Consider the following 243,793-nt stretch of genomic DNA (forward strand, 5'->3'; position numbering starts at 1 on the left):
AACACACAAGTTGTTTTCACAGCAGCCCAACTAAAGCGTTTCAGAGATTCATCATTAATCAATATCTTAGAGGCACTTCATTCAAACTATTTGTTGCTTTCTCTGTAGGCTGCACCGGCTTCTAGCACATTTCATTTACCAAAAACAAGAGTCGGTTTTCATTATGTAATTACATTATTATCATTATAATTCATTTCCTCGACACAAATGGGGGCTGATGTATTCATGCAGTTGGGTGTCTCCAACACAAACTTCTGTTCCATCAGCCCCCATTTGTGTCGAGGAAATGAATTATGGAGACTGAAGGTGGACTTTAATTGGAATATAAATCATAGTTTTGGCTGAATCATGTAACTGCTGCCGGTACAGAAGGAGAAGAGCTGCTCTTCCTCCCATTTGGATATGTTTCTTCCTGCATTATAACATCTTCTGTTATTCACCAAATTAAAAAACAGTCTCTGTGTACCACACCTATCTTATTACAAATGGTCTCCTTTGGCGTTGGCTAATCAACAGAATGTGTTTGATCTTTAGCTGTGCGTGTGTCATTAACATTTGACACAGCAGGTTGGTGCCTCAGACTGATTGTGATTTGAGGCATTACCCTCACAGAGACTGATAATATCATATTTATAATAATAATCATACCTTCTTCTCCAGCTCGATCATCTTCTGCTTCTTGATGAGCAAGTCATCGAAGCCATCCTCGAACGGATCAGCCACCAGAGTGTGTCTGTTGTAGGAGCGCAGCTGAGAGAGGAAACACAAATACAACAACTCAGTTTATTCTGTTCCCAAGAGTCTTCACTGCTCCCTGTGGCAGCTTTTGACATTTAACTGATGAGTATTACAGATGTAAGAAGAGGATGAGGATTTGTTGGTATACTCAAATAACCTTTAGTATTAAAACAAATGCTCACAGAATAATAAACCACAATGATAATTTAATGATTAACGGATAGAATATATATAAAATAGTAAGTTGTGGCACTGTTTGTTTCTGTTTATCTCAAGGCCCTGCAGAAAATATGTTAAAAACAGTCCCTGATGACCCCAAGGGAACATTGATGTTTTAAATCAATGACAATTTTTCAGTCCCTAAAAATCAAAGTCAGAATTGGTTAATGTATGAGTAGAGCTACTGATTTAATTCTAACTCTGTAAAATCAATACTATAGTCTAGGGCTGCCTGATATATCGTGTCGTGACGATAATCGCGATATGCGCATGCGCGATATTCACGTCGCAGGACGTGAGATTTAAAAAAAAAAAAAAAAACGTTTTTAGGACGTGCGATATTAAGTAGGCAAATTAACTCGAACACGTCATGTTACAATTCTTTTGCTGCTTGCTACAAAAGGAAAACTTGCGCGGCTCTCATGTCAGGGGTACTTGAGTGAGTGACATGTAGGCAAATCACAATCAAATCTCCAAAGCAAACGGACCCGGAATAACGTAGTTTTGTGTGTTTCTCCAGGGCAGTTCGGCGCTGCTAACCGAGCTAGCTCAGCTTGTTGCTCTGATAACTTAAGATCCAGACGTCCGTGACTAAAATCCTTCATCCGGTTAAATATAGTTAGAAAAATACCAATTGTCTAGCATTAAAGTTCAAGAAAGGATGGTTTGCGGACCAAGAAAACGGTCTTTTCTTCAATTCCTGTATTTTTTCATATCGCAATGTCAGTTTTTTCCAATATCGTGCATCCCTACTATAGTCCCATATAACCAGTGAGAATCAATATGAATAGTGATATGCTCTCAACCCCCCCCATAATATAAGGCAATACATCTTTATTGCTCATAAAGTGGTGTTACCCTCAACCGTGTCCTCTGCAGGTTGCTCCTGAGGATCTTCCTGATCTCCTCCTCTCGGCCTTTAGGCAGCTGGGACGGAGCTTTCTCAGCTTTCTCTGCAGGCTTGGCAGGAGGAGGCTTCTTGGGCTGGATGTTCCTGAGAAATATAACACAGGTTAGGATTATGTGTGTTTGTACTACAGACACACATGACAGGTGACACAGACAATAACAAACCCAAATTATATTAAAGGTCCCCTATTATCCGGTTTTTCATCAATATATTATAAGTCTCAGATATATACAAAACATGTCTCTGAAGTGTTTGGCTCGAAACACCTAACAGATCATTGCAGCATCCCATAATCCCCTCTGTTTCAGCCCTGTTTCAAAAGTGCTGATTCTCTGTCTGTTACTTTAGATGAAAATAAGGAGCCCCTCCCCACGCCCCTCTGAGAGATGTTTGGTTAAAAAGAACACAATGGTGCTCTAGGAGGAGATCCAGGTGATAAGGTGGGGGTTACCTTGGTTGCTGATTGGCTAATGGTTACACAAGCCAAAAAATCGTTATGACATAAAGTGGCCAAAATCTGATCAGCTCATTTTCAGACAGGTTTTTATATAAATGGATCAGGAGAAAAAGTGAGAGAATCTTTTTACACAAAGGGGACACATGTTTATGTCGAAAAGACATGAAAAAGTGGCTTTTGCATAATAGGTGACCTTTAATTATTTTCTCCTGCTATGTAATGATCAGAAGACTAATAGCTAGTGGCTTGTTAAATGTGAAGTGATGTATCAATATTCTTAATGGCCCTGTTGAATGAATTCAGCTGACAGGTCTGACCTTATCTGTTCTGGTGTTATCGCTTCATTTGATAGAGGTAGAGTGAAAAAAGAAAGCACACATGCTGGGTGTTAAGACTGGCCAACGCTAACAATTCCTCACTGACTAATTGATACTGCAGATGTGTCTCATGAGGCGTAAACAGCTGCTTTTTTAAAGGTTACAGCATAAAAGCATTCTGAATAATGAAAAGCAAAGACTCCTCATTTTGGTGCATTCACACATGACAGAGGAGACGATAATTCAAATGCTGTTAATGTAATCCTAGCTGCTTAGTTAGAACTAACATCCATTAGCCGGTCTCTCAATCAAAAGTGATTTTAAAGGTCACCTATCATGCTGTTTTTAGGCAATAGCATAGGTCTCCGATATATAAAAATATATAAAAAACATGTCTATAAAGTGTTTTGCTCAAAATACCAAACAGATCACTCATTCTAGCCATGCCTCATATCCCTCTATTTCACTTCCTGTTTCAAAAGTGCTGATTTGGGGTATAAAGCTTTAAAAAAAAAAATTGCCTATCGGACGCAAATCTGGATCAGCTCCGTTGTAGCCCCGTTTTTAGAGATTTAAGTACGGAGGAAAAGAGAGAGGGTTTTATTTTCTGACGCTGCGTGAGTTCCCGACACACCGGGGACACATATTTATGTACAATGGCCGGCCGTGGCCCAACCCTACATTCCCCTGATAGGTGGAGAGTTGGCCCAATAGCCGTAGCGCCACTTTCCTGACGTCAGTAAAGTGTTCAAATCTGGATCAGTTTTTATCAGATCCGTTGCAGCCCCTTTTTTAGAGATTTGGGTATGGAGGAAAATAGAGAGGGTTGTGTTTTCTGACACTTGGTGAGTTCCCTGGAACACCGGGGACACATATTCATGTATAAAAGACATCAAAACGTGCATTTTGCATGATAGGTCAATCTTAAGAATATTTTGATATGGAAAAATTGAATAAAACGTTCAAAATAAAGCCCTTGACGTATTATAAATTAAACAAAGGACTATAGAGTGTGGTATTAAACAACGTATGAAAGAGGAACTGTTACTTCCTGTTCCATGTAAAGCTTTGACAGAAACTACTGCGGTTAAAAAGGTCCAGATGATGTTGAACTGATTATTACTATGCATTAAGAAGACCTTTCAGCTCATTACTTAGCAGCCGAGCCCACATTTTTTTGATTTAAGGTCACTCTCAAAGCTTGTTTTTGCTGAAAAAGTATAAAAACTATACTGGGAGCTACCTGCATAACATACGGCAATAGAGAGTGACTAGCTATAGATTCAGATATTTCCCCAGGAGTTTGTAGAGACAAAAATCTGAGCTAAAAGTGAGTGAATTTTGTTTAAATAAATAACTTTTAGCATCCAATTCTTCCAATTCAACTTTTAAAGCGTGATGACATATTGCTGCCCCCAAGTGGCGATAACAATCAGTAAAGCTTTAAGAATTCGGGACAGTTTGGTATTCTGAGAGGGTGACAGAAGACAGAGTGCAGAGATGGCAAAAGTACACACATCCTTTACTCAAGTAGAAGAACAGATACTCGTGTTTAAAAATAAAACTTGTTTACTCAAGTAAAAGTAAAGAAGTATGGGCTTCGAAATGCACTTAAGTAAAAAGTACCCATAACTACCAGCTGTTTTAAAGAGTAACTGACCTCCCTTTATTACATTACATTACATTTAATTTAGCTGACGCTTTTATCCAAAGCAACTTACAATTACCGATTACAGGGACATTCTCCCTGGAGTAACTAAGGGCTAAGTGCCTTACTCAAGAGCACATTAGTGGTGGTGTTCCTGGCGGGATTTGAACTCACTATCCATTAGACCACCACTACCACGCTATTTATATCAATAGAACAATAATGTCATTGTTAGCTAATGAATTTTTCGATGCTGAACAACGGCAAAATGACAACATTTTCATTGGTCCCTCTTCTTTAGAGAAGACCAGGAAGTGATGGATACACGGATCGTGTTCAAATCAATAGGCACGCAATGACTCTAAATAATAATGATCACGCCACCAAACACACATTAAAACTAAAGTAACCAGCCTGTTTGGAAAATGTAAGAAGTAGAAAGTACAGGTATTTGTGTTCAAAATGTAAGAAGTAAAAGTACAGGTATTTGTGTTCAAAATGTAAGAAGTAAAAGTAAAAAGTCGTCAGAAAAATAAGTAGTGGAGTAAAGTACTGGTACCAGAAACATTTACTTAAGTACAGTAACAAAGTATTTGTACTCCACTACTTCCCACCTCTGACAGAGTGTACGCTCATACTTACTGCATGGAAACAGTGGAAGGCATAGCAGACGGCATCTTGAATCCTCCTCCGCTCTCCACCATCTCAATGGCCTGTTTGAACTCCATCTTGTGGTAGAAGGCGATGAGCTGTGGCTCCTTGGAGCGCTCGCCTGCAATCAGGCACTTCTTCACATACTTCTTGTTGAAGCGGTTCAGTCTGGGAGGAGGAAATGAGTTACAGATGAGAACAACCACAAGGGAAAATCACAGACATTGAGTAGGAACATGACAGAGAGGTTGTACCTCTCTAATGCATATTGGAACAAAACAAAAAGGAAACGTTTAAAGTGGCAAATAGACAAGCAGGTTGTTTCAACTTCACATTATGAAGTACATGTTGAACGCACAATGTAATGGCAATACAACTATGACACCATCAGTGTTAACATTGGTTACGCCTCTCAACAAAATGCATTGTCCTGTGCAATTTTGCCAGCTTTTTTCTAATAATTGTAGCCTAGCATTAGCTCCTAAAATCTCTTAAACTTGGTAGATGATGTCATAGACTTGTTTGCATCTTGGGGTCATATATGCTTAGCTCAGTGGTTGTGTCAGTGACAGCATAGGCGAGACTGACTGAGCACTGCGTAAGATGAGAGCTCGAGCCGGAGATAGACTGCGATTACTCTGAGCAGCGTTAACTGTATAATCCATACTTGTCCTTCCAGTGGTGGTGTCCATAGTGTCCACAAATGTCCTCAATTCCAGTCAGGAGGTGGTCCAGGAACTGGGGAGAAAAGAGGCAAAACGGTTTTTTAAAGGAGACTGACAAAAAGACCAACAAACTAAAGACTCATCTGACCCTTACCTTCTCTGTGGATTATTTTATTTATTTTGTAAAACAGACCTACTGTAACAAGATACATGAATGTCCAGTAAACTAACCTACGTCCCATGTTACATTTGCTTTAGTACAATATCAAAAGGAATGTTGACAAAGACTTTCCATGTACTTTTTCTTTTTCCAATGTTTTATATGTACAGTACTTGGAGACAAAATGTTAGTTTTTTGCTTTAAAAACCATAATGTATGATCACCAATGTTAATAACTGTGATTACAGGTACACCAAGGCACCACAGACATTACATTTGCGTCACCACAGTTACCATTCCTCCAGTAATACCCCCTCCCAGCCAACATCATTACTAACAGCAGCAGGTGAGCAGCTATAAGACTGAAGTCGTGGGAGAGAGCCAGAAGCACCCAGCTGACTGATGGGACCGCGCTCATTAGCAGTGGCTGCACGCCTGCTCACTGGAATTTATAAATGCATTTGTTTCTCAGACCGCAGCCCTGGTGCTCTGACTCAGTCTGTAGATGCCTGTCTGACATGCAGCGTTACTATGGAAACAAGTCATTAAGCGGAGCCACATAATTTACCTCTGCTTGTCAGAAGAGACTGATATATGTAACGGCTGCACAGCGACGAGGGTGGGGGTGAAAAGGTCAGTTTGGAAAAGAGGCAACTTTATGCAAAATAGTCCAGAAGCTCAAGGGTGGGAATATACAGCATAATGTTAGGATGCTCTCCTGGTTACACTGATACTGAGTCCTGGGTGTATTCCTCTTTCACTACAAACATCTTGACATCTCCTACTCTTAATACTTTTATATGATTATATGTAACTATGGATTCATTTTCTTGTCAATTAATGTGCTGATTTATTCATTTATTGTCTTAAAGGTAATGCCTCCATATATGATATTTTTTACCTATAAAAACAAGATATTGAGTTTAATATGACATAAAACTGAAATTTGAAAGGTGGGAAACTGCATTTTGTGCCTTTCACATCCTAGACTCAGTTATAAATACATCAGGTCAAATCACAAAAACGCATCTGCAGTATCTTTGTGGGACAGGTATGAATTTGGTAAATAATTGAATAGCCTCGAAACCCGATGACTGGGTAGCATTTTATTTCTGATTTAATGCTACGGTGTGAGCAGCGGGAGTGCGTCCTCAGGTCATATCACCGGTGGTTTATGGTGGGAGAGAAGCCATTAGGAGAGCCTGCTCTTCTAGCTCTGAGCACTGATGACTTACTGCAAAGCCTCAGAGAAGTACAGTGTGTGTGTGTGTGTGTGTGTGTGTGTGTGTGTGTGTGTGTGTGTGTGTGTGTGTGTGTGTGTGTGTGTGTGTGTGTTTATCTGAGCTGTATTTATAGCTTTACAGAACTCGGGACTTGTGGATTAGAACCAACAATTGTGTGTGAGATAGTGTGTTCAAGTTAAAATTAACTAAATGGTAACATTTTAGGAAATGTTAATTCTTTGGATTTATATTTACCATGCTGGAGAAAATGTATATATATATATTTCCATGCTGCAACTGTCCACCGTAGAGCACACTATATAAGGTGTAGTACTACCACACAACCAGTAGGTGGAAGCAGCAGTCAGCATTTGATGCCCTGAATGGCCTCAGAGGCTTGTTACTGGAGGACTGCTGATATTAAAATTATCTGCTAACATTCATCCCTTCGCATTTAGTTGTTCCAATTTGTTTCAATCTATACATTTGAATTCACAATTAAGTTCTTTGGTGTATTTGCTTGTTGTTGTTGTATGTTACTGTTCTCTGTTTACAATCCGGTGGTAGCTCATTTCCCCTTCTTGTGAGTGATATGGTTTTGAGTTTGAGTTTGAATCATATGTCTGTGTGTTGGCTAAATAAAATCATACAAAACAAGACAGTAAAGGAGAATGCATTGCTGTTGTCAAACATGGTATCTCGGTGAAAGATCAAAGTAAATTGAATTCATCCATCCCCTATAAAAAGGCTCTGGGTTTTTCATATGTATAAACCATAAAGAAATCATCAGCTTCTGATCATGAAGACTGAGGATGTTTGCAGGGAGAGGTCGTACCTGGGTGTGGATTTCCTCATTAATGGTCCGCTTGGCCTCCTGTTTCTTCTTCACCGCCAGCAGCTCCACCAGGGGTTGGATGGTCATGCCCTGTACGAAGGAGGAGAGAAACAATCATTATTCACCTCCTGACCCTAGCGAAAACACAGAAATAGGCTCTTATCAGCAATCTATCTAGTATTCAGGAGGGAAATGTGACGAGTGCATCTGTAATGTTTTGTATTATTTCTGTGTGGAGAGCCTAATATAAAACATTAAAATCACTACTCTGAGTACTGACAAATCTCTCCAGGTTTATAATACCATTGAAGATAACTAAAACAGATCCACTATGCTTGTTTCTTCATTCTTTCAAGCCAAGCATAAGCACAGTATTGCCCCACTTCAATGTGATGTCACAGTTCCCGGATGTTGCAATGGCGTGTTAACAAACGGCAGATCTTAAAACAACTTTTCACAACCCTGTTGATGTTGCAGAAGAACCTTTTACCCCCTCCCCACATTTCAATTTAGCCACACAAAACATGAAATAAGGATAACCCATGACATTTATTCCTTCTCTTTAAACATGGAGAATGTTAATATGTCAAGTTTATCCCATTTCTTGAATGTTCCAAGTGCTGCTTCAGGCCAATCAGTGGTATTTAACAAATGTCAGAATAGAGTTTTAAGTCATACAGTGGCATTAAAGAGAACCTTTTTAATAACCCAAAGAGTAATCCGTCCATAGTGCGTACCTCAGTTTACTATGGGGGAAATATAATCTACGTTATGTTATAAATGTCCTAACCAACCTAAGATTACTCTGATCATTTGTGTAATCATGCTAACCATAGTTTAATGACCAGTGACAACTAATAAGACCATTTGGCCAATCAGACCAAAGGTAATTAGTTACTATTCTAACCGTTAACCGTACACACTCAATCCCACTCTCAATCTCGGAGTCCAACCTTAAAGGTCTCCTATTATACTGTAGGTCTCAGATATATACAAAACATGTCTCTGAAGTGTTTGGCTCGAAATACCAAACAGATCATGCATTGTATCATCCCATAAACCCCTCTGTTTCAGCCCTGTTCCAAAAGTGCTGATTCTCAAGATATCATAATGTGCACTCACATCAAATGGTTAGGCAACAAAAGCACACAGCAGTTATTTGCTTCTCAACGAGAGCTGACATTAGGCGCTTTCACACCGGAGTACTTTTCCCAGGAATAGTTCCGATAGTTCCTGGGATTTTGCTTTCACACCAAAAAGATCTGGAACTAGAACCTAGTTCATGCGAACCTTTTCACCCCTTTTTAGTGCCTGCTAGAGAGGTGGTACTTTCCTGGGGAGGAAAAGGTTCCAATTTCTGATTGGCTGGGCGGATTGCAAACCACGCCCTGTAAAACTCGGAAAAGTTTTGTGAAGACGCCATTTTATTTGCTCGCATTAGCATTATTAGCATTAGCATAGCGCACCAACGGAGAGAGACTATAACTTTTGGCAACACAAAAAAACATTTTCTAGGACAGTTCCGGGACTAAAGAGTTCGGCGGGACTAAGTACTGGGAACTAAGTACGGAAAAGTACTTGGTGTGAAAGCGGCTAGTGGTGATCTAGGAGGAGATTCAGGTGATAAGGTGGGGGGGGTTACCTTGGTTGGATATTGGCTAATGGTTAAACAAGCCAACAAATCGTTATGACATCATAAAGTGGCCAAAATCTGATCAACTCATTTTCAGACAGGTTTTTATATAAATGGATCAGGACAAAAAGTGAGTGAATCTTTTTTCCTGAAACTTTCAGAATCTCTTTACACAGAGGGGACACATGTTTATGTATAAAATACATGAAACAGTGGATTTTGCATAATAGGTGACCTTGAAATAACTTCACATTGCAGGTGAGAGGGACCTCCACCTCCCCTCCCCTGGTCTCAGCATCAGACAGTATGAATCAAACATGTTTCTGATCCTGCCTGAGGAGAGAGAACATGTCTTCAGGGTTTATTTTGTCTGCTTCCATTCTGGTTCGACTTGACATCCGAGTATCTTCCTACAGTTTCACTAAAAGATGGTTCAGCTGACAGGACCGTGCTGATGCAGTTCATGGTGCTAAATATACATAGTACTGGTATGTATGGAACTACTGCCTGCTTGTCTTTATCTTGCCATCATGTACTGTTTTTTTATATTATGTTGATGTTCATTCTGTGAGATACAGGAGAAACGTCTCTACATAAAACCATATTTTGTATTCCTTATGCACCTGAGTTACATTTGATTCATTCGTTTGTTCACCTGCCTGTTTGGCTATCAGCATACTTTAAAGTGGACCTATCATGCTATATTTGAATAATATAGTATAGGACCATACCTATATAAGGCATATTTATATATATTTTTTTCAAAATACCAAACAGATCATGCATTTTAGCCATGCCTCATTTCGCTCAATTTGAAAAATGTTAGCTCTGTTTTTGCAAGGGCAGGTTCAGTGAGAACAGCACCACCTACAGGCCTGGCATATGTACTACAGCGTCTCCAGCGCTTTCGAACGGCAATGCCGTGGTTGTCTCCTCCTGATTGGTGGAGTTGGCCCAATAGCCGTAGCGCCACTGTCCTGACGTCAGGACAGTGTTCAAATCTGGATCAGTTTTCATCAGATCCGTTGCAGCCCCTTTTTTAGAGATTTGGGTATGGAGGAAAATAGAGAGGGTTGTGTTTTCTGACACTTGGTGAGTTCCCTGGAACACCGGGGACACATATTCATGTATAAAAGACGTACAAAAGTGCATTTTGCATGATAGGTCCCCTTTAAGTAGAAGCTGAAATTACATTTTCCTAAACCAGCTGGAATTGTTTTTTTAAGAAGAAATAGACCAAGAAAGCCTATCGACTTGATGTGTGAAATTAATATTTTTGTTCTATTCAGGGTAGCAAATTAACGTCTTCCTAAAAATACACGAGCGTTCCTTTGATGTCTCATCCTCAGCATGACCATTACAATTAGGGAGATTCACAGGCCTGGAATAAAGGGTTGAGATAGATTGTTTTTTTCCAGTGATGCGAGTGGAAATTCAAACTAGACCTGCTAGGCAAATAAACTACACCTAAAAGGAACTTTTTTGCAAAGCAATATAGTTGGTGATGACAATTGCAAATAAGTGGGTAACAAACAAAACATGTGAATAAATTACTGTCTATTACTTGGAATAGTGTACCATACGACTAACAGTAAAAGAACAATTCCGGGGTTAGATACATTTTGAAGCGTGGGTATCTCTTTGCATGGTGCATTGAATGTGTTCATAATAACATTGCATAACTCTAGTTGCACTTGGACAGACTCTTACTAAGGCCAATGGTGCATTCAGGTGCTCCTGATGTTCCTATATTCAGTGTTAGGAAGTCGGACTGTGTTCATGAGCTTTAAGTCGTAATGTGGAAACAACAGACACTAGAAAGATGTTTAAGAAAACACATTTCAACTTGAGAGTGCATTTACATGGATTTAACCAGACACAGCGTGAAAAAAGACATAAATAAACAATATGCAATGTTGACGAAAGTAAAAGATAATTTGTGTATCAGCCTAGTAATTCGGAACTGCTCCAAAACCTCATGGGGGCTAACTTGAACCATGCTTCATCCTTCAAGTTTCATTAAAATTGGTGCGTAATTACACTGACAGACAAAGAAATACACAAAGTTTTCTCCTTCTAATGTTTGTTTAAATCGGACTACATAAACTGCATATTCATACCTGAACAAAGACGGTGAAGAAGACAACGGTGATGATGGCTGTGAGGAACATCTCCCTCATGGGGAAGAGATCCTTTTTCAGCAGGAAGCCGAGGGAGAAGGCGATGGCTCCTCGCAGGCCACCGTAGGCGATGATGAACTGGTCCTTGGTCGTCAGCTTGACAATGCGGAACTTGTTGATCACATAGGTCAGACCAACCACACCTGGGAAGGACAGTGACATGAGAAAGTGAGATTGGGTTTGGGACTTTGAGTGTATGGTACCTGCGGAGATCAAAAAATGTTCTCTCCAGAAGTGCTTGCTAAAAACGACCACATTAAAGCTTTCCCTCATGATTCACACAGCAGGTTTTCGTTATAATTACAGCCAAAAAAACGTGTTTAAAAAAAAAGTTGACCCTTTCTTGACATAGCGAATCCATTAAAGTCATATCTGCTTTTGCCCCATAAGTGATGTGCGGTCATGCTTTGCTGCCCATTTAAACCTATCTCTACTTGCAGACATGACATTATTTTAATTGAGTGCCAATCACCAATTTAAATGTAATATCAAATTGAAGTACATGGAAACCAATTGCTGCCAGGAGGATTTGAAAAAACACTTAAAGGTCACCTATTATGCAAAATCCACTTTTCCATATCTTTTCTACATCAACATGTGTCCCCTCTGTGTAAAGAGATTCTGAACGTTTCAGGAACAAAGATTCTCTCTCTTTTTGTCCTGATCCATTTATATAGAAACCTGTCTGAAAATGAGCTGATCAGATTTTGGCCACTTCATGATGTCATAACGATTTTTTGGCTTGTGTAACCATTAGCCAATCACCAACCAAGGTAACCCCCCCCCCCCACCTGATCACCTGAATCTCCTCTAGAGCACCATTGTGTTCTTTTTAACCAAATATCTCTCAGAGGGGCGTGGGGAGGGGCTCTTTATTTTCATCTAAAGTAACAGACAGAGAATCAGCACTTTTGAAACAGAGGGGATTATGGGATGCTGCAATGATCTGTTTGGTGTTTGGAGCCAAACACTTCAGAGACATCTTTTGTATATATCTGAGACCTATAATATATTGATGAAAAACAGTATAGTAGGGGACCTTTAAGAATAGTTTTAAAAGAAGTACTGCAGAAGTGATTTATAGTAAACAAACCAAAACCTGTATATCTTTTTTTTCCTAACACAAGATACTGTTCATGTGATGCGAGTAAGATGTGCATGATAATTGATTGCAACAATCCACAGTCACAGACGGCATATTTGTGTTTGGTAATGTTGCTCAAAGCATCATCAGCTCTCTACAAAATAAATTAAGGGGCGAATTCACAAAACGATTGCACGGCTTTTGCAGCCGCTTAACCTGCACCAACAAGACAAAAAGAAACTGTGTACGTCTACAAAGCCCTCCTGGCTGAACTACCAAGAAAAAACATAAAATCATATGCATTTAAAAGCAAAACCAGCCTGTTTCTATCAAAAAGATCATCGCATAAAACAGTCACATTTTACAATGACCAGATCTAGTGTAAAATGATATTGTCTTCAGAGAGTTTGTGGTTAGTGAAGCTCATAAGGGGTTAATAAACTCTTGACATAAGAGAATGTAATGAATATTTTTCTTATTAATAATGTATAATTGAAACCCAATGACATATGTATGGTCTCCAGCAGAGAGGCAGATATGATGATAATGAAAGAAGAGAAGATAAATGAACTAGGTCTGACTTGGGCCAGTAAAAAGAAAGTAGCCCAAGCCCAGTATGACAGTACAAATGTTTACTCGCTATCAGCTATTCTTTTTGTGATTTTGCCCGTCAGTATTGCAGGACTGAAGGTACCTCGTCATTTTTTCCACTATCACTCTCTGTCTCTCCAGCAGCACTATTAACAGTAGCAGTGTCTCCCCTACCATTGTCTTGGCGGGGCGCTGCGCTCCCCCTGAAATTCAAGGTGTTTTTTATTTATTTTTATAATACATATTTATAGCACCAAATTGCAACTCATCTATCTACTGTCACTTTGAAAATTGAACATGTGCTTTTTCAACACTTTCATTTTAACACCGATGCATTAATCAATAACAATAATCCACAGCTCCTCCCTCTGCTCAGACAGCACCCCCCCCCAAAGCAGTAAACCTAGGGGAAACACTGTGTAGTATGACAAATCATCAGCAGAAGGATTTGTGACGTTGTGTGAAGTCAACATGGAAATCCTCGTTGGCGCTTCCCTTACACACACTGACAGCTGTGTGATGAAACATGGAGGCCTCATTAACTCCTGTCAGTGTTTCCATTTCCCTCTTTTAGAAGTTCCTTTTACTTGATTTCCTTTTTTGGGTAAATTAGACTTTACTTCAAAAAGATGCATTTATGTCTTTTGAGAATTGCTTTTTGATTTGCATATAAGCTCTGTTAATGACAAATCAAAGGCTCTTTAAGCTGAAATCTGAAGTGACAGCTGTTTAAATCTAGTTAACCCCAAAAAATGTGTCAGATTTAAAACACTTTTTCCTATGCAGATTAAGCGTTTCCCCTCCATACACTCCACACCCCAGCATGGAAACACTACTTCCATTTGAGGAAGTTGTGAGAATCACTAGAGCTGACCTATGACCCGAGACACCAGACACAGAAGGACGGTGACGGTGACGAAGGTCCAGTTCCATTGGTGAGGTCCGTCCACCGTGGCCACTCCCAGGAAGATGAAGATGAGAGTCTCGCTGACGCTGCTCCACATTTTCAGGAAGTACTTGACGGTGGTGTGGGATTTGTGGGAAATGTTGGCTTCCACATAAGGTCGCATCGTCGCTCCACATGCTATTAACCTGAAAGGAGAAGATTCAAACATTGACTTCTGGGAAATATCAACAAACATCTATTTGGATAACAATGTATCCAAATGTGCTAATGCTTGGATGTCTGTCAACTAAAATGAAACACTGTTAAACAATTAAGAGGAAGTAGGATTAATATTTAAATGTCAAAGGAGGAAGTGGTGGTTTTACTTAAGACATCATCAACAGTGACTATTTTAACACTGATTTTGTAAACATGCGACGCAGTGTTTCTCCTATATACAAATAGTGGCGGCGCTGCTGAAATATGCGCGCCGCTGCTAGGGGGCGCCAGCGAGGTACCCAAAAAAAAAATTATATATATTTTTTTAATTAAAATAATAATAAGTGGCGACCCTTTTTCATTTTTGATTGTTTGTTATGTGGATTTGTAGTATTTGTGTTACTGTATGTTCAATAAAGGTGTATTTTTGCTAAATCTTGAGACATTGCCACTGTATGTACTAGGCGGTTGCCTAGGGCGCCAGATATGGGGGGCGCTGCGCTGGTAGCTCTGGGAGGGGGAAAAACATTTTTGAGCGTTGGCGCTCATCCTAATTTTTGGCCTTGATGTAACAACATTCATAATTAAGTAAATGTAACACCCTTTTCACCCCGGTTACACTTTTCATTTGCCCTGTACGATGGGCGCTGTAAGTGATGAAAGTGGGGGATGTTGGCTTATCAGGCGCCCGCAGCTCACAGCCAAAGTGCGAGCGTGGGAGCGAGGGAGAGAGAGCACCGGTACCGGCGCTGTTGTTATTAGAATCTGGTGCTAGCTGCGCTAACGGATATAAGAAGTAGATGTTTCTACAACCAGGGTGGAGGGAGAGCTCTCCTGTCAGACTGAGAGGCTCAGTGAGGTAAAGGACTCTCTGAGTGTTTAGATAGTTAATTTGAGTCCAAGTTATCTCAGTGGGTCTCAAACGTTTTGACCACAAATTATGTAAACACATATTTCCAAGGCACTCCTTTATAATTATTAGGATAAATAAAAACAGGTTTGAAATCATTCCAATGTATACTATAGGACAGTAAACCAAAAATATCGTTTAAAGTTGGAGAGATACAAAAATATGCATGAATAAATAAATGTTAACTAGGTAAAATAAGATATGAATGAACAACAAAAATAAAAAAAGTTACATTTATTTGTTATTGGCTATAGGTTATTGGTGATGTTCATATACTTATTTGATTATCAAAATGTAAACCTATCTTTTTCATATGGGTGTTTTAGAGTTGTACCCCCTAGATCAGGTCTCTAGTAATTGTGTGCTCAAAGTGCACCAGATTGAAGCATTTTACTTTAAAATGTTCAAAATAATCTTCCCGGGGGGGTATACCCCCGGACCCCCCTGGAGGATGTGACGTCCACCCCCCAATTCAAACATGTTCATACAATACTGAATACATTTGAAGCCATTTTGACGTCTATTACCTATGTCAATAAGTTTCTGTTTTTGTAGTGTATTTGTCTTTTGTAGAGATTTTTCATTTATTCTTTATATATAAAATCTCGCTTCGGGCACCAAATTGGCTAGAACCGGCCCTGGTACTAGGCCTCAAGAGCCTTTCTTGTGCTGGCAGACACATAGAAACAAATTGGTGGGGCGCACTTCGCACGTGCACACACTAAAAAAATTCCACGCGCTCCGCGCTCACATTATGCTGGCCCCACGTGCCTTTGCACCGCTGCTATGACTCCATCCTAGGGGAAACACTGCGACGTAAACAAAAATGTCTTCCTCCTTGTCTAGGGACCACTTCTCTATTCCACTATGGACAGGCAATGTGTCTATGTAAAAAATGTGGAGGCCCGAAATGAACGCTATTCATGTCCAGCAGCTGCTCAGCGGTCACCTAATTTCTACTCCATGTCAATGTTGGTTTGGTTTTCAAAGCTGTAAGGCAGGGGTGTCAAACTCAAGACCCGTGGGCCAAATCCGGCCCGCAACTTCATTTTATGCGGCCCGCAAGAGCTTGCAAAGAATACAATACGTTAATTATACGGTTACATGCCGCTTTACAAAAGCACGTTGCCCATAAACTACATGTCCCACAATGCATTTAGTTTTGTGACACACGCACTGAAGAGACTTGCAATTATTTGCCCTAGACTTCTGCTTTCAGACGTAGTTCATTTTGAAGTTATTACCCTATCCGATAATAATCCAATGCAGAGGCAATAATGTAATGTAATACATTATTTTATATATATTATATATGTATATTTTTTTATAGTCTTAAAGTTACAACCGGCCCTTTGAGTGCAACCATAATGTGAATGTGGCCCGCGATGAAATTGAGTTTGACACCCCTGCTTTAAGGGGACGATGAAAGGAATTCAAACCAGCAAGCAGTTTCGCTTCTACTTTATAAACACCACAACAAATCTAGTTTTGACAGAAAAGAGCCCCAGGCTTTGGAAAAGATTGTCCTTGAAAATACAAATTATTCGGCCCTGAGTCAGAGGGGACTCTGTATATCATCACTCCCTGTCTGCAACCTCAATAACTCCTAGCACCTTCAACTGAACAAGGATTGAAACTGCAGGAGCTGATGAGAAACAGCATGTCAGAGAATATTGGGATTCCTTTAAATCAAGGTTTGGTTAAAATGACGTTGGATCAGATATGGTGTACAGCAGGGCTTCTCAAACTCCGGACCAAGGTCCGGATCCGGACCGAACTGCAAATCAATCCGGACCGAACCCTGTGTCCCATTATAAAAAATAATAATAATAATTATTAAAAAAAAAAAAAAAAAAAAAAAATCTGATTCTGATAAATTAATGTACATCATCATGTACGCGCGTCTTGTGTTTGACGCGTTGTGAGAATGAACGTGCATATATATTTACTTGTGTGCGCGAGCGTGACACGCATAGCAGACCGCAAGTTAACTGCAAGTTTACCTTGACATACGTATGTATTGAATGTGTGTGTGTATACAGGGGCGCCGTTTACCGGCAGGCAAGGCAGGCAAATGCTTGGACCAGAAGGGGGCCCCCAAAGAAGGTAGATTAAGAAGGTCCACAGCAACGACAACATGAAACACCCTTTAATTTACTGCAACGACATGTCGGGAAATTCCATGCATAGAGCGCTTCTTAATTTCAGTTTCGTGTCTCCACTCGGGGGGGGGGGGGGGGGGACTTTACTGGCATTGATCCGGACCAGTGACCTTATATAAAGTTCACAACTGGACCTTTAATAAAAAAGTTTGAGTACCCCTGGTGTACAGAGTGTAATATACCACGGTGTACAGCTGAGTTACTGTTAAAGGGCAATGACTGAAATAGATTGTTCTTGCACACGGAAGGCTGATATTGACCGGGACATTTCATCACTGAGGAAATATCAACATACTAAAAACATGTGATCCAAGAGGGATGTCACTGAAACAGCTGGAGTATTTCCTAGAGCGCACATGATACGCTGGACATGTGTAAGGGCGGATCTAAAGCACAAAACTACAAGTCTTAACGATTCTAGGACAAACAATGCTGACTATGCATGGTCTCAGAAAAGGCTTTAAAAGACGTCTTCTGAATGCATACACTACAAATGTATTCTGATTTGTGCCATACATGTACAAAATGTAGTTGTAATCCTTCCAATAGTTGCTTAGATAAATGCTGCTTGTGTCAAAAACAATAAAAAACAGTCACCTGTGGTTAACTTATGATGAATGAGATGAAACTCATGAATTTACTCGAGAAATGTCTGTGTTTTTTCGTTGAAATTGAGTCAAAAAAGAAAGGTGATTATCCTAAATTGCACATTACTTTGGAATAGATAAAGTAGATGCAAAGGAGTATCGTTATTTTTGTATTTGAGTATTAGAAAAAATAAAACACTGAATATAAAAACAGAACATTCTGAAAATATGTAATTTTTGGAAGTATGGCCATATAACAAACACCCATACTTACGCCATGATTCCAGAGAGGTGGAACACCTCAGCTGACAGGTAGGCCATGTAGGCGTACACAAAGACAAAAAGTGGCTCTATGACCCGCACATGGGAGGTGAAGCGGGAGGTAAAGGCGGCCAGGAGCCCGTAGATGACTCCAACTAGAACGCCTCCGATTGCAACCACCAGGAAGGAGATGATTCCCAGGAAGCAGTCCAGCACCGTGACTGTGCCGGCACCTGAGTACTCTTCAAACAGGTGGTATAACACCTAGGAGAGGATGAGGAGATGAGTGTGAATAGTTATTAGAACAAAGCAACAGGGGGATGACAGTATAAACAAAAATCTAGGTCCTTTAATGCACCTGTATCAAAAGAGGAAGAAAGATTAAAGACGTCATGATGGAAATGTGAAAACAGGGTGAATGTCAAAGCAAACTAAAATACTTGGTTATAGGTATAGATACGTTTTAAAACATTTAAGGTTTTCACACTTACTTAACATGTTTTTTTTGTATATTTAAAGGCTGCGCACATCCGTGAAATGTTCTGCAAGTATTAGGAAAATATTGCTTTTACTGAATAGATAAGATGGATCCGTTATGATACTTTATGTATAAACCATTTCACTAAGTGTCTCACTATGGGAATATATGTATGACAGGCATAATGTGATGCCAGGCAGGATGATCATGCAGATGAATGCCAAACGCTTTAAGGCTAATAAGCTCTGCTCGCGCTCTCTGTGGATCCTCGACTCAAACATGTGTAACCGGTGTGGTTAAGCGGTCTCTGCGTTGTGTTGATAATGGACGAGACCCGAGCCAGCGTAAAGTTGAGACGATCTGTTTAATGACTGACAGATAAAAACGATCAGTTTTACATCAGTTTCCCTCAGTGACTCCTCTCACGTGCAACGTTTACAAAAAGGGCAGAGGAAACGGGAGGGACACAATATATAGGGGGGGAAAGTCCTCACAACAATGAACTCCTGAGCACAGCGACCACACTTCAGAGGTTCCGCCCACTGATCTCCGTCCTTGCCAGGTATTGAACATTCAATAAAATGAAGAACACAGAATAAAATAATATAAAAACCACAGAATTTGTGTGATTATACAATATTAAATTAAATAAACCCCTCTGCATATTTACATCTGTTACACATGCCTGAGCCAATGATGACACTGTGCCGTCTAGCTTGTTAAAGCGTGCATGGAAGCCAAACCCGTAGTTGAATATGACCGAGAGACAGAGGCCCATGGTGAATGAGCAGGGTTATGGAAATACTTGGCGAAGTATTAATTTACATAAGTGTTGTGATAGTTCATGTCAGAAACAAAGGTTGTGGAAACTTAAGTCAGTGCCTTGCAAAGCTATGATGCTAGCGCTGTTGGTAACTTTATACTGTAGTGGAGCCGTTTGTGAACAGGCTGCTGTGCTGTGAGCTGAGGACAATTCAGTGGTGACAGACTAGTCAGTCAGTCAGAAGCTGTGTGTTGACAGCTTTAGTCCAAGGTTATAAGAACTCAATTAAAATATTTTTACTTTTAATATGGAACTAAATCTGATAACACACAAACGAAAGACGTCTGTGCAGCACTATTTTAATGTGTCAATGAGAAGCCCTCTTTGTAAAAAGGGTTACAAATATCTTATGTGTCTCAGAGGGAGAATATCTTGACGTTTCTCTTGCACTATTGTATCTGTTTTATGTCCTATATCTATTCATGTTGCACTGTTGGAGGAGCCTGTGACTGAAGGTTTTCATTGCCATATGTACACTGTAGCTAATGTGCACATGACAATAAAGCCTTGAAACTGAAACTGAATCTTGAGAGCTGAGTAATAACTGACACGCAGTTAGGGCTGTTCTATAATAATAATTCAGGAGCCTCTCAGGGATACAACCAAAGGTTTACATCCCAGCATATCGCATGTATTCTTGACAGAGAGCTGCCTCTAATCAACCAGCGTACCTTATTGGTTTTGTATTGTTTAAAAAAACGTTTTAGATTTGAAAGATTTTAACAAGATATAGGGATGACGTTGTTTAATCATAACTGGGTGTTTGCAGTTTATTAGTATTAGTATTTGTTTGTTTATTTATCTGTTGTTTCATGTTTCTTTTTTCTGGGTAACAAATGTATTTCTTTAAGAAAGTATGTTAATAATTTAGTTTTTGGGAGAAGGGGTGGGATTAAATAAGTGTAAACTTCTTCCCACCCCTTTTCGGATGTGTAATTAAGTAGATTATTTGTTTACACATAATTTAGAATCAGTAATATTTTTTTATATTTTAATTTTGTATTGTATAATAATTCTCATGTTAAATGTTTGTATTATTGTTTTACACATTTGAAATAAATCAAATCAAATCAAAATCAAATTGGAGAACTGACAAAACAATAAAGGCATTGTCTGCTACCAGCCACATATTTCCTGTGGCGGTCACTCACCACAGTGACAGCATCGTTAAGCAGAGATTCTCCAAACACCAGGATGTGCAACAGCTCATTGATGTGGATCTCCTCAAACACAGCCAGCACGGCCACAGGGTCCACGGCGGAGATGATGGAGCCGAACAGCAGACAGGGCAGCAGCTCGATCTTGTGAAGGTTGGAGGGATTGGCCGGCTGGATCTGACACACAGCGTACAGCAGACCCCCGATGAAGAAGGCGTTCCACAGGGTCCCCACCACCGCAAACATCAGGATGGTGCCCAGGTTCTCCATGAAGGGCCGGATGGGCAGGAAGTAGCCGGCATCGAGGATGATGGGCGGCAGCAGGCAGAGGAAGAACAAACGGGAGTCCAGCACTGGGGGGACGTCTTCTCCAGCTAGTTTGATGAGCCCCCCCACAAGCAGACCCACGGTGATCAACAGGCAGCTCTCTGGCACAATGCCGGACAGACGAGGTATCAGGTGGAACCCTGGGAAAATGGATGAGACAAATTCAGTGGCATGTTTGGAGACGTAGAACAGGAAGAAGGGAATTATCTGGAAATCAACTGCCGGATCCCTTGCTTTAGGCCTTAAAGAGAATTTGTGAGTAAGTGGAAGCTTGTTTGTCTCCGTCTGAGTGATGATTGATGTTACGATTAACTGGAATTGTACCTATTGGTTTTCTGACTAAATGAAAGGCAAAAGTAAACCTGGCCAACGACAACATTAGAAAAGCAATGAGATGTGACATACCACACTTCTGTGAGTACGAGCACCACCCTTGTTACATATTCTAACTTCTGCAGAGCTCTTGGGTGAAACAAATAGCTAGAGTATGTGACATTTTAGCAAATCAATGATAATACAGCAGGAAATGTGTATTCTCCATCGCTAACGTTTGTAGGAAATGCAGAGGGAAATACTTCAGATTTCTGTGTAGGCTGTGCGTGATGTCTTTTGTTAAATTTGACTACAACCTGAAAAAAGAAAGCTTTTAAAGAACTGATACTCTAAGCAGTGATTTACATAACAACAGTGGTTCATTGTTATAGATGTAGGTTGGGGAAAGAAACAAATGCACTGTATGCTGATTAGTTACTGGTGTGACATAGCTAAAACAATGGCCTTGTGAATTCTTGAAGGAAAAAATGGAAATAATATGCAAAATATTTATCATATACAGATCTCACATGACATGTTCAGCAAGTATATGCTGCCATGATCATACATATTTAGGACTTAATAATAACAAGCTGTATGTGAAAAGAGAACAGAACGTTACAGCTTCTATTTGTCCTCTGAGACGCACATTGAGCAGCACTTGAGGCTGCTTGGCACCCAAGTTACAGCACAAACATATCTGTATGGATTCCTGACAAATTGTTAATGTTATGATTTACAAGCACTTACTGCCAAACAAATGACAAAGGTTGCTAGACTTTAAAAGGCCCCCCTTATTGTCTGACAAGTTAACATGGGAACATAAATACCCTCACTCCTGGGCTGCTGTGAAGTTTCACATGAAAATATAAAACACAGCATTTTGGAGGGGTCCCAACACTGGACGTACTGACATTTATTGTTTATTATTGACATTTTTGTTTTAGCTGACTGATTTTCTATTTATTTGTTTATTTTTGGTTTGTCTGTCTGTCTTCTGTCTGTGTGGAATTGTGTTTGCCCTGGTGTTAAAGGTAGGGTAGGTAAGAATGGAGAAACCAGCTTGAGTGCGCTAGAATTTGAAAGTACACAACCGGAAAAAATCAGCCTCTTCCTTCAGACTTCCTTACAGAGCCACTCCTCCAACACACACACGAACGCACACATGACCAATGAGGGCACGAGATAAGTTTGTGCACGAGATGGAAGGCTGACAGGCAGGTAGGCCATCCAGTTATTTTAGCCGGGCCGGCTCAGATGATTGGTCGTGCTTTTTACAGCGCCACGGCTTCCACAGATGACGTTTTTTAATGTATTTATTGTCAAAGCATTTAATGTATTCATTGCTATCGGGATGTTAAGAGCATTCCATGGAATATAACAAAAAGTGTTTCTGAAGTGAATTACCTACCCCACCTTTAAGCAATATTTACATTGTTACTCTACCTATCTGAAGTGAAGATTTGTTTACCTACTTTTGATACATGCTCTGAGAGAATAACTGTATGCTGTTGAAAAAACCCAATAAACAAAGTTTAAAACAAATATATATATATATATATATATATAAAACACAGACATGCTATATGAGGTGACGGGAACTGCAGCCTGTGCATAAATAGTCAACAAAAGAAGATGAAGACTTCAAAGAGAGAGCAGCATGTGTCCCATAGTGAGAAGTCTTTCTGGCTTTATTTACTGTACACTACAGCAGCCCACTGACATCTGGTACTGTAGCAGCTGACTGCATGCTGCGTTAACACTGAGACACAAACACACAGAGAAATATGAACCAAAATATGCTACATGCTAAACAAGCTCATAGGGGTAGAGAGTGACTCATAGTAGATTGCATACTATTCAATAGATACAAAAAAGAATACTGTCAGCACTTTAAATAATTCTGCCACGTCAACAACACTGTGAATTTGACCCTTTTTCCCGATTTCATAGTAAGGGAAACATAGCTCATGTGAGAAATGGCCCCTGCTTTGCATTATATTCAAAAAGGATTTAATGACCTTGTGACTGACACGACAGGACCTGTATGTTGCAGTATGGGTGTGATTATATTAGAGATGGAAACAGAGGGATTATCATGTTGATTTGATGCATGCCAACAAGTTGCTCTTCACATCCGCCCGAAGCAACTGCCACATGTAAATATTTGTTCCACCCACCCCTATCATTTTAGATGTAAATGGCGAACACATCTTTTAACCCTTGAAGCTGTTACAAGCACACAGTAGCACAAGGTAACATATCAATAAGCAGCACAGCTACAAAGCTGAAGCTCCTCAGGACAAGAATGGATGGTGCAGTGACAGCAGCAGCACCATATGGCACAGGAGCCACGATGGGGGGGGGGGGGTGGGCACGACTCAGGCCTGCTCCAGTCTGCTTATGTTTGCACAATGAGGGTGGTGCTCAGCTAATTAATATTCACTAATGAGCACATTGAGCACTTTGCTATGTCACGGTCAGACCTTGCACAAATGCTGCCAGTAAATTACCAATCAAAGTAAACAGGTCATTTATTATCAAGACATACTGGAATTATATTTAACTTGTATTTGATCATTTCAACGTAGCAGGGTTTTGTCATTGTAGTATGTGAAACTTAAGCATCGTGGGAATAGAAGACATTCAGAGTAGGGAGATGTGTGTTTTTACTCGGGCAGCTTGAGGACAACAGTATTAGTGTTTCAGCACACAAACCTAACAAGTGCATGTCTGTGGATGATGCAGCTGCATGCCACTGGAGCCCTGGTGCTTTGAGGAAGGATAGTAAAGAGGTCTTTATTTGCAATGGTCTAAAGAGGGCTAATTCCCCCTCGTCGAGATGTCAGAGAGCGAGTGCTCTTTTCATTGCAATGCACTTTATTACAAAACATGCACCACCCACTACTCTACAGAGGCTTAGCAGGAAGGCGGTTTAACAAAGATATTCTGTGATAGCTGCTTCAAACACAGGAAACAGACATTTGTTGTGACTGTCCTTAAACGCTTTTGTAGCAGGATATCAATTCAATAGCTAATTTTGACACTATCCAAAGCCCTATGTTATTTAGAAAAGAGCATCAATCTGCTATTATGAAAGCTAACTTAGCACTCTTATGTTCAGAAAAAATCTTAACCCCCTATAGACACTGTTACATAATTAAGAAGCTGCATCTTAAGTGTTTGAGACATCAACACTGCAGAGATCTCTGTTCGGCGTGGGGGACACCGGACCACACAGGTGGGCCTGCACAGCTCCAGCAAGCTAATTGGCTCCCAGCTGAACAGAAAAGATAACAATGACAGGCCTTCAAAATGAAAATTATACCCATGGTAGTATTTGTACACAATGATGCCATTAACTGAGAACCAATATCAGTTTATCACCTTGCTTTATTACAAATGCGTGTAAAGAATTGCAAAGAAATGTAATGATTTCAGTTTCTCAACACTTTACGCATGTATATGAGGTCTGCTACCCTATCCATTTATCATTCTCTTTAACAGGGTAAGCCTGTTATGAGTTGACCTCTGTCTGTTCTGTTCAGCTGGGAGCCAATTAGCTGATGTCAACGCATACAACAGTGTGACATGGGATCCAAAGAAACACGATCTGCAAACAAAGAGCAGTTACCTCTACAAGTCAGACCCCCAGGGGCCTTGTGCTCTACATTTCTGAGCAAACATGTTGCATATATGACAACAGGCTGCGGGGTTGCACTGCTATACACAGGAAGGATAAACATCCTCTGTAACAGCTGACTAATGTGATGGAAACTACTGAGAGTAACTGAAGGAGTCCAAGAAGACAGTAACTTATTACATTTACCTAAGAATAATTGATGGTGTGTTTTAATCCTAATAGACAGACACAGAGAATGTAATGAAACTAATTCAAATAAACAACTCAACCAGAAACACATGCTTAATTTCAGAAATACCAACAGGGACTACATCGAGTTGTAGACAGGGTATAACAAATCCATACACCCAAAACCTGATCTGCAGTGAGCCACTGAGGAGCCAAAGGGAGAACTTTTGTTCATGAATGCACAATGTTTCTGTTAGACTCACGATAGACCTACCCATACTTCAAGGCTCTAGAAAAAGAAACGAGTATAACTGGATCCAGAGGGTGGCATGGAAAACCAAGAGGGGGTATTATTAGAGGAGAAGGAGTCCCATGATCCCTTGTGTTAAGTGTGACCATGTGACATTAACTATAGGACCTGAGCCAGCGTACTTTTGGCTCCGAGCCTTCACTCTCTGAATCATGATCCATGAATAGAAGCCACGGAGATCTGGCATTAAAAGTACAATCAGGCAATTAAAAATGAGAATTTTAAGTCATATGGAGAGACTGTTAAAGGCAAACATAAACCGTTTCCTGTCAAGGTTACCGTGGCAAATGTAATATTATCAGAGGTCGTAATTTTCATAACATAGCAATGCCTCACATTTCTCAAATAAATACAAATGTGGTATTTAAGTGTCAGGCTCGCCCGAGCAGAAGCTGTTTAATAACACTGAATGACCAAGCTCTGCAAAGAAGCCATTTAAATATAACCTTCAATAAAAAGATGGGCAGTGTAGTCCTTGAGGAAGTAAAAGGAGCACACAGGTCATGACTGGATTAATTAAACGGATTACTGCTGGAACCTCGAGCAGTGGCTTCAACACTGGATCAGAGAATGACTCTAAATGACACATTATCATTCATGGGGGACAAGGAGGGGCAAGTCAAGATTGTGCATAGTGGGCAACAAGGATGAGATCGAGACTAAAAGTAATTTCAGTATCAATACTGACTCTTCTAAATGTAAGAAATCTCAACACATCCAGGGCCCGGTATAAAAAGCTTGGAGGATGGAGCCTTAAAATGTCCAACCTAGGCTGGTGGATAGGTGGTGACAGTTAACCCATTCTTAAGTCTCTCAAGCATGACTCCAATAATGGCCTTCAGTGCTCATCATGTTATCATTCAAAGCCATAAGAGCGGATAAGATAAGTGAAAAGGAGGGCCGTACACTTCAAAGGATACACAACTTCAGTGCCGTCAAGACATATGTTTGAAGGAGATGTACTGAGTAGAAGAAGAATGGTAAGAAAGGATTTTAATGCCAGCAGATCCTTGAAATGTAAGATCAGGCGGTTCATCCTGGCTGCTTGTCAATAATGGCAGGCGCTGCGTCTTTATCCCCCCTGAGAGTCTTTATGCAGCAAGGTTATTGAAAAGCAGCAACGGGTAACAGCTCTTTCACTTCTGAATGTGTACCCAGTGTCAGCACCGCCTAGTACTTGCTACACACAATCATTCCCAACGCCAAGAACTGTGGCCTGTTGCCAGGTTACTAATTGTACACGGCTAGCAACCAAAATACGCCGGACCAAGCAAGGACAAAAGAGAGAAAACGTTTAAAGAATTACTTTGATTAAAAAGTTATCAGTGATACGTTTATTTCATTCTTTTTCAAAAAGGCTTTCCACCCACACATACTGTGTTTACAGAAACACATTTATTTCAATGTGGTGTTTGCATAACCAACAGGACTCTTTATACAAAAAAGGTCATTGTGAGTCATTGTTGAATGGTTGTTCTCCTCGAGGTGATTGTGAAAGACCAGTGTTGGTTTAAATGATGAATAATGGCCTGTGGCTGGTATATTTCATTATGATCCCTGTCGCCATATCTGCACAATACTACCGGCTCACACAGGTTACTCCTCACATTATTAATAGGAACGTTTTATCCTAAGTATAATTAAAAAGCACATCAAATCAACACAGAATCAAGCCACACTATACTCTGGAAAAGCACAAATAGCGAGGAAGTTTTAGGCTTCAGAAGTGAACAAAAGAACAAGATAACATTAGTACAGATACTCGCTTCACCTTTATACTGTAAGTTGTCTTGAGACTGTCTCATTTCATGGAGACCTCAAATCCGGCATCTACCCATGAAACAGAAAATGGCATCATGGGCAACCACTAATTGCTAGAATATTCTTCGGCTATGACACCTAAAATGATGATTACTGCTTGCAGCCCCGTGACGCATGCACAGAACGGCAGACAATCAAACCAATCAATATTCATTGTTGCTTTAATTGACTTAAATGTCTTGGATGTCGACTATATATAGAATCATCTCATTAAATATGAGGCAAATAAATCATGTACATTTCTTTCATTAAGAAAACTTCTGTGCTAAGCCATAATCTAAGACATATTCAAGATCAAATGTAAAGCCCGGGAAACCTTTACTCAAGCTTTGCCAAGAGTGTGGTTTCGATACACCTCTAACCTTTCCTTTATGGGCTCTATTGATAAGGTAATATTATGGCCCTTATCTCTTTATGGGATTAACGAAACCTGTAACTTTGGACTCTACAACAAATGTAGTATTACCTTAATTTTCTTAAGGAAAATCATATGTCCTGTACAGTAGACTCAGGATTAAGTCAATACTTTGTTTATTCTGGTGAGCTGCTTTAAAGGTCTCATGTCATGCTTTTCTGGTTATTACCCGTCCCCTTGTGTGTTATGAAGGTTTTTATGCATGTAAACGGTCTGGAGAGTCACAAACCCTCAAAGTACACCCTGTAGAGAGTAAAACTCTAACACAGAAAAGACCTGTCTATGCTGCCCCAGAACGCCTCGCTGGAGTTTTCTCTTTTTCCATTTGTTTCTTCCGGGAACCAAAATGGACCAATCCGCGGAGCTCCTCACACACCAGGACCTTTAGCGTAAATGTTCAACTAACAGGGAGTCCCATTGACTTGCATAGATCTCCCTGGTTGGTAATAGACGAGTTGGGATCGCGGAGAAATGCTCTCCACAGACCCATTCTCACAGCGTTTATAAACCTTTTTCTTACTCAATATCAAGCCACACTTATTGTTTTTACTTCGGCTGTGAGTGTTTGTGTGTGCTCAGGATGAGTTTCGCTTGTTCTCGCTGTATCGCCGACCCGGAAACCACACCAGTAAGCCAGCTCACTGAGCAGCGAGCCTCGCAACTTCTCGACCAATCAGAGCACACTGGGCTCACAGGGAGGGGGGGGGGGGGCAGGAGCTCCAACAAGCCGTTTAGGACAGAGAGTGAATACACATACTATACAGAGATGCTGTATGAGAAACCAATGTGAGTTTGGAAAATTGCACAATATAAATCTATTTTAGTAGACCTCAACAATGGAATTATGATCAGTAGAAATGGCCATGCACATTTCATCAACAAAACTGTTGATTGAATTTTGAAACAAAAAGGTAATTGTAGCAGGACACACTCTGTAGAATCAGTTTACTGGTGGTTTATTGGTGAACCTAGTGACACTGCATATGTCTCCGACCCTTGTTGGAGTCAATTGTTTACTATAGATAAAGCAATCTATGTGCAGTGTCTTGGTGAACCATTTACTAGGCAAACACACACATTTAACAATTGCAGCATTGATGAAACTGTGTTATTAATGCTGTAATGGGTCTTAGACTATTGTTTTTTCCACCCGCTGAGACTTAATTAGGATCACAACCATGTCTGGTAATTAGAACGACAAACACGATCTACATCTTTGCAATTCATTAGGTGTAAGAAATAAAACAAACCAATTAATTCTAACACAACAGACAGTGAGTTTTCCCTCATTGGGGTAAAACCAGGTTGCAACAATATTAAACACCGATCGCTAAGGAAGTGTAAAGACTAAGTTCCCATTCAATATGTGCTTTATTTAACGTTCACAAAGAACTTGTGAAGAAAGAAATTGTGCATGTTTTCAAAATCTGCACTTATACGCCCACTACTAAACCTTTTGACCCGAGTGAACCCACGCTGTCCCAGGAATGAATGAGTAAATTCATTTCCCTTTATGTCACTTCCTGATCTATAGTATGTATAAAGGACAAAACGAAGAACAAATACTCTGACTGTTCTACAAAGATCTATAGGTACTTCTACTTTGACTGAATAGCTTTCTCTTTAAAAATGTGATTATAGGATACACGGTTATTGTCGTTTTGTGCTGTAGCTACCTGAAATAAGAATACAAAAGGTCTGTTAATTATTAACAAAGCCTGCGATTATAACAATCAGTTCAGTTCTTAATTTGCACTGCCGAAATGTTTGTTTAACAAATCCATATCAAAGCCTCACAAAGGAGCTAAATACTGTTTTTCATTTACTTTGCCTCTGTTTAGCCAATGCTCTCTCTCTTTTCTTTACTCTAGGAATAAAGGTTTTGGTTGAAGTTTAACTCCCGCTTCAACAAAAACTATAATCGGATAACAGCAGCTCTGTATGTAATAGTGTAACACACCTTCTCCTCAAATTGTTTGGAGAGTTTTGAATTATAAATGGATGCTGAGCCTAACTGTACTCATAATACATGTTACAAAGCTTAGCTGGAAGTAAAGAAATGCTGGTGCCAAGCAGCTTCAAACACACCGAGACAATTCAAAAAAGGTGTGTCCTACTCCCACACGTACTAGTGAATATAATCAGATCTGACCAAACTGAAAGGTCAACATTCAAGTCGGTACCTGCCTGGTGGATATTTGATCAGTCCATAAATTATTATAAGCATCACACCCGAAAACAGTGTACTATTCATTCTAATACAGACCAAGATCTATTTAATAGCTTGTAAACTTTGATTATTCCTGATTATAACAGACCTCTCAATCTTTCAACACACCCTTCTCTTCAACACAGTGGATCACTTTATGAGGGTTTTATAGTTTTGCAGTGTCAATCTGAGCTTTCATGTCATCCATTGATAAAGAAATTGATAACGTTAAAGAATAGTTATTTTTGTATGATTCTGGCATGAAGCTTAATTACAGGAGCCAAAAAAGAAGACATTTCATAACTATAAAAAAGGACTTTGCCACCTTCTTTGACAATGTTAGGGCATATTCTAAGAGAAATTACATCATTTAGGTTTTGATTTATATCAAAAATATTTTGCACACCGGGAATAATCAATCCAAGAAAAGTATTCGTGTGAAAGATAAGGACAGAAAGGCGTTGCTTAAGAAATAAATTGACTGTGGCTGTGCGTTTAAGCTTGAAAAATATGAGTACCATGAACGTGAATAAGACGCTCTGCCGAGGCTGAGCAGTGTAGCAGTCACATTAAATTACCCACAGCCCATTCTCAGCCATCCTTGGAAAATCAGAGGCTTAATGTCACTTATGTCTGCTGCTGTCAGCGGGTAAACTCCTACTGCCTCATTTCTGGACTTCCATCATTCCTTAACCTCACCCTCTCCTTATCCTCATCTCTCATTTTCACTCAATGCCCTTGAGCTGCATCCTAACAGAGAGCCAGTCGAGCCAGGTGGTCCCTCTCTGCCAGTCTGGTCCCTGGAGACCCTGGGCTTCTTGCCCAGTCAGTAAGGCAGTATCTTCCCTGGCTACAGGCTGGTGCTCAGTCATGGCCCCGGTGTCACAGGCAACTGACAAGCTGCTGGCTCTCGGAAAAAGATAGCAGATGACAATGCAGTGTTTTGTGGGAAGCACAATGCAAAGAGGCATAGAGTGAGAAACAAGGGCAGTGTATTGGAAGTAAGAGGAAAGAAAGGAGAGCAACAAGGAATGGAGAAAGAAGGAGCAATAAAGCGTGAGGACACAGAAGACACCGAAGCAACAGAGAAAAGTGAGGAGCTGGACAGAAGTAGTAAAGTTTGGCACAATAATGAAGTAGCCCAACTCAAATGTCATTTTTGAGACATCTTTTATGACAATGCCTCAAGGCTTTGGCTCAAAATAGCAGAAGGTTCCCCTTGACAACTTGCCAAATAGTAGCTATTCGACATCCTTGCTGCACCAAGCCGCTTAGTCATCACTGTTTCTACAAGTAAGGACAGCACTAGCAAAAGACCGGGACCTCTGAACATGAGGCTGACAGATCTGATGAGTATAGCAAAATAGATTCACTATTGAGTAGCTGAGTAAATTGAGCTATTCTGGTCCAACTTGTTATGTCAGCATGCATACCAGTGGCATATTTAATTGGTATTAAGAATTCACACTGCAGGGTGACCTACTGGGCAGAGATTATCCTGTAACTGGCAAGATATAGGTGGGTTTTTTTCTGAGTCAATTATTGTGAGCCCAATAAGACTATATCAGTTGAATTGTCTACATTAATCAGAAATATGTATTCTCTTCAACATGTGCTTTTGATCCAAAGAGCAGTCTGGTAAAACAGACTCCACCTATGTTTGTTTGTATACGCATGTAATTGTGCATCTGGACAGCTGGCTGCAAACATGCTAACTAACCTGCAATGACTACACACCTGTAGCCAAACCTATAGCTAACCTAACCCCTTAGCTAGCATTTCCTGGAAAGACTGAACAAAAATGCAGGGCTTCAAGCAACAATGCATGCGTGACATTCACATGATACTCACCTAATTTCATTAAGGAAGCCAGCAGGATCCATAATGAGATCTCAAAGGGGGCCTGTATGTGATGGTAGTCGAGGGTGAGCACAGGGAATGCCTTTTTAGTGTAGTTGGACTTTCCCTCTTTCAGTTGGGGGTTGTCCACATAGTCATTGCGGCTGGTATTGGGAGAGCTAGCAGCCCCGAGAGGAAGCACGGATCCCTGCAGTAAAACCAGCACGATCAGCAGGAGCAGCCCCCGCTCCGGTAAACTCTTCCGGCCGGGCTGTGTGAATCTCTCTTCGCAGGCATGTTGTTGAACGAAAGAAGGCGATGTTATTTTAAAATAAATGAGTGGGTTAAAAGTCCGCTTGAAAACCAAACTAGTTCAAGGAAGTTCAACACAACTTATTTGGCTTAAACCGAACCAAACATCCATTCTGTCAACTAACTAGCTTCACTTTAGCGTTGTTGCTTGTAGCCAGGTAAAAAGTGACACAGGCCGTTGTGAGAAAGCAGGAAACGGCGAAATGCTGGATGTCTTTTAACAACAATGCAGACAAGTGTGCTGTAAAAGAAGCAAGCCTTTCCTTTCTTTTCTTACAGCGGTGTTTCACAAGTTGTGTCAGTGGCTATGAATGTCCTCCTTGGTGAAAGATGTCATTGTTGATGCTGGAGACTCAGCGGCATCCCCCTCCACGCCTCTTCTTCCCTCCGACTGTCCGAGAAACACGTCCGTGAGGCGGCTGCGGTGCTCAGATACTGACCTTGAAGAGAAGCCACACTGCTGTCACATTGCATTTTTGCCGCGTAGCCTATGTAATTCAACTTTTTGATACAAGTGTTCGTATATGCGGCATTCCCAGCACCGTGTTCAGGAGAGGACAAGAAGACCTCGGTCGGGGCTCAGCCCAGAGGGAGGATGCGGTGGGGGGGACTCGAGGTGTGATCTCTGCCCAGCCTTCAGTGGCTTTTCCCGGGTTGTCAAACGAAGAGTGGCGACTGGTCTTGTCTGCGTTGGTGTTTAGCTCCATACAACCTTCAAAAAGCACACCCTTTCGCGGAGGTTTGGTGGATGGGAGGAGGAGGAGTGGTAGGGGAGTAGGATGGACGACTATACTGACACCTATAGGAATGGAGGGTTAAGGTGTATCATCATAAGTAACTGCTGTAACAAATTCTTCAGATACACATCAATTCCTTCTTGGGATTTGCTTTGTCTGGTTGTTATAGGCAGTAATCTGATACTGTTGAATTAAAATGGCTCCGGGTCATTCTTGCTTCCACAGGGAGGTCAAAGGTCAATTACAGACCACAGCCCAGAGTGTTAACCCAGAGACAGAGAGTTAACCATTATGTTGGGTTGACTGTAAGAAGCCAGTTACATAAGTGTCATCATATGGATAATTCAAACAGTCCGTATAGATAGCACTAATCACATAAATATAACCATGGAAGTGTGCCTTTTTCCTAATCTCAGATGATGGAAATTATGCCGGGGGACATCAGATCGCTCCATGATCTGAATACTTCATTAAGCATTATGTGACCCAGCATTATGAGCAATGATATTCACAATAACAGGCTGAAGAGTGGGAGTGCATACATTTACAAAAATTCCCTTTAGCTGGAATTGAAAACAGGTTAAACTCTGGCTGTAAAAATCCTTAAAGGACATTATGTTTACCAAGAGGTCAGGGGTCAGTTTCGCTCCAGGGGCCCGAGTGCAGTTTCAGCCCATTGCTCAAAGACACAACCATGATTTATTGAACCGGGAGGATTATGTTTAAAGATACAAACAGCATACTAATGAGTATATTGTTTGTTTTTTGTTTCCTGGTCTGTGGGAGTGGCCCTGAAAAGTACTTGAATTACAAGTTACAAGTTTCTAGTGGAAGCACGCCTTCCACATTTAGCAACGTATAATCTATTCATCCATTCAACAAAGACCTGAAGTAGGCCTGCTGTTTTAGAAGGGTTGCTTGTGTTGAAGTGACACTACATGCTTATAAAAAACAGTAATGTTGACCTTGTGCCAACAAAAGAGCAATCTTTTGTGCTTAGGTTTTTTTATAATGCAAAATGTAAATGTGGATGTACTGCTTTATTCTGTTATGATAGTAAATGGAGTACCCTTGGGTTTTGGATCAACTGTAATGAACATGTTTTAATACACCAAATGATTAATCAAGAAAACACTTGGTAGATACATTTATATTGAAAATTAAGAAGATCAGCCTTTGTAAAGCTAATTTATTTTTAAAACAATCTGTCTGTCTCTACTGTGATGCAATGTTTAATAACTTGTGTGTTTCTACCTATGTATTCTCAACTGCCTTAAAGGTAGGGTAGGTAAGTTTGAGAAACCGGCTCGAGATCGCTAGAATTTGAAAATACACAACCGGAGAAAATCTGCCACTTCCTTATAGAGCCCCTCCTCCAACACACACGAACGCGCACATGACCAATGAGGGCACGAGATAAGTTTGTGCACAGATGGAAGGCTGACAGGCAGGTAGGCCATCCAGTTATTTTAGCCGGGCCGGCTAAAATGATTGGTCGTACTTTTTACAGTATTACGGCTTCCACAGATGAAATTCTTTTATGGATTTTTTGTCAAAGCACTTAAGATATTCATTGCTATCGGGATGTTAAGAGCATTCCATGGAATATAACAAAAAGTGTATCTCGAGCCGGTTTCTCAAACTTACCTACCCTACCTTTAAAGGTGGGGTATGTAATTTATTTCAGAAACACTTTTTGTTATATTCCATGGAATGGAATATAACAACATCCCGATAGCAATGAATATATTAAATGCTTTGACAATAAATACATAAAAAAATGTCATCTGTGGAAGCCGTAGCGCTGTAAAAAGCACGACCAATCATCTGAGCCAGCCCGGCTAAAATAACTGGATGGCCTACCTGCCTGTCAGCCTTCCATCTGTGCACAAACTTATCTCGTGCCCTCATTGGTCATGTGCGCGTTCGTGTGTGTTGGAGGAGGGGCTCTGTAAGGAAGTGGCAGATTTTTTCCGGTTGTGTATTTTCAAATTCTAGCGCACTCGAGCTGGTTTCTCCAAAATTACATACCCCACCTTTAAGTCCCTAAAAATTGCGACAATAAAGAGACACAATGATTATAGCTTTGTGCTCAAATAGCTGCTCTCTGGACTTTAAGACAAGAGATTAGCCAGTGAAGACTACACTTAATTGTTTTGAGGCAAAACTGCTAAACAAATATGCCTTAGATAATGTCTAGTCTCTTTAATGATCCAGGGTGCAGCATTAATAAGATATGGTCAGTGTTGATAACAGTGTGCTGCAGAACACATACATTAAACACAGCCACAGTCAGTTCAGGCGACAAACTGTCTGTGCAGTTAGTCATTTCTGTCTATGTCTTATCACTCTTTATGACAGTAAGGTGTTTGTTTTGTTACCACCTTATTGCTGCATGATGTTCAAGGGAAACTTCTGATAAATCTGAACTGTGGTGGATGCTATCTTCTGTGGTGAGTGCCGACAGCCTCCTCTGATAAACACGTCCCAATTTCATTTTATACACTAACTGCCATAAGTGTACAAGAATTCAACAACAGTCTATGAGAGACTTCAAAGTGCCACTGCACATTCAACTTCATAAAAAGAAAGCATAATTTTCCTCTAATGATTTAAAGCCTATTTGTTGGTGCGGCCCCACCACCATTTTCAATTTCACAGAAGACATTTTGACACGTGGCTGCATTTCATTAAGCAGCTCTAGTTTCAGTATTCTGGTTTGTTCATGCTGATACCCTACCACATTTTCATGGCCTGTTTGAAAACTTGAATAAAAAAGAAATATTGGTCGTGTATTTAGTAACAACTGTGCTTTTCATACCGTGCAAAGTCAAAATGTTCTTTATTATTCAGCTGTGAGTATACCATCCATTTATCTTCTGCAATGCCTTGTTCAACAAATAATAACTCTAGATCAACATACCTCCAACATTTGAGGGTTTTTAGTATGCATACTGATTGTTGTATTGCATTATACTGACACTCAACTGAGAGGCAACAGTATCGGGCCATTGTAGTAAAGAAGGCAAACATGAATGATGTATTGAATAACTTTGTTTTGAGGTCAGCATTGTTTCACTGATCAACAAGACAACAACAATTTCTTCATGCTGCATGAAGTAAAGGAATATGATTTATTTCACCAAGTCTGTAATCATTAAGAGGACTAGCAAAACTCAATATTTTAGAGAAAAATCTTAGTCAAATGACAGCTAATTATAAACTTCAACATTTTATGTTCAGATAGGCCAGGTTAGTCATTTTAGTGACCAACAGAAATAATATGACGAGAGCTTACCGAACGGAAGTATTCATGATAATAGTTACATGCTTGAGATTTGTAACCAAATGCCATTACAGTACAGTATGTCCGCAGAATCAGCAGCACTTAGCGCTCTTAATTTGGACTTTAAGATGTCCTTTTAAGGGGGGTACTGTTAGTTATTCTGATGCCGTGGATATTGTCCCTTTGATCATGTAAGTGTATTGTGCTGGTGTCTTTTTCTGTTTTAAAGATAATGATCTAATGATAAACAAAGGTCAAAGGTATCTTTCTTTCTCGGGCCATGAGAAAGGAGAACAACCATTTCCTCATTAATTCAATTCTATTCATATCTAGGGTTATTGCTGTTCTTATCAACATCAAACAGTAACTTTGCAACAGAACATGCGTGCCAGACCATTCATTTACAAACCAAATGCGTAAATGAACCCCCATACAAAACAGATGGTAACCTCAGTGAAGTCCATGTTGGAACACATAAATGCATAACCTATTGTACACATTCTCCTTCAGCTCTGTTGTGGTACAATGTTATGCCATGAGCTTGGCTGCAGGAACCAAGATTTCTACAACATGATTCCAATTGTCATCAAAACCTTGGAGAAAATAATATGGGGCATGATGCTGTGGTTAGTGGTCATGAAGTAAATTACTCAGGATGACAGAGCTAAACACATGCCAAGACTACTTTTAGCAAAAAATAATATGTGCTTCAAGGCAAAATGAACCCAAAGCCCCATGGGTTCAATGCTGTGCTCAAGGCAGCTCAGCACCCCCAAGCTGAGGCGATTTGATCAAAGATAAATTGTACTGTTACTAAAATAAATCCAGCCCGAAGAAAAATAAGTTTCATGTTGAGAGCTTTGTATCCATCCAAGATCAGGCAAAACATGTTATATTGAACTCTTTGACCAAGCAAGGCTTATTTGCTTTTGGGAGGCTTTCTTTCATATTCGTTAAGCCAAAGAAAGTCCATTCTAAGTGAAGGAAGACTAAACTGCAATTATAAAAAATCAAAGCAAGTTCTCTACCAGCTCACTCCCTTAAAATTGGATATATGTCTACTTTGTAGTTCCTATTCCTGCCTTTAACTGCATGGAGTTAGTCACTGTGTCTTCTCCCACAAACCATGAGATGTGGAACAAAACAAGTCAATTATTGCCAGGCAGCAATTCAACCTACAGAGAAAGAAAGCTAAATGCAATTTCTACTGTTTCACATTTTAAAACAAAGCAATTGAAGAAGCTTTGTGGCTTTTTCGGTTTGTTTGTCTTTACGTACAGACTGTAGAGTGGAATCATATTCAGAATAACACAGCTCCAACAGGTAGCATCAGAGTAAATTATACCCTAAATCCTGCTTTACCTATATTTCCTATTCAACACAGGTCAGAATAAATTAATAAACCATACACAGAAACAAACTGCCTGAATCTCTGTCAGTGTTCCTGACTTTATTGTAGCAGCATGTCTTCTCATTAGAGGTTAGCCGCAGGATCCAGAGCTGTCAGCTGATGATGACCCAGCATGAATCTGGGATAAAACCTTCAAAAACCATCAGATGGTGACATGACGCCACCTAGTATAAGCTGTGTAAATGATGACAAGCTCTGACAGAGCGTCTGTCAGCAGGGACTAATGCAAAAATATTTTTGACGGTTTTAAGCACTCTCACAGCACCCTGTGGCAAAGGTGGTTATTTTAGGATCGCTGGGCAAACAGCCACTTTTGACTGAAGCATGGAAAATGTCCAACTCTCTTCTCTCTTTCTTTCTCTCACAGGACCCTTGGCCACAAACTTCTTCAACCCCATTTTCTCTCAGCCATTGCAAATATCACTGCTCTAACTAATGCCGGATCACATCATGCTTAATAAGTATACATTAGCTCCTGCAGACCACTGGTGTCCTCAGGGTATAATTGTCATCATCTTAGATTAAGGCAAAGGGATATTTTCATAATTATGGCCATGTGGTCATTGCACGCCAAGAGTCAGACACTGATCCACAAAATGTCTCCAGTGTAATTCGGTGGCTGCTCAGAATCTTCATGACTACACAATGACACAATGTTTACAGCAGCATATGGTAGGTAATAGCATGCACTGTTGAAAGCAATAATTGTGAAATAACCAACAGTTATGATGTGAGCCTACATAGTTTATCATAATCAATCTCAATCTCAATCTTTATTTATTTATATAGCACATTTAAAACAACCTCAGTTGACCAAAGTGCTGTACAGGCAATAAATACAATATAAAATAACACAATGGGAGTACAATAATAAAACAATAATTAAAAACATGATAAAAAGCACAATAACTAGAAACATATAAAAACACATACAAATGTAAAAATGTAATGTTCAACTAGTATTAAAAGCCAAATCATAAGTTATAAAGAAAATCCAAGTACTTGAACCAATAAAACATTAAAGGCTATATAAATGCAAATCAATACTGAGTGTATATTCCAAGTGTATATTCCAAGCATTCACATGATATATAAGATAAGATAAGATGGTACTTTATTGATCCCAATTTTGGGAAATAAACAAGAAAGTAGAAAATATACATGTTGAATTTGACAAGATATTAAATATTGAACAGATTATATAAATGTAAAATGTACAATGTGGTATTATTCCAAGAGAAACTATGGAGCAGAGAGTTCTCTGCCAGCCAGAGGTGATTTGTTGTCCAGAGTTATTGCGGTGGGCAGGAATGTTTTCCTATATCGGTCCTTGTGACAGCGGAGCTGCAGCAGTCTGTTGGAGAAGGAGCTCCGCTGTCTGTCCAGCTGCAGGTGGAGAGGATGGGTGGGGTTATCCATGATGGACAACAGCCTGTTCAGTGTCCTCCTCTCCACCACAGCTTCAAAGGGGTCCAGCTTGATGCCGATGACAGACCCAGCTTTCCTGATCAGTTTATTGATTCTGCTGGTGTGACACCGGCTCTGATGCTGCCCACCTCTGTTGCAATAAATCAGTACATTTAAAAAAATGAAAGTTCACCAGGCAAATTTGTATTTGAAAAACAAAATCACATTCATATAATTGCATACGTAGTACATGGACAAAATAATGTAATTTTTTTTTTACCAATATACACATTTAAAAGTCATGTACCCCTCATTATTTTGTATTTGTACAAAGGGTTTAGGATAAATTGCATTCATATCATCTTGTGGCGCCTCTGTCTATTGATCTATTATGATAAGTATAATGGTTTGTTGGAGATAAGGTCACACCAAATAACATAATAAAAGTATAAAGAACACAACAAAGAACAAAAGGCACTTTTACTGAAAGCAAAATGAGTGTAAAATCACAAAACAGGTCTAATGTCTGCCGCTCATTCTAGCTTTTAGCAGTCTTAAAGTTCAATGTGTCAACAGTTCACATGTTGGGCACATAGTTAATGTCTCCCTCTATGTGGATTTTGTATTGCCTCAATTCTCACATATATGAGAGTGAAAGTGTTTTGTTTCTCCTTTTGAAATATGCACAGCCACTTAATAGGAGGTATATTGTTTCTGATAGAACATGTTGTGCACTGTTCAGCGACCCGGTTTTTAAAAGATCTAGTGGTGTTACTTGTGAATGCTAATCCACATGAGCATTTGAGCATGTAAAGGACACTAGCAGTAGAGCATGTATTTTCTCACCCATGTGGGAGTTTGGTGAAACGAGACAGTTTTATGTGTAAAGTGGCATTGTTGGCAGTGACCACATGGGTGCTAAGGAGGGTCATGGAGGGGTTAGTTCGGCTCTCACCATCCTAGCGTAAATCAGGGGGCCTCCTGTACACCACCCTGATTCAGATTTTCTTAACAGTCCATTTAGACTTTGACATTGTTATATGGCTGCAATGCTTAATTTGAGTACTCTGTTCATCACTATGAAATGTGGTTGGGTTTGTCTTGCTCTCTTTAATCAAGGTCAATTAGTGGGGTTTATATGTCAGTTAAGTCGCTTCAGCTGATTCAAAATGCTGCAGCACGTGTACTAACCAGAGTTAGGAAAAGGGACCACATTACTCCTGTTCTGGCTGCCTTACACTGGCTCCCTATAGAACACAGGATAGAATTTAAAATTCTTCTTCTCGCCTATAAAGCCCTTAATGGGCAGGCGCCATCTTACCTTAAAGAACAATACCCTACTGTCCTACTAGGGCATTGCGTTCCAAGAATGCAGGGTTGTTGGTTGTTCCTAGAGTCTCTAAAAGTACAATGGGAGCCAGAGCCTTTTCTTATCAAGCTCCACATTTGTGGAATCAGCTTCCAGTTTGTGTTCGGGCGGCAGACACCCTGTCCGTTTTTAAGAGTGCGCTTAAGACCTTCCTTTTTGATAAAGCTTATAGTTAGGGCTGATTAGATTCAGCCCCTAGTTTTGCTGCTATAGGCTTAGACTGTCGGGGGACACCTTACTTCTTCCTTCTCTGTGTCTGTACCTGTGTACTCTCATGTTCCGAATAACCCAGCTTCCCCAAATTTCTTTTTGGTGTCTATCTACGCCGGGATCCTGAGTCGTGACTGATCCTGTTGCTCTGGTCCTGAGTCCTGGATCGCGAGCCCTGGATCTTGAGTCGTGGCTGTGCCTGTTGCTGTGGTCCTGGATCATGAGTCCTGGATGGATATCCTCGTGGATTCATCTTCTTATTATAGACACACGCATTTCCAAACATTTGGACTACCTATGTTGTAAATATATTATCTTTTCAATTTACACACGGCATCTATTGCACGTCTGTCCGTCCTGGGAGAGGGATCCCTCCTCTGTTGCTCTCCCTGAGGTTTCTCCCATTTTCCCCTTTAAACTGTGGGTTTTCTCCGGAAGTTTTTCCTTGTACGATGTGAGGGTCTAAGGACAGAGGGTGTCGTATTGTCATACTGATATTCTGTACAAACTGTCAAGTCCACTGAGACAAATGTAACATTTGTGATATTGGGCTATATAAATAAACATTGATTGATTGATTGATTGATTGATTGATTGATTGATTGATTGATTGATATGTTCAAATTGCAAGACCCACCTCAAAGATGGTGAAATGCATTTTGAAATGACTGGATTAGGACAACAATTGATGAGAAATAAGGAAATTAAGCAAACAAATAGGGAAGTTTCAAAACCAACTGAATGAATGTGGTTTTTGTGAGTTCTTGGTTTCACTGTTTAAGTTGTGATGGGTAAACCCCCACGACCTCTCCACTGCGGCATTAGATTAATTAATAAGTAACAAGCTGCTGTCCCTCCTCCCATCTCCTTCCTGTTTCCTTCCCTGTCGCCCTCTTGTCTCCTACTAATGAGACTTAAATAAATGCAGACTGACTCACTCAAATACCTCGCGATGATGCAGCACCCCCTCCCAAAGTCAACCACATGTCATTGCTTGCAATTGTGAAAATGTTGAAATGTGCATGTAGGACTCTCTGCCAGTAGGTGGTGCCATCAGCCTGGAAATATAAAATAACACAGCATGCAGGTCAAACTCTGTTCAGAGAGGAGGAAACAAAACATGTATGTAGATAGTAAGTTAAATGGGTCTAGAAACAGTCTATGGCTGGGTGAGAAGTACAAATAAATAATTATATAAAATAGTCTTCATTGACTGTCCTCGTGGTTTAGTAATGGCTTTGATTCCTCTAGTGAGGACAGGCTTGAGCAATTATGCACTTTATATCTAAGAGGTGTAAATCAAATTCAGATGGGAGCCATGTGGCCTTACCCAAAATGAAAAATCACTCACTGTTTGAGTTTTCACTCACACACACACTCTTACACACACTTTTTCAATAAAAGTCTGTTTGGGGCACAGGGCCAGACTTTGCTCCGAGCTGTCAGGTCGAAGTTTCCAAGGTGTTCTTCTCTTTTTGTTCCACGCAGACCTTTTGGCTCCGGGGCGAACCATAACTCTTACCTCATTACCATGAAAGGTGCGCTCGCTCAGCGATTCTGCCCAGGTCACATCTGGCACCACCCAGAAAGAAAAGACAAGGGTGGAAGGGGGTGGAGAAGGGAATCGACTTTGTACTTCAAAGCAGGCGGTAAAATCTGCTTGGAGGTATTTTTACTATACATACATGAAGTTGTATTTAGCATAGATTGAGCACTTGATAGATAAGGCATCTCACATGTCTACTACTGTATTTCCTAAAAACTACACATCTATTGCATTTTTTATTCAGATTTGTTGTACATTGTCTTATTTATTCCATATGTATATTTCTCTGCTTCTTCAGTAGTATTTTCCATATTTTATTTTTCTTCCTGGATGTTTTTTTTCATGTCCTTAATTGCATTGTTTTTGTTATACACCTATACATCAAAACTATTTTCTTGTATGTGAAAAACTTAATGGCAGAAAACTGGTTTCTGCTTCTGATGTTGTATGAATATATTAACTGCCCTAATATACCAGAACCAGATACCAGAATTATCTCAAGGAAGGATTATTTATTGAGCTGACTAGTTTTATGCCACAATTTGTCAGTTTTTTACTTGACCTGTAGAGGGCCCTCTTAATTCCAAAGTGATGTTTGCTTGTGAACATCTGCTAGAGTTATGACTTCATCCCCAAGGCCGAGGATGAGAGGGAGACAGTGAATGGTTTAACTCAGGCTGCACCAGCCAAGGCCAGTTGTGATATGAGCCGTATATCAGCTGAGGATTATTAACATACAGAGTGTGAAAGATAAAAGAACATCTCATCTCTCTGCAATCCAAATACATGCCACCATGGGCATTATCTGCTGCTTTCCTTACTCTTCACAGATCCACACTACACCCACAAACACATACACATTATGCCACTCACACAGTTGTTGGGGTTTAACAATGTTATGACTCATAACCGACAAGCGCGAACACAAATCATCCTTTCAGCTAGGTGCAGCCGGCCAGGAGGAGATGTTCCAACATGTACCTTGACATGGCGGCTCTGTAATTCACCACCACAGTTTCCATGTATAATTTACCTACACAAGAAGTTCCTCTTTCATGTATTATTAAACGGAATAACCCGTCATTTGGACTCTTCACTGTTTTCACAGCGCTGACTGTTTCAGAGAGATTGTATGTAATAGTGAATGAAGACATCAATAGGCAGATGTTATAATGTGTGAGGTCTCAATTGAGAAAAACATAGCGATTTTAGTTTAAAAATGCATAAAGCCTCTACATTGTATTTGGTTAAGTGAATGGAAGTGAGTGGTTTGGATTTCATGGTGGCCGACCCTGAGCAACGGCCCAAAACACTTGCATTAGGAGAAACGGGATTGACTTTCAAAAGTGACGCTTAACACAAATGTGCCAAAACACATGTAAAGAAACATCTTCACCAATTTGACAACACATGCACAGCATTTAGAAAACAACCCCCAACTTAATGAAACATGCACAGGGTTTACTAAACCCCTGCATTTATCAAACATTGCAAATACAAAACACTCTAAATAAAAAAACTCAAAAGAAGAAGCTCAAAACACAACAGAAACTGGGACACTAAAAACTGATGCACATAGCTGGGACTGTAGCACTTAATATTTGGGGTTTATAGTTGGGCAACTTACCTAAAATGTCATATTTATTGGCTCATTTTGACAATGTCATCGCGGTTGTAAGCTAGCTAGCTTACATAGCTAACCTAGTCATTTCCACTATACGCTATTGACAAAACACTTACATTTATGATACAGACCAACAGTGGCAGAGTATAATTTAAGTACATTACACTTTAAAATGAATCATCCTTTGAATAATATCACCCTGCATGTGTGATAACGTTGAGCAGCAGCCTCCAGATTCAGTCTGTTCCCAGCTGGAATTCATTTTTGTCCTGCCCATCATGAGATGTTTTCTGATAGGGCAGGGAAGCTATAATTTACATAGTGATGATTTTTTTTCCTGACTGAATGTCTACCCCCACACCCCCCACCACACACACACACACACACACACACACACACACACACACACACACACACACACACACACACACACACACACACACACACACACACACACACACACACACACACACACACACACACACACACACACACCACACACACACACACACACACACACACACACACACACACACGGGTCTTGGGTCACTATGTCATGATACAATGCATTTCTTTCTAAACACTGCTACTCTTAAGTAAACTGTCATTTACTTTTGCTTTGCTAAATATGTCACCATGCTCTGTCATCCTCTCTAATCAGTCCAGCAGTTCTCAGTTTTGGTCACATAACCGCTGCCACTGTGTCAGCTCAGGATGACGAGTCAATACCAGAGATCACTGCCACTGTGCCGCGTACTGAAACCACATGAGAGAGACACAGTGGCCATTGAGTCTATAAAGGGAGCAGCCCGTTGCACAGAAAGAGCCACAAAACTCTGTCTTCACCCCGTTTTCAGATCAGGAAAGACAAAAATAAAAGTCATCATAAAATATGCAGGGGGCTATTTTTGGGAGACAGCGTGTTTGTACTAAAGGGAGCTATGGGACCTATTGGGGCATGCCTTAAACTGGTTTATAGACTCACTGTTACAATGTGAAGACTTGTTTTATGAGTAATGTGAAGCGTAACCTTGTGAACGTACAGTGTATGCTTCATGGACAGAGACAGGAAGAGCAGGCCAGCACAGCACAGGGCAGCAGAGGCCACATCCTTCCTGGCTCTCATTGTATCTCTGCCCAGTGTCCTGACTATCTGAATTATACTTCCTGAGTAGTAAGTCTGTGGGAGTAGCCACGGAGTATTAATGCACTCATTCTAGATGAGCTCTAAAAGTCTGCTGATTTCTGCATTTTAATCAGAATCAAAATACCTTTATTCGTCGTTGCAGCAGAAAGGAGCCAAAGACAGCTTAATGTAAACTAAGAAGCATGCATAAAAAAAGTTTATATAATTCCCTTAAGGCCTGCACATGTAGAATCTGTAGCTGTCAGATGTGTTGAAGTGTAAATGTAAGAGTTTTTTTGTGTCAAGGTTAATGTAAATATGAACACTGTCACTGAACTGCAATCACAACCAAATAAGTGTGTGCGCTAACTTACATGTTACAGCACATGTGTGCATGCCTGTGTGTTGTCCGTGTTCCTGAATGTGTATTCACCCCTGTGGCCCTCGAGCAGTATAGAGAATGTCAAGAGGCTGCAGAGGCAGCGGGGAGGCAGGGAGCGTGACTCAGCGTGGACGGTGATGAGACAGGACAGCTCTACAGCGGCGGGCACGCTGCAACATCACACACAGGCTGGATCTGAATATTGCATTAGAGCACTGGGGCTGTCTTAGCGAGCCCCCCAGGCTCTGTGGAGCTCCAACTCAGCCTCTTTCTGGGGGAAGGTCCACAGAGACTCATCCTCAGTTAACACGATAACTCTGATAGAGTTGGACCTCTTCCTCAGCACATTTTTGGGGCATTTTCTCTTTTATTTGACAGTGTAGAATTGGGGGGAGGTGAGGAGGAAAGTGACTTGGAACGAAGGTCCAAAGGCTGGAACTGAGGACTTTGCTGATGCATGAATGCGCTTTAACTACTCAGCTGACAAGGTGCTCCTACTCCTCTGTTTTGTCAGAGTTTCTCATAGTTGAGTGTGAGCCACAGTTTGCTGACGTATGTCTATCTGTCTGTGTTAATGTGATGACATGTAATGTAGGTGCTACTGTGAGGAAAGGAAAATGAACTCCTGTTTCATTCATTCTTTCTAAGTAGCGGCTGACCTCAGAGTTGGAGTCTGGACAAAACCCAAAACCACAAAGCCCAGTGTATTTAGAGCTGTGTAGGTGGGAGCATACAGGCATGGGCTGGGCTGAACTCTGCAGGATTGTAGAATGGGGATAAAGATCTGCATATGAGAATCAGGACGATGTTAAGAATTCCTCAGGGGAAAACTACATTAGTATAAGAACATTCAGACACAGAAACAAGTGAATGTGGAAGGAATTAATATTCAAACCTAGGTTATGTAAGATTATTATTATTATTATGTAAGAAAATTATTTCTGACAGTATAGGTCGCAGGACACAACACCTCGGAAAAATGTAAAAGACAGATGCTGAAGGCACATCTGTCAGCTCAACGCAACATGATCTAACTGTTCAAAAGCCACAATACATGAGTACAAAGCCCCACGCTCCAGTGGATTTATTTAACCATTAACCACAACAGGCATTGTAAAGTGCAACGCTGACATACAGTAATGCTTTTCTAAAACAACTCTATGAGTGTTCATTTGAGTCACAGCCACTAACAATGCCCACTGGAGAGCCAGACGTGTTGGCAACCAGCGCGACAATACAATAGACAAACACTGCTCTGTGATCAGCCCTGCCCACTGATAGATTCCAAATGAAGATGTCATCTACTAGACAAGTCTGCATGGAAAACAATAATGTTTACAGGAAGGTGTCTGGAGCAAAATGGCTTCTGACTGGAATACTTCAGATGACTCAAAGTGCACTAGGATATTAGATGATTAACATCCGATTAAAAATCTGTTGTAGCAACTGTCAAGGTGCTATATTTAATCCCCAAACATCAAAGAAAAGGGCCCTGAACAGACAGTTACTTGGAGGTAAGCCTTTTGAAATAATTCATCCAGATGTATTTAATCTCCGCCGCAGGAACACAGGAACCTCTCTTTTGTCTGGACCACATCGTCTACGTCTCGATGTGAAAGATGCACTCACAGGACCTTTTCTGAATGAGCCATTGTCTGGAGTCTCTGGTCCACAGCAACAACAACAACAGCAAAGGAAGACGGCAGAAACAAACAACAATTGTACTGTTTTTGGAAGAGGAGAAAAAAGTCAGCCATTGTTGAGTTTATCCACGTCAGCGGTCCTGAGAAAAAGGGGGGAAGAGAAACAAAGAAACATGTCATGGCGCTCGTTTGGGGTTGAACTTAAACCGCAGTCCCTTATATTGAAGAGAGCAGGGCGGCTGTGTGATGTGGTGTGTGCATGTGTGTGTTCTTGGGTGGAGCGGGGGTGTGTGATAACCTTATTGTATGACTGCATTTTACACATAAATCTAATCCAAGCTATAACAAAAAACAACAATTAAAATATTTGATGGGCCTATGTCTGCATTACGAAATGGAGAAAGTTACAGAAACAGAAAATATATGCATGTCTGAACCTCATGTCCCTATAAACTCATCTAGTCTTCAATTTGAGTGCACACTGTGTGTATATATAGCATGCTTTTGCAGCGCTCTGGCTAAGTTTCAAGCTCTCTACCCTATTATTTATTTATAGGGACTCATTTAGGTTCAAGCCCTTTAGCTAATTTAGCAGCACTTTGTACATGCATTAAAATGCTAACTAAACATGCTATGCGGTACTTATAGCCCTTTGGGAGAAAAGAAAATGCAGACGTTTTCAGATTTGTCTGATTATATTCTTCTTTAATGTCAATGAACAGAGAAAGTATAATAGTAAAATATGCAGAAACATGATACAGTAGTTCACAGAATGCTAGGTATATTCATTATGCAGTATATATCAGTATTTGCTTATTTTGCCCGATGGACAAATAAAATGTGTTCAAAAGAACAGCTCTTGACAAATACTTGAATACTTATTTTAGGGTTTAACCTTTGAATCCAAATCCAGCTCTTGTTTACCAAGTTATCTGGAAAACGTTGCTTGGTTAAACCTGGAAACTCTCTCAATGATTGAACAAGTCAGCAAAGTTCTCCAGATAATTCAGGAAACCTGCTTGGCTGCAGCTCCACATGAGTCCTTTGCATGAACTCGGTGTAATTGTTCATTTTGAACTTCTGTATTCAATGATACGTTTTCCATGGAGCCTTCCAGAGTTTATTCAAGGACACTTGTTGTTCTTGGATCGCTGCTCATGTTACTCAGTCTGTGTATGTAATAAGAGCCTCCGTCTATCACAGTCTCCATCAGATGCACAATTATTGATGAGACCCATCTCTCAAATAAATAACAAATGGTGAGTCACTGTTGGTGCATTTTTTCCAATTTCATCCTCCCATGTCATATTAACCTGAAATGCATCACAGTGGGCCTTCAAATGTTCACTCTGAATTTACATTTAGATTATTGCTAACCTCAGATAGGAATGTCGTTCTTTAAAAATGACACATTTACCGTTTAATCTTTGGGTCACAAGCATGCTATGACTTTTTTGATCATCAAAATATCTCATTCGTTTATGTGAGTAAGACATGTTCTAATCTACCAACTTGTATTTTCTTTCACCTCTGACTCTGCGTATGCTTGATGGTCTGTTTTAAGATTATATTCCCAATTTGAAGCTGATTTCCTTCGATTTATTTTTGGAATTTCTGCCGGATCAGTTGCTGTTCGATGTGCAGTTTGAGGGCTGTCACAAGGACCAAATTATTGCCAGGATGATTAACCATCTGTAGGGCGATGGATTCCTGGCAAGTCAGAAACGTTGGTCGGATCCAGGTGTGCAGCTTCTTCATTTTATATAAACTACTGAAAAATGTTGTAAAAGTATTGGAGAAATATTTTACATTTCTTGTATAAAAAGGAAATTGAATAACACTGATGTTTGCCAAGAATGTTGGGGTATCGGAGTAAGTAGCACAGATAGGCTCATTAAAATGTGTGAGTTAAGGGTTATAACAACCTATAGTGGTCCAGCTTTAAAGACACAAGACAAGCAACAGCCAACCGTGATGCATCAAGCTCAACACAATGATAAATCCACGGTGGAGTCCATTAAAGTTGAAGGGGAAAATATTTGTAGCAGCTTGAATATACCTGGCATCCAAACTGGAGTGTACCGTGTCATTTACTGTTTGTTGCCTAGTTGTCGTCATCCCAATAAAAATTAGAAAAAGAAAGTCATAAAAAGAACAAACACAGTTACAGTCAGACTCAGTCAGAAGAGTTATGAGTCATCATTACACAGCTTACTGATGCCTGACAGTCCTCCTCACATCAGCCCACAGCAGTCTGTCAGTTAGGCACTTCATCACCAGCATTATCACTCTCATTAACACTTACCTGCAAACACTGACTCACTCACTCAAAACCGTGATGCAGGTACGCAGAGGAGGGTGTGCACTGACTCAATCATGTACCAACGCACATAACAGACACACCCATATTTACACACATAAAACTGAAGGGCCTGAAGGAAGAGGCGGGCCAACATAAACACTTGCTTTTCCTTCCCACTCTTCCTCTTATCTTTATGTATTCCTTAGCCTCCTTTTCTCTCTTTTGAGATTTATTTTTATTTTCCAACTCTTGCTGACACAGCTGCAAGTCAGTCAGGTTGGACTCGGTATCTGTGTGTGGGTGTGTGTTTGTCCAAGTGATAGAAGCTGGAGAGTTTGAGAGAGACCGATTCTTTTCTTTTGCTATAATTCACAGGTTTGAAAAGTCGGTTATCTGTGAAGCAATGCTCCTTGGGGTTTCCCAATATCATACTTTGTAATTTTTTCCTCTCAAAGCAATGTTTCCCACTGATTCATAGGTGTTGTTCAGACTCAGGTTATTGTCCTTCTACCAACATATCTGATTCAGAAAATCAAAAAGAAAACATGACTCCTGTGACCTCAAGTTAACAAGGAAGTGAAGCAATAACAGGGCTGCATTATTTTTCCATGTTCACGAATCACTTGATTAACATTACATTGTCCCCGAAATATGATCACTACAAAACGTACTTACAGTAAGTATGTCTCACATCCGTGTCCTCGTGTTTTAGTTTGGATTATGAATTCTTGGACTTTTCTTGGGCAGAATCAATGCTCGAGTGGGAAGTCATTGCAAAACTCAAGGTATATTTCCACTAACTGCGTCGACAAGTGGAAGGTCCTGGTGTCAAGTAGATCAACAAAGCCTGATACTAGATGCTGAGGACTGTGTTTGTGTGTGTGTGTGTGTGTGTGTGTGTGTGTGTGTGTGCGTGTGTGTGTGTGTGTGTGTGTGTGTGTGTGTGTGTGTGTGTGTGTGTGTGTGTGTGTGTGTGTGTGTGTGTGTGTGTGTGTGTGTGTGTGTGTGTGTGTGTGTGTGTGTGTGTGTGTGTGTGTGTTCTGGTTTGTGTCACTCACTGAAATGGGGCTGTCGCTTCCTGGGAGCAATGAGCAACGAAACCAGAGAGGGCCTCTGTTTCCTGTTTATAGCATCTTTCTTGTTAAAGCTTTGTCCCTGGAGACAAAACAGAAACTTCAGGCTGATAAAAGAGGCAGTCGAAGGGTTAAGAATAACAAGAGGACAAACAGATTTCAAGTTACGATGGTGTTGTTTTTAACATAGCTAATCTCTTATTAGTGATACCACAACAGTAATCTTGTCGCACTAACTGTAAACATGGTGCGACTTGCCTTCTAGAAATGTTTTCAATCTGTTTTTGACTTTATTGATTGCCTTGCTTTTTCACCGGCTTGCAGCACAACATTTTATTAAAGATTATTGGCATGACGTGCAACAGAGCACCGTTGAAATATGACTCTGTCAAACTCAATGTGCAATCTGTTGTTTTGCAATCGTCAAAAGATTCCCACACTTGTATGTCTTCATTTCAGCAGGAACAGGTAAACAACAAGATAGAGAGGATCCTCTGTGACTCTATTAGGGCAAAGCTCGCACAAGAAATGACATTAGACACTGACCAAAGCAGACTTGTGACCTTTGAAAGCAACCTGTGAGTGGGAGGTCTGAGGCAAAAGAAAGACATTTAGGTCAAGCTCCATTTGACATGTTTTTAGAGCAGAAAGGTCTCAGGACTCCAACCAAGGCCTAACCCAAATTGTTTGACCCCAGAGAACCTCTGAAGGAAGTTTTACAGATGAGAAGTACAGGCTGCTGGGTTTTGCGAAAAAGGCAAATACTTTACTTTACTCAAGTATAATTTAGAACTCCTCATTTGTAAGATACATGGATTAAGTGCACAAGTCCCAGTGGAAATCAAACTCACCCACAACATGAGTGTTTACCAATTACTCACCCTGTGTTACCTTGAATTCTTGCCTCTACAGTTTAGTCATTTTGCTGGTGAATTATTCCTTTAACCATTCGTGTTAGCGCAAGTTTTAGAATCAAGTCAATAAGCAAAACAAGACCCCCGAAAACACTAGACCAGCACCTAACCTGGAATTACTGCAATAGCCAGTCCCAATACTCTACCAAGTGTTTTGTAGATTTAACACTGCCCTCAAGCATTGTCAAACCTCCCGTTTATTTCAATAACTGTGCACTGGGCAGCGATCCCTGTAATGATGAGATAAAGGGTGTCAGTGTGTAAGACACTGGCGTTAAAAGCAGTTGTGTCCAGTTTAATGGAGGCTCCTTGATTTAATGACCATGTGACATTCGGCCTGGGAGTACCCTGAGGTTATCCTTGGCTGGAGCCAGCCTGTGTGTCTGCCAATCTGGCTCTGTTTTTCTCGCTTAGTCTCAGCCCCTAATGCTCACACTGTGGGTCAGTTTTCCCCATGCAGCCCTCAGGGAAGCTTGGACCGCTCCACACTGCTGATTAGGGGGTACTAAAGCTTCCTGCACGAGCTCCAGCAGATCAAAGAGCAGAGGACGGTGGGCAACTCAATCCAAGGACGAAGGCTAATCAAAGTTAAATTCGGGATAAGCCTCCAAGTTTCACCATGGGCCAATAGCTGCACACAATGTGATTTTGATTAAGGCTGATGGCACTGGGAAAATCCATTCTCTTTGAACCTCCAAGGGGTTAAAAGCTAAGACCACCTCAGTGACTGACAGCCATGAAACATGGGAGCGCACAAACTGTCGGTGACATTTGCCAAAGAGCAGAATCAAAGATCTGCGAGCGCTGTGAGATCTTGCAAGGGTTCCTAAAGAACTGGCAGATAACCTACTGGGACACATTATGTAAAGTGCCCACATGTTTGAGCTGAACAAGTTAACTTAAACCATTTGCCGTCGTTGTTTTTAAGCGGCTGTAAATTAGTTTCCCCCGAGGCCACAGACTCATTAGACACAAACAGACATTCGCTCAATAGAATTTACATCATAAAAAGTTGTAAATTCAAATGGTGTGTTTAATAAGTGGCTGTCATTACAGAACAAGACCTACCGATAAGAAGAGAGGAACATTAAAGAGCTTTATTCCCTTGACTTTGATCCATGACTTGTGGGTTTGTGCTCATTTGGTCAGTAGTTCAATTACAACTCATATGTTGGCAATGATGGTGGTTGCTTGTCACTATCCTGGTCAAAAAGGCAACAAACACTTTGGCACCTGGGTGTGAAGCCTTTGGCCTGGAAGCAAGCTGCTGCGCTCCCACCGTCATTAACCAGAGAAACGTTTGGTGAACACATGGCCCATCCAAACAATACATTTGAACTGAGTTTTACCCTACCACACTTTTCAAATTATATCATAATGCAAGCTTGCTGTCTTTGTAAAAAAAAACAATTTGAGTATGCAGAGTTCTGCTCCAAATGATCTGTTAAAGATTAAATCAACTTCATGAAAGACATACTCGTGTGAGGAGGAACAAACGAGAGACGAGCAAACTGCGCCACGTCTCCACGCTTCACATCCCTACAAGGTATGTCCACTTAGTCTCATGTTTTGGGACAACATAGGTGTTGACAAGCACCAGTTTGTCCACATCCGACCACCTCGCTGTTCAAAAAGCCGAGCCGCTACATAATGTGAACCCATGCATGTCCCCACAGGCTGGGACCCCGATGGTAAAAGGTCTGTGTCTCCTGTTGAGGGACAAGCACAAAGGAGAGACGGACTTCCATCCCGGAGGGGACAATGAGGCCTGTCACGGGGACACTTACCCTGCTCAACACCTCTGCCACAGCACAGGTGAGGAGGTCTTCCTGCAGGGGATGAGGATAAATCAGAGAGAACCATGGGACCACAGAGAGAGGGACAGCATCCTCTTTCACTCGACTTCATCCAAGGGTGAATTACAACAGGAAAAGCTGTTGGAGCGTGACTTTCCTTAAATGAAGCTTTGTTTGGCTTGTTCGCTAACTGTGGGAATTAGACCCAATCGGCAAACCATCTCACGGATGACCCTAATGCTCGATGTAGCTCATTAGCTGGCCCACGGGAGCCATACATCACCCGTCATGTGGAAACCATTTTGATTTCACCTGGTTCTGTGCTGTACAGTGGAGGAGGAAGTGGCCTGTTTCGGATGTGGAGCGCTCCATAATGATACTAATTGGTGGTGTAGATGTAAAATAGGCCCAGGTTTATAGGTTGGTTCTGATGTGTTTTAAGTGGAAGGTTGTTCTAGAGGGGATTATCTTGGATTTGAGATCCACATCTGTTTTGGGCCAGCTGTTTGATAGATTCTGTTGAAGTGCATGGGCTGGCTTTCCTACAGTATGTGATCATGACCTTTGAAGTCTGTCTCGCTTCCTAACAGTCCAGATTCATCCTCCATAATGGGGCTTTACAGTGTTTCAAAATTATGAAAAACACCCTCACATGATTTCCTAGTTCTTTCCAAACGTCTATCACCTGAAAGAGTGTGAAATGTGACACTCAAGGTAACACTTGAAAATAGAAAATGTGCTTTCACAGTTCAATTGACAAGGAGATCATAAAAAAAGAAAATGTTGCATGATCATTTAAATGCACTTAAAATCCAAAGCTCAAACTTTTTTAACTTGGTAAGAGTCTCACATCTATGATTAAGCACCCATGATATCTAGAAATATTATGTTGGTTACACAAGCACAATTTATATCTTCATTGTTCACATGTTAACTCTGGATATCAGTCACATGTATACTTCGATTTCACACTAAAAAACACCACAACTCACTTAACCTATTTTTCTAAATGTTTCCTGTAAACGTTTCTGTTGGGAAAACTAAGAACATTAGGACAGAGGGTATATGTTGCGGTAATTGTAAAAGCTTTTTAAAGGTTGGGTAGGTCATTTTGGAGAAACCAGCTCGAGTGCGCTAGAATTTGAAAATACACAGCCGGAAGAAATCCGCTACTTCCTTACAGAGCCCCTCCTCCAACACACACGAATGTGGGCACGAGATAAGTTTGTGCACAGATGGAAGGCTGACAGGCAGGTAGGCCATCCAGTTACTTTAGCCGGGCCGGCTAAAATGATTGGTCGTGCTTTTTACAGTACTACGGCTTCCACAGAGGACATTTTTTTATGGATTTTTTGTCAAAGCACTTAAGATATTCATTGCTATCGGGATGTTAAGAGCATTCCATGGAATATAACAAAAAGTGTATCTCGAGCCGGTTTCTCAAACTTACCTACCCCACCTTTAAGAGGAAGATGCATTATAAATAAAGTTGGAATTTCAAGCTGACCACAGCTCCTTTTAAACCCTACATCAGAGAAGACCAGGAGCGGACTCGGACTACAAATCAGCCCGGGACTCTCGACCGGCCCACTTCGGTACAGCCGGCCCACCTCGGTACCGCAAGTAAATGCCGCTAGTAAATTGTCGACGGGGGGGGGGGTGCTAGTGACTTATCCGAACGGCCCACATCGTCCGACCGGCCCACTTCAGTCCTGGCCCATCGGGATTCGTCCCGAACGTCCCGATGGCCAGTCCGCCCCTGGAGAAGACTTTGATACAACCATGTTTGATTTTGGGTGGAGTATCAATTTATTATCAGGACTTTAATAAGACAACATAGAAAGGCTCTTGCACCAAATTCAAAGAGTCCTCATTTTTTGTCTTGTTCCAACAAACTTTTACTGTGTTCAATATTATTGCAGGTGGCTCAGCTGCCATATATACAACCATCCAGCTGACATACACTGCCCCACATACAAAACAAATCCCCCTACTTTCAAGAGTTTGTTATCATAGAAGGCATGAATGTGTTGTTTCGGGTTGTTTATGTGAAAACGTATTGGCTGACTTACCTCTAAGTCTGATTGTAAAGATATTTTCACAATGCCCTTCATCGTCTGCTGTTGTTTCACCCCAGGAAAGATGTTCTGCCAAAGGCTACGAGTTCCTGAGCCAAGTGGAAATACCCAGTGAATGTCTCCCTATGTGATGAGATAGCTGCTTCTCTCTGTACTTACACAAATATTGATCTTTCATAATAGGAAATATTACATTCTTGCCAGTCTCATCGTACATTCCTTCAGCATACAAAACAAACTATGAGCTGCCCAGACACATGCAGGTAGATGGCTCCGATCCACAACACAGCATTTCACACCACAATAGGATTTGGCTGAAACCCAGATGTCAATCAAAGCTGCTGCATGTTGGAGATCAAACAAAACAATGCTTCATGTATATCCAAACAACTGTGGCTTCATAGTTCTGATATACTGTATCACACATTTTCTTTTATCCTTATTCTTCTTCTTTGAGGAAGCTTGTGAACACTAAAACAAAACAATGTAGGGACATGCTGTTCCTCCACCAGATGTAAAGTCTAAACAAAAGGCGTCGTAACTGGCAGGAGGAGTGTGGTGGGGAGAGGGTCAAAGGTCAGCACAAAGGGAAAGATAAACAGAGGAGGACACACCGGTGTGAGCATGTTTGGGTCAACCATCAGGTCCCTACAAGTGAAGATGACTGAAGACAAGTCAATGCTGCCAGAAAATATGTTTTTATACTTGCATTGGCTAATTTGTTTTGTGGGACACTCAATGCTGCCTCAAAATAAAACTGAATGGGTTTGCAGACTGGTCGGTGCAAACATAATTTGTTCACACATTTTAGAGCCATTTGTTTTCCTACCATTTCTGTTCCTCATACTTAAAGCTGATTACCATTGCCATGGTTATGTTAAGGCTCTTATGTTTGTAGAAAGTGTGGGAACTCTTTTGGTTAAATATTAATAAAGGTTCATGCTGACTTGAAGCAGGACACATTGTGTGTTGACTTTTTCATTATCTAACCAAAACAATCATATTTCCTTAACATTAGAGCAGTTTGTATGTATTTTGTTCAAAGTAGAGGAACATGTTGTAGACAAAAAATATTTTGTATCTCATAAACTTGATATGGTGACTGTGTTGCAAACAACAACCTGGGGCAACATTAGCATTCAGCTGGAGTTGTGTTCTTGCCACCTGATACATTTACGTTGGGAATTGCGTTACCCTCCTCTTTTCACTCCATTCACTCTCAAACCCGAGAAGCATTTTTCATTCCCAGACAAATGGGCTCTATCAAGTTGGAGCCATACCACAGCAGGTTAAGCTGCCCCAGGCCCCTTATTGTTGAACTTAACCTGCGGAAGACAAAGTGCTGGTGCAGACGATTACCTCTGTGGCTCCAAATAGCCACCACATGGCTCACAAGGCCGGCATCAGCAACAGAGATGCCAGCAAATGGTCCAAGATGGGCCGGGTCTGGAAGCTGGCCACGGTGCAGCTTCCTTTGAAGCGTCATTAATCCTCAAGTTTGTGTGTGTGTACTTGTGTGAGTATGTGTGTGCTCTTCAACCTAGCTATTCGTGTTAAATCTAAGATAATGTGAGCGTGAGGACATTTTGATAATTTATGTTTTTGTTTTTTGTCAAATTATCTCTTGAAAAGAACAAAACCAAGAGCCTCACTGTGTATGGCACTTCAGATAAATCTTTAAAATGGTTTCATAGATAAATATATAGGCTATGGCTTATTTTTTAAGGCTCAGTAATCCCTTTAAACAGCTGGGCTCTGTTGCTTTTTTGCTAAATGTACTCAGACCGGAGTAAATATAAATGTGCAAGGGACTATTTTCAGCTGAGGATCAATTCACTTTTGAGTATTTACAGCAGCATGAACATGTATGTTAGATAAACTCAAAATAAACTACAATGTCCATGTTCACGTTACTGAAGAAAGATGCCATTCAGTTTAACAGAGCGGCTCAGTGATGTGTTTCAAAATAGTTATTATAGAATATCACTCAACGTATTATTTAAAGGGTCAAATCCAAATCTACAATGAAAAAAAAGTAAACAAATAAATGAAGTCACGGAGTTAAAACATTTTGAAGTGAAAAACTATAGAAAACGTGACCCTTTAACTCTGTTTATCCAACAAACAAAAAAACGGTCAAAATGTCCTTACTTTCCTAAACTGATCTCACTATCAGGATTTAAAACTCAAATGTGTCTTTCCAAAGTTAGCAAAGCTCTCACACACACCTACAGAGTGAAAATACAAGTGGACGTGTGTGTGTGTGTGTGTGTGTGTGTGTGTGTGTGTGTGTGTGTGTGTGTGTGTGTGTGTGTGTGTGTGTGTGTGTGTGTGTGTGTGTGTGTGTGTGTGTGTGTGTGTGTGTGTGTGTGTGTGTGTGTGTGTGTGTGATTCTGTTCAACCCTGCGGACCCCGAATAGTTGTTTTATACAATATCTGTGGCCATGCGTGTGTGTTTCTTTCTTCCAAAAGGCTTCGAGGCATCATGGAGTGATAGAACGTACATGACAACCTCACTTCTAATATTTGCCAGATTTTTTTTGTAGGTATCCTATTCCCTCATGTTAGATAACATGTGTAAACAGGAGCTGCATGAAGGGGCCTTCATGCCTGTCTCTGAGGAAATTGCTTCAAAGATGGATTAAGGCAAAAATGCTGAGGTATTTGAAGAAAGATGTCAAACGACCACAGCTCTGCCCATCAATCCCTTAAAATGTGGGTTAGCAGGTACCTGAAGAGTGTTGTTAACTTCTGTTGGTTAATACTAAATGTCATAAACTGCTTCTGTGAGTCACGTCACAAAGATATTACAAATTTGGAAAATATCAGTTTTCTCATGTAGGGATTTATTTGCTTTTAAGAAAACAACATATTTAGGTCTCAATAATGAAACCAAGATAATTGATAAATGGGAAATAATCTTGTGATGTAGGCTACTTTTACTCATTTAGCAGGACCCCCTACTGTCTTTCAACAACTTTGAGTCTGATCCCTTGCAGTTGAAACATTTCAGATCCTTTTAGACCTCGGTTGTCTCTCTCGCCTTCACAGTACGTGATCTTTCACAGCTTCCATAGGATTATCACCCCAAGTTAACAGGGTCTTTAACAGCTGAATGGCACCAAGAATCATGCTAGGAATTAGCCACCTGCTACCTCAGCCATCCATAGCCACATAGCAGCAGCAGAGAGAGGACTCTTGACACAGGAAGTGCCCTCCTGGGGGCTCAAAAGCTGGCGTCAAACAAGGTTGAGGTCGCTCGCCACCTCGCACACAGGGCTCAGCAGGAAGTGTGGCTTCCTTAAGTCGTGACTGAAGGGGCAGAGGTCAGAGAATGGGACACGCGGATCGTGTTTCTGCCCCAGATGTGGCAGAGGGCGGCCATGGCTCCAGTCTGGAGGTGCCCCAAATCCAGCGTGACGGCAGAAACAGAAACTTTTATTTTGAGAAATGCCATTCCTCTAATAATACAGCAGCGTATTGATCTCTTTTTTTAAAACCTGCATCTTTTCAAGGCTGTGAGTGTGCTATTTTTAAAGCTTCACATTTACACACTTTCTAAACTTGATATATCAGTTTAACACTTTTCCTGCTAGCGACAGACATAGCTGCTTCACAGGAGCAGATTTGGCCTGTTAATATGAAATGTTCTACATGGGCGCCACAGCAGAATAAAGAAAGGAGGTTGCATATGTGTGCATGTCCTATGTATAGATCATGTGAGCCTTAGCATGGCTCTGTTTTGGATTGTGTTTATATTCTCTGTAAAATATTTCCAGAGGATCTGCGTGCGCTGTGCTTCCTCACTCTCCTGTCGACCCTGTCAAGAGTGATGAGCTTGAGAATGAGAAACAGGTGTGTGTGAAATGTGCGGATCACTCCTTTATCTCTCTTTCACTCCCCCCCAACTCTCTCGACCTCTCTGAGACGCTCGTGTTGGGCTGTCTTTTATGACAAAGGGGGGTGAAGGGAGGAGGGTGAGAAGAGAAAACACAGAAGGAGAGAGGATGGACGCTGAGAACGAGCAACACAGAGCTGCCAAATGTGCTTTTTATTCTTTGACTTTAATCTAATATTGTAGAAAACAGCTTGAACAAAAACTGCCCACAGCCAATCAACAAACAAGTTTCAAGCAAGGCTGCAATTCAAGAGAGCAATAAAATAAGAATAACATTAGAAATAGGTCATGTGATAATATGTTTGTCTAAGTTACATGGATAAGTTCTGGTGTTGTTTAGATCTGACTGCAACACATGTGACTATTAACAACATCAAAGGTATAAAGCTGCTATAATCATCTGTGATCTGTGGTAGTTGTGGGGCAATTAAGGCAGTCTGCTAAGATTATGTGTGAAGTGCAGAGTTACGATGAATTAATCAACAAAGTGAGAACAATCTGATTAAGAACAATGACCCAGTCAATTGAATCCAGGTCAACAAAGTAATCTTGATACCAATCAATCTGCATTAATGAAGATACTTTAGAAATACTTAGTAGGTAATTTATTAAACTAAATTAAATTAAACAATAATCTTTTTGAAACTTTGTCTTGGGTGCCATTTAGCCTGAACCTTGGCATGCTGACATTAGCATTAAGCTAAAGCCTCAACAAAGCTACTAGCAAGACTCTGTCCCGGGCTTGTTTTCAGTGGTATTGTTTCGGTAGGCCACTATCAGGCATACTGCAATTTAATAAGTTGATAATAAACATATTTTAGCTTCAGGCATTCTCATATTCTTTCCAAAAAATAAGGAGTAGGCCAAAAATGGCTGTAGGCTAGTCACAGCAGTAGTATGAACAAATCACATACAAGAATCAGGAAAAAAAACACAAGTACTAACATGAAGTAAAAAGTATTCCTAACTAGTTGAAGTTGATAGCAGTCATAAACATAAACTATTTCTTTATAATTTGTATAGATAACTATTAACATCAACTATGTGACTTTAAACAGTAGCTACTGTATAGCCAACTTCAATTAGGCTAATTATTTTAGCCTATACTTTAAGCTACATGTCACTTGGTTTAATTAAACTTTCACCACTAATATCACTATCACTAACTACTGTTTAGGTTATTGAAAGCTAGTAAAGCCTACTTGCAGGATTCTTGTATTTTGTGATCTTCTCGGGTGATTTCACCTGTTGTAAGTCTAGAAAGACGCTCAGCTAACTGAAATGTTATGTCATGATACTATAATAATGTTTAGGAAACCAGATGACTTATTATGATGTTATATTTGACACTGTCCTCTGCCCCCTAGGCCACAGCCCCCCCTCAGCTCCGTGCAGGATGCATAGGAGTCAGTTTACACACAGCCTAATACCTGCCTCCTCCACCCCACCCCCTCTCCTGCAGGGACTCCCTCTTTACGCGCCGCGCAGCGTGCCGTCAGAGAGCCAGCAGGGACCGCAGAGCGCACAGCCGTCTGTCACAGAGCACCTCCGTTTCATTACGGGATTTCAAAGACAACAAGAGTGGATAAACTTAAGCGAACAAGGTGAGAAAACATTTTTAATGGTTCCGTTATAAGTCGATGTGTGAGTCTAGGTTATTTTGTCAAGATTTCCGGGTACCGATCAGGTACATTCGGATAGAGTTGATTCATGCGATCTGTGTGATAATGCGTGTCAGTTTCCCTTCGTTCAGCCCTCAATATGATAAAAATATATAATAGCTTTTATCAGTGAAAGATTGGCAATTGATCGCGCCCTCACTGAACCTTACGGCACAGCTGCAATGAAAAATAACCAACAGCCTGGTAACTGAAAATGACCCAACACTGCTGTGGCAATGAGTGTGGCACTCACTGGCGATTCTTGTGTTTATAAAACCGCTGTATATTATTTTTTACAAGTTTAATCCTAGATCTTATTTACCTAAAAAGTGTGCCTTTTAAAGATATACTAAAACATCACTTTTAGTTTGCCTTCTTAGTCATGCCTGATATCTTTATGGTGTGTTTATGGCCGGTGCCCTCTAAAACAAATCCTCATTGGCAGTGGCCTGTATCTGTGATGGATGGCAGGCTCTTGTAGCCATAAACAACACACCAGGTTTATGGATGGACCCAAAAAATTGTTTCAAGAAGTTGACAAGTGCAGCAATTCATCATCCGCCATGTAAAACTATATGTGGACTGCCTGGTTTAACTCAGCCTTGAAGCCCAGTCAGTAATAGGTGCATGGTATGGAGAGAGGACTGGCCACTGTGCTCTGATTAAAGCAGATACAGTTGACCTGGGGCAGCAGGTTTATCCCATCTTAACTTTACGCTAAATATTTACATCTGGATGAAATCACGGCACAAATGAGGTTCTGGCTTCCAGACGTCTAATCATGGAAGAAACATTTTGTAATGTTAAATTAAAGGAGCATTTTTCTACCTCCAATCAGTGTATTTATGATAAATGCATGCCACGTTTTGTAGTAGGAAAAACAATATAAGACAGTGTTACCTGAGAACTTACAAAGGAACAAAAGTCAGTCGGGGGATCATTATGCAACCCACCCACCAACTGAATAGACAATCACATGCCCTTGGGGTCAACTCCACCTTGACCCACCTCTACTCCTCCCTCCTCCTCCCTGATGTGTTTCATGCAGTTCAGATCGGTGTGGGGTCAGAAGCATAAACAGCTTAGGATCCAGACTAAACAGACCGCACATGTCCTGTAAACACGTTCACCCTGAGATTCATAGGTGTGCACATCTCGGTTGGCATGTGGGCAGCAGCAGGAGGTTTAATTCATGCTTTTTGATGCAGATCATGAACTGGCATGGATGAAACTTTACTTTCCCGAGGCAGAGGTGTTTTTATTTCCCTGCTTAGGACAAAACAGTGTCAGAAAATAAAATAACTGACAACAATGTTTCAAGTTTCAAGGCTTTATGGTCATTTGCACATTAGCTATAGGCCTAGTGTAGATATGGCAATGAAAAACGTAGGTTCACAGGCTCCAACAGTGCAACATATGTGTAGGACATAGAACAAATAAAACAGATAAAATAGTGCAAGAGAATGTTTTGAGATGTGCATTAAGTTGCTGAAATGTCCCTTTGGCTCAGCACTTTAAGGAGTCTATTTAGTCTGAAAAGATAAACTTACATAAGATTGTTTATTTCATAGATGGGAGTGCTTACCCTTAAGGTACTTGTAAAATGTAATGCATGACGTACAATGAGTTACTCGAAGGTAGATTCATGCCCATTAACTTTGTACCTTTCCATGATGCAACTTTTTTTGTTGAAAGTTTAAAGCCCACAAATCTGACCCAGCTTGCCTGAAAGCTACTGTGAGTCATGGATCATAAACACCTACAGCCAGCATCAATCCTTCATATTGCACTTGTTTGAACGCAGGATACAAACATCTCTCAAACTGAATTCCTACCGGCAAAATTACTGTGTGGAGCGGTCGTAAACAGTTCCCCCCCCCCCCTCCCTTCTTTTTCTCTCCCGAATCATGTGGCAATGCGCTAATTTTGCAGCTGTAATTCGGTGTGTTTGATGCTGATCCCAGCGGAGCAGACGAGAATACTTCCTCCCCTCGCAGAGCGGAGCGCCCGGGGGCACGGAGCTGCTCGCTGCAGTCTGCGTCTGGGGTGTTGACAGGAGGCCTGACATCATTAACATGACTAAATGAAATGTAATTAAGGTCTTTGCCTTCCCCGCTTTGCTCCTAGCATGAGCGGTGATATTATAGATGATGATGGTTCAAAGCCTGGAGAATTATGTGGACTTTTGAAACACTAAACTTATTCATGAATATTCATGCACCCAACACTGTTGGTGTCTAAGCAGAAGCCAATCAGCCACCATATCATTGACCTGTGCATGATCTAGCACAGGTCAACGATATGGGAGTTTCTTAGGAGATATAAAAGCACACCAGGGCTTATCTTAGTCTTTTATTTTCCAATTTTCTCCCCTCAAAACAAAGCAGTTTTGAGTCTCAACGAGTGTATAATCTGATCGGTCTAAGCCACATCAATGCTGACTTCGGAAACGAGCGGAAGCCGCACGATATTTCATGGTTTTAGTTCACAATGGGCCACTCATGTGTTTCTTATCACTTCAGTTCAGCTGTACCGCAGTCACATTCAAAGCATGGTTTTGCTTTCCTGCAGTCTTAAACACATCACATTTTAAGAGCACGGATGTCAAACATGTGTTATCTTTAATCCCCTTTTTGTTGCATGGTTACGTGTAAAGACCCCAAGTTATGGCGAGAAGCTCCAGTTTCTAATTAGAGAAGAAAACGTACCCTGCTAATGACATCATCCCCCCCCCCCCCCCCTGGCGCTGTGTGTGTGTGTGTTGCTGAACAGCAGCTGGTTTAAGACATTTGAGGATCACAACAGTGTGAGACTTCAAACACTCACACAACCGTGAGGCTTATAATTTAGCTTTATTGCTACTCATGGCCTTGTTTGGGCCATTGTAGAGACTCTCCCTGGGAACTTCCTTTCTGACCATTTTCAGGAAGCACAGTTTTGAAAAGAGGAAGAACTTTTCGATAAAAGTCACGGCTTCTCAGTTACATCCATCAACAAAACAGCAGAGAGACATCTTGTGGCAAAGTCATACCTTCTCCTCAAAGGGATTGGTGGCTGAAACAAAAAGTAAGACCTACCATCTGCTGTAGGTACCAAGCTAGTATTTCTCCTGTTTTGTAAACACCCGAGTGTGGAATCATCGAAGTTATAATTTGATGAGCAAAGACATATTTAAAAAAATGGTTGTAGCTTTTTGGATTGAAACCCTTCCTTGTTGGCTTATCTCTTTAAAGATTTATGATGCTGCACTCTCAAGAAATGCCTTTGAAATCATTTTACTGCGCTGGCAGAAATGAAAATGTGCACCAAATGTTCCTATTTGTTGTTCCTTATTATCATAATCAGTCTTGTCATTCTCTGAGGGCCTGCTCTTACATCACTTGTATTTCCAATGGGCTCAATCCATAATTCACCGTGAGCAACAAAAGCATAAGACATGATCTGACAGATGTCCGTCACCTGACAGTCCCCTGTGATTGGGCGACAGCTGTGAGAGCAGCCCTTCTCTCCGATTGCTCTCACATCCCCGTAATTGTTCACAGTCTCTGTAGCTCTGCCACATCCCATCACACTCAGCCGCGCTGTGTCCGCTCATCCATGAGGAAGATGACACAGGCCCGGACAATCCCTCCGACGCGTTGGAGGGGGGGGGGGGGTTCGATGCAGCTCCACAAACTCTTCCGGCTCCCCCAGATGTTTTCTGATTCTGACAGGAGGCGAGGAAGGGAGGACGGGAAGAGGGACGAACGGCAGGGTCTCTTTTTGGAGGCACTCGGGGGGGATGTTTGCCGAGAAGCAGGTCGGTGCATGGGTAATGAGAGAGGACAGCTGGCAGGTTCAGGGGAGGGTAACAGCTAAGGGTAGATGGCAGCGAGGAAAAACACAAGAGCTCAGCTGAGGGTGAGAGAGAGAGAGAGAAGCTTTTGTTGTTGTTGGAAAGTTTGGGAGAAATGATGCTTGATTCAGGTGTTCACTTTGAGATGGTTGCAAGAGATTGTATTTAGAGTTAAGGCCCTGAATACCTTTTTGATTCGTCAAAGTGCGATGGGGCATCAACATCAAATATTTGGGCCAATGTTTTGTTTATTTTACACGAGAGAATTATGTATTGATGAACTGTATGTTTTCCTTTCTATTCTCCCTTGCATGAAGTAGGGCTGCTCGATTATGGCAAAAATCATAATCTCGATTATTTGGGTCAATAATTGATATCACGATTATTAAAAAAACGATTATCCATTTACTTTGAAAACATCAATTTATTGGAGAAAGAAATGTGAACAGTATGTTTTGAACAGTTGATTACCCTGAACTTTAAGTATAATTCAACTGAAAAACCAATTTAAAAAAAAATGAATTTGAAAAAGAAAAAAAAAAGTAATAATAATAATTAAAAAATAATCGTTTTATTTCGATTACGTTGTTTTCGTAATTGTTGCAAGCCATAATCGTAATTGCGATTAAAATACGATTAATTGAGCAGCCCTAGCATGAAGTATACAGGACTCACTTGGAAAAAGATGACAATTATTAGTTTTATTGCAACTGTTTTGAATTTAGGCGTTGTGGGGTTGTGTTACAGCATTGTTAATTAAATGTACACAACAAGCAGATAAGATCGTTTTTGAAAAAACGATATATATGAACTAAAGGGTTTTTTCCCAAGCTTTGACTTTGTGTTATTTAGTCATGTGTTGTTAAAGAGGAATACTTCAACTTAAACGTTTTTAGAGGCTTTAATAGCATACTTTACTGTAATGCTATAGCTAAAATATATGCCCTACTTCCGATAAAACGAAAGTATGTGCCTCAAAAACCAGCATTTAATCTAGCAGCCTGCATTTTCCTGTTTGTTTTGTTTGATAGTTTGTTTGGGGCACTTTATTTAATCAGGAAATGAACCTGATCAAACAGTGTTCTGCTGTGTAGATAGCTAATCAATGCTGGCCCATTTGAAGTGGTAGAGAGTGTGTAGTGACTCAGTGGGTGGGGGGGTAGACGGGGGGGTAGACGGGGGGGTAGACGGGGGGGGGGGGGGGCGACACTACAGTCACAGACGACCCAGTATTTGGGGACACAGCACAGCTGGAGCAGCTTTAAGCTCCAACCAACCCCAAACAGCCCTGTCACACTGCTCACAAGTCAGTGCTAACCTTTACTGCTAACATCAGCAACATGTGCTAGGAACAATTCTGCAAATGTTGTGTGAATGTCCTTTTTGCAGCCTGGTGTGTCTGTGCGAAAAGAGGGTGGAGTTACACAGATGTTACTTTTTTGTTGTCGCTCTGTGAGTTCTGTGCCACCCAACCTTATCTCTGGTGTCCAGCTTTTCATTCATATTTCTAAAACTTAAGTAGTAGTGGTTTCCACCCCTCTATATGCATATTTGATCCATCACAGTGTAGTGTGGCTTTCACTTGATTTCACTCAACTCAAATGCAGGTACACAGGTGTATGATCTAACACCACTCACCATGTTATGACATTTTAGTTGCTCTTTGTCAACAGCTACCATCCAGTGAAGCATCTTTCCTCACTTTGATGAAGCAGACATGTGCCTGGCAGAGTGAAAAATGTGCCGACTTGTTGAAATAAAACATCTGGCATCTAGCCACACAGTGCTGTCTTTCAGAGCATTCTCACCAGCTGAGAGCTTAATGAGGGAGCGCACTGTGGGAACATGCCTTTATAATTTAAGACTCTAGGAGATTGAGGGATGTGCCCAGATTTCTGCCTATGCACTGAGCTGTAAACACTGTATAAACAACCTCAGGATAGGCTTTTTCAGGGGAGATCTGTGTTACCCTGAGTTGCAAAGTGCATTCCCAGTCCATTGCTGCTCTGCACACACTCAGTATACTGTAGGGCCCTGCGGTTCGTACTGCTGGTCACATAAAGCGGGCTGGCATGTGGAGGGAGCAGCAGCGGTGGTCTTAATGTACAGGGGTGTCAAACTCAATTTCATCGCGGGCCACATTCGCATAAAGGTTGCACTCAAAGGGCCGGTTGTAACTATATAAATATATAATATATATATAAAATAATGTATTATATTACATTATTGCCTCTGAAGTGGTTTATTATCAGACAGGATAATAACTTAGTAATTAACTACGTCTGAAAGCAGAAGTCCAGGGCAAATAATTGCAAGTCTCTTCAGTGCGCATGTCACAAAACAAGATGCATTGTGGGACATGTAGTTTATGGGCAACCTGCTTCTGTAAAGTGGCATGTAACCGTATAATAAACGTATTATATTCTTTGCAAGCTTTTGCGGGCCACATAAAATGAAGTCGCGGGCCGGATTTGGCCCCCGGGCCTTGAGTTTGAGACCCCTGTACTAAACAATGCTGTCCAGAGACAAGGCCTTGATATGATTTAGCCCAGATGTGGACACTCTGTGTACACTCTCTCCTGCACACACTCTCTCTTACTGTCTCCTCCCACACAAACATCCACATGACAAACTGCACACCTTGGTTGCTCTATATGTAACCCTAAAAAAACTATTTGCATTAGTTTTGTGTTTTCTCAAGCCCAGGGAACCATGCTATAGTATGTGCCCTAGTGGCCAGAGATGGAACTGCAGGTCAGGTAATATGCAGAGTTTCAGAAAGGATTTTGATATATAGATCTAAAAGAAACCTACCTCCATATTTTCTCTTTTAAGTAAAGTTTGAAAAAGCCGCACTGACCTGCAGGCTACTACTGTAAAATAAACATCAATATTGCTTATTTCATCTGACTGACAATCACCAATAGACTTTAACACATTTGAGATGACAGCATTTTTGGGCCTTTTCTTTAAAAAATGCTTTTTAATGTATTCTTTTAACAGAAAATTATGTCTATAAAATAAGCTCAATTAAATAACCCTCATGTGTGCGGGAAGTCAGGCAGGCTCAATAAGAAGAGACACTAATGTGTATTTATTATGGGCATCTAAGTGGTAGAAAGAAACTTTGTTGACATATTCTTTCAGTGAGTAGCTCTCATTAGAATGGATAAGATGCTATTTTAGGACACCTTTCTTTAGATCCATGCCCCACAGATGAGTGATAATATATACTTTTTTGAGGATCCATGTATATGTCATCTCTCTGTAAGTGCACAAGTTCAACCCTGAATAGTTCACTCATCGACAGTGAGGTATCGCAGCCGGGCTTAACATTCCTGCTCTGAGAGGCTGGTTCAGGTGTCTCTGTGTTACAGGGAGGATTATTAGGTTTCCTGGCACATTGCACCTGGTGTAGACATCATGTGAGTGACTTCTGCACCACTTAGTCAAGCTGTTAGCTGAAATTGGAATTACATTCTAATGATTCTCCTAATTCTCATTACTAAAACTCATTTTCAGTTTTCAAATCAGACTTTTTCAAAGACTAAGTTTGAGTGCTGTTATTATCTTAAAAACTGTAGCTAAAAAGTCAATATTGACTCATAACATTTTATAGGTCAGAGCGGTTTAATTATCAACAGTGCCGGCACTTTTCCTGGACCCTTGTTTGAGAAAGGAACTTGCCCAGTCTGTTGATAAAAGCGAGGAATAAATGTGAACATGTTATCTCAGCAGACGCTATCTGTGTTAGCACTGCATGGGCGTTACAGTGTTGATAAAGTCCTGACTTACAGTAAAAGGGCTGCTTGAGGTCGACTCTGTCTGAGCCACTAAAATCTCATTGTTAAAGTACTTAACTCCGATTAGTGGAATACAGCCAACTAACAATTGCTTTCACTTTTGATTAAGCTTCGGATCAATCTTTACTTTATTTTGTTATAAAATGCTCTTTTTCTCACTGATTATTAACCAGCTTGCAAGGCAGTTGGCTAATAATTAGCTGTTTTACAAGCTACTTAGCTGTTATGTGTGGAAGTTATCTCGACTTGATTTATTGTACAATGTGAATTTTGCCTTTTGAAGATGTTTGTGTTTTCACTTCTTTATTCAACCTACTTTCAACAACTAGCGAGATATTATTTTGTATAGGTTTTGGTTGATTTTACAATAAGTGAATAGACTTAGCTGATTATTAGCAAGACTTGCTAATTAGCCTGAGTTACTTGTCTGCATACTGACTCATTAACTCTTATATTTTGAGGGGGGTTTTTTATGAGTAGAAGGAGATCTCTTCATATATTCTGTGTTCTTGGTCTTTTCTATCATCTTTAACTCATATTGACGTGTAGTTTCAAAGACACAGAGCATGTTCCTCAGAGGGTCATATCTTATCACTTTCCTTTCAAAGTCTGCGCTGGCCTCAGCTGTCTCTGGGCTGATTTGTTTTGAATGACAAAAGAGCCGCAGCAGTGAGTTAAGAGCCTATCTTATCCATTTTACGGTTTGGGAGGAGGCTTATTCAGGCAGGGGGTCCCCTAAGTCGTCCCAGGTGGCCCTCTGCTGTGGAGCCAGCCCCTAGGTAGCATCTCTCCGTAGATCAAGCGGCTAATGCAGCTCAAGGCCTCACAATGTTGATAGGATTTACAACTGGCTACAAGGCCTTTTCAGGGACAGAAGCCTATGTCCTGTGGCTCCGTCTCTTACACTTTATTGTCACCATGTTGTTATTTGTCCCTTTCCCCTTTCGACTAATGAGCCAGGTCAAGACCTATCTGTAGACCTAGAGGAGGACCATTGTTGTGCCCCAGTAATAATGCAAAAGAAAGGCCGGTATGTCCTTTTGTTTGGCTAATAGATGAAGACACCTCTTTTTCTTTGTCCTGCCCCATAACAGACTTCTTGAGGTCTGTGGTGTTGGTTAATGACCGAACAGGAGTCATACATCGTGGCTCATTAGTGCGCTTTATGTTCACACTGTAGAGAATCAATGTGCACAGATGCTTCACCATGACATAAAAAAGACTTGGTTAACGTTTGAACATTCAGACATTTCAGCCCATTGCTGATCATTACTCTGTGTCATCATTAGGAGCAGGGCCAGATGTTAGTGTTAAGAAAGTGAGATTTGCAGGAGGGCAGAGAAAGAAAGGAAAGGCGTTAAATGAGGCCAGTTGGGCTCTGTCGGCAGCAGATGCCTCTCATCTGTCCAAAGATTAATTTGACAGGTAAGCATGCTGAATATATTCCCAAGCACTTTAAAGGTGGTCCTTGTGAATTGATGAACCTCTTATCTCCTGTTCATCACGCTGAATACATAATTCACTCTGGGACCTCCTTTAACCTTCTAATCCGACGCCAGCTGTTTTTCCTTTTTGAAATGCTAAACCAGATGAAGTTATTTTTCTGTGGGCTTTCTTGAAGCAAACTTCCTGCATTTCTTTGGTGTTTATCTTCTTTCTGCGGCACCGCTTTACATCAGAGAAAATAAGCAAAGCTGTATTTTTTTGTAAACATGCTGCTTTGTGTTCTCAAGGGCTCAAATATAGAACTTACAATGCCGTTAATTAAAAGGGGAATTGAAGTACACTGTCGCTTCTCTTGACAGGTCTCGGTCAGGGTATGTCCGAGTAGGGCTGTGCAATTAATCGTATTTTAATCTCGATTACGATTTTGGCTTGCAACGATTACGAAAACAACATAATCGAAAAAAAACGATTATTATTTTTATAAAAAAAAAAAAAAAATGTAATTATTATTATTTATTTATTTTTGGTTTTTCAGTTGAATTATACTTAAAGTTCAGGGTAATCAACTGTTAAACACATACTGTTCACATTTTTGTTTCAATAAATGGATGTTTTCAAAGTAAATGGATAATCGTTTTTAATAATCGTGATATCAATTATTGACCCAAATAATCGTGATTAGGATTTTTGCCATAATCGCACAGCCCTATGTCCGAGGGTCTTGATGTAGCATGGCACAAAACATCTGTTTCCTCTTTAGCTGCATGGGGGCGCCGGGCTAAGCCTCCCCTGCAGGCTGGGCCGTCCTCTTCACAGGGAGGACACTGAGAGGCAGGAAGGGATAGAGAGCAGACAGACAGACAGACAGGCGTTTTAATTAAAGAGCAGAGGGATGGAAGGTGTGAGAGAGCTGAATTGGTGATCCTGCTGTCTGTTATGATCAAGATGTTGTAGATTTCCTCAGACATTTCACTTGTTTGTATATATTTTCATTCACATATAAATAGGCTTCATCTGTAACTATCCAGCTTGTCATGTTGCACAATCTATTAAGTGTTATGTTCAATGGACTGACCTTAAGCTCCACCTGTAACAAGGCTCACATAGAGCAGTATTATACATATTTAGTTGTTAATGGAGCAGAGTGCTTGTTGAATCTTTGAACAGCCCAAAAACATATTATCCCAAAATCAGATTTGGGTGGAGGGGACTGTTTCTGACGTTTTTTGTAACTTCCTGTGACCGACAATTCATGTAGAAAGAGGTGAGAAGGTATCCGTTGCACTTCTTATTTTAGCTGTTGCACGTGTTTCACAGCTACTGAGCGAAAACAAATTAACATAGACCCTTTTTGTGATAAAAAAATAATAAGACCAATAAGATTAGACCTCTAGTTCCAAAAAGTTTGGATGTATGAACCTTTATAGGTAAACAATGCCTATACACCTGACAACTTGTCATATTTTGCTCAAGTCTCTAAACTGTGAGCAGCAGATTAACCAAAATGTGTGTTTTACTTTTTTGGATTGTCTCATTTGAATAGAGTCCAAAATAGTTGTTTTTTCTAAGGAAAGATTTCTTCTTCAGTCCTTTTTTGGTTATTTCACATTATGAACCCTCAAATGTGTCTTTCCTTGTGAAAAAATAGGTTACTACATAAATAACAGTGACAATATATGATCAAAACCAATTCTCCTGAATAAAACATCTTGTTTGGCAAAAGCTTTTGAAGATTGCACTCAGACACAGAGGGAGTAAATAGAGCAGCAGGAGAGAGACAGGAAGAGAGTGATGGGGCAGGGGGGGAAATGAGAGGGTACCGAGGCCCTGTGGCACATATAGTGGAGATGTGGAGAGATGAAGAGGGGGAAGGAGGGCAGGGGAAATGAAAGACCCAAGGTAAGGTAGCATAAGGACGGGGAAGGTGGGGGGGGGTTGTTCACTATAGAGATGAGAAAGAAGGGGAAGGGTTTAGAGGTTAATGACAACCTACAGAGAGAGATGAATGAGGTTGCGTAACACGAGGAAGATTTTACAGCCATCTCACGCTTTTCACAAACCTATGATCACAGGAGAAGGTGCTGGGTACTAATCTAGCTCATTACAGTCAATGGGGACTGTTGTTCTCAAGTGGTTCACTGTGTGTGTGTGTGTGTGTGTGCGTGTGCGTGTGCGTGTGCGTGTGCGTGTGCGTGTGTGTGTGTGTGTGTGTGTGTGTGTGTGTGTGTGTGTCTGTGTGTGTAAGCGTAACCTTTCATCATGCACATTTCTTCTTCCCCCTGATCTACTATTCCGTTAATTTATGTTTAGAAGAATCCTTAGTTGTTTTCTATATCCAGGACCATTTCTGGTTAAGACATTGTGTCTGAAAAAACGTCACTGTGACTCAGATTTAGTCATACGATGTCCGAGATAACACTTGGAGCAAGAGATAACCTCTGAAAGCGGCTGGCTCCCTTCAAGCTTGTAATGTCAGATTCAATGAGTTCACGCAATCATTCAGAGTTCAACCAAGGAAAAACATCAGAAGAAGGACAAACATTGCCCATATTGTTGAGGACTGTACAGATTATCAGTTGCTGTAGTCATATAAATTACCCCCATACCCCTCAATAAAAGCCAACATCAGGAATACTGACTTCCTATGGCAATAAGTAGCATATCCTGCACCTTTTTCATTTTAAACACAGATGTGGAACAGATTGTTCCGGAAGAAAGGTGTCTAATAAATACCCCAAAAACCCTGACCATACACTGTAACCTCCAGTCCCACTTCCTCCTAATTTTCTGCCTATTTTTCTTGTTTCATGGTCTTTTACCCTTCCACACCTGTTGCTTGACTTTTTTCCCGGAACTCTACCTAAACAATGGCTGACTTTCCTGAAATCTGTCAGGCCGACATCTGGAACAAAACAACTAGTTGGCTGTTGCCCCCCCCCCCCCCCCCCCCCCCCCCTCAGTGGTTTATAGTGGCATGACATTTGACATGCTCAAGCTTCTCTGTGAGGGTGTGCAGACTAAGGGAGGTCGAGTTACGTGAACGTGAAATGTCCCCTTCTTCTGTGTCAATAGTAGTTAAGTATTTAGTAGCATTAGACAAAAGAGTAATGCCATAGTTAAGAAGTTGTGTTTTAAATTGTGTATATCTTCGATTGCAGCTATCTAATGGGCTTAATTCAAATGAAAGTGAAATATTTAATGCAAAAGTTCACTGCTGGTATTTAGGGTATTCAGATGTTTTTGAGTTAGGTTACTTTGGTTTATAACAAATATGCAAAACACTTTTAAACCAGGTCTTTAATTTGTTATTGTCCTTGTTAGTCCTAAACGTATTTCCAAAAACTAGAGAATCTGCCATATTTGTTTTCCTTTGAGATACCAACATTTTTACCCCCCTTGGTTTGCTTTGTTCAAGTCACTTTGTTTTAATTGAATGTCAGAGCGCTACAGTGCAGTCGGTCATGTTGTCTTAAGTTTGAATGTACGTCATGACCTTTGTTGAATGTTATTCTGCCATTTACTATATCATAGTGCTTTAAGACGGTAAACCAAGGGTTAAGTGGTGTTTGCTTGTGCTTGGTGCTATCAGTGGGGTCATATGGTTTGTCTTAAATCATGAGACATGGGTCCTTTTTCCTGCCAGAGGAGGTGGTTCATTGTTTTAGCTCATGTGAAGGAACAGTTAAAATAGCATTTGATAACACTTGAAGCAGACCTGAGGGAACAATAAGCACAACACCCTCCTGTTGTCTAGCACAGCACACAGATTTTGAAGGGAAGTGAATGAAAAACACGCTCCACTTGGTATATATAACATCTTTAAGTTCAAGAGATGTGTTCTCTGTCTTCACACTTTCTTCACAACATGCTGCTTCTTTCGTAGACATGAATAAGATGCAGAATAAGACAACGGTTATATATTGCCTTTTTGAATCCATAGGGAAGTCCTTTTTTGCCTTGTGCTGCTGACCGACATACACATGCTCTTAAGCTCAGGTGCAAAACTAGAGCAGCAGATATACCCATGACCACATGCACATACATGCACACATACGTAGACACATGATAAGTGGGCAGGGTTGTTTTCATGCTATAAATACTCCTTGGGTAGAGCCTTTCCCATTATAGACACGTGCAACCTACTCTCCACTTCCAAATCCTCATATAGCTTGACAACTTTAAAATATATAAAACCTCTCTCTTCACAGAACACATAAATATATAATGTGGCAGTGCATTATGTCATTCCTTATGTTTGTTTTAAAGTGTTGTGTAACCTCTTTTAGTGGCTTGTTAATATGAAAAACAAGCTGTTTAACTGTGACTGTGAAAGAGATATTAGCTCAGAAGGGTATTGGTCTAATTAAGCAACACTTTTGAGATGTTTAATGACAACAAACTCAGTGTAGTTTTTAACACAGATGTTTATTTAAATCTTGCCGGCATTCAGCTAAACCTACCTGTCAAAAGACTGTTATTTTTAAAGGGATTTTCCCCCTTGAGTTTCTTATCTTGGTATGTAAGAGCAATGGCTTTGACAGACAGAAGAACTGTTGCCAAGAAAAACTAATTAATTGAACAACATTATTGTTAAAATGCTGTTAATTAAAACTACAAAATAATAATAAAATCTCCCTCTGCTTGCCAAGTTTTCACAACGATTAATCATTTAGGATGATGTGTTTGCTGCCTTTTCTTTTGGCCAACTGGACATTGTTAAATTCATTCATCATTCATCCAGAATATACTGGATGTGGCAATGCTGTCTGGACAAAGGACATCTATCATTTAAAAAATAAAAGGACAGACTTGAATGAGTGACAAAAGATAGGAAACATTACCCACATATGCTTGTTAATTCATAATTGTGATAAAGGAAAAACTATTCTAACTTCTAAAAGGTTTAAGCATGTCAACATAGCCTTTAGTTGAACCCTTACCTCTTTACTCGTTTTTAGGAGTGTCAGCTTCTATTAGCATGCTTATTGTATTTAATATGTAATCAGTGCTTACACATGTCAGCTCTGTTTCTGTCATGTAACTCCCTCCAGCTTTAAATACGCACAATATGAGCTGAGCTTTAGGGACCACTGTTCTGCCTGCCATCTGGTCTCTGTTGCTTGCCCTGCAGGATAACATTTCAAAACTAAAACCCACTCTTTCTTTCTCTGTGTGTCCCCTAGGAATCCACACAGGTGAAGCGAGGACAAGGACGAGATCTGCATCTGCCCCATCTGTCCATCAACGACCCAAGTGCCTCGGTGCCGGCCACCCTCAGGTCACCTCAACCACGACGGGCGCCAAACAACAAAAGTCTTGACCCGGCAACCCTCAGACAACCTGCACAAAGCAAATATTTGAAGCCATTATATCTAATTTCTCCAGGCAGCCGTCACTGAAACAGCAAAGGGTGTTGTTAGGAGACAGAAGGAGAGAAGAAAAAGTGGGGGAGGAAAGAATAACCCTTTCAAAGTGCACCCTGCTTGCTATTTCTGCTGCGTTGTGGGCTGGGAGCGTCTCATTTGGGAGTGATCTTGGCTGACAAAAAAAGGCCTTCCCTGTGCCCTGCCTGCATATCCAAATGCCTGTATAAATACTGGATAGAGATATCAATTTGTGTGGTTTCTGACATTGCCCAACAAAGAGACTGCCAGCTATCTATAGAAAACGTAGGAGTCTGTGGTCTCCTGAATTGCAACACATCTTTTACCTCTCAAAGTTGGTTCGAGAGCGGTGAGAACAGGAATGAGAGCGACCACTGTTTTCTGCACCTAGAAAAACCTTTGCAGAATCTCTAGACTTGAACCTTCATAGGGCCAACAACTGCTCTCTGAGGGACACCAGAAGCTGTCAGTCATTTGTGGGCTGCAGTTTTGATGTCTTTCCCAGCTCAGTAAATAAACATGAAGCCCCTAACGCCAATTGGATCCCCCTCCCCTCTGAGGCTCCTCAACAAGGGTCCAGACTACCTGCGCAGGACGATAGATGGTGGAGGATATGGACGCTCAATCAGCGCTGTGGAGAGGCTTGAGGCGGACAAAGCCAAATATGTTAAGAGCCAGCAGGTGATAAATACCAAACAGGAGCCAGTGCTGGTGCCATGCGCTACTCCACCACCGCAGCCCCGGCGAGCTTTATCCACCCCCGGCAGCCTGACGCCTCGCCTCACCCCACGCTGTTCATCAAACACCCCCTTCTCTACACTCTCTGGCTCCTTCACCTCAAGAGATGAGAATGAAAATGACGACTCCAGGAAGGAGAACAGACGGACTTCTGTTGACATCGAGGCGCATAACCGGAGCAATGTGAACAATGTTTTGCCTCCCAACCCCAGGACTCCGGGCATCAACTCCTTGGTAGCGCCCCACAGTGCCCCTGTACTCAGAAGAAGCAACGGCAAACGCATGCTGAGGCCGGACTCCCTCCTCATGTACAGGCAGAAGAAAGAGTGCAAGAGCCCTGAAGGTGCAGCAGTTGTAGAGAACAATAACAGTGAAGTGAAGGGATACAGTTTTGTCCGTCGCCTCTTCCAGGGCTCCATGAGGGAGAAGGGTAGCGTAGGTGATGGCAAGATCCAGAAAATGGTGATTGGTGAAGAGAAAGCGCCATCACGGGATGGAGATTCCCGCATGTCTTGGACCAATGACAAAGACAATACTGACGGAGGACCGGGGAGCAGGAGGTCGAGTAAAACTGACCATGATCGCAGCCCAGGGTCGATCCCCAGCCCTGGGTTTAGCTCTGTGCTTGAACAGACTAATAATGGATTTACAAACGGTACCAGTGATGGTATCAACACTGACAACCACTCAAGTGACCATGATGATGAGAACGACCCATGGAAGCGGGCGTCACCCCCACCAACACCCAGAAAGCAGTTTGGGGAGCTGCGAGGCTCCAAGTCCGACCTGCGCTGCTCAGTAGCGTTGTCAGATCAGGAGAATTTCTTTGACTATTGCGGGCTGGATTTGGACATGATCGATCGTCTGGGCCGTGAGAACTTCCTCTCCGGGGCCAGCTCCATAGACACACTCTCGCTGGCCCTCCGCAGCGTGGTAGGGGACGGCTGCGGCGGCTCGGAGCCCAGCGAGTTCTCGCAGCACTCAGGAGACGGGCTGTTTCAGGAGGAGCTGGCTGAGCAGCTTCCCACCGGCGTGTCAATCATTGAGAGGAATGCTCGTGTCATCAAGTGGCTTTACGGGTGTAAGAACGCTGCTCGAGAGGGACCCAAAGAGTCTACTGTGTAATATAGGCACAAGGAACCATGTGTGGTGGAGTGCTGGTGTCTGAAGGGTTTCCTCTAACAAGAACTTATTTTTGATGAAACCGTTAAGCATCGTCACCCAAAGAGAAGGAGCAGTGCAGAAATGTGCTGATTACATCATAACATAGAGTTAGCACTCCAAGGCACACGTTAACCTTTGGTCCCTTGCTCTTCCTGACTCAAAAGACACTGTTTCTTCAACCAACTGCAACAACTGCTATTAGTTATCGCAGGGCAAATTGATATATTGTATTTATAGATCTTATGGACCTTTTGTGTGGGTGTAGAAAGACCTTACTGGTGTATGAAGCCAAATGTCTCCGTGTGTGTGGAGTGGACCTCGCTGTCCTCTCAATTTGTAGCTTCTTTTCAGTTACAGACCGAACTGAACAGGCCCCTGTGGCCCTCACAAGGCACATAAGTGTATGTTTGTCATGACACACTGGACAGTTTAGTGTCCTTGGCACACACACACTCACTTAATGACTAGATTAAAATGGAAAACCACTAAGCTATGTTTTATCTGAAACTGGAAAACTGTTGTGTGAGTGTGAAGTGAACCATGAGTACCTCATTTGGATCTGTCCCAGTTTAGATTGTGTGTTGCTTTTTTTTTTTTACTCCCTAAACGCAGGCGTTGGAACAAACATGCAAAGGACCCCTGTGGGGTTGTTAATGCACTGAACTGGACAGACAGAGGAAATAAAGAAGATATAGCTTTGACCCTCCACAGAGATTCATCTCATATAACGTTAAACACTGAGCTCGATTCGTGGAAGACAAGAATCCATTTGTGACCAGTCATTTTTCATAATTTTCACCTTGTTTTTTCATCTCTAAAGAGGGTTGATTCTCACGTTTTATTAACACTGTCCAATAATCACTTGTGACACAGTCATTGATTACCACAGCTCATGTTTCATGTGTATTGAGTGAGTACTGTGAGCTACATGGTTGCGAGAACATCAAGGAAATATTCCTGTAAGAGCAAAACTGGACTTTTGCAAGCAAATATAAGCACAATTTTAAACTCACTAGATATAAGTAGAAGAAATGAAGAAGAATTCATGAAAATGATCTATTCACCTCTAAAAGTAAAGTAGCTAAAGTTGTCAAACCCTGCCTTCAAAATATTTTAGTGTCACTTTTACCATCTGGCAGTTTACAGACGTTAACCTTCCCATCTGGCTCAGTCAGTGCCCATCAAAACAAGAAGGGGAGGCAGACGCCCTCCTTCTTCTGATAAGCACAGATCCTACCTCACTTCATCCATCCTTCAGTGACTTTCACTTTATCTCCATGAAAGGTAATTTCCATAGCTTGGCCTGGATGCCACAGAAATATGGGGTCTGCGAAGGTATGCAAAGGTTAAAGTGAGAAGCGTTTGGGTTGAGAATGACTGAACTAAAGGGCACAATATTTTTGTATGTGATTAATTAACACCATTACTTGCAGCTTTGTTATGTTTCATTTCCTGTATTCAACATCAGCATGGCACACTCCTGAAATCCCTCCAACCCAGATTCTTTTTTGTTTCATATTTCCCTGTTAAAAAACATTTGGTTGCATGTTTACAAAATGGCTCCATGAAACTGAATCTCTTTTTTTATTTGACATAAATATATATATATATGAGAGATTTAGTTTTTATTCCAAAGATGTTTGTGTATATGATGTACACAGCAAATAAACACAAAGAATGAAATAATTGTGTCGGGGTCATTTGTTTTTGGTCTTTTTTGTGTTCTTAATAATAAGCATTTGAATTATAGCAAAAGGTTTTCCTAGATAATGTATTTCAAACATTCTTAGACATTCAATATATGGGAAACAAATCCTGCAACATTTAAAAGAATACTCATTCGATCACAGAAGTCAATATAAAAACATTTAAAAATAAGCTGTGACTTCTCTAATCGTCTTGGAGGTTAATGGTCGACTGATTCTTGCCTTGACTCTTTGTTGCCGCCCTCCACCACATCACGTCTCATTTTTCACATTATCTCAAGTGGCTATAGGCGCTAATCGTTTTAGCATCCCCTGCATGGTCTTGCTCTTGAGTGAGTTGCAACAGGTTGTGTTTGTAAAGGCGTCCTCTGTGTGGCCTGATGCTGTGTCTACACCGTCTGATGGCGACCCTCCGGCCGTCTGCAGACTCCTCCTGACGCTCTTTATCTCGTATCTCCCTCTTAGACCTGAGTCATCTGTTGTTTGCACATGCACCAGCTCTCAATGTTTTCAAATCTCAAGGGGAAGTCAGATCTAAAAGTGTTTTTTATCTTATGCTTAGAGGTCTACCCAGTCTCAGAGCTTGAATCCTGAAGGGAAACTCCATTAACTCGTTTGGTCAGTCCATTTATTATTAGTGAGCAGGGAAAGCCGCCATGTCACTAGCCTAGCCAAAATATAGTAACAGCATTTGACATCCCAATAAAAGAAACACGATATAACCTACATAGTTATTTGTGTACAAACAAAACAAATATGCTATCATGTGTTAATTGGTGAGCCTTATGGCCCTTTATCACCTACTTTGTTTGTTTGAACGGCCAGACTTTTCAAAGTTGGGAAATCTCCCCTGGACCAAACAGCTGTACCTTGTCTTCTGGACAAATAACAGGAAATCGTTGCTGATCAGTGTAATGTTATAAGAGTAAGAAACTCTTTTTAGGAATATCTAAATGGGTAGCAAGTGCGTGGTTGAGAAATAAGAAGCTACAAACAGCTGCTTAGCTTAGTTTAGCCTAGCACAAAGTCACAAAGGGAAACAGCTAGCTTGGCTAAGTCCAAAAGTAACTAAATCTATTTACCACTTTTTCAAAGCTCACGAATCAACACAATATATATCTCAGTGAAAACTGATTCCGATCAAGAAATAGTCAAAATCTTCTAAATATATATAATATAAACATGTTTCAAAGTCAAAACTATTCCTTAAAAGAAACATAAAGCTTTTTATTTACTCCTCGGGCCTAACGATTACAAACCCAGCTGAAAAAACCAGCATAGACCAGCTGGGTGCTGTTTTTAGCTGTTTTTAGCTGGTGTTAGGCTGGTTTAGTTGGTTTACCAGCTAAACCAGCATAGACCAGGTGGATGTCATGCTGGTCTATGCTGGTTTTAGCTGGTAGTTAAACTGATCTATGCTGGTGAAGCTGGTATTTATGCTGGTCTACCAGCAGTCTTGCTGGTGAAACTGAAACAGACAGACAGACAGACAGAGAGGGCGGGACACGGGGGAACGGCGGGACGGCAGTGGTTGAAACAAAGCGGTATAAAACATGGTTTTGACTGGCGCTAATGGTACGTCCACACGGACGGTTCCGTTGCGTGCTTCAACGGAGACGCTTCCCATTCACTTTGAATGGGAGGACGTCTCGCTTTGCCTCCGTTGCTCGCTTCGAAAGTTGAGAAAAGTTCCGTTGCGTTGAAGCTTGCCAGTGGGCGTGTCTGGCGCGCGACCAACAACCAATCACATTAATCTCCCGCCCCGACACACAAGCACGTTAATAGCGGCATATGATTTGATTGGCTGGCGCTTCCATCGAAACTATGCATTTGCAATCTTTTTTTATTCCAATTACAATAATCTTTTTGTTATAATTGTAAAATGCCAGTACAAGCGCTAGCCAATCAAACCGTGTGCTTGTGTGTCCGGGGCGGGAGATTAATGTGATTGGTTGTTGGTCGCGAGCCAGACACGCCCACCGGCAAGCTTCAACGCAACGGTTCCGTCGCGTGCTTCAACGGAGATGCTTCCCATTCACTTTGAATGGGGTGACGTCAAGCTTTGCCAAACTGCATTGTGGTTCCGTCGTGTCGCTTTGCCTCCGTTGCTCGCGCTGAAAATTGAGAAAAGTTCAACTTTTCAAGCGTCGACGGAAGCGCCAGCCAATCAAATCATATGCCAGTACAAGCGCTAGCCAATCAAACCGCGTGCTTGTGTGTCGGGGCGGGAGATTAATGTGATTGGTTGTTGGTCGCGCACCAGACACGCCCACTGGCAAGCTTCAACGCGACGGAACCGTGTGGACATACCAACTGGTATATGATTTGATTGGCTGGCGCTTCCGTCGACGCTTGAAAAGTTGAACTTTGCATTTTATCATATTAACTAGCTATTTATTAAATTAAAATACTGTTATGAACAGTATACAATGTCGTTATTTTGGTAGATACCAGAATACATGACACAATGAATCTTTGTAATATATTTATGTTCTCTGGTTTAAATAATCATCCAGTATTTAAACAATGTATGCTGGTCACCTGGAATCCTGGTAAGCTTCCAGCATGGTATATTTAATACTATTATTAAACATAAACTGGTGATAGATGGATGCTGGTGACCAGCCCAGCATACCAGCATGCTGGTCTATGCTGGTTTTTTTAGCTGGCCAGGATGGCTGGTTTAGCTGGTTTAGCTGGTGCACCAGCTAAACCAGCTAAACCAGCCAACCATTCCAGCTAAAGTGTCCAAAACCCCTCTAAACCAGTCAACCATTCCAGCCTAATATCTACTGGCTGGCAGCTAAATTGGTCTAAGCTGTTTTTTTCAGCAGGGAAATGTCTCCTCATCACAAAACCATCACCATGTGTGTTGTTTGGTTGCGAGTTAATGTGTTATTTATTCTCCATGGAGCAGCTCAAGGGTTTCATTAGCTTTTCAGCTAGGTTAGAAACTTAAAATGCACATTGTAAAAATAATATGATTTCTGCTGCAGGAAGTACTTTCCCTTTAAATGATCCCAAAAGGGTTTAAGGACATTTAAGGATACAATCTTCTGACATGGTCCCGGGGGCTCTGTTTTTCAGACAGTGAGCAAAATGCTTTGTTTCTTCAGATAGCTCTAAAGTATTTAAGTCTCTAACAGCAACACGTGCAGTGTAATTACACACATAAACACACACCTCCAATTTCTACATCCCTTTACCACACTTCCCTTACCTCCTTTCCAGAGCAGGAGGAAAACAATAGCCCTCCTGTGTCTGCGTCCATGTCAGTTACTGTGACCGGACGGCCTGCTGCGACATCCTGTTTTGGGTTCATAGAACAAGGTTTAAACATATGGTCATGTTTTGGGTTTGGCCTTTCTTCCACAGTCTGCATGGAAACAAACAGACAACAGCTGTAGACGACAATTCAGATGTTGTATTGTTACAGGGTTGACGTGGTTTAGTTTGGTTTAGTGCTGAGCTTTTCGGGGTAAAGTCGAGCTGCTGTACCTGCTTAAGAATTTTGGTGAGCTTGCAGAAAAACCCTGGTTTGAAGAGTGGATGTTAAACTGGCAGGAATTCGCCACCACTGTAGGCTTTGATGCTGCTGATGTGGTTTTCCACTCACATAAAAAATATAACCACAGGGGGTCCAAAGACCTCCTGCTCTACACTTTTGCCTAGCAGCAAATCTTGACCGGAAAGAGTTTGACCCAAATATGACTTCAAAACTGGTTCAAAGTTTTAATTTAATAAAACATATTTTGAAACTTCACAAAACTATTTAGAGCACTTTAATCTCCCACTAATGCCATACTGTTTTAGCATGTTTTACCAGCAGTTGTGGGTTTACTTTGTTCGTGTCGTTTCCTTACTGCCACAAAAGCAAAACAGACTTTTCTCTCGGGCAACAAATAAAAAATGTGATTCCTTTCTTGCCTGGAGTTTTAAACTCACTGTGGCCTTGAACGCTTCTGGCAACTGTCACAACAAGAGTCTTTCAGCGTCACATCGCAGAGGCAGGCAGAACATGAGCTTCTCTTTGGCTACAAACCTCCAGTCCAGCTGTTTGACAACAACTCGGGTCAAATACTATCACTTTGTGTCCGAGTGGACCTCAAACTGCAATGCATTTGCAGCTGGGATTTCTTCCTCCGTGCTTTGAGATGCAATAATGTGTGTCAGGGTTAGCATGGGTTCTGAAGTGTGTCAAATCTGACCTAGTTCTTCAGCGCCAGCAGCTCCAGCAGACTGTGGATGTCTACGCTTGAGAGAAGCTAGCTTCATGACTCAGGGATAGAGAGGTAGTCAGAGCACACAAAAGTAGCACAGAGGTCTGTAAAATGCAAGAATAAAACACGATAGCTAATAAGCAGCCATGGCACAGTTTAATCAGTGATGTGCCAGATAAATCAGAAAGCTAAGAGCATGAGGGACTCTGAAGAGGCAATATGGGAACTGAAGTTACTGTGGAGGACAAGAGATGTGTCCTAGTTCCTTACCACACACGGTTTCTTAGTCCCTAAACACTGGAAAAGTAGCTAAATTAATAACTACGTAAAGGTCTTAGCAGCATAATAAATGGGCCTGATTTGCTGTCAACGGGCACTGTACTGTCCCATATTGTAAAAAACTGAAACTTTTTTAAAGTTTCAGAAAAACACAAATTCGGAGACAAAGTTGGGCATTTTTCAAGTGTTGTGTCCGAACAAATCACATGATGATTGTAATTTGTCGTAACTTTTTCCGGCGGAGCGGAGAGCAAAGAATGAGGGACCTGGCTGAAATTGAACCGGCGACATTGCGGTCATATGGCATCCGATGCAACCATTCGTCAACCAAAGCTCTACTTCTTCTTCCAGCTCTACTTCTTCCAACTTTTAGGAAAGACAGTAACACGTTTAGGAACTTTGACGGCAGATTAGGTTTGAATAAAGATAGAGGGACTGGAACGTGAGTTTGATTTGATACAGAAATAAAATGAAATCCTCATAAGTGAGTCCAAGAATGGCTGGTAGGAACCAAAGCAGCAGCAGCAGCAGTCGAATAAGTTATGTAACACCGTTTCAGAATCCAACAGCTGGCTCACATCTGTGAATCTACCAGAGAATCCGACAAAAGCAAACGATGACTGTGTTGTACCTGCTTATTGTCCTAACCCACCATTTCAGCTACTGCTCCTTTGACTCTGAATACCAGGCTAAATGGCTGAAATCTTAAACCAAACCTTGGCAGGAGGTGATGGGGGAGATCTGCCACGGTGTACCCCCGCCTCCGTAACAAAAACCATCCCTGAGCTGAAGGTATCCTATGGCTGCGTTGGGCCATAAATCAGAGGAATGGCCCTTTTCATTCCCCTGCTCTCATGCGTGACCTCCGCTTCCCAGGGGGTCAGGGAGATGGGATGAGCCTCGGGCCTGAGAGAAACCTGACCAGGAGCCATGGACCCCTCTTCAAATAACCATCTGACGTCAGGAAAGACTGCAGCAGAACAACGGTAGCACTGCCGAGGGGCTCTGGTTCAACCCCAGACGGAAATGTACAGAAAGAGGAGACAAGAGTTTATGTGTCAGTTGACCCTCAGTGTAGTACAAGGGCAGGGCAGGACAGGAGACTGAATATTAACCAGTTTTAATTCAGGGAGTATTCCTGCTTTAGCTGAGATAAAGGTTAAATAGTTGAATTTAACCATGGCTGCACAGTTGGTTTGAATAGACCCATGTCTAAAATGCTCTAATTATCATCAGGAGTAGCATCTCTAAACTTAAACAGTATATTGAGTTATCAACTAATCTAGATCTATTGTGCATTATCTGTTTTAATATCCCTCTTCTTGTTTTTTCTAATCTCATATTTCAATGACCCGTCTTTGTCTCGTCTAAACAACCCAACAAAATAGGGACATTTGACTGAATAATTTATCATGGTTATCCATGGCATATCCAATATTTTTACTATGCATAAAACATGTTTCTCTTAAATACATCACAATATGTTGTATATCTCAGATACATCAGTTTTTTCCTGACTCTTGTGTTGCTTTTGATATTGAAATCTCTGAAGTTCAAAACAGAAAGACAGCTTATTGTCTGGAAAGACATTACTCATATTGGTATTGTTGGGGAAATATTTTCCAAGGCCCATAACTTTGACCCAGTTTATCAGTTCATACTGTCCTGACTGAGCACACGCACCTGTAACCTTGGCTGCTGTGCTCTCAGTGTTTTGTCTCCCTGTTCCTGCCTGTTGGCGTCAGCTGATAGAGGTGTTATGATTCTATCTTGTTATGCACAATGTTGATTATTCTCTCTGAACTAGCTAAATACATGGGTCTGGGGTAGAGTTCTTCAGAATTGACGTGGCAACTCTTCTGTGAAGTCAGAACCTCTGACTTTTTGACTTGTTTTGTGAATTCTCCGGCCGAAGCTCCAAATAAACCATCAGTGTTTGACATCAAAGCTCCAGCTCCGTGTCTCCTTCCTGAGTCGGTGACTCTCACTGCATTGCTACACAGAAGTTTCTCCCACAGGTACTTCGTTTTTTGTCTGCTTTTTCTTTTTATAATGAGCGTCAATGCCATCGTTGTGACTAACGTTAATCCATTCAAGATAGGAACATCTACGAGGTACGTTAACAGAGCTAACGTCACATAAATACGCTTAACAATTATTACCAAATATGTCAACTAAGTAAAACTACTATCCCGTTTTTTATTTAAAATAACTCACAGATATAGCAGAAGAGATGTAAATGGGATTAAGTGGTCTGTTTTGTTATAAATATAAAACGTGTTTTATTTGTTGTGACAGGAGGGAGAAACATTATTGTTCTTTGTTGTGTCAGTGCAGTGTTTTGGATAGCCGGATTAAGGCTGTGTGGTCGAGAGTTCAGCCGAGCCGGTCAGCAAATAATCCTCAGTGTTTGTTTTCAGATGCTATGAGTGCAGATTAGCTGGGTTTACTGCAAGTTTTTCTCATGGAAATTGGAAACATTCTCACTGTAAAGTTTGTTTAAGTAATATCCAAACTGTGTAACCCCTACATACTGTATCCTTCCCATGTGGTTAGGAAGAATGAGAAGAATTACACAAACAAATAAGATTTTATGGTGAATAGATTTCTGTTTGTTTTGAAGAATGTTAGATTATAAGAGAAAGTGCCTTTTAGAGCAGATACTTCAGAGCAGATGTTCCTCATGACAACAAGTAAACAGGTTTATAATAAAACTATGGAGGTAAATCAAAAATCCACAGTCGGCCACATGACATTTAAATGATGATGTTGGTTGAACAGGGCGGCAAGTACCGATCAAAGTCAAATTTTCTTTTGGTTGCAAACCAATATTTTAGCTATGCACTAAATTCAATTGAATCTGAAGCGATGTGGCATCCCAGCATTACTGGAATATAATGCAGGAAAGTGTTTGTGAAGTTCAGTATTTTAAACAGTATGGCAGTTTGAATGTCAGGTGATTCTTCAAATGTGATTTTGAGTCCATATAAACAAAGAAAATGTTAATTGTATCCGATTTAATCATATATTCCATTCAAATGATGTATATGGTGCCAAATACTGTCTGAAAGCTGTGTAAGCAGGCACACGTCTTGCCTCAAAACGTGATGACCCGCACAGCTGTTGATGTGCAAATAACTACTCAGGATTCAAACTTGAGAACTTGCTTTTGCAGAGCACGCAGACTCTATGATTACCATCCAGACATGCCACCCTCAATGAGTCCATGAGTGTGTGCAGATTTTCAAAAATAAGTGTTTTTTCTACGCTGGTAAAACAATTTTGTATCCAATTCTATCGTTAATTTCTTACAGTCTACAATCTGCAGAGAGTTCTTCGCCGTGAAAGCATTTTAGGTCACGGGGATGTGAGACAGCAGTCTAATCACACAGTCAGATCTATTCCCAGTCATGTGGGAACAAGAACACATCAGGTCGACAGCTGGCCCTCGTTCCCTGTCTGTATCCATGAAAACATTCATCTACGCTTCTCCGGCGCTGATATTCGACTCCCAACGAGGGCGCAGAGTTCATAACCCAAACTACTCGATACACTCTCTTTATTGGTCACTTTATTGCACCCCAACGGTTTCCTTTCACTCTCTAACACTTTTAGGTCTTGATGTTTTCACCAAACTGGGTAAAAGCGTCTCCTGGGACCATGTGTTCACAATATGGCCGGGGTACAGCCAATGACAGGCCTTCTCATTTTTAGATGTCAGCTTTGATGTGTTCCACGGCCAGTTATATCTGTTTGGGAAAATGTATGTTTGAAAGGACAAATCATCCACAACTTCAAGTATTCTCCGTCAGCGCCTCCTCCTCAGCACACACGCCTGAAGTGATGGTAAAAGTCCTCAAACCATGGAGTTATCTTTGGGTCAACAACATAGATTTTTGCATAGAGTTCAGAAGAATCAGCAAGAAGGGTTCTCTTTTCTGGCCTGCCAGTTTTGGTTGTCTGTAATGACTGTAGTCGCTAACCAATTCTAGCAGCTGTAGGTGTAGCTAGGTAATTAATGCTAACTCCATAGGTTGGCTATTATAGTTGACTTTAAATGCATCTATCTGAATGGCATCAACAGTCTGGAGTGCAAAGTTCCACATAATGTAGTTAGCTTTAGATTTGTAGCTTAGCTTTGTGGTAATGCTATGTTACTGCTGTACTGCCAGTTAGCAGAGCATGGGGATGTTTGTAGCTCAAATAGAGCCTATAAACAAATGTATTATCCATTCTTCACATGTATATGTCAAGTTTTTTTTGTTTTAATAAGTGTTTGTAAAAAGATTGAACCATCAGTTGGGAACTGTTGATGCAGGGACATTATACTTCATGTATTCTCACAAAGCAAGGGTACAAATGTGGCACAATGGAGTAATAATAGAAACCAATGCTGCAAACAGTTTTCGCAGGACTCACAATAATGCTAGTATTTTCTTTTATTGAGTGTCTCTCTTGCTAGATGCACATGAATCAGCTTTATCTCCACATGTATGTTCACAACATCAGCAACTTAAGTGACCTGCAGCTCTTTCTCCGTCCTCTCCCTGATGAAGAGCGTCTGTCTGCTTCGCTCTTCATCCTCCACCATCATCAAAGCAAAGTGTTTGACCTCGCCCTCGTCTCCACCACAGTTCTGGGGTTAGCCTTTCCTAATTTAACCCCAGTCTGGTTGCCAGGGCGAGGGAAGGCCCATCGCCATGGCGCCACGCTGGGCAGGACCTCCCCTGAGGATACGGCCAATAACAGCCCTCAAAAACCACAGAGGATCCCCACCTGACATACCGTTCTCTGTGGGATCTAATTGTAGTGCATGAGAAAACAGCTGTCAATCATGAGCAGTGTTAGAGGTATGACATATGTGTTTAGGTATTTATTCATAGTTTTGAAATGTTGCTTTATGCTGTTATTGTGAAATCATAATTAAACAAAATGAAAAAAATAAGGTACATTTATAGCACTTTCCTTAACAATGTTACTATGTGCTTTGCACGAGAAACTTATGCAAAAAAAACATAAATATGAAATGCAAAGAGGTTAATGGTTAGTCTGAGTAACTATTTGGTAACTATATTCATCTTCAAACAAAAATTAATCACAACCATAACTTTGTCCTGTGGCCTTCTGCACTGAAATAGTTTAAGACATCGTCCATTTTTATTATTTATTTTTGCTCTAACAGTTTTATTTTCATTAGTATAAAAGCAGTGAAATTGGAAAAAGTTACGTCTTGTTATATCCTTTACAAATAAAATTGTCTGAATTACATTTGAATAAAAAGGGCCAACAACAATCAACAACATTGAGGAACAAGTGATAAATATTACATGCAAGAATAAACTCCCTGAAGTAATTTTATCTGAAGGTAGCTATCCACAATGCTGATCTCAGCTGACAGAAAATAAACTTGAAAACAAATGATCCGTCAACCGATTACATGAGAGCTGCCTGTAGACCCAGCGCTGGTTAATGCAGTCTGTTTCCTCTAATTACATTCTTCAGTCCATCAGCATGAGCTCTCAGGACTTATTGCCAAGATCCTGCATTAATGTGCAAAGTCCGGCGAGGAATGCAGCTCCATGACGTGCATGCTGCAGAATATTTGAGTTACATAAGACCTGTTTACATTTTTGTGATTTATTATTCACTGTAGGCAGAGAAGCTAAGAGGTTAAAGCAAACTCTGCAGTTGTGTACAGGAGATGCAGTCAGAGAAAAGTCAATAACTTAGAAACTTGTTTTGAAGCTCATTAACACTGTGTGTGAAACATAAAAGTATATTCCAATAACTTGTATATAGACTATTCTGCACTATTTCTATTATATTCTATTTACCTCCACTATTATCTGTTTTATTGTGTTGCACTGTTGGAGGAGCCTGTGACCTAAGATTTTCATTGTCACTACACTGTAGCTATGCACAAATGACAATAAAAGCTTTGAGTCCTTGAATCTTTGAATCCTAGCATTTCACTGTGATCAACTTTACGCCAAAGAAGCAGAAGAAATATCAGCAGTTCTGTTTGTTTGTAGGCTTTATTTAACCAGGTGAAAAATCCCAACAATCTCTTTTTCAAGGGAGACCTGCGACCTGAAGTTCTCCTTTTGTGAATGATCAACGACAACTTAGTAACACTCTTTTGTAAAGCATTTTGCTCTAATTTGCCTCAGGCGTTATGAGGCTCTGTCACATCTTCAAACTGCAAAGTGAAGGCCACAGCTGAATCAGAAGTGATTTGTCTAAAACATGATCCGGCTTTCGGCTTTCATCTGACACCAGCTCAGGGACTGGGTCATGCCCTGTGACAGTGTTGTCTCCTCAAAGTGGGGGAAGCGTGAGTAATGCAGGTGTCTAATTGGCTAATTAGTGTGTCACTCACACAGGTGTAGAGGTCTTTGAAGGGAACATTTAGTCAGTCCATTAAATATTGATCTATTGTTGAATAAAAGGATTAGACCTGCTTTAATCTCCCATGAGTCTCCAAGAAGGATGTGATGCTAGACAGCCAAAAGGTTAAGTTAACAAAATAATATAGTACACATATTGTATCCTTGATATTCAAATACATATATGTAACTAGGTAATTCTCTTTTAAATTGTTTCATTTAGTCCCATTTTTGTATAGTTGTATTGTTATGCTTTTTTTATTGTTTGTATTTTAATTTTTTTTCTAATCTACATAACAAATATTTTATCTGTTTAAACATTTTGTTTAGCCTTATAATCGCTATAACTACGTGTTATTGTGCATTTTGTGTACTTCTTGTTAAGTTCTTCCCACAATAGCTCTTCCTCCTGACAGCCTCCATCAACTCCTCATCACGTGTCTCCTCCTCCACGTCTCCTCGGCCCAGCACCTGCACAGCAGACAGACTCTGACACCCCGGGTTCCCATGTCTGAAATAGAGAGGACCAGGACGTCTCCAAAGAAACGCAGCATGCAAAGGACCTGAGGAATTTGTGTCGGGAGGGAAAGCAAAAGAACGACCAGCCGGAGGAGAGACGGAGCGGCTTTAATGACTCCTTGATGACAGGTGGGGTGGGGGTCTGCGTGGCTCCTGAGGAGTGGAGGAAGAGAAGGATGTAAGACGAGCCATATGGGCTTGTAAGGCTGTGAAAAGATGTCTGCTCTAACCCTGCATGCCTCCATACCTGCACTGATCATACATGCTGAGAAACAGGGGCAGTGAAGTCTCCAGCTGGGCATCAATGTGTGTTTTTTCCCGACTTGGCTAGTTATGTTACGGGCCACTGCCTCCTCCAGGGTCGATTTGCTGGGCATGGATGCATGATCAGTCCGTGGAGTATGAGGGCTGTGTGGTGGAAATCCAAGCACATATAATTTATAATTGTTCTTTAGATGACTTGAAATAAAAATACAACTGTGACGGTATACTGTGCTTAAAATTACCTATGTCTGCATCATGCTGCGTCCCTGATCCTCAAGAACTCTGCGTATTTTTTTCTCAATGCTATTAATTGTACAGATTGTAAAGAGAGCACTATTCCATACAATCTCTCCTCAGAGGCTGTTATGGGGTCGTTCTCAGATGTACAGGAGAAAAGTAACAGAAGGTGTGATTAATAAAAAAAAGAGTGTTATAGAGAACATTTTAAATCCTTAAAGGAATGTTTTGACATTTAAAAATATATATGCCTATTTGTTATCTTGACGTGAGTTAGATAAGAAGACAAACACTACTTTTTATTGAACTATGAAGCTGATTTGACTTGCCAAAAAGCTGTGAAATGGGAGCACATCCATCCGCCCCTCCCTAAACAGACTTTGTTGTTCTTTATTCTACGTCAAAGACGACCAAAGCACTTGCTCTGAGCGCCTTGTATTGCCACAATGTAAAATGTCACTTGAAAAGCAAATAATGCATAGTGATAACACAGGAAATGACTTATATTTTAGACCATTTGGTTAACCAGGCTGGCTAATGCTGACTTATTAACATTGTATAGGTTGTTTGTTTAATCCAAAGTATCTCAGATTACCTAATTGTTATAAAAAATATCTAGTACTACAATACAGTGGAAAATTAAGAATATCTTCATATATGTTTTACTTTTTAAAGGGGACCTATCATGCAAAATGCACTTTTTGATGTCTTTTAAACATAAATATGAGTCCCCGGTGTGTCAGGGAACTCACGCAGCGTCAGAAAATAAAACCCTTTCTCTTTTCCTCCGTACCCAAATCTTTTAAAAACGGGGGTACAACGAGCGGATGCAGATTTGCTGCCGATATGACGTCAAATCGGCGGCGGACCGACAGAAAGTTGCTATCAGAAGCAATGCCTGACGTGTTTTGGGCGTGTTTTGGACGTAATCTCGTTTTTGTTTACATTAGCAAGCCTCGCTAACACCTGTACTGTAGAGCAGTGTTTCTCAAACGTTTTCATACCAAGGACCACTTAACCAATAAAAAAACACTCGCGGACCACCTAACTCCACAAATATCAAAAAACACACCGTTTTTCTAGAACAGATTACAAATGTAATGTAATGTAGTGGCAACATGTGTGATGAAGGTGTTGCGCTGGGCTATATCATGCAATCGAAAAAACTTAAGCTCGCTCCATTGCGGAGATATTCCCGCGAGAGTGCGGAAGACTTAAATACATTTATTTATTTCAAATGTGAAATGTTACCAATATAGCCTACTCACGGACCACTAGGGGGCGCTCACGGACCACCAGTGCCACACTTTGAGAAGCACTGCTGTAGAGCACATGTGTTTAAAAAGCAGGAAATAAAAAAAATAACTCACCTTGTGATAAACCCGCAAGAGAAAAAGCATTTGAGCTCCATACTGTTTCAGAAATAATCCTTGATGTGGTTTGGAACAGGATGGCGTTTTATCACAGCAGAATTTAACTTTATCTCTGGTAGAATTCTGATCAGGCATTAGCTCCGCCTCCTCTTCTTTCTTTTTTTCAAGCTAAGGACCCAAAATATGCATTTCTCTAACAGGGCTGCAAAAGAGGGGTATGAGCAGTATGAGGCATGGCTACAATGGGTGATCTGTTTGGTATTTTAAGCAAAAAACTTCACAGACATGTTTTGTATACGTATGGCCCTACAATATATTTTTCCAATATAGCATGATAGGTCCACTTTAAACAAAAACAGTGTAAAAGATAATCGTTTTTTTCTTCATCATCCTACAGCATTTCTAAGGCCTTCTTCGTGTCTCGCTAGAGTCGGTTAGTTCTCACAGTGAGCTTTGTGTGTGTGTGTGTGTGTGTGTGTGTGTGTGTGTGTGTGTGTGTGTGTGTGTGTGTGTGTGTGTGTGTGTGTGTGTGTGTGTGTGTGTGTGTGTGTGTGTGTGTGTGTGTGTAGGCTTACAGGCTGTAGCTGCAGGTCGGCAGCACAAGCAAAGAACAACGACCCTAAACAGCTGTAGCAACAGTAACCTGAGCCTGACAGGGACGGAGTGGAAAGCTAAAGAATCGATTAGCATTCCAGGAACCACAAGACCCAAATATTCAACATAAAGATATCACACAGTCACAATGGCACTTTTATTGTCCAAGCAACACCCTGACCATCTAGCTTTGAAAAGCAGAGTGATTGATGAAGAACTGTAACCCTCCAGCACATCGCTCCCTTAAAAATAACTCCACAAACTATAATGTCGGAGTCAGGAGCATCTCAGCTGCTCAGCTAGATATTTTCTATGTCATGTACGGAAATGCCAAGGCTCATGTTGTAAAGGCTCAGCACTTCTCGTGGTCGGTGGCCCCCGTTATGAGGAAATTAGCAATGCAACCATGAAGTGAGAAAAAAAACATACATATTGACTGAAAATGTATTGACATGCGGTCAAGGGACAATCCATTAGGCCCTGAACTTTTGTTAGAGAGTGTCTGAAAAATCAATCTGTTTACAGCAGACAGAGGCAGACCTACATTGGGAGATGGGTGATCAGATTTTAACAGAGATGCACATAGATGATGGGTGGCAGTGTGTGTGTGTGTGTGTGTGTGTGTGTGTGTGTGTGTGTGTGTGTGTGTGTGTGTGTGTGTGTGTGTGTGTGTGTGTGTGTGTGTGTGTGTGTGTGTGTGTGTGTGTGTGTGTGTGTGTGTGTGTGTGTGTGTGTTTCTGTTTCTGTTTCTGTGTTTGTGTGCCTGTGCGTATTTGTGTTTTTTGGTGGGTTGCGGGGTTGCCAGAGAGGGTGGCTTAGCCAAGAGATTACCCCACTGCTGGGAAATAGAGGGGGTACAGGGGGAAGGTTTTCTTTTCAAAGGGGGTCCCAAATCCGCCCCTAAAGAGCCATGAGATTACAAACTGAGATTGAGCCTGTAGATTAGAGGGATGAAACGTCCTGTTAAAACCTCCTTAACCCGAGGTGAGGGACTGAGGATTGTGGGTTATTGAATAATTCACCTCACTGTCTCAATTCTACTCTAAAACACCAAAAGAACTTTCACTACAGAGCCATGTCAGTTAAATAATTAACTGCTCCTTTTACAAAGTAAAAAGACAGATTTTTTCATATTTTATGGTGAGTTCGCTAAGATTTTTACCTCAAAAGGTCATATCCATAATTAAACGTCGTTCTATGTTGTCATTATGAACACTTTGAAGGTCTGTAAATTCAAAATAAAAACCTTTTTGGGGATTCATAATCTTGTTTCTGAATTTGACAAGCGTGTCAATGAATTAAACCCAAAGCAAACCACACTCTCACAGGGATCCACACGTCATCTCTTGAGGATTAACGAGGCCACAGGTTGCTATACAGAGGTCATAATAACCCCAGGAGAGAGTTAAACTTACTTATAAAGAATGATCAAGTCCTCCCTCTTATCGCTGCAGACTTACTGCAAACACTGGAGATTAACACTGACGACTGCTTTGACTACGTGTTTGTTTGGGGGATCTCCTGCTTTCAGGTGATAAAACTCAAAAGTGTCGTCTGGTGCAAAATTACAGCTAATCTCTCTTCTGTCTGAAAATATGACCTCTGTCAAGTAACTAAATATCTGAAATGTCCTGTTAGTTAAATGAGACCACAATACTTTCTGGACATGAGAATAATTACTGCAAACAAGAAGAGAAATTAGAGAAAATATGATCAACCTTCTTAATATGTGGTCGAGTTTGTTGGTTTGATCTACTAGCAAAAGTGGTTTCAACATTAATAGAAATTGCAGCATGTAGCGCTGAAATTATGTTGAGCTTAATCTTTGAAAGAAAATCAAATAAGAGATAAGGCCATTGTTAAGTTAGTCCGGGGCTTTCCGCATTTCCAAAGATGCAATAATTGTTTCAACCGAAAGCATACCCTGCTTTATTGTCTCCAAGTTGGACCATTGTTTGAAAAATGAACATCATGATACATTTGAAAATATGTATAACTGGCAATTGTGACCATAAACTCATCATGAAAAAGTTTACAATAAATCATCTGAGACATGGCATATTCTTAAATGTAAGGCCCTTCAGCACTTGCCTCACTTTGCAGAGGTTTAGGTTAGGTTGTTTGCACATAAATGGTCTGCAAAAACTGAAATCCCAAAGTGTCTCTCCTACACACTCCCCCCCTGCTCAATTTGACTCTGTGGTTAACTTTTGTAACATAGTGACATCACTATGTAACACCCACGCTTCTATTAGCTAGCGAACCAACACATTGTACATCATAGGCTGAAGGGGCAGCAGTTGACCAATCACAAAAGAGCCAACCAGCTAACCAATCAGAGCAGACTGGTCTCTGGTTTCAGACAGAGGGTGAAAAGAGGTGCTGCAGCACAGGCAGTATGAGACAAATAAAGACATTTTTGAACTGCACAAAATACAAATGTGAACCTGAAAATGAGCATAATAGGGACTCTTCAAATTTGAAAGATGAAAGTCACCACTATCTACATTTCTTTTTACGTACTCCCCTTGTTTGAGTGGAATAAATTGTAAATTGTATGTTAAATGTGACATAGCTATCTTGTTTAATATGTGGTCTGAACTGCAGCCATCTTTACATTTACACATTTGATTATGTTTTCCCTTTTGGCCAGCAGGTGAAATACATGCAGCCTACATTTGAACTAAAGTCAGAACAAAAGTATTTTTATTTGTGATCCTAAAGTTATTGTCTTGGTGCATTGTCTCAAAACTGGGAGACAATGAATAGTGAGGAGGTAGTATTTCCACTCTTATAGACGTCTAATTTCAAATGTTCTGAGTGTAAGACAAAACAATGACAAAGTGTTTCAATGCACTAGTATTTTCAGACTGCTCTGTATATGTTTTTGTGTGTGTGTGTGTTTTCCACAGACTATTTTCCACACTCTAGCCTCCAGCAGGCGTGGCAGTTGTATGCATCTGAAACAGACAGTGTGATCATGTGTACATCTTTTCACCCACAGGTTGGTTTCCAGATGGGACGGCTGCTGTAAGTGTGTGAGTCACCGTGTGTGTGGAGACGCAGTCGTCATACCTGAGTGCTACCAGACATGTCTGTCTGTCTTTGAGGGGTTTTATGTGAGAAATGTCTGTGTGAGGTTTAAACTGACATATCACCTTTCATCTTTTCCAAACGTTCACCTGTAAATCTTCACTTCTGATCTCAGATCCTTACAGACAAAACAAGCCGGGGGCCGACGATGATTAGACTACACCTAAGGGTCAATTTTTATGCATGTTTTTCACTGACTGATACTTTTTCATGAGCTTAGCAACTCTTAGACTTTGAGCTGTAATCTTGAAGAAAACTCTTTCCCAAACGGCACAGCCCAGTCACTTTGGCTGTGTAATTTATGACTTCAGTTAGCCAAGAGGAGTCACAAAGGGACAAACTCTGGAAAAAAACTGCTTCAACGTACAACATAATCACATGGTAGTTTGACCTGATTTCTAAAATGGTCCCTATGACCTCATTTCATGTTTGTTTTTTTACTTTTGTGTGTCTGATTAAAGCTTCTATTTATATTACAAATCTAATTTTTTTTAAAGTGTGTGTATTCAAAGATGTAGAACATGTTTTTGTACATAAAAACTGTGATGTCAACAGTTTAAACACCTTGCTAAAGTGTAGTATTAACCTTTACTAAGTATTATTGCCATAAATCATCATAATTACAAAGGTTATCCCACCACAATGACAATACTGGATACAAACAGATTAGATGTGTTATCTTCTCTAAGCATCTCCTGTTCAGATGAGAAAAGCATTGTGGGTTATGTGCAACAATTAACGCAGGCTCACACAGGGTTGTGGGCCACTTTTGTTTGAAGTAATTACAGCGTGTGGAACAGAGCCCGGGGCTAGGTGTGAAGCCGTTTAGTCATCGCTGTACATCAGCAGAAAAAAAATAAAGTACCGTGTCTCAGTGTTTCCCGTGGCGGGGGCGGGGGGGGGATGTTTGTGTTACAGAGAGCCAAAAGTGAGCCAAATGGCAAAGGCCACAGGATCACAGAGACAGGCTGACACACACACCTGTTTGAAAAGAATACAAGTGATAAAAGGGTCAGACACTGTGGAGGCAGTGTGTGAACGAGTGTTCATGAGAAAGCTAGATGTTTTAGGGGGTTTCAAGAGTGGAACATTTTGCATAAAACTAATTGCATAGAAGAAATCATATTTGTATGCCTGTAGTAGGTGACAGATATTAATGACAGTAAAATATTTGATAAAAAAGTCTGTCATTTATAACTGTGTTAGTCCTGATAGCTTATGCATGCTACGTTTACAAGCCTAGCCACACTATTTCCTGTCTCGGATGCTTTTTTGGCCACAACTGACTGCACCATCAATTCAATGAAAATAGAGTTGAGATTCACACAGTACTGAGATAAAGTCATATCTGGCGGGTTGAATAAAAACACCTGCGGGGGTGGAACTTTGCGATAGGGACACTTCACAAAAAAAGGCTGAAAATAACTTCAAAGAAGATGTTTGGTCACGTGGTAAATATAAAACAGATGGAAGTCATTAGGAACCCTGAATATAACATTAAAATATGAATCTCCATCCAGAAAGTAATGCCACTTGAGGGTAAACTTGATTATCTGTTGTGCCAAAAAAAGCAATAACTCATTAGATGCTCTTCAAAGCAGCACCAATGGATATTTGGGTGGATTAAATTAGATGTGTTGCTCCTATGGGATAAACCAAAAGAGAATTAAAGACACAAATACTCTACAGTTCTCCTCAGCTCTATGATGTGTTTCAGCACCTTTAAAAACAAATCCGATTTAGCATTGTACTCCTTTTACACTTGTATACATCATGTTTACAATTGAGAAAATATAGTACAAGCATCTGAAAAGCTGCTGAGTGTGCTTGTTTTTAGTTTGACTTTTTCAGTAAGTAAGTAAGTAAGTAAGTAAGTAAGTAAGTAAGTAAGTAAAGAACAATTTGAAATGTGACTCAAGACTTTTCTTCCACCACAGTCTCCCCCTGCACAACTGCCAACCACAAAGTTCAGTTCCTGATGGTTTCATGCTCTACAAACCCCATTTCCACTGAGCGTTGCTTTCATGTCATAAATCTGCAATATGGACCCCAGCACTGCACACAAGCATCAAATAGTGAGCAGCCTTCACCCCAAACACATCACTCTTAAGTTTAAAATCATGCATTTGTGGGATACATTTGCCCCCTCCATTTTATGGTCTCTGACACAGAAACTGGGCGAGTTATATAAATATATCCAAAAAGCTGAACATGTCACAGAGTTGTGAGTGAGGGGGAGATCTGCTCTGATTCAGACTGACAACTGTGGAAGTCTGGACCAAACTACTGAGACTCTCTGAGCTCCGCAGGATCCACGGTGACAGCCCTGAAATCTGACTGACACTGGAAGCACATGGAAATAATGAAGGCCGGTCAGCTAAAAAAAGCATGAACTTGAGCTTTGGGTGCATTTGCTCGCACCTTTTATTAGGAAGTACGGTCAAATTCAAAGAGGATATGTCAACAAAGACCCCTGGATTGATAGGAAACAGTATTGTATCTGAGGAAACATGGAGCAGTTAGAGAGGAAGTGGGAGTAGATTAGAGGAGAAACAGGAAATAAAGGAGGTTAAAAGAGAGATCAGAGTATAAATACCTTCATATCTGTGGCTCTTAGTAGGGGATGGCTTTAGTGGGAGAGACACAGGCCGTAAAACAAGATACAAGAATAGAGCAGACACATGTTTTACAGTCAGAAGGTAAAGGGAGCCCCCTGCTGGTTAGAGGAATAACTGACTGGGTCAAATCTGCCTCGTGTCGATTTTGTCACAATTTAAATGTTGGTTTAAAAGTTCCAACTCAGACAAAAACCCAGAAATGGCTATCTTAAAATCCATCTTAACGGAAAATCAAGTTGTATTGATGACTATGTAAATGATACACAAACAGTTTTAAAAAAATACTGTGTTTGTTTGCAGGAAGCTTCTCTATAGCCTGAAGAGTCAATCAGCACAGGTGCAACCCATGTGTCCATCAGAGACTCTGGGGCTGTACTGACTGAAAACACACTGGACATATTGGTGACATGCCCCTGTGGATGTTAATGTTTCACTTAATTAAGATTTCCCCTTTTTGGGCAAAAAAGACATTAAAAAATGTGAAACACTGTTTACTAATGCTGCTTCTTGACTCATGGAAATAATGTGTAGGTTCTTTTTTTAACAAAAGTTAAAACTTAACAGTAAAACAATCATCAATCAGGACAAGATATTTAGTGCCTCACATGTGTGACATGGCTGGTTTGCTTGTTCTTTCCAAAACATTTGTATTCGTCAAGTTGTCTTGATTTTTTCAAGAAAGCAATTTGCTAGAATCAACTCTAATTAGTGTTAGTTTTAAGAAAAACATACACATACCTGATGGGATAAAGCTTTTCTGTTCCAGTACCCATGCTACTAAATCAAAAATGAACAGAAACAGTTTATGTTGGTTCTTTTATATAAAGTATGTCAAAAGCAGAATGCCACAAATACCAGGATGTCCTGCTACATCCAATATCAAAATACCATATGGTTGGCTCACCATGCTGTCCTGCTGCTAAAAATACTTTCACTTTTTCTGGGAAAAGGGTTGATATTTTCATCCTGTTTTGCAGAAGAAAGAACATTTGCTCAATCATGACTGGTGAGAACTCTTAGTGCAGTAGTCTTTATTAAATATAAGATGAATCAAAACAACAGAATAAGACAAAATCTGAAATAAACAAGTTTTCTTTCATGTCACAAAATCAGGAATGTAAAGAGCTCACACTGCACAGTCTCAGTCAAGATCAGAAAAAAAAGTCAGTAAAGTCATCAAGTCACCTGACATTATCTCACCACACGCACACATTCATATTTCACACATTTCATATAAATGCAGCACGTTTCCCCTTCCTGTTATCCGAGGAGAGAGAAATGCTTAAATGATGTAATCGTTTTGTCGCACTGCCAAATCTCTTCACTGAAAGCCCTGCCCTCTGTGCAGGTTAAGTGAGATAATCCTCAACTAATCCAGCTATCGCTGCCTTTAATCTTTTAATCCGGTTTTTGCTAAACTACAGATTAGATCAAATTTACTGACAGGTGTGAAGGCACCTTTTTGTGGTTTAAAAAGCACTTTGGGGAAGAAGATATGTCCATACAACCTCACTAAAGCAGGCTGTAATGTGCAGACCAGGTTCAACACTTAAATTATTTGTTGTATTCTCTAAACATGTTACACTGCATCATGCTGTGTCTCAAACTGGTGAAGAGACAACTATCCACCTCATCTCAGAGAAATAATAGATTATTATCAATTTGTGTAACCTTTTCAGTTCTAACATTTGTAGAAGTCCTCTTTGTGAAATAAAGTCATTATATTCTGATAATAATTAACACCTTTTTGTCTCCCTTGAGATTTTGATATCAGGTTTAAAATGTGACATCATCCATTTTGTGATCTTTGCTTGCTCTTGAAAATGTTATTCAAACTATGTGTGGGCTCAGAGCATGTGGGCCTAAAATATAATCAAGGAAATGTTTTTAAACACATTGTTTTTGTTCATTGTGATGTGGTTAGGAGACGGTGCATTATTCAAAAGCTCAGAATGAAAGGGACTTTTACAATAGCTGTACAGTTAGTTACAGGACATCCTGTGTCAAATATAGCCTCCCCCTAAACTTCCTCTATACTCCTACATATAAACCCTTCATCATATTGTTTATACTCTCCAGATTCCTTCACCAGGAGCAGCTAGTTGCTCTTGGTCTTCATCTCTGCCAGTTTGCTGGTGACAAAGTTCCACTTGAAGGATGCATCCTCGCTCCCTCCTCCGAGCGACACGTATTTGGAGAAGCTGTTGCTGCTCCTCCCTCCTTCTCCTCCTCCTCCTCCTCCTCCTCCCTCTTCGCTCTCCTCTCCCTGAGGGATCTGCCCATCCTGGCTGACCTCTCCTCCGGCCTCTGTCACCCCCTCCTCACCCTGAGCTGCTGCTGTCTCATTGGCTGCAGCAGCGGCCACGGCAGCAGCCTCCGCCTGCTTCTTGGCAGCCCAGTTGGAGGCAAAGCTATCCCAGAATGCCGAGCGCTTTGTGGGGCGAGGAGGCTCCTCCGGCCTTATTGCAAGTGGACTGAGGATTCAGAGGAAGCAGCAGGGTTAATTTTAGGAGTCAGTCAGAAATAGTGGGGCAACATGTCCTATAATTCACCATTATAAACTAGTTTTCTGATTTCAGATTTCCTTTTAGTACTAATTAGTTAGGCTGAGGTAGATTCCAGTTTAAAGCAATCCATAATTTGAATTGTTCTGAAAATAGAAACAACAGATATATGTTGGAAAACATACTGGTTAAAAATCAGGTCTGAATGCAGTTTTTGCGTTCTCAAAATGTGAAAAAATATCTGCACTTCCATTCAAAGAGTTAGAGGAGAATATCAATATTAGCTTAGCTTAGCATTAACACTGGAAATGGGGCAAAACAGCTAGCCTTACTTTGTCCAATGTAACAAAAGCACCCTACCGGCACCTCTGAACCACAACCTGTCATTATTTATATTACATTAGTGAGCTTTAGAGGTGCTAGTCAACAAACTGTGTTACCTTTGGAAAGAGCCATGCTTGCTTTTTGTCCCAGTTTCAAGTAGTTATGCTTTATGCTAAGCTTAAACATTATTTGGGCTACTCTCAAGTACAGTAAAATAAAAATATGAAAAGACAAACCTACACGTCATACACAGATACTACCTTAAAAAATACCCCTTATTTCCAGGATCCAAACCCCCCAGATGGCACAAGGTGCAGGACTGAAACTCGAGCTGGTAGAAAGAGGACAGATGTGAACAAAGACAAATTTCCACTCACTGGTCGGGGACTGGCGGGCTCTCGGTCTCCTCCAGAAGCTGGTGTTCATCCTCTTTGTTGAAGAGAGTTGAAAACCTGTTCCAGCTTTTAGTCCCGGCCCCCTGCATCTGAAAACACAACCAAACACAAACAGGGGTCAAAGGTCAAAGTAGGTACACATTAAGGTGGTCTCATGAGATCATTTGAACAATAGTCCTAAAAGAAGAACACGCTTAACAACCACTTACAACATTGCTCATTACTGACACTGAAGTTGTGGGGTATATTGAAAATGTAACTTTATTCGTCTATAGCATAGATGTCAAACTCAAGGCCCGCAGAATAATTTCTAATTACTATTAGATCTGGCCCGCCGGTATATTGCACGCACACCTTCACTCAAAAATCCTGAGGATTTCCTCAGCTCAGAGCCTGACCCCAAACATTGATGAACTTGCATCCAAGATGAGATGCCAAGTATCTGGCTTAGTGTGCATCACAGAGCAGCAAACTGAGTTTCAATGGATGTTTCCTTTTTTTGAAGCTGTTGTTGGCCTGTGGAAAAATGTAATCATAAGAAATGACTCCGGAAAAGCTGCAGATAGAGCCATAAGAAATGAATGCAACTGATTTTTCATTTATTTAATGTTTAATGTTGTTTTTATAGGCAATTATTTAAGCTTTGTTAGTTCCAGGTTTAATATGTGCAACAAGTTCATTTCAATAAGTTTTGCAATGAACATTGAACAAGTCCGGCCCTCGACTAGTACCGATTTTTAAATGTTGGCCCACTGTGTATTTGAGTTTGACACCCCTGGTCTATAGCGTTAACTTAAACACTTTTCCAGAATATAAAAATCTTACAAACATTAAAGGTAGGGTAGGTCATTCACTTCAGAAACACTTTTTGATATATTCCATGGAATGCTCTTAACATCCAATGAATACATTAAATGCTATTAAAAAAAAATCTGTGGAAGCCGTGGTGCTGACCACCAATCATCTGAGCCGGCCTGGCTAAAATAACTGGATGGCCTACCTGCCTGTCAGCCTTCCATCTCGGGTTAGGGTTAGGGTTGCACAAACTTATCTCGTGCCCTCATTGGTCATGTGCGCGTTTGTGTGTGTTGGAGAGGGGCTCTGTAAGGAAGTCTGAAGGAAGGGGCAGATTTTTTTCGGCTGCGTACTTTCAAATTCGAACGCACTCGAGCTGGTTTCCATTCTTACCTACCCTACCTTTAAGCAGCAGCTGTCTAATGTTCACATACTTTCTTTGCAAGCTGCGAAACAGCGTTGGGTCCCTCATCCTCCTGAACAGGTCCTATGTCATTCTCCACCTCTGTGACCTGCAACAGAGTAAAAAAAGACAAAATGGATGTACCTTACCTGTCCACACAGCAATATCCATTTACCGGACTTGTGCCACCTAGTGCTTAATGTGGAAACTACAACCTGTAGAATACCCAGAACAAGCCCCTTAAAAGGGTACATGAAGAAAAGTGCATAAAGAGTATTGAAGAGGTAGATTGCTGGAGCCTGAACAATGGATGATATATTCAATATTTTATTATTTGGTAAATAATCCAGTGCATGATAGGTATGCTGTGTAAGGAGCATACTCATCATTTTCAATGTATTACATTTGCCTAAAAAGGAGACACAATGCACATCAAATGAGTTATGATTGTAGATAAATATTAAGTGGAATCTTTTGACGAATAATGACATGAGGACAGCCCTAGTCTGAAGTCACAGCCGCTTGCAAAATTGTTTGATTGTTTTTGTTTGGTATTTCCACATCAGTATATGTGTGACATTAGGTCCTAGTGATATATAAGTAGTTGTGTAATATTGCACAAGTGTGCAAACTAGAGCAATGTCTACTTCAATAGCAGTGTTGACAACACTGCACATTCCTACAAATGGAACCTGTCTCTGCTCTGGCACTAAAGAGACTACAGTTGGAGGCAGAGTGCACGAGGCCCTGGCTATGTCTCTTCCTCTCCATGTCAGTCAATTAGAGGAATGCAAACTAATCCGTTTGTTCAGCTCCTGTGCAGGATCGAGTTTCTGAGTCCTCCAGAGATCTGGGTCAATGCAGCGCTGTGTCTGATTAGTTGGTACCAAACCCTGATGGTTTACAGATGTCGCATTGAAAACCATTGGTGAAAGGAAAAGTCAGGTACATGCACAACAATGTAAAATACTCCATTTGTAAGTAATCTGTTAAAATGTGTAACTGGTGAAACGATGTGTTGCAGATTTTTGCAAATCCGGCAAGTCCGATTTTTTTCTTGGTTGAAATATTGTAACTTTTATGTTCTTAGGCACACTTATTCAAACTAAGCCCCATCAAGCCAAACATATTGCAAACCACAGGATTAATCTTCATCAATGCTGTGTTTGACAGATTTCCCAACCTTAATTTGTATTTAAGTATAGTCATTAAGTAAACATGACATATAATTAGTTTCCAATGATTATTTGCCTTGTAATTGTTCCTTGATGTAAAATACTTCAGTTACAAGCTATTAATTGTTGCTGTGAAAATATCTGCTACAGGATTGAACATTTGACACTGCTATACAAACACTTGATCTGCATGCACATTTTAACCAATTCAGTTGGTAAAGTCAAAATGCACCAGAGAAGTATATTGAAGGCCTAAGATCTTCTTAATGTTCCCTTTGCATAGAAAACAAATCAGCCTGCAAGATCAACTGACCCTGCATTGAATAAAAAATGACGAGGAAACAAAACCTGGTGATTTCCTGACTTAAATCCCAACAACCACGTTTACTTTCCCATATGTGTATGGATCATTAAGATTGAAAAGTTCTGTACCTCTTCAGCCGCGTCCTCCTCATACTCAGGGTTGAAAGTCTTCAGCACTTTGCTCTTGTAAACTTTCCACACTGGATTCATACTTGCACGAATAGATACTCAGCACTCAGAGAAAGACCTGTCAAGACCTCTTTAGCCTCTGTGGTCCACCCTCCACCAAGTCTCCGCTTCCAGCTTCAGCTCGTCTCAAAAGGGCCAACTTTGACCTGTTTCCATGCGTAAAAGTTCTCAGTAGTGCAGGGAACCTTTGCAGAACCTTTCATCTCATTTCTCCTGCTCTGATTATGTCTTTCTCTTTGAGTTGACAGCTGCTTTCGTCCCTACAGAGTGTCTGAACAGGTAGGAAGCTGTGCTGTGCATGCGCCCACACAGGTGTACACACACACACACACACACACACATAGACACACACATATACACACTAAATTCAACGTCACGGTTCAGAATCCCTGCCTTGGTTACCTGGAAACAGGTGTGGATTTCCTCATGCATATTTCAGAGGGTCTCTTTCTCAGAGCCACAGGACCATTGTCAGCCAGTGTTGGTAGACTGGCTCCTGTGTCCCTGATGCACACACACATGAACACACACAGAACTGACATATTTATGCTAAGTAGAAAATCTTACTTGGATGATTTTTTGTAATGCAGCCACTCACTGCCTTTGGCACGTATATGTTTCTCATGAATACAGATAAAGCCCTTCTTCTAAATGACTGTTGGTTTACATCACAGTTGGGTCTTAATGTTATTCAGCAGACAGAAATCACAAAGCAAAGAGAATTTTTCTTAAAATGTATTGTATTTGTATCTTTATTTCCCTTTGAATTAACCACAGACACCTTCATACCTGCCGTTTATTTCTGGAAACACAAGTTATACCATTTATCATAAACCTAATGCTACCTGACCACTTCCTTGCAAACCCTCCTCCTCTGCTCCCATTGGCTGCAGCAGTCCAATACCAATCAGTTTCAGGTACACCTCAAAGGCTTTTTCAGTGACTGGTCACTTGGCAACATGAGAGGGCCGGCGAGTGTTGTGTAGATAAAGAGAGATGTATAAACTTTTAATGACTGATTGGGTTTCTCCAACCAACCACAACAATACACTCGAGTCCAGAAATACACACAGATTTGCACATTCAAATAAAGAAACAAATACATTTCATGTTTCATGTGACACTTGTCAATTAGATCTTTAATTGAATTACGCATTGCAGGTGCTCTATATACTCTACAATAGGAATTTGCTGTTGCTAGAGATTAATATGAAGTTATGCAGAGTACCCTTGATGATAATCTTGATTAACCGGAGAAATGGGATCCATAAGCCCTGTAGCTCTCGTGTTCCTGGTGTTGGTTACCATACGGTTGGACAGTGATGAGGCTGTAAGGCTGAGCAGATCCATAAGACCAGCATGCATTATGAATGTTGTTCTAAGGAAGACTCGTCTCTGCACACAGACTGATAGATACCTGTTATCTGAAGAGCAGCCAGTTTGGTTGTGGCCGTCGCAGCTCATGTTTCAGAGTGGAAAGGACACACCCCAGTATTTAACACACCACACAGCAAGGCAGAGGATTGTTATGGAGACAGTCTGGCTCCTATAATAACCTACATAATGTGTGTGTTGTTATTTATATCAGAATCAGAATACCTTTATTAGTCCCACAGAGGGGAAATGTACTTTGTTACAGCAGAAAAAGAGCCACAGACAGCTTACATGCATAAAAAAGTATTAAAGTAAAAAAAAAGGATAACACAATTTGACCCCTTAAAAGAAAAATTGGAAGATGCATACTGTGGGGTTTTCAAAGTAAATGTGCAGTTTAAGAGCATTATGCCATACAGGACTTTTGCATCAAAACGAGATATGTTAATAGTTCACAAGATCCCTTACTTGGTAAGTGCGAAGATGCATCTGAATGTTTTTATCAGTGGAGGTAGTAAATGGTCTTCTTCTTTAGTTAAACTATTAGCAATAAGGAATCAAATTACTCGGTATGCAGAAAAGCCCCTGTCAGTGCACTACATGATTGAATATTTCGTATTATTTAATTATTGTTGTTATGCTTGTACGGAGCATGTTGCTGCCAGTCGAGTGGAGCTCATTTCATTATTTTATATTTTATATACTGTTGGAATGTTTCTTCCCTGAATCTTTTTATCAATTTCATCTACTTTTATATTTTCTTTATAAATAGCTCACTTGATGTTTTCCCGATAAAACTCAAATGTTACTCTTAAAAAACTAAGGAGTAACATTACAACTACAAACAACTTGATATACACAGTTACAGGTTGTAGCCTTAGATTACCACTAGAGGGCTCAAGAGTCCTTCACAGTGTTCAACATCTGGTTTTGGGTGTTGTGAGGAAGCAGTCCATTCTGATATTTCTGATTTGCAGTAATTATTAACATGATCTTATTATCACGTCACAATCTGCCAATGCTGTTGGAAAAATAATTACAAATGATGTTATAATCCTAATGATTAGACAATAATATTAACAATACATAATGGAAAAAAGCTGTTGTATCAAACAGATCTTATTTAAAGGAAATGTAAAGCTTAATAGAAGGAACAATGGGCTTTTAGAGCTTATTGATCAAGTAAACTTTACTTCATGGGTTGAAAATGTACTGTATTGATGTAGTGGCTGATTTAAATGTAAAGTGGACCTATCATGCTATATTTAAATGATATATTGTAGGGCCATACTTATATAAGGTATATTTATACGTTTCTGTTTTCAAAATACCAAACAGATCATGCATTTTAGCCATGATTTCGCTCTATTTGCTGTTTGCTGTCTACGGGTCTGATTCTGCTGACCACGCCCCCCTGCAGGAGAGGGTAGCCGTGCTCTGATCAGCTGCTGGGCTGTCAGAAGAGGGGGAGAAAAAGAGATCTCCGTCCTCCGTGTTTTATTATATAGAGTCGTTATTCATTTGTTTTAAAGCTCAATAAATAACAAAGAAGACCTTTGACCGGCACTTTTCTAATTTTGTCCGGAAGATTTAAACTTTAACGGACATCTTGACCGGCGAAACAAACTGAAACTGAAACTCTGTTGGACTCCTTGGAAGAGGCGGAGAGGTGGGTGTTTGTCATCTGCTGGTGGACTAACCGGAGAGAATTACAGTGCTTGCCTCGACGGGGAGGGATTGCATTGAATTAAAGTAGCAGGAGCAAACGCTTGCCTCGGGGAGGGAGAAAAAAAGCCACAGCGGAGAATAAACAGAAGGGTAACCATGGTAACTATGGGCGGGAAGTCTCCTTCGCTGCTTTTGTGGCAGACTACAGCGCCACTTACAGGCCTGGCATATGTACTACAGCGTCTCCAGCACTTTCGAGCGGCAATGGCCGGCCGTGGCCCAACCCCACATTCCCCTGATAGGTGGAGAGCTGGCCCAATAGCCGTAGCGCCACTTCTGTGACGACATAGAAGTGTTCAAATCTGGATCAGTCTGTATCAGATCCGTTGCAGCCCCTTTTTTAGAGATTTGGGTATGGAGGAAAATAGAGAGGGTTGTGTTTTCTGACACTTGGTGAGTTCCCTGGAACACCGGGGACACATATTCATGTATAAAAGACGTACAAAAGTGCATTTTGCATGATAGGTCAATCTTAAGGCTTTTTTGTTTGAAAGTTTCCATGCAATGTGTGTCATTGTTTCAGTCCAAAGGTCTTTGTGAATGTGAGTCAATACATTCATGTTGCACGATCCATATCTTGATATTATCTGTACATAAGCCAACAATTCACTTGAATATTTGCCAGCTTGAGTATTTGCATATTAACCCTTTTTGCTTGTCCCTCTCCACGGCAGGTGAAAGTGCACTCTGAATTGAGTTAAAACACATTCTCAATGCTTCCTCTGCATGACTGTTAATCACACCTGTTGAGATAGAAACTGGGAATGATATCATGACAACCAATAAGGACTCCTATGTGGGGCTTACTTGTGTTGAGATAAACGAGCATGTCCTTCACCCCCATTAACACGACCCTCATCCCATGCTTCTGTTTGAGCATCCATATACAGTATGTCTGTGCATCTGAATGCAGGTCATGCATCCTTTTTTGGTGTTGTTATTACCCTTGCCTCCTTTTTTTACCACCAGGGGGTGACATTGAAACCTCCTATGCTCCAGTGTTGTGCTTCAGAGATAAGGAACAGAATGTACAGAACACACAGTGCCAATGCATCGTGTTTATCATATACATGCCCACATACCACAGTGTCAACATGTAGGCCGGTTCAAAGTCACCTGAGGGTTAGACAACTGCTGAAGGTCCTCTGAGGTGCACCAGCATTGTAATCTCTTTAAGACTATATAAGGTCATGTGAATGTAAAGCACAGAGCGGTGTTGATTCTTCCTTTGCCATGGAAAGAGACTACTACTAACAGAATGAAGATTTAAGTGAAAGCTAATCCTGAAGGCTGGAGCAAATCAATTCAACCTCTTTTGTCCAAGCACAGCGCAGCGGAGAGCACCGTGGGGGAGGTGATGGGTGGAGGGGACAAGATGAGTTCTCAGCTGACCCCTCACTAAGACAAACACACACACACACACACACACACACACACACACACACACACACACACACACACACACACAGAGAAATATATTTGAAAAATAAATATATTCTCCTCTTCTTTCCCTAATTGTTATTATAGTAAACAGACAAAAGTTAGCTTTGCGCAGCAGTCTTCCACCGAGCAGCTCAATTCCCGTCCATTCTCAAAGGAAACCTGTTAGTAGTGTTTTTGATCCTTTTGCTTCCCTAAAAGTAGCAAAAAATAGGTCAAAAATAAATTACTGCATTATAAGTCCTGCATTTGTAATTTGATGTTAGGTCATTTATGTTCAAATTATTCATCGGATAATACTCTCTGAACATTGGTTTTGAGTGTAAAATGTTACTCTCCAAAGTGAGAAGTAAGAACAGGTGTATCACATAAATAAATTGGAGAAATAAAGTAGCATTTTTGACAATGAAATGTAGTACAATTAAAGTAGCTTAAAGTGGACCTATCATGCTATATTTAAATGATATATTGTAGGGCCATACCTATATAAGGTATATTTATACGTTTCTGTTAAAAATACCAAACAGATCATGCATTTTAGCCATGCCTCATTTCGCTCTATTTGCTGTTCTCCAGCACTGTTTTTGCAGGGGGCTGATTCTGTGAGCTGCAGCTGACCACGCCCCCCTGCAGGAGAGGGGAGCGTGCTCTGATCAAGTCAGAAGAGGGGGAGAAAAATAGATCTCCGTCCTCCGTGTTTTATTATAGCCTATTATTATATAGAGTCGTTATTCATTTGTTTTAAAGCTCAATGAATAACAAAGAAGACCTTTGACCGGCACTTTTCTAATTTTGTCCGGAAGATTTCAACTTTAACGGACATCTTGACCGGCGAAAGAAAACTGAAACTCTGCCGCACGGTCCCCTCGTTCCTTGGAAGAGGCGGAGAGGTGGGTGTTTGTCATCTGCTGGTGGACTAACCGGAGAGAATTACAGTGCTTGCCTCGACGGGGAGGGATTGCATTGAATTAAAGCAGCGGGAGCAAACGCTTGCCTCGGGAGGGAGAAAAAAAGCCACAGCGGAGAATAAACAGAAGGGTAACCATGGTAACCATGCGCGGGAAGTCTTCTTCGCTGCTTTTGTGGCAGACTACAGCGCCACTTACAGGCCTGGCATATGTACTACAGCGTCTCCAGCGCTTTCGAGCGGCAATGGCCGGCCGTGGCCCAACCCCACATTCCCCTGATAGGTGGAGAGTTGGCCCAATAGCCGTAGCGCCACCGTCCTGACGTCAGGACAGTGTTCAAATCTGGATCAGTTTTGATCAGATCCGTTGCAGCCCCTTTTTTAGAGATTTGGGTATGGAGGAAAATAGAGAGGGTTGTGTTTTCTGACACTTGGTGAGTTCCCTGGAACACCAGGTACACATATTCATGTATAAAAGACGTACAAAAGTGCATTTTGCATGATAGGTCCCCTTTAAAATAGAGAGAGTAGTCCAAAATGTGCTTGAATAAACATATGCAGTTACTTTCTGTCACTGCATTTTGTTTCTATGAACAAACAATGATGGCTTACAAAATACCAGTAAGTCGTCATCTGAGTGAAGTGAACATGCACCACAGGAGCTCTATAAACACTCAGAGGTCAGTGCAGGTGAACCACATGACACTCCTCCATTACAAATCACACTCATTGCCAATTTGGTGTTGAGGAACAACTCACATCTGTTATTGTCCTTCTTCTCTGCTCCCTATAGTCCAGTCAGCCCCCTCCTCCCGCTCATGTCCACTGGTTTCCAAGTAATGTCCGTCCATTTAAGAGCCTGTTCATTGGCCTCCTGTGGCGACTTGGATTGGAAGAAGATATTCCATCTTAGGGATGGACTTTATAAAAGCTGATGCATGTGTAAATGCATTCAGAACAGAATGTTACCACTCCAAAATAGACGTGAATATTACGACAGAGCCACGAAAGATAAAAACCGGTGGTCTTCCAACACTGTAAGCCATGATAAATGAATGAAGAGCATGCTGACCTTTGCTCTACTCACACTGCTGCGATCCTGTCAGAAAAACCTGAAAGATATACTGTGGTGTTGAAGGTCAAGGCATATGTGACTCAACATTTTAGGTTTACTTTTATCTATAACTGGTCGGTCAGATTTTCTTCACAGAGGAATTTCATTATGTAAGTCAGTAAATCACATTGTCGGACAGCTGCTAGCTTGGCCTGCTGTACATATATCAGTCTGTCGTTTGTCCTATGTTATACAACATTAATAGCTTGAAATTGTATTCTCTTTTTTGTATCGTAAATACAGTATGAAGCTATGAGAGCAGCTGGTTCGCTTAGCTTCGCTTAGCTTTGCTTAGCTTTGATTAGCTTAACTTAGCTTAGCGCATGGCGGCAGATGGGGTGATGATCTACATCCATTTCAAACAACAAAGAAAAGTGCAACTCAAAAAAAGGTATACAAAATCAACAACAACTTCTAACACATTTCTCATCTACACTGAGATGTTTAATTCATCCGACATCATTTGCAGATTTGTGTTAACACGTTGACTCATTGTGTAAATCAACTTAATTTTGATGCAAAAAACTTCTTAATAATGTCACCAGAGATGGAATGGACACATGACTATTGTTTTGTTTGTCCACACATGTTTAAAAGCAGGCTGTTAAGTCATGCAAGGTCGTGCATGTTGCATAAACACATCGCACATACTTCCAGGTTCTTCTCATGTTTCTATAATGCCCCGAAGACATGAGAATGTTGGCACTGTCGCTCTTTATTGTGCCAGCTGTTGCGTAACGCACAATGAAATGCCAACTCAAGGCCCCTCTTGCCTCAGTAAGAAGGATTTTACTGTTGTTATGTTTCCATCACCATCTTGGATTCAGATTCAGTTTTTCACTCAAGAACTCAACAAGTATGTCTTTTATATAACTTACCAAAGAGCACTATGACAACATGACTGTTTAAAGGGAAATACAGCTCATTTTAAATGTTCCAATTATTTTGATAATATTCATGATAATCCAAACTAAACATTAAATACCAAGCTGACATTTAATGCATTGCTACACTCTTAAAATGAAGCACCATTGTTCACATTCACTGTGATTGTAGACACTTACAATTGCTCATTTTCAGCAGCACACATTACAACACAGCACTTTTATTTATACTATTTAACTGTTCAGCTGGAAGTTTAACTGTTGCTTTAAAGGTAGGGTAGGTAAGTTTGAGAAACCGGCTCGAGATCGCTAGAATTTGAAAATACACAACCGGAGAAAATCTGCCACTTCCTTACAGAGCCCCTCCTCCAACACACACAAACGCGCACATGACCAATGAGGGCACGAGATAAGTTTGTGCACAGATGGAAGGCTGACAGGCAGGTAGGCCATCCAGTTATTTTAGCCGGGCCGGCTAAAATGATTGGTCGTACTTTTTACAGTATTACGGCTTCCACAGATGAAATTCTTTTATGGATTTTTTGTCAAAGCACTTAAGATATTCATTGCTATCGGGATGTTAAGAGCATTCCATGGAATATAACAAAAAGTGTATCTCGAGCCGGTTTCTCAAACTTACCTACCCTACCTTTAACTGTTAAACATTAATGGCTCTTGCTTCGTTAAAAATTAATCAAGAGTCTGCGACACAATCATTCATTGGCCTTTCTGCTTACTTCCGGATACATGCCTGTCAGAGAAAATGCAGGCTGTTACCTTAAATAACTTCAGTGAATGTGAACAATGGTGTCGCAGATTAAGAAATCCGTCTTTCAGCAGCACCCGACTCTTTCTGATGAGCTGCAGGTCACAGAGCCCCTTAAATCCTGACCTCTGTGTTGTCTTTGAACACACACACATGTTGGTTCCAACAAAACTTCTCCTCACACATATGTTATCTTTCCAACATAGTCCAGGGCAATGGCTAGGCCCTTAAGCAAACAGTGAAACATTGCAGTGACTGACTGAGGCCCCGGCTCCACGGGAACGCATACGGCAAAACGCATCGGAGTAACGCAAACGCAACCGCAAAAAAGCTTCCGCCCACACGCAATATACACCGGATTGTGTCAAGCTCCACGAGACGGCTCCGTTTACATCCAACCGCTGGAAAAGCTGCAGTACATATGCCGAGCCTGTACATGGAGCTGTAACTTCCTCCACAAAAGCAGCAACTTCCTCCACAAAAGCAGCGAAGAAGAATGGTTGTCATGGCTGCACTTCTGTTTATTCTCCGCGGTGGGGGCCGAGGGATCCGGGCAGAGTTTTTTGCCGGTCAACGTGTGCTAAAGTTGAAATCTTCCAGACAAAATTATAAAAGTGCCGGTCAAAGGTCTTCTTTGTTATTTATTGAGCTTTAAAACAAATGAATAACGACGATATAATGATATATAATAAAAAATACACGGAGGCTGTCTCTTTTTCCTCTCTTCTGACAGCGTCAGTGTCTGTCTCATGCAGCAGCTGATCCAGTAATGATGACTCGACAGTAAAAATAAACATATTTATAACTAGTTTAGGTAGTTTGAGAGGTAATTAAAATAGCTAAGGGTGATGATCTGACTTGAAGTGTGTGTTTTGCTCCCGCTGCATCACAGCGGAGCTGCGTGTCTCCGTCCTGTCAGATTAGACTTCACTCGCGTTTATGTCCATATCGAGATAAAGATAAATAATCTGAATTCAGTGTGCAGTGTACTTTTGCGGGGGTGAGCAGCAGAGGTGGGGAGAGGCGGGGAGAGGTGGGGAGAGGCGGGGCTATTGAGTCGTCATTATCACAAACGGATGACCGTATAGGCGACCACACGGCCCCGTTGGACCCCCCAGAGCGCTCCGTTCCCAGATCTATCCACCTTTGGACCCGTTGTCGTTTGCAGGGTCTGTTTCTACGTTTCCGTTACGGCGTCGTCGAGCTTAAAGGGCTATACGCATGACAAATATGCGGATTCAACCCGTTTTCGTTCCCGTGGAGCCTAGGCCTGAAACACTGGAGTCTCAAACAAATGATTGAATCAGCTCTTTATCAGCGAGGAAATGATGGACGAGTTCACTGTCCAGTTTGAATCAGCTTACGCAAAACTGTTGAGTGCCATCTTGTTCCACTAAATTCAAGAGAAGATAGACATCCCTATGGACGAGATCTCCTATTAAGCTGATTAATAGCACTGCTACATTTTGGGTTGAACTGTCCATTTAAAGGTCCCCTATTATACTGTTTTTCATCAATATATTATAGGTCTCAGATATATACAAAACATGTCTCTGAAGTGTTTGGCTCGAAATACCAAACAGGTCATGCATTGTATCATGCCATAATCCCCTCTGTTTCAGCCCTGTTTCCAAAGTGCTGATTCTCTGTCTGTTACTTTAGATGAAAATAAGGAGCCACTCCCCACGCCCCTCTAAGATGTTGTGCACACGGGAACGTTTGCGTTTATGCACAGTATGCGTATTCAAAAAAGTCTTCCGTTCACATGCATTCGTTTCATTTAACGTGTCTGTTCAAACGAGACCGCTGGAAACGCTGTAGTACATATGCCGGGACTGTAAGTGGCGCTGTAACTTCCGCCAAAATACACCAAAAGCAGCGAAGAAGAGCAGCCCGGAGCAGCCCCGCAGCAATGTTGCCATGGCTACCCTTCTGTTTATGCCCCGCGGTGGATTTAGCAACATGTAGTAGTTAATGTAATTCTCCATGTCCACTTGTTGCTGATGGTTGTGGTAGAGGAGCTGTAGATGTTGTACTAACATCTGTAGCATGGTCAGTAGCAGTAGCACTAGCAGTAGCTACTGACAGTAGCTACTGCTAGTGCTACAGCAGTGAGCAGGAGAGGTGGGGCTATCGTTATTTTGTTATTTTGTGTGTGGCGATTGCTGGTATTCGGGGTTACCTTGGTTGGTGATTGGCTAATGGTTACACAAGCCAAAAAATCGTTATGACATAAAGTGGCCAGAATCTGATCAGCTCATTTTCAGACTCATTTTTATATAAATGGATCAAGACAAAAAGTGAGCGAATCTTTCTTCCTGAAACTTTCAGAATCTCTTTATACATGTTTATGTATAAAAGACATGCAAAAGTGGATTTTGCATAATAGGTGACCTTTAAGCAAATTATGACAGTGTGCTAACATGCTAAACTAAGATGATGAAATGTGGTAAACATATTTACCTGTTAAATATGAGCATGTTAGTTCTCCCTGTGAACATGTTAGCATGCTAACATTAACTTTTAGCGCCACTTCGCCAAAGTAAATCCTCATAATAGCTGCTGGTTGGGCTGTTGACTGTGTAAGAATAGGAGTGTTATTAGCTTTCCAGGACTATTAAGTAATAGCCGAGAGCACAACATGTGTGTTGTCAATGTGAGGAGAATCAGGGGTTACATAAGTCTACAGGTAAACGGACAAACAACAACTTTGCATTCATATTTGTTTGTATGCTTTTGTGTGGTTGCATGTGTGCTTGTTAGTCACACTGAGGAAACTTTAGGAGCTTGATTCCAGCAGTTGCCCCATAAAATCCCAACTCCTTCTTTAAACGGTAAATGTGGTTTTGTGCTCCTCTGTGCATTTTTTCCTATCAGGATTTAACCTGTTCAAACCGGCTGTGAGGCGGTTACCAGCTAGTTTTTACCGCAATGCTTGCGGCAGTTCCCCGACAGCAGGCCCGCTGTTTTGCTCATCAGGAATTTAAATGTCACACCCAATAAGAAAAAACAGAAATACAAGCTGACAGAGAAAAGTTTTAACTCATACGCATGGCTCATTATTCAGCTTGTAAATGTCAGTGCACTTGCACTTAAAACATACCTAGGTGTGGTTTTGATTTTCATAAAAGCAGAATCTGACTTTCAGCCCACAAAATCTTGCACAGAGCAGCTAAGACAGTTCTGAATTCTGGCCACATGTCAGTGTGTATGGACCACTGGTTATTTGGTCAGTTTTGGGAATCACTGTTGAGTAGGGATGGGTATCGTTAGGATTTTATCGATACCGATACCGATACCGATACTGCTTATCGATACCGGTATTTTTCGATACTCTTATCGATACTTTTCAATAATTTGCTGTTCAAAATTATAGACATGATTACAAGATGTGAAGATTAAACAACAGTCATTTTATTGTAATTTATTTTTATTTATTATTTAATGTAACTTTTCAATGACATACCAAGCAGGTATGAGTGTGTTTGACAGTGTGTCTCTGGAAGGGGGGCGGTAATTAGGGGCAGTGCATAAATCCATGTAAACATGACCATTATTCAGTTAAAACGAGACGCTGCGTGTGCACCTCCTAAACCGGAAGCTAACCATTATAATCCGTTTATTGCGTTTATTATTTATAATTATAATGATGGATTATCAGTAATCATTTTAAAGTTACACAGAGACATTGGATTTACCGTTTTTATGCCCTTGAACACAACTTTTGATCACAAAACAGCAAAGGTAAGACATAATTATCATCATGGCTACGTAAAGTGAAGTTGTTTTCTTGCTCTTTCCTGGCTGCTAGTTCAGTGAGTTTTTGTCGTACAGTGATGAGACTTATACCAATGGAATCTGTCGAATCTCAGCTTTCATGTTATATGTTGTCTGTGCAGATAACATGACATAGAAAATATCGCAAAGGAAGTGCTGCTGTTTCTTAATATTTTCCCTATATTCCCCCACTCCTCTTGTATCATTAAAGGTGGGGTAGGTAAGTTTGAGAAACCGGCTCGAGATACACTTTTTGTTATATTCCATGGAATGCTCTTAACATCCCGATAGCAATAAATATCTTAAGTGCTTTGACAAAAAATACATTAAAAAATGTCCTCTGTGGAAGCCGTAGTACTGTAAAAAGCACGACAAATCATTTTAGCCGGCCCGGCTAAAGTAACTGGATGGCCTACCTGCCTGTCAGCCTTCCATCTGTGCACAAACTTATCTCGCGCCCTCATTGGTCATGTGCGCGTTCGTGTGTGTTGGAGGAGGGGCTCTATAAGGAAGTAGCGGATTTCTTCCGGCTGTGTATTTTCAAATTCTAGCGCACTCAAGCTGGTTTCTCCAAAATGACCTACCCCACCTTTAAGTCTTCAAGACTTAAGAGGAGGATTACATGGAAAAAGGATTTCATGTATATTGTTTACAGATAACCTCAACGCCTTTACTCATCAGGGGTCCCGTATATATCTTGTATCACATTGTTGAGGGGTCATATCTTCCTTGTTTTACACTCTTTGACCACTTTTGTGTGCAAATGAAGCCTTGAGAAAAGAACCCTTTTGCAAGCCAATTGGTTGGAAAGATTCATAAAGCTTAATGCCACCATCACTAGTGTGAGTGCCTGTTTATCTCACTGTGTACATGTGTGAGTCTCGTTAACCTGCACCCAACCTACCAACACACACCTGTTTTCCACCAGCTAATCATCCCCCCCTCACCTCATGGCTGCAATCAGCTCATTAACCAACAGCAGATCGACCCCGGCTTTACTCTTCGTCAGATAATAGCTTTGGCCTCAGTGGATGTTACGCTCAGGTTTCTACTAGCGGATTCTACTTGTGCACCTTGTCTAATATTTGTGGTACCATGTGTATGTCGGATCATATGTGCTTGCCTGCCTGCTTGCAAACTCTGCTTCCTCTGGAAACCCGCAACTCTCCATTCCCCACTTTCCTTCCTGCCTTTCTCCAAGCATTCACTAGCCTTGGTATCTCCTGATTCTGTAACTCCTGCAATAAACCTGTTAAATGTAATCTGCCTGTTCTATGCGTCCGTGTCAACTTGTCAACAACACCCAACAGTCCTCATGTCAACTCACACCTGTCTTCTAAAGTTCCCTCCAAAATTAAACTGCGGTGACCTGATCATTGAAAAAGTCAAGGTTCTTCTGCCAGAGGAGTATTAAGTGAATGGATTCAGGAGGACAAGAATGAGATGACTGGATTAGAAAGTCAAAGCTATCATTCAACCCTGCTTTCTCTCAATAGCAATCATAGGTGTGAAGTTCTCCAACAGCTACTGGTGTAAGTGGAACTTCACTGGGTGTCAGGTGTGTTATAGATACTGCAGTGCCAGAAAAATAAATGTGGAAGGGTTGAAGATAGATTTAGTGGCCCCACGGAAAGTTATATGATGAGGCTCTCTGTGTCGGGGGGGGGCGCAAGTGGAGCCTCGCAGCTTACACTGTAGGTGCGCCGCATTTGCGCTTCAGATGAGGCTCCCTCCGCAAAATGAAGCACCCTCCGCAAGATGAGGCACCCTCCGCAAAATGAGGCCCCCTCCGCGAGGTGAGGCCCCACGCAGTCTGCGTGATCTGCCTGTAGGGGGGGGGCGGCACTGCACATACAGTATATATAAAAGCCTGTAAAGATGCAACAGGCCAACATGCTGACATATACATTACCAGGAGAAGGGCATGCAATGCAGGGCCTAAATCTGTCTTTTTCTGACTCAGCATTAACAAGCCCAGCAATGTGTGACTCAGTGGAAAAACTGCATGGAGTCTTGAGCGCCAAACATATTGTATCAAAGATTGCATAAAGTAACACAAAGCTTAGATACTATATATATATATATGTTTATCTTATATACATATATATATATATTGATGCTGTCCCTCTGCCATTGAGCAAGACAATAACACCATAATTGCGGCCATGTGGCAACTGCATGGCTAAATGTGGAACACTGTTGCTGCACCGAGCAGCTCATCATGAAGCTTTGAAACAGACACTTTTTTGAATGTTTTTGACATCTTTCGATAGGTATCCCATGCAACACAAATATATAACTCTTAAGTATCATGATAAGAATCAGTGATTGAAAAGACAACTTACAGAAGCTAGTGCAAGGTGTTACTTCAAAGTTTGCAAGATTAAAGATATTTAAGTAAGTTCTTGTTTTGCCCTAAGGGACATGAACTGGTTAAGTCTATTTTACTTATTTTTCTTAGATAAGCAACATTTTTTATATGAAATACTAAGTAATTCGAAGTCAAATGTTATGAGTACTCTGCCAAGTTACAACGTATATATAATATCTGTTTACTGCTGCAAAGTAGGCCACATAGCCGGTAGGTATATTCTTGTAGTAATAAGGGTGACGATAACATGTACAGTCACTTAAAGGTAATCTATTTCCAACAAGGCACTCCTTTGTTCAGAGTGGCAAACATTTGGGTAGACATCTTCAAACACAGCTACATTTCAGAGTACTGCACTGTGGATAATTAGGCAAAAAGTGTCTTAATACTGCAGAGGTTAAAGGAAATAAAAGGGAGAAAACCTGGACAGAGATTACTTTTAGGTATTGTAGACTAACAAAAAACTCCCACATGCATTGTTTTTCATTTAAACACATTAAATGTGAATACTTAAAGCACTCAAAAAGACCAAGGCGTGGATATTTATGACTGAAAATCTTTTAAAACACTTTTCATGTGACTATTATGTCTGTGGAGACCATTTCAGAACAAGATCTTAATCTATTCTGGACAGAAAAAGCTCTCAGAGACCAACAAGGATAAGCCTATTCAGAATTAAAATGTTTGCAACTTAGAGTCTATAATTTCCAAACCACCATCTATTCCCAGCTCTGTCTCCCACAGCCGCTGGTATTCTTACAAACATTCCCAGACAAAACACAGACAGGAAATCCGCAGCTCACTGTCCCTGCTCCTCTCATGCAGCGGCTCAGCAAACAATGTGCCCATGAAAACCATGTGGGGTGTTGAAACAACATTCTCAGGCTTTCATTAACAAAAAGAGGGGACTGAACTGACCGAGTGACTTCAAAAAGGGTACAATATTGTAGAAAATACTGAGCAGGTTTTGACTCATGTTGCAGTACAGTGGGATAGTTTTACCGCCACAAACATTTATTGGAGGCAACTTTAAAAGAAAACCTAAAACAGCTGAAGTTGTCGTGACTGTGAATTCTTTATTTAAGCTGAATTACATTAGAAACTAGTGACACTGTCAAAACCATTCAACACATTTCCAGATAGAATTAAGGCAGACAAAGTTTTTCAAAGGCTATTTTTTATATACTGGATCCAGACCATTTTTATTAAATGTGTTTGCTCGGCTACTTTTATCCATTAGGCTACTAGCAAGACAGAAGAATGCCGTGTAGGATGTCCTAAATAGTAAAGTCAAAATACTCAACTCAACATTGTCGTTCTTGACTCATATTTTTGTCATGACATTACAGACACAAACTTGTGTGTCGATGCCAAAGAGTTGTGTTTTACTTCCTCTGGTGATTTCCTTTTTGGAAACGTTTTGCAACATGATTTGGAGATGGTTCCCTCCATGTGTTTCCTGGTCACACGGGGAAAGAAGAACAAATGGTCATTTTAGGTTGTGTGACAGACAATGATGGTTTTAAAATAAAAACAATATCCAGTTTGTAGGTTTAAACAAGACTTTTAGTGTACAGCCATGCCTGTCAGGTGAAGCTAAATGCTAATGTCAGAATGCTTACAATGTTAATGAATGCGTAAAGTGTTAATGCTATTATATTTGCCATCTTTTACCATCTTGTTTTTCTTTCTAACATTGTTATAAGTACTAAACACAACTGATCGCTGAAAGGAAAGTTATTTTTGGTAAAGTTACTGACTGAAGCACATTACCATTAGCACAGCCTGCTGCTAGCATAGCTAACATACTTGAAAAATAACTATACCAGAGATGAAAACTCTAAGAAAGAGACATTTAAATCCATACAATATTTACAACTTGTGATGAAGTGATCAACACAACTTGGTTGAAAGTATTTTCTTTTATATCTGTGGTGCAATATGCAGTGTCCTTTTTCCACATTATTCATTGCATTAGTAACACTACCTTGTTGTCACATTAAGCACTATGTTAAAATGCAGTGTTTAATAATCTCTTCAATCGCAACTCTTTCCTGTTTGTTCTGAAAATATGACATCGATTAGCAACAGTCATAAGTGGTCATAAAAGCAGTGGGAAAAAAACCTTTGAGCCCATAAATAGAGAAACAAACAGCCCTTCGAGGCCAGAGATAAGCCGCTTTTCAGTAAATCCTAATGAAAAGGAAGCCATAGGGAGATAGAAAAAAAAATCTGAGAGATTACAAAACAGAACATGGCGTCCCACATCACTCACCCAGAGGTTTAAAGGGCGGAGATATAAGGGCGCTAACAGCAATAGCAAACCTATAAACCTACATGTTGTCTGTATTCAATAACCAGGCTAAGGTAGCATTTTAATTGTTAGTTTTGTGGGCATGGCAGGTACCTGTGGTCCATAGAGTTGATTGCAAAACAAGTTCAATATCATAATCCTCAAACAAGTAGGCTTTTAGTGATAAGAGAGGCGGAAAAGTCAATTTTTTAAAAGAGTGGAGCAGATATAAAATTGGATGCAGATGCTCGCGGGGCTGTCTTGGATCTGAGATATAGGGAATACAACAATATAGCTAGCTGTAGTTAGCTCCCTTGCTTACAGTATTGCCACAGGAGTGGTTCAACAATAGGCGAGTCGGTCAGCTAGCATTCAAATAAAATTCCTGTTTGTTTTTTCTGTTTCCCTTATGTACTGCTCGAGGAACGTAATTTGTCTTTTTATGCATTAAGAAAAATGGTGATAAAGAAAGTCTTGAATAGTATACTAAAGTTCATAGAAATACACAAAGCAAATATGAAATCTGAATATATTTATTGAGCAAAAAGCAGCAACGCATGATATATGTTCACAGGTTGGCCTTGCAAGGCTCAAAACCTTCCTCTTCCACAAAAACAGTATGATACTTTTTGAAACAAAAACATATCTAAAGTGCTGAATTGCATCTGATCAAATGTACAGGATTTTTCTATTATACAGACTGTCGAAAATCAGGTCATAGTTATTATACACAATTATACAGAAGCAACAAACTCACACTGCTATATAGAATCATCATGAACACAAGTTCAGCATATTGCTATCAAAATCCCTTCTTAAAGATTGAGAATATTACATTTGACGGTCAACTGCGATTGAGCTTCAGTCCTGGTTATGTTTTACACCTGCAGCTGCAAATCTCACCCATTCCTGGATAACAAAAAATGTCATTAAGGCCTTCCCCAACATCTAAAAAAACCCCATCTGCAGATCCTTGCTTAGTTTGAATTGATACGTCCACGTCTATCCCGAGTGTACTTTTATGCCACGTTGAGAGAATTCATTAGACGTTTAAATAAATAAAACAAAGGAAAGGAAGCCCCCACTTCCATCCCTCATAATGAACCTCCTCATCCACATTCCCCCCCCCCTTCCCTTTGTCTCTGTGGCTCAGAACCAGGCCGATTTTGGTGACGCATCACTGGTTAGCCAATGGGTGCCCCGAGTTAAGGGTTGTGTCCTGAGCCTAGCATCACCGAAACGGCAAAGTGGGATATTTGCCCAGTGATGTTCGAGTGGGGGGGGTGAGGGGGAGGAGCTTGTGGCGTGGGCAGAGAGGCACGTGGCGCCCAACGAGGTCTCAGCCTGTCACACGACATCACATCAGACGGTGAACAGGCATGCGCACTTTCTAAACTCTACGCCCTGTAGGAGAAAGCAGGGCATGCAAAAATGCACGAACCAATCCGCCTCAAACGTGTCCATGTTGCAGGGGATCAAAGCGCGATGTCTTACAATAACCGATATATACCCATGTCACTGAGGAAATAGGTCTTTAAAACCTCAAGAATGTACCCCGTGTGAGGGATTGACTCCTAATGTGGAGGGCCGGACCCATTTGTTCTCTAATTTGCCATCTAGTGACATCACTTTAAGGCACATTTACAAGCTAACCATACAAATAATAATCCCTCATCGCTACGAACATCCTTCAGTTGTATAGTCTTACTATATGCTTTAACATTCCATCTTTATGCTTTCCTTAAAGCCTACCGTCTGTAATCCAATCTCTAGTAAAGAAGACTACATGCTCATAACAAAGTAAAAAGAACGAAGAGTTGTTGAGCATTTTCTCCTTACACCTCGAGATTCCTTCCTTCAATACCTTTATTGCACCAACCCTCTATTCTGACAATCAAAGCCATCTCCTAACCACATTTTTGCAAATTCACTATAAAGCTGGGCTTGCATGTGCAGATGGTTCACTAACTGGAGAATACGGAAGAAAGAAAAAAAAAATACAGCTGCAGGCCCCCGTGCCAAACAAGGAACTGTTTAAACTCAACTGCAGAGACCGACTTCATTTTGTAGAGAAACAAGAGTTTGTTACTGATCAGAGTTAGCAATCAATATTTTTAAATAATCACTAAGTTTCCACTGTACATCTCAAAATATTCACAGCTTTATTAAATCATTACAAAATAAAGTAATACATTCATCATCAAAACAGGATACTTATTCATTTTGCATTGATTGAAAGTCTGCACACCCATGCAATGTTCAGTATGGTTAAATGTTTACATTAACATGTAGCAGATTGTGTTCTTAACCAGGGTGCTTATTAAGGTCGTCACACATCATTTTAACAGGACTTCATTGATTTGTGTTAAAACTGTTTGAAATCACAGGAAACAAAAACCATTACAAAATGAAAAATAGGTAGTGGGTAGTTTGAAAACCCTGTGCAGATCTATTGTAGCAGTTAAAACTTTTCTGCACAACTATTCACTGAATTTCTGACACCTGGCAGATACATTTCACAAGTATATCATATTGACAATTTGTGAATACAGATCCCTATCTGTTCACAAGGCTCTGCAAGGTTCTCTCATGAAGCAAAAACCAAAACAAAAAAAGGTTGGGCTAATTTTCATCCCCTTTAAAACATGGGTCTGCCATCACTTTGTTACAAGGTACATCTCAATTGCAGTCAGCCTTTCCCTTAAAAAGACGACATTACCGTTCATCATTTAACCCCATTTGGTTCAGGCTTTGAGCAGAATTCACAGTTATAAGAGTATTTTTCCCTTTTTGTAGCTCAGAACAGTATTGACAGCATCTTGCAAGCATGTACCTTTGTAACAACTAACGGTCAGACCCAGTTGGCAGTCAGCTGGTTTTGATCAACCCCCAAAACCAGTCCATAAACCAGTCTTATCCATAGCCCCAAGTGATCCATCCCCAAACCCCCCCAAGGTCCCAACAGCAGAAAATATAGAAATCACTTTGAACTGCCCTGAAGTATCTGCGCAGGGTGAGGGATCCCAGAAATTCAGTGTCTGTATGCGACTATGACTGTGAGGTTAGAAAAGTGTGTGGTCCTGGAAGACACCGCTGTGTCTCTGCGGCGTCTTCCCACCCCTATCTCGCTCCACCTCCTTCGCTTCTCATCGGCTCATCCATCATCTCCATCATCTCTATCATCAGAGCAGCCGTGTGTTTTCAGGGCGCAGGCTGGACGTGGACCTTCTCAGTCATCTGTTTGGCACTGTAGTAGGACAGACTCAGGCCCATGATGGCCAGCATCATGGCGATCTGGTTGACGGCACGGTCTTGTGGCTGCGTCTGCACCTCACCGGCAACTTGCCTCTGCAGAGATGAAAACAAACAGGGCAAAGGTTAGAGGTCAACCAACGGTGGAAACAAAGACCCATTCAGAACAGGTTTCTTGACAACAAAGATGCCGAGGCCAGATTGGTCAAACCTGCAGAAAAGCAAATATTTTGTGCTAAAAAGGCATCTCCCTTAGAAGAAAAAAAACATCTGCTACTAGAGTTCAAACGCTCTCTGCCACACGACCCAACCTTTGGCAGGAAAAGTTATTACACATTTAGGAGGGGGAGAGACTTTAGCAATAGGGAACACAATGTTCTGTCCACAAAATAAAGTATAAGAAGCAAAACATGCACCCAAAATCAATCAGATTGTGGTGTATAGAATGACTGCCTAAATTAGATCAGGTCCTGCTGTGGGGTCTCTAAACGCTCTTACCCGTAGGACCCCTGGGCCTTAAGCAGAGAGAAAGGGTCAGCATTAATAAAGAGTAAGCTGCCCATACTTAAAAATATCAAATGAATGTAAATATATTATACATAAAGACACACCCCATTAGCAAAATGCCATGGGTAATGTTTACAGATTAAATGGCAGGTTTGTTGATCACTTAAAAAATGTTTAACCAATTATTTTATTGTATGGATATTGTCGTTAATATGGCAACTTTTATAAGGATTTCAAACACTTTTTGCAGAACTTGCAAACTCATCTTTTTAAAGATTTTAAAATTTAGAGCACAATGTGAAACTGGACATGATATAAATCCAAAGAAAAGCAGTCCTTTGTATTATACTCTCCCCAATAACTGTGCGGCATCAACAAAGAAAAATGTACAGTCGCACCAGGGTGTCAAATCTTATGTAAGAGCCAGTCACTTTTCTACAGTCTGCTGAGCTTTTGAGTCAATGCGAAGCCATATGAGCAGACACCCTTTGTCTCCAAATTAGTGTAAATGAGCCAACAAAGACTTTACACAATGGTGGCGACATGGCGGGTCACTACCGATGAGTAGATTATGGTGACAGTGGGAGGAACAAAAGAAAAGAAAAGTAGGGGAAATGATTTTTAGTGTCACCCCTAATTATACTAGTGATGAAAGCAAATTGTGGGTCACAGACAGCGGGCCCCTTGTCTGAGTAGTGTGCATAATTATGTGTAGTGTTAATGCCTCCATAAGCAGAGTATACATTTAATGGGACGGTTAACAGAAACAATACAATTGGCCAAAAGTGAACACGAGGCCTGTGGAGCTCTAAAGCGAGTATTTAAACCCTACATTACTCATACAGATGGCTATGTGGAGATTAGTGAGTGTGCCAATATAAAGCGACTCAACAGAGACTACTTCAAATACAGTTTGTACATTTCATTCATTATCAACATTGTGGTGAAGCAGCACATACCTGGAGGAGGCGGAAGTATCCAGGTGTCAGTCTGCCCAGTCTGATGATCATGTCTGTTGATGTGGTGTGAGGTTGTTCGAAACAGAGGGAAGAGCTGGGGGGCTCTTAAGACCTGCAATGTAAAAGGGAGAATTCACTAAGTAATTGAGCCGCAATCTGACAGAAACATTTGTGTTACCATTTAAGCAATACGGCTAGAAAATAGTCATTGGAGGTGACGGTGAGTTGTAAAACTAGTATCCAAGCATTGCTCAACTTCTATAGAAGCAGCAGACACAATCTCCTTTCCTTGCCAAACATTTAATGGAGTTCTGCTGCCAAAAGAGGAAGAGAACATTGACTTGCAAATGAATGAAAACCATCTGATCCATGCAATGGGAAGGAACATCTACCGCCTCCAGCTATGGCACAAAGCGGCCCAATGTGTACGGAAACACAACTTATACCGACCGTGTGCTAATACATTTATTTTAGCGCCGATTACGTTGCTCACCCGGAATGCCCCTTAAACCCCATGGTTATTAAATTGATTATTTTTAACCAAACTAACAGTGCCTCTATTCATGCTACGCCATGACATGAAGCAGCAAAGAAAATAACAATTTCATTTATTCACACATGAAAAGTCCCATCAATAGATGAAAAAGGAGTGTTCCACAAATGTTGGACTATCCGAGAATGAGCACCAAAGAAAAGCATATAGGAACGATGGATGTCCAACCATGATGTTAGAGAACAAAGTAACCAACAAGAAGATATGATTTAACTTTTTCAAACTGGTGCAAGATTTGGGAAAGAATCGCATAGAAAAAATGTGTCGCAGAAAGACAAGAAGAAGGAGATGAGGTTGTGCCTTGCAGAAGCAAACCCCCAGGTGTAAGAGTCATAAACGACGACCAGATAGATCCCTTTCAGGTATAGACAACTGCATTTGTGGTAAAGGTTCGAGGGAAGGTAAGGACTGAGGATCAGGTTTACACATTAAAATCCCAACCGGGTTGGAGTTGCACCCTTTACGAGGAAAGACACATTTAATCCAACCTTCAACATCCTGAAAAGTTGGTCTTGTTCGACAAAACCCAACAGGTTGGGATTCCTCACCTTCTAGGTCGTTTGATGGCCCAAAAAAAAAAAGCCCAAAACAGACGAGCAGGATCTTTATACTTCCCAGTCACGCTAAAAAAAAAAATCCTGACTGATGCCTAACAGAGTGATGAACTTGAACTACTGAGAGTTTCTGCGCTGTGCACCGCCTTTTTATACAGCTCCGCTCTCACCCAACCAGATCTACGGGCTCGGCTTCAGCACACACCCACTTCCAAACACACACACACACACACACACACGCTGTCGAAACACATTACTCTCAGTGGGTCGCTTTCCCAAACACAGCCCTTCCCTTCTCCTTCCAAAAAAAGAAAAACACTTTGTGAAATGTCAAAAGTGATTTGCTCAAGGTAAAGGGGATTATAATTTTAAAAACAATACAGCGTGACAGTGCCTTCCTAAAGCAGCATGCGTGTCAAAGTGTAGCATTACATAACCAGAATGATGTGCCCATTTATTCTAAAAATGGAGCAGAAATGAATGTCACAGATCTCATGACTCCAACAAGAACACAACAAACCTCAAGATTGGAAACACGGGACAATAGAGTTCCCCTTTTTGAAACGTTTTCTCTTATTTCGTGCGTTTAGATTGCTCAAATGGCTGAGTGTGTTATGTAATCTGTTTCCATTTCATTTAACAACTAGATGCACTAGCTCTTCATACATGCTTGAATGATTGAGACAAAGCAATGTTTACATCACGCAATTTGAGTTCTCACTAACATCCACATGGATTTGTTAGTGATGGGCTGCAACTTAAATAGAGCATCAAACGATCCCAATATTTGGGCTTCAGGAGGAGTTTGGTCTCATCTTGAGCAAAAGACAACACAAATCATCTGCTCCAAATTAGCATCTATAATTGATCTAGGACTTCTAATTTCATTGTTAATGAAGAACCAAATATGTCACATTAATAGCAAAGGCCAGAGCATTTGTCTTGAACACTACAACTAGGAAATTGTGTCCACGTTTGGAATTTGAGTCTAAGCAAGTGTACTATAATCCAATATTGCCTTTAGGTGGTGTCAACTATTTACCCTGCATGTTTGTGTTTGTGTTTGTAGAGACAGCCATGGGAGAAAAAGAGCGGCTAACAGTAGTTACCTGAGGCTCTTTTAAAAACCATTTCACAGAGAGCAATTAGCCGTGTTAAGGTGTGCAGGCTTATTGCGTACCAGGTTTCCATAAGACAGGGACAGCTCAGCGAAATATGTTTTACCTACTTTACAACAAACGCCCAAACGCCCTTTTCTCCAATGTTCGCATCATATCATGACAAGATAACCCTAATCCTTATGTGTATAGGGGACAAGAACAACAAACCTTCAGTCTGAATGCAGGAAATCCTTACTGGCAGCTGATTCAGTATCTGCGTCAGTGTTTAGAAGTGGCTGACTACATGCTTCGGCAGGAGGCCAGGTGAATCACCTGTGAACTATTCTGGTTTACCTGAGGCCTAGCATAAAAGCAAGAGGGTGTTTCCCTATGTGCATATTACTTCAGTCCATATTTCAAAATACCTGCTGCAGACAGACTCAATGAGTAACAGAGGAAGATTTTGGTCTGGTGTTTGCGTTCTGGCAAAACTTCTTCGTACTTACTCTCAAATGAAACGCTTCTTGATCTTCAGTGGTACCACCTTGGTCTAAATCATATTTATTGAATGAAGAAACAGCAATGGCAGAATCATTTCCAGCAGGAGAAGCTGCAAAAACACAAAGAGGGCTGGGCCATGGATTCTTTAAAATTAATCTCTCCCGCTGAGATTGTCAATATAAACAAACCTTGAGGATGTCAATCAGACTAAATTAGGCCCAAAAACATTTACTGGGTACACCGTGTACTCAATTCCAAACAGCCAATGAAATGTCATTGGTTCTCCTTTCCTCCTCTCTTGGTCCCGCCTTTCCATGTCACTCTCCCTGCAGCCCACGCCCCTGCCTGCAGGAGGGGATCTCCTGCGAGTGAGTGTGGACGACAGCCGTGTGAAAGGCTGATGCATCAGAAGCTGCAGCACAACCATCGACAAAATAAAAATCTCCTGCTGGGCAACAGCAGCTAAGGATTACATCATCAACCTCATTAGTCATGCAATCGCTCGGCATCACCAGCTGCACACACGCAACATTCATGACTCCGGCATGTACACGACTGTTACCAAGGTTTCTCTGCTTCTGTGGTTTCTCCTGCCATGTGCACACGCTTGTGTGATTTGATACTGCAACTGGAAACTGCTAAGCGGAAGGCCGTGTGTGCACATGAGTTCTCAAATGAATATTAGGACTTCAAAAATCCAGAGTCCATCATCACAAATGAACACCGTGTTCCTACTAGGATTGTAGTAACACTTCTGTATTACCCTGAATGACCACTTTCTCAAAAAAGGTCCCCGCTTCAAAAGCACTTCATATGATATGAAGTGTAATTATTAAAAAATATTGACTTTAACAAAACTTGTTCCATATTGGCTAAATTCCAAGTGCTTCAGTAATCGCGTTAACCTTTTAAAGGTTGCTTTAAGCAGTGGTGATAAATAGTTGATCTCCCCCTCATCCTGGTGATCGCCACATCTGGTTGATGACGTTGAATGTTTGGTGGCATGTTCGATATGTTTCCACATCCCCTACAGCAGTGGACTAACGCCAACCCACCGTGCTCTTCTTGTACACAACTTTCTCCCTCTCTCTCTCTCTCTCTCTGTTGTCGTTTCTGCTGACCGGGAAACGTAAGGCGGGTCTTCGCTCCAGCATGTAATTTGCTCTGACCATAATATGACAGTCTCACTCGGCCAATCAGCTTGCAAAACCAACTTCAGCACATGGTTTAACGAAGTGTGCAGCTAAAATGTTTCACTCTCTGCGCACCTTGCATCAACCTACATACTGTGTATAGTATAACAAAATGTGAGCAGTTTACCATGTTGGTTCAGCACCGGTCGCTAAACACACTGTTCAGACATACAAAAACACTTTGTTCCTTGTCAAGAACGGAAGACACCAAAAGGTTGCACCGAACTGAATACAAATTTGTATCAAATAATTAGGGCTGTAAGTAACAACTACAATTAACAATCTCAATATGAATCATCCAGTATTCCATTCCATAAATAACATCTCAGAAAACGAAGAAGAATTAAAAAATAACTGTGGCAAGTTCTCAAAGCTCAATGCACGATCAGCTCATTGCTATGATTTCAATGTTTTGGCTTGGGATAAAGGTCAGAAACAAAATTAGATTATCCAAAAAAAATTGCATTTGATCAACTTCCCCCATTTTAGCCAACACATTTTAAAGACACAAGACCGAATAAAATGGATGGTCAGCATTCAGATTATTCTTCCCCATAGCAGCCGTTGTACTCAAGAGGTACTTGACAATGTCACCAAAGCCATGACCTCCATTTTGGGCCCCAGCTGTGAAGAAGCAAACATGGCTGGCACAAGGAAAAACTTGCATTTGGAAGGGTACAGGATTTAAGGAAGCTTTTGTCATTTAAATGAGCCAGATCTCTTGTAAATTAGCATTGAGATAAACTGTTTACCCTCCTGCTGTTAAAAGCCATTCACTAGGCTGACACATTGGTGTTAATCAATCAAGGTGAGAAAGTGACCAAAAGTACAGACTTTAATCCAATCAGTGATATGCAGATTGAGAAAAGCTGACCAGACAGCAGTAAAAAGCAGTTGGGTGGATTTCTGTGCCTAAAAGTTAATTATACAAACCTTCATATGCATCTTAAAAATTCTAAATGCAATGCACATTTAACTATATTTGATCATTCACAAGCTCAAACTGGCTGCACTATCAAGGAGACAGCTTCCAAAACGGTGTGTGAACGGCTAGGGTACAACATGTACAGATGACTTGCCACGCACAGACTTCATAAAAAAAGGTCAGAGAAGGTCTATCTGACTTTATAAGGAGGCTAAATGACAATAAATCACTTTAACATGAGTCCATTTAAAATATTTGCAGGATTTCTGGCTGCAAAAAGCAACAAAAGCCAAGATTTCCCTTTTAGATATTTAGCTCACACTTGCAATTTTTACCATGAAAAGCGTCATTAAATACATTAAAATGACACAATGTTCCCTAATGGACATTTTAAAAACCAATGCATTTAAACCAAGCAAACAGTCACACTGCCAAAAAGAAAGACAATTTGTTCAAGAAACCAAAACAACTCCAATCCTAGTCAGCTAAATAATACACCAGAATAACCTCCTGGTGTTCACTTTTATAAAATATATTAACTTGAATATTCAATTTATAAATGGCAAACATTTTTGGGGGTGTTTTCCCTTTAAATGTCATAGTTCCCAAAAGCCACATCAGCGAGAATTTACTCATTTTTCTTTTAACCAGAGACAGCTAAATTCCAGTTTTAGTTAGTGATTTTCTTAAACCTCTGCAAAACCAAACACATATTCAAGTTTTACTTAATAATATACAGCTTAAATCAAGTAAAAACAGCACCCAAGAGACAAAAGGCTACTTTCCTTTAAAAATAATAATGAAGAAACCAGTGAGGAACAAGCTGTGGACGGTAACGTTTTTTTTTTTTTATTTAAAATATGCAATATTGTAAGGTATTTCGATCATTATACTCCAGTTAAAGTATCAAATTAATAAGCTAATTGCTTACCTGCAGCTGCACCTGGTTTCTGGACGGTTTGGGGGATGTCCAGTCGGCGTTTGGCTGGAAAGTACAGTGTGTCCACGATGTAAAGTCTTTATAGGAGGCCGTCACATGTTCTATGTGCACGGGGGGGTGGGGCACTCTGAGTCCTGCAGCACACACAATGCATAGTGCATGCGAAATACACAGACCCCCACGTCTGGGAGAAATGGTCTCGTCCACGTTTGGTGCACACATGTTAGCGGATTGCTGGCAATTTGTCACGTCTTGTTTATCTTTGTCACGTAACGTAAAATACCAGCACGTAGATTTTCTACCTGCAAATGTCACGTTAACACTTTGGATGTATGTGCCTAAATAAAATAGCTAAAGTACATTATTGTATTTATAAAGTTGAACGTTTAAGTCTTAAATTGTGAAATCAGGTATGAATATTTTTTATTTAAACATTAAAGTGGGTTGATCTTTGGGGGAAACATTTGTTTTGAAGAGTTAGTTAACTTATTGCTATTGGACTAAAGATGCATTGTGTAGGCTCCAGGAATGGGAGCATTGCATTTGCAAATATACAAGTGTTTGTATTCCACATTTTATATGAGGAAACTTACCAGAGTCCATCATTTATTTACAATTTATTCTGAAGCCAATATGGAGGAAATTTTTTAATTGATCAACATTTTTTTCTCCAAAATAGACCTACATCTGAAACATTCTTGCCTTGAAAATAGTATATTCAAAATGTTTCTGATCACTAGCTTCCCTCAGTTCCCATAATACAAAATGTAAATGAACTAAAGGTGACTGCAGAGCCCTTTGGTTGAGGTCAGCGGAAGAAGGATGGTGTCGTCCACACTGAGGCGAGACAAGCTGTCGAGTGAAACACATACATCACTGAAATGATATGTTACTCCTTGTGTGGTATAGCTGGGGGGGAAGGGTGATACCAGCAGAAGTTTTCGACGTTGATAGCCTAAATACAATCTCAGTTTTTAAGGAGGATTGTGTTAAGGCCCTGACACACCAGGCCGTATTCGGCCGTCTTCGGTTGTCTGGCGACAACGCGTTCCTTGTCGCCCAAAGTCAATTTGGTGTGTCCCGAACCCTCGGCCGTGACACGCCTTATTTGACCTTTCACGGTCGACACATGGCCGATTCAACATGTTGAATCGGCCAAAATACGGACACAAGCTATCGGGCCAAGAAACCACTCTGATCAGCTGTTCGCTAGCAAATGAGAAGCGAAACGGAAGTGAGGGACGTAAACAAACGATTTAAAAAGGCACAGGACAGCAGCTAAACCCCAGCAGGTGATACTTAAAAGACATCAAACATAGCCCTTAAATGTCCTCTCTTACCTCCCACACAGCAGGGACATCTCTGATATCGGCGGGAGCGTCCCCGGCTGTCCTCTGCTGAGAGCTCCGTGATTTGTTTGGTCAAGTCCGGTTTTTCATCTCATCGGTTTATTTGTCAGTATAAAGTTGCAGGATTAGGCTGCTTTTACACGGGAACGTTTGCGTTTATGCACAGTATGCGTTTTCAAAAAAGTCTTCCGTTCACATGCATTCGTTTCATTTAACGTGTCTGTTCAAACGAGACCGCTGGAAACGCTGTAGTACATATGCCGGGACTGTAAGTGGCGCTGTACTTCCACTCGAAAGCGCTGGAAACGCTGTAGTACATATGCCGGGACTGTAAGTGGCGCTGTAACTTCCGCCACAAAATACACCAAAAGCAGTGAAGAAGACCCTGGAGCAGCCCGGAGCAATGTTGCCATGGCTACCCTTCTGTTTATGCCCCGCGGTGGATTTAGCAATATGTAGTGGTTCATGTAATTCTCCATGTCCACTTGTTGCTGATGGTTGTGGTAGAGGAGCTGTAGATGTTGCACTAACATCTGTAGCATGGTCGAGCTGTAGATGTTGTACTCACATCTGTAGCATGGTCAGTAGCAGTAGCACTAGCAGTAGCTACTGACAGTAGCTACTGGCCATGCTACAGCAGTGAGCAGCAGAGGCGGGGAGAGGTGGGGCTATCGTTATTTTTTCAGGAAATATTCGTATAGAGGCGATTACACGGACTCGTTTGACCCCCCAGAGAGTTTCGTTTGCAAATCTATCCACCTTGGGACCCGTTATCGTTTGTGGGGTCCGTTTGTTACGGCCTCGTGTAAATAATAGGGCTATATGTAAGAGAAACTATGCAGATACAAGCCGTTTCGTTCTCGTGTAAATGTGGCCTTAGTCTCAAGTACCTCAACATTGTCCTTAAGTACAGTGTCTAAGTAAATGAGATACTGTCTACTGCTGTTCATTTACCTATTGTGAGTCGCCTCGGATAAAAGCATCACATGGAAATGTAAATTTAGCAAGAAGTGGCCATTATTACATTACTACATTGCTGACTCAATAAACTACACACCCGCCAGAACACTGCGATCATCAGATGCAGGTCTATTAACTGTGATTTTATAGTATGTCTGCACTTTATGTGCTCATTTCATCATTCATGTGCTCGGCTGAAGTCTTTGCGGTGTGTTCCAGTGCGACACATGGCCAAGACGCAGGAGAACTCGTCGATGGAACTGGTGTCGGTGTCGGCGAGTTCTCTGGTGACTGCCTGGTGTGTCACACACCAGGCAGTCAAAAGTTAAAGGTCCTATGTCATGACCATTTCTACTGATCATAATTCCATTGTTGAGGTCTACTAAAATAGATTTATATTGTGCAATTTTCCTAAATCGCATTGGTTTCTCATACAGCATCTCTGTATAGTATGTGTATTCACTCTCTGTCCTAAACGGCTTGTTGGAGCTCCTGCCCCCCCCCTCCCTATGAGCCCAGTGGCCGTCTGCGAGACAGCGAGACACAGCCCGAACACACACACCCGCAGCCTGGCTGGGAGTTTGTGTGTGTGCTCACACACCGACTCACAGCGTCCCGCCGTCTCAGGGAGGAGAAATCGGCGGAGCTGCAGCTGAGAAAGGATTGAGTGTGTGTGTGTGAGGAAGTCCGCGGATTGGTCAATTTGGACCAATCCACGGACTTAACGTAACGGCTCCGCGGACGTAACTAGTTAACGGCTCGACGGATTGGTCCATTTGGGTATGGGCACGTCACTGTACCCAGGAAGAAAAAGAGAAATCTCCAACGAGGCGTTCTGGGGCAGCATAGACAGGTATTTTCTGTGTTAGAGTTTTACTCGCTACAGGATGTACTTTGAGGGTTTGTGACTTTGCAGACCGTTTACATGCATAAAAAGCTACATAACAACAAGGGGACGGGTAATAACCGGAAAAGCATGACATGGGACCTTTAACTGTTTAAAGTATGTGTTTACTCTGCAGTACGTAAAAGGGGTCACACTTTTTCTCTTGGTTAAGGAATGAACCCACTGACGTAGAGGAAAAGGGTAGAGATTCTTTCTACAGTCACCTTGACCGTTGATATGTGACATGTTTCCAACTTCGTTTCAAATACGCTATCGGCTTCTGTCAAAAAGTGATCATACTGTAGGTAATACAAATGTGAAATATAAGTAAAGTAGAATAGTTATCTTCCCAGGAGGTCCACACATTGGATGTTCTGGGATCACGCAATCCTTCTCAGCAGATGGACACTATGTTTACATTTCATTTTGTTCTTTTTTTGAGCATGTTAAGAAACTCCAATTGATGCATGGTGGATCTTGTGGTGAGATGTAAGCAACATTTAAACAAGTGAATTACAGATTTGTAGAGAGAAAAAGTAATGTGTTACAGTATTTTATTTACAACTGTATTCACAAAAACAATGCACAACATGAACCACAATTTAGACAAAAGGAGGGGTATTAAATACATCACAAATAGCAGATAATAAATATATAAAAAATGTGAATTGTGGTATTCTTTTGTTACATTTCTCATATGCTTGAGACAATCTTACAGGTTTCAAGTAATCTTTAGCAAGGATTTGAGGGATTTCGGTACTTTCACAAACCTCATTGTGTATTTATTAAAAAGTTAAATATTTGAAAATGATGATACTGTTACATCTATGATCTTATATACCACAATCTGCAATAAAAAGCAGCAACCTCAATGATTTGAGCTGGGGAAAAAGTTTCAAAACAAAACGCGTCATTTTTGACCTACTTACCCAGCTGTAGGAGTTAAAGGAGAGGGAGCCCCCCTGTGGAATGAGGATTATTATCCCATGTGTGAGCAGCAGCGCAGCACTGACCTCTACTGCTGCTGCCGAGCAAAGACACTCAAGTGGAAGTCATCTCAGGACATCTAAATTAAATAAAGGTTATTATGGAGGTATTTACAGCAGAATAATTACCTTTTTAGGCACAAGTGACATTGAATGAAGTGTAAATAGTAATATGTTGGCACCATAGACTGTATATATAAAGGTTGGCACATGCATACATTGAGATTAACTATCCCAAAAAAACTTAAATGCAAAGAAGTGTAACAGTACAAAATAAATTATTTCTCGAGTCCCAGTACTAGTTTTATCAAAGTAATGTTTCAATTGCATGACTTGATGTGGTAATGTCTTTACATTTTGGTTTTGCTTTTATTTGGTGAAAGGATCGATCATTTATCTAAAATATTCTGGTTTTTCATTTCAACATGCCTCCACCACCAAGCCCCTTTATAGAATAGAGCCACTTAAGACAAAGGCTTTCATAATATATAAATTAGGAGGTTGAAAATAGAAATTGAGCAACAAAACTCAACAAATCCAGACTGTATAATAATTTAGAAATGCCTAACAGGAATGGTCCTCATACATAATTAATAAATAAAGCTATTCATGTCACAAAAAAGTGAAGTCAAGGAGACATTTTGACAATTTTTATTGAACAACATTTAGATCAACCATTTAAGTCAGAAAAGCTTCAGTCAGGACAGAAACATAACTTAACAAAACTTTTCATCAGATGACTGGGTTCACATCATACATGTTTTTGGGATGTATCAATCTTTTGACCTAACAGTATTTTTTTGTGGTGTTTGACTGACTGGAGCTTGTGTCAACATACAGTGCATCAAAACATTTGGTAAGCAATTTTTTGTATTAGTTTTACATTAAAATACAAGGAGATAAAGGCAAAATTCCTATTCTCCATCAAATTTTAACAATATGCTTTAGCTGCCTTATAATGTTTAAAATTAGATTCGGATTCCAACTTGTTGGAAAATATCTATTGTTCAGCAGTAACAAAAATAAAACAAAAACGGATTAGACAAACTTAATCTGCCACCTCTACAAGATATGGACGGTAATCGTTTTTAAATGGATATAAAATGGATATGAATGTGACAACAAACGTTTTGTTACATCAAGTGCAAGTTCAAAACAAACCTATAAATGACATTTGTAATATAAAACTTGGTAAAAAATACTTATTTAAAACTGTACAATCACCAAGTACACAGAGTGAGCTCATAGTTATTCATTTGGCTTCAGTGGCTTCGGCCTTTGGCTCCTGGGGACAGAAAAGAGCAGCATGTTAAAGTATTTCTTGATTTGTCAGTATGAAAGTACATTTCTCTCTACTGTGACCCTTATCATGACACCATTATCTCCATTTCATCTGACTAATAACACAGGAAAACATGTATTGACAGAAATGTGTCCCCAAAGAAACTACCACTTTGGAGTTTACAATCCAGTCTGTTTTTCCGTTTATAATTATTTATGGCTCACAAAAACACCCATGTGTAGAGGCATACTTCTTTTTAAATATCTGCATTACTTTGATATTAGGGAAACATTTAAAATTGTAGGTATTGAGAAACCTTCAAATAATGAAATAATTTCTTAATATTACTATTATTGTCAGTTATTTATTTTTTACAATTGCTCTCATCCCCTGGACATGGTTGATAGGGTTATTTGTGTAATACTTACCTACCCACTATACATTTATAAATAAACTGTGTTTTATTTGTAAAACAGCACAAATTATCTACAAAATAGAAAAGAAACATTGTGTTGGGTAAGACTTCATAAAAGAAACAAACCTCAGCCTTGGCGCTCCCATTCTCGGCTACCTTGGTCTTCTTCGCTTTGGCTGCCTTCTGCAAACAACATGACAATTGTTTACTCACAAATGACAGCTTTCCAATTTACTGCACAAGCATCACAAGTTAAGAAAATGTTGAGTACCGAAACATCTTAATTGTTTCTCATAAGGACTTTGCGTTTTCTCAAAACTAGGACACAGATCATTTCCCTTCAAGGGACTTAAGACCATGTAACAGTGTCACATGTGACATACAGCATGTAGAGGTGTGTTGTTGAGATTTGTTTGTGTAATTATATCATACCTTCACAACAGGCTTCTTCTTTACCTCCACTGCCGGTTTAGCTCCCAGTTTCTGCAACAAAAAAAAGACATGTACGTAAGTGACAATTGATCACACACAGGAACATGGGCTACAATGGAAAATAATAGGTGCTGACCTCAACTGCATTATTAGCTTTTTGACCTTTCCTCAAAATAATCCCTGTTTACTATTGTATATAGAAAAAACTAACAGATTTGGATCAATTGATAATGCAGCAAGTTTGTGCAAGGCCAATAGACACCAATGGATTTATGATCATTTACATTTCAAGGTTACATGTGATCCTCAAAGGAGGATGCTGCTAGGAATCCAACTAGGAAACCAGCAAAACAGTATATAATATAAGCTTACCCCAGCCAGCCGCGGGGAAACTCTCCTCTGCAATTGTGAAAGGAGGAAGAAATACATTTAGATAAGATTTCACTTGTAAGTAATTTGCATAATTTAAACACATATATTTCACAGCAGAAGGCTTGTCCAATCAACATGACAAAAAAACAAAATGAAGCTATCAATGGAGGAAAAAGGAGATGTGTTTAAAACTCTAGCAATAACAAAGCATTTAAATATATATATATATATATATATATATATATTATGATAAAAATAAACCGATATTATTTTTTACAAACCTCTGTGGCGACTGCCTGGAAGAAAAAGAACAGAAAAGAAAATATTAGCATTTTATTCTCGACAACCCAAACCGAACTACAGTCCCAAAATAAACAACAAGAAAAATAACAAACAAATAACCTAAAGAAACATAGTTTGGACGTCTCAAAAAAACTTCCCGCGCATATTTGAATTCAAATTTGTTCTGGTTGTCATTTGGCGCGCTGACAGCTTCCTTTGTTTTGCATCAACGCGCGCCGACACACAGCTGTTGGGAAACTGATGAGATTACTACATTACTAATCTGTAGCCACGTATTAAAGGACGGCAAACGGAGACCCGCAGAGCTTAACAAATAAGATAAAAACATTTACGATTACATTTCACTAATAAAACATGTTTTATTACATTTCTTTTTATCCTAAAAACATTGGATATTTTTTCATTATACATCATGATCAGTTATCGCCACACAGAAATTAATATAGGCTTAATTAAAAAGAACACAAAAATATATATTTTTTTAAAAAGGAGCATTTTTTTTTGGCTATGGTTACATTTGTAAGTGTAATGGTACGCACTATTTATAGTAACGTCAGCTGACTTGGCCTGGATATTTTAAGACCAATGTTGATTAAATTCAAACTGGCTGAGGAAACGTTAAACCTGTTTTGAATCAACGTGCATTAGCCGGATTTTTCCTATTCAAAACAGAGAGAAAAATAAATAAATGTGACCACCCCTCCCCCCACTGCTTCCTCAAATTTTCAAGTTGTGCTTTTAGTTATGTGTTTATTGCTAGATTAATCGCACACCAGTCGGTAATTTACTCGATCACGAGTTATGCATTCGTTTTGACCGGGTAGCTGCACATAAACAGCTTCAAGATTTCCCCCCAAAACCTGCAGCCAGAGACGGAAAAGACAGGCAGCGCAATGTCAACGCCTGCACATGTCCAAGCTTTGGCGCAGAGCGTGAAAACACCAATATGTACGTTTATAAGTCGTGTGCCACTAATACACATATATTTTACGTTACAATTTTGATTTTAAACTTTTTATTTTTCGAAAAATGGGGGGTTGCCCGCCCAGATCTCTGCTCTGTGGCCGCCATGGCTGCAGCGTTTGTTAGTGATGATGACGCTCCTCTGATGCAGATAATGTCAAACGCAGCCTAACGGTAACCTCTACATAAAACGAGCTTAGTGCAACGAGTTAAAACAAAATGCATTTAAAAATCTTACCTTTGCCTTTCCCATGTTGCTGATAGGATTGAACAGGAAGCTCACAAAAATAGAACCTTAAAGACGGGTGTTTTTGTCAGAGGGATAACACACAACAACCGAGTAGTCGCTGTGTAAAATGGCGAATGTATAATGCAAACGAATGTTTTTGTAGTTTATACCCTGAAATATAAGAACGAAACCGGTTAGAACCAGTTTTGTGTTTCGCTCTCTGTCATTGGATGCAAATAGGTCACGTGTTCTGAGGAACCTCCCATTTGTTAAAGAGGCAGGACCGCAGACTGGAAAATACCAGTCAGTGACGGGAGGGGGCGCTGAATAAAAACAAGGTTTCTTCTTCCTTGCCGCTCAAATTTGCAAATCAATGAAGTGAGAAAAGTTGCACGGCAAATTCTTCACCTATTCTAGAAAGTGGATTAAGAATATGTCATTACATTTGGATGTTATAAAATGACTAACATAAGGAGATACAATTGAACATTGAGAATTCATACATACATTGTGTTTTTCCCAGATTAACAAACAAAGGGATTGTGTCTCTTTACTTGTGTTACTGGAAGTCGTAGTTTACCCACCTTTATATGAATTACAACATTACGACTATTAGCTAAATACTAATAGATATTTGAATTGAACAAAAAACAATTTACAACCATATTGATACACCCAAAACATGTCATGATTCAGATGTTATATCCGTTAGTGGAGATGTCCAATATTTATCCATAATTCACCAGTAGAAATTAGAGAATTAGTTGACCTGCGTTATTGAATCTAAGTCAAATCTCCATGGAAAGCGTTTCAGGGGGAAACAACTAACTGTATTTAGTTTTCCCTGAGATGCTTTGTATGGGCAGCATGGACCTTACAAGAGTAATTATTGTCTGTCAAGTTAAAATATACCATGTCAATATATTAAAAGTAAAGAGCCAGATTAGAGCAAGAATTGGGGCCACTGTTCAAAGACAGATATGTAATTGCAAAAGGACCTGAGTCGTACATCAGTTATTCATTTCTGATACAGTAATCACTTTATTTATTCTGTTGAAGAAAGCTGGTCAAAATCTAGTTATTGTCTTTGACATCAAACTCAACAATCAACAATTTCTTTGGGCCACAACATTAAATGCAGAGCTCTGCTGTATTATATTTATCTGGACGGCTTGTTAGGAACCAGCATACAGGATCACTGTTTTTCTCTCATAAACTCACAGTCAATAACATGCATTAGGCAGAACATTTTCACAATAACCTAACTACATCTTGACCAGACATTTCCACATATTAAACTCTTAAATATAATTTTTTCTACAGCCCCATAGGGGTAAAATCGCCCTCTCTTCTTTTACAAATCAGTAACACAAATTCAACCATTCCCATTTAGTGTTCGCTCTTTAGTTTTCCACAGAAGCTCTTTCTGGAAGAGGAGAGGAGAGGTTTCATCCCCACTTCAACATGGGGGTTTGTTCTTCGCAGCCTCTAGGCTACCACGGCATCGCTCAATAAGTCAGTATAGTAGGAGTCTCTCCTGTTCTGCAGCGCTTCCAGGAAGTCGTGAATCCGTTCTTCCCGGCAGGTGGCGTAGTGCTGTAGTGCCTCTTGTCTTCTGCGGGCGTCAGCAGGCTTTCCGTTCCCATGATGCTGCAGGTGCTCCGCCACACATGCGCGGTCCGCCTCCAGCTGCACGAAGGCCTGGTGCTCTCGATGAAGGTCTCTGGCTTTCTAAAATACAACACACATTTAAAGTACAATTAGTAATAGGTTGCGTCTCACTTCTCTTATTTTTCATTTCCTCGCTCCTCGGTCTCGGTATTACCGGAAGTTGATTTGTCTGCGCCATCTTGAGTAGCGTCCCAGTGGCCTTATTTGTGCCGGAGGACGGAGGACGGAGGACGGAGGATCGAGGAGCGATAACGGAGGAGCGATACTCGAGGAACCACCAGACCATCCTCTGGTGAAATCCTCAGACACTCGCCACGCCCCCTTACTGTGTATCGCTCACTGATTGGACGATGCAGTGCATGCACTGATCTGTTGCTTCTTGACATGAGAGCAGTTTCCCAGCGGAGTGAAAATAACACATGAAACTCACTGGAGTCACTCCTCAGTTTGTACTGTGTTTTGTTTCAATTAATGTATCATTCAGTTACAAATATGTGATATATCTTTACAACAAAGTGGACAAAAATCATTTTATTCATTTATTGGAAAAAATGTCATGATCGCTTTTTTCGTTTATACATTTTAAGAATGGCGTTTATCTTTTTTGAGAATGAGTTTTTATTTTATTTTATTTATTTGGGTCTACAACAGATGATACAAATGTTTATGTCAGTAAATGTGTACTAACGTACTAACAGAGGCGGGGGTGTTTGTGAAAAAAACGGGGACAGAGCTGGCTGCTGTCAGACGATCAGCTGTGCGGAGTCATCACAAACGGACGTCGCTTCACGTGACGCTCCGGAGGAAAGGACGTCCCATTGCTCTTAAAACTCATTTCCCTGCTTCTCGTGGTTTCCTTGCGTCTCTCCATGCTTCCCTGGTGGGAGGGACTAAACGCAGGGAAACGACGCAAGTGAGGGACGCAAGGATTTAATTTAACCGAAGTGAGATGCAGCCATAGATAGGTAGGAATTGCTTTAATAACCCTTTTAATAATGTGTCCTTTTTTTGTTTTGGTGACAGCAATGTTGATGTATATTGAAATCACAATTCTACACAATACGCTATGTTCATGTAACACAAACTTTTTACCCAACTAATACTGGCACAAGATATTTACTCTGCGTTAACAAAATATACTATTTATTTATAACCTAAGCTTCAATCATAAAGACAAGGTTATCGCATGCATAACACATGCAAGGGTTTAGTATTACATTTTATTTTAATCATTTATTTCATGTAATTTGTGTTTTTCACCACAATAACGGGTCGAGTGACATTCTGTATTTTGACAAAAACATATAATCATCTTTTAATACAATAATCCTGTGGTAAATGTAATACTTTTGCTAAACATCTGCCTTTTGTCGACATAAGCAGTTACACAGCTTATACTTTCAAAACATAGGATTAATATCTGCAGCTACTATTGTATTAAAGCCGGTTAGGTTGAATACCAATCCTAGATCTCAATATCTGATAGTGAACCTTTTATTGGAGAGTTTTCAAATCACATGTGGCAGCTTACTAAGATCCAATAGGCTGTGTGACTGTGAGCTTTAAAACTGGTTGCCTTCAATTGTAAACACTTCAACATTGTTAAACGTGGCCAGGGCAAACATCAAACATAGAAAAATTAAAAAACATGTGCTGTGTGCATTGCCAACTGGAAGCTGAGGTCACACACAGATCCGTATATACACTGATTGGAAAGACACCTACAGTTGAGGCCTAAATTATTAGCTCCCCAGGAGTTATGGAACATTTTCCTAAAATTCTTCCCAATGTTTCCAGCATTGATAAAACTTGATATAATCAAACATTCACCAGTGCTATTTAGTAGCTTTTGGTACATTTTGGAAAATAAAATATGTTTTTAGGCTTGCTTTATATCAAATATAGTGAAAAATGGGTTGGTCAAAAATATTAGCCCCCAGGCCATTAATAGCCAATAGTGTACCCTTTCTGAGCCACAAATGACAACAACCTCTTATGGCGCATTTCCACTACAGCGTGGAGCTCGCTTTAAGCGTGCCGTGCCCGGCCCGTTTTTGGTTGCGTTTCCACTTGGCGTAGTTCCGGCTAGCGGGTACTATTTCACAGTTTTTCTGGCCCCATAAAATCGAGGTTCTTTCCGGGCCAACACCCAGGCTGAGTATGCTAAACTAGAGAGAGAGAATCGCTGGCAATGGGGCTACAATTACAACAAAATGAAGATATTTGACCGTGATTTAATTGTAATACACGTTTCAAAATGATGCCGAAGTAACAACATACTGATACCGGTTAGTAAAAACCATGAATTAATGCTTTGACAAGTCTGCAGACAGACGGCAGGCAAAAAACCTTTTAAAATGAGTGTTTTCTAAATGGAGATCGGCTAAGCTAACGCAGTATATGCTCCGACCGTCCCACACTCACAACAACGGCCTATACAGACATAAATAAACCAGCGACTGTATTCACCATGACACAGACAGTCTGTGGTGTGTACTTGTTTAACTTTTGTCTAGTTTCTGAACAGATATGAGGAGCTGTGAGCTTGAGTGCCAACAGCTAACGGCTGATGTTGTTTTTCTGTGGTTCTCATTGAAGATGACGTCACGGCTCCGCCTACACTGCGTTACTATAGTTACTGCCCTCCCTACTAAACTGTAATGGAAAAGCAGCATAAAGTGAGCCAGTCCTAACAAGGCCTAGCCATACCGAGCGAGGCAGAGCGAGGCCCTGTAGTGGAAATGCGCCATTAGAGTAGTTCTTTACTAGGTTGGCACAGGTCTCTTGAGGGATTTTGGCCCATTCTTCCATTGCAAATTGTTCCAGCTGGTCCAAAGTGCGTGGTTTCCGAGCATGGACATTCACTTTGAGCACCCGCCACAGATTCTCAATAGGATTAAGATCCGGGCTATGTGCGGGCCACTCCAGCACCTTGGTTTTGGTGTCCTTTAGGAACTGTTGGACCAATTTTGATGTGTGCTTTGGGTCATTGTCTTGTTGGAAGACCCAGCGACGACCTAAGCGAAGACTAAGAGCAGATTTTTTCATATTATCCCTCAAAATGTCAACATCATTTTATTTTTTCATGATGCCTTGCACCCGAACAAGGCTCCCTGTGCCTGATGTTGCAAAACAGCCCCACAGCATGATGTGTTCTTAGGGTTGAAGGCCTCTCCCTTTCTTCGCCAAACATAAGCAACATCCATGTGCCCAAACAGTTCCAGTTTAGTCTCATCAGACCAAAGCACAGACTTCCAAACCTCAGTCTGGCTCTCAAATCAAATCAAATCAGGTTTTATTTATATAGCACATTTAAAAGCGATTTTTGGTCGAGCCAAAGTGCTGTACATGTAATAAAAAACACATTACTACAAAACACAATAAACGACAATAAATTACAACAGATATAACTTAAAAAACAAAATAAGAATAAAACACACGGAAAAGTCAGGAGTCGTGCTCCGCTCTAACTAGAAAGCCAGAGAGAAGAAGTGTGTTTTTAGTTTTGATTTAAAAACCCCTAGGGTCTGGGCCGACCTTACATGGAGGGGAAGAGTGTTCCAGAGCCTAGGGCCAGCTGCTGCGAAGGCTCGGTGCCCTCGGGTTTTTAGCCTGGTCTTGGGCACTACCAGCAGCAGCTGGTCAGCAGACCTTAAAGCTCTGGCTGGGGTGTAGCGCTGGAGCAGTTCAGCTATATAGGCCGGAGCCAGCCCATTTAGGGCTTTAAAAACAAATAAAAGGACTTTAAAATCAATTCTGAACCGAACTGGAAGCCAGTGCAGTGAGGCCAGAATTGGGGTGATGTGGTCGCGCTTTTTGTGACCAGTCAGCAAACGTGCAGCCGCGTTTTGGACTAGCTGTAAGCGTTTGATTGAGGCCTGGTCCATACCCACATACAGAGCGTTGCAATAGTCCAGTCTCGAGGTTACAAAGGCGTTAATAACCCTTTCTAAGTCTTTAAAAGATAAATACGACTTGGTTTTGGCCAATAGTCTTATTTTAAAAAAGCAGGATTTTACTACGGTGCTGACCTGCTTGTCAAATTTAAAAGTGCTGGTGAAGGTCACTCCAAGGTTCATGACCGAGGGGAGGATGTTTTTTTTGATAGAGCCCAGAATATCAACCGGAGAGGCTGGAGGTTGCGGTCCAAAAAAGATGACCTCGGTCTTGCTCTCGTTGAGGTTGAGAAAGTTTTTGCTCAGCCAGGATTTTATCTCTGCTAAGCAGTCCGTCAGCTGCTGTAGTGAGTGTGTGACATTTGCTTTGAGAGGCAGATAGATCTGTACATCGTCGGCGTAGCAGTGGAAGGGAATGTTATGTTTTGTGAATATTGAACCTAGGGGCAGTATGTACAGTAGAAAAAGGATGGGGCCCAGAATCGAGCCTTGAGTAAAGGGGTTCTTCTGGGACGATGGCCCTGAAGCCCACCACGATGAAGAGCCCTCACAACTGTGTTCCTTGAAACATCAACTCCAGAAGAGGCCAGGTCAGCAACAAATCATCTTGGCAGATGTCCGGGGATTCTTGCTGACATCTGACTATTTTCCTCTCCAGAGTTCTTGAAATCTTGCGCTTTCGACCACGCCCAGGTTTGTTTCTTACAGAATTTGTCTCCTTGTACTTCGCAATGATGCAACGTACAGCAGTTCTAGACACTGTGAAGCACTTGGAAATAGCAGTATAGCCTTCCCCCTTATCATGAGCCTCCACTATCTTCTTTCTGAGCTCAAGACTGATTTCCTTTGGCATGGTGAGTAGGAGTAGTAGTATAGTCCCTCTCAATAATGTATTCAAGTGCCTGTTTCTTGGAGTCCTTTTATACTGATTGAATGCTCAGGTGTGGCTTGAAAGCTGATTGGTTGATTAGGTGTGGTTTGAAAGCTGATTGATTGATTTGGTGTGTTTTGAAAGCAACAATTCACATGGGGCTAATATTTTTGACCAACCCATTTTTCACTATATTTGATATAAAGCAACTTATTTTATTTTCCAAAATGTACCAAAAGCTACTAAATAGCACTGGTGAATGTTTGATTATATCAAGTTTTATCAATGCTGGAAACATTGGGAAGAATTTTAGGAAAATGTTCCATAACTCCAGGGGGGCTAATAATTTAGGCCTCAACTGTATCATCATATTTGCTTTATAAAACTGTAGTCTCAAAAATGACGGGGGTTAGAGTTGATTCTTTAAAAAAACACTCTAAAGCTTATTTGCTGATAGGTCACTGTATTCTGTGATGTTCTTAATATTCCACCAATATCCCTGTAGTGTAAACTGTGTCTCAGTATAAGCCTTACCTGAATGGATGTGTGGTTTAATTGATATTGGAGAATGGCTTCACACAGGTTCCAGAACGAGTACTCTGGCCACAGAACTGACTGAAACACCAGACAGGAGTGGGAAGTCTGCAGAGCGGAAGAGAAAACAAAATACTTATAAGTTTGAGAGGAAAAGCAACAATATCACCAAATCATTCTAAGTCTATTTGGTTGGTGATTCATATCTTAGATTGCAACCAATTTGATGGATAATAATTTGTGATACGCATGAAAAAAGATAAATCGTGTATGCATTTTGTGTAAAAATAAATAACCTGTGTTTTTTCTTTGAGCTAAACATATACGATTGATATTAAAGAGAAATACAAAAGTAATCACTTGTTTTTGTTTACCGTCTTATTGAGGTAAGGCAGGTGAGTGGCTGAGGCTTCATACAGTAACACAACCCTTAAAGGTCCCCTGTTATACTGTTTTTCATCAATATATTATAGGTCTCAGATATATATACAAAACATGTCTCTGAAGTGTTTGGCTGAAACACCAAACAGATCATTGCAGCATCCCATAATCCCCTCTGTTTCAGCCCTGTTTCAAAAGGGCTGATTCTCTGTCTGTTACTTTAGATCAGAGGCCTGTACTACGAAGCTGGTTCAACCTAACCTGGATATGTTGGAGTTAGCCGGTTGGCCTAAGCCAAAACATACGCGCTGGCGCTAAGCTGTACTACGACGCTGGATATCAAGTGGATCACTCAAGCCGCCGTGTCCTATCTAGTTAGGTGCGCGTTCACATGAAAGGGGTGGTATTTGGAGCATTCGACCAATCTCAAACACGGAGAAGCGTACTGACAGCGCAGCGTCATACTTCCTGAATGAAAAGTGAACTTTAATATTAGTCAAATATGAAGAAGTTAAACTTTAAACATCCATGACTTAAACACTTTATCCAGGATAAAAGCCACATAGCTGCACCTGCAAGGTGAATACAGCTGGTAAAAGAAAAAGTGTTTGAATGCGTACATTAACAGGTTTATGAAATCACTGCCCCGTCTAAGACACGAGTGGATCTGACTTTAATTACATTTGACTCGAGTGTTTCGTCAACTTAATGTGTTGCTTAAAATAATACTTCTGCATACAGTATGTGACACTGTGAGTGTTGCACGGCCAGATACGGCTCAAGAAGCTGACTCGGATAAGGAAATATATGATACATTATGATGTGATATGATATGAATGATAATGGGACACATCTACGTCTGCACTCACAGTGCCGCGGACTGTACTTAATGTTACTCTGATCCGGTTACTTATGTCGTGGCAGATATTTAAGTAAGCTTTCTTAATGCTAATATTATAATAGTCAGATTGCTCTGAAGATGGGAGGGGATATTCTATTAATTTTCACGTTCACACAGTCAGTTGATTTTGGCCGGCAGTCTTTCCTGCAACGGCAGTTTTTCTGTATTTCCTCTATCCTGTAATATGAAACTCCGCACACGGAGCTCTGATTGGTCAGCAGGCAGTGCTTTCACTGAGTTGATCTCTTAGCCTGCCACCTAACCTGCTCCGGAGCAGGTTTGCCGCTCAGCATAAGTTACCATGGAAATCTAGCCTGCTAAAAAGAGAACCAGCGTCGTAGGACCGGAAAGCCCGAGATTTCCCTGAATTTAGCCGGCTAAGCGAAAATCCAGCTTCGTAGTACAGGCCTCTGGGGTGGGGAACCTTTTTCCTCTCAAGGGCCATTTCAATTTTTTCAACATCCTCCGAGGGCCGTACAAATGATTGACCTCTGCTTAAAAATACTAAAATCACAGCCCATTCATTTGGCCTTTCTTTCATGCTGTGCAAAGAAAAAGCAACCTCTTAATCCAGATATCTTACCATGACTCGCGTATGCATGCACGTGCACGGTTGTGGCATGACCACCAAAACAGAAAGATATGGACACAAGATGTGTGCAAATGTATTTAGTTTCCTATCCATGTGAACATGATTTAAGTGGGGGGGGGACCTAACCTCTTCTAGGGGGGTCCGGGGGGCATGCTTATGGGTACTGCAATTTCTGAAGCGCCCGAGCGGCGTTCTGGTGCTCTCCGTCAGCACTACACCCCTGTCAGACGAGACATATACCACGTGATGACACGTTAGGCTCGTGTTGTGTTCAAGGACCCTGACCTTGGCCAGGAAAAACAGGCACTCGCTTGTTTAATTCTTTTGCAGTCTAGATTTCTTACATTTTTTCTTTTTTGCGTGTGTTTATAAATTACCTCGAGGGCCGTACCAAATGGTCTCGCAGTCCGTATACAACCCGGAGGCCGGAGGTTCCCCACCCCTGCTTTAGATGAAAATAAGGAGCCACTCCCCACGCCCCTCTGAGAGATATTTGGTTAAAAAGAACACAATGGTGCTCTAGGAGGAGATTCAGGTGATAAGGTGGGGGGGGGGTGTTACTTTGGTTGGTTATTGGCTAATGGTTACACAAGCCAAAAAATCGTTATGACATCATAAAGTGGCCAAAATCTGATCAGCTCATTTTCAGACAGGTTTTTATATAAATGGTTCAGGACAAAAAGAGAGAGAATCTTTTTTCCTTCAGAATCTCTTTACACAGAGGGGACACATGTTGATGTATAAAAGACAGGAAAAAGTGCATTTTGCATAATAGGTCCCCTTTAAATCTAAAATGCATTACAAATTTAAATAGTTTTGGTAAAAATGTTATATAATGGCTGCTGCATTAAAGATAAAGGCAGTTACAGACAAGATGTGACTACCTAAATGCTGAAACCACCAAAAAGTCTTCATGATAAAACTAAAAGACTACTTGTAACATGTGTGCTTTGCTGTAAAGGCTCCATCCAACACATATTCTATTTCTCCATTTAATTTTGTTGGCATTGAAGACACATTCTGGTTTTTAGATAAAAAAAAAAGCCTTGTTTAGATACTTTGTTCAACACATCCTAAAGTACAAGTCTAACAGCCAGTGTTATAGTAACTGTGCTCTCAACATTTGGCATTCTTCCTAAAAAAGGGAACAACTATCATCATCATTTATTTGTCCATTTAGTCATTCTCCTCCTCACCTGCCAGAGAAGGAAGTCGCTGAGTCGCACTTCCCCAGAGGTGCGGATGAGCAGGTCAGGATTTGGAGAATTATTGCTGTACAAACACTCACTCAGCAACGCCTCTGACACATCACTGACAGAAGGACACAAACACAGCTGGTTACAGCATCTTTTTATATTCCGTGTCACATTATAGATGTTTGCAGGATGCCAACGAGATCAACTCAGTATTGACTTGGACATGTTTTCTTTACCTTGCTTTGATCTGGCCCTGCTCCACCCCCCAAGCCATTTCTCTGACTGCATTAGTGATTTCATATCTGGACGTGTACGCAAAGCACACATTCAGGAAACATCTGCAAAACAAGTGTTTGTACATCTGTGGTTATTTATAATGTATAATATAAAGAGAATAGAATAATTTAATGTCATTATACATGTACAATGAAAGAAAGAAAAGCTTCTCCCTTTTAAACGGTGCCATCAAAACAAAAACATCACAACATACGACAACAAATATACGCAGCATACATACTTAGGTAAGAATAAAGTGCAGTAATTATTTCCAGGGGTATACCATTTTTTTTAAATAAATAATAATAGGTATGTATGTATAATAATGATATATATGTATATATATATATATATATACACAGTCACGTTTATTGCACATGGAGGATGATTAAGGGGTATAAGTTCAGGAGTTTAGTGCAATGATGGCTCTTGGGAAAAAACTGTCTTTGAGTCTGTATGTTTTTCATTTGATACACCTGTAGCGCCTCCCGGAGGGCAGCAGGTCGAACAGGTGAAAGCCGGGGTGTGAACTGTCCTTGACAATGTTTTTGGCTTTACTGAGGCAGCGGGCGGTGTAAATATCCATCAGGGAGGGGAGAGGGCAGCCGAAATCTGTTTATGTCATAATGCCTAGTGTGATGGTTAGGTTGAGCCACTAATTGTCAGGGCAATTGAAGCAGAGGTGCAAATGGATAAAACACATACTTGTTGTGCGTCTTGGTTGAGACCACAGCTTTGGCAATAAGCTGTTGAAGGTCGAGAGGCAGCATATTCAAGTCACCCAGCACCCGGATACACACGCCATGTTTCTCCAGATTCTCCCTACAAGAGACAAGAGGTAGTAGAAAAAGCAAGGAAATCATGAAGAAGAACAGGGATAAACAAGAAGACTACTCCATTAAGGCAAGACTGATAAAACGTGTCTCTCTGCTAGGGATGGGTACCGAGCCCCGGTATTAAAGGGGCCCCGGGGCTGAATTATTAAAGACCGTGGTACCGTTAAGCTCCGACCTTATCAGTCTTTTTATCGGTACTGGAGACATTTATAACATATATGTTTCTAACATGCAAAAAGACAAAAAAATGTGTCTATGATGTATTTTCGATCTTTCCAATCCAGACTCTCTCCCCCGCCTGCTTGCGAGGGGGCGGGGCAGTTTACACACACGCAGCTGCTACATGCATGCAGCAACACACACACAGAGGAGATGGCGGAGAGAACGCGCTCCAAGGTGTGGTTCAACTTTACCCGTCTCGCTCATTACCAAAAGTGCAATAAGAGTTTAGCATGTAAGGGCGGTAACACGAGCAATTTGTCTAAACATCTTGCAAAAGTGCACCACATTCAGACGGAGAAATGCACCGGGTTCGACTGTCTTCCTAGTAGCTCTGTAGCCCCATCCACGAGTAACGTTTCCACGTCAGGTATGTTATGTATGCTAGCAGCAACACACGGAGTTAACTCAATTATACAAACATGGGTTAATGATTAGAGGTAACTGAGTTATTTATTTTGTTAAAGTTTCAGCTATTCTGTTTACAGTTCTGTCATCAGATTATTTATTACATTTATTAAAGGTCCCATGTCATGCTTTTCTGGTTATTACCCGTCCCCTTGTGTGTTAGCACAAACCCTCAAAGTACACCCTGTGGCGAGTAAAACTCTAACACAGAAAAGACCTGTCTATGCTGCCCCAGAACGCCTCGTTGTAGATTTCTCTTTTTCCATTGTTTACTTCTTGGGTATAGTGACGTTACGTCCGCGGAGCCGTTACGTTTGGACCAATCCACGGACGGACGGACACGGAGACGGAGACGGGCACACACACACACACACACACACACACACACACACACACACACACACACACACACACACACACACACACACACACACACACAACACACACACACACAACACACACACACACACACACACACACACACACACACACACACACACACACACACACACACACACACACACACACACACACACACACACCACACACACACACACACACACACACACACACACACACACACACACACACACACACACACACACACACACACACACACACACACACACACACAACCACACACACACACACACACCACACACACACACCACACACACACACACGGCTCACTGGTGTGGGGTCGGCGAGACAGCGAGGAACTCTGCCTGGGCACACACACAAACTCACAGCCAGGCTGCGGGTGTGTGTGTGTGTTTCGGGCTGGGTTTCGCGGTGTCTCGCTGACGGCCACTGGGCTCACAGGGAGGGGGGGGGATCAGGAGCTCCAACAAGCCGTTTAGGACAGAGAGTGAATACACATACTATACAGAGATGCTGTGAGAAACCAATGTGAGTTCGGAAAATTGCACAACATACATTTATTTTAGTATACCTCAACAATGGAATTATGATCAGTAGAAATGGCCATTACATGGGACCTTTAAAACACTGTTGTTTCTTTTGATGTGAAATATTATTTATTTAATTGATTTTGTTTAGTTAATTTACCTTTACCAGATCGATAAAGGTACTAGTACCGTTAAAACCTTAACGATACCCATCCCTACTCTCTGCATTTCCCTCATAGGGCAGTTTCCCTGAAGCAGTCTGTGGTTCAATATTCTGTTTGAAGCTGGTTTGTCAAGTGTTGGTGTTCAACACAACAACCCCTCACTCCTTACATCAATAGCCACCCTCATGACAATTTATTCTCCGCAGCGTTACTGCCGTAAGGAATTTTTTAATTAAGCGGTGAGGTCCGCAAGCAAGAGGCAACCACTAAAGCTGAGTATGCCTGTCATACCAAATATATGTATATAGGCTCCACTACAAGCCAGCCCTCTGATGAAACTGAGATTTGAAAAGATTTCAATTGGTGATCTTCATTTTCTGGTACCACTATGTCTTTTGGAAAACTTTAGCAAACTCAACCATAAGTGATCTATATAGACAAAAAGCAAGATTGAATAACAAAAGGATTTAGAAAATACCTAGGGAAAAGCCAGGCATTCCAAAAAAAAAGAAAAAGGATCACATGTCAGCATCTAGTGGTCATTTGTGGAACTGCGGATTGACACACCTACACTTTGACTGTGGTATTTCAATTGTTTAAATACCTTTCTTAGCTTAAGAATTAGAGGTTAAATCAAGTAGATATTCTTGTGTATTGTAGGGAAGTCAGCATCACCCAAAAAAGCATTGGAAATAACTAATACTGTGCACTCCTATTTATAAGTCAGTTTTTCTTCCTCCTTGTCATTCTGGCATTAGTCAACAGTATATATATTACCCAATGGACAATGCAGTGGTAGGTGTTTATATGTTATTGTATTCAACTGTTGCTTTATGTAGGTGCAGCAAAAAAATTCAATAGTTCCTCAGTGTGGATGTGTTTAAATGCAACTATGAACTATGCTGATTCAAAAGGATTTACCAAGTGTTTTTGAATCAATATTGTTAAATGTTGCCTCTTCATTTCCATCTGAAGCCCAGGTCATTTTGTAAAGACTTATACCGAGATATGTGCATTTGAATCTTTAAAGACATTTAGATTACTTTAACCACACTGACATAACTGCATTTGGTTTGCTCCAACTTTATTTTAAGGAAGCTGGGAATCATGTGACGTATAAAATGTGACTTGTCCCTCAAACAACAGCTGGGTAAAAAAGCTTTTCTTAATCCATAACTTGAAACTCACCGTTCCTCCAACAGCTTTTCAAATTTCTGCTTGGCCAGCACCATGAGCCCATCCACCTCGTTTTGACTGCGCTTGAAGTTCTCAATGCTGAAGGCGTACACTGTAACCTCTTGGATGTTCAGATGCTTACACCAACGTAATGTCTGTGGTTTAGGGGACAAAGGGTTACACATAGATGAGCATCTTATTTAATGCCCAGGTAACATGTGTTTGAAAAGGCAAGCTTTAATCACGAAGAAATCTCACCTCTGCCAGCTTGTTGAAGCCCTGCATGTGCCCTTCTTGGCGCTCCATTTGTTTCTTACGTGCAAAGCGGCGGTTACCATCCATGATGAAGGCAACATGTTTAGGCATGGGTCCAGCCTGGGAGTCAACAGAGATTTGTGTTATACTGACGGATACAGTTGTATAGAGATTAAATAAACAGACAAATATCTAGCAACAACTGCGATAACATGTCGAATATAGTTTAGTTTCAGCTTCTTAATGAGGAACATTTCTCTGACAACGGATTCATCATTAACATTTAATTTGAGTCACAGAGCTAAACCTCCATATTATTGAAAAGGGCATAACTTGAGATTGACTTGGGAAGAAACTGAACTGAACTAACACTGCTATAGATGCTTTTCCAGAATCCTTAAATACTTTTGTAATGATCTTATTTCAAAAAGAAGTCTGCAGAATGATAACAATTCAGAAAACACTATACTATAGATAATCTCCTTATTTGTTTTTATTTAAGAATATCTTTTTTAAAGGAGCACAACTACCACTAAGAAGAACGTTATTGTTTTTAAATCGTACAGATTGAAGAAGGAGATCTGATATGTACCTATTACGTAGTTCAGGCACTACTAAAATGATAGTTTGGATAAGATTGACAACAAAGATTATAAATATCTAGGCTTACCTTCAGGATGTTGGCGGATATCTTTTCAATCAGGTTTAATTCACCTTCCCTTATCCACGACATTTTCGGGCTTTAAACGGTCTAAAAAAACAGTTGATTCAATTTTTAGAGAGGTTTTTGAATGTCAACCATAAAACCCAAGCTACAATGAACAGGAAAATGTGTACAATTACTGTTCATACGGAATGTCGGAATCTGAATGTCTTATTATGTGTCATTTGAATGAAATATGTATTTGTGTCATGCAGTCAGTGATTGATTTGTCCGTTAACTGCCAGCCCCGCACACGAGACGTGCAGTGAACTTAACTGCTGTGAGACTAAAAGCACAAACTGAGTTACACGTCGTGCCGATAAAACATACTTTTAACAGAAACGGCTTCGGTCATTGAAACTATTGAACCATACTCTGTGTTATTCGCAAAATCACAATCATTTCATCACATCTCACAGACCTTCCAACTCACTGCTTTAGCGATGACGACCACTTCCGCATTGGAGTAAAGTGACGTAGGCGCGTGCTGACGACTTCCGGCCAGACGTTGGTAGATTTTCAAATTATGTGGATAAAGTCAACGTCCGTTCTGTGCACTGATATAACAGTTTCTCGATATAAACTGATATGAAAGCTAAAATACTGCACTATAAAAAATGAAGTAGAAGTATCTTTATATACATTACAAGAAATGTAAATGTGTAATACAGTAAGTATCAAAAGTACTCACAATAAATATAAGTGGTCATGTGAGTCTTCTATAATTATGTATTATATCATTGCATTATGAATACTGTTTTTTTATGGATGCTTCTTGATTTAATAATGTATTTTTAGACACAAGGACATTTTGTTTTAACAGTGACTAAACAAATTAATTAATGTTAAGAAAAAACATATTATTGGTTTTAATTGGCTTCTCATTCTTATGGTTTGTTACTGTGGTGCCACGTTGATGCAGTTATTGATACAAATGCCTAAACTTTGTTTTGACGTTGACCCAACTCTTCTTAAGAATGTTGAATTTCCCCAAAAAATACAACTAACTGTACAGAGAAAAGTATATTTTTCCTCCACATTACGTTCAAAATATTTAGAAATGTCCTGATCCTAAAATAACTTTGGCCACATTTTCCTCTTATAGCCTATAGGCCTAATCCTGAAGATCCACTTAAAAAAAGTTCTAGTACAGGCTTATAAAAAGTGAAAAAACAAATGACAGATGGTTTATTTTTCTAGCTCATGAAAGAACTGTAACCTCTTGGATGTTCAGATGCTACACACACGTACTGTCTGTGGTTTAGGCTTTAGGGGACAAAGGGTTACACATAGATGACCATCTTTTTTTAATGCCCAGGTTACATGTGCTTAAAAAGAGAAGCTTTGATCACAAAGAAATCTCACCTTTTTTCTAGCGCATGAAAGTTAATTGATTATCAATTCACAGATGTTATTGTCCAATGCATGGTAGCAACAGTGCAGTTATTGCAAGGAAAATCTTAAGTCCCAGGCTTCTTCCACAATGCAATATAAATAAAGACATAACCAATACAAAAATAGGGCAAGAAGAAACAAACAGAAATAAAATAGGGCAAGATAATGTTGAAAGTGACCAATGTGGAGGTAAATGCATAAGAAGTAAACTATATAACATAGTAGACTAAGATTAGCTAAAAATTGAATGTAAATACTGTGCAGGAATAAAATACAGATTTTTGTAGTAATAAATACACATGTGAATTCTAAACCTCGCAAGTGTATGTTTTGCACATACATTTGGTGCAAACTTTCAAAGGACATCTCTTGAAACACTTGTCCAGACATTTGCATATCTGCAGTGTAGTTCCTCCTTCAACCTCTGGGGTGTGACAGCAAGTTCATCAACAGTTCCTTTAGCACTTTCTAATGGCAAAGAAGAAGTTTCAGATTTTTTTGGGGGGTGAGGGGCTGGCCTTTTTTTGTTCTGCTGAAGAATCCTGCTTGAACGGTGAGCAGGAGCACAACAGACGGACCAGAGACCTCAGAGACGCTGACTGTCGGACTCATCACAGCGCCGAGAGGGAGCGCACTGTGGAGGGAGAAGAGCGGGCATCAGTCACACAGTATCGCCCTCCGGTTCTACCGTATCTACCTGCAGGGTCACCGGGCAGACGAGCCAGCTATTCCCGGGCCGTTAGCCTCAACTCCTCTGCGGGTCTGGGGGGTTCTGGTAGTGGCAGGGGGGCGGGGGTACACCGAGAGGGGAAGAGACTACACGCCGAGAGGAGGGGGCTGGAAGTCTGAGACGCTTCCAGCCTGAAGGGGCCGGTTGTTTGGCCACAGCACCCCCGGACAAACTAGCTTGTACCCGCGCTGCTAAGTGAATGGGATGGAGCCGGGACCGTCTGGCGATGGTAGGTTCATCTTTTCACTTTAACATAGTATCAATCCTGGCGCTAGAATTATGTCTGTAGACTGCATTTGGGAAAACCGTAGCCTGGCCTTAGCATCAGGGTGATGTAGAAGGAGACAACCCCGTCTGTTGAGAAAGTGTGAGATGGAGGTGGCTCTCCTGCAGACTGCATGCACACCACTGTGTGGAGAAGGATATTTTTAGCCAGATTTTAAGCTACATACATGCATTTTGGAGCGCTGACAGTATCCTAAGCCATGCATGGGGCCATGGAGGTCGTGGGAATCGGGGTGAGGAGGGATGAAGTGAAGCCCGCCTTCCAGCAGCAGCACATCAGCAGCAGCATCTGGCTGCACCCAGCCTCCCCTTCACTGACAGTTTAGCACACGGTTCAGGTTGTCTTAAGACTGTTTAACACATATGCATTACATTCGCACATTAGAGACACAGGCCTAAGATCTGCAGAGAAAAATGCATTATTTATTTATTATGCACCAAAAATAACCCTAAATTGTGATATCTGCCTATGGAGTTGACATGATCTGTTTTTAGAAAGACTGAGAAGCATGTGCAGTGCATTGCAGTTGTATGTGAGGGTTTCACTCTGCATGCTTTAGATTTACAGCTAGTGCTTATCAGTGCCAGTGATGATCTTTATTTAGCAGGTTTCTTGTATGACACTGAGGTGTGGAGGCAGCCAATTAAAACATAAAGCAGTTAGTCTATATGCCAAGGTATAAAGTCCTCCTATTGTGGAAAACCTTGAACCCTGGAGTTTATTATTTAATGGGAAGGTTTTTATATTGAGAGTTATCTGAACACTCTGTGGATATATTTTCCATTTGTACATTTATCCAGAGATAGACATTACATTGTCAAACCAAACGCTGACCCTTAAGTTCACTTGAAAAGTTTTTATATTTTATGATGGGGGAAGGGTCCCCCGGGGCCCCTCATCTCAAAGTCTGCTTTTGTGTGTGAAGTGTGATTATTCAATTGCTATTTTCAGAGATTGAGCTGATGGTCAACAGCCAATTATGAAGAGAGCCAAATGGTTTGGCCAAAGCAATTGATGCATAATTGTCTGTTCCCTTTTGTTTATGTACTTGGCCTGTTGGGATCTTGTGACAAGGGAAGGGGTGTCCTGGTAATAATCAGCTACTGTGTCCAGTTTTGAGATTTTAATGTCATTGTAATATTATTTTTGAATGTCAGTGACAGACAAGTATATCACACTTTCAAACGGCTAAAGCCATAAAAGTCTAGACTGAAATATTTAAAAGCTACATACTGATCCTTTAATTGTAAAAATGTTACTGTTAATTATCTACGTTTTAAAATGAGCTTACAGTTTGTTGTATGCAGATTTCACCAAAGGATCCTAAAACATGCACATTTACCATTTATGAACCAAAATAATGTGCACAAAAACGACATGTTCCGTAAGTTATGACTATAAAAGTAGTCATTTCCCATGTGACGTGGGCTTATTGCTTGTTACGTCACTGTGAAGACAGTTAGTGAGTGTTTTCCTGTTATGATGCAGCACCAAAGTCTGCTTTGAGTCTTAGCGCCCGGGAAAGAGTGCTATTGTCTTGGGATATGTGAAAGCGCTGGCTCCGCTTCTCACCATCTGCCTTCACTGGCACGAGGGCAAAGTGTGTGTCATTGTGTGTGTGCGCGCAACAATCACAACTCACTCTAGATGCTCAGATTCACACACACAAATGCTCTCTTACACAAAGAGTATGTGTGGTCAACACATGTCCAGTGTCTGTGTTTGGGTGTTTGTCAGATGTGTTGTACATTTGATACTACACACAGACTCACACACTAAGCAGAGAATCTTGCTGTGTTTTATGGCTAATGTTAACTTTCCTGTCAGATTTGAAAAGCTTAGTCAGCATATCATTGAGGGGTTTGTTTGACCCAAGGATTTCCCTCGTAGCTTTTTAAAATGGAACTTTTCCAGTCTTGGATACACAGGCGCCTCGGACTGATTTGGGAACAGTGCAGGACCAAAAGGGGCCGTGCCAAGGTCTCTTCAGCATGACCACAGCGGCACCCTGCCTCCTCCCATCTCCACACACACACACACACACACACACACACACACAGACACATACACACATACACACACACACACACACACACACACACACACACACACACACACACACACACACACACACACACACACACACACACACACACACACACAGGTCCCCTGATATCCATGACAATGCTGTGTTGCCGAGGTGTCTCCATGGTGAGGCTGGGAATGTAGTTGGGGCCCCCTGCGCTTGTGTGTGTGAGGGTGGGTGATCACCGTAGCAAGGGCGCTCCCTCTGTCGTACACCCCTGAATTTGTGTGTGTGTGTGTTACGGAGGAGCAGGGCAGCTGGGGTCTTTGTTGTGGTGGAGAAGGGCTGTTCTCTGGGGACCCCGAGGTTAAGGCCCTGGGCCCCTTTCAGGCAGGAGTCACAGCTAACCTCACACTCTGCACCCAGTCTAGGACCGCCTTGTTTTTAAGATTGAGAGTGACCATGCTAGTATGGATGCTGAAAAACCATTCAACGAGCTTAAGATTGTTAGCTGCAACAAACCCCTGAAAGTTCCAAAAAGGTTTGTCAGGTATTTTGAAAAGTGTAAACATATTGTATGTTCCCTACAGCTGGGATGTGTTCAGAAGTACAACAAACCTGAAGAATAAAGATCATGTAAAATCATCCAAATCCTGCTTTGCTACCTTGCTACACTATTAAAAAAAGAGTCTAATTTATTTCCCTTTTTTCTCCCGCCATAATTTATATTTCTACCATCCTCCCCCTTCTCATCATTGTCCATCCTCATCTGATCTAATCTGGTTAATCCTCCTCCTCTTCCTTATGCCTTTTTTTAATACTCTCCTCAATCAACTTTTATCTGACTTCTTATATAACATACCTCTCTCCTTTCCCCCTGCCCCATATATACATGTTCATTCTTAACTGTTTCATTCTCATTGTTTATCTCTCTCATTATCTTTCCCTCTCCTTCTTCTGTTCCTGCCACTCTCTCCTGTGTCCACCTCACCATCATGTCCTCTCTTTTGCCCCTGCCTACGCTTCCTTCCCTGCCACATTTCTCACCCTTATTGCCCTCTCACAACCACTTCCTCTGCCACCTCCTCACTTAACCACTCTATTTGTTATGAATGCCTGCTTTGGCCATTTGCCCTTCCTCTACATTAAATTCTTCTTCTTTTCCTGCTGTTGCTTTGCTTTGCATTCTTACCCTCTTTGATCTGAACCTCCTCCCCTCTGTCACCCTTCCTTGTGGATGGCTCTCTATCTCTTTCCTGTCCAGTGCCCATGGGGGCCTTCCCCCCACCCCTGCAGCAGGTGTTCCATGCCCCCCGCCGGCCTGGCTTTGGCACCGTGGGCAAGCCCATCAAGCTGCTGGCCAACTACTTCGAGGTGGAGATCCCAAAGATGGACGTCTTTCACTATGAGGTGGACATTAAGCCTGACAAGTGCCCTCGGAGAGTCAACAGGTAAAAGGAGATGTGAAGACTGTGGCTACACCTTCAATATTTCTTCTTGTCTATGATGTCCCACATCAATCTGAACGATCAGTACTAGTCAGCATGTCATGTTTCATTAGCATTTTTAAACTTTTGACAGCGAGGCATGCATTTTAAAAAGTCAACAAGCAGCTGAAATGTCTGCTGTGTGGAACAGCTTGAAATTGGATAATGAAAGAAAATTGGATTTAATGATGAAAGAAAGCAGTCACTTGTAATCACTGTGTTGACGTTCTTGCAGAAGGCAGCAACTACAGCTTCTTTCAACATGAACAATGCGCCCCTGGATTTAAATGTCATTCTTTGTAACAACTCATTTATGTATTTTTCAGGTTGATTACTATTTATTTGTGTGGGAAAAGAATGCAAACTAATGCAAGTCTACAAGTCTGCCTTGCATGGATTGGTTTTCTTCACCATGAGTAGTGTTTGTAGCACGCAGCTCCGTAATGTAGGAACATTAATATTTGATTGAAATTAAAGTGCATATTTAGGGTTATTTAAATTACATAAATTAGCAGCTTCATTCTTCTTGCTTTAAACTGACTGTAAAGCCTGTGTTAAAATCCTACCTGTATAAATACTCATCAACTTAAAGAGCAAAAGAAAGGTAATACAAGTCAATACATCTGTGCAAAATAAGGCAAAAATGATGTTTCACAGCGTGTTGGGCAGTAGGAAGCTTCTCCAGTGGTAGTTTGGCCGCAGTCACTGACAGATGGTGGAGTCAAAGTGAATCTTAACTGACCCTTTCACCTTGACTGTTGCCTATGCTGTGTGCTTGAAGGAGCCCTGGTATTAGGTAGCTTAATTGTTTGCTGTCTGATGCAGATTAAAAGGTTTCTAACGATATGATTAGGTAGCATAAAGATGTTGTTAGTGGCTTGATACATTTGTCATAAAAGGCTAGTGTAAAATAGGCGAAATAATTAAGATTGGAGCAGGTTTTATTGCAAAAGAAAAGCTTATTTGTATTCTATTCATTGCACAGAGCCACATTAGCATGGGTTGCTAAGTTACTTGGTAAACGCTTGCAAGCTTTCATTTTTACAGTGAAACTAATAATCCCTATATAGTTTTTACTGGCCCCCCTCCATCTTTATTCCAGCTGTAACAAATATATATCAAATTGCTGTTATGGTTATGATTTGCCACATTTATTACTTTCATCCAAGCAACACACAGTTCATAAACATAAATTACACATTTATTCAGAGCGGGAATGCCATGCTGACATTTGTCAAAGCTCTCCAGAGTGCATGTCTCTCTAAATAAGACTTGCCTGGTCTGCTTTGGAAACATGCAACACAATACATATATTTTTGTTATGTTTGATTTAGGAGAATTTTCTCTTCTCTGAATGCCATGTTCTGTTTTACTCAGCCTTCTCTGCTAAAGCCCAAACTTGTTGTATCATACTGAGGTGACCAGTGTCTTGTCACTAGCCTTGTCCGGGAACTCTTGAGTTTATTGTCCCAGTGTGGCTGAGTAAGAGCCTTTGCCCGCTGGTGATTCATCAATAATCAGTTGGAACCAGTGTCAAATCTGTCTTTCTATCTAGAAAAATTCAACAATTATTATAATTTCCTAAACAAAAATGGTATCTGGCTATTGGAAGCCATTCTCTGACTTTTGCATGTTTCCTCAAAACCAAATAATTCTTATTGTTAGTTGCATATAGAGTTATTTTTTTTCTGATTGAACATGCAAATCATTGCATTTAAGATCTCAGCAAAAGTCAAGAGAGCACTCAAGGAGAGCTTTGTTCTTCCAAGTGTGTCAACAATAACAAATGAACAAATCAGTAAACTTCTATTTCTGATAGAATAGTTGCTTGCTCAGAAAACCTGAAATTACCTTCTCACATCTTTTTTGGATTTGGGGTACAAGACAAAGGTTCCCAAGGTCAAGCCCTTTGACCTCTTCTTTTTAGACCAATTGAACATCCCCCACACTTTATATGAAGGCCAAGGCACCGTGCATTGAAAGGTGGCCCCCACGCCCACAACCTAACTCTTTTTGTCCTTGCCTCTACCCCTGTGACCATGAGATATTGCACCCAACAGCTGCATCCTGCATGATCAATATTCTATCTTCTGGAGAGCTGCACCCCCCCTACCACGATCACAATGGCGATGGTTTCACTAGGCACAGCAGTTCTTGTTAATCTCATTCCATTTTGTGTGTTTGTCTTCCTACAGAGAGGTGGTGGAATACATGGTGCAACACTTCAAGCCCCAGCTCTTTGGCGACAGGAAGCCGGTGTATGACGGCAAGAAGAACATCTACACAGTGCTAGCACTTCCTATTGGGAGTGAGAAGGTAAAGGTTTACACTGGTCTTGCTTTACATCATGCCATTCCCGCACACTCATGTCTCCTCAGGGATCAATAACGTCGATCTTAAGCCTTTTTCGAGTTAGAGTAAAACTATATCTCTCGGGGAGGAAGGGTTTAGTGAAAATGATTGAACAGAAAGCGCTATTTATCTCCTGCAGAGCACATATGTTTATCCCAGTGTTCATAACAAAAACAGACGCCCACTCTTTTATGAAAAACTGTTACTGTCAGGTTGGAGAATTTTTGTCTCCATATGTTTTTGAGTACAAAGCGTTCTGCTTTCAGTTATTTCTAGTCTTAAAGTAAAAGCGCTTATTCTATTCGCTTTCTTGCTGAGAGTTAGATAAGAAGATCAAAACCCTTTTTGTAACTGTCTTGCCACAGCCAGTTAACTTAGCTTATCATACATAATACATAGGGGATGAAATACTCCAGCACATATCAAAACTCAAAAACTGCAATTTGTGAAGTTTATATTTTTGTACAGATTCAAGCAACACAATATGGGTGGTTATAAGTGAGCTTCAGACGTGCTAGTTGGCAGATTTTGTTTCTTTCTGACAGTTTGGCTTGCAGTTTTCTTCAGTTTCCTGTCTTAATGCTAAGCTAATCTATTAGGAGGCTGGTTGTGGTTTCATATTCACCATTGAGAGTGGTATTGATTTTCTCCTCTAACACTTAGAGAGAAAGCACATTAGTTCACATCAAACTATTTATTGAGGGCTTCAGACCATAGACTATATATAAAAGGATCAGACACATGTGGTAATGCATATAGTCACATATAAGAATTTATACAGCGATGAAAACAAAAAAATGCCTTTTTGAGTAATAAATCCTGTACGACTGAAGTTCACATTATATTACACAGCCTGGTCATTTGCTTCTCTCGTATAGTCCATCTTCAATCAATTTCTGGAAATAGTTTTCCGTCTCCTGCAGCCTTGTTCTTTACCTCTCCTCTCTGTATCTGTCCTTTCTTTCCTCTATTTCTCCAGGTGGAATTTGAGGTAACTATCCCAGGTGAGGGCAAAGACCGAATCTTCAAGGTGTCCATCCGTTTTCTGGCCAAAGTGTCATGGCGCCTGCTGCAGGAGACTCTGGTCAGCGGTCGGCTGCAGGTCCCCCTCGACTCGGTTCAAGCCCTGGACGTGGCCATGCGCCACCTGGCCTCTATGAGGTAAACCATAACAACCCTGTCCCTCTTTGTCTCAAACATACAGACATACTGCAACTCTCCTGGTGAAGTGAAATTGAGTTGTATTCAGATTGATAAGGTGTGTTTTTTCCAAGTCGACAAAATGACTGTGCAGTCTGGTAAGGTTTACTGTGTTGTTCCATTTATATGCATTAGACATTAAACCTCCAGGGGTCAGAGTCACTTAACAAAAGTTGTTAGCTGAGACCTGTGTGAATGTGTCCACCTGAACAATGCTAAGCAAGGCAATACTGATATCATGATGACTCGCCCTGAAAACGTTCAAGAAGAAAGTTTTAAAGTCACAGACCATTGTGGAAAGTATCAGTTCAGTAATAATGTCTTCCCATGTTTTAGCCTGTTTCAGACAAAACCAGTACAGTTCCTCATTACTCTTATATCGGTGTTTTTCTATGCAGTTGTTCTTGTTTCCTCCCCCCAAGAGTGCTTTCAAGTCATTTTAGGTGCAAAATTATTCTGCAACGCCCCCTACATGAAACCACAACATTTGTGAACATGAAGTCATGCTGAGGTCATGCTTTTGAATTAAGTCAAGTCTTTTTTTCCTGCTCCTCCAATTAGGTACACTCCAGTGGGCCGTTCATTTTTCTCCCCACCTGAAGGATACTACCACCCACTGGGTGGGGGGAGGGAAGTCTGGTTTGGTTTCCACCAGTCTGTGCGCCCCGCCATGTGGAAGATGATGCTTAACATTGATGGTGAGTCACTGAAGGGACCGAGTGTGTGAAGTCAGTCAGTGATCTCGTGTTTTTTACTGACATTGCATAACTGGGCAGACAAAACATATATAATATACTCAAGGAACAAAGAAAGACATTTTAACAATCAATCATTACATCAACTATAATCAAATATAATAAATATAAGCTTCTCTGGCTGCTTATAACATTAATTTGGCTCTAATAAATGCATTTAATTAGGATGTAAAGCCTTATTACATGACGTGAACTTATGCACCTCTTTGTTAAGTTGTCCTTCTCTGACCTGTACAGACTCTTTGCTGTTCTCTGTCTCCCTCTAGTGTCCGCCACGGCTTTTTACAAAGCCCAGCCTGTTATTGAGTTCATGTGTGAAGTCTTGGATATCCGCAATATCGACGAGCAGCCTAAGACTCTCACTGACTCCCAAAGAGTTCGCTTCACCAAGGAGATTAAAGGTGGGCCACTGGCCGGTGTGTAAAGTGCATTCCAACACTCCATGATAAACCTTTTACAAAAAAATAAATGTACACATTATTGCCTCTGTCGTAAGATTGTCTTTCTCACATCAGGTGTGATGCGTTGCTCCTTTTGATTACTTTTCTTGTAATTTCGATTCCTCTTGTATTTGTTTGTGTTAATTATTTTGTTTATCACTTGCCATTAACAGGCCTAAAGGTGGAGGTGACCCACTGTGGACAAATGAAGAGAAAATATCGTGTATGCAATGTCACCCGACGACCTGCCAGCCACCAAACGTAAGTACACAGACCATATAATAGGAGTCTGATCTGTTATTATTGTAATAACTTAACACCTGGATGAATCAGCAATTTAGGAGCTGGGAAGTGATGCATTGGTGTATTTAAAATGATTTGCAGCATAACAGCAAAGGCAATTTCTTAATACAGATCATACAGTAGTTCACGTTTGTTGTTTCTTTATCCAGGTTTCCCCTCCAGCTAGAAAGTGGGCAGACAGTAGAATGTACAGTGGCCCAGTACTTCAAGCAGAAGTATAACCTGCAGCTAAAATACCCCCACCTACCCTGTCTACAGGTGGGGCAGGAGCAGAAGCACACCTACCTGCCTCTGGAGGTGAGAAAGATCTGAAAGAGTTATGTGATATATGTTTGTATTCTGACTTGATGCATTCAGGATTAGTGCATGTGAATAAACAAGGTTTTCACCCTAATGACTCTTGTTTTCTGGTTCCAGGTGTGTAACATTGTAGCAGGGCAACGATGCATCAAGAAGCTGACAGATAATCAGACCTCCACGATGATCAAAGCCACGGCTCGCTCTGCGCCCGACAGACAGGAGGAGATCAGCAGGCTGGTGAGTTGTAGAGACAACTGGTGGGACAACAACAACGCATGAGAATGTATGACTCTGTGATTTAAAGTTTTTACACAGAGATTGTGGGATCTGATGGATGGTGTTTTTCTCTTCACAGATGAAGAATGCTAACTTCAACCTGGACCCGTACATCCAGGAGTTTGGGATCAAAGTGAAAGATGAAATGGCTGAGGTGACAGGCAGGGTGTTACCTGCCCCTATCCTGCAGTATGGAGGACGGGTAAGACCCAATTAAATTATTATTGCAAAAATGTAATCAGTTTTTGAGTTATGCTGCAAGAGTCTTTAAGTCGTAGGTCAGAAAGACTTAAGTTGCATTTCTCGCACAGAGTTGTATACATAACTTTGCGGTAGATCTGACCTCATTTGTTTTAAACTTTCTCTCCCCCTGTCCCCTCTCTTCCACAGAATCGTGCCATCGCAACTCCAAACCAGGGCGTGTGGGACATGAGGGGGAAGCAGTTTTATAACGGCATTGAGATCAAAGTGTGGGCGATTGCCTGCTTTGCCCCCCAGAAACAGTGCCGAGAAGAGGTGCTTAAGTAAGTACTAACCAACAGTGGGAATACATTTTTTGGAAGGAATTATATAATTTCCCCCTACACCTCTTCTCAAGTCACAAGATCCTGTTTTATTTGAGCTGTTAGGAAGAGAAAAAATATAAATCCACCACCCCCTTATTGAGCCTGAAATACCATAAATAATTCATGTATAATATAGTTTATAACATTCCTGTTTATAATGTCCTACAAAATATATATGTCATGATTTTGTCTTGCCAAAATAAGTTAGGGAATGACTTTACCTTACATTTAGTTAAGAAACACATTATTTATTATACTCCAGTTAAGACACTTGCCACTTTTTAGTGAAAAACTAACAATTTTAAATGCTGAATTGTATCTAAACTGATCTGATTTCCTTTCAGGAACTTCACAGACCAGCTGCGTAAAATCTCTAAGGATGCTGGGATGCCCATCCAGGGTCAGCCATGTTTCTGTAAATACGCCCAGGGAGCGGACAGCGTGGAGCCCATGTTCAGACACCTGAAGAACACTTACTCTGGACTGCAGCTCATCATCGTCATTCTGCCCGGAAAAACTCCTGTCTATGGTAGGCAGTTTTTTTTCTTGGATATACACTTTGTCTGGCATCATTAAAAGACATCAAGAAATATTGCTTGAATGCTGAACTAGAGAAAATGCATCCTCAGTCTGTTCCCATTTCCAAACTGTCCCCTTTTAGCGGAGGTAAAGCGCGTTGGGGACACCCTCCTGGGCATGGCCACGCAGTGCGTGCAGGTGAAGAACGTGGTGAAGACGTCTCCTCAGACCCTCTCCAACCTCTGCCTCAAGATCAACGTGAAGCTGGGAGGCATCAACAACATCCTGGTGCCTCATCAACGGTAAGCTGCTGTCTGGGCACTTACAAGCCAAGTTTTGTATTGTGTATTAGGTCTCCAATTCCAAGTTTTAAAGAAATGATAGCACACAAAGTTAGCTGGATGACATTGTTTTGACTTATCTAAGTTGTTCAGCCTGTTATGATAATATAACTCCCCCTACTGCCTTTATGAGCAAGTCTAATTTGCATCTCCTCCTCTATGTGCTGTCTCAGGTCAGCAGTGTTTCAGCAGCCGGTTATCTTCCTGGGAGCAGACGTCACACACCCCCCTGCTGGAGATGGCAAGAAGCCCTCCATTACTGCTGTAAGTCTGAAATAAAACCTTCATTAAACAACACTAGTTGACCCTGAACATAACCTCAGGAAAAAAGAAAGGAAATGTGCAAATACTGCGGGTCAGTCAAACCAGGGCATGCAGGTTGAGCTATTAAGTAAGATTTGACAGCATTTCTCAATATGACGTTATTCAGACACTTGATTATTACATTTAACCAAATTGATATGCATGATAGTGAGGCAGGCTCTGTCCCCTGCTGCTGTTTGTTTTTGTCAAAGCCGTGTTTCGGCTACAACATACAGAGGGTTGAATCAAAGCTATATCTGATGAATGAGAAAGCTATAAAAAAGTGTTTATCTATTTTTAAGTATATAGTTATATAAAGTGAAATTGGATTGTTAGTGCGTAGCACAGCGTCATGTGGCTTCGCTGATGACAGTCCAGATGCTCAGTCGGCAGGGGCACTCTAAAGGGAAAAAATGCAAATGCAAATGTCCACAAGATGTCATAGAAAGGCTAACACCCATGGTTGTGGTTGCCTGGTTACAGTGGCACTATGTGACAACGGTGCACAGTTATGCTAGTAAAAGAAAATTCCCACAGCCATAAATAGTATGTTTAATATAGAAGAGCTAAAACACCCTTAATATTGAGAAGCTAATCAAAAAACTTTAAAAAACAAACATTATAATTATTTCTCATCTGAGTGTTTATTATCAACTTCATCCAAATGATTGCAAAAACAGGGAAATACTCATATGTTTATTGACTGTCAGATACATGAGATTAATTAATCACTTAACTTGGGAGTGCCGTTTTTAATTCATTTTGGCATTTTTGTTAAAATCATCATTAGTTGCACCACTAATTCACTGATTTAATAAGTATTGTTTACTCTCTCTCTTGTACAAAACTCTCAACCATGCAATTTTGAATGAATAAATGTAGAAGTGTTCCCATAAGAAACTGAAGTCTGCAGTCAATCTGAGTGTTCATTTAGACAAATACAAATGGGGCTGAACAAAGAAAATAAATTAGTAAGAGGGAAGTTAGTGAGGGATTAAGGGAACCAAATGGCTCATCACTGACTCACGTTCAGAAAGGAAATGACGGCATTCCTCGTTCCGCCCTTGACCTCAGCTCAACTCTGGTTGGCTGTGTTGTTGCCTAGCAGTTACTGTATGACAAATGTTGTAGTCACAAATGCAGAGGATGGGAGAGAAAAGTGGATATGTCTGTTCCTCCTGACTGAGGAGCAAAGTGTGGTTGTAGACAGTGCAGAGGAAGAGTATGAAGTAAGAAAAATAAAAGCTGGATGTGGTTCTCCCACAATTCCTGGAGAAGCATACATAAACATTTACACAAATAACTGCTAACAGGGGATTTAGATGTAGTCGACTAACATGATTTTTCTTTTGTCTCTCCATCCAACATATGATGGATGCCTTTCTACAAAGCACCTCATAATGTGTTACCAGCAGGAATCCAATGATAGTGCCCTGCTCACCTCACCTGTCACTTCCTCCCTCCCTCTCTTCCAGGTGGTAGGCAGTATGGACGCTCATCCCAGCAGATACTGTGCCACAGTGCGAGTCCAGCGGCCCAGGCAGGAGATCATTGAGGATTTGTCTTACATGGTGCGTGAATTGTTAATTCAGTTCTACAAGTCGACTCGGTTCAAGCCCACCAGGATCATTTTCTACAGAGACGGAGTTCCCGAGGGACAGTTGCCACAGGTGATAAGAAGTCATGGTTGTTGAGATACTGATATAGTATGTATAGACTCAATAGGCCTTATTTTTTTATTACTTAAGCTTATGCTGGCATACTTCTGCTGGAAAAGTGCATTTTAGCATGTTAGTATATCAGCTTGACTGCTAATAAACAACGTCTTTGTTCTGGTGTGCAGATTCTCCACTACGAGCTGCTGGCCATCAGAGATGCGTGCATTAAGTTGGAGAAAGACTATCAGCCAGGAATCACCTACATTGTTGTGCAGAAACGCCACCACACACGCCTCTTCTGTGCCGACAAGTCTGAAAGGGTGAGCTTTTAAGTTTAAAAAAATCTAAAAAAGACTTGCATACTTGTCTAAATATTTAATAATGATCATATTGTTTTTTTCTTTTAATAGATTGGGAAGAGTGGAAATATTCCTGCCGGGACGACAGTGGACACCAGCATCACTCATCCCTTTGAGTTTGACTTCTACCTGTGCAGCCATGCAGGCATACAGGTAATGAGAACAGGACAACCATGTTATAGTGGTCTGTCATTGCTGTAAGTTATCTCTTCACGTCGCATTTGGTTGTTTTTGTTATTAAGCCTTTTCTTAAACAGATGTTTCATCACATTTTTTCCCTTTCTCTGTTTCCAGGGTACCAGCCGGCCGTCTCATTACTACGTCTTATGGGACGACAATCGCTTCACGGCTGACGAGTTGCAGATTCTAACGTACCAGTTGTGCCACACGTACGTGCGCTGTACCCGCTCCGTCTCCATCCCTGCGCCAGCCTACTACGCTCGTCTTGTGGCCTTCCGTGCCCGCTACCATCTGGTGGACAAAGAACATGACAGGTGAGTGTGGTGATGCAATATGGACGCATGCATTTGCAAAAGCTCATTGTTTGTGAGGAAATGTTTTGGTTCCCAAAGTTCTCAGGACCAAAATATGTTTTGTTTTGTATTCTGTCTTTGGGAAAAGGGAAATATTTAAAGCTCAATTACTTTTTTATCATAAATATGTTAAACGTAAATTACATTAGACTTCAAATTAGGGTAGGAAATTAATAATTATGTGTCCTTATATATTTTTTAATCATATTGGCATACCATCATTTCATTCAGTTTGACCTGCCTAAAATTATAAAATGGCGCATGTTTTATTGTTTCATCATAATAGTTCTAGTTTTTTTCTTACATTTAAATGAGACAGGATGTAGTTGGACACAATATGCTGCATTTCTCTCCCCAATGTGCTATCATGGACCAATTTCGATAATAATTACATATATAGTGTAACCGATCATTGTTCTGCAACTTTTCCCCCGTCATCTCTGCAGTGGAGAGGGCAGCCATGTGTCCGGGCAGAGTAACGGTCGGGACCCCCAGGCGCTGGCTAAAGCTGTTCAAATTCACCACGACACACTGAGGACCATGTACTTCGCCTGAGCTACACCTACTCTCACCACCATCGACCCCCCCCCACTTCATTTCTACCTGAGTTGGCACATGGCCAACCATCACCTCATCCCCATCCCTTATTCCCAATGACTGCCCACCACGCATACGCCACAGACCTGCCAGTCATTCACCTGAAGAACACAAGGCGTTCACCTGTAAAACACAGGCAGACTCTACAGCCTCATGCACTCAAACAGTTATCCATATTATTATTATTGTCATTTCTTTGTTTTTACTTTACCAGGGCTATTGCTCTTTTTTATGTTGAATTTTTAAACATGGTTATTATTATTATGTAATTGTATTGTACACTACATTCACACCCCTTTTGTATGTAAGTATGTAATACGGATAGGAGGAAAACAGGCAGGAAAAAAAGAATACAAAAAAAAAGTCACAAATAACTGCCACCTCGATGCTGCCTCTTGACCTATCCGGATGCCAGTGTCCAAGCCCCTTAGTATGTGGATCCTCCAGAGGGGGTGGTACTGGGCACGCACACTTACTTGTATCATTTCATGTCATGAACTACATTCATGTTTTTAATGTTTTTGAATAATGTTATTTTTTTAAATGCCTTGAGGAGTCTGAGGTATGGTACAATAGCACTTAGCATTAGCATGTAGGTGCCACCAGTCCTGCACAAAAGAGTTTGTTAGTACATTCGAGGCTAGCCCTCTGGTATTTATATTAGCAGAGACAGAAAGAGCAGGTGTAGCATATCGTAGATACAGGAGAGAATCCTGCCGCACTCTCTATGCTGGTTGTTGAGTCCCTTAGAGATGTAGCTTACGTAAGCCGAGCAAAACAATAGAGGGACCATTTGCATAGAGTGTATCAAATACACTTGCACCCCATGCACCTAAACCAGCATTATTAACCAGCCAAATGTGATGCCAACCAATGGAAAAGGGGCCCTTCAACAGGAAGATAATCCTTTTTTTCTGTATGCATAGCTCTTATAGGATATTCGAGGCACTTTTCTTTTTATTTACTTTTAGATTATTTGTTTTACTCCAAAATGGTGGGACTTGTCTGTGCTGAGACTCGCCGCAGACTAGATTGAAGTTTTACACCCACATATGCATAGCTTTCAGAACAAATAGGTAACTACGGCAATAGGCAAGGTCAACACTCTGTAGATTTGAATGCAGGCAAATATAAATCTGTGATCACTTAAGTGCTGCAAAGCTGAACTCACTTTCAGCAATTGAACTTGCTCCGATCATTCTGCACATTCCAACATGTATCAGTAGAGATGGTGCACTCTAATCTTCCACCTGCAAACTTCTTTGCGTTCCTTTACACTTATATCCCCAAAGCTCTTCCCTCTGCAGGCATTTACAATTATTAGCCTGAAAAGCAGAAGCACACACATATCGTCCCTCTCCGTCTCTTTAGCATGTAGAGACCAACCTCTTCAAATGCACTTGTCCCCTTATTCCCCTCTAAGCCAAACTATCCTTCGTCACCCTTCCCATCATCACATTCTATCCTTGCTTTGTATCCTCACTTTTAAACAACACACACCCGCAGCATCCCCTTACTTGTGCTAGCCAATCCCCATTGGTGCTCTGTGTGCATGGGCGGCACAGATAGGGGATTGCTACATTGAACAGGGTGTGCCACTATTACTACCACAAAATATTCCCTGCCTTTACATATAGTCACTTTCTGGATTAATGAAAAAACAATGCATGTACTTATTTTTTATGACTGGATATTCTGAGCCACCTTATTTTGGTTTACTTAGAGGTAGGAGCCTTGCGCTCGTCACTGCCTGTTAGTTTTTGCCTCGATTGTGTATCGGTTATAAAGACTTTTTCCTTTGTCATTATTATGATGATGATGATGTGACTAGTGTCAGATATTTCCTCAAGAGGGCACTGTGGAAACGGTCTCAAAATTCCACCTCAGTTGCCGTTAAAGCGCCTCAAATCTTGTCTGATGGTAAAAAACCCTTTTGAGGTGAAAGGGATCAAAAGATAAGAGATCAGAAGATTCTTAAATCGTGTTTATTAACTTGTAAAATCAAAATGCCTTTGTACACCGTTTTACTGATCTTTCGTTGTGTCCAAGGTGATTTGTATATATAAATATATAATATTAACCCGTTATGTATTTTGGCTCACCAGTTGCCAAGCCTTTCACAGTTGGGGCCAGTGTTTACCCCTCATTCTGTGATGAAAAAAGTAAAGAAAAATCAGTCTTGGGGCATTTCCCACTATCACTGAAACCAGATGCAGTTCTTCAGTCACTGAAGCCACAAAGCACCTTGCAAAGGGGGGAGACGAAATGGCAGTCACCCTGGAAATGCATCATGTGGACACCGGAGAGTCCACTCCTCTCCACACAGCCTCACTGTCCGACTAAGCAATATTGAAGCCACTGATCAAGAACAGTCCTTGTCATAGCACTTCCCAATATATTTGAATGAAAGGACATGAAAGCATATTGTTTTGGCTCTGTATGTGATAGTATGAACTCTGTTGGGGCGGGTTATTTTTTAAAGAAAAAATAAATTGTTTTTTATTATCCTGTTGTGTTTATTTTTTTTACAACTGAAAAAACAGTATTGTTTGCTCTGATTTTGGTTGAATCTATTCTTAAAAAGGAATTATCAAGATAAAATGTAGCTTATACATTTTCCATTACACATCAGAAGCCCAAAACCTTCTGTTCAGCAAAAATATTATAACAAATATTTCTCAAGCACTGTTCAAAATTGAAAGTTTGGGCTATTTTGATGCAATGAGTTTTCATTCCGACTAGTGCAAAGAAAACCTGCAATATACAAATTTAAGGTGTTTAGTTTACTACTTCTGTTCTTGAATTTCTCATAAATGTACTTAAACTTAGCATTATATATGCCTCTTTTGAATATTTAAACATAACATATAACTATAATTCACCATTAGCATATTTAAATAATACATGTCAGATCACCTGTAATACAAGAATAATTGTCTGTTATGAAATGAATCATTTTAGGGAGTTTCCATTGTGATATGTAGATTATTACTTACGATTACCAATTTCAGCTGTTTGGCTCCACTTAACACAAATGTATTCGATAATTCACATTCACAGTCTGATAAGGAAATACAGTAGTGTAAAGTAACTAAGTAGATTTACTCAAGTACTGTATTAAGTACAATTTTGAGGGACTTGCACTTTACTTGAGTACATTTTTGCTAGTTTTTACTTCTAGCTTCTACCCCACTACGATTCAGAGGTAAATCGTGTACTTTTACTCCAATAAATGTATTGAATACCTTGAGTTACTTTTCAGAATTGATTATAAATTATGATGATGATAATGATGAATATAATCATTCAACACTTAAATAGGACTTTATGTAAAACTGGAGCAAATTCACAAGCTACCCTGCAGCATACAAAGTAAATAACAATTGCTGCACCTTTACCAGCTTTGATAACACTTTAATGCAACAATAATTCTAATCAAAACATATTGTATAACGAGTACTTTTACTTTTGGTACTTTAAGTATATTCTGATTCTGATACTTTTCTTTATTTTTATTTTAACATTTTGATTGCAGGACTTTTTCTTGTAAAAGTGTATTCCTACACTCTAATACTTGTTCTACTTTTACTCAAGTACAAGATTTGAGTACTTCTTCCACCTCTGAAGAAATCCATATTTTATACACAATTTATCCATATTAATGTGCAATTGGGGGTTAACTTTTGATGAAGGCGGAGTTGATTCTTCTGACGTGTGGTGACACAGAGCCCACCTCTTCCTGTCGGTGTCAGAAAGGCAACTTCACCATATTTAGCTGCTTGCCGAAGCCCCGCAGAGTTGATCTGTCAACCTGACCGAAAGCCTTGACACTTGCTGGCGGACTCTGCCGGGTGGTGACAGGTTTATTTCGGCATAGGGATACAAGATAAAGAGAACAACGTCGTTGGGATATGGTTGTTAGGGAAACGGGGCTGTGTCAGTGGTGGTTTAGAAGTAACCGTCGTCTGTCAGAATTCCAACTATCCAACAGCCGAGCTAGCCATTTAGCTAATTACTGAAGACCACCGGGAGCTCGCTGTGCAGGGGACACGCATTAATGTCGCCTCTGGTGAGGATTATCCATCGGTAGGTGTTCATTTGGACTCAGTGACCCCGCTGTGATGATATCCTGACAGTTCACCTCGTCCGTTCCTGACACTTTCCTAAGCCTGGCTAGCGAGCCCACTCGGCTAACTAGCCGGTTTTTAAACTGCCTCAGCGTCGCAACCAGTAACCAGCAACCAGCTTTCGCCGTGGCAGTGAACCCCCGGTTTAATACGTTGACCGTGTGCGAACCTCGGTGTGCGGACACGGGGGACGCCCAAGACCCCCGTCTTGCGGAAGGACCGTACGAAGGGCCCCTGTTTTATGACAGTCTGCGGGGAGAGAGGAGCTAGCAGAGAGGACACTCGGCCATTCAGCGCGGCAGAGGCGGTGCGCTGCAGAAGGAGACACCGGACTGCACGGAGGAAGAGTCCCACACGTTTGGCTACTGTGATCCGGGAGTTATCCGGACAGAGACCTCATGAATGGAACTCGGAACTACAGGTAATTATTCCGTTTACATGCAGAGGTGGAAGAAGTGCTCAGATCCTCTTCTTAAGTAAAAGTAGAAGTACTTAAATATACTTAAAGTACAACAAGTAACGGTACTCGTTATGCAGAGTGGCCCATTTCAGAATAATTTATATCATAGGCTATGTTTAGATTATTATTATTTATGCATTCAATTTGAGCATTTTTTAATAACTTTGTATACTGCAGGGTAGCTTGTGGATTCACTAAACTAAAAGTCACTTAAAGTCATATTTAAAGGTGGATTATATATCACATAATTGATCAAAATCTGCAAAGTAACTAAAGGTATTAAATAAATCTACTGGAGTAAAAGTACACTATTTACCCCTTAAATGTATTGGAGTACTTGAACGACTGTCAGCCTCTGCTTTTAATTAGCCTACAAATGAGTCACAGCTAGTGAATAACTCTTACCATCATGCAAGAAGAAATACAAATTATTTGAACTCGAAAATAAAGTATGTGGCTGTTATGAGACATTTATAAGACATTTCTGAAGGGTACTGAGGAGTTTGCTGTCTTATTCACTGTAACTCATTGGCATCATCATCAGCCAGGTGTGTGGGATTCATCAAACAGATGCGTGGTTAAGCCTTTTTAGTCACCCAATGACCCCAGACTGACCTCGATGTATCTAGCAGTATCCTTCTCTCACAGCACCTTCAGTCTGATACCTGTCTTGCTGCACTCCCTTTTTTGTGCATAAAACATTTAGCCCATGCTCTTATCTAATTCCTTAAGAGTGAGTAGGTAGTAAATGTTTCCTTAAGAACATTGACAGGCTGTCTTTGGTTGGTTTTGGTACTAATAACATGTAAACTTAACCTTTTTAAAGTCTGCAAAACCTTGTAATGTAAAAATTCCTGTTTGGTCCAGGTGATAAAAAAAAAAAATATCAATCCAGGCCATGGCCAGTAAATAGTTTCTTTCTTGTTCATAGTAGCAGTTAAACAGTCCAAACTGACTGGCTTTGTCTCAGCTGTAACGGAAGCTTTCCACTTATGTGACCATAAACTGAATGCCAGGTACTCTCGATCAGCCAGTGACACATGATACAGCAGGTGGATCTTAAAGCACCCCCTCCTCCTGTAAAGGAGATCCCTCTCTGGTGTCTATTGTCTCATTAGTGTGTCTGCTCTTCTCAGTTGGGACACTTCCAATGTCCGTAGCATAAGGGAACTGAAGGTGTTTTCCCAGAAGCCATGCACCTACTGTTACTAAAGCAGTTATGTGTCAGTGTATGGGCATTGGGCAGGTGTGTGAGTTGCACTTAGTACTCTCTAAACTAGATTACATTTGCTGACATAAGTCTGATCAAAAAGAAGCCCCATATTTGACTTTGCTCTTCCAAGTATAAAGGATGTATTTGACATGGCTTTGTTGGCTGACCCTCCAACACACTGTCGGCTGCAACTGTTTAACAATATTATGGGAGAAGCTTCAACCAAATATAAATGTTATCCCCTAAAGCTACCGTACTTTTGTTTAAAAATAATTCACTGATTACTGAAGTTGTGTAAACTTCGATTATACCCACTATGCTATCACTCACCATTACTGTTTTGTTGTTTGCTTGCATCAAAGTGTTCCACGGGATTTCATATATAGTATAGTTCAAGTCAGTGTTAAATGTGTAAGGAGGAGTGTCTTTGATGCATTCACTTTGGAGGACATTATTGTATTAATACAGTCGGACAGATGCATGTTCTGTTAACTGTGTGGCTTGTCCATGTGGCTCCCTGCAGGGCCTTGACAGTGGGCAATCGCATATCACTAACCACCACAGGCCAACCAGTGAGTCCCATGTCTGGATGAATGATTAAAAGGGGGCCCTCCATTGAGTTGCGTGAGAAAAATGCAAATTGATTGCACAGCCCGCCTAGAAGCAGACAGTCACTCTCTTCCCCTGTAGTATTTCTGAGCAGCAGCACATGTGGCATTAAAACCACAGCTTCTGAGAGCTTAGCAGTAGATATATAATGAGTGAAAGGCTTTCGAGCCTTAAGCAAATGAAATCCATTTTGATGTGCTAACCCTCGGGTATGCCCACAGACTGTTAGTCACTTGATCTTGATGTGATGTTACATTATGGCTGAGTTACAATGCTAGAACAAAAGTAGCTAGAAATGTCAAATAATGGCATTACAGTACGGTCGTATTGTGGGAAAAGGATATAGCTAAAATGTCGATCTATTCTTTTAATTAAATCTTGGTTCTCATCTTCCATTAGAGCAGTATGGATGGGTGACCTGTGACAATGGACTGTACAACAGCCTAGGTTCTTATCATTAGAGCCTTTTTCTGATGAACTTATTATGTTTATTATGAGATGCAGCTTACTGGAAGACAAGATGGCAGATACAGTTCAGCAGCCCCCCGCCTTCACCTGTCACACTACACTTCGTAAGCAGGTGGGATTTGAGTTGTCAGGAGATGACTCAGTTTAGTATTAGTATGGCTTTGCAGTCCATTAACAAAACACTTAAGAGAATGGTTCTTTTTACTGCAGGGTAACACGCTTAGTTTCGGTTTGTTTGTCCCATTGATGTCTTACTCGCGTACTTCGGCTAGTCTCCCTCCCAAATTTTTTGCCCCCTTTTTTCCTCACACTCCCGTGTTTCCCGCTCTTTTTTTTCTGTTACCACCTCCCCCTTTCCCTGCCTTGGTTACTGCCGCTATTTCCCTCTGTGCCTCAGTGGGAAACGTTGCCCTCTCTGTCACTCTGCTTGTAGACCGGTTCTCTGTGGATTTTGTGCAGACAGTGGGGTCCGCTTTAAGGGAGGGCTAAGCACTTGATTTGCAGTCTCTCTCCATAATACTTAGTCCTTTCAAGCAGCCCGTTGACAATAGACAACCCCCATCCTCAACCCCAGCCAACCATAAGGTCTAACCATTGGCATATTGTTGTAGGTTTCTATGGAGAATTCAGTTTGCCGCTGCTCTTTAGGTTCATTGTATTAAAGAGAAACGTACCCTTGCCTTTATTGTACTCCAGACAATGAAATACCCTTCATACTATTATTCACTCTTAGAGTATTTTAATGTGCTATGCTGTTTTCCTTCAGATCACACGTTTGTAATATAGGATCTGGTAAATGTTGGCAATACAATTCTATAAATCAGACATATTATCGTAGATAATGATGTCAATGCATCACAAGTTCAATCATGGGCAGCTCCGATATCATTGGTAAACAAACAGGTTGCCCCCTTTTTTCCTTCCTTGTCTCTCTTGGTGTTAAGGAAGATGTGCATTCTAGTTGCATTGCCACTAAATGTTATTTGCCATTTTTACTTTTAGCATTGACGTTTTGTATTCCAATATGGCGCCAAAATGTAACCTCGGAAAGTGCTGTCTGATTGAACAGATTTGTAATAAATCCTATGGCCCCGTGTGGAGTATATCTGAGGAACTTTTAAAGTCCCTCAGAAAGTCTTTAATTATGAATTGGTGTAGTAGACTAAAAAGAGGCAGCTCTGGCTGACACATGCTGATGTCACAGTGTGTGGCTGACTCCTACCAGTGGGCTGGGTGGAGGGTGGACACAGGGATAGTCAAAGGATGGAGTGAGTGTGTTGGAGTAGAGGGGGATACAGAGGGGTGTGTTGCGGAGGACGAGGAGGAGGAAGAAGGCTGGGTGTTGTGATGTGTCACAGAGATTTGAAGCCAGAGCAGCCAGACCTACCCCTCCTTCTGGTTTTCCTCTTCCTGAGATCTGTTTTTGGGGTACTGCAAAATGGTCATTTGAGGGGGGAGGTTATGGACAGGAAGAGAGGGACTTGGAGGGGGACGTTTTGTCGGGGAGCTCAGTCAGACAGGGGTCTTTCTTGTTATTTAGTCCTGGCAAGGGGAAAGATTTCAAATATCTATTCATTATTCTGAACAGTATTAAAATGAGGATTGTTAAAATATGGTCCAATAGCAACTTCATGTTCTCACGTTTAAAGGACCAGTCATTTCAGCAGTTTTCACCACATAATTAAAGGTATATTGTAAATAATTAAAGAGTTTGACTTAAGAGCTTCTCAGCTGATTGTAATTACATTGGAACCCTGTTTTTACTCCTGTGTTTAGAAGACACTGTTTTAACAGCATCAACATTAAAGCAGAAGGAAACATGCAAGTGTCCTCGTAGTTTTCCTTTTCCAACAATCTACCAAAACATGAATCAGACATACTTTTTGCAGAAAGCAGGTGCACTTTGCCACACAATTAGTACTTAATTTGGCAACACCATCTCATGTCAGGTCTCTCTTGAAAATGAGACCTTGTGTCTCAATGAGATTTTACACCTGTATAAATAAAGGCTAAAAAAAAAAAAATTAAAACTGGATTTATCAAGGACTCGGCAGAGAATCAGACAAAATGTGTAAGAAGCCGAATGCCTTATTTTTAGTCACACATGCAACTAAAGTGAAATAGTAACCTCCATTGTGTTATGGTTGTTAATATAGTGTAGGTAGCAGATTTCTCAAAACATTTAGAATTAAATCTTGCTCATTTCCACTCTTTCTAATTTAACACGTTACAAATGAGATATTCTTGTTAAGATGTTGACACAACAGTTGCTATAATCCAAGTATTACCTTAAGGTAATACCTTGTTTGGCTTCTAGTTAATTTATTAGAGCGCATGTAAACTCTAAGAGTAAAAGCAGTCATCCTTCCCAAGTTAACATAACAACTCAACAACCCCTGGCTCCTGTCCCCTGTTCCACTCAGTTCAGCAAGACTGGAGGACAGAAGGCTCCATTTAACCTGCTTCAGTAAATCTCCTGCTCACTTTAACAGAACCTGTGCTTTATGTGTATCCCTCCATCCTCTACCTGTGTCAGTAAGTCATCATTCCATGTCAGATCAGCTTCTCTTCACAGATCATTCCTAACCCCCTCTAAATCCCCCCACCTACAGAGAGAACATATATCTCCACTTGCTCGTTTCATACAGTCTATCACTCAGGCTCAGGTATTTCCTGAGATGGATTTCAACATTTGTGCATGTTTTTGTGACTGACCAGGCCTCCATCAGCCTGTCAGTGTGTGGCTGGCTGCTTGTGTTTACCTATGACAGAGGTGGCATTGACTCCCACGGGTGCCGGGAAAACTCTCTTTTCTGTTTGATTACGGGAGGGTGGAGTCTGACCATGCGGGGCTTGTATCAGTCCTTCCTCGCCAGCTATCTGTGTACGTCTGTGCATGTCTGTGTGTTTCTAAGTCATGCCCGCTGTGACTGACGCCATTGTGCCTCGCCACTGAGCACTGCTCCTACAGCTCAGACCTCTCTGGATTAGAAACACAACAACTGTATTGTGTGTGAGTGTGTTTGTGTACGGGCCTGTATATGCGTGGACATGAGCACTCGTTAACATCGTGGACATGGGGGGGGGGGGGGGGATGCAGGCACTGGATGTCAGCCTGACTTTTCTCACTATCCAGCAGCTCTGGCTCTCGGCCCACTGTGTACAGTGTGACTGTGTTGTGTTGCAAAGCTGCAGAGTTGAACGAGTTCACATTGCTGAGATGTTTCTCCATGCTAAGAAAGGCAACACAATTATTGGTGTGTTGTGAAGCCGAATGTTTATTTATTCCATGTGCACAATTGAGGTGTCTCACTTGAATGGGATAAGTCAGCTTTGTTTAATTATTAAATTCAACCCTTGTGCTCGCCACACATTATCCATTGAAACCACTGATGCAGCTAATTTGATGTTACTGGCTGATGGATTGGTCCTCATATAACTTATACATAGTGTTAAGTGTTAGAGAAGAGAATGAGACTGAATGAAACTCACTTACTTCCTTTAAATGTACAATTATATGAAGCTGCATCTGGATACATTTGAACCAATTCAGATCCATACCGACACTGATGCTTATTATGAATAGGCTACAGAGATGTAATGGCACAGACAAACATTCTAAAGCAAACTGAAGCTGTGTGTTTAGCAAATGAAATAGCACGAGTGTTTTGAGCATATTGGGCATACTGTTGGACAGCATGAAGGTGGATTATATTGCAGGACTCATAGGAGTGGTTTGAGAAGTTTCTATGGGTGTTTTGTTACTGTATTACTGCAGTTAAACCATGTTGCTATTGGAGTACAGTGTACGGGACATACATTCAAACTGACCGCAGCCCAGCGTCTGTTCTCTGAAAGAAGAAACTAGCAACATTTAAGAGCCACCTTTCACGCTCACAGGATTAAAGCATAATAAACCCATAGTTTTACTTGGTATATCCCTATAAAGTTTGTATAATATTGGCAACATTCAAATATTTCATTTTATTACATGCTATCTATCATCATTAAGACATATATGGAATTAACTATAAATATTTTGGCCACATTGCTAGTCTGACTCTGCTTACATATCTCAAACTTACAAACTAACTAACTGTACTAGTTGTACTAGTACTAGGGCTGCTCGATTATGGCAAAAATCATAATATTTGGGTCAATAATTGATATCACGATTATTAAAAACGATTATCTATTTACTTTGAAAACATCAATTTATTGGAGAATTTTTTTTTGAACAGTATGTTTTGAACAGTTGATTACCCTGAACATTAAGTATAATTCAACTGAAAAAAAAAAAAAAAAGTAATTAAAAAAAAAAAAAAAAAAAAAAAAAAGTAGTAATAATAATAATAATAATAATAATAATAATAATAATAATAATAAAAAAATTATCGTTTTATTTAGATTACGTTGTTTTCGTAATCGTTGCAAGCCATAATCGTAATTGCGATTTAAAATACGATTAATTGAGCACTGAGCAGCCCTAACTAGTACTAACTGTATTCCCCTTTATTGCTGGTGGCAGCAGGTAAATATAGGACCTACTTACTCAAACTGTAAAGGCTTTGGACTCTCCCACTGAATCCCCCCTCTCTGACCCCCTAGCTCTTGCCCATGGAGAACGCATTTGTTATGTCTGTTTGAGGAGGGAACAGAGCAAGACAGTTTCCAAGAAGTTCAGATAAGAGGGAGGTATCTGATTTGTTGCTCGATGATCAGCATCCGATTGGCTATTCAGAAAAAGCTGCAGAACACATCTGTGTGACATGCATAGTTCATCTTAATATCACAGCCTGTTCCCTGCCCATTTGTACGACATTGAAGTGATCACAGATTGGTCTGTAGTACAAACAGGCACTTTGTTTATGTAGCCTTGGAGCTTGTGGTGTTTCAGGAATAATTCATTTGTCGGAATGTGAACATTTAAAGCAGTTTGATACAAAGTCATAGTGCATCTAAACATTTCTGTAGGTCTCTGTGTTGTGGTTTGATACAGAAACAAAAGCAAATGTGGAGGTGTTTTTTCTCACTGTAAGACCCTGTTATTGCTACTGTACTTCATCCACTACTGAATCTAGAAGCATGGACTCACTTCGTGGTGGCTCTGTGACTCATGCTGAATGCTAGCCAGTTGTGAGAGGCAGATGAAAGATGGAAAACACCAACCCTGCCCACTCTGTAATCCTGCCACTCCCTGCTATCCTCCTCCTACTTATCCACTTCTCTAGGATCTTCAGAAAATGAAGTGCTCTCAGAACCAGAGAACCATCTTGAAGTTTTTTATCAAGGGCCTTCTGAGTGAGCCTTAGGGGGAATGAATTAGGAGAGATCACAATCTGTGGTAGACAAGTTTATTTCTGGCTTAATAAAGATTTACCAGAATATCTGTCTTTCTTCTTTTTGTCACTGTGTGTGCGTGAAATGAGGCTTACCTCACTAGTTTCACTGAGGGCCCCATTGGAATTACCATTACAAAAGTTTGTGTGCACTTAGTTCAGTGTGAGAGGGACAGCCGTGGCAGGAATTCCAGACTTCCCTCTCTTTTTCCCCATTTTATCCCAGCAAGTTATTTCAAACACGAGGCCTGCACCCTCCAACAACCCCGTTAGCCTCCGCTCCACAGCCCACCATTGGAGAAACTGAAAAAAGAGTCGGGCAGAGAGTAAACACTTCCAAAGCCGGACTGTAAACAACAGTGTTGCTCATGTTTTCTGCTTTTACCTCACAGAAGGTTTCTGTTCTGTTTGGGGTGGTTTTTTATGAGCTTCCCCCTCAGCAGAGCCCTTAACCCCAACATCACCCACACATGTGAGTCTATGAGTCAAATCGGTGATGAATCATGACTCTCATTTATCAATGACACATTTGGGCTAGTCTTTTAGTCGAGAATAGAGAATGGCAGGCCCACGGCTGAAAAGAAAGGAGACAAAAAAAGAACACCATGGTAGCTGGAACTTCCAACTTGAAAGTAGGCTTAAAAATAAACATTTGCCAGGCAATAACATGAGTTTCATCTAAGGTTTTGTGTTAAAAAACGATATCTAAATGCTTTATATCATCCAAACAGAGTATTGGCACGTCAGAATAGTCATTTTCCTTCTTTAAGTGTGAAGTGGAAGGCAAGCCTCAGCAGCCATATAAATAGCTCTGACATGAGAGGGCCACATTACAGAACTCACTGTTTCTGGATCAAAGTGACTCATGTCTGACACATCTTATGGTCTGTGTGCATCTGCAGTAAATCCGTTTTTTTCTTCAAATATGCAAACTGAGTAGGTATATTTTCTGTTGTGAGCAGCACTACACAGTAGGGATAATGTGTTCTCATGCTTAGAGCCCATACTTTGCGTCTTTGTTGTTCAATCTTTTTGAAGTATTACCCCTCAAAGCTGCATTGTGTTGTGTTTACTTAAAGGGGACCTATCATGCAAAATGCACTTTGTGATGTCTTTTATACATAAATATGTGTCCCCGGTGCGTCGGGGAACTCACGCAGCATCAGAAAATAAACCCTCTCTCTTTTCCTCCGTACCCAAATCTTTTAAAAACGGGGGTACAACGAGCGGATACAGATTTGCGGACCTACAGAAAGTTGCTATCAGAAACAATGCCTGACGTGTTTTGGACATAATCTCGTCTTTGTTTACATTAGCGAGCCTCGCTAACACTCGGAGCTAACCTGTACTGTAGAGCACATGTGTTTTTAAAAAGCAGGCAATATAAAAAAGGAACTCACCTTGTGATAAACCTGCAAGAGAAAAGGCATTTGAGCTCCATACTATTTCAGAAATCATCCTTGACGTTGATTAAACAGGATGGCGTTTTATCACAACCGAATTTAACTTTATCTCCGGTAGAATTCTGATCAGGCATTAGCTCCGCCTCCTCTTCTTTTGTTTTTCAAGCTAAGGATCCAAAATCTGAGTTTCTCTAACGGGGCTTCAAAAGAGGGGTTTGAGCAGTATGAGGCATGGCTACAATGGGTGATCTGTTTGGGATTTTGAAAAAAATACTTCACAGACATGTTTTATATAGGTATGGCCCTACAATATATATTTAAAATATAGCATGATAGGTCCACTTTAATTTAGATGATAGGGCCTACAATAGATGGATTTGTGTACAAAAATGAAGTGACAGTTGTGTTGCTGAGTTTTGTGAACGGCATTCATGCGGGATGACTTGAAGTACTTACACAAAGGATTTCTGTATTTCTGTAGAGATTCGAGGCCTATAATTTGTACTTATCAGCCTTTTGTTCGTTTTTCCCGTTATTTTATTTCTTGGAGAAGGAAAATAGTTTAGTTGTATATTACAAAGAATCAATTTTCCTTGGTTAAACCACACTACACAGTCAGGGGTAAACACATGTCATCCTTTATTGGTCTATTGTAGAACTATTCTCAAAGAAAGTGGTTTGTAGTTTATTTTTCAAGGTTGATAATTATGCCATAATTTGTGCTTGCTGGTCCTCAATTACAGCAAATGGTTAACATAGAGGTTGCATTATCTGAAATGTGAGTCATTTTCATATCTGTCATCTAACAAGGCCTCTTTGTTTTTGTTCCACCACAGTGATATTAAAGGTTTTTAGTTGTAATTATCTCTGAAAAGTCACATTTTTGGCCTTTTATCATTTTAACGTGACACTGATAATGGTAGGTATTTTGAATTGCAGGATGGCTGTCATCACATTTGATTCGTCTTTTATCATTAATGCATTTTATCACAATCAAAGCTGCTTCATTAACCAATCAATGTACCTCCTGATACAGACGCTGCACATATGGCGTATATGCGTTTTTTGTAATATGTGTTATGTCCATGTGCCTAACAGTTTGTGCACCATAAACTCTCATGCTTATGTAGTCTTACGTGTGGGAAATTACAGTTTCATTGAAAGTTTATTAATTGTGCAATCTCCACCATTAAGCACCTTTTACCTTGTTACAGTGTGTGTGGTTTTAACCATCTAATGCTTTTTAAATCACTACATCTGGTTTCCCTTTTTTTGTCTATCAAGCCCAACAAATAATATTTGTTCCTTTTAAATAGTACATGTTCCTTTTAAGCATCCTGTTTAATTCTGGGAAGTTAAATAATTTATATTAAACTTTGAGTTTCAGAAGTAATGTACATTTAAATATACAAACTGATAAAGATGGTTATCTGTTATGAGCCACTGTCAATGTTGGGAATCCTGCTCACTGTACATACATTTAGCAAATCCTCTGATCTAAAAACTGTTTCCTTTTCACTTATCCTCCACCCTTTGTTCTCCTCCAGCCGTTGGGGCCCAGTCCCTGTTCGCCATGCCTCGGCGGCCTGGCTTTGGCACCATGGGGAAGCCCATCAAGCTGCTGGCCAACTGCTTCCAGGTGGATATCCCCAAGATGGATGTCTACCTCTACGAGGTGGACATCACACCTGACAAGTGCCCCCGGAGAGTCAACAGGTAGGCTGGAATCATATATTTTAAAGTTTTCCTACACCTTTCTCCGATACAATATTTACATTTAGAAACTATTACATTATATCCAATTAGAGCATGTGCAAACAGTGAGTACACAGCGTCTTTCCAAAAGGAAAATGGCTGTTGATGGACACATGAATATTGTTTGGGTTGAATCTGTGACCTTTGATTAAAAAATCCCAGTAATGATTTGTTTAATAATCTTTAATTTGACAGTTTAAACATGTAATAGTTTTACTGCCAACCATATGCAGGGTGTCCGCGGGGTCTTAACAAGTATTCAAAGTTGATAAATCAATTTAGCGAAGATTAAGGCTATTAAAAAGTATTAAAATGCATTTTCCAAGGTATTACATTTTGTAGCTTGTTTTCAATAAGTATATAAATTGTCCAAAGAGGTTGTATTCTACAGTTTGCCTGAATGTAATTATTGCGTAGGTGTGTAGTGTGATTCTGTGTAGTTTATTTATGGCATCCCGTTGGATTTGACGTCATCTGAACAGGACATCGCACGCTCACTGCTTGATAGCGCGCAAAGGTCCGTTTACGCCGGTTGTTAAACAACATCGTTATGGGGAAATGCAAGTTTGCGTCCAAATGGTTGGAAGATAAGGAGGAAGGACAATCAATACTGAATATAGTAAATGTGAGGTAAAGTGTGTCGCCAATGTAACCGGTTAAAACTCAAAGTGACGATGAGGTCTTAAAATGTATGGAAAGGGTCTTAAAAAAGGTCTTAAAAGGTATTACATTTGACTTCAGGATTCCTGCATATACCCTGGTATGACTAACGATCACTTTGTGTGTGTGTGTGTGTTTTGCAGGGAGGTGGTCGACTCAATGGTAAAGCACTTTAAGGTGACAATCTTTGGGGATCGCAGGCCAGTCTATGATGGAAAGAGGAGCCTGTACACAGCCAACCCACTGCCTGTGGCTCCTGCAGGGGTGAGCTGGAAAAAAGTCACACAAAAATGTCTTTTCAGTACAAGCTGAATGTAAACCATATGTGTTATCAAGTGTACTATCACCATTTATTGAATCAAAACAAACCTGCAGTATATCACACGATATACAACACGAAACACACATACACATCTTTCACAGACACTGCTTTTGTTCACCAAATGTACCGCCTTACCTCACCTTCTTTGTGTCGTCTCACCCTCTCCCCTCCTCTCAGGTGGACCTGGATGTCACTCTACCAGGTGAGGGAGGCAAAGATCGCCCCTTCAAAGTTTCCATCAAGTTTGCGTCTCTGGTCAGCTGGCACATGCTCCACGAGGTGCTGACCGGCCGCTGCATGCCTGAGCCCCTGGAGCTTGACAAGCCCATCAGCACCAACCCGGTGCACGCAGTCGACGTGGTGCTGCGACACCTGCCCTCCATGAAGTGAGCTGTTTTACTCTATCTATGTTTTCATAAAGGTTAAGACTCATAGGTTAACTCTTGTAATGACAGCTACACGCCTAAATAGACCTTTCTTTGTAAAGTAATTGTGAGATCATGTTAAAGAATTTTAACAGAACCAGTCCAAGAAAACTGTCCGTTTATCCTTCCCTGATCTCTCCACCTTCCTTTTCAGTCAGCAAACATAAAGTCAAAGATAGAGAGCACATTGTAAAACCTGATCCCTCTGATATTCGTTGTACATACTATATATTTGTTTTGTCATAGCGGCACCAATATCAGCACTGTGATCCCAACGGAAATCAAACCTAGCTTATACGGGTTCTCACGAAGCGCCATTTCTGACCTCGTACCGTCTTCCACTCGATATCACTTTCCTAAGCCCCAGCAAGAGCACGGTTGAACCCGATATCATCAGCACTTTAATGAAAGTCTTTTTCAGAGCATTATTAAAAAGTGGTTATAGCGACACCTTTCATTTAGCCCTGCTCTCGGACGTTATTGCTTTGCAATGGCATCAGGACACATTGTAAGTCCAGGATTCGACAAGAATAATGTAGCCCCTGTATCTTTATTAATGTCTCTCCTGGGCAGAGTAATAGGAGGTGGAGGGGTCCAGGCAGTGTCTCCACCTCTCATTTCACTCATGTAGTTTCAGGCCATATTGAAAAGCAGCTGAATGTCTCACCGTTTAAACACATATTGACCTACATTCACAATTCAGGATGTTTGAACTAATCTTACATTTCCTGTCTCCTTTCACTCGCCCTGCCCCATATTCCTTTTGTGTCCTTTTTTCACATTATTTTCTATCTCTTTTCCCTTTGCTTATGATTGATATTTTTCTCCATCCAGGTACACTCCGGTTGGTCGCTCCTTCTTCTCGGCTCCTGAGGGCTATGACCATCCCCTGGGAGGTGGGAGGGAGGTTTGGTTTGGTTTCCATCAATCTGTGCGCCCTGCCATGTGGAAGATGATGCTTAACATTGATGGTGAGAACCAAATTCCACCTTGCATTAATGTTGCTCTGCCGGCCTACAATATTGCCTGATAGCTATAAACAAGACTTGAAAAACAAAAGCTTTCTGCCTACAGCAAATAAATAAAATATAAAAACAAATTCACTTTATTTTCTTTGTAATCCAATCTTTGTTTAAAAACGATTTATTCTCTTGTAGAGCCACACAGAGAGAGCTTTCTCTGCTCCCCTTTCAAAGCTTTGGAAATGAAATTTTAATCATTTAACAGATGGATTAGAATGCCATGGAGCCTCAAGGATACAGGCTATTTATTTATTAAAGATTTACGCATACACAATTAACTTTCAGTGATGTTATGTTTGAAAATATTGAACATAATTCTAACGTAACAATATTAAACTTAATAGAAAATAGAAGGCTATTTCTATTGAAATGAATGAGGTGATCATGCTTTTTCTTCACCAGGCCGGCTAAGGTGCTGTGCCAGGGAACTCAATCACTTTTTTATGAAGCAGCTCATCTATGGGCATACAGTACTACTAAATATATATCAAAAATCTACCTTCATTTGCATTGTCTGTAAAGGCTGTTGAACAACTTTAGCTTGACATGATAATGGCATTGCTCCATCCCTGACATCACATGTTTTTTAGTTGACCAATATGTTCGAAAAGAGACAATTTAGCTTGCTGAGAAATGTTTTGGAAAACAAATGGAAAAGTAAAAGATTTAATTTGATAATTGGCTTTAGTGCTGGGGTATTTAGTTAGTAGCAATGCTGTGTTTGATGACCTGGAATAGTGAGCTAGAATTTCAATCCGTTATTATGTTTGAAAATAAGTGGCAAAAAGGGCAAATGGAGAGTATGTTTTGCCATAAGCACACTGCAGGAGGTTGTTGGACAGTCTCTGCTGACAAGAGAGATGGTCTGTGTGAGAGCAACTTGGAGGGAGGTGGGTTGTTGCTTGGATGGGAACTGACTAGTCGGTTGCTTTGGAGACTGTGTGTGTGTGTGTGTGTGTGTGTGTGTGTGTGTGTGTGTGTGTGTGTGTGTGTGTGTGTGTGTGTGTGTGTGTGTGTGTGTGTGTGTGTGTGTGTGTGTGTGTGTGTGTGTGTGTGTGTGTGTGTGTGTGTGTGTGTGTGTGTGTGTGTGTGTGTGTGTGTGTGTGTGTGTGTGTGTGTGTGTGTGTGTGTGTGTGTGTATGTGTGTGTGTGTGTGTGTGTGTGTGTGTGTGATGTGTGTGTGTGTGTGTGTGTGTGTGTGTGTGTGTGTGTGTGTGTGTGTGTGGTGTGTGTGTGTGTGTGTGTGTGGTGTGTGTGTGTGTGTGTGTTGTGTGTGTGTGTGTGTGTGTGTGTGTGGTGTGTGTGTGTGTGTGTGTGTGTGTGTGTGTGTGTGTGTGTGTGTGGTGTGTGTGTGTGTGTGTGTGTGTGTGTGTGTGTGTGTGTGCTGGTCAGGAGGGCAGCTGTTGTGTAGCATTTCCTTGGGACAGCTTTTGTTTTGCTCAAAGTCTTTGAAGCCTCTGTCTCTATTTGAATTTTTCCCTCTTATTTCCTCTTTGTCTCATTTTCCCGCCCTGTCATCCCTCGAAATCAGTTGGTCGGCTGCTCCAGTCTGTTGTCTGCTCTCCAGCAACAAACTAGAACTCAAAGTGGTTTTCTGGAACTGCAATGCAAGCCATGACGCCTATTTAATGTGCACTAACAAACACTGCTTCCCACGCTTAGCTTCAGAGGTGATCAAAAGCGCATATAATTGTTATATACCTTTTTCCATTTTAACTTTTGCAAGAATAACTCATTCAAATTCGAACACTGAAATAAAATCACAATGCGTGGAAAGGACAATCATCTGCCTCAAGGATGTGCGCTTGCAGTGCTTTCATCAAACACCACGTCAAAGAGATGTCTTGCGTCACAACAAGGCAGCCACATTATTGGTCAACAACAGCACCACTCTCTCTTAACTGCTACATTTTGGATTTCTTTTGATCATGCTGTTAGTTATGTCATACAGTACCTTTCCCCCGGGATTTAGATTTCTCTCTGATGTCTTGCTTTTCCGCCTCGCCTATCATATCACATTTTTTTCCGTGCCTCAGTTTTTCCATTTATTAAGAGATAGTATTTTGTCAGAACAAAGGGAGCCCGTCTATTTGAGAATTGCTGAATCTACACACAGATTTTGTGCTGCATGAACTGCACTTCCTGTGTTCAATGAATTTATTTAACATGGTGGGCTGATTACACAAACACTGTGATGGGCCTCTTAATGAGCTTCATAATAATTGCAGATTCAAGATGATATGCATCCCACTGTGACGAATTGCTTGGTTTTCAAGCTTTTACTTTGTTACTCGAAGCTGTGTTTCGAGTTTGTTTTGATAAAATGTAGGCTTTTTAAAGCTAAGAGTAATAAACGGTTAAAGTGTTTTCGGCAGTGGTTAGGTCAACTTTTACTTTCCCGCTAACCTACAATGTTGGACAGTTATTTTTTGCTAAATCAAATAACAACAAATAAATGACTGTTGTCTCTATTTTTTTTTATTTACAGTGTCCGCCACCGCCTTCTACAAGGCTCAGCCAGTCATCCAGTTCATGTGTGAAGTGCTGGACATCCACAACATAGACGAGCAGCCTCGCCCTCTCACAGACTCGCACCGGGTCAAATTCACCAAAGAAATTAAAGGTAAGTGTAAAATGTGTCTGCATGAATTGTATAAAAGTGCATTACTTGTGTGTGGGGTAGAGATGGAGAGTTTGAGCGAAAACAGAGACAGCACATGTCGCAGCCAATCGCAAAGAAACACCTTCCTAATGCTACTCAAACACTTTGTGATATTCACTAGGTCTGAAGGTGGAGGTGACGCACTGTGGAACCATGCGGAGGAAGTACCGCGTCTGCAACGTGACCCGTCGGCCTGCTAGCCATCAAACGTGAGTCAGTCTCCGGGTGGGCGAGGGAACGGCTCTGGGCGGAGTGTGTGGATGGGATGGGGCCGGGGTGCACACACACACACACACACACACACACACACACACACACTCCACAGAGGATGCGATCACAAATTCATCACCAAATAAACCATTAACTGCTGACTCATCTTACAACAATGCGGTTAATCTTAGTCATCCAAGAGTGAAGCAGCTGCTGTGTGCGGCTGCTGACCTTCAGTGAGTCTTAACAACCCTGAGTATTATACCTCGCTGTGTGTTATCCTTTAAATGCTGTTGCGTCACTGTATTGCCATCAGAAAGGATGCATTTATAGCAAACAGGTCTCTCTTAATCACTGCTTACCTTACATGGTGTTGTTTGTTCAACATGTCAGGCAAACAAGTGACAATTGAAGGTTTTTACTAACTTTAGCTTGATATATTCTCCATCAATTCATTACAAATATTGCAGCTTCAAGTTCAACTAATAACTATGAGTGGGCACCCTAATTGTACTATATATTTAATAATAAATCTGATCCAGTTGCCCTCGTCTCTGGTGTAGGTTTTGACCCGAGTTGCTCTTTTCTCTGCAGGTTCCCTCTACAGTTGGAAAACGGTCAGACTGTAGAGCGCACTGTAGCCCAGTACTTCAGGGAGAAGTACAGCCTGCAGCTCAAGTACCCACATTTGCCCTGTCTACAAGTGGGCCAGGAGCAGAAGCACACCTACCTGCCCCTGGAGGTGAGAGAAAAATATTTGCTATTCTTCGTTTTTATGGGTTTCATTCAGGTATGCCTGGGAGCTGGGTATCATTCAGCTTAATGAACAAGATGCACATACATACAAAGCTTAAGCATTTCTAGACGGTCTTTTGCTGGCTTTATAATACCTAAAATGATATTCCCCTATTCTTTGTAGGTGTGTAACATTGTAGCAGGTCAACGTTGCATCAAGAAGCTGACCGATAATCAGACCTCCACGATGATCAAAGCCACGGCTCGCTCTGCGCCCGACAGACAGGAGGAGATCAGCAGGCTAGTGAGTATCCCTCCACACCATGACACCCTGTTTGAAGACTGAAACACATGTGTAAGTAGCAGTGTAGAACTTTAGGAAACATTCAGCTAATACTGTAGGAAAGTTAAGATGGGAGAGCTGGTTTTCACACTTATTTAAAGGCTAAATTGTCTTTCTCAATGAGCGGAGAATTGCAAAAATGTGTATGATTAAGATAGTTACCAATATGTTTTGTAACACAAAAACAAATAGCGTTTTATAAAGTCCAATTTTCCCACTAAAATGTTTCTAGTGGGCAGAAAATCTTCTTCTCCTGTACAGTGCGCTGATCATACACCAATATTCAAGAAGTTTAGGTTAAGGTTATAGTGCCTATGGTGGAAAGTATAATCCATTGTTGGTTCAGACACAGACACAGCCAGAGACAAAACACTGCCTGGATGACTGCTGCGTTGCTAAGCTTGTTATCACTTGGTTGCCATGCTGCTCATCTTGATGTCAAATGACTTGTTTTGTAATCACCTCTTCCAGATTCTCATTTTATATTGTTAACAGAGGCTTGTCTGCCTGCTTGTCATTGCATTTGGCAATTACAAGACAGCCCTACCCAGGGTGAACAGAATACCAGAGTGGTAATGGCTTAATGTGTGAGGCTGCTACAGTGTCTGCAGCGCGTCGTTTAGAGAAAGATTGACAGTCTGCACACCGCCTCTGGCCACCATCAGATTAACAAAACAAATGTAGTATGCCGTTACCTTATTAAACCACATCTCCCTATCTCTTCTCTCAAAAGTGTCTGGACTTGCTTACAGGAAATCATTGCAGACAGCAGCGTGTTGGCGTTTTCATTTAGATGGCTTGAAACTGTCAGGGCAGTGTGGGCGGAACAGCAGAGAGACAGTAGAAAAAACAAAAAAGGAAATAGGTCCTATATGTCAGAACTATAAACTGAATTCAAAGTAAATCCAAATATCATTGGACATCTTGAAAGCTTGAAGTCATTTAGGATTAGGGTGCTGACATTTAGTGATAAATCACCAATTTCCATTACATTTGTCCTATGCACTGCAGAAGAAGCATGAAAGAAGAACAATACCCATGCAAACACAAGCAATGCCTCATTAGGGTTACACGCATAATCATAATGTGTATTTTAAACAATGACGGCACAGAGGCAAGCTGTAGTGGTTAAATATTTTTAATAAAAACAGTGCTGCCCTGCAATCTCTCTCAAGAGCTGTGTTAGCTTGTCATACAGTAAACAGTAGGAACAAAACATACTCTAGCTCACATGTGTCAAACTCAAGGCCCGGGGGCCAAATCAGGCCCTTGGTGGATTTAATTTCGGCCCGCTGGATAATTTCTAATTAATATTAGATCTGGCCCGCCGGTATATTGCACGCACACCTTCACTCAATCCTGAGGATTTCCTCAGCTCAGAGCCTGACCCCAAACATTGATGAACTTGCACGCAAGATGAGATGCCAAGTATCTGGCTTAGTGTGCATCACAGAGCAGCACACTGAGTTTCAATGGATGTTTCCTTCTGCACTTTTTTTCTTGCAACAACAGGGCATGTTTGGTTTTCTCTTTGAGGGAAATAGTTTTTTTGAAGCTGTTGTTGGCCTGTGGAAAAATGTAATCATAAGAAATGACTCCGGACAATCTGCAGATAGAGCCATAAGAAATGAATGCAACTGATTATTTAATGTTTAATTTTGTTTTTATAGGCAATAATTTAAGCTTTGTTAGTTCCAGGTTTAATATGTGCAATAAGTTCATTTCAATAAGTTTTGCAATAAACATTGAACCAGTCCGGCCCTCGACTAGTACCCATTTTTTTATTTTGGCCCACTTTGTATTTGAGTTTGACACCCCTGCTCTAGCTGATGCTGTTGGAGGAATATTTTGACTTTTTGTGAAAGATTTTCAATAAATAATTGTTCTTCTCTTTTAACTCTCAGCAAGAAAGCAAAAACATTTATTTCCCATAATGTCAAACTATTCCTTAAACCAAAACTAGCCACAATGAGTGAGTACGTATAGGACATTTCACTAGACCAAATGAGTTTATAATGTATACCTCTCAGCACTGCAGTGTTCCTTACTCCTGCTGTATACCCGGGCCTGACCCTGAGTCATATTTTCCCGCCTCTTTTCCCTGTAGGTGCGCAGTGCCAACTACGAGGCAGACCCCTTTGTGCAGGAGTTCCAGTTCAAGGTTCGCGACGAGATGGCCCAAGTGACGGGGCGAGTGCTACCTGCCCCTATGCTGCAATACGGCGGCAGGGTGAGCACAGAGCACTTTATGGTACCCTTCCTTTAAATCATGCCCATTATCTCTGTTTGTCTGACACGCTCTCCCCTCACTGAGCTTTTGCTCCACTGTCTCTGAGGGGAACTAACACACTGGCTTCTGTTTGTGCTTCATGGTGTCAGTCTTTTTCTTTGTGTGGCTGAGTCTCAGTAGTGCCCATTTTTGTCAAATATTGAGGAGCTTCCTGTAAGCATTTTTTATTATTTTTGAGAGAGAGAGATGGGTTACGAAACCTATTTCTCTCTGTAAGAATAACTATTATGAATTAAAAAATAGAATACCCAAATCATAATTGAATAGCTTATAAAGTAGATCCGTCTTAGCAATGTTAATTATCCTTAAAAAATGTTGCATTAGGAAGCATTTTACTGAGACTGAACCACAGTGTTGATTAACATCCGTCTGTGTATGTTTTCTGAGGAGACACACCTTTACTGTACTGTTATACCTTAGGATGTGTGCATTAGTGAGAACTATAACATATTTGCTATAACACTGTGCTGTGCAAGTATCATCTTGCACCATTATATATTCACTCACATAGTGCATCCCTTTACTCTCCAATTAAATGTAACTTGATTATATTTTTGATTTAGTCAGTGAGTTGTGTCTCCAGCACAAATAGTTTTTGCATGTTTCTTTGACTGACATTCCTTTCTTTTGTATGAAAATGAGTGTTAATACATTTTGGTATGGATGAAGAGTGTGTATGGGTTCTGTGGGATTTCAGAAAGTAATAGTGTGTTTGTGTGTGTACAGAATGGAAGTGAGTACACACTTGTCTATCTCACTGTCCAAGTGTGAGTGTGTATGAACAGTGCGGATATGAGTGTTTGCCCACATAATCACGAGTACATGTGGTGAGACTGCAATGTTGTTTCAGAACCGCACTGTAGCCACGCCCAGCCACGGGGTGTGGGACATGAGAGGGAAGCAGTTCCACACCGGGGTGGAGATCAAGATGTGGGCCATCGCCTGCTTCGCCACACAGAGGCAGTGTCGCGAAGAAATACTCAAGTAGGATTATTTGAAAATGTTTGTTTTTCCTGTAACAATTTAAAAATACCTTTCTGAGATTGTGTTGTCTCTGTGCGTGCAGTTTAAAAAAACAAACTTTTATTTATTCCACAAATATATAACATACATGGAGATGTTCATAAAAATCACACCCGCCTCAGTTTATAGTCCACTCAAATGTACACGTTATTGCTCACATACACATACATACATTACCCCTTTCCTTCCAAGTCCAAATTACACATAAATACAGACATTTATTTAAATTCTCTGACCTTTCCCTGGGTAGTCGGTACAGACAGGTATGCTTACAAATCCGAAACAGGTGCTAGTTGTGCGTGCAGTTTTTAAAGATATTCTTAGTTTAATATTCCAATAACTTACCTATTTCTCATTAATCTTAATGTAATCGTTTATTTTGTGTGTGTATTTTTGTCTTAAAGGTGGGGTAGGTGATTCACTTCAGAAACACTTTTTGTTATATTCCATGGAATGCTCTTAACATCCCGATAGCAATGAATACATTAAATGCTTTGACAATAAATACATTAAAAAATGTCATCTGTGGAAGCCGAGGCGCTGTAAAAAGCACGACCAATCATCTGAGCCGGCCCGGCTAAAATAACTGGATGGCCTACCTGCCTGTCAGCCTTCCATCTGTGCACAAACTTATCTCGTGCCCTCATTGGTCATGTGCGCGTTCGTGTGTGTTGGAGGAGTGGCTCTGTAAGGAAGTCTGAAGGAAGAGGCAGATTTTTTCCGGTTGTGTACTTTCAAGTTCTAGCGCACTCGAGTTGGTTTCTCCATTCTTACCTACCCTACCTTTAAGAGATTGCAATCTAGCATCATTTTCTATATTCTGTTTCAAATGATAAATTAAAGAATGGGAGCATGTCTTCAATCAGCAGCTGCACAGCCTTACATTCCTTTATTATTATTATTAGTATATCTTAACTAGGTAATAACAAAAGGACAGTGCTCAAATAACAGTTACAGTACCAGATTTGATAAAAGAGTAGTTTTCATTGATAGTCCCTGGCTAGATTAAAAACATCCGTACTGTAAAAACTGCAAACGGCCTTATGCTGCATGGAAATTGCAATTATGCGCTTAAAAAATGGTAGAAAAACATTTCAAAATGTTAAACTTTACTTAAGAAAACTTTATTATGTCAAACATCATTGGTACACCATTTGCTATTAAACAAAGAACCATATTTTATTTTGTGCTGACAACATTTCTGCATGTGCTCATTCATATTTTGTCCAACGAACAGACCCAAGCTAGTGTTTTTACTTTCACTCAGTTCACTCTCCACTCTGACCTCCTGCTTCTTCCTCCTCCTGTAGGGGTTTCACAGACCAGCTGCGTAAAATCTCTAAGGATGCTGGGATGCCCATCCAGGGTCAGCCATGTTTCTGTAAATACGCCCAGGGAGCGGACAGCGTGGAGCCCATGTTCAGACACCTGAAGAACACATACGCCGGACTGCAGCTCATCATCGTCATTCTGCCCGGAAAAACTCCTGTCTATGGTCAGAAAACTGCTGAAAATAAATATTCTATCAGAGCCCAGAGATATGCTTGTGGTTAGGACTGTGTGGAAAAACTAATGCAATTCTAGGAGTGCTGATGCAGCGACAGAGCCATATTGAGAAGTGTACTTGACGCTCTATAAAACATATTTTCCTTCCACATTATATATTATATTATTTCTGTCTTTGTATATTTTTCTCTGACTGCACATACCCTTTTTTATTCATAAATCCTGCAGTGTTCCCAGGTGACTTCTCCCTCATATCTTTAATATTTAACTATAATCATGAGCCTCCCTGACTCTCCATTTTCTTGCACTAATATCAACATTGTTGCTACTTTTGCAAGAAGGACATTCTTTTAAAACTGCTTTTGTTTCTGATGCCCACTCTTTGAACCCACCCACAGCGGAGGTAAAGCGCGTTGGGGACACCCTCCTGGGCATGGCCACGCAGTGCGTCCAGGTGAAGAACGTGGTGAAGACGTCTCCTCAGACCCTCTCTAACCTCTGCCTCAAGATCAACGTGAAGCTGGGAGGCATCAACAACATCCTGGTGCCTCACCAACGGTCAGTCATGCTCTGTTTTATCCTCAAATAAAGCGTGCTCTACGGTAGTGATGCAGTCTTTAAATAATGTCATGGAGCTTGGTAAATTGTCTGATATTTGTAGACACCTGAAAGAAAAACCCACACACACCATAGTAATAGATGACTTTACCATGCAAAGAAACACTCTAAATATTGTCCTATAACTCATTTGAATGAATGTCTTCGATATGTTTCTCTATCAACAGCCCATCAGTGTTTCAGCAGCCAGTTATCTTCCTGGGAGCAGATGTCACACACCCTCCTGCTGGAGATGGGAAGAAGCCTTCAATCGCAGCAGTGAGTTTTTATCTCTAATTTCCACCTGAGCTTGAATTGATTTACTCTTGATTGACCCCCTGCAATCCGTCACCAACCCCCCTCTCTTCCAGGTGGTAGCCAGTATGGACGCTCACCCCAGCAGATACTGTGCCACAGTGCGAGTCCAGAGGCCCAGGCAGGAGGTGATCCAGGACCTGGCCTCCATGGTGCGGGAGCTGCTCATCCAGTTCTACAAGTCCACTCGCTACAAGCCCACCAGGATCATTTTCTACAGGGATGGGGTTTCAGAAGGCCAGTTCAGACAGGTCAGCTCCCACTGTCTCTCTCAGTTCTCTTCAATAGGCGCTTTCACACCGGAGTACTTTTCCCAGTATAGTTCCGATATAGTTCCGAAAATTTGCATTCACACCAAAAAAATCCGGAACTAGAACTTAGTTCATGGGAACCTTTTTACCCCCTTTTTCAGTCCCTGCTAGAGAGCAGGTACTTTCATGGGAGAAAAAGGTTCCCATTTCTGATTGGCTGGGCGGATTGCAAACCACGCCCCGTAAAACTCCCAAAAAGTTTTGTGAAGCCGCTATTTTATTTGCTCGCATTAGCATTATTAGCATTAGCATTAGCCCAGCGCACCAACGGAGAGAGACTAACTTATGGCAACACAAAATAAAACATGGGAGCGGTGGAGATGAGGAGGTGTCGGCGTTTCTGGAAGCCAGTCCCCAACTCCGGGGACTTCCGGCCGGGGACTTCGGGTGGCAGTATACGCCGTGAAGTTGTTTGCGGCCTGCCAGTAAACCCAACGCAGAAGAAGAAGAAGTGACGTCAGCGGCTTCATTTGCCTAATCCTCCCTCAGGGAACTTATTCTGGTGTGAACCTATATATACAGTCTATGGTGTGAACGCGATCTGCTCTTTAGTTCACTAAGTACGGCAAAGTAGGCGCTTTCACACCAAGTACCAAGTTCATCAGAACTCTTTAGTTCATCAGAACTAAAGGGTCAGGGTTGGAATTCAACACCAGCCGAAATTCTGAGTTTGTTGCAGGATTCCCTTTTACAAGTCATAAGTTAGATGGAGACATGTGTTTTGGTAGTTTTTGGCTCTTACTGGTTGTTCACTTCATACGTGCATATTCCAAAATAATTATTTATCACAGATGATTACTTGAGAAACATTTTTACAATGGTATTTTCTTCTATTTAAACTATGATTGTTTGCACAGTAGGATTATAACTAAACACAGTGAAACATTGATATAATCAATATGTGGATGAAAAATGGACTGTACAGTCATTGAAAGAATAAATAACGGGTGACAGGGGTTGTTTTTATGAACATGTTTCCCCTCTCTTCTCCTCAGGTGCTGTATTATGAGCTGCTGGCTATTCGTGAGGCCTGTATCGCCCTGGAGAAGGAGTACCAGCCTGGCATCACATACATTGTTGTGCAAAAACGCCACCACACGCGCCTCTTCTGCGCCGACCGCAATGAGAGAGTGAGTCCCCACGACCTACCTAAACACACAGGCACACACACTCTCACTCTCTTTAAGTATGACCCATTAAAGTCAGTACAGGATGTTATCTGGTAGTCCATATTTTCTTTTTTTATGCCCTGTGCTTGCACGTTAAGCACTCAAAATGGGCCTCCTTAATTACCTTTTGTTGTCAATTGGCCCGTTCACCCTCCTAACCCCTGTAATTGCATTCGATTAAAACATTAGGGCCCATTTCAAACCGAGAGCTCTGGAGTGGCACTCAAGGCCCCTAGAGTAAGACTCTGCTAGTAACAACCTTATTTTCAGGCTCTTTAGAGCATTAGGCTTTTAATTAGTTGATTGTGAGGCACTTGGTAATCCTTTGCCTGGCTCGGTCCATCAACTAGTTCTCTTTTCAATGATGACATTATTTTTAATGCAGTGCTTTAAAAGCCTTGTTTTCCGTGACTTTTTCTACATCATCCATTTTCTGTTGTTTTGGTTTTCACTGTGAAATTATGAGAAAAACACAGTCAAAGGGCATTAGTAGAGACTTACTAACCTTTCCTCTGCTTTTATCAGGTCGGACGTAGTGGAAACATTCCTGCTGGTACCACCGTGGACACGGACATCACACATCCCTACGAGTTTGACTTTTACCTCTGCAGTCACGCTGGAATACAGGTCAGACAATGTCCTGTCCTCTCTGCACAGCAAGGTTTCATCACCCTCTCCTTCACTTAAATCTGAAGGCTAAACACTTTGTGCTTCTGCCATCTATGCATTCTTGCAAAACGATTAGATAGAGGACTCAGAAATGAAATGGCCACAGGAGAAAAAAGAGGAAATACTTCTCGTTTTTCCCTTTCCTGTTATTTCTTGAAGTTAGATTCCCAGGAGTGAAAATTAGAAGGTCAGTGAGTTTCTGCAGCAGGCTGTTTTCATCTTTAAATCCTAAACCATCATTGTGCTGTTTTTATTCTAATCCATATTAAACTGCTCTGTTTACATTGGTGGACATCAGGGCTATTCAATTGGCGGCCCGCGGGACAAATCCGGCCTTGGGGTGATATTTACTGGCCCTTTGAGTATAATGTTAAAAAATATACTTTTTTTTTCCTTTAAGATTCTTTTTTTTTTTTTTGGGCCAGAGTGCCTTTATTCCAGAGAGGGTCTTACATTGAGAGATAGAGGGGAAGACAATGCCTGAAAACTTTGGCGGGCTCGGGTTTCGAACCCACCTACTAGTTACTGTAGTGACAAACTGTCATTTATTGCATCTCTGCATGAATAATTAGATCATTTCCCCTAAATTAAATCAGATTAAATGATGTTGATGGTTAAATTAGCTTCACATGTAGGCCTACTGAGTTCTGAACTTGCCATTAATGGCGCGTTTCCACTACACGGCCTCGCTCGGCCCCGCTCGGTATGGCTGGGCCTCGTTAGGACTGGCTCACTTTATGGCGCATTTCCATTACAGTTTAGGAACTGGGGCAGTATCTATAGTAACGCAGTGTAGGCGGAGCCGTGACGTGATCTTCAGAGAACCCCAGAAAAACAACACAGCCGTTAGCTGTTAGCACTCAGAGCTCACAGCTCCTCATATATGTTCAGAAACTAGACAACAGTTAAACAAGTACAAACCACAGACTGCCTGTGTCATGGTGAATACAGTCGCTGCTTTATTTATGTCTGTATAGGCCGTTGTTGTGAGTGTGGACGGTCGGAGCATATACTGCGTTAGCTTAGCCAATCTCCATTTAGAACACACGCATTTTAAAAGGTTTTTCGCCTGCCGTCTGTCTGCAGACTTGACAAAGCATTAATTCATGGTTTTTACTAACCGGTATCAGTATGTTGTTACTTCGGCATCATTTTGAAACGTGTATTACAATTAAATCACGGTCAAATATGTCCATCTTGTTGTAATTGTAGCCCCCTTGCCAGCGATTCTCTCTCTAGTTTAGCATACTCAGCCCGACTCAGCCTCGTTGTCTCTGGCCCTAGACCCGCGATTTTATGAGGCCAGAAAAACTGTGAATTAGTACCCGCCGGCCGGTACTAGGCCAAGTGGAAACGCAACCAAAGACGGGCCGCTGACGTCACAGCCCTCTTAAACCGTGCTCCGCGCTGTAGTGGAAACGCGCCATTAGACCTATAAAGGCCTTGGGGCTATGTTGTTAGATTGAATTAAACACAATATATGCACTCCACTATGCTGTTGTAGTATTTACTGTATCTGAAGCTCTTAATATGATATCATTCCAAACTAATTGAATAGCCCTGGTGTACATTATAGTTGGTTTTTTGCATCTCTATACAAACACTTTATATATGTATAAGATTTTCAAAGGTTAAATTGTTTTATTTTAGTTGTTAGATTTGACCACTTGTTTGTTTCTCGTTGTAGTTACACAGTAAACATATGTTATCTTAAATGTGAATCTAAAAATGTGTCCTTTCATCCTTCCCCCAGGGCACCAGTCGGCCCTCCCACTACCATGTTCTGTGGGACGACAATTGTTTCACCGCTGACGAGTTCCAGCTGCTCACATACCAGTTGTGCCACACCTACGTGCGCTGCACCCGCTCCGTCTCCATCCCTGCGCCCGCCTACTACGCCCACCTGGTGGCCTTCCGTGCCCGCTACCATCTGGTGGACAAAGAACATGACAGGTGAGGAAGAGAGAGAGAGTAAACACGAACAGGCTGGATGAAAAGATGTTGGACTCTACACTGATACTTTTATTAACAAAAGCTGCCACTAACAACTATCTTTCTGTCGACTAATCCATAGAATTTTTCTTAATTTTCCTCAAAAACATCTATTTGACCATTTAAATCAAGTTTATTTGATCTTATCATTGTATTACTAAGCACAATAAAATTATGCAATCTCGTTACGCAAGCATGATTTAAAAAAACCAAAGGGAATATGAGTTAAGTCAGTAGCTCAACTCCTCGGGAATCCAAGTTGCCATTTAAATAAAATAAGTAATAAAATAAATGTCTGCCTATTAAAACATTGCAACATGTTAAGAGTGTAGAAGACAGGAGTAATTAAGAGAAAGGAAGGGGAAACGGTTACATAATTACATCATTTTTGACTTGTTTTCTACTTGTTCACAAAGGGAAACTTGCCAATTTTAAAGCAGGAATGTTGGGGCATTACATGCAGATAAACGGCCCCTCGCCAAATTTTGATTACCATTTATTTAATGCGTTTTAATAACAGTATTGTAAGACTTTCAAAGTATTCTCAATGGTCCTGCATGCATGCCATTTTTGTACGTTATCCATCGTAACTGTTCCTCTCCTCCTCCTGCAGCGCTGAGGGCAGCCATGTGTCCGGGCAGAGTAACGGTCGGGACCCCCAGGCGCTGGCCAAAGCCGTTCAGATTCACCACGACACCCTGAGGACCATGTACTTCGCCTGAGCTACACCTACCATCACCACCATCGACCCCCCCCCCCCCCCTTTACACACACACACAGACACAACCATGCACACCTGGCTCACCAGTCGAGGAGTCTTCAGATGTGCAAGTCCCGCCCCCAACCCCCCCCTAAACGCCTAGTCAATCCAGACCTGACACTGTGCAGAGGAGAGGAGGGAGGAGGGAGGGGAGGAGGCACCCCCACACTGGACTGAGGATGCAAAAGCTGCTTTAAAAACAAACAAGAGAAACTCAGCACTATTATGCAATATTGAACAAGCCAACTAGTTTATTTTCTCCTCCATCAAACCCCCTTCTCAGCGCCCCTCTTTTCCCCGGTTTGTCTCCTTTACTTGTGGCCTTGTGGGTCCTTTTCCCTTCCTTTAGCACAGTCTTTCCTTAAATCTTCTCCTTTGCCATCTACAATACCTCAAGTCAGTTTAAGCAGCAGCACTTTTACATTCTGTTTTAATATTACAAAAGAGGAAGCGGAGAAAGGAAGGGTCAGCGTTGTTGGTGGTGATTTACTTTGGACCAGAAGTCCTCCCAGTTGCGCCAGTTATTTTTCCTTTCTCCTCTTGTTTCCCTCTGATCTGTCACTTTTCATTCCTGTGTGAAATCACCAGTTTCTTTTTTAGTTGTTGAGCACAACACACTGCCACCTGTTGGCCACGAGGTATAAATGCCCCTTTAAAGTCACAACATTGAGTTGTTGTCTTACAAGGTTTCCGATGAGTTTGGATTTATCTTTAGCAGTCAGCTGTCACATTTAAACTGACAGTTTCTATTGGCTGATATTTAAATTGCAGCCATCTATGGATTTTTATTTAAAGTATAACACTGTTATTTGATTCTGATTTTTATTTTTCTTCTACATTATGTGAAACATTTTATTATTACGACTTTTTTTTAAATCATTTTAATCATGTAAGCTTGTGTTTTTAATCAGAGTATTCATCATGCATTCATGCTCTCAGTGCTTTATCTCACATTTCCCTCTCTTGAGTTTGAGATCACATCAATGGTTTCCTCTAGTGCAATAAATAGCTGAACTAAGGGACGTGGCTCTAAGAGGACGTAAATGATACATAAGAGCAGTTCATTTGAAAGTGAGTGTCCTCAAAAGGAGAACGGTTTGCCACTCGTGAGGCACGTATGTATGGCTCCTCATTGAGACAGTTGATCAGCATGTTCTTAGAGTTTGCCCTTGACGTTGGGCAAAAATGGTGCAACTGCAGTTTCATGTTTTTACTTGAATTGAAGGATTTGATGCCTCCGTGGTTTGAGATGATCATCATTTCATAATTCCTGATCATCAGTTTGCTAATGAGGCTGATTTTCTAAGGCAGCAAAGAGGAGTGTAAAGGCCATAAAGAGGTAGTATTCAAGTGCCTGGTGGAAGTGAAATATTCAAACTTGTTATAGGGATCATACTTCAGTTGGTTAAATAATCAGATAGCATATTCCAACAAATGGACAGCATAAGAAGGTTTCACCCGATGCCTCTTGTTCTCCTGACTTTTCTATACATCTCATTCTAATCATCCTAAGATCAATGTATTTATTATGTTTGCCTACACAGCAGTGTTAGCTAGCTGTTGGCGTTGCTTTGAAGCAGTGTTTGAGCGAGCCTTGCTGTCTTTGTGCTTAAACTTCACCTGACATGTATCCAGCTGCTACAGTGTGTTTGTACCTCGAGTCAAACTCTTCATAAACCAGATCCTACAATAAATTCTGCCGGACTTGTAATGTAATTCCTGTCCATGCAACCGGGCCCAAAGTGGTGACTTGCTGCAGAGGAGTTCGGTTGGTGACCAATATTTGCAGCAAAAGTCCTGCTGTTTGTTGATTTGGGTCACAGCTTAGCTCCTCTGTGCCACTGAAAGCTCGTCTCGGGGGTGTTTTTAAAAGCTAACTGCACTTAAAAGAAGCTGTGTTTGGGGAGTGAACACAGGCCTGGTGCTACTCTGTCTGAATTAGAATCTGAATGAGACTCTGGATGAGCAGGTGGGAAGGGAAGTAGAAAAAGGAACAGTAGACCTCACTCACTTTAGGACAGGAGAAAATCCCACTGCTATGGTTTGAGGATGTCAATCGGTAGTGTTGAAAACCTGTAACGGTACGATGGCGGACGTTCCCTCGGAGGTGTATTGTTAGTCCTTCTGACTGCCTTTCATAGGCTAGCCTTCCAGTGAGGAAGCCAGTGGGTTTGAGCCTTCATCATTTCACTAGAATCATGTAGTGAAAGCCTTTTTCAAAGCCAGATCAAAAGTATATTTGTACATTTTAAATGATGTAATGCACACCACTTATTTTTGCTAACGGAAACAAATGTAGTCTAATTATTAATCTTAGTAATACATGTATTATGAAAAGTAATGGTTAAAAAAAGGTATAATAACAAAGTATTGCAATAGACTGTTGACTTGTTCCTGTGTCACTGTATGACGTATAGTTTATATGTGAACAGTGGTGGGTTTGTTGAAACTAGTGACGTGTGTTTGGACTGTCATACTGTTATTGATAGGGATGGGGACTTTAAACCGCCTCTTGCTTCGATGTTTGGATGTTGAATGCCTATTTCTTTCCCTTTTTTTTGTAGATCTCGTACAGTCAGAGGTTTCTTGTAGAGGAGAGAACATATTCCATACTGTACTCTTAAAGGCTTTGTATTAAGACGTTAAATCCCTTTTGTGGTGACAAAGGGTAAAATAGACTAAGAGTCGGTTGTATTAAGCTTCAGAGTTTCTGCTCTTGAATGGTTTTTTTAAGGTTTTTTCTTCAACTGGTGCTGACGCCTGCTCCTTATCAGGAAAACGAGTGAAAAGAAAATGTGGTTCTGAAAGTGTTGTTGATCCATTTCAAGGACACGTGTGATCAAAGACAAACGTAACAAGTGGTAGTGGTTCTCCATTTCTTTTGTGTTAAAGCTTGGAGGGATTTACGTGGGATTGCCACCTCTGTTGCTTTACTCTCCTTACCCGAGCCACTTCATGAGTTACCCTGCCGGTAAGTCTGGAGTGACAAAGCCTGTAATCTTATTGCTGCTCTTTTCCCCTTTTTTGCTCTCGAACATTTACTCCCCTTCGCCAGAGGACTAAAATCCACGGCCGTACAATCCCATCCTGTACCGCTGGGAGGCACGAGGAAGATTAGAGCTCTGTAAGATATAGCAGATTCAGTTTTTAATTTAAAGATGTGTGATTTAGACGGAATTAAAGCTGATCAGCGATACGTTTGTGGCAGGTTTTGTTGGAGGTATCATTTGAGTCCATTTATAACTCACTATCTCTGCCGCTGGTAATGGATGTTCAGTTTGTGTATTATCTACTCTCTGGAGGGCAGTTGAACACATGTTTACATAGCAGATGTGTTTGCCTCGCTTACAAACTGAAATGTCATCAGCTCTGCTTTGCAAATATCAGCTAGTAGAGAAGTGACCTAACATGAGCAAGGCCGGACGGAGCCTGTGGAAGTGAACGCTGGAAGGGATACGAAGACATTGTTTATTTGGCCAATTTGTCCTCAGCAGACATTTGTGTTACAGAGAAGGGGGTGTAGTCTTGTTTGTTTCTATTAAAATGACTTGATTGAAATGAGAGGCTACACCCAGCCTAAAGCCAGCTGTGGCCTTTGGCTCTCTGATTAGGATTCCTAATAATACAGTCTTTTTCTGGAAGCTGGAAAACGTCTTACACCTACTAAACGAAGGCTGTCTGATGAAGAAAAAACGGCAAAATGAAGGTCAATGTCACCTTTTTAAATGGAAGTGTTCCATTTCTAGTAATCCATCTTTGTCCCTGATTTTGGTCGCTCTCTATTTGCAGTGAAAGGTAGCAATGGAGCGAGAACAAGTCCACAGAAAGTGCCTTTCCTCTTGATGGTGCTGTAAATGGAAAGATAAAATGTAAAAATTCAAAGACATCTCCTTGAACATACTGCAGTGCAGGAACAGCTGCATTTACACACATACTGTACACATTTATTTCCTTTAGAAATGGCAATGCAAACTTGTGTTTCCTGTATTTAGACATTACGCCTCAATAGAAGTAGAATATATGCCAAGTATATGGTTGTGGTTGAGCTTTCGCTTCCTATTGCATTTAGTGTCTTGGACCAATGGTGTCGTTGGTACAGTGGAAGGTGTGTTTTTGGGGTGGATAGCTGACGATAGCATAGTGACACAGCCTAACCCACGTATGACAAACAGAGCACAGCACTTTAGAGACTGCCACTCTCACTCAGACACATAGCCAAGAGGTTCCAATCTCTGTCCCTCCAGTCGCCTTCGTCCTCCTCGGATCCAAACCTCAGTGTGAAGGAGTTGAAGGAACGTGTGGTACCAAACAGGGCAGTCGGTCATTAAGTGTGCCTCATGCTCTCGCGACTCGGGTGGTTGTATTCTCTCTGGAGTCGACTCTTTGTTACAGCTAGGGCTGGGTGTCAAAACACAATCTCACTTACCTCCTAGAGTTTGGCATCGACCATTTTGAAGCATCTCAAACAGAAAAAAAAGAAGGTTTTTACAATAGACTTTTGCACTGAAATATAAAGGTTTTCTTCTCGAAGGGCATTTTTACTAAGAAACGCAACATAAGTGGGATAGAAAACTTCTTAAGAAAGCATGAAAGACTGATAATAGTTTGCATATTGAAGTATGCTTTTAACCAAGTGTCATTTTACAGCAGCTTATAGAGATGGAATTAACACAACCAGTGTCAGTATTGAAGCGACGCCCAGCCCTAGCAGCAGCCAATGGCGTCCATCTTAGTGCCCTGCCATGTGTCCCTGATGGAGAGCGTGTGTGCCCAGCAGTAACCCTGTCTTGAGCCGGTAGGGTGTTGAATAAAAACAGGGTGGTCTGTAGTTCTTTGGGTACCTTTTCAGTCCAGGGGGGGTGAAATCTTTCTATTACAAGAGATCTAAGAAAACAAACACTGCACCTCACTTACCTTGGTATGCTGCATATGTTATACTACATGAAAGAAAACTGCAAATTGCTTTTATTATGACATATAATGCTTGAGTAATGCCTGATATTCTTATACGGTAACTATTTTAGAATCAAAATAAGTATAACTGTAAAAAATATTCTCTGTTTTTTGTCTTAACACTTATCCCGTTTTTGAGAAATTGTTCTTGAGCCGACTTTTATTTTGTTGTCCTATTTAAATGTGTTGTTCTTTAAATGTATATATGAAATATATATATATATATGCGGAATATTTTATGGTGTATTTATTGAGAGTGCATTCAAGCGGCTGGAGTCTCCGCATCATATTGCAGCGTGGTGGGGGCGGGGCCAGGAGGATGAGGCCTTTAGCCCCGCCCCCTCCACGTTGACCCCTTATTCTCCGAGACACGCAAGCACAATAATATGGAGGGGGGTGGGAGGTGGAGGACCTGATGATATTTATAGGTCAACTTTCCCTCCTCCTTTCCTAAATATTCTTTACCCTCCTCTTTTTTTCACCACCTGAAATGCCAACCCCCACAGCTCATCTCTGACAAAGGGTAGCCATTTCTGAACCGCGCCGAGTGCTTAATAGCCGCCTTTCTTCCATCTCGAGCTGTTAATTGGTACGTTAGCCATGTAAATTCCCTGATCCTGTAAAAAGGGCTGGTGGGAAAGCGTAAAATTTAAAGCAGCAGCGGGGAGAGGAAGAACAGATGTTGGCAAGGCAGGATTCTTTGGATCATGGTGAACATTTTGGCGTCACTCATTCCCTTATATTGTCTGTTTTCATGTTGTTTTCCCTCGTGCCAGAACATTTTCCAGCCGGGACAGGTCTCATTCCACACAGAAACACATGCCTCAGCCTTAAGTGCGTTAGTTGTCAGATTTCCATGTGACTTTATGATGCCTGTGTTGGGTTGCCTACAGAGAAACCAAGCCTACGTACTTGATCTGCCCCGATTCCCCGCCCTACATCCTAATTTCTTCTAATTTCTCATGTAAACCACTAACATTGCTGATGTACAAACAAGCTTTCACAGATTTCTCTGTCCCATTTGTACTGATGTCAGACCAAAACAAGGTCCGGGTCAAACGGCATTTGAAAGACTTATTGGCAACATGATGAGCAGTGCTTACCGCCTCAGGACTATCCTAATAACTGAATGAAATGAAACCATTTTGCTGAATTGACTTTTATACACCCTGACCCTGCAAGCTTATTGGTTATCATTGTAATGTCCTTGATGGCAAATCCAAAGAACAACATTTTCAGATGCAGTTTGACCCGGGCCTGGATTTCAGAGACCTGTGCCTGTATAACGAACCAAGAATGAACCGCGTTGTGATTCATTTCTGTTTTAGTTTCTTTGTTTTTGTTCCTCATCCCATTAAAGGGATCAAAGTCATGGAGTGTTGTCAATCCTATCCTAAAGTGAATAGGCCTTTAAACCAAATCATCTTGGTTTAATTAGTTTACTCTCATATTTACACCCATGGCTGTCAGATATTTGACCTGTTTTCATCCCATTAGCATTCCAAAAATAACCTTGAACCAAATATTGCATAAGAGATTAGGCTTCTGGTGCGGTTTTCCCCTCATATACACTAAATGGTTTTGAAAACAGATATTTGACAGTGGCCAGGGGTGTGTGTACGCTGGTTGTTCAGATTTTTTTCAATGTAGCATCACTCTTGTGTCTGTCTTATTTCAAACTCAATATCTTAGGACTCTTGATACCTCTGAGTGATGCACCAGCAAACGGATGTAAACCTTTACAGCCAGATGATCCATGTCTCTGTGTGTTGCAAAGGCTCTGTTGAACCAACAGCTATATTCCTCTCAGTTTTAAATGTCTCTTTTGTTTGTAACTCTCTCTTATAGGTTGTTGGCCTTTTAGTGTTGCTTTGCTTCAGTTTGAAGTGTATCTTTGACTAATACTTGCAATAAAATGCTTTGCTTTACCTTGGTTGTCTTGGTGCAATAGTGTTAGAAATACAAACAATATTTTTGTATGTATCAAGTGGAATTGCTGGAGATTTTTAAATATCAAAAAGTAGACAAATATTAAGGAATGCCATCAATAGCAGCACATTCATGTACACCTTTCACAATTTCAAACACGCACATTGAGTTTTGTCATACTAGTGTCATAGTGTACTTTTTAAGCACTTAGTATACACAGATATCTACATACTTAACAGCTATATAACAAAAGAAAAATATTTAGGTAGTCAGTTGTCAAACTTTGAAATGTTACTATAAGTTTTAACAAAATAGATATCGTTTTACCTAATATGTAATATTTATTTTCTATTATATTTAATTGTTCTATTGTAAACTAGTGTGCATCCACTGCACACCAAATACAGTCTGCTTTGAGAATAGTTTGAGTTTGTGTTGGTTATCCAAAATGTTCACAACAAAGGCTCTAACTTAGAGGAAAACATTATGTACCGTATCACCTCTGCGCCAGTGCTGTGGTTGTCTGTAAGAAGCTTTCATATATTGACTATTTTACCAGTTATACCTCTGGTTAAATGTTTAAACCTCCTAAACTACTGTATATTAAACGTTAAGAGAAACCAGCTGAGCAGACATTGAACAACATGAATAAAGGAGAGACAGCAAACGCGTGTGAAGACGGCTCCTTCTTTTGTTATGTTTAACTGATCCCTAGAAACCCCCCACCCCTAAAACTACACATTGTGGGGTTAACTTAAAGGGGACCTATCATGCAAAATGCACTTTTGTACGTCTTTTATACATGAATATGTTTCCCCGGTGTTCCAGGGAACTCACCAAGTGTCAGAAAACACAACCCTCTCTATTTTCCTCCATACCCAAATCTCTAAAAAAGGGGCTGCAACGGATCTGATAAAAACTGATCCAGATTTGAACACTGTCCTGACGTCTGGACAGTGGCACTATGGCTATTGGGCCAACTCCACCAATCAGGAGGAGACAGCCACGGCCATTGCCGTTCGAAAGCGCTGGAGACGCTGTAGTACATATGCCAGGCCAGTAGATGGTGCTGTTCTCACAGAATCTGCCCCTGCACAAACAGAGCTAGAAATTGTCAAATTGAGCGAAATGAGGCATGGCTAAAATGCATGATCTGTTTGGTATTTTGAAAAAGAAAAAAGTATAAATATGCCTTATATAGGTCCTACACTATATTATTCAAATATAGCATGATAGGTCCACTTTAATTGAAGCTGTATCGAACCAGGGTTTTTCATGAAAATTTGCATGAAACTAGGGATGCATTACGCTTCAGCACAGCGTAATGAGAGAGAGAACAACAAAGAGTAAACAATCATTTCTGAGCAGCAACACTTCCTATCATTAAAAACATAAACCAGATGTTCTGCTGGGTGGGTCTCAACACTGATTATGTAAACTTCCTAACTGTAATAAACAGCTTGGTCCCCATGCACCCAGCTACAAAACTGACACAATGATGGTGTTAATTTCTGTACATCACTTAAGTAACGCAGAGCCACTGTCAAAGAGGCGTCTCTCTGCGGGCCTCAGTGCAGCTGACGCCATTTTGTCACTAACTGTGATGTTGTACGAGTGTCACCAAACCAACTGTTAAAAGTTAAAACAACACTTAATCACATGTAACATAACAGGCATTGCTTTGTTAATAAAACACACAATGGGACTTTTGACCAATTCTCTGACTCTGTCCAACACATTTTAAACAGTTTCCAACTCAACAAGCAGGCATTGGGATACGCTTGATTATAACTCTAACCCTGAATCTAGATCAACAACTTAGAGAGTATTATCTGATTCTTGGTCACATGGGGGCAACAGAAAAAGCTTTAAACAGAACATAATATTCCCTAAATACTTGATAAGGCGAAAATGTTGCCCATGTACACATCCTGCAGACACTGAGCAATAATAGCATTCATTTGGTGTTGGATGTATGACTACATGGTGAATTTAGGTCAATATTCACTGTCCTTCGGCTTTGTTAGAGCCTCATACTTTACTCTGTGATTCAGTTAGCGTTCTTTAGCTGTAACTGTAGCTTTCCAGCAGTGAATTGCATCTTCAGTGGTGTTGTTGTTGTCTTACTGATTGATGTCTTGTAAGGCAGGACTAAAACAAATGGTGTTGTGTGTGACACCAGCTGTTTGAATCCAATATTTCCTCCAGCCACCTGGACCTCACATATGTCGAGCTAAACAGAAGAGCAGAGCGCATTGCCACACTACACATCTGTGAGACCATTAAATCAGCCTTGAAGGAAATAAGAAGTAAAATAAGAATGAGTTGACTTTTCCCCCGAGGGTTGTTGGAAAGCAATGTGACAAACTGAATTAGTGGAGCACTTTGTGTAACTACACCGGTGCGATTAAATGATGGCCATGCATCTTACAGATGTCTGTTTAAGTTTGATTTGATTTCTCTCTTTCTTAAACAGAAAACATTGAAACTACCATAAAATAAAAGACATACTGTAAAGGAATCAATATAAATACATTTTAAAGTCTCTCATGTGTCATTTAAAGACAGGTTTAGACACGTTAGCACAGCAGAAATGTGATGAAATAAAATCAAATGACTGAATCCTTGACAGTTACATTATCCATGTAAAGGCACATTAACAAATATTATATGCAGATATGAAACCATATATAGATATGAAATGTCAACCACTGCCATCAAAGGAAGAGAAATGTTTTTGGGATGGGTATTACTATTATTTATGGCTGTCAGAAATGTACATTCAATTATTTCCGAGGTAATTGTAAGGCACATCTCTTCAAAAGTATTTCAGTCGGAGAAGAGGTTATACCTGTCATGTTTATTCTCCCTTGCTACATTTTTCAATTTAGCAAACTAAAATATTGATGCACCAGCAACACCTTATCTTAATTACCAAAGCAGCTACAAATGGTTTGAATTAAAATAAATACCAACTGCAAATAAGTGTCAGCTTTAATACAACTCTGAATCACCTTTTTTTAAATAAATGAATATAGCCGCCTGCATACAAACAGGGCCGATAGCCAGGTGTGTCTCATTCAGCTGATTAGGTGAAAGCTACATATATTTTCCATTTATGGTTTCATCTCTCTCTTAATTAAAGGTTGTTTTGACTGAAAGCTGTAATCTGCAAAATGAATACAGACACATTTACAAATGGCATTTGATAGTTTTCACTATTTTCATCTCTGCAGGTTGACTTGATCGGGTAATGATGATTAGCTACACACGAAACACCTTGACCCCTAAAAGCTATTCAAGGAGCAATTGTGGAAAAGGAGTCTGAGCTCCTTGCGTTAGATTTTCTGAGCTGTTTTTGTTGCAGCTTTGAGGTTTCTGGTTGGCCCATTTTTTATATATATATCAAGGATGTTCATGTGCTCTCTGAAAAAAGACCTTTTCTCGCCAAAAGGTGTTGACACATTTGGCATTTTACACAAAAAAATGTTATTTTCTGCTGTGCTTTTCTGTAAAGGGACTGTTGCAGAATACTTAAGTAGTGGTTAAGGTCCAGCTGAACTACAGATAAGCTGCATTGACTTTTTGTATTTATTCATGCAGCAACCCACATTTTTGAGTGACAGGCTGTGGCTTTATAATCAAAACAGGACATGGGTTTAACATTCAGTGAAGAGGCATTATCATACACAAGGCAGTCTCATTAAGATCAAGATCAGTCTAACAATTAATTTCCTATACATTAAGAGGAGGCTGATAAACCAAAAATATCACACACATAACTTTTAATTAACAATAAAATATTATTTAAAGTAAAATACCAGCAAAGGACTTCCTAAAACCTCCTTTTAGTTTAGTTTCATTCTCATAGTAATGTGCATATCTCCAGAGTTGATATGAGTAACTCTCAAACCTAATCCGCCCTGACATCCAATTTCATCATTCTTCATTTCAAAATTGGGATTTTTAATTAATTTTAAGTCTGCTTCGTTGGTTCTACCAATCAAGGGTCCTGGATTTTATTACCCTGCAGTTTCACCACTCACCAGAAGTGGGGGCACTTCACCAAGAGAAAGGCGGTGTGATGATAAAGCTAAAGTGCTGCATCCTGTGTCAGGACCTTTATATATACAGTCTATGGTCAGGAGTCAGGACGCACTGATGATTTGTGAAGAACAGGATGTATAGGGTGTGTCTGTGTTTTGGGAGGTGAAGCATTTCAGAAGTCCCTGAATGACTTGCTGAATTGTAAAGGGCCCATAAGGACAGACGGATGTTTGGCCATGGATGAAGACTTACGGTAAATATTAGGCCTGATGGCACGATTCCCAAACATCACAGGATTTGGACGTTATTATTTCAGTGCTGTATCTTGTGTGGGTGGCGTTTTTATTTCACCTCTAACCTCCAACCGTGCCTCCGTCTGAAGGTTGGGTGATGAGATAAACAACTTGACTCTCAGGCTGCACACACCTCTATCCCCTCTGTCCCGTACATGACAAATGACTCTGCGGCACAGAGAATTATCACAGATGTCTACCTGCAAAAGACACCCGGAAGGCCGTCCCAGCAGAGCGATACGCACAGTCAGCAACAACCATTAAATTAATGGGACCACAATCTGTGTGTTTGTGAGCCTAGTTTATGATTGACCGTCAGCTGAGTAAATATTTGCCTCTTTTAAAGGTTTCTGAAGAGTGATGAAGCTACCCAGATCTGGGTTCATGCACTTTAGACCTTTAAAAATTAAGCCAAAAATGAGAATCAGTTATGAAACAGCTTGACATTTTGGGAAATACCTGTATTCACTTTTTTGCCGAGAGTTAGATAAGAAGATTTAGACCACTCTCATATCAGGTATACAGCCAGCAGCTGTTAAGCATGAAAAGTTATGCTTTATTCCAATAAATCTACCCATCCTCTCCGCTGATAAGTTTGTTTGAGATTGACAGGGCACTACATTTAGTTTGACATGCAATGACTGATAAATGATGACAGTCAAAACCGAATGTCATTTTGGTTTATTACAACAAGGTTACACACTTTTCCCTGCAAAAAATACTTTTCAGCAATAGCTCTGTGAAGTGAAGACTTTTGAAGGGGCCCCATAATGCTCATTTTCAGGTTTCATAATTGGCTCATTTGCACCGTTTAAGTTTATTTATTTATTTGTAATCATATACTTTCTTTTTAATGATTATTTTGTATGTTGTTTCCCTCTATGTCTTCTATGTTGAAAAAGAGAAGCATGATTTCCACCCCAAGGAAGTCTGTACTATTGCTTACACTTGTATGCTTCTTCCCAATGAAAATATTTGAAATATAACCAAATTGTAAAAATAGCATATACATGTAAAAGTTGCAGTTTTACAGGAGTATATATACAGAGTCAGATTAGCCGTTTCTCCACAGCTTTTATGCTAGGCTAACTATCTCTTGTGTAGCTTCATGTTTAGAAATAGAGTGGTATTAGTCTTATCTATCATATCAGCAAAAAAGCAAGCAAGTACATTTCCAAAAATGGTCAAACCATGCCTAAAGAGCTAAGAGGTTCATAACAACACACTTCCTCTAATCACTCCAGTCCACCCATTCTCCCCTCACTGCTCCCTATCTCCAAACACATGAATACGTATAGTTCTGGTGAGGAAATGCCGTGATAAGCGTAGCATGGCTGGAATGCAGAGACATTGAATAATTGGGGTCAACAGAGGGAAGACTGGTGGCTGATGTTTCTCATGGATGTGTCACAAATCAGTGCACTGCTCTTTACAGCTCCAGATACCCCCACAAACAATCATCTGAATCTATGAATCAGTTATTGTGTGTGTGTGCGTGTGTGTGTGACTGTGGGCTGAGATGGTGATAAGATATTATTGAGCTGTCAGGGATCAGCAGACAGTCTTTTCTATTTTATGGACTGTGTGAATTATGACCAAACAGTGAGTCCTTCCCAGCCATTCTTCATTGTCAGTCCTCAGAGTCTTGCAATGTAATAACATAAAATATAATGCATTAGATTATTTACAGATCATTTTGATGGGGGATTTCATGTAAAATTGATAAAGTACCCACTGCAGTCTTTTTGTCAACCGAGTGTGTAAGCTAATAACACTTTATGTATGGTTTTAAAGTGTCTTTGGTCTGAACTATTGCTTCACATTTTGTACACACAATGATGATGACTAGAGGATAAATCAAAAATGATTCTGATGATTCCCTGCCTTTTTAGCTAGAGGCAACATCACCGGGTCAGAATTTAAATTAGTCTGACACTTTGATGACCGAATACCTGCAGAACTAATGACTTTCCCATCAGCTGCACTTTGAGTTTAGTGTTAATTAGCAACTGTTGGCAGGATTGTTTACATGGGGAACATTACCTTCTAAAAACCAGCGTGTTGGTATCGTAGTTGTAAGCATGTCATTATTCTGCTTAAAGGAACGAGGCTGTAGAGAAATCATGCTTGATGTTTTTGACCTGGATTGTTCTGCAGACAGCTGGTCTATACTTCAATCTGGCATGGGGTTAAGATAATTCAGCTACTGTTGAGAGAAACAGCTTAATTGCAGACTTGAAACATTTAGTTTTGGGCGTTATAGTCAACAACATCCGGCAAAAACACCAGAAAACATAAACATCTCTCAATGCTACACCCTGTTTGGCACCAAGCCCATTTTAAAGATGAACTGGAATGACCTGACCATGTTCATCATAAGGAAGGTGCTCATTTCCACACTGTGCAATGCTGTAGCTCAGTGATGCCTTTTTGTAGTTTTTGGACAATGGAGCTCTTCTTCTGTACATCCAGCGTGGGCCTGCTTCAGGACGAGGCCCGTGGCTGGCTCCACATGATGGATGTGCCTCTCCTGCACCTCCATCTACTCTGTAGTCTGATGGGAGGCACACGAGCTCAAGGGGTGCACAGGGTAGTCTAACAATACAATGGGAGCAGTGCTAATGGGCTTGTGAGAGGGATTTTGGCTCAAATCAGGGCAAGGGAAATGCCCTTCTTTTCTTATACTGTCAAAAGTGCTCTTTAGACGGAGGTTCTGCACACTGAATGTTTTATGTATTGTCTACTTTTTACAGACCAGTAGGAAGCTGGCTTTATTTCATATATAGGTGCTTTCAGAAGTTGCATATGAACTTAAATAGTCTGTCTTCTGTAGTGAGTGATCTGTATTCCCGACCTATCACTCTTCAATTTTCATTCCATTTTCATAATATTTCATCATCCTCTTTTCTACCTTGGGATATAGCCCTAGGGAGCAATAAGCTGTATCTACTTTCCTTGTATCAGTTTTAAGGTCTCACAATATTGAACACTTTTGTAGCTGCAAGTGGAGCGTCTTTCCTTTGATATATTTCAAATGACCGTCATGGAAGGCAGAAACGATCTTTGGCTTAAACTCTCAGAGGCGTACATAAACTCTCATGGCAGATGTTTTGCTTTTTCCTCCTGCATCCGATTTAACGTTTCCTGAATTTCACCTCTTGCTCCTCTGGCCTGGTTTCCTCCATGTGGTCCAATGTAGATCAACACAGCACAGCCATAACACTGCTGGGGTTAGAGAGTTCATTTGTTACGTAGCAGGAAAGGAGGACTCTGAAAAGTTAACACGCCCAGTGTGGATTATTCTGTCTTTGGAGTTTTAGCTTTCGAACACAATTTGCAGCTTTTGGGTTAACACCAGGAATATTTTAACCAAACAGAAAGTACAAATTATCCCAGAAGTTAAATACAAGACAAATCACTAAGTGAAATCCAAAGTGGGATGGGAACCTACATAAATAGTCGTGTGCTGAGTTTGACATCTTTTACATGCACAAAGGTCTTTTTCATAGAGCTGGAAAGGAAATGACCGAAACTCCAATAAATAACACCATTTTATAAAGTTTTATATTTTATATTTCCATTCTTGCCGGTGTATACTTGTACAGGCCTTATGTCTTTCCTATCCATTTCAATCAGAATCACAGTCCAGTTTATTGCCAAGTTTTCAAGCACGGTACAAGGAAATGGTGTATTGGTGCATGTAACAACAAATGCAGTTCAAACACAATGTTTATTAAATCTAATTTTAGATGAGTAAACTAATAGTGTTTCAAAAAACTGCTGAACCACTGAGTTCTCTTTCACTCTTTGAAGGGATTTTATTATGAAGGCAGCATTTGAAGGTATAAAACCATTCACATCTGATACAAGCTTATAAAAACATGACTTTAACAAATACACAGTGTCAGGTAGACCAGCAGGAGGCAGTGCAAAGACATCGCTGGCACTACAAGTTTAATATCCATTTTTAGATGTTTTTTTGTATTTGCCAGTAAGCAGTTCACTCTTCACATTGTTCCAAAGGTCATTCTGCTCACAGGACATGAAGCCCCAGCCTCACGGTTTAGTCCATTTCCTGTTCTCTTCTCTGAGAAACAGAAGTGTATCTTTGGCCTTTTTTTAGATGGTGTCATCCAAATGTTCGTGCAGCCTCTCTCCTCTGTTGCTGTGCCGGTGTCGCCTGAAAAGAAAACCAAGTGTCCAATTTAGATCAAACAGAAGTGACAAAGCAAACACTGGCTCGAGTAAACATCACAATGGCTTTGTCAGCAGACGCAGCCTGGCCTGTCACGCCTCATGTGTCACTTAGGACTCTAGCTGTGTAGCATTTGTTCTGTTCTCATCTTATACCCTTAGTTCTTTTGTCCTTTTAAAAGCAGCTTCTACTGGTTTCTTATTTTCTCCCAGAGTATGGCTTTATTATCAGAGCCTGAAATGAGATTTGTGCCTGCCAGTGTTTGTGTGCATTACTGTACCTCCAGAGCAGAAATGCCAGCACTCCTCCAAACAGCAGCAGGAAGATGGGACACACTACAGCTGCTATTGTCCCTCTGCCCTCTGCCTCACAAGGTGCTGTCAGCCAGGAAAAAGATACCAGATGAGGGTGGGAGAAAAACATAATCTGACATGGCTGCCGGAAAAGGCCAAAAAGGTCCTTTGGAACAAGTCTGTCGAGTCAGTAAATTGACTGCCACAGCAAGAGCTAACAGGACAAACCCTGAAATACCCCGAATGTCTTTGGATCATCACACATTTTGGCAGATACAGAGAACTGCATTTGTCTCGCCTGTTTAGCAGCAGTGGTAGCAGCAGTAGCAGTAACAGTTGCGGTAGTGATTTATTGATCGCAGTGTGGAAAATCTTTTATCACTGAAACACCATCAGTGATACAATACCCATAGCAAAGTGCAATCAGGACACGGCTCAAGATAGACAGATTAAGGATTCTGACTTGTGAATTTCCATGATAGAAGCCATGAGCTGACTTAATTTTGTTTCCATAAGCACAGACACCTGTCAATCAATCAACTAGCTTAGAATATAAGTATAAGTATTAAACATTATAATGATCATAATCTTTAGTTGGGAAATAGGCATTCGGGTACTTTATGTAATAAAAGTCAAGTCAAATTCTTCCATTGAAATGTTTTCTCTTAAAATATAAAATAATATGAAGGGACCACTGCAGAACAAGTACAGGATTGTTATATTTGTTAAATAGCTGGGTAACTATTACCAAATTACTTTTGAACTGTCTGACTGGTTAGTTTAATCTCTAACAATGCATGATTTGCATTTACTTCATGAGCTGTCACATGAAGTACAAAGTACTTCATTCTGGAGTTTAGTGGGGCTGTTTGAACTAGCTGTAAAACAACACATTATGTTAACTGTTTCCTATTTATACATCTAGCTGAAACAGGGCTACATCATACAGTACTGTATTTGTTGCTATACCTAGCTATTTGCTAATAAATATAATATTAACTCTCCTTATTAGCTCTGATTTGGTCTCCACCATCAGCTGAGTTATCTGGCTCTCCAGCTGCCAAAACATCCAATATGTTCTCAAAGTTTATGTTCCTGACGCTTGTTGTTGGTCAGGAAGCTTACAGAAGCCTTTTTTTTTTTAGAGCCATTTAGCTTAAAACTGAAGCAATGTACAGAAACAGTAAAGTTGTGGGCTGTAAAACCAAAATAATGAGCTAAAATATGCTCCTTGATCTGAGGGAAAATGAACAGTCTGTTTTTGTTGTGACTCCAAGTGAGCATTTTCTTATTATATTTATAAAGTAGTTCAGTCCAAAGCAAGGCAAAATAATATCACTAAATGTACACACCAGAGAAACACTCATACCTGCAGTGTAGGTGGCAGAACTGTGGCCCAGCTCGTTGCTGACCATGCAGGTGAAGTGGCCACAGATGGGAATCTTTGTCACCAACAATGTAGTTCCATCTTTGGAGACTCTTCCCACTGAGTTAGTGATGGCCGCTCTCTCATGGAGCCAGCTGAAGTGGGGGTCAGTGCCCCAGGCCTCGCCACAAACCAGCGTGGAGTGAGACGTGTTGATGCTCACTGAGACATGGTGCACTTCCTCTGCGAAGAAAGACGAGAGGATTAGAGTGGAAAGAGATGATAAGGATTGGAGGTAAAAAACTCAGAGCCTGATAGAAAGAGGAGCCGTGGGCATCTCTCGATTATAAAATAAGAATAATGGCGAATGGCTGTCCGAAAGGCTCTGAGACAAAGAATCATGAGAGACGTTAAATGCTGTCAGGAGAAACTGGTTTAGTTTCAGAGACAATAATGAGCCCGGCGGGTGAGGCATAATGTCGGAGAAGGGGATGATGGATAGCCCTGGGAGCGGCAGAGCAGACGTAGAGAAGAGTGAAGCTGATGAATTGATACTGTTAGCGCAGACAGATGAGAGTAAAATAAAAGCTTGGACAGAGGAATAGTAAGCTACGTCGAGACAGGAATTATCTAGAAGCAATGAAACAAAAGAGAGACCCAGCAAGCAAAGCCTATAGGCAAATTCTTTAATTATTAAATGATTCTTTCCAAAATCAGAAAGAAACAATGCCTGCTGGCGTGAAATTAAAACACATTCATTAAACTGTTGGTAATTGTTGGACCACTCTGAGATAGTACAATTTGGTATTTGAACTAACCCTGTATCCTTATACATTTCATTTCTATATATTGTGGAATAGAAAAGAAACAAGGGCTGTATCTTATTATTATTTTCTTTATCCATTCATCAAATTATTATTGCAATTAACTACAGTATTAAAGGGGACCTATCATGCAAAATGCACTTTTGTACGTCTTTTATACATGAATATGTGTCCCCGGTGTTCCAGGGAACTCACCAAGTGTCAGAAAACACAACCCTCTCTATTTTCCTCCATACCCAAATCTCTAAAAACGGGGCTGCAATGGATCTGATAAAAACTGATCCAGATTTGAACACGTTACTGTCGTCAGGACGGTGGCGCTACGGCTATTGGGCCAACTCCACCTATCAGAGGAATGTGGGGTTGGGCCACGGCCGGCCATTGCCGCTCGAAAGCGCTGGAGACGCTGTAGTACATATGCCAGGCCTGTAAGTGGCGCTGTAGTCTGCCACAAAAGCAGCGAAGAAGACTTCCCGCGTATGGTTGCCATGGTTGCCCTTCTGTTTATTCTCCGCTGTGGCTTTTTTTCTCCCTCCCCGAGGCAAGCGTTTGCTCCCACTGCTTTAATTCAATGCAATCCCTCCCCGTCGAGGCAAGCACTGTAATTCTCTCCGGTTAGTCCACCAGCAGATGACAAACACCCACCTCTCCGCCTCTTCCAAGGAACGAGGGGACCGTGCGGCAGAGTTTCAGTTAGGTTTTTTTTCACGGGTCAAGATGTCCGTTAAAGTTGAAATCTTCCGGACAAAATTAGAAAAGTGCCGGTCAAAGGTCTTCTTTGTTATTTATTGAGCTTTAAAACAAATGAATAACGACTCTATATAATAAAATAATAAAACACGGAGGACGGAGATCTCCCCCCTCTTCTGACAGCCCAGCAGCTGATCAGAGCACGCTCTCCTCTCCTGCAGGGGGGCGTGGTCAGCTGCAGCTCACAGAATCAGCCCCCTGCAAAAACAGTGCTGGAAAGAGCAAATGGAGCGAAATGAGGCATGGCTAAAATGCACGATCTGTTTGGTATTTTGAAAAAAAAACTATATTTATATACTTTATATAGGTATGGCCCTACAATATATTGTTCAAATATAGCATGATAGGTGTCCTTTAAGTAATTGTTGTTTGATATAGAAGAAAATAAGAACAAAATGCAAATTCAAGTTTCAGAGTGCCCAGGTTGTGGTCTTTAAATAACTTATTTTGTCTGACAAACAAAGATGAAAAGTGCTCAGAAGAAAAACCTACATCTGTTAAAAAAGAAAAAGAAATATAATCAATTGGACGTCGATTATAAGATAGTTTTGTTTGCGAAGGTTGATAAAATGAGAGATTTGGCCAGAAAAAAACATTTAATTGGAGAAGATGGCCCCTTAAAAGTCTTTATTTGATCGATAAATAAAGTCAAACATCACATGCGTTTTAGCTTTTGCTTTCATAAATCAGGGGTGTGTTGTACCAGTCATCATAGTGTTTTTCTTAAGGGCCTAGAAATGAGAATGAATGGCTGATGATTGGAAAATAATATGAGATTTGGGTAATTCGACTAATCAATAAGGACTAATTGTTTAAAAATATCTGCAGTATTACTTAAGGCTTCACAACAAATTCCCTCACATGCTGGGCATCATACTCCTACCGTATTCCCTGACGATGCACTGTGCGATGGTTTTGGCCCCTCTGTGATCCGTCACAGTCAGAGTGTACACGCCGCCGTCTGCTGCCTCGTATGCATTCATCTCCAGTGTTGTCTCCTGCTGCTCCATATTCACATGGACGTTTGGCCTGGTGCCGGCACACTTGAGGCTCCTGCCCGGGCACGTGGCCAGTGTCACTCGCTCGTGGGTCACTCCAGTTTCAGGCTCCCTCTCCCAGGTCACCGAGGAGACTTCTTCCAGGGGTCCATGCTCGATCTGAGCCCTCAGAAAGAGTTGTTGTCCCGGCACCACATGCACAGGCTCCTCGTTGAGTACATGCACCGACATACACTGCAGCCCGCATGGCACTGAGGACAAAAATGTGTTATTGCATCAGAAATCTGCTTATTTCATATTCATAACTACGACCTTTTAGCATTTGGAGGATTTGCATTGTTTGGGCAGAATGGAAGGCTAGTAAAACAAACAATGGCATAATACTTCATCTTCGTCCTCGGCATGTACTTGAATATGTATGGCTTCTTTCTGTCAAACAATGTCAAGCGATGATTTATAGCGCACGACAGCCCATGCCTAATGTGATATCCATCAAACCCCATCAATATCTTAAATCCTGTGTCAAAATGCAGTGGGCCTGGTAAGCCTCTTTGTGTTACAATTAATACAACGAGTATTAATCACACGTCTTAACTTGATAGGCCAAGGATGAAGGAGATGTAAATAATGTAAGCTTATTATTCATGCAAAAGGCATATAACAAAGTAAGTATGCGTTTGTGTCAGAGCGCATTGCAGAACATATTTTTCTTCCTGTAGTTTCAAGCAGAGTTTTAAACAGATATCATTAGGATGCTGGCTGGAAACAAAGACCTTACCCAAGAGAAGCAGCAGGGCAACTTTCCAGCTCGGGAAATAATGTAGATCCATAACACCTGCTGATGTAGAGGGAGAACAGACAGAGGAATTTGTCCATGACCGCAGAAACATCCCGCCCTTTCCTCTGTACTCGTGAAGCAAGGGTGCCACTGCAGCAAGAATAATAACTCCCTCCAGAGAAAATGTAAAATTAAAATGAGAGCAAAAAGCAATTAAAGCAGCATGTCCCTCTATTAGAAAAAATGCAAACCCAATGTTGAGGGTTATTCTTTTTTTTTCTTAATTTATTTGCAAAACATCCAACAAACAACACTCTTGGCATTGCATACCGCAATTGAATCACAACTTGGAACAAAATAGGGACAGTTCGACTGCCAAAACTAAAATGAATCCCCTCAAGCACAGCTGCCACAACAAAACAGAGAGAGAGGAAGCAGTGATAGCAGAGCAGGAACACAACCTGCATGCATTAAATATAACCTGGAATTCCCTTTACTGTATACCTTGAAGTCATCCATATCAGAAGGCCACAGAGTGGGAATCACCTACCTCTCCAAAATTGAGACTAACAAAGCTTCCACTTCACTTTCCCAGAGGTTAAGGTGCAGCGCAACTCACTCTGCCAGTAGATTTATGGCTCAAAATAAAAATAAGAATCAAAGTAGTTTCCATTTCATTGTGAGAAATAATCTAGTTAAAGACGACGGCTTCTACATCTACCACTATTACTGAAACCACCATTAAACCTGCGTTGAAATTAATGTTTCAGGACTTTGTTCTCCTCTCTGCTCTGCTTTTTAAGGTCAGGTCCAGTCAGTGAGTCACGTAGGCGTCTACTTGTTTTCCAGCAGTTTCCTGCCCTCCCTGTCCATTTCCTGTACAGAAAAGGTTTAATTTTGCTTGTGCACTGAATACGTCAACTCTCCATTGTTAAACTTCATCCCCCCCTCATCTAACCTGTTTCCAAACACATGCTCACTCAACAATACAGTTTGTAAACTTGATAAAATGCAGTGGTATTCTTTTGAAGGGAAACCAATGACAATGTTGGAGCTCATTATGAAATAGGCTTTGTACTGCAGGCTTCTTATCCAGCACAAACACTATTCGCCCTGCAGACACAACACATTTCCTTGGCTTTGGATTGTTAAGAGTAGGTAGTACATGTATTACTCTATATATTTGTTTTGTTTATGATTGTCTCTTGCATGCAAACACACTTCAAGCACGCAAATAGGGAATGTTAATGATTTTATCATTTTCTACTGGGACTATCCAGTCTCTGGTGAACGCCTTAAATACAAAGTTTGCTTTATAGACAAACAATTCGCTGATTTAGTGTAGTCACATTTAAATTAAGTTCTTATTCTGGACTCTTTCTTTCACATATAAATCATAATTTAAACCTCAGCTGCTTGCAATTACCTTTAGAAAATCATCAGAACAGCTACTACTGTGTGCATCACTACTTTTTTCAGCTACCGGAAAAAAGCAGAGCTGAGCCTTTTTCACTACTAAAGCACTGAAACATAATGACATCACTTATTCAGGGGGTTAGCTCTGCGTTTTCCGACTTCATGAAACGCATCCTGGGGCACAGATTTAACAAGTGATTTAAAACTGATTATAAATCCATTTGTATTTTCAGAGGGTTTGTGAATAATCATGGGAGTCACAGCTGTGGCTCCCACTGAGATCTTTGACTACAAAGATGTGCTGGTAGCTGGAATTAACCAGTGGGTGGCACTAATATAACATCTGAAAAATATCACAACACTTTTGTCCTCAGAGTATTTTTCTTCAGCGGACATCATCATGTTATGGTTTTATGCACAAACTAATGGATGTCCTTGTTTTGATTGACATTCATCCATATTATACCACAAGTGGGTAAATTAAGCAAATAATTAATTTGTTTTATCAGATCATAGCTGCCACATAACAGGGCAAAAAAAGATTGACCTTCAAACATGAAAGTCAATAAAATCTAATAAATACATTCTCTAAAAAGGGATAAGGTCTTCGCATTACTGCTATCAGTGTGGCACTGTATTCCACAGTAGGATTTCATTCATTTACAAGAAAATATAAGAAAACAAAAGAGTATAAATACGCTACATGTATAGTTAATGATGCTCTTTTTAGTGTGTGGAACTTTCAGGATATCTGATATGTTTCTTGTTTGTTTGGTAATTACTCATTACTGCAATGCCATCATTAAAAACCTGCATTGGAAATAATCAAGGCACTTATATTCAAGACATGTACCCGAATACAGTGTTTACTATTATTGATGAAAAAACACCACAACTATAAAGAAGTAGTATAATTAATAGTGATAGAAAAAGCATTCTCTTTTTCTCAAGCAAACGTACCAATACAACAATGTCAAAATACTAGTATTGTCAGCGAAATGTACTTTAAATAAAAAAGAATTCTTCATTTGACCTGTGTATTATATTATAATATGTTATTATTATTAGTTATATTATTGCATATGGCATTCCTAGACTAACACAATAATGGACAAGCAGCATTATAGAGTTACAGCTGTTCGAGGTGAATCTTACTTTCAATAGTTTAATATATCTCAATGAATTCTGTTTTGTAAAATGTATCGTGGTATAGTATTTTAAATCTGAAACGTAAGCATACTCGTAACAGCTGTCAGTTAAATATAGTTAAAGGTTTACTTTCCGCCATTGTTTATTCAGGCTGCTGTCTCTTTAAGAGAACAGGTGTGTCCTCAACAGGTAATAGTGGAGAAACAGGAAGTAGAGTCATCAGTATCGAAAACAAAGCGACACGGAACTTTAATTTGGCAAAAACATGAACATGACGGCCGAGGGAAAATACTTTGGTAAGTTTTATACAACTACCTCCTTTTTGAAACGCAGGGGAAAATATTTGTTTTTCAGGTTTATTTTGGAATTGAATAGCATATATCACGGTAATAAACCGTAGCATGTACTGGAAGAAGTATGTCAAATGTATTTTAAAAGTTTAATTTCCCTGCAGACCGGCCTGACTGAAGACATGAGACAACCTTTGCTTCTTCTCAGGCTGTCGCTGGCAGGTAAAACAATTTCCACTGACGGTGTCTTCTCCTTCTGCTCCGAAAGCAGCGTTCAAATGCTTCAAACAGCTCTCTAAAGCAGAGTATCGGTTGTCTCTTCTGTGGTAAAAAAAATAAGTCCAGGGAGGGGAAAATGTGGCATTCCTAGCACGTTTGTAACTCAATTACATCTCTGAAGCACAAAGCTTGTCTTAACCGCTCTTAAACCTGCGCGGCTGCTTTCCCGTTTGTGCACTGACTACTGAGTGACGTGAGGCATTCAGGGACTCCTCCCAGGCTCTCAAATCTGAACTGTTGTGAGGATTCACAATGAATGGGAGGCCATTGTTTGCTATATCTGTATGGCATTTGGTAATATAGGGATGGGCAGTACTGCAGTTTCTTTTAATACAGTAATGATACAAGGTTGTTGCATTAACAATGAAACGGCATCCAATACAGATACTTGGCTATTGTTAATGACAATATGACTTCAAATGTCCTACTGTATTCCCTTCAAGTCAGCCTGTGTTCTAATGACACACAACAGAAGGCTAAAAGGTACATAAGTATACAAACTAATTGGCCACTTCCGAAAAATCAACATTGGCAGAGCATGCACAATTCAAAGAATAAAGCTGGTGTTTTCATTGTTAATAACACATATCATGAAAAAACAAATCACAATGATTTCAATCCTCTTCAGTATTGTCGGAAGCCTGATATATCTTTATCTTTCTCATAGACTTATATTAATGCACTTAAATTATTGCATAAAAGTGGGTGTCATGGACAGCTGAAAGATAGGATTGATGAACAATTCACAATAAGAGCAATACATATGTATTACAACACAGATGAAAATGGTCCTCAACAGACGCACTAATTATTATTTTGTGAATAACATTTGTTAAATCCACAGTGCCCAGCTGCTGGACAATGACCCATGGTATAATTTGGGATCTGAGTGATTTAAAAAAAGGCTTACGACTTACGATGCTAAATGCCCAAAACAGAGTACTGAGAGTCAGAAGGGAGTTTCATGATAGGTACGATTTATTTGTATTGTCCTTCATCCCGCTCAGCTTTCATATTTTTAATGTTGATTTTTAAGTGACTTTTTAAAAGTTGTTGCTACTGTGTATAATAGTGCAACACTCACACATTCCCAAGCCCTTACAATCGAATTGACCTTCACAGTATGTTTACATTTCTTTATTTTTTGGAGAAGATGTCTAGAACAAACCTGTCGCCTTCCTTCCTCCTTTATCACCCTTGGCTAATACCAGCTTTACCCTTTTAAATTCACTGCATTTTAAGGTTGTTAAGATATTTGCTGGTATCAATTTTCCCATCCGAAATGACAGATTGTTCCTCCATAACCGGGTATATACAGTAACACAGTTTTGGGTGCATACAAATTATCTACTTTAGGCATTTGTGCTGCAAGGAGCACAGGAATGTAAATTATATTTTAATTTGTTCATTAGCTAGGGCTTGTTGTTCATGCATGAAAGATAATAATTAAAGTAATGATCAGCAACATTTTTGATATAATTAAATACAAATGTTGCTGTCGTCTATTTGTGATTACAATTAAAATAAATAGTGATCCAATCTGCAAGGTTTATCGAAGATGTTTTTTTTTTAGTTGCCACCAGCAACTTTGTCGGTTTCAATATTTCCTCAAAAACATTTTTCCCGACCTTTAGCCGCCACAGTTTTCACCCTAGCAGACTGAAATGTAACATAGAGGTCAACGATGTGAGTGTATGTTTATTTTTCTGCAAACTCGCATAAAAAGAATGCGGCAACAAGCGTGGCCTAAAACAAAGCGGTGCATAACTTATAAATGGAGTCATGTACCATGGCAACACTCATGAACAGTGCATTGTTTACATCTGTGGCAGGCGTCATTGCACTCAGCAGAGTGTGTGTCTGTGGTTGTGTGAAAGCATGCACGTACGCTGTTGCAATTATTGCGAATTAACCCTTTTTTCTATGCTAAACGCCTGCAGTGTGGTCAATGTGTGGTCTGACGAACATCCTTTGATGCTTAAGAGGTGATTCATTTTACATTTTTAGGTGCAGCGATTACTTTATAATCAAGTACATTGTTACAAGTTAACAGTTTGACCTATTGGACCCACCCACCCCTTAATCTCTGGTTTATCAGTTTAAGGTTCCTACAGTTTTTGGCATGACTTCAGGGCTCTCTGCCAATAGTCATTCAAGGTACATCAATTCTTTTCCGTGAGTTATATTTGTAGTTACACATTCATTGTAACTTATCAAATATACTTAGTATTGCTCTTTTGTCCTTGGAAAAACCGTCAAACAGCACATGAATGCATCTGCTCTGTGCTGCGTTACTAATTTATTTCTTTTAACTCATGTCTCTTTATCTTCCTGTCTCTTCTAATAAAGTCACAAGGCTGGTGATATTTTTAATCGGCGCACCAAAACTCTTTTGACGTCTTTAACAGCTATGCGAGTGAACCTGAACTCAATCCATCTCTCTGTTGACCTTTTGTCATTTGATACACTGCTCCCCTGTGAAAATCATTTAAAGGCAGTCCAGCGAGACTGATCGGCACCATATTGATTTGATTTGATTACAATTCATTGGCCAGAGCACTCTTGCGTGGTTGCTTTATTTGCCAGTAAAACGGCATTGAGTATTCTACCTGAGTTTCCCAGCCTGAATCTGTACAAAAACCTAAACAAAGGTCTGGCAGCCAAATACAAAAACATATATCTTTGTTCTATCTTTCATTCACAAACACCCTACCAATGGACAAACAGCATACAACAGTTAAAAGCCTGTAGAATATATGGTTCTTTTACAACATCGTTTGTGAGAAATTGCCTATGCACTGCAGATTCTCAAGAAGAGAGACAACAACTATGGTTTTAACACGGCTTACGTTAAGTCAGCATAACAAAAACACAAAATAGATGTTTAGCTTGGGATCACTTTCAATTCAAAAAAACATTGTGTGAAATCTATGAGGGAGAAAAGAGTGTGTACCTAACTAATAGGTTTTTACACCCTGAGCCCGGCCTGTTTCTATAGATCCTGCTCTCTGCAGGGGTGAAAGAAGCCTTCACATTGTTTACCTCAGTGAGGCCACCAGCAAAAATACTCTTTTACAAGTTCATGTCCCACATAGAAATTGCCTGTGAAATTGGACAAGCATTTTCTGAATAATGATCTTAAAAAAATCCAAAGGAACATTAATTGTTCCGCAGTAAAATTTCCCTGTAACTGAGTATATGACATGTTTAGATTGGACACTGACGCATCAATATGTAAGGGGAATGTTTGTGCATTTTTGCATGATTTAGTGGGTCTTTTCTCTAATATTCTCAATAGATATCTCTATGTTCAGTGCCTCTACATCGGCGTACAGTCTCACATAGGCTAAACTCCAAATACTTTTCTAATATGACTGATAACTTTACTTTTTGTGGACTTGAAACGAGGTTAAATCACTCTTTGGTGAAGCTGCATAGTCAAAGACATTTGAAACATTTGTGGATAAGGGATCACAATTAAAAACACTGGTATGATTTTATGATGATGGTATGATTCATATAACTTTAAATAAAGTTACAAATCTTAATCTCCAAAGTATAAGTAGGAACCATAGTTGTCAAATAAGAGTATAAAATGCAGTATTTCTCTCAATAACGTGGTAGAGTAGAAGAATAAAGTAACATCAATTAAAAATACTCAAGTACAAGTATCTGAAAATTGCAAAAAGTGTAGAACTTGAGTAAATGTACTTTATTAAACTGATCTTCTCTCCTTTTCTCTTCTGTTCAGTCCTCCTCTCTGCCAATGTGCTGGCTCAGCAGCCGGTAGAGATCCAGTTCCAGACAGACCCGGTTCTGGTTCAAACTGGTTCTGAGATCGTGTTCACGGTGCTGACGGTGTCCCAGGTTTTCACCATGAAATGGCAGTTCCAGGGAGGAGTGACTGTCGGCCAGTGGAGCTCAGGAGTCTCAGCGATTAACCCGGGAACCCAGTTCGTAGGTCGGGTCACCATCTCTGCAAACCAGCTCCGAATCGCAGCCGCACAGCTCCGAGATGCGGGGGATTACACGGTGGAGGTGACCCCCTCTGGTACCACAGACCTTATTGTTAACTCCAAATCGGTACAGCTGAAAGTCTTTGGTAAGAGAAAAATAAACGTGCCTGATTTAAGACTTAAGAAGAAGAAAGGGAGGGAAGGGAAGCTAGGAGGGGTGGGGAAGTGTATGATAATGTAAGGAGGAAAAGAAGTGAGTGAAGAGAGAAGAGGGAGGATTTGGGGAGTAAGAGAATTAGTCTGGGAGGTATAATAAAATTAGTGACCCATGGTAGGCGAAGTAAAATTAATGAAAAAGGAGGAGGGGATGAAGCTAGTTGCTCAGGGCTTTATGCTAATAAAACACATTTGATATGCAGCGCTCATGCTCTTAGATGTTTGATATTGTAGCTGTCTAAATATGTAACATACATTTACATACAGTATTTGCATTAATTTACATTCAGTTCTGTAACTAAGCTGGACCAGCTGAGTGTCTCTTCAGCCCACACTAGAGGAATGTCGCTCTAGTCATTCCCTTCCCTCTTACCACCGGCGCTAATAGGGTGTGAGGGAGACCAAATTGTTAGAAGCACCAGTCTATTATTGCTGAAAGGTCACATCCTCTAAACTCACAGCAGTTCACATATGTGTCCTTGAGCACGACTGTCAACCTCCCACTAACTCACTGATAACTTACTTTAGAAATGAGTATAAGCTACTGTAAAATCCTAAATTATTCCTTCTGAGTCACAGCACAGGCAAGTTTAAAGTCGGAACATTTGCAAGTGATTAGAGCTATCTGGTATCTGCTCGGATGTTTTTGTTTGTTTCCTGTTGCTGCTGCAGTTTCGTCTTAGTCACAGCCTTCTCCGTCACCACGCCCCCTCTTCTCCCTCTCCAATTATTTAACTTAGGCTGACTGCCAAGAGGCATCTCTGCTACCACTCACACCGTCTGCCCTCTTACTCACCATCTGTGCTTCTATCTGAATCCTGTCCCTTCTCAGCTCTCACTTGCTTTGATTACAACAAATGATCCTCAACAGAAACATAAAACTGCCCTGTATTGTTGTGTCAGTCCAACATCTGAAGTGAGCTCTCGCATACTCTCATGCTCTCTACCTACAGCCATAGTGCCTTAGAAACCTTTTTCTGCTTTTTGTAGCTCTTTGGTAACCCATATTTGTTATACTCTCCCTGTAGATGCAGTGGCGGGGGTGAATCTGATTATTCCCCTAGTTGCGATGGAGGGGAGGAATGTGTCTCTGCGATGCACATGGACTACTGGGACAGATATTACAGTCCAGTGGGGCAAAGGAGGTGCAGCCATCGTCACCGACGCCAGGATCACCATCTCAGGCGGCTTTCTAGTCATCAACCCAGCCAGACGAAGTGATGCCGGGGATTACTCATGCACCGTCAGCAACCCTGTCAGCGCCCAAACCACCACACAGAGCGTCACTGTCTACTGTGAGTTTGATCAAGACAAGTGGCCGCTAATCTGCTGTAGCCACTGCAAACAGCAGTAGCTTATCTACTCTATCTACATTGCACTGCAAACAGTGTGCTAAGATGCACTCGGATTGCAAAGGACATTCTTCCATAGGCCCATTGTGCTGCCTGAGCTTTGTGTTGATCACATCCTTAATTCTGATGTGACAGTCTGACAGTAATACCAAACACTACCAATCATCCCACTGGCATATTTAAGTGGCCCGTTATCGTTGTCCTCTAACATTAAACAGATGGTTCTTACCCAAATGAAAAACACATCAATTTTGTGGGTGTTGTTGAAATCTGTTGGGGCTATGCATGCCAAAAGTAGATTTTCTTTTAGAAACGTTCGTCACACTTATTTTAAATCACCACTTCTGATGTCCACCCAGACACCAGACTGTTATATAAACTAAAACGGCAACTAATTATTATTATCATCATTGTTTTTGTCATTATAGATGAATCTCTTAATAGCTCAGAAATGATCAGAAAACAGGCAAAATGCTTACAGACTTCCCCAGTAAGTTACATCACACCTGAAATTTGATTTAATATAAAACAGAAAACATCTCACATTTTAGAAGCTAGAATGTGAAAATATGTGGCCTTTCTGCAAGATATTTGAATAGACACATCACATGAATATCAGAATTGTTATTAACAAATGTGATAAGAAGATTTCTACCACTGTCATATTTGTCGGTGAAATATAAAGCTGGAACCAGCAGCCATTAAGCTAAACTTAGCTTAAGCATTAAAGGTAGGGTAGGTAAGTTTGAGAAACCGGCTCGAGATACACTTTTTGTTATATTCCATGGAATGCTCTTAACATCCCGATAGCAATGAATATCTTAAGTGCTTTGACAAAAAATCCATAAAAAAATGTCATCTGTGGAAGCCGTAGTACTGTAAAAAGTACGACCAATCATTTTAGCCGGCCCGGCTAAAATAACTGGATGGCCTACCTGCCTGTCAGCCTTCCATCTGTGTGTGCACAAACTTATCTCGTGCCCTCATTGGTCATGTGCGCGTTCGTGTGTGTTGGAGGAGGGGCTCTGTAAGGAAGTGGCAGATTTTCTCCGGTTGTGTATTTTCAAATTCTAGCGATCTCGAGCCGGTTTCTCAAACTTACCTACCCTACCTTTAAGCTAAACTTAGCATAATGGCTGGAAGTAGTTTGCCCGGTTTTGTTAAAGATAACCCAATCCACCCTCTTACTGGAGGAAGTTGCATACTTACATTACAGAACTACTGTATGGACTTAAGTCAAACTTATTTCATTCATTTATTTCTTATAGCTTTCAATACAAGTAATGGAACAAAAAAGGATAGTACTTACGTAAAGTGTAGATCAAGCTGTGTTGAACAGCAGGCTGCAGTAACTTATCTGGGGAGTGTTTACCCACAATGCAGTCCTTCTCCAGACTGTGCAGGACTTCACAATGCTCCAATCCTGCCAATCAGGTTCTACTGTAAACATGACTTTTTGATGTTTCTTCAAGTGGTGGCAGCCATTAGTATTTTAGATTTAACATCCAACAAGAAAGTGCACAGCTTTGTAGACGGCAACAAGACCGAGGAGGTTTCATTAAAAGGCTTTACGCTGACTTAAACCCAAAAATGACAAAAAGATAAAACCTTGAGCAGAATACATCATCTGTTCATTAGAGGCAGCTTTATTGAATACAGATTTCCCCTTGTTGTACTTGTGAACCAAATGTTTTTGATGCTGATGAATGTCCTCTGATCTCCCACAAACCAGATGGCCCTGACACCCCTGTGCTGACCAAGGAGAGCGCTAAAGAGTGTGTTGGGGGAGGGGATGTGTTGGTGGGACAGGAGGTGCGTCTCACCTGCTTGTCTGACTCGCTGCCCCCTGCCCTTTTCTCATGGCAACGTGACGGACAGACGGTCGCCACCGGACAGCCGGACAGCGGGGTGCTCAACCTTCAGACTTTCTCAACAGATGAGAGCGGCCGGTACGTGTGCACGGCCAGAAACAGCATCACCGGGGGCTCGTCGGAGCAGGGGACAGACCTGGCCATCGTAGGTGAGTTCTAGTGGAGCCTGGCCTCTCTGTGACTGATAATGATGAGAGTCGGTTTTGGACAGTTCCTGTATCTGTCATCACAGCTGCAGAAAGTCTGAGATGGATCTTAGGAGAACGTGTTCAAAGTCATTCAGTGACTTTCACACTTTCTTTCCTCTTCTCTATTTCCATTTCTGTCTCTCTTTGCTGTAACTATCATCCTTTTTCAGAATCTCCCCCTTCTCTCCTCTCCTGTTCTCACTTCTATTTTCAGTCTGAGCTTCAGACTCATTATCATTATTAATTCTTCCCCTTGACATGATTTTTTTTGAACATTTCAGCCATGTGTCTAAACGTCGGGGAAGTGGTGGGGATTGTGATTGGCTGTTTGCTGCTGCTGCTAATCCTCATCGCGCTCCTCATAGTGCTTATTGTCTTTCTCGTGCGACGAAAGAGGGGTAAGTCTTTGTTTGCGATCTAGTACATTTTTATTTGTCCACTTTTTCATTGTAATTAATGTTGAGTCAAGCATTTTGTAAAAGGCTCTTTGATGATCTTTATTTCCATTCATACATCGCATTATAGCTCAAGCACATTTTCATGCACTGAATTTCTTCTTTATCATTTCTATAATTGCAGCACAGAGACCAAGTGATTCTGCTGTGCTTGTGCAGAGGGACTACCCAAATCCCAGGCTGATAGTAAGCCTCAGTAAAGTTTACATGTGATTCACCATTGATTTTGTATTTATCCAGTCCATGTGCTGGTGCTTATGGGCTTTTCACAAATGACCCTCTCATTCCATCTTTCTTTTGCTGTCTCTTCTCTCCCTCCTCTCATTTTTCATCTGCTCCCATTAAGCCTCCAGATCCACAACCTAATGGTGCAAGGGATTTGGACCAAGGTCCCCAACCCCCCCTCTATCACACACGCGTATACGCAGCCCCGCGTGAAAGCCGCAGCAACCCACAGACACTGCAGCCGAACGGGCGGCATAACTCCGACACACACCGACAGAATGGACGTACCCACGCAAATGGACTCCTACAAAATGCATCTAATAATGCCATTTCATACCCTCACAATGGCATTGACAACAGGGCTTTTACACACACTGATGCTCAAAATGTAAACACACTCCCGAGCACACAACAGCAAAATCCTAACATTCTCATACAGACTGGCGGTGCCCAGGGCGGCAACCAGCAGCCGGGGGTCCACCTCAGCCTCAACGCACTGCCACAGAGTGCCCAGCAAAACAACAATGCACAAATGCCCACCATACATGTCAATCTTAACTCATACCCAGCCAACAGCCATCAGCCTCAGCAGGACAGCTCATTTCCTCTCACCAATACTGCCAATAATAACACTTCGCAAACCCATCAGAACGTAACACACACAGAGCAATCAAATCCCAGAATGCAAAGTGGGCAGCCCTATCCTAGTGACCCCCGGCTGAATGGTCACATAGAAGCAGATCACCAAGATCAGCCTAGACTTGTCCCTACGGGATACACACACTATAACAGTAATAACACTCTCCAGCGAAACGCCGACACACAGACGTACCAGCGGGAGCCAGATTCCCCTCGCAGGTCTGAAAGAAACTCTTGGGATCTCCTCAGAGGGACCCCAGCGTATCCCAGCGGCAGGCATCAAAGAGGACAGACATCTCCTGAGTACACCTCTGACACAGACTACACCTACCATCCTCCCATACCAGAGGCAAGAGCACCCAGCAGATCTCAGCCTCAACTCCAGAGCCAAAACACTTCACGGAGCAGAGCTTCACCAAGACGAGAAGCACCATCAGAGGACCGACGGACACGGAGCCGTTCTGCTGATCATCGAGGCCCAAACACTCGCAGTGTAACACAGCTTGAGGCTGAACACAACACACAGAGAGTGAGACACACACAAAGGCAGAGTGCTCAGCGAGACATCAGAGAATCGCCTGGTAGCCAGAATGCCCCCAGGCAGGAAGCCACACACAGGAATAACCCCCAGGCCCTGCCTCTCATGAGCCAGCAGGCCTCTGTGGGCCGCTCTGCTCTGTCACAAGGTCCCACGACACAACAGGGACCAGCTGCACCTCGGGGTGCAGATACAAGAGCTTTGGCTGATCCTAATCACCTTCCACAGGCACAGAGAGCAGCACAGATCCAAACCTCACCACAAGGCCTGGGCAAACAGACACAGCCTGTCATAAACGGTGCCAATCAACCCCGCCAAGGAGGCACTGCTCCACTCCCAAACTCTTCTGCCCAGCATAATCCCAGTAACCTAACCCAGGCTGCTCTCACAGCCCACACTGAGAGGGCTCAAACATTTCAGAATAGGAAACATCAGACAATGGCTGCTCTGCTTCACCCCGGAACACAGACACAGGTTCCTGCTGACGGGGCTAAGCAGCCACCAGCGCCTCCTCCTGTGATCCCCCTCACACAGTTCCAGACCCTCCCTAAGAAGCACACCCCGCACAGATCCCCAGTCAGAGGGCCTCAGCCCCCTAGACCTCCTGTCAACATGCCGGTCGCTCAACGACACCAACAAGTACAACATCGGCCCACCAACCATCATCCCCAACACATGCATGTCGATCCTCACCGGCATGCCAATGGCCGTGGGCATCCTGCACACTTCACCCATCCCGAGCAGGTAAGTGAGACACGGCATGATGCTGCTAACAGTAGCCATATGTTTGTTGATATGACTTCTTTCTAGCAAAAACATCTCCGTCTGATGTGCACTTACAGCTGTCATATCATGTCATGGCTCCATGTGTGCAGTGTTACAGGCTCCTTTCTACCTGCACCGTCTCCTCAGCAGTGTGTGCTTTCGTCTGTAGTGTGCATTTCTCGATGGATTCTTGACAGCGCTTGTATATGGCTGTTGCATTTTCACAATTGACAAAAAGATGACATTACAATGTATTTAGTCTTGAGTGTTTGTGACACTGTGGTTCTGCCTCTTCTTCTGCATGACATGTTGCCAATGAAGGGCTTATTGTGTCTTTCCAGCATCAGACTCACAGGGGGAGACCAAGATGATGACAGATGTCAGCAGACTATTCTCTACTACTGTCCCGCATCCACTGGCAAACAAACAGCTGACACACTTGATCCAACGTACCACCGAGCAAGACTGACTGCACAAGGTTCTCCTCTCAAAAAAGCTGACACACCCGGGTGTCTCTGTTGCTTAGTTTTTTATAAAGAAAATAAAAATGTCTCCCATGGGGATTACAAAGTGTAGTTTTTTGGATTAGAGTACTGCTTTTCTAGAAATGAATGTCAAATTACCAAAAGAAGGATGCTCGATTTGCACTTATTAAAAGAATGTACTGAATAAGCTACGTGATACTAAATGTATTTTTAACCTAAAATCCTTCCCCATCAACAACACTGCTCTACACACAGACGTTATGTAGTCCCACGTGAATTGTACTATTGTGCCTTGTGAAGCAGTGGTCATGCATCAAACTTTGCTGCTGAGCCTCCTCCGAGCAGACAGGCTCAGTGATCCATAGCTCTTGACCAAGCTCACACCCCCTCATCCATTCATCATCCAAAGATCTAAACAACAGCACCTTGACAAATGCACTTGAGGTGCTCGCATGAATATATATGTCTCTATTCTGAGAAAAGAATTCACCCCTGGGACGGGTGACAATTATGAAAGAAGAAATTAGCCTTAATGTAAATGGAACTATTTATTTTGCGCCTTCTGTTTACGGATGCTTCTTATGACACTTCTCAATTAAGGGATTCGCCTCAGTGGCGCTCAGGCGTAATGCTCAGCTAACTATGAAGGGGATCCCACAAATGGATGTGCGCTTATCAATTAAATGCTTTTTATGTGACTTAAATGATTTGGAAAGTAATCACACCCCGGCCATGAACAAGGTCAGCACAAAGACTGGATCTGCCACGCGTTCTGCTGAAGAAGCAACAATTAACTGTCTGCACTGGGTCAGGGACAGCACATTAAAAACAATGGGATCTCATTACTTTTACAGATGATGTGTTTATTGATTTATAATGTTGGTGCTTTATTTAAACTCGGGTTTGCTTGTTAAATGTATTCTTTTGGTTGCACCAATTGATGACAATGCTATTATTTCTGTATATATGTTCATTTCATACGGAATTTCAAGGATGAGGCTGCAATGATTATGTTTATTATTGTCAACAAATCCATGAATTGATCCTACTTACAAGTGATTTGTGTCTGTGCTTTAGAGCTCCATTGTTGTCTCATAAATACACATCAATGAGACACACTGCGTGACATGGTCCAGCATTACCATAAACATGGCCACTGTACTTTATTGGAGTCAATAACATTAACACTATCCTGCTGCTGTAAATTCTCTCACTTAAACACAGCAACACAAAAATAAAGTCAATATGAAGTCATAGCCTCACACTATCCTGCATACGGCATCCGTTTGCTGTAAATGAACACAAAAGCATCAAATGTGTATTAATCCCCAGCTGAAGATATCCCCATATATGCACCATGAGTAGCATTTGATGGTATCTTCAGTGTCCAGATGTTGCAGGAAATACTCAGCCTTTTTGTATAAAGAAGGTCATATTTGCAACCTGTTTGTGAACATTTATGTCCTCAAGAGCAACAAATGTGCTGAGAACGTTGAACAGGGAAAGGAAGTCAAACTTGAGAGAGAAAGTAATGCACGGTTGTTTTCCATCTTTACGTGGGATTTGTTGACATTACGAAAGATTCATCCTCGCATCGAAATACATTAACTTAACATCCAAATACACGGCACATCTGGCGACAACAGCCAAACATCTGGAGCGTGAGATTTACTTTACTGCCTTGAATTATGATGCTGTTTTAGGCAAATGGATGCTTGTGTATAGTTTATACAGATGTTACATATGTATGTGAAATGCTGAAAGCACAGTTTTCTTTTTATCTTTATCTCCTCAGGAAGGATTTGTACATTGTTTGGGCTTCAGGAATCCATTATGTTCTCAATAATAAAAACATGTTTTACATATAACCTGTGTGAAGTCTTCTGTTGAAAATAACTACAATAATTGTCATATTCTGCACATTGCCCGTTCTATTTCCATCACAACTGAAGTCGTCTGAACTATTCAAAGCACCGAGCACAATCATTACTTTATTTTGCTTCTCCTTTCGATATAAACGCACTCTACCAAACATAAGGATCTTTTGATTTTCAGTACAAAACAACCTGCATGTTGACAGTAAGTCAGACCCCAAAAACATCTATTCATTCCTCTGAAGCACAGCGTTGTGTGCAGCCCGAGCATATTTCTGCTCACTGTGTCTATAGTGCTAATTATGCATGGCGCCTGTGTACACCGCACGCTGCTGTTGATTTTCCTCAGATGAATCTGTTCCTTCGGCTCGTTGAGGAGGTGCAGAGCGTGTGTTTGGATCACAGCTTCATCAGTCTCCCAATCCCTTGCTCCCACTTGTACGTCACCTCTGATGAACAGACCTGCTGCTCACTATTGGAGACACTTCACGGTAGTCTAGCGCTGTAACGAGTGGAGATGGAGTGCATTTGAGTGCCTGGTACTAGAAAAGGTTGCGCCATTGCCTACCTGGTCCAGATAAAAGCTGTGATTTATGAAAAGTTTGAAGCAGTTTTATAACTACAGTAGTGTTTCGTATACGGTTGGCTGTAGTCGAGTGAAGTGTGTTGTTTATAGCCTAAACAACTAAAAGTACAAGACCCTCTGTTGTCTTGAAGCACAACACATAGTAAACCTCAATTGCTGATGTGGCCTCCTTCCCTGGGCCAATTTGCATGTAAATCTGCTGGTGTTGTTTTATTAAACTGATTTGCTGTGATTTATTGTGACTGCCGCAAGTAATTGTAATTGTTTACGCATCCCTTTGGAGGCATAAATTAAAGGAAAACATAACTCAAGTGCGGTGTGTGCAAATAGGGCATTTTTTTGTATTGATGAATGCTCGTTTTGGTGCGTGTCAAACTGCAGCAGAGAGCTTTCCCGCCTCAAGTGCTCAGAGAGCCAGAGTTGATTTCACTCAGGAGACTGCAGTGGATTTGCACAGGAAAACGTAACACTTCAAACTGGCCTATATATTTCTAATCCAATTTTAATTTAGATTCAGCTCAGCGGGCACACATCATTTTGTAGATTTGATAGCATTTTATAGTTTGAAATAGCATTGGAGGTACCATAAGGCCCAGACAGAATGTATTCCAATTACCTAACAGCTCCAAGTGAATACAAATTCATGATGCTGCATTTCTTTTCGTTCACTGCAGTAACGGCGATTATCTTTCAGCACCCGGGAAACTAAAAGGTCAGGCCTGATAGTACTCGTGAGTCGTCATCATCATTGAAATGAACTAGTAAGTCCTTTGAGATCAATGTGTCCATCCTTGTCAAAGTGTCCTTGAGCAAGACACTGTAACAGCCTCTGAGCACTGACCCCCTTTAGTGAAATGCCACATGAATATGAGTCTCAGAGGAATATGAAATGAAACAAATGTATGATTAAACTTTACACACCAGGGCAGATGAAGTAAAAAGAAAAAACACAATGTGACACCATGACCCTGAATTTATAGCTTCAGTCTGTGCCTCAGCAATCTATCCATTCAACATGCCCTTGAGCAGGACAGTGAATCCCCAGCAGTTCACTGACTGTAAATCACTCTAGGTGGGAGTTTATAAAATGCCTAAACTGCTCTTTGGCATCAAGGGACTCCACGCCTCGCGCCATCCCACAAGGGGGCGCCATGTGAGAGGATTATTGAAGTTATCTATATATTGATCACTTTCCACCATGTTTTTCCTCAAGGCCTTCGCCATCTGTGCAACTTTGATGGTGAGTGCTGAAATTAAAAACAAGCCACTGGCAAAGTCATTCTTGTCTTTAGTCCAGCACATTAAAAGAAATCAAGCCAAAAAAATAAAGTTGGGTGCAGCAACAAGGAAATTCTCACATGTCATTAGCTTGTTTTTAGATGCTCAAAGTTGAACCGCCGCCTTCAGGGATACATATCAAACACAGGAACTTCAAAGAGTTTGAGGTTTACCGTTATCCTTTGTTGATTCATTTGAGTGTATTACATCGTGTTTCATATTGTCACTGTGCTTTCTCTTTCAAATAAAGCCTACTGATATTTCTCAGTTAAACAAATGAGAAACAAACCACAGGAGTTCTTTCAAGCCTTTTCAACAGATCTCTAACATCATATGTGGCTTTAAAATACAACATCATTTTTGAGTCATGTAATCACACATTCATGTTTACAGATTTTCCCCTTTTCAAGAAACAGATAGCATAGAACAGGGGAATACAGTGAAAAATGAAATCAAATAAAACCGGACATCACGCCTATCTACAATAGAACTCCTTTTCACACCAAGTGTTATAAAGGAAACAGCGGCTAACATTTCATAGAATTAAACCACAGGCGTGAAGTGGAAAGAAGATGCACATTGCACATGTTTTAAACATTTAAAAAAAAGCAGCTAATTAAATTGCAGACCAGAAAGTTCCTCTCATAATTAAGCCATGTGTTGCAGCGTTAATTCAAAGTCAGCAGAAAGAGAGAACAGATGATCGCACGCAACAGAGCAGATGCACAAGTCACTAAATGTGAGCCAAGATTAGACAGAAAGCAGCGCAGTTACTTGCATTTCAAAGAGGGATACTAGTCAATTTCATGTTCCATTAAGTGCATTTTGGTCCAATTTATATATGTACTGTAAATGTATAATGAATAAAATCAATAGGGAGAATTATTACATTATATTACTGTGCAAAACATACAATTAATATGATCTCCTCAAAGCCACCAGACTCAGTATTTCAGAGTCATTTTACCTGGCTGATTATTGTGAAAAACACAAAGAATTGAAACCGTCTTTGACAGACTTTCCAACATTTAAAAACTTGGATTGGAGAGTTTAAAAGCCAGACTGAATTGGTAATAGATAAAGAAAAGGAAGTAGCCACCATGGTTGACTAACCCTGCTTTCCAGCATGATTATAAAGTTAATGTGACACACCAAAAAAACCCCAGTAAGAGTTGTATACACTCGCACATTTTTATGGAAAGGGGTATGACGTTTACAGGTCAGGACAGCCAATGGTTAATACTAAAACATAGTATAGCACCAGTAAAATAGATAATAGTTGAGTAAAGAGAACTAAGTGAGAAATAGGAGCATTACATTAGGCTAATTAACATTAGCCACATAAAGCTAGTGGTCACACCAGACCAAGTGTGGCAATAGCAGGAAAACCACTGTTGTGTTGACTTGGGCAAGAGTGTATTTTATGCCTTTTTCTATTTAAAAGAGGAAGAATTCTGTTATTTCTTCTGGCAGAAGTTACAACGTTATGCATGCCCAACAAACTCCACACTGTTGCAACGCCTTGTTGGGATTCACACCAAACATTGCTACAGGCCAGATAACCAACACCTTAGAACAGACGCGAGATTCAAAGATGCCAACTTGCCAGCTAAAGGTTACAAAGAGCAGAGTGTGAAGACAGTACGGACAACAGATCACAACTTCTCAGAAACACCAAGAGTGTTGCAGATCATTGTGGTAGCGGATGAATAGCAATACGTCTGCTTGCTCTATTAGTTCTGCTTAGACCCACTTTTTTGACCTCGTCGTGGTTATTAATACTGAGTAATAGTGTCTTTGCTGTATGGTGCACGTGTATGAGCCTGACTAACCCATATACCTTTTATCATAAGACCGTCAGTGGAACTTTACATATCCTGCGGAAAGGCCATAGACTTGTATTTGCATGACACCAGCCGGTAGATTTCAGTCACTCTTTGACAGGTTTATGCCATTGGCCTACTTTTTTGTGATAGTAAAGCCGAGCATTAATACTCACGATAAGTAACAGTGTGTACCGAAGGCAGGTTTTTACAGCTGCACTACACTAAAACTGCACAGCTGCTCTGCCATCTCACATGGTACAAAACACTATAAACTCTGCATAGTAACATGTTCTCTTGATTCAAAGAATGCATGTCCAGCCATCACCGTGCATATAGAGGTTTCAGTAACCTGCTATCAGCCACTAGCATTGGTCAGGCTGTCGTTAACATGCTACATTCTCTTTAAATACGGCATTTGGCCCCCATGTGTGTATGAATGTGTGTTATTTGATAATAAAGCGTGCCCTACTTAGTTGGGCTCTGCAGCTTAGCTTGACTACTTTAAG

The 243,793-nt window shown here is 40.9% G+C and overlaps 8 protein-coding genes and 2 long non-coding RNA genes across 20 annotated transcripts in view; 4 read left to right on the top strand and 6 right to left on the bottom strand.

Moving 5' to 3' along the window:
* Positions 1-32,436, bottom strand: part of slc9a1a (solute carrier family 9 member A1a) — a 35,797-nt gene extending 3,361 nt beyond the window's left edge. Inside the window, 11 exon segments of the mRNA XM_034153452.1 lie at positions 649-750; positions 1,816-1,951; positions 4,932-5,108; positions 5,608-5,678; positions 7,824-7,913; positions 11,577-11,779; positions 14,186-14,403; positions 18,350-18,600; positions 20,789-21,261; positions 31,851-32,100; positions 32,103-32,436. Coding sequence (XP_034009343.1) covers positions 649-750; positions 1,816-1,951; positions 4,932-5,108; positions 5,608-5,678; positions 7,824-7,913; positions 11,577-11,779; positions 14,186-14,403; positions 18,350-18,600; positions 20,789-21,261; positions 31,851-32,100; positions 32,103-32,135 — 2,004 coding nt within the window. The 5' untranslated portion in view covers positions 32,136-32,436.
* A 28,031-nt stretch (positions 32,437-60,467) lies between these two features.
* Positions 60,468-78,650, top strand: si:ch211-107n13.1 (uncharacterized protein LOC798535 homolog). Its single transcript, XM_034153376.1, has 2 exons — positions 60,468-60,556; positions 74,881-78,650. The coding sequence occupies exon 2, from the start codon at positions 75,601-75,603 to the stop codon at positions 76,942-76,944; it is 1,344 nt and encodes a 447-aa protein (XP_034009267.1). The 5' UTR covers positions 60,468-60,556; positions 74,881-75,600; the 3' UTR covers positions 76,945-78,650.
* Positions 78,651-99,294: 20,644 nt separating this feature from the next.
* On the bottom strand, positions 99,295-104,495 carry LOC117468573 (uncharacterized protein C1orf232). Its single transcript, XM_034112766.1, has 4 exons — positions 104,301-104,495; positions 102,725-102,802; positions 101,478-101,584; positions 99,295-100,746 (listed from the first exon to the last, which is right to left on the bottom strand). Exons 1-4 carry the CDS (start codon positions 104,379-104,381, stop codon positions 100,371-100,373), a joined length of 642 nt encoding a protein of 213 aa, XP_033968657.1. The 5' UTR covers positions 104,382-104,495; the 3' UTR covers positions 99,295-100,370.
* A 17,036-nt stretch (positions 104,496-121,531) lies between these two features.
* LOC117500492 lies at positions 121,532-131,578 on the bottom strand. Its single transcript, XR_004557791.1, has 3 exons — positions 131,490-131,578; positions 125,733-125,844; positions 121,532-124,362 (listed from the first exon to the last, which is right to left on the bottom strand). It is a non-coding gene; the product is annotated as an uncharacterized LOC117500492 (long non-coding RNA).
* A 4,736-nt stretch (positions 131,579-136,314) lies between these two features.
* Positions 136,315-139,891, bottom strand: LOC117468540. The gene is made up of 6 exons (XR_004554496.1): positions 139,685-139,891; positions 138,462-138,476; positions 138,181-138,207; positions 137,809-137,859; positions 137,503-137,559; positions 136,315-136,964 (listed from the first exon to the last, which is right to left on the bottom strand). It is a non-coding gene; the product is annotated as an uncharacterized LOC117468540 (long non-coding RNA).
* A 739-nt stretch (positions 139,892-140,630) lies between these two features.
* On the bottom strand, positions 140,631-155,198 carry dhdds (dehydrodolichyl diphosphate synthase). Of its 2 annotated transcripts, none has more exons than XM_034112844.1 (9): positions 155,096-155,198; positions 154,630-154,710; positions 153,963-154,079; positions 153,717-153,859; positions 150,699-150,815; positions 149,954-150,055; positions 149,718-149,832; positions 146,648-146,755; positions 140,631-141,406 (listed from the first exon to the last, which is right to left on the bottom strand). In XM_034112844.1, the coding sequence occupies exons 2-9, from the start codon at positions 154,690-154,692 to the stop codon at positions 141,164-141,166; spliced, it is 1,008 nt and encodes a 335-aa protein (XP_033968735.1). In that variant the 5' UTR covers positions 154,693-154,710; positions 155,096-155,198; the 3' UTR covers positions 140,631-141,163. The 2 variants fall into 2 exon arrangements, with proteins under 2 accessions (XP_033968735.1, XP_033968734.1); XM_034112843.1 differs by having other exon boundaries at positions 155,084-155,182.
* Positions 155,199-156,641: 1,443 nt separating this feature from the next.
* On the top strand, positions 156,642-173,551 carry ago1 (argonaute RISC component 1). The gene is made up of 19 exons (XM_034112667.1): positions 156,642-157,016; positions 160,364-160,550; positions 162,782-162,902; positions 163,918-164,099; positions 164,700-164,836; positions 165,160-165,294; positions 165,507-165,594; positions 165,786-165,933; positions 166,054-166,173; positions 166,292-166,414; positions 166,603-166,736; positions 167,123-167,307; positions 167,440-167,599; positions 167,812-167,902; positions 169,417-169,611; positions 169,785-169,919; positions 170,010-170,111; positions 170,253-170,452; positions 170,938-173,551. The coding sequence occupies exons 1-19, from the start codon at positions 156,992-156,994 to the stop codon at positions 171,044-171,046; spliced, it is 2,577 nt and encodes an 858-aa protein (XP_033968558.1). The 5' UTR covers positions 156,642-156,991; the 3' UTR covers positions 171,047-173,551.
* Positions 173,552-174,864: 1,313 nt separating this feature from the next.
* LOC117468507 (protein argonaute-3) lies at positions 174,865-210,354 on the top strand. 3 transcript variants are annotated; one of them, XM_034112663.1, is made up of 19 exons: positions 174,865-175,636; positions 186,255-186,423; positions 187,266-187,386; positions 187,622-187,830; positions 188,704-188,840; positions 191,380-191,514; positions 191,675-191,762; positions 192,358-192,505; positions 192,683-192,802; positions 194,949-195,092; positions 195,982-196,115; positions 197,465-197,649; positions 198,059-198,218; positions 198,446-198,536; positions 198,629-198,823; positions 199,879-200,013; positions 200,578-200,679; positions 202,475-202,674; positions 203,327-210,354. In XM_034112663.1, exons 1-19 carry the CDS (start codon positions 175,618-175,620, stop codon positions 203,433-203,435), a joined length of 2,601 nt encoding a protein of 866 aa, XP_033968554.1. In that variant the 5' UTR covers positions 174,865-175,617; the 3' UTR covers positions 203,436-210,354. The 3 variants fall into 3 exon arrangements, with proteins under 3 accessions (XP_033968554.1, XP_033968555.1, XP_033968556.1); XM_034112664.1 differs by having other exon boundaries at positions 194,949-195,071; XM_034112665.1 differs by lacking the exon at positions 203,327-210,354 and having other exon boundaries at positions 202,475-202,678.
* A 7,973-nt stretch (positions 210,355-218,327) lies between these two features.
* si:dkeyp-97a10.2 lies at positions 218,328-227,217 on the bottom strand. 6 transcript variants are annotated; one of them, XM_034112676.1, is made up of 6 exons: positions 226,947-227,217; positions 223,900-223,956; positions 223,007-223,372; positions 220,553-220,792; positions 219,171-219,267; positions 218,328-218,875 (listed from the first exon to the last, which is right to left on the bottom strand). In XM_034112676.1, the coding sequence occupies exons 2-6, from the start codon at positions 223,949-223,951 to the stop codon at positions 218,815-218,817; spliced, it is 816 nt and encodes a 271-aa protein (XP_033968567.1). In that variant the 5' UTR covers positions 223,952-223,956; positions 226,947-227,217; the 3' UTR covers positions 218,328-218,814. The 6 variants fall into 6 exon arrangements, with proteins under 6 accessions (XP_033968567.1, XP_033968565.1, XP_033968566.1 ...); XM_034112674.1 differs by having other exon boundaries at positions 223,900-223,959; XM_034112675.1 differs by lacking the exon at positions 226,947-227,217 and adding an exon at positions 224,450-224,703.
* Positions 226,336-239,591, top strand: si:dkeyp-97a10.3. Of its 3 annotated transcripts, XM_034112670.1 has the most exons (9): positions 226,336-226,760; positions 226,919-226,976; positions 230,785-231,135; positions 232,234-232,500; positions 234,290-234,577; positions 234,898-235,014; positions 235,196-235,257; positions 235,418-237,217; positions 237,580-239,591. In XM_034112670.1, exons 2-9 carry the CDS (start codon positions 226,937-226,939, stop codon positions 237,607-237,609), a joined length of 2,955 nt encoding a protein of 984 aa, XP_033968561.1. In that variant the 5' UTR covers positions 226,336-226,760; positions 226,919-226,936; the 3' UTR covers positions 237,610-239,591. The 3 variants fall into 3 exon arrangements, with proteins under 3 accessions (XP_033968561.1, XP_033968559.1, XP_033968560.1); XM_034112668.1 differs by having other exon boundaries at positions 226,336-226,976; XM_034112669.1 differs by having other exon boundaries at positions 226,336-226,976; positions 237,586-239,591.
* The last annotated feature ends 4,202 nt before the right edge of the window (positions 239,592-243,793 follow it).

Source organism: Trematomus bernacchii, unplaced genomic scaffold (assembly GCF_902827165.1).
Source record: "Trematomus bernacchii unplaced genomic scaffold, fTreBer1.1, whole genome shotgun sequence".
In the NCBI taxonomy this organism is placed as follows: Eukaryota; Metazoa; Chordata; class Actinopteri; order Perciformes; family Nototheniidae; genus Trematomus; species Trematomus bernacchii.

Coding starts and splice junctions, on each gene's coding strand:
- dhdds (XM_034112844.1), bottom strand. CDS start 154,692: ATGTCGTGGATAAGGGAAGGTGAATTAAACCTGATTGAAAAGATATCC. Junction 154,080..154,629: donor TATCCGCCAACATCCTGAAG/GTAAGCCTAGAT, acceptor GTTGACTCCCAG/GCTGGACCCATGCCTAAACA. Junction 141,407..146,647: donor TAAACCACACATCCATTCAG/GTAAGGCTTATA, acceptor GTTGTATTTTAG/AAAGCCAGAGACCTTCATCG.
- LOC117468573 (XM_034112766.1), bottom strand. CDS start 104,381: ATGAATCCAGTGTGGAAAGTTTACAAGAGCAAAGTGCTGAAGACTTTC. Junction 102,803..104,300: donor AGGAGGACGCGGCTGAAGAG/GTACAGAACTTT, acceptor ACTCTGTTGCAG/GTCACAGAGGTGGAGAATGA. Junction 101,585..102,724: donor TTTCGCAGCTTGCAAAGAAA/GTATGTGAACAT, acceptor TTGTGTTTTCAG/ATGCAGGGGGCCGGGACTAA.
- si:ch211-107n13.1 (XM_034153376.1), top strand. CDS start 75,601: ATGAAGCCCCTAACGCCAATTGGATCCCCCTCCCCTCTGAGGCTCCTC.
- si:dkeyp-97a10.3 (XM_034112668.1), top strand. CDS start 226,889: ATGTATTTTAAAAGTTTAATTTCCCTGCAGACCGGCCTGACTGAAGAC. Junction 234,578..234,897: donor GACAGACCTGGCCATCGTAG/GTGAGTTCTAGT, acceptor TGAACATTTCAG/CCATGTGTCTAAACGTCGGG. Junction 235,015..235,195: donor TCTCGTGCGACGAAAGAGGG/GTAAGTCTTTGT, acceptor CTATAATTGCAG/CACAGAGACCAAGTGATTCT.
- si:dkeyp-97a10.2 (XM_034112671.1), bottom strand. CDS start 224,011: ATGTTTCTGCGGTCATGGACAAATTCCTCTGTCTGTTCTCCCTCTACA. Junction 220,793..223,006: donor GTGCATCGTCAGGGAATACG/GTAGGAGTATGA, acceptor CTTTCTTCGCAG/AGGAAGTGCACCATGTCTCA. Junction 219,268..220,552: donor TTCTGCCACCTACACTGCAG/GTATGAGTGTTT, acceptor CCTGGCTGACAG/CACCTTGTGAGGCAGAGGGC.
- LOC117468507 (XM_034112663.1), top strand. Junction 192,803..194,948: donor AGGAGGAGATCAGCAGGCTA/GTGAGTATCCCT, acceptor TTTTCCCTGTAG/GTGCGCAGTGCCAACTACGA. Junction 198,537..198,628: donor AGAAGCCTTCAATCGCAGCA/GTGAGTTTTTAT, acceptor CCTCTCTTCCAG/GTGGTAGCCAGTATGGACGC.
- ago1 (XM_034112667.1), top strand. CDS start 156,992: ATGGAGCCGGGACCGTCTGGCGATG. Junction 164,100..164,699: donor CGCCACCTGGCCTCTATGAG/GTAAACCATAAC, acceptor TCCTCCAATTAG/GTACACTCCAGTGGGCCGTT. Junction 170,112..170,252: donor GCAGCCATGCAGGCATACAG/GTAATGAGAACA, acceptor CTCTGTTTCCAG/GGTACCAGCCGGCCGTCTCA.